Raw genomic sequence first — 278010 nt, 5'->3', positions numbered from 1 at the left:
CCTAACCCTAACCCTAACCCTAACCCTAACCCTAACCCTAACCCTAACCTAACCCTAACCCTAACCCTAACCCTAACCCTAACCCTAACCCTAACCCTAACCCTAACCCTAACCCTAACCCTAACCCTAACCCTCCCACCCCCCTGCATATCTCCCACTCATTCATCTACACCTTCTACACCACTTCTTACCACTACACAACTCCTATTTACATTATATCACTTATTATCTATCACTACATTTCGCTTTACCCACCTCTCTCTATCCTAACCCTAACCCATTAACCCACCTTCCGCCCATTCCTAACCCTATACCCTTCCTTTATCTTCACTGCTCTACTCTAACCCTTTCCTTCCGATCTTTCTTATTCACCTCTTGCTCATCTTACTTATCGTTCGTTATGTTCAACTTGCTTCTACTAACGCTCTCTCCTTCAAACATACTACTACTACTCGTCACTGTTATACCCTGATTGTTCTTCTCTACTAACTTGATTAACATTATGTTCAACTTGCTTGATTAACACTCTCTTCTGCATTAAACTACACTACTACGCTTCACTGTTATACTCTGCTTTATCTTCTCAATCTCCATTACGTACATCTTGCTCCACTTGCGTCACTCACGGTTTATCTGCTGCTACTATGCTACTATTGCTATACATTGTGCTCTACTTGCTGTTTCATTCCGAGTTGTAAAGCGACTAGTCGGGATTGACTAGGTCTCTTCTAGTTGACTGTGACTTTTCAATCGGTCAAGCGGTGAACAACTCAAGTTTGCTGGAATGCAGGTGAGTTCAACTAGACTCAATACCTCACTTGAACTGTACTTGGTTCAGTCAAGTCGATATTGGACTTGAGAGAGGAATATCGGCAGAGTGCTCCTGATTGTACATAATATCTTAGTTCAAGAATCAGATGTAGGATGTGCGCCGATATTGAGGTCTGCAATGCAATAACGGCCGACAACATTTATATGGCAGTCTGACTTGTTTTGCTCATTGCGGCAGAAAAAAAACAGTATGCTTGTTCTTTTTGTAAAATACAGATTACAGCAACTCGGCAAAGTATGTAGTGATATAAAACTTGATCAGGGCAATGCTAGGATAGTCACCCTTGACCTTCACGCCAGTGCGGTTGAACCATTGGACAAACTGAGCAAAAGTGGTCCAAGTAGTGGTCCCCTCAGCTTCCGCCCAAGTCATAAACTGCTGCTTAACTGCTGGACGGCTCCAGGTTGCAAAGCATAATCCTCGAAGCAAGTTGGGATTAGGGCAGATGACGTCTGGCGCAAAGGGTGGATGGGCATTGTCGGATCCCGTATTTCGCATACCGCATTTAAAGCAGCATCCATTAGGCACCCTCCACTTGCTCAAACCACCTATCAAGGAGACACCATTGGGCCCCTCAGCATGTGGACACTTGGTCACCTCGTGCTCCAGCCACTGAGCGTCTCCATAGCCCACACAACACCCACACTTGGCCCCCACAAGGTCCAAAAACGACCGAATCTTGATCTTGTTCTTTGCCTTGACAAGTTCTGCAGCAGTGGTCTTTTCGATTGCTGCCTGAGTACTGGCACCAAAGTATGTTGCAAGATGACTTGGCAAATACTCGCGACTATAGCCAGGTGCAGGAACGGGTGCCAAGTTGGCAGTGTTGACCACGGGTTGAGCGACCACAACTGAGATACCATCTGTCCCGAGTTTCAGCCAACCACAGTAAAAACGGCTGGTATAACTTACTCTGAACACAAGCCTCACATGGTTGTGCATTGAGGTCAGCACACGTCTGTGGGTTGCTCTCCAGGAAATCGGTTTGAACCTCTCTGTAGCACCGAGGAGGATTCACAAACAAGAGTTGAGTCATGTCATCTCTGCCTGCCAGGTCCCCAAAGACGGGATGAAAGAACTCTTCATTCTGCCTCGGCCGGTCCTTTTTAAGCATAAAGATGTAGTTGGTGCACGGTTGACCATCTCTGCCCCCTCGTCCACGTTGTTGCTCAAAAGTCACCATGTCCCACGGAACTCCATAGTGTCGTCCAACGGATGCCAGGAATGTCCAAGCCTGCAGAGACTGCACTGGTGGCTACCAAACCAACAAAGGCTCCATCCCGGTAAGAGTCGAAGCGTCCAGTGCGGACATCATCATCAGCAATACGATGACGGTCACTGTTGCCATGATAAAACTCCACTCCCAAGTATTCTGCCAGCCTCTCTCCCTCGTTGAAGTAGTTGACCAAGACAAGCCATCTATCGCCTGGAGCAAATCGTTCCTTGGATTCCTCGACCATCTCCTTCAACGCAAGGTCCATGTCTGATGACTCTTTGAAGCGTTTAACCTCAATGGACAATTCAGGCCGATAGGTTGAAGCCGCTATGAGCCGGTGGTTGGTACAGCAGAACATGTCCATGAGATAGGCTCGTATGCGGTCCGACTGAGTTCCAGAGAGAAAGACATATTGAGTGTCGAGAATTCGTATTCCAAAGGCATCTGCAAATGCTTCTGGCCTAAACTTGTAATCCAGTGCATACATGTGGGCTTCATCCATCACAAAGCGCATGATTGGGGCCCGAGTGTTGAGATTCTTGAGAGCTGCCTTGAATTCAGGAGTCTGGGACATGTCTGAGCTGACCAGAATCAGCTTGTGGTTGCCGGCGAGTGTTGACCCTTTGTACAGTTCGTAGGGAACGTTGAGGGCGTCGCAACGATTAACCCAGTCGTCAAGCAAAGAGAGCAAGGGGCAGACAACAACCCGTGTAGCCTGCCTCTGTAAAGGTAGGCACAATGGCCAAGGCAGACTTGCCACCCCCAGTCTTCATCACGACAAAGACATCTTCCTTGAGTTGGACAATCGCCTCCATTGCATCCCTTTGAGTTGGCTCTTTCCAATTGGCCTGTGGTCCATATATTCTTTGAAGTCCAGTGAGGAGATCTGGTATTTGGCTAGGACCACCTGTTGGAGACTAGGGTTAGTGAAATTCTATGAAACAAGTCTACCACATACGAGCACTGATACTTGAGCTGACCACATTGATTCTGGGCCTGAACTGAAATTTGGCAGGCAATTGAGGCTTGGAGGGACCAGCAACTGCCTTCTGGGGGAGACGAGAGGGCCCTGCAATCGGCTGACGAGGTCGAGAGGGGCCAGCCACAGGTGTATCTTTTGCAGCCGATTTAGATGTTTGAAAGTGAAAACCGGATGTGCTTACCTGGCTCAGGGGCAGGCAAGGCTGCTCTGACTGGGGCGGCTGGTAGCTGCAACTGTACTGGAGCTGACCCGGTTTGAGCAAATAAAATGAAAATCGGATGAGAGCCCACCTGGTTCGATTTGAGGCAAAGCAGCTCTGCCCGTGACCAAATCCTGCACAAGACCTTTCAGCTCCTTTATGGCCCCAGTGTTCTCTAGCAGGGCTGAATTCAAGTCGTCCATCCGCCGGTCGACCGTCTCCTTCAAAACTGCAATCTCCTTCCGAGTGTGTTGGTTTTCAGCTACCACGGTGGTAGAGAGCATGGTCAGACTAGCAATCATGTCCTGGAACAAGGTTGGAGTCTGCTCCGACGCCATAGAGGCAGGAATCAAGGACAAGTACTTGTCTCGAGTAGCCTCTACAAACGGCAGGCCAGGTGTATGTCCTCCTGGCACCAGACGGTAGCCTGTGCCAATTGACACTCGACTGCAAAAACAAGTCCATCACATCTCCCTGAGCCCCAATGAATGCATCTGCCGACAGTCCATACACAATGCGATCGGTGCTGACTGAATGTCCCGCTTGAAGGGCCGAAATTTCTTCCAGAGGGTCATTCTCCTCTTGGTCAGGAACTTGAACATGGTGGCGGCGAAAGGCCAGAATGACATGTCGAAGGGAACTGACTGTGAGACCCCAGTTGAGAACAGGCAAGGACCACAGCCGAAGGGTGTCTGTGAGGTCCACAGTGGTAAACGGCTTGCCGAAATTCATAAACAGCAAGACACTATAGTTGTGGACGACCTCTGGTTGTTCTGGCCACACAAGTCTAGCCGCAGCTCGGGCAAAGGGACGCAAGACAGCATGAATCTGCACAAGGAGATCGGCAAAAAAAGCCGGCAATGAGTGAGGAATAATGGTGTCCCCCTGCTTCACATTGGTGGTCTTGCTGTATTGGCGCACCAACGTGATATGAGGGCCCATTACTCGGAGATTGCGAGTGCGATAAGCCGTATTGGCACTCTGCATAGACACCAACTCTGCAGCTCTGGCTGGGGAACCACCTCCCAAGTGACATCCAGTCATTGCTAACCGCTCCGCTTGAGCCAGATTCAAGAGCCATTGTCGAAGGGCAGAGAGATCGGGTGACCCATCCGAATTACTAAAGGATTTCCTCAACTCTGGATCACCTTCAATCATAGCCGCCAGACGGTTCCGGTCTGCAGCAAATGGGTTGCCCTCATGGTCCAGGAACGAGTAGTTGGGCGCAGTGTTGGTCATGTTGTCCAGCAAGATCTCATACTTGAAGCGAATGTCCTTTCCAAACACCAAAGCCTTTTCCCAGATCTCGGTAGCCAATTTTTCAATCCGCCCTTGAATATCGGCCAAGTTGTGTCCAAGGTGATTCGGTTTCCACAGTACAAGAGTTTTCTGTGGTGCTGGCCATCGCCCTTGTCCTGAGCATCCTCCCAAACAATTTTGAGCCCTCCGAGTGCAGACTTGGCTTGACTGGTCATAAAGTGTTGCAGACTGCGCAACGAACTGCAAGGAGACAACTCATGTTCCATAAGAAACTTGCGATACTTGGCAAATGTGGTCATCTGCGTTACTGAGAGTCGGTTGTCTGAGCAGTGATGAATTTGGGTGAGGATGACCAGCTGAATTGCGCGAGTAAGCTTGGCGATTGGCCCAGTAATATCCTTGGGCTCCCGGAATTCTCCACTTCTCTTGAGACTGTAAAGCATCAAGAAACACTGCGTTGGATCCGACATTGTTCCTGCTTGTCGAGAACCCACTCCACTGACCCACAATGCCATAAAGATATTGTGAAGACGTCCATCAAACGGCCCCACAGAAGTCACCGAATAATCCTCCTCCGTTAGCTCTGCCTCACTATCAATCTCATGCAAAGCCTTGCGCAGATTGTGAGTGGTCGGAAATTTAAAGACAGTGCTATCCCGAAGGCAAGGCTGCCACCAGGTGGACGAGGAGCACTGTATACTGAGCATTGGTTTCATCCTGGTGATGCCGGTGCAAGGGAGTGTGGTTGATAGCCCTGCAGCCGGGTTTCAGTTTTTCAAAGCAAAACCGGCAACTGCTTACCCTTCGCCACCCTCAAAAGTGTTTAGGTGTTGCAATACCAACTCTTCCGTGTGCGCCATGAGGTCCTGTTGCCCGTTCAAAGTAGACCTGAATTCGCTTTTGGAGATTGGGGAATTCATTGGCCTGGGGCAATGCGACGAGTTGTTGATACTCGAGAGCCTTTGAAACATCCACATGCAGATGCCACTGAGTCTTGAGCAGCATGGGGCTGATATTTCGGCTATTAGGCGTAGCCAATTCCTGCTGCATCTCTGACTTGAACAACCCCGCCAGCCTGCCCGCACTCAACTCTTGTACCTCGGAAATTGTCAGCAGACGAGTGATCCTAAAATGTCTTTTTCCCTCGGGTGCTTGGGCACCTGGGTTCAAGGCTTGAACCGGCACAGAGACCATTGTGGCCCCGAGACAAGTCTTTGCGTTCTCTCCGTCAAATGGGCCTTGACTTGGGGTTTTTGGCCTAGGAAATAACAAACGGAGCACGCCTTTGAACTCGACACCTGCAAGCCCTCAATCTCGTCACGGCAAGCTTCCACCTGTGGCCATTCCAACGCAACCAATTTTTCTGCCACCATTGTAGCGACAGTCTGGCGAACATCCTTGGCCACAGAAGGCGCTTGTCCGGCCAAATGGGCAGTGAAATGGCGCAGGAAGCTAGAGTGAAGGTGGGCATTGTTGCAGCAGATGAACAGCCCAAGCTCTGTATGAAACATGGCACCCGCCAAGGCCAGGGCATGGGTGGTCTTGAGCTGACCAGTCTTGCCAGCAGGCAACCAGTTCAAACTCTGCAGCCGGTTTAGCTTTTGAAAATGGAAAATCGGATACATACCCCTGCCGACTGGTCTTGCTCATTCAACTGAGCAGTCTCAATGGTAGCTCCTGCCATTAATTCCTTTCAAAAAAGTTAGATATGAAATACCACAGTGTCAATAACTTACAGCAGGAGCAGAAACTGGAGCCATAGTGATATCTTGAGAAGAGGACATGGTTTTGCTTTTGAAAAGTGAAAACAGGCTGGTGGCTGTGCTGGTTTGATGGGGGATCGATAAGGGGATCAAAGTAAAGGGTGCTTGGGCTCAAAAACTGGCTCCTTATATATGCCTGGGCTGTCACAGCTGACTAAGCTGATGGTCACTGTGTTTCCTCCCAGGTCGATTCAATGATTTTACTTGTGCAAAAGCCATAACCGGCCAGTAAGTGGAGGTTTCAAATTGGTCTGAGAGCTATTCTAAATTCCACAACCGGTCTTGATGTTGAAAACTCAAATACGGCTAACCCTGAATTTCAAACCCAGTATTCAGCCTTGAGCACATTTCAGTATTTGCCCTCCTTTCAACTGGTACCGTTTTGCAGTGGTCCTTATCTAAGTGAGTGGCTTTCTTATGCGTTGCCGAACCGGTTTTCCTCATCCAAACTCAATGTCGGATCAGACGTGTAAGCGAGTGGTCTTTGCTATACAGCGACATGCATTGACAGTCTTTATTCTGGTGCCATCTGAGAAGAGGTATGCCTTTCCCTCAACCGGCACTGTTTTATAATATTCCACTAGCGATACTCTGTTATCTGGTTTATACACAACTGTTATATCCGTGCCAACTCCGGCATCCGTCTCCGATATCCGTCTCTGGTGTTTAGTTTTTACGCAATGAAGATTTACTGAGCGTTTCCAATTACTCCGATGCCTTGTTGCTCGTATGCAACTTCTCTTCTACTTTACTTGACTTTGTTCTAATCTTGTTACTTACTTTGTTATACCTTATTCCGTTTCCGTTACTTCTCGTACTATAAATACTTTGATGTATTATCACGTATTTCAGTTTGTAAATTAACATTGCTGATCTCTATCTCCCAGCGTCGTCTCGACTCCGCTCTCCCCTTCTTGTCTTGTCTTGGTCAACGGGAAGCCCCGGTCACACAAACATCCTTCTGTGATGTTCCACCCCAAGTGTTCTACGATCTCGATTCTGTTTCCGACTTTGACTCCGTCTCCGTCTTCGTCCCTTTGGTTGACGCCGCACCTAACAACAATATCGGACTGTGACACGGCTGAATCTTCTGTTGTACCTTTCGGAACCGGTTTTCATCCTTCAAACTCAATTTTGGGTCAGACATGTAAGCCATTAGTCTTTGTTATAGTCTTTATTATGGTGCCATCTGACAATAGGTATGCCCTTCCTTCAACCGACTAGCGATACTCTGTTATCTGGTTTATACACAACATCTAACTGTTTTCATCTTCCAAACTCAATTTCGGGTCAGACGTCAGCCACGTTCGTTAACATACCATCTGAGAATAGGTATGCCCTTCCATCAACCAGTACCGGTTTCTGATACTCTGTTCTCTCGTTTATACACAACATCCAACTGTGACACGGCTGAATCTTCTGTTGTACCTTTCAGAACCGGTTTTCCTCATGCAAACTCAATTTCGGCTCAATTGCAGAACCGATTTTCAAATTTTCAAGTCAAATTCGGTTGCAGTGTTATTGAGTGTTTCCAACCCGGTTTTCAAATGTCCAAGGCAAATTCGGCATTCATTTCATTCAAGACGGTCCATATTTTTTTTTTTTTACAAGGCGTTATACAAAACACTAGTCAAACTGGGCAAGCTCTGCAGGGTCAAATTCAAGAGGAGCAAAAGCAAACCCCTTGGCCATGTTGAACTCATGCTCCTGATTCTCGTAGGCCTTCCTGCGCTCTGCATCCGACAAGTCCATCCACATTTCTTCCGTCATAAACCACAACTTGGGCCACTGGTCTTGGTGCCTTCAGGAATGGGAACAGGAACAAAGGGAGGCGGAGGAGTAGCTTCAGGCTCGGGAGATCCATCGTCTTCTTGGTCGTCTTCCTGGGGTACTGCTGGACTGGACACACGGATGCGCTCCATGCCGTCCTTCAACTCTTCGTCCAAGCCGCTTTGCTCCCCTTCCTGAAGGGCCTGTTCGAGTTGTTCAAGGTCCCAGTTTGGCGAGGCAGGCCGGCTCCTCTTGTTGGGAGGATTGGCTGGAACCGCAAGTCCATCTTCTTCTGTCTCCTCTGGCTGCTCAGAGGCCTTGCGCTTGTTGGAGGGAGGGGGGAGTCCAAACTGGCCAAACTTGAGGATCTCGTCGTCGTCCTCATCCATTTGATCATCCTGCGAGTCGTTGGATGCCTCGTCCTCAGTCTGGATTTTTTCTCCCTCTGACTCTGTAGAGTCCTCGTTGGGATCGTCACCCACATCCATCTCTGGGAAGCCAGGCATAGGCTTGAAGCGAAAGTTGTCGGCCTGGACTTCTTTCAAGGGCCACTCGTCAAGAGCCTGAAACCAAGCCGTTATTCACTAGTAAAAACGAAAACCGGCACTCACTTGTAAAAGACCTTTGAAATGGGTAGCCAACTCCCTCTGAATGCCAGTCTTGGTCTTTTTTGACTCGCCGTCAATAGGAATGTCACCAATTCCAAGCCATCTGCGCTTGGACGTCTTGCGAATCAGTGTCTTGACATCCTTTTGCATGGCCCTGAGCTCTGCCCCAAAGGCCGCACTCTCCCGGTTGGCCACCACGACTGCCTGGGTCGACTGGAAGGTGTAGGGCAAGTTGAGGGACTTGTGCAACTCGTAGGGACTCTTGAGGTTGAGCAGACCAGGAGTTGCGTGCACTCGTCGGTACACCTTGGCATATAGCTCCAGGAACTCGGGGACTTGGGCATTGAAACGTTTGGAGCGAAGACGCTTGACAATGGCAGCGTCGGCACCAAAAAGTGTTGACAAGGCGCTGGTACCACCCCGGTCGGTTGTTGGTGTCAGGACCAGTGGCATAGTTGAGATGACTCATGGCCACCAAGTTCAAAAAGAGAAACTTTTTCTGGTCGTCCTCGTCGTCGTACGCGAGGCAGAGGGCAGCGGCATCAGGCGGGGGTTGACATCTTCCCAAACCACTGAAGTGGTCTCTGGTAGAGTCTTTCTTGTCTCTTGCAGCGTTCGACGCAGAGCCAGATGCGCCCACTTGTCTAAAGTGTCCACCCAGTCCTTGAATTGGTCGTCTTCCTTGCCAGGAGTGTGCTCGTTAGATTTGCTGGCCATATCTTGGAATGTGGTCAACCGACTGAGCAAAGCATAAGACCCATTCACTAGGTCTCGAGAGAGCTTAACAACATGGGCCGGTTTTGCATTTGAAAAGTGAAAATCGGACACACCTCTTTCCACAACAAGTCCAGCTCTTGTTGAAAGGTGGTGTGTCGGCCAGGAGCCACCTCTGCCAACAGCAACCGTTGATTCCCTGTTGTCCAACTGTCCTCCCCCTTGCGACAAGTAGGCCAGCCCTTGGTAGAGATTGTGGGCCTGAGACTCTCTCTGGTCCAAGTTACTCTTCTTGTAGCCCTGCATCCGCGTCCCAGCCACCAAAGAACTTGAAATGACACTCAGCACAGGGCTGATGACGATGAACTTTTGACAAGGGCACGCAGCATCCCAGGGGCAAACCACCCAAGTTCAACAGCTTGGTGAGGGAACTTGAGCAGTGGCGACAGCCTATAAACCAGCAGGGGCAGGTTGCTCATGACACGAGCATCCATTCCCTGCAACTTTACTGGCCGAATCCCCTCCCTTGGCGTTGGCGTCTTGCTCCCATTCCTTGTTGGTGTAGGCCTTGTATCGGAGCATGGTCTCGTCAACCAGGGGCTGGGGCAGAGTCTGGATGCACAAGTCGATAGTCCCTTGCTGGACAAGTGCTTGAAACTGCTCCAGCGAATCCGTCCACTTTTTGCTGTTGAGGGCACCCAAATGATGAATAGGCAAGTCGTTGGTAGTGATTTGCCTCTGGAACTCGAGGGTCTTCTTGTCCTCTGCGACCAGTGTTGCCTCTTGCTTGATTTCGTCCTGTTTGAACTTCCAAAAGACTTTGAGGAATGCTCGCTCCGTGAGCTCAAAAAACATGTCGGCAACCACATAGGAAAGGGGAGCAGAAGGATTGGGCTCGTCGAGGCCTTGGAACAGCTCGGTAAAGAGACGAATTTGGCCCTGGAGAATAGGTTCGAAAATCTGCAAGCCGGTTTTAGTTTGTAAATTGCAAAACCGGCTCTGAATCACTTACCCCTAGCATAGCAGTAAAGGCCGGATTGTTCAAGTCGGCGGGGTCCAAGCACAGACGATTGGCCAAAAAGTCAAACTCGTACAGCTGCGCAATGGTTTGCGCAGACGAGTAGAAGCCTCCCACAAAGCTAGCGGCGGTCAAGTCATTTTGCGAATCTCGTCTCTAGTCCTTTTCAACGCCTCAGCATCCTTGCTGCTGTTGATAGCGAGGAATAAAAGGCGCTGGTGGATTAAAGCAGAATCAGGCTTGGGATTGAGCTTGTTGTTGGTCGTAATGGCAAGCCAGATTGTGGGCCCAAACACTGGATCGTCAAGGCACTTGACTAGAAGAAAATAAGCATAGATAGATGAATAGCAAAAGCACATACTGTCATAGGCAGCAACTGTCCAAGTTCCTCCTTCAACCAACTGCCTTCTCATTCTGCGAAGCTTCTCCTGACGCTCGTCTTCCAGTTTCTTGGTTGAAAAAGGCTTCTTTGCAGCCTCCTTCACATACTCGTCGTAAAAAGAGGTTGAAGACGCATATTGTTGGCCTTCCAGCGATGCTGACCAGCACCTAGCTCAAACACAAAACCCTTCAAGCCTGCGATCCAGGGCAAGTAGCCCAAAGGCTTGGTCCAGTCCGTGTTGGCAAGCACAAGATCCAGTTGCTCGCGGTTGACGAAAATGATCATATGGTGCTCTGGGTTGAGCGAGTCAAACCCAGTAGGGCCAGATCCAAGCCGATGGAGCAGATTCGAGGCATGGGCATACGAGATGGGCCGGAGATGTTTTTTGGGCTCCATGGGAGGCTGGTTCTGGTACCCAGGCAGAATGGTATTGAGGTAACCGACTGCAAGAATCCACTTTTCTTTAACAGACTCTGAAGGTCCTTCACCCAAGTCTTCAACCTGAAGCCGGTTTAGCTCTGGTGAAAGCAAAATCGGCTGCGTACCAGTTTGTCCTTCTTTGCTTTTCTTTTCAGCGCCTGGTCATGTTTCTTGATTTTTTTGGCCAGCTCTTCCTCTTCTTTTGGAGTCAGATTGTCCCTTGCGTAGGCCTCAAGATTAGGAGCTCTGAGACTCTTTTTCGGTGCAGGCTTTTTCTTCTGCAAAGCCGGTGGGACAACCACATCATCTTCCTCTGAAGAGTCGGCAGGGGCTACCACCTTGGTCTTGGCTTTGGAGGCAGTCTTGCGCTTGGGCTTGACTGGAACAGGGTCGTCCTCCTCCTCAGACGTGACTTCCACTGCCCTTTGCTTGCCCTTTGCTTTGGCCGACTTGGGGGAGCCTGTTTTGCTTTTTTAGAATGAAAACCGGCTGCAAGAAAAAGGAGATGTACCTCATCGTTGGTCTTGGTCTTGCGCTTCTTGGGGCTGGCGCTGGCTCTGACTCTTCGTCTTCAGATGACGACGACTCTCCGGATGAAGAGGGAGGTGGAGCAGTCTTTTGGCCTTTGCCTTGGTAGACTTGGGGGGAGCCTGTTTTGCTTTTTTAGAATGAAAACCGGCTGTAAGAAAAAAGGAGATGTACCTCGTCCGTGCTCTTGGCCTTGCGCTTCTTGGGCGCTGGCGCTGGCGCTGGCTCAGAATCTTCGTCTTCAGCCGAGGACTCTGAAGACGAAGAGGGAGGCGGAGCAGTCTTTTTGGCCTTTTTCTTCTTGGGTTTGACCACCTCTGGTTCAGACTCTTCATGTGACTTGGGCTTGTGCTTATGAGCATGAAAAGCAACTAGGAAAATAAAAAAGAAAGCGCACCTCAGGAGCCTTCTTCTTGGGTTTGCGCTTCTTGGTCACCTCTTCCTGCTCATCCTCTGATTCTACTGGAGCAGGAGCCTTGGCCTGTTTTGACAATTGAGAATGAATACCGGCTGAGGAGAATAAGAGGAAAGCGCACCACAGGAGCCTTCTTCTTGGGTTTGGGGCGAGCAGGCTGCTCTGCTTCAGTCTCTGTGGCAGGAGCAGCCTGCTTCTTCTTGGGCTTGGAGGGAGCAGGCTTTTTGGCAGCCTGTTTTGACTTTTCAGAATGAAAATCGGCACCAGAAAACAACTCACCTCTGGCTCATCCTCAGTGTTACTGTCCACAAACTCGTTGCTCTTGAAGACCTTTTTACCCGATTTCTGCAATGAAATATGAAAACCGGATGCAATGGAGTTGGAGGAAAAGGACTTGCCGCCTTTGCTGGGGCCTCTTTGCTCTGGCCAGCCTGTTTTGAGAATTAGAAATGAAAATCGGCTTGAAGAGAGCGCACTTGTTTCTTGGTCTTCTTCTTCTCCTGTTTTGAGGTTTGAAAAGCAAAATCGGCTACCACTCTGAGCACATACCTTTGCACCCACAGCCTTGTTAATAGCACTAGCCACTCCCTCTGGCCCAAGTCCTCCACCAGTGGTGTTCTGTTTTCATCCAAAAAGTCAAAACCGGCTACAAAAACTCGAAATTTAAACTCACAAGTCCACCATCAGAGCCATCAGCAGAATTGATGGGATCAACGACGACCCTGGAGCCCTTGGAGCCCTTGGGGAGCATCCTGGGGACCCACAATGGAGCCTTGGGAGGGGGGGAGAGCAGTGGAAGCAGAGGCAGACATAGTAGCAAGCAGGGGCAGAGGTTGGGGGGGTGTTTGGGCAGATGATGGGGGGAAGGGAAGCAAAAAAGCGGCTGTGCAGACTCCCTGGGGCCTTATATATGCCCCTGGGATCAAATTTCCCATGTCAAGATCTGGCTCCCAGGGCTGTCAGATCTGGCTTCTGGATCACCAGATTTCGCCCAAATAGGCAAATATCGGTCCGATCAACGGGTTTTGATGCCATCAATTTATTCCGATGCCCCTGGGCCTTCAAATGCATTTAAAATGGGTATATACAGCTTATTTGAAGAGTTTGGTGCGATCACTGATGAAAATGATCACTTGCCTTTATGGGTAATATTGGTCTGAGATCCCAGACCGTGTCATTTTGAAATTACCTACTGCCGATTTTGCTCTAAAAATACGAAACTCGGCTCTGCACAATTTCTCTGAATACTTCAAGTTCTTTGGCTCCGCCTTGCTACAGGTCAACGTCTCATCCGGATTTCGTCTTGTAAACCCAAAACCGGCTGTCGTGAAACCCCCTGACACGTCTGCACCAGTTGAAAGCAACTCATATAGGCCAGTTGACAAAGTTGTGTGGGCGCTCCGCAGATATGTGACATATCGTGACCGGACGTCACGCCATCAGGAGACACTTTAATTCCGATCCCAGAACATGTTGAAACGTGTCATTTGGTCAAGATTTGCCCAAGTTGTGCAGGATATCAATTCAGAAAGTATCCTCCTATTGCGCGCCCCCCCAGCGATGTGACGTCACGCGTCACGCGCGAAAACATCGAGGTTCCATGCCTCATCAAGCCCCCACACAGTCCCCGGCCTCCAGGAAGGCAGGGGCGGCCAAATTACAGTGGTCACAGGCCTTTGTTACACTTGAGTGACGGCGGGAGGCCCGCCATCAGCGCGCCGGAGCGCCCGTCACACGTTGTGACGAACGTGATTCCTCCATATCTCCACAACCGCTCAACGCCCCGGCGCCCGCCGCACACCGTTGCGCTGTGTTTTTTGAGCACTGTCCGCTCGTCCTTACCGCTCGGCGGCGCGTGCCGAGACGGCCGAGATCGGCCGCTTTCATGCACCCGGCCACCTCTTTGCATAGAATTCCACTCGGGGTCGCTCTCAGGACCCCCTTTGTGGCTGTATGGGACGGGTACCATGCCTAGGACGTACGCGTCACGTTCGCGTGACAGCGAACGACGCGCCGACGCGAGGGCGGGGGGCGCGCGCCTGTCACACGTGTGACAACGCGGAATCGGACCTAACGCGACAACCGCTGCACGTGTCGGCGAGCGTGGGATATCACCAGAAAGGGAATTTGAAGGGGAATCCGAGCGCGCAAACCGCGTGACGAACGAGCCAAGAATGGCCGAGAACGCTCGAGATTACCCCGAAACGAATATGCGGCGTTCTCGGCGACGGACGCGTCATTTCACGCGTTCGAACGCGCGTTTGGGAGGGCGCGTGACCCCCGAGCACGTTGCAAAAAACCGCGAGGCAAAACACGCGCCCGCTGCGAAGGGGTGCCGGTTTTGGTCTTTGCCCCCCAAAACCGGATGGCCCCTGGCTTAGGCGCCAAGTCGGCCCGGGAATTTGATCCCGCGGGTGGAGACGATCAATTTGGAACGTTCCGCGGCGGAATTTGAGCTCCGGGCGGCCCCCTGTGACCCGGTAGGCCGATTGGCCCGAAACGCGTTCTACCACTTGTAGGCGTCCGTTCGGCGGGTTCTTGGGCTCTACAGGACCGGACGGACGAGCGCGTTCCAGCGCAAAAAACCGCGTGGCGGCGGACGCGTTCGCTCCCGAGATTCGCTCAAATCAGCGAAAGCAGGCTACCAATCTTTGATTGTGGAGCAGAGGAAGGCGGAAATAATGATGGGGGGACGTATGGGACGCGTCATGGGAGCGAGATGACGCGTCAGACGCGCTCAAACGAGGCTGAACTTGCCTCCTTTTCCCCCACTTGCCCCGGGGGAGTTGGGGTGAATCTTGACGAGTTTTGAACGTATTTCTACGAGAGTGGGCGCGTTGGAAAGCCCTCGACGGCGCGATTCCAACGACCCCTCACGCGACCCGACCGGGCCGGGCCCTGCCGAGATCGGACTTGATTTTGTGTGGCACTTGGCGCCTCGAGTTGTCCACTTGGCGCCTCGAGTGGGGGGTCGTTTAAAAGGGCTCGTCGAGAGCTTTCGAACGCTATCCTCCGCTCAGCGACACCCCCCTCCGTTCCCGTTTTACGGCGATTTTACTCGAACTTTGCTCTTGCTCCTCCTCCTGCCCCTCTGTCCCTCTGCACAATGGCTGTTTTGGAAAACACCAGAGTCAGAGCTGTCCATTCCTGCATTGCTACCCACTCCCCCACCTGTTCCTGCCCCTGCCATGGCCATTATGTTGGGAGGCTCAACCTTATCCAACCCTACTGGTGCTGCACCTTGCACCTGTTGAGGCTGGTGTGTGGGGAGGCCTTTCCAGACGAATTTGAGCTGTTTGAGCACATGAGGCTCTTTACTATCCGAAATTCCATGCTTGCATCGTATGTTTTCCTTTATTTTTCGCTTTTTTACCCTTTTATTGACTGGTTTAAGGCGCTTTGGCTCCCTGCTTTATGCAAAGTTCCTCTATAGGGCCCAAATCGACAAGCACAAGCGCTGGACCAAGCTCTTGCAAGACTCAGAGTCCCTTGCTGCCATTATTCAACACTACAACAACTATGGTGTTTTGAAGGATATGAAGAAGTTTGTTGAGGATAATCGCGCTGTTATCGTCGCTCTTGACCCTGTTATTGACTGGTACCTTGAAGCTGACCTTGCTATGTAATTTTCCGAATTTTTTTGTATGCTTTTATGCCCAAAAACCGATTTTTCTATGAATTTATGCGAATTTTGACCTTAACGCGTGATCGCATCACCTCCGAAAAATCAGGATAAATAGTGTCAACTTGGATGAGCCTTTACGAAAAGAGATCACGTGAAACGACCGACTCGTTATTTTTTAACAAGTCGAACAATTCTGAGAACTATTGGCTTGTTGCACTGCAGAGCGGCGGGTTTGGGCAAAGCGGTATACACGGCGCAACTCGGACAGAGTTCTGTGATTTTTGGGTGCATTTTGGTCCGCTTACGACGACTGGTTGCTGCGCCGTGGCGATAATAGCTGCAGTACTATTCTCAACAAGAAAACTATTTACGGTCAGGCCCGTGTATACCGTATGGCTGCGTGACACATGTCTATGTTCCTCGGACACATATCCCCTAATTTGTAAAATGGGCGGAACCGCAATCGTCGACTGGATTCTGCGTAGTAAGCCAAACAAGAGCTGTAGTGCGACGCAAGTTGAGTGTGAGCGAGGTGACGTGCGACGTCACCTGTATTGTTGGGTATGTTCTCAGATGCCATATGAACGCCCAGACAGTTTTCTGTCACACTGCGACGCAGTTTGGTCACCAGCAAAGCCTTGTGAGTGGAGCGCATTACGATAGAGCAGGCAGGGTTACACTGACACAACGGTGCGCAGTGTCGCCGAATAAAAAATGGAGGGTATCTAGGGATGATATCCGAGGTCTCTTACCCAAAAAGGAAAGAAAAGTGCGCGCTTGATGCCGGTGAATAAATTGCTGAAATATATTGAAGCGAGGTGGAGAGAGGCGAGCGACGTGACAAGTGGCGTGACATTTGTGGGCGGGAGGGTAGGAATATGTCGGACGAGTATTCCGACCGAATTTTGTCACATTCCGTCAACCCATGGTCGTACTAGACCCTATCTAAAAGTTTTCTTGTGGCGAAGAGATCAGAGCTTACGGGGGCACAACCGGGTACCGTATGACCTAACCGAAAATGGAGGATGTTCTGGGATGGTATCCGAGTTCACTGACCCAAAAAGGAAAGAAAAGTGCTGGCTTAACGTCACTGAATAAATTGCTGAAATATATTTGAAGCGAGGTGGAGACAGGCGAGCGACGTGACAAGTGACGTGACATTTGTGGGCGGGAGAGCAGGAATATGTCAGACGAGTATTTCTACCAAATCTGGTCACGATACGTCGACCTCTGGTCACACTAGAGCACATATAGTGGTTTGATTTTGGCGAATGAACTAGGGCTTACAGTGTTAACACGGTGCACAGTAAAACCAAACGAAAAATGGAGGGTGTCTAGGGATGCTATCTGAGGTCTCTTACCCAAAAAGGAAAGAAAAGTACTGGCTGAACGTCACTGAATAAATTGCTGAAATATATTTGAAGCGAGGTGGAGACAGGCGAGCGACGTGACAAGTGACGTGACTGACATTTGTAGGCGGGAGAGCAGGAACTAGTCAGACGAGTATTTCTACCAAATCTGGTCACGATACGTCGACCACTGGTCATACTAGAGCACATATAGTGGTTTTATTTCGGCGAATGAACTAGGGCTTATAGTGTGAACACGGTGCACAGTAAAACCAAGTAAAAAAATGGAGGGTGTTCTGGGATGGTATCCGAGGTCACCTACCCGAAAAGGAAAGAAAAGTGCGGGCTTGACACCTCTGAATAAATTGCTGAAATATATTCAAGCGAGGTGGAAAGAGGCGAAGAGGGTAACAACTAATATGAGATTTGTAGGAGGAAAAGTCAGAATATAACGGATGAGAATTCTGACCGAATTTTGTGACGCTACGTCGACGAATGGCCACGCTACACCCTATCTAGCTAACCTCGTCAAAGTGGAAGCGACGTACCGATATTGAGGATTATCTGGCAATTCCGGCTTGAAAGCCATTCCCAACATTGTGTCGATACAGAGGTGAGTATAGATGAAGAAGAGGGTAAGGAAGAAGCGACATGATTTTAGAAGAGGTGGTCGGCTTTCCCAATACTGTGCCAATGTAGAGGTTGGTCAAGGTAAAAGCGACATTCCGATATTGAGGATTGTCTAGCAATCTCGGGTTGAAAGCGATTCCCAACATTGTGTCGATATAGAGGTGTGTATAGATGAAGAATAGGGTAAGGAAGAAGCGACATGATTTTAGACGAGCTGAAAGAATCTGTTGAGGTGAATGCAACGTTAGGTGGACTGGAGTAGTGGTGACCTTTGGCGAGATGAAGGAGTGACCTCATGGAGAATGTGGAGGGGAATCGGACGAGGAAACAGAGTTGGGGTGCAATACTAGTGGAAAGAAGCGCTAGGGTTTTGATATTCAACTTGAAAAGGGAATATCGGCTTGAGTTTGAGGTACCTTTTATCGTAAGAGCGAGTAAATTGACAAAGAATTTGGCTGGAGTACACTGATACTCGCATTGGTAGGAAAGAAGGGAGCATAGGACGCTGGCAACCCTAACAAAGACAAAACACGACATTTCCGCCATAAAAAGGCCACCCTAAGTAGCAAGACGGACGAAAGATGGGGACGAGTCTGGCTTAATATCGGCTCTGAAAACCTTTCCTAATATTGTAACGATATAGAGGTCTGTGTAGTGGCAAGTCGAGCTCGCTGAATACTAGGTGAGGAGAGAGAAAGGCAGGACTGGCTTTTCCAATTCTGTTTCGATACAGCCAGTGACACTAGGGACTTGAAACCTGAGAACATTCTTCCAAGACCCACCACATCCCGCAATAGGAAAACATGTCGAATTGGATGGAATCGTAGGGAGGTAAGATGTACAATCTGAAACCACTGACAGAACAGCCTGATCCTCCAAGACTACGTCGAACGTCCCTTCAGAATATATTCAGAAGATGTTGTGGTCATACATCGTGCTTACTGTTATAGGTATGTCTTGCGCATATTGATAACCGCTATGATGGGCTTTACATTGTAAGGAGAAGAACTGAGTTGCCTTTCCTAAAGCCTTTCCCAACATTTTGCCGATATAGAGGAGGTAGAGGAGCGAGATGAAGGCGTGACCTGATGGAGATGATCTTGGGGTTGATTTTGAGTTCGGTTTGTGCAGAGACACTTTGGCTGAAGGGTCTTGAAGCCTTTCCCAACGCTGTGTCGATATAGAGGTTTGAGATAACCTTAAGCTAAGCACCTTGTAGCTTGCTGGAATCAAGAGTCTTGTCGCAGGTATCGTGACAAGTATTTGGCATCCAAGGGGGCATTCCATTGTACGATGCTGAAAGCTGAAGGGATAATGTTTGGTTTGAAAACCTGGGCTTCTTGCCCACGTTGATAATCTTCGGGTTGATTTTAAGCTCGGTTTAAGCAGAGACACTTGGGTTGATAAGGTGAAGAGTCGGGATTCAATATTCAGCTTGAAAAGGGAATATCGGCTATGGAAGCCTATCTCTTCAACAGCCGATATTAAAGTCTATATAGCAATCCCGGCTTGAAACCTGAGAACATTCTTCTAAGGGCTACTCTCTCAAAGAGTAAGTAGTATATAGTATCATAGGGAGGTAAGACAGCGAGGTAAGTACGTGTACAATCCGAATCCACTGGGCGAACATGTGCCGATATAGCGCTTTGTGCAGATGGAGACGAGGACGAGTCTGGCTTCTTTGTACTGATTGCCGCTACAGAGGTCTGTGGAGGGATAACACCGAGACTCTACTCAAGGCTAAGCCCTGTGGAGCAAGGGCTAATGGCAACAGATGACCAAATTGACTGGAGCACCGGAATGTTGGAATGAGCGTTGAGGCGACCCTAGTCCTGGCTCAATCCGAATCCACACATTGTGCCGATATAGAGGTTTGTGTGGCAAACCCGGGTTGGCAGAGGAGCGAGATGAAGGCGTGACCTGATGGAGATAATCTTTGGGTTGATGTTTAGCAGAGGTATGCTTGCTGACTTTGGAGCATACTTGGACTTGCGGGATAAGAGGTAAGACAGCGAGGTAAGTACGTGTACAATCCGAATCCACTGAATATCCGCAAACACCTTTCCCAACATTGTGTCGATATAGAGGTTTGTATGGTGGCGAGATAAACGCGTGACCCAATGGAGAAGAGTTGAGGGTTCGATATTCAACTTGAACAGGGAATATCGGCTTTGAAGCAATATAGGACACCTGAGAACATTCTTCTAATGATTTGGTTAACGGCTACAGATGATCAAATTGACGAAAAATTTGGCTGGAGTACTGAATTGCGCACCCTAGTCTTACGCATATTGATAAAGGAGAGGGAAAGAACTTTCCGAATCCACTGGCAGAACAGATTATATGCAATCTGGAGCGGATGGCGTATATAGGCAGAGATGATGGTAAAGCCTTTGTGGACACTGTGCCGGTATAGAAGTTTAGCCCTATAGGTATCGTGACTAGTATTTGGCGATACTTGACTTGGGAGCATACTTCGACTTGCGAGATTGGGTGTTGGATTGCTGGAAGCTAAAGGGATAATCCTTGGTTTGAAACCCCCAATCTTTGGTGCGAAGAGCAGATGGAGCGGTGTAACCTCAGAGAACATGCCGATATTGAGGTCTGCAAGGCAATAACGCCTTGAAACCTGAGAACATTCTTCTCACAGGTAGACTAGCTCCCGATATTGAGCTGAGCAGTTCAATACCGGATGACATTAATGCCGATATTCTCCGGTCAAGGCGAATATTGGCTATAGTGGTTTCAGTTCAGATTTGGCTGGGACACGGCCATATTTGATGATGCAGCCATTACCATCACTGATCCCAGTGTTGCCATCATGATGCAGCCCTATTCGACCCAATCCCTTCCTAATAAGGAAATTTGCACTGTGATGCAGCCCTTTACATCAGTGATGCGATCGAATGTGGAGCCATATTTGAGATTTAGAAAACTAGTATGACGCGTCGTCGCTAGCTAAAATGATTTCAGCACCAGACGATGTACCGAATGCACCCATGCTGCGCTGGGTTGCCTACATCCGTCTATTCGACTTCGAGTGGAGCCACGTTCGAGCCGAGTCCTTCAAACTCGAAGACGCGCTTTCGCGTCGACCACCAGCACCAGAAGACCAACAGTACGACCAGGTCGACGACTCCGAAGCCGTCTTAGACGCCATGCTCGGCGGAGCGCGTGCAGAGCTGGGACGCGAAGCTAAGTCTATTCTCGAATCATTACACCATAGACTACAAATTTCAATAGGCAACTATTGGCGAGCCCCAGACGAACTCCTCCCCATATACCGCCAGGTCGTTGTCGACCGCGGTACCCCGACTCCACGAACAGCTGACATCCGACGCAGCTTTTGATCCGACAACGCGAGGATCATTTCTGATCGCCGCTCGATTAAACGTCAATCATGACGTCCGATCCGATATCCGACCCCTGCCAGAATTTCTCCACCGAACGGCCTTAGTCGAAGCTGAGTCCCTGTTCCTTCTCGGAAACGAGCAAGTACTGCTCACTTATACAGCGAGCGAGCGATACTCCGAAAGTATCCCCCTCGCAGATGTGACTTCTCGTGAGTCGGAGACCAACAAGGGCCATCGACATGGAGTGCCCGATGACGACTCGCCCGAGTTGTGGGTCGAGCTGAGGCGATTCCTGAGGGATGGAGAGTACCCCCAGCGATGTTCAGACAACCGAGCTAAGTCCGCGTTCATTAAACGAGCTCGGCGCTTCCTCTTCCACCAGGATCGGCTCTGGCTGGCGCCGAAGAAGAATTCTGACCGACTACCGCGACTAGTGATCGATGTTCCAAGCAAGCGCGGCGAGCTCATGGCCCAGGCGCACATCGAATGCGGTCACCGAGGTCGAGACGCTGTTTATGCTCAGCTACGTGACCGTTTTTACTGGCCGAACATGTACTCTGACATCTCCTTCTTTGTCAGATCTTGCATCGAATGTCAAAAGTCCATTAAACGAATTCCCCATCTGCCTTTCAACGAGTCATGGCAATCTCCGCTCCTCCGCCACTTCGAACTCGACTGCATTCACATGCGCGAAGGACTTAACGGACTCAAGTATATCATCCACGCTATCGAGTCAACGATTGGATGGCCGGAGGCTCGCCCTGTTAAGTCCCTCACATCTCATTATGTGGCGAAATTTATCTACGAGGTGCTCATCTGCAGGTTCGGCGGTATCCCAATCATCTCCTTCGACGGCGGCCCCGAGTTCAAAGGCGAAGTGCAAGAACTATTGCGCACTCAATACAATTGCCGCGTGATTTTCTCGACCGCTTATCACCCCGAAGGCAATGGGCGAGTCGAGCGGTCGCATCAGCCGCTCGTCAGCGCGCTGTACAAGTTGTGTGGCGACAAGAAGGGAAATTGGCCCCGCTACGTCTACCCTGTGCTGCTCGCTATCCGCGTCACCGTTTCCCGCGCCACGGGCTTCACGCCCTATTTCTTGTTATATGGTGTCCACCCGCTCTTCTCCTACGACCTAGCTGAAATAACTTGGCAGATATTGGACTGGGACGCCGTCTTCACTCACGAAGACTTGATTGCGATGCGCGCGCGCCAGCTCGAGCGACGCGACCCGAAGATGGCTGAGGCAAACGCCAAACTCCGCAAATCCCGCCAGCGCGCTATCGACGACCTCCACAAGCGAAACCACTACAAGTTCGACTTCAGAGACTACGAGGTTGGGATGTACGTCTGGCTCCGAGAGTCAGCGCTCGATGAAACCAAGGGTGACAAAGATAAGTGGACTTACGCTGGCCCATATATTATCCACGAGAAGCGTGCTAATGACACTTTTGTTCTGCGCGAGCTCAGTGGTGCCATACTCCGCGGGCATGTCAACATCCGCCGCCTCAGACTCTTCTACTTCAGGCCTGATAACCAGACGCTCAAAACGAAGTTGGCAGCGCCGATCCGCCAAGCCAACAATCCAGATCTTCGGTACGATGTGGCTATGGCGCGGATCGCAGAAATTAGAGCTGAGTTATCATATTGACCCTCGATCGCTCACTGCCTTCATTCAGGGGATCGGACCGAACAGCTTATATACCCGACTCATTTCACATCCATCTCCTTTCCCTTTTCTCTCTCCTCACCTCTCTCTCGACTCCGATGGAGCGCGCGCCCTGTAACCGCACCCATCGTGGATTTCACCCCGCTGAAGACCGTTGGCTTGGAGCGCCACATCTTCCAAGACCTTACAACAACGTGCCGCGGCCCGACCGCTTCGATGTCCACCTCGACGGATACCAAATCGACAACCACCAGTATACATCGTACATGCGCAGCGACTTGACGCTCAGATACTGCTACGAGGAGGAGCGGGAATATAACCTAGGTGGTGAGTCCGTCACCCTACCCATTTGTGTTTACGTTTTCCGCCGCGACTACCTCCTCTCGTGGTTCGAGATTGTAGAACATCTCCGCAACGACTACATTCCAAACCGCTACCCTCCTCGCGAAGAAGATGGCGTCATCAACGAACCCATGAATGTCGAGACGTTCATTCGGCAGATGCGGCGTTTCCAATACGAGCCCCGAAGGTCCATATGCAAGCCGCCACTTCGCGAAAAGGGGACTGGCCACCAGGTCCAGTACGAGCACGGCGAGTGGGAGCAAGTTCTTCGCCGTTCAATCAACGAGAACCGGGCAGCCATGTCGACAATCGTTCCCTACGTCACACCCAACGAACTCGCGCGCATCATCTCTGCACTTCACCATACCTGGTACCTCGACGGAGAACGACGGGCAGCGGCATATCTGTCAGCCATTCGGCCATGAAGAGCGCAAATACTGGCGCGTCCTACCTATCTTTTTTTTTTTCCTTCCTTTCCTATTATCTTACCTACATCATTAATCAGTGCGATGACGGGGGCGTCATCCAAAGTATCCCCCTCTGTGGAAGTGCCATATGGCTTCCACGTCCGCCAACGCGGTCACGCGACATCCACGCACCGCACAACTCGGGCGTTAACAGCCACCTTCTTATCTCAACCACCACTCCATTTCCACACTTCTCCACATTCATCACCTCTCTTCCATCTCCTCTATCTCAACATATCCAAACTCAACTTCGCGTGAAGGCGGCGGGATCGACCAGACCAAGACGCAGCGAACTTGGCCTGGTCAGCCATAGTTCGTGCTGACGGGGGCAGCGGCGTCTTGTTAAGTCAAGTCTGGAGCGTTCCGCTGGCTCAGCGTGAAGTTGGACAAGGATTACCTACCATATGGCCAATCTAGTTACATTTGATTTGTGTGTGTACCCCTTCCGATCGCGTAGTTACGGTCTCAGACCGGATAGGAGAATCTTATCTTCCTTGCTTCCCTCCTTCATCTCTGAGTTTTGAGCCTGCGTGAGCGAAAGCGCAGAATAGCGAGCGCGAGCCAGGATATATTCACCCAGAGCTGAGTACATTTCACCAAACTACATCCACCATTTTACTCCACCCGCAGCATCAGCTCGATACGACCTTGGCCTCTAAAGTAGTCCTCGCTTGGACTACGTTCGCCTTCTTCAGCGATAACTGACAACACCTTTCGGTTGAAACCGGTTTCCGTGCTTTGCTTTACTTGCGTCGATCACTGGGAATCTGACAGCGGAGAACCTGAGAGCCACTCACGGTGCAGATGCAGGGTAAATGGTGTCTGAACTTAATTGGTGCATATCTCTCTTCGTTGACGCCCCGTTTTTAGATTGCTTCATATGTTTGCTTTCGACTCTAACGATCTCGCAACATACTTAACTGTCGTGAACCTTGTTATCGCTTCTGCCAGTGCGAGCAGCATGTCCGGCCTTCCGAGTGACGAGTGACGAGTGACAGTTCTGCCACTATCCCAGAGGAGACGCACTTTGTCCACGGCCCGGGAGGACCCGCGGCGGCGCCCCTTTGTCGAAGCGGTATTGTATCCATTGTATATCTTAGAGTACCGTAAGTATGTAAATAATTATAAGATGATACAGAAATTGGAAGCAGCGAAGGCAAGATGGACATTGATATCACATATACATATTCAGCAAACGCTCATCCCAGTCGCACACCCCTCCTCCCGCTCGAGTCCCTTCCCCTCAATTCAAGAACGTCCAACGAAGAGAAACCACAAGCAGCCTCGGAGCGGTAGGAGGGGGTCCATCTGCTGAAGCAGAACGCCGGTCTAGAGCGCCAGCCGCGAAGAGCAATGATTCGTCGGCGGTTTCGACTCTTGCTGGTTAATATCGCCAGCCGCGAAGAGCAATGATTCGTCGGCGGTTTCGACTCTTGCTGGTTAATATCACGACGGAGGCGCTAGCGAAAGACCTCCAACGGCGGCGAGATGGCCAAAGTATGCTGGTACGTTGTTCGCAGAGCCGATTTCGGGGAGCTCGTTAGGTAGCCCGGCCAGGCTGTGGTAAGACAAGTCGTATCCTTATCGACCTTGGGCCCTGAAAACAAGGAAGAAGCGGGATTCGTGGCGCGTGTGGTGTTCATATTTTCTACAGGAGTTCCCAAGTTCGTCCAGTGGGGCCCGCCACAAACGAACGAGGACGGAAGCGAGGAAGGGGCCTTGAGCAATGTGAGGTGGATGTGGGTGAACGGACCACTGCTGACTCCCCAAGCTCGCCCGCTTGAGGTGAGTGCTACAGGTCTGCTGCACTATCTCCCGCTCTCACCACTCCGTCATTATCGCAGTCTTCTGGCCTCTCTTCAAGTTCGTGGCTGTCCTCACCGCTGAGGAATATGCAAAACAACGACGCGAGCTAGGCTACCGACTGGCGGCGGGACAACGAGGGATGCAATGACAGGATAAATCGCCATCTGGAAAGGTGTTGTTGCGATGCGTGCGGGGCGAGACTGAGGGAAACAATATAGATCGTATGCCCGTCTTCCGCGATATTGGTACGCCGAAATCAGCGGCTCGCAGTGCTGACATCGTGTTTCCGGATGGTGCATTGTCTCTTTCAAGCCCGCGTTGAGTTGCAGCGGCGGAGACGACGCGAGAGATGTCGACAGTGCGGGGATTCCGAGGAAGGGGAAAACGAGGCTCGAGAACGGAGTGGTCGAAGAGCCGGGGGGCCAAATGGTTGTGGTGGAGGGATATGGATAGTGGGTGAGGAAGTCGTGATTGAAGCCAGAAGAGGCTGCCAGCCGTTCGAAAAGCGTATCGTCCATCTCCACGATGTTAGGACTAAAACGTGGCCGCGACACTGCTTTGCGGACCGCATTTCGTCTCTGCGGAGCGCGAAGACCTCCAATATACGATGGGGACATGTTGACAGCCTGTACGAGGCCGAGTACCGCGCTATAGGATGCGGGAGGAGGAGGGGATTGGCGACGTCGGGAATGAGGCGATGGAATCGATTTCCAGTGGCGGGGGGTGATGAAGGAGTATGCAGAGATGTGCGGGAAGCTGTCCCTTCACGTGTAACGGCGACCGATGCAGCTTATGGAACGTGGGGGGTGTTTGCTGCTATATTTGACGACGGCAACGACGACGAATGGCAGCGGGACCAGCGTTCAATGGTGAAAAAAGATGAGTATAGATGTCGGAGAAGGAAGAGGATCATTTTGGGCATGAAGATGAATGGGGAATAGCGCCACTCTGCGCTATTTCTGCAAGGTGTGAGCGCGGCATCGAAAATATAGACGAAAAGCGCACCTCTGCTTCGGCCAAGCTGTTCCTAAGGGTGGTGCCCGACTATATATCCGTTTGTGCAGCCCCTAGGCCTCTTTTACTAGCCGCGCGCGACTTTTTAAGTCGGTCGTGGCCGGCCCCGCCAAAACGACGCAAAACGATTGAATAGCTCCATCGTCTGCAAGGCGTCCGAAGTGCAGCTGTAGTTGCGGATTCCACGCGAGAAGTCGAGGTTTGTGGAGGTGGAAGGCCGAGGACAGCTCCGCCTATGACAAGTCAAAGTAATGAGGGTGAGTATAGGCGGGACAGCCAAGCTTGTTGACAACGCACCGTGAAGACGCCACGAATGTCTCTCAATTCCGGCCAGGAAGACCCAGATTAGCGCCCTCAGCTACCTCTGTCCGCCCCACCCGGCTCCATCGACCCTCCGCCCATCGTCGTCCTTGGCAGCGGTGCCACGTCATCGCGCGTCATCGACCTTGAGGCTCTGGCGAGGCGCTTTCATGAGCTTTCCGAGCAGTAGGTCAGTAGAGGAGGGTCGTCCGCGTGCTGCGTGCTGGTGACTGAGCGGTCGACATGAAGGAAGAGAAGAAGAAGCGGATTTCCTTTTTCGGCTCGGCTCGGCGCTGATCCGATTGTTCCTTCTTGTCTCCTCCGCTCATGAGCCCGCCGTCCGCTGCCACATCTCCGTCGTCTACGGCCTCAGAGCCCGCCGCCATTGAAGCACGTCCTAGAATGCTTGGTCCCCGTTCCTAAGCGCCAGCAGGCAGTTAGGTATGGATCAGCGCTCACACGCTCGCTCAGCCGCATACCACTGCGACGGACACATCCAGCGCAGGACGCAACGCGGAGCCACGTGGCCCGGAATACGGACTTGGTAAGTAGACCGCCTGCTTTTGTCGATATCGTCATCCACTTGGTGGAGCTGCAGTATGCGATGGAACTTCAAGTTTGGAGGGACGGCCTTCTTCAAAGCCAAACAAACAGCGTTGCGCTGACATCGGCCGGAAGCGCTGGTCCATGTTTGTCATTGTTGTCGCGCGCCGACAGGCATGGAAGACGCTTCAGTGGCGCGGGACAGCAACCATTAAAGCACAGTCGCTATATCTTGCGAGGGTTGTGTGCTGGTGGACGGCGTGCTTTGCGGTGCGAGACACATCAGGAATAGACAACTTTGCAATCACACGCTACGTAGACGTGATAGCCGTGGTAGCCCGGTAGACAAGTCCCGTCATCTCGTGCGCTTGGTAGCACCCTGTCACATTCTGGTAGCAACCAGTAGCAGCTATGTGGTACACCAGTAGCATCTAGTAGTTAATAATAGCCAAGTAGTTTACTCAATATCTCAGTTACAGAATGAAAGAATGTACAACAATTGTATAACAACAACTACGGAATACATGCATTCTACGTAGTGAGCGTGCAGCTGCTTCCGTGCCACCATACACACCCTGCACTCGTCCAGTGCCCTCACCACCACCGCTGGCCCATGAGAGCGTCCAGCAGTGAGATGTGACGCTCTCAACAGTGGCGTAGAGGCGCTCTGCATGCGAGGCTCATCGCGCAGGCTCAGCCTGGGGGCGAGAAGGCCGGTGAGCATCACAGGGGGGTGTCGGCGGGGGCATATGGGGATGGAGGGTGGTGGTGGGGGGGCACAAGAGGAGTGTGGAGGGCATTCTTCATCGTTTGCGAGAACGGTACAGTCAATATGGCTGAAAATGAGTGAGCACATGCGCGAAGGGGGGACTGAAGGTTCGCACCAAAAATCGTGCGATTTGGCCGGCAAGAAAAAGAGCTATGGCCAGTTAGTATACGGCCAAATAGTCAGAAAAAGGACAAACCAGGCCGAGTGGGTGAGGGGGATGACGCTCAGACTCCAGAAGCGCAGTTCATGGGCATGCTCGGGTGGCCGTCGATGAGGGGGGAAGAGACGGCAGTGGAGGGGGGAAGAAAGAAGGGGGAGTCATTTGCCAGATGGCGCCATTTGATTTATGCTGCGGATCTTTCCCGATCCATCAATCACGTCAAATGGCGCCACCTGGCATGTGATCATGGACTTAGGCAATTTCTCAGAGTCTGGCATGGCCATAGCAAGAGCAGAAAAGGCTTGCCCGCTAGTTAAACTGCTGAATTACTGTTCACAATTCTATATAGTGACAAAATATAGATTTTGTAGACAATTGATCTTGCATCTGGTTACAACATGATTTGACATATCTATCAATTGCTACATAAATGCCGCGGCAGATCTACCAGCTGATATTATCAGCTACTTAGCGCTGCCTGAATTCTACTGATGCAACTGATGCTACTGATGCTACCAGGTCTATGGTGCTTAAACAGGTGGCCTGGTAGCAAAAACACATTTCCTGATGCATATTGCCGCCCAGCGGTGGGGCTGCTATCCATACGATCAACGGAGGCAGTTGTGCGACGCAGATAATTGCTGTGGGCATCGACTTTCCCGATTACAATGCCTTCCAGCGCGGCCCTGCTCATATTTCGTCTCAGTTACTCGGCCACACCCATCTCTTCCGCGAGGTCGCCAGGTCCACGCGAAGCAGTTGGCCGCTGCGTGCCTGGCGGTACACGCGGGAATGTTCAAGTTCGGACTAGCCGCTCCGCGCGACCAGCGCGCCGCCAACGTCCGATGTCCAGCGGAATCGCCCCGACTACGCCACTTACGCCGATCGGTCCAATGCATTCTTTGTCACACGCGCCACTGCTGCTTTGAGCGTCGATAAAGTCGCGGCACTGGTTACCCTCCACACTGCTGGTCCTGAACTGCGTGGCTGCTCAACGCGATACCGCTCCTCTGATCGTACGTTGAGGGCGGCGGGCCACGATCACGCTGTTTCGGGAGATACTGACGGCTTGTGGCTATCGTGGATTCGTGGTGCGTTTTCTCCATTGCTTCTTTTGTGCGCACGGAGGCACTCAAATAAGACGGATAAGCAGCCCGACAATAGCCCATGCCCACGCACGCGTCTGGCGAACGCCGACGGGTATGTCCTTGAGACACTGAGCCACTGGCACTTCTCGGTGAGTCCGCTTTCTGGTATGTTCTTCCCCATCCTCGTGAACTTGAGTGGAGTCTGAAGGCTAAGAACCGTATCAGAGTGCCAATGCATTGGCACGGGGTAGTACTTGGGACGACAGCGGGGGCCCGGAAGGTCTGAGAATTCAACTCAATATAGTATCATATCTTTGCCCAAATGACTATATAGATATTTTTTGATCGAACACAGACGCCAGAGTTGGTCATACAAGTTGAAGCACTTGACGATCAACGTCGTGCCACATATAAAACACCTCTAGGGCTCCAACTATTTAGTTTTCATTTACACCTCCAGGTAAACTAAATGGAAATGGTAAGAAAACGTTTAGTAAACGTTTATTACTGTTTAAAAACAGTTAAAAATAGTAATATAATAATATAAAATGATCAACAATTTTATGGTACATACTTGAGTTTATAAGGTTTATTCAACTGAAAGATGGCATTTTCTCACTTGTAATACTGTTCTAGATGGGCCTGTAGGGCAAGATTCATTACCTTTGGCTTATTTGATGCCAGATCATGTGATGGATTCCTTCAAGAAGAAGCCTACAAATGCAACAACTATCTATATTTATGTGGAAGGTATACACTAGTGTGTATTTGGTAGCCAGATATATACCTGGTAGTAACATAGTTATGAGCATGTCTGCTATTGTTATCAGGGAATAACCATTTAAACCATTTGTTTTCATTTATTTACCATTTACATACTATAGTAAACTAAATGAAAATAAAAACAGTTATAACCGTGTACAAACATTTGTACACGGAAATGGTTGGAGCCCTAAACACCTCCTGCTTCAGTTGTTTATACATCTCTGCGTATGAATGAGAACAGAACAGATGAGTGTGGTCACGCCGTACGCACCACTATCCCGCCCCCATGGCAAATTCCTCCACAATAGTATATTGGTCGTGTGCCCGGCCGCGCCAACGCAGGACGAACGGCGCTGCGTCGACACCGATAGTAATAAGTGAGGGGTTGCGTCTGGTAATCGCCGCACGTGTGTCCTTCAAGTTGAGCAAACTCGATTCGCGGATGTGGTTCTTGCGAGAAGTGCCATCTGGATTGTGAAAATGCCAGCTCAGCACCAGCGTCTGAAGCGCCGGCCCGAGGAGTGTACCAGCCTCGTTGGCAAGGGCTTCCAAGAACGCCGTCGCCTGTCGGAAGATAAGCGCTGAGCATCAACAGAGGTGTCGAGCACCTACTATGTCATTGTTAGTCGTGGAGCCGCTCACAGTGGCGTGAAGGGAAAGCTCGAGGTGTTTCAATTGGGGGCAGCACAGCCAGAGCGGCTCAAGCTCTGCCGGCGTTATGGCCTTCAGATGGATCTTCAGCCCAATGACGTCCTAGAATTCGCCTGCAACAGCCCAAATAGCAGGTCCTTGTGCACTGTCTCGCCACAAGTTAGGATGCAGAGTTGCCCCGCGTGCTGGAGGAATGGCTCCACTAAGCGATGCGATGCTGTAGAAAGCTTCTTGACATGGCCAAATATGGGCTTACATCGAGAGCTCACTTTCGGGCGTGCCCGATGGGCGTGGGCCTGCGCCAACGGGCGTGGATGGGCGTGGGCGTGGGTTTTGGCTGACGATCAAAGCCCACGCCCGTCCATCAGGCGTGCCACGCCCATCGGTCGGCTTGGCACGCCCGTTTGTCCTGCTTGGCACGCCGGACAAACGGGCGTGGGCTCCTATATACTGTAAGTATTTTGGAGTGTGGCAGCTGAATTGCTTCCTACTCCGCCATCCTCAGTCGGCGGCGAGGGCCGCAAGCCGTGCGGGCTGGCGGCTACCAACATAGGCCGGCGAGACCGGACCGATCCCGCCCCGGCCCCGACCACGAGTCGGGCTAGACCATAGCATAACCCCCGCCAACCAACGGCGCAGAAGACGACGACGACGAGCAACAACACAAACGTGTCGCTGGTGCGCCGGGAAAGGGAGGGGGCCATGTCCCGGGCAGGAGAGCATTCCGTTGACGCTGCTGCGGTTGCCACTATCCGGCCTGGCGCAGGGGCGCAGGTGCAGCATCGGCCGCGGCCTCCCTTTACTCTCGGCGGGGCCAACCAGCCGTTGAGCACCGAAACCGGCTTTGCCAAGTCATCTTGGCACCGCGGTTGACGACGATCAGCACATTTTGATGTGTTCTGATTGGAGCCGACAGGGCGTCGCGGACAAGTGACCGCCACATAACGGTCGTCGCGGTGTCGCGGTCGCCGCCATAGGACCGGGGATAGCCTCCGTGGAGGGTCCCACGCCCGCCCACGCCACGCCCACGCCATCACGGGCGTGCACGCCTGTTGGCGCAGGCCCACGCCGTTTGGCCACGCCCACATGCGAAGTCTCGCTTACATCCCGCTAGCACGTCTGCAAGCACATTCTGCTTTGACACCTGCACTTCAAGCGTTTCGAGGCAGGGAAACCGGGGGAGCAAAGCATGGAACAGTGGCTTGTCCGATGCAAAGCCTTGAAATGTGTCGAATATGGCCAGACGGAGAACGGCAGGGAATATGGGAATTTTGTGGGGTGTGGTGGCCCAGGACGTGAGAGGGCAAAGAAGAGCTAGATCCTTCAGTGTTGCTGGATTAAGCAAGGGAAGAAGCGGGCCGAAATAATCGATATCCTCAATAGCGCCCAACAGAGTGAATGTCTCCATTCGAGGGAGACGTGCGCCAACCGGGACAGCATCTATAGCCAACACTTGAGGCTGAAGAATCTGCCACGAAATCCAAACTGAAGTGATCTTGGGCACTGCACAGATTTTCTGCACTCCATCTCTTGGCAGAAATATGTCAATGAGCTGCAGGGACTTGAGGCGAGTGAAGCGTTGAAGGCGAGAAAGTAGTGTGTCGAGCAGGACCAGGTCAGTTTCGTCGTCTGTCGCAACGACATCAACCGGCCGGTCTACCTCGCTCCACTGCGATGGCCACGCGTAGATGCGGCACGAAGAGAGAAGCGGCGCGATATCGTCAGATGTCCAGAAGTCAAGTCTTGCGGTTACTCGACGTAGTGTATCCCCGGTCACCACCTCGTAGCGATGTGACTCGTCTCCGAAAGGAGGGAGGCTGTACGGTGTAAAGTCGAAGTGGGCGAAGCGCAGGGGTCGCCCCAGGGCAGCGAAACGTCGGCTGGTGGCCATGATAGCACCCAGAGACGAAGGCGGCAGGGCTTTGAAGATCTCGAGCCACATTTCTGGGGGTGTCGCATGCCACATGGTGGTTTGCGGCAAGAAGAGTCTGTTTACGTGCCTCAGTCGTCACGGTCGGTCACGCTTCATCGACATCTGGCGCGGTGGCAGGGAGGACGGTCATGTGGGGACTGGAGCATCGCAGCTCATATTCGCAGGCAAAAACGAGACAAATCCGGCCAAGATGAGACGACTTGCACCAGTCCGAACGAGTTACCATGTCGGAGGTGATTCCCCATCACGCACGTGCCGGTAGGGTGGTCTGTGCGCGCCTGCCAAGCTTCGGGGTCTAGACGATTTACCTCGCATCGCCCGTCCGCCAAAGTACACCCGTTTGGGCAGGGAGCGAGAATGGAACGATGATGAATTGCACGCAGTGAGTAGTACAGCGTCAGTGACCCGAGAATGAACCTCATTTCCAGCACACACTCGTCGGTCTGATCAGCGGTGGGTTAGTGAAAGCAGGCAGCAAGCGGACTGCGACACACCTGCCGTCGTAGCCATTGCGTCTGTAGCCCTACACATGGAGTGTCGGAAGCCGCGCTCAGACTGGGACGTTCCTCGTAACCAAAACGAGCCATATGGCTTTGCTACAACAGCTTAGACGGCGAAAGGAAGCAGGCTGGGACATACGGTGGTATGGGCATCGTACCGTGCCTTCTTTGGCGAGGACAATGCATAATAGCCGGTGCTCTAGCTCATTCTTAGCCGCGGATGCTGCACTCCGAGGCCCACGACCGACGAGGCCACGAGCTAGCGCAAGTGCAGCAGCGCGGTTCAGACAAGCGGCAAGCGGCATAACCATGGTGTCAATTGTTCCTGTTCTGTTGCCGGGCAACGGGCCTTGGGGAGGGCCTGGAGACGGAGGAGCGGCACATCGTGGTGTGGTGTGGAAGGAAGCAAAAAAGGGTGACGTAACATTGATGACAGCCGCCAAGGCTTCTTCTTCTCCGCCACGTCGACTGCCCTACTCGCCTCGTTCTCCTCGCCCGTGTTATGAACGCGGCGAAACAGGTAACCGTATATCTGGTGCTCCTTGGAGGGACGGGATGTCCCGGATGTGTGCTTTTTTGCTCCTCGCCGCGCCAGTTGGCTGACCTTTCTGCTGTAGCGGAGGAATGGGAAGTCCACTCGACGTCGGATTTCGGCGATGTGATTAAGTGGCGCGATGAAAGGGAGGAGAACTATCCGGTGCGCCTAAAGCGTACCTCCTTTACTGCGTCGACTCACGTCGTTCTGCGAGTACCAGACCTTGGGCTCTTTTCTGACCGCCATACTCTCTGTCAACTCCCCATTCAAAACCGCCGGGACTGGCAGCACTCCCTGTACGCTAATTTTGGCCGCAAATATTAATCACAGCTGCCAGGGTTCTTTTCCGCCACGTCTGCCCACAGCCCGCCCGCCTCGCGTTTGCAATGCGGCGAGACATGCTTGTTCGGTGCTGGTTGGCGGGATGGGATGGCCCCGGGTGGGTCAGTATATGCTGCCGCGCCTTTGGACTGACATTTCGCTTCAGTGGGCTTGCGCAGAGGAATGCGATGGAAAGAGTCCACTCGAAGTCGAATTAAGAACACGAGGGCCGAAATCCGGAGGAGGAGGGCTATCCAGTGCGCCGAAACCGTTTCTTCTCTGCAACGCACACTCACTTCTTTCTGCAAGTACCTGCGTTATGCTGTTTCTGACCGCCAAATTGCTTGCAGCAAGGTGTGTCTTCAGTGCCACCAATCCCCACGCGGCTGATATTTGTTGCCAGGATGTAGAGTAAATTGATGAAGATTCTCCGATTCCGCAACGTCCTCCGCACGTTCTTCCTGCACTGTGTCCTCCCTTGCGCTTTCCCCCTGCGCGATATCCACGCGGATAACTGCTCCAGGTGGCGCGTCCCAGGTGGCTGCCGCACTTTCAGCAATTAGTATGGCAGAGACTGCGATGCTCCGCGATCTTGGACCCGTGACGATGGCGCATTGGCTAACAGAGGAACAAAAGATGTGGGGGGCGGCCTAATTCGGTGTGTATGCCTCGTTGGCTCCTTCACGCGCGCTGATTTATCGCATGCTACACCACACGGATTGGCAAAACTTTTCGCGGTGCTAAAATGACGGGCAGCCACGGGCTCAGTGTAAACTACTACCCCGACGCAGGTCTGTGCGTGGTCTTTGACATTGCTGCAGTACTTGAAACTGCGTGCGTGAAACCGATCATACACATTGCTTCTCGCGTCTTCGCTCAGGCTGGCGAACTCTTGTGCGACGCCTCTGGAGAGCCCTCCACTCCTTCTACTTCTTCCAACAACCAAGCGGACTCGACGCGGCGCGAGGGGTTCAGCTTTCTGTTGTCAATAGTCGACTGTCGCTTTAAAGCGCTAGCAGAACCAACCCACTTGCTGCATTCAGTGTTGTTCATAATTTTTTTCGTGGTTTCTGCTTGGATTGCACGTCCTCCTGATTGGCATATACTCCCAGATCTTGTTTTCCCGTGTATATATTTCGGTAAAGTCACGTAAGGCGCGTTGCCGCTGAATATGGAATGTCGACCTCCGATTTCACTGCTTCAATGATACTCATGACCATTTGGGATTCCCTGTGCCAGCCCGGGCAGTCTGCGAACTATCAATGTGTGACTCTTTCTATTCCAGCTATCGCTATCGGATTCGCGGCCCGACGACCATGGCGCTTCTCATCACAATTCTCAGGTGCGTCACACTGTGTGGCAACTTGCAGCTCTCAAGCTTACCACCATGAGCCGCTCCGAGATGCGCCATCGCCTCGCAGATCTCTACTCTGCGAGATCAGCCATTGAAGCGGAGATCATCGATCTTGAGGCAAAACTCACCGATGTGTCCTTTGCCGCCATTCTGACGCTTGCAACCGAACTTATGGGGAAGATTTTCCAGTGCGGGGTAGACTCTGTCTCTGATCCAATCCACTTCATGCTCGACATCCGCAGTGTATGCCGTACCTGGCGACATATTGTAGACGGCGAAGCGCACCTTTGGACCCGGATTGTGATCGATTGCGCGCAGCTACGCGAGAGCCAGTGAAAATTTTTGAACTCTGGCTAAAAAATTCTCTGACACTTCCTCTGGACATGGAGGTCCACCTCAAGGCTCAACTTGAAGAAGACGTGGGCTCGACAATAGGTCCGATCTGGATGCTTCTGAACCATGTTGCAGCGCGATGGCGCTCCCTTTCACTGTCTTGGAATGCTTACAATAATGAAAAGCCTGGAATTCTCGAGATGCACATGCCATCAGATGGGCATTTGGTTGTCAGCCACCTGATAGTGCTTCAGCGCCTATCACTACGCAATGTTTACTTCAAGACCGAGCACCCTTACTCTCAGGATGCAGGCCCTCCGACATCTACTTGTGTATTCAACAACTGTCCCAAGCTGGAGTCCTTGTCAATTATACTACCGACTAATGCCTTCTCTCACCGGGCGCTACCCCATTCTCGGGTCGATAAGCCTCTCTGCCCTCCGTGCACTGACGGTTCTCTCGATCTCTCAGTCCCACCTGAAAGACACATTGTCCGTTTCTTAAGCTTGCTGCAGCGCCATTCATTGCGGACTTGACACTGGTGAATACAGTGTCAAATATTGCATTTGACGGCCCAGCACCATTGCGTCCATCCGCAGAACCACTGGAGCTGGCCCATCTACGCCGCCTCCGCTGTGATGGTACATCGACCTACCCCCTACGTGTCCTCAACCATCTCCGCTTGCCACTGCTGGATGACCTCACCGTTGCGCAAGAGTTGGACGAACTCGGGTGCCATACGTTCAAAAGCCTCATCGCGCACTCCGAGTGCCGGATCACGAGCGTCACCCTGCTGAATGTCAAGGACAGCGGTTGGAGCCACGTACCCCTAGGGAACTTTCTGCTGCTGTTCTCGAATGCAAGACAGGTCACTATCGGACACTCGCCGCTCAATCCTGTGGGTCCGAGTCAGGATGCCATGCCACAGATATTTCTCCACTGTGTGTTCTTGGGAAGTGAACAAACCGGGAATGTTTTTACCTTCCCTCGAGCGCCTACATATCCACGGCTTATCTCATGGCTCCACCCGTTATCTGGATGCCGTGCGCAAGTGGCTTACCTGCCGTCAACTTAACGGACGAGTTCACGTTAGCATCCGCTATAAGAGTAGTTTTCACAAAAATTAAATTGCTTGAGGTTTTAGTTTATGGTTGAGCTTTAAGCAATAGATGTGGTTGCAGCTTTTGGTTAAAAGGCACATTTTTGTTGCTCGACTGTGGTTGAGCTTTTGGCATTTGTGTTTGAGGTTGAGCTTTGTGATAAATCCTTGCGTGACAGAAGTCCTCGGTCGTGGAGAAGCTCTGCTGTGGTTTTGTAAGTATTTCTTGGCAAACTCACATCAATATTCACATATCCGAGTCGGCGCCTTAAAATAGTTGCACTAAGTGGTATCTTCCATTTCCATCTGAAAACTGTTCCTTTCAATATTTGAATGAGTACTGTTTAGCTAAAATACAATCTCTGACTACTGCTAGTGCATGTACCCACAAATAAATAATGTTGTCATTGTTGGCACTACCCATACATAGGTGCCGGAAGCGACGAGTCTGTGAGAGTGTGAGTCTGATCTGAGTGTCGGGGTTTCCACTTTCGGTCCCTGATCCGAACAGCCGCTACTCACATCATCACAGCCCTTCTACGCCGCACTAGAAGCTTGTCTGCCAAAACCTCAACCACAGCTAAGAGTCATACAACCGCCAACTCACACTCTGAGACCACGATGCACAGTTAGGGCAGAGCACGGGTCAGGGTCAACTCGCAGGGTTTCAGGGTAGGGTCGGTCAGGGTCAGGGTCAGGGTACACCGATTTCTGAACCCGGCCAAACCCGGACCCTTTCAGGGTCAACCCGGAGGGTCTAATAAGCTGTTGTGATGGGACAATTCCCTATCTAAACATGATTTTTGTGAGTTTTTAACAGATAAAAAAAAATCATATGTCACTCAAGTCACTCATGTGACATGTGAGATAGGAGTAAGTCAGATTAAATATGCTCAAAATCTTGAGGAAAAGGTTACATATGCTATATGTAAGCCAATATCATATAGCAAAATGTATATTATGTCAAAATTATTGTCCCAAATACATCTTCTGCTTCCATGTCTGCAACCCGTGGGTCAACCCGGACCCGGTTGGACCCGTACCCGGAAGGGTCAGGATTAGTCAGGGTCAGGGTCAGGGTCAGCCTTCTGAGACCCGGACCCGGACCCGTGCTCCACCCGCAGCAGCACAGTAAACTCAAACAAAAGCCACCATTAAGCGCTCGACCTCATATTGTAACCACAACTATGTAGCTGAAACACATTATGACATCTCAACCACATTTACACAAACCACGGTTAAGATGTAAATAATATTTTGTGATAACTGACCTCATAATCCGCAACATTGTTGTAAGCTGGCCACCAAACGAGGAGCTGGCAGTAGTGGTGAAGGAGCTTGGAAAACTGGTGGGAGATGTGCAGGTTGTGCGGGACCTAGAAGAGTTTCCCAAGCACCAGATTTGAAAGTGACTAGATATGTTTAAAGCTTTTGTTAACTCGATTCCATTCGCATGCCTGTCACATCAGTAGATAGGTTATTACCGCTGCAATCGAGAGCCGCCAAGCAGACCCGTTCACGCCACACTTCCCCGCCGCGCTTTTTGTGGGCGTCGCACCCCCACCAACCTCTCCCGAGCTGAGCGTCGCAATCGGAATCACAACGCCGCTGAGCGTCGTTGTGTGTCCCGGAATCAGGGCGCCAGGCGGCGCGGGGTCTTCTTCGACGCATACGGCGCCGCCATGCCCGTCAAACGTGCATTTGCTGACCGAGGGGACGAATGTCTGGCCGGGAGAAAGGGTCGCGCCGGACGGGAGGACTTCCGACGCGACGAAGCCGCCGGAGCTCTGGGCGAAGGCAACTGTGTGTGTTAAGCCCCGCGAGCGGAACGACAAGAGAGATGTGCGCACGGTCGACGGTGACGGGTGTGCTGAGCAGGACCAGGGTGTCCGTCGGGCCAGTTAGCGCCTCGAAGCTCTCCACGACCTCCTCGCGGTAGGTTGTAAGGCCGTCGGGGCCGACGGTGGACGGGATAAACGTCGTGCTCCGGGAGACTACGATTTGTGAGACTTGCGTCGTTGGCACGGGCAGGGAGAGGGAGACGCCGAGGAGAGTGGTGTCAGCAACAGCTAGCCATGCGTGTGAGAAGATCTGGGAAGGTTTCGATGGGGGCAGGCTTACTGGGCTTGCTGGCGATAAGTGCTACCAGAACGAGCAGCGGAGGGTGCATGAGGAGGAGCATGGTGGGGGAAGACAACGCTTGCTGGCGTCCTGCCCGTGGATACCGGCCATTTATCAAAGACGGTTCCTGTCCCGGTGCGAAAGCATCAGATTGTCCAGACATGCGACCGGTGGACGAAAATAGCTTGACTATTCTGTCTCCTCGGGAAGCAAGGCTTCCTAACAGACAGCATGAAGAGAGCGGCCATGTGCACCTCATTGTCACAGCATCGAGGCGGGGAATAGCTTTGGCATCGTCGGGTCGGTGGGGAGCAGCGGTACTGAATGAGTTGGAATGAGGCGGCGCGGAGGCATGCTGGGCTTGTACGCCACGGAAAGCGGAGAAGATTTCGCCCGCGGAGCTCATTGTGAAGGGATTCGTGTACCAGGCGAAGTTGTCGAGGCATAGTAGAACATGCTTGTCGGCGATGATATACAGAAATAGACAGGGAGAACTTTACCAGGAACACGCGCAGCCTGACTTTGGTGAGTCAACTTGAAGCAGTTACTGATATTGACTTGGACGCACCTATATTGCCGCTGTATACCACCTCCACCCAGCCCCAGTGTCCCTCCTCGTCTCCCTCCCGTCCGCTTTCCCTCCACCGCGCCGAGTCGAAAAGAACACCAGAGCCCGGCACGCGCGCCTCAGCAGTAGCTGCGCCGGCCCTTCGTCATTACCGTCGCAGACGGCGGGACGCGCAGCTCCGTGGTGGAGAGAGGAAAAGAACGCGCGTGGGAGCCCTGATCGGCTGCCCGCCGGTCGACGCCGATTGGCTCGTCGCACGTGCGCGCGATGACGCGATCGTGCCAAGCTTTTCGCGGGTTGGCTCCGCTCACCATGTCGCGCGCGCACGAAAGCCTACAGCGTGGACTGCTTACAGTGGTTTGCCCGGCGCTCCGACTTCACCACCTGGGAGACGCGCTCCTGGTCGCTTCATCTTGACGACTGCTCGCCTCGCCGTCGTCGACAGCGATGGCGCTGAGCCTGCTGGAGGAGCGCAAGCGATCTGCGTGCTCGATATATGCTGAGGTCGGCGCGTTGTTGGTGCGTTTTCATGAGCCATTGTGTAGAGCGGCCGCCTGACCACCTTTCCTCCCTTCTAGATTATGTTGGTAGCGCGACGACGGGCCCCACCATCGTCGGTCCCTCGACAGATGCGGGACCCTTGTGGGGCAGGCTGCTGGGGCAGGGTACGGAAAGAGGAGTGCCTGTCTGCCTGGCGCATTCGTGGCGCGTGATAGCTCGCTTGTCGTCACCCGTTCGCTGACCTTTGCCGATTGCAGATGCTTTCTGACCGTCGCTCCAGTTATTAACGGAGTAACCAGCCCCGCATCTCCCTTCCGCAATGCCGCTTGCTTCTGCTCGCCAGTAACAGGGAACCGACGAGGAACAAGTGCATGACAAGCTGGCGCTGAGGGAACGCGGGTGAGGGGTGAGAAGGAGAGGATCCTCTGGGCATTAACGCACCGTGGTGAGTATCATTCAGCCCCCGACATCGATGGAGATGTTCTCATTCGTGCGTTGCAGCCGTTTCCATGTCCTGCTTGCCGCCTTGACTCCAATTCACGCCGACACGATATCTACAAGTACTACCCGGCAGCAACACCTTCCCACTTGTTTGCACCACCACCGCCCCGATTATCCTCGTCACTTTTGCCGCCCTTGGCAGAGTCGACGCCAGCAACAGCGGTCACTGTTCTTTGCCGTTTCCTGCACGCTTGCCCGACGGCCCTTCACAGGCCGCACTGAGCTTCCGCTTCATTCACTCATTTTTCTGTCGTCTTGAAGAGGCTGACGCGAGAGCTGAGTTGACGTTGTCGAGCTGGTAGGACTCGCTTTCCTATTCCTTTTGACGACACTGACTTCTGTCTCAAGATCCTGCTCTCTATCGGCCCGGACTCGGACAACGCGTTAATGTGTGAGGGCGCCAGCGGTGCGGGCCCACACTCGCGGTATTTTGAGATGTTAAGCTCGCGCTTGCGAGCCGATTTAGACAATGCCTGCGCCTCTGACGGATCGTCGCGCACAGGGCATAAGTGACAAAGGAGGACTTGAAGGCCATGGTTCGTCATCTTGACATGTTCTCTCGCTGATCAGCGACTGACAACCCAGCAGATACATGATTTCCTACCATTTGTACGCGCAAAACACGAAATCATTGACGGCCTAGTTTTTGCTTCACTCAGCGTCGTATATACTCTCGTACTCCAACTCCCCACATTGATTTCTGCGACTAGTCGCTGCTCCACCAATCGCATCTATCAAGAGCTCGAGATTGTGAAAACGGCGCGCGTGCTTCGAATCTTTTCATCGGCCGACCAGCGGCCGATCGCTTCCGATTGGCCATCTGCATGTGGATGGAAACACTGTGGTGCACACGCGGCACATCTTTCTCCTCCTCCTCATCGCATCCGTCCCTCACAATGCTTCCCCCAGAGCTACGGGGCGAGATTCTGCGCTACCTTGGGTGTGCCGATCTCCGGTCTTGCGCGCTCAGTGCCTCACGGCCTTTTTTCTCTCTCGCGCGCCCGCTGCTCTATCGCCTGTTACACTTGGATGTCCGCCCGCTCGCTTTGTTCATCCCCAAGCTCGTGTTCTTCACCGAACCTCCTCCATTCGCTCAATATGTGCATGTGCTCCGCGCAATCAAGTACCATATGCCGGTACCAGTGGAGCCGCGGAGCGTCCAACACCGTGCCTCCGAATCTCACCGCTTCAGTGCAGAGAAACTTCTCTCAGCATTCAAAGACGGAAAAGGATATGTTCCATTGACACGTCCAGAGGAGAACCCACCGGCAGTCTCATGGGCCGCCATCCTCTCCAGCTTCCCCCACCTCACGTCCTTAACCTTCTATATATGGGTCAATGTCGCCGAGCCGGATCGCGCCGTGGTCATTGCACAATGGGACGACGTGAGTCGCAGCCTCAGGCAAGTTCGTGCATTGACCCTCCGCAGGTGTGTGCCTTCTTTGCGTGCCTCCCCCGCCGTCCTCCCGCGATCGCTGACAAATCTGCGTGTGGTCTGCTACGAGTCTGGCGGACAATTCGTCCTGACGCTATCCGAGGCTGTGCACACCGGAACCCCCGCGGGTCTCGCACTGCTCCCTCCCGCGCCGGTCTTGCAGGCACGGCTGCAAGCACGGTGCAATGGCGGCTATGGCTGGCCTTCAATGGGTGCTGGTCATGTCGACGTTCTTCCGACTCGAATGGAATGTGAAGCCTTCAGATGGTTTCGGTGTTGATAAGTAGTTCAAATAGGCAAGAAGAATGACACTGCTCTGCACTTGAGCACCACAGAGCCTTTCAAATATAACGACTCTCCTCTTCTGTGACGGCCATGTTGAGCGCGCTGCCCTGATTGGTAAAGTGTCCACTTGCCGCTCGGAAGGAGGCACACTTGCTAAATGCGTTGCGCCATCTCAGCATTTCCCTTGTGGACAGACTCGGAGGTGACGAGACAATAAAGGAAGTGGGGAGCTAGTACTAGTGTAAGCCTTCGCGTCGTACAGGAGCATTGGATGCCTGGCCGACCGTCGTTGAGAGATGTTCCGCGGGCGGCCCCCGCATTGCAACGGAACGCGCTCAGCAGAGCTGTCTGAGCCCTGTGCCAGCGGGAATGTCTTTCGTTGCGCTTGAGAGTGGGCAGGCCTCAGGGGGTGGAGCTCGTATTCAAGGAAGATTGCGATGACCTTCGATTCCTGTCCGCCAGCCAACGTACTAGTACAGGCCCCCTACACTGTCACTACACAGCGCGAAAAGTGGAGCTCGAGATGTGGCCTTGACAAGGCGGAGTCGCTGCGCTGATATGTGAGAGCAGCAGAGCACTTCGAAGTGTGCGACGCGATGTGTCTTGCGTGATGGGCCTGTTCCGGCGGCGGATATCCTGCGTTTGCGGGACTGAGCGAGGAAGGCGGAGTTGGACGAATAGGGGATGTCATGGTGTCGAGGCGCAGCAACAGAAAAGACAGACGTTGGAACGAGAGGAAAGGGGTGCTGGGTGTCGGTAGAATGGAGCACGGGGGAGGGCAATACTTTCCTGGATCGGCCGTCGACAGCGCTTGCGGTCCGCCAGGCGTTGGACGCACGATTCGACCTGGGAAGTACAGGGTTAGCAAGAGGCGGACAAGACAGACAGCGTTGGCGCACCACAGCTGGTCAACACCCCGCATGCCCTCCCTGAGCGCTAACCCTCGACAATTGCTCCATTCTGCACCGCAGTCTTGCCAGTATTCCGCACTGAGCTCGTCTTTAGCAGAGCGAAAAGCGCAAAGGAAGATGCTTACATACGTGTGTTTGCTGGCGCCAAGGCAGGAAGACCACGCATGCCCAGGCTTGCTTCGAGGGCGGCAGGCTCTGACGCTATAGACGAGAGAGTGGTGGCCGCGGACAGCGGGCTCATGGGCGGAGGAGACAAGAAGGAAGAATCGGATCAGCGCCGAGCCGAAAAAGGAAATCCGCTTCTTCTCCTCTTCCTTCATGTCGATCCCGCAGTCCCCAGCACGCAGCATGCGGACGACCTTCCTCTACTGCACTGCTTATACCAACGCATTCACGGGCTCGTATGGAAGCCTCAAGGTCGATGACGTGGCACCGCTGCCAAGGACGACGACGGGCGGCGGGTCGAGAGGGCTGGGTGGAGCGGAGCGCCGCATCTGAGGGTGTCGTCTTAGGCTTACTGAGGAATCCGTAGAGCTCTTGGTGCTCTCCATGGTGCGTGGTTTAGTGTCTCACATGGACACTGACTTACCCATTCTCCTTCTCGCAGGCGCAGCTCTCCTACGCCTTCCACCTCCACACACAGACCTTCCTGTGGCTACCCCCTCAACTCCCGCGTCTCCTATGACTTGCTGGCACGATTCAAAACCCGGACTGCCATGGTTTTAGCTAGCACGATGACCAGCATCCTCAACAGGCCAGCGCGTTGGGAAAACGATGTCCACACACCTTCCCATCGAGATAGGCCTTGGTGCGACGCTTTCGAACGGTTCCGAGGGTCCAAAGTGCGTTTTTAGACCCACTTTCGGGATCACCAAGCTCATTTTGTTGCAGAACGCGTGAAACGCGGTGCCAGCAGCATATCCTTCGCCATTTCCTCCTCCCAGAACGGTCCCCTTCCCTATCTCACATCGATACTCGTCTTTCTCGATAATTTACCGCCGACAGGACACCGCTGTCGCTGCTTGCCCTCCAATATAGCGCCAAGACTCGTACCATGAATATATCCCCTGTCTGCCCTTCCACGCGCCAATAAACGACTTCCCGCACCACTTCTCACAATGACTCATTATCTTCCGCCACTCCCGAACAATTCTCTTCCCTCGTTCTCAACGTCGTCAATGCGCTCTCCTCCCGCATCCCGTAACGAAGTTCTTAGCCATCTTCTGGCCGTCAAAGAGCGCCCATCGTCTATCGGAGGTCATTACCTTTCGCGTGGACGACATGCGGTCCCCGTAGCACCTGCGCCACCACTTTTTTGCCCGAAAATCGCTTACACGGCCAAGCCGCTTTCGCACGGGTCGCAGCCTCTTCCGACTTCAATCATGACTGCCCACCAACTAATCGGATCCCTTTGCCATGGCCATTTACTCCGTTGTCGGTAACGCTGCAGGAGGTGCATCCGCTGCCGCTGGGACTGGTTGCACAGACAACTGTCGCATGCTCTACGACATTGTTTCTGGCTGCCTGCTCACAATGTTTGCATGTGTCTGGGTCTCTATCCACCCAAACGTCAAGCCGATGCTCATCGGGGTGCTCGCACCGGAGCTCATCGTCGGGCTAGCCCTGACTCTACCAGGACATGCGCTGTCTGGACGTTATCCGCGCTGCCTTTGTCAGAATGCGCGATACGGGGTCAACGGAGCGGGACGAGCGGGCAGAGGCGTGTTCTGGGCACATTCGCCAGGGGATTGCGTGCACGGCCGACATCACACTCAAGCCCGCCAAGGTCAAGTGCAGCAAAGACGAGGAAACGGGAAAGTTGTTTTGTCCGGTCATCTCGGCGGTGGCAACGGGAAACAGGGTGGACGATCGCTGTCGAGACTGGAGCCAAGCCCGAGAGTTTGTCGGGGAGAACCAGAAATCCTGGGTGTAATATTCAGTGCTTCACGAAACTCCATATGTTCGTCCCAACGTGATCCAGCTTCCCGTCAATCCAAAACTCGTAGGGCGTCCATGCCATCGCAATGTCGTTGTCAACGAGCACCGTTGCTACACCCCACTCTCCACGTACCCAGCCGGCCGCTCATGCCTAAAGCGCACCGGGCGCGGGCGCTTGTGCCTGCGCTCAAACAGCCCGCACTCGTCGCACACGATCTTCCCCGCCGAAAGCTTGCTCAGGCGCCACCCGCTCGTGTCCGTCGTCCAGCAGTTGAAGCAGCACCGGCGCAACGTGACACGGGCGGAGGGCTGCGGCGCCGGGTCCCCGGGGTCGCCGGCCGGACCCGGGCCGGTGGGTGGGGCCGCAACCGCATGGTCTGCGGCAGGCGATATATCGGGTGCACTGGGGTACTGTGTGACACATCAACGGGTGTTCAGCCATCCTAGTTAGATACGCACATACTCTCCGGCGTAGGACATGACAGATCTGGGGCTGGGAAGGTTGGCGATCGGCGAGGTCTTGCGGAAGGGGAGAAAGGAATGGACAAGGAGCTCGCCTAAAGCCCCCATATATATCAACCTTGCCCGCGACCCGCGGGTGATCTTCCGATCGGGGGTTGGAAGCTGCAACACCCAGTAACACCATTGACCTCTGATTTGCGGCCTACCACGGAGTTCCCACTCCCCAGGGTCCGACCTCCGTCCATAATTCCCCCACATGCCCGTTCAATCACCATCCCCTCGCCGCCCGCGCCAGCACAAAGGGCGTCCCCGCCCTCTTCCGCGTTTGACCACCGCGAGCGCGCCTCCGCATGTACGCACTCGGCCCGGACTCCCCGACGCCGCGCACGACAAGTTTGCAGCGCTCTCCCGAGCACTATATCCCGTTTCTCCCGTGCTGGCGCGACAAGTCCCCGACCTGGGCATCGACGGGTTAGACACCGATCGGGTCGCCTTTGCTTGTCCCCATCGAGGCAGATTGCACCGGCAGGTTGCTTGACAACGCGCCACTTCCCGAATATATGTCCCGCGTATATTAGAGGCGCTGTCTGGGAAGCTGCATCTGCGCCGGCAACGGGATTCATCATAGCTTTACCGGGAGAGAAGAATTTGGCGTTGGACGACGGGCACGGGAAATGGTCGATGAAGGAGCAGGTGATGTGGCTGGCTTGCCCGCGTCGCGGGTTCGTCTTCGTCTCCTCCAGATGTGTGGCGCGCGGGAAGAGAGCGAGTAGAGAGTGTATTGTTACCGCAATGCGAAGTCCCAAGAGGATTGTAGAAGCGCCACATATAGCGTCGTACGGCGAATTCGAGGAAACAAATAGTGGAGGCGACTCGGAGTGCATCTTGCATAAAATGAGGTCGTATGTTGCAGAGGGGTGGATGATGGCGATGAATTTGAGCGCGGGGAAGGTTTAAGGCGGTATAAGACGTTGGGCTGGCTGCTGAACGGGCACGTAGATTCGCTGGTAGATAGCACTTGATGTCTGCTGCTGGCGAACGAGATGAGCATTGTCCTGGTTATTATCAGCCAGATACGATGCACCAACAGACACATGGCCTTTAACCTCTCCTCTTCTTCTCGACGAGCGAGCGCCACGACGAAAGCCTGGGTAGAATTGAGCAGCGCTGCCAGGATTTGAAAGGGGAGACCACCCTGCAGCCCGTTGCGGATAGCTTTACTCTTTCCCTCCTCACACCGACTCCACCATCTCCCTTCTTCGCGTTCACGCGTGGTTCTTGCGTGGTATTCGCAGAAGACGCAGGTCGTGGAGGCGAGCGGCAGCAGAGAGCGTATACGAGCATAATTGAGCGCGGAAGCTTAAGTAAGGCGGAGCCCGTCATGCTCGGGGCCGCCGTGGTATGTACAATAAGGAGTTCTGCGGACAAAACGGTCAGGACGTGAAAAGTCGGCAAAAACGCGCTTTGGACGCACCAAGATAGTCCCCGACAACGCTAATCGTTCGTGTTCTTCTCTCCCAGTCGCATTCGTCAGGAGACAGCGCCCCGCGTTTCCCAGCCGCAGCGTGAGGTAGGCGCAATAGGTATTGCCCTCCTTCTCCGACTGAAGACGAGCAATCAGCGGTCAGTACTGCACACGGACAGCTGGGGAGCATACCAAGCTGCTTCTGTGTGCCATGAACGCCGCATACGATGATTGAGCCGCGAGAGGAACGTCTTACGGCGGGCGGCAACGCGGGGGTGGTGGAGGTTGGGTGGAGGAGCGGAAGAAAGAAGGGACGGGCCGATCATGCCACGTCACACGTCAAATTCCTCTTCCTCTTGACGACCACTCACCACCCGCGTACTGCTGTGGCGAGACAGGCCAGCGCCAGCCAGTCTAGTGCGTTCTTACAGCCGACCGGGAGGAGCCTGACTGAGCTTTCTTTAGCCACTGTGTCTACGACTGATGCTGCGTGGCGCGACCGCCTCCATTGCCGGCGGCCAGAGGATAATAAAGGGGAGAGCTGTTGATAGGGCCAGGAAACGGAACGCTAGTCATCGTGGTGCGCGATAGTGTGCTTGTCGTCCGCCGTTTTTGACGTTTACTCTTTGCAGATTTCTCCTGCTGTATCTCCGCCGAGCCCAACGGTACTAAGCGCCACATTTCCCCACTCTCAGAGCTCTAGCGCTCTCGAATCCGCTCGCTCGTTCGCGCCAATGACGAGCAGCATGCCACACGACGAACGACCCGCAAGACCAGGCGAGTGGAGAGTGAGCGAAGAGTGGCGGGCTGAGGGGAGTATCGCTCGTCGGAACCGTACTGTGGTGCGTCCCCCCCTTCCACGTATCGAGACACATTTTCTCAATTGCGCTTTCTAGCTTCATGGAACGGGGAACACTTTGCCGATTCCCTTCAAACTCCAAACTCCCTCCCGCCACTATCATCACCTGTACAACCACCAACTTCGTTTCCCGGCACTCCAATTCTTCGCAGATCCAGCGCGCCGCGCTTCATCTTCCTGCATGTTTCGTCCACACCGAGGGCGATGTACTTGAGCCCAGCACAACTTGAACTCCTCATCGCCGTCTTTATACACGTCGGGTCCGTCATCTCGCAAACTAAGCGCGGCGACTTTACCGCGTCCGTCTGTCTAGCTTTCGCTCAAAACACGCTCCTTGGCGTCTCCCTCTCCCTACCTCTGCCGACGACGACACAAATCTCACAATTCGTTGTTTCCGAGAGTAGAATGTTCATCCCATATACTGTCGGTGCAGATGGCCTTACAACGTACCGCGAAGAGGTGGTGCAGAGCTTCGAGGCAATCACTGGCCCGACAGAAACCCTGGTTCTGTTGAGCACACCTTTCACTGTTGACTGTGTTTGGTGGCCAGCTTATGACAATGCCGATGTTGCGGATGCTAACCTGAGCTTGTCTGCTTTGGCGGCGGACAAGCCACTCGCACATCGCATCAAGGTAGCCGGCAGAGCGATGAGATGGGCCGTGGATATGGAGGCGCTCGAGCGAAGGCAAAAGCATGCCGGGATCCTGCACTTCAAGACCCGCAAAGTGGAGAAATTCCTGTGCCATGGCGTGCGGGCTCGGACCGGTGGAATTGAGCGGCAAGTGTCCGATAGTGACCCGTCTTGCCTTCGAAAACAGCAGCAGAAAGTCGCCTATGGGTACGAGCCTCCATCCGCCGTCATTAACGTTCAGCAGGGTGACGCTTGTGATCTGGCACTCAGAGTGCGCCATCAGATTGGTAAATGTGTTGCACCCGCGTTGGTCCAACTCTTGCGCAACCGTCAGGTCATCCAGCAGCGGCAAACGGAGATAGTTGAGGACACGGAGGGGGTATGTTGATGTGCCATCACAACGGAGGCGGCGCAGATGGACCAGCTCCACTGGTTCTGCGGATGGATGGAATAGCGCTGGACCGTCAAAGGCGATATTTGAAACTGTATTGACCAGTGTCAAGTCCGTAATGAATGGCGCTGCAGCAAGAACAGACAACGTGTCTTCCAGGTGGGACTGAGAGATGGAGAGAATCGTGAGTACACACAGGGCAGAGAGGCTTATCGACCCAAGAATGGGACAGCGCTCGTGAGAGAAGGCGTTAGTTGGCAGTATGATGGACAGTGACTCCAGCTTGGGACAGTTGTTGAATACACTAGTAGATGTCGGAGGGCCTGCTTCCCGAGAGTACGGGTGCTCGGTCTTGATGTAAACATTGCGTAGTGATAGGCGCTGAAGCACTACCAGGTGGTTTACAGCCAAATGGCCATCCGATGGCATGTGCATCTGGAGAATTGCAGGCTTCTCGCTGATGTAGTCCGGACTACAAGACAGTGAAAGGGAGCGCCATCGCGCGGCAATAGAATCCAAAAGCATCCAGATCGAACCAATTGTCGAGGTCTCATCCTCTTGCGCCTTGAGGTGGACCTCAATGTCCAGAGGAAGCATCAGAGAGTTTTCCAGCCAGAGTTCGAAAAGTTTCACTGGCTCGCGTAGCTGCGCGCAATTGATAACAATCCGGGTCCAAAGGTGCGCTTCGCCGTCCACAATTTGTCGCCAAGTACGACATACGCTGCGGATGTCGAGCATGAAGTGGATTGGATCAGAGACAGTGTCTACCCCGCTCTGAAAAATCTTCCCCATAAGTTCAGTTGCAAGCGTCAGAACGACGGGAAATGACACATCAGCGAGTTTTGCCTCAAGATCGATGATCTCCGCTTCAATGGCTGACCTCGCAGAGTAGAGATCTGCGAGGCGATGGCGCATCTCGGAGCGGCTCATGGTGGTAAGCTTGAAGCCTGTGAATGGCCACACAGTGTGACGTGCATGAGAGAACTGTGTGACGAGAAGCGCCATACTTACGCAGTGACATCTGAATGGAAATAGATGCACAGACAGTTCGCCAGCAGCATCACATGCTTACAGGACATGTCCACGGTAGCCCCCAGCAGACGGGAATATTGTGGGAAGAATCCCACGGAAGGGTCAAGGTGTGGTGGAAATTCCGAGTCGGCGGTAACTCTGATTCTTGTAGAGAAATAAATACAGGAAAAGAAAGAAACCTGGAAGTATATCATCAGGAAGACGTATGTATAATCCAAGCGAAAAGCACAAACGAAGTTACACTTCGGTGGATAGGAGGACGGGGCCTAGATACTACGGACTGCACTTCTCCGTCGTTCGCCAGAACCACCGGGCCGGACGTTGAAATGTCAACAAGAGCTTGACAGGCTCCGCCTGCATTTAGCGCACCACTGCCCGTCTATGGGTCAATCAATTCTTGTCCCTTTGCGGTCGCCTTCAATGTGCAACACACACTAAATTACGCCCAATACTCTGGCTCAAATCTAAACTCGTGACTTGTAACCGACCACCGCCCGCTCCGCTCGGGCCACCAGAAATTGGCGCTTCACCGCTGAAAGCGCCAAATTGTCACGCTTGCAGCGCCACACTGTGACGTCTGAAGCGCCAAAATTGTGACGTACTTCTTCTCACACTCATCAGTATGTATTGATGTAGCAGAAACCAGTGGAAATCTCTTTAAAAAGGAGTTGTTTGGGCCTGAGTGATTGTCAGAGATACATATATACATGAGTAGTAGGGACATGGCCTCTTTTGCAGTGTGATTTCGGCCAGAAATGCTGCAAAAATTGAACAATTCCCAGTGTGAAAGTTGACTTAGATAGCATTCTATGTGTGAAGGGGTTGACATTTGACTGGGAACTCACATAGGTTATATACATTGGTACCCAAGGTACCTTCGGCGCTCATTTATTCCAATCCCAAATTTTTTTCCCTTGGTGCGTTGTCACGCTGCAGCGCCAAAGTGTGACTTGCAAGTCACTCTGCAGCGCCAGATGTGTGACATGCAGCGCTAGTTGCGTGACATGCAGCGCCAATGCAGCGTGACTGCAGCGCCAATGCCATGTGACTGCAGCGCCAGCGTAACGTGACTGCAGCGCCAGCATAATATACTGCAGCGCCAATGTGTGGCGGGTGTTGCGCCAAGTTGTGGTGTTTCACCTGAAGGCCTTGAGGACTCGGACCTATGCAGTCAATACCACTTGAAAGCTGAGCCCATTCAATATCGACACATCCTAGTCAGCCAAATGTATACATTTCCTTAAGTAGCATGCAGAGACAAGACAAGTATCAATACAGCGTACGCGCCCGGCAAGTGGCAACATCTTGATCACCTGGCGAATCCTCACGCTTGCACCGGCAGCCGAGTATGACTGCAAGCATTCATAGCATGGGCTGCATGCATGGCATAGCGGGCCTGCTTCACACGAAACACCTACGCAACCCAGTCAGCAACCGGCGATTGACAAAGCAAACCTCATTCACCTAATACCTCCTGCACCTGTGAGCCGCTCCGCTCGCGTGCTTTCAGCGTCCGCAGACAGTTGGAAGTTCATCGCTGAACACGGGCATGCTCACATCTTGTCAGCCCCCGGGCTGCAGCCTGCCGCGTCACCCTCTCGAGGCAACGGTGAGGAGGCACTGAGCCGAGACTGACCATTGGCACCTGAATACTTAGATTGCCTCCGCCAGTAACGGAAACGAACGCCTAGCACATGTTAACGTTGGAGGCGGGCGAACCCGGAACCCGTCTTATAACACGGCCACGGCCTTGTAAGACGACAGCGGCTCGTGGCGAACGTGCTTCTCGCAAAACGTCTCCGTAACCCGGTCAGCCATCGATAGCAATTGGCAAAGTGCTGACTCACCAGCTAGCTCCCCAACCCCCCAGATTGCCGAGGCGCTGTCAACGTCCGACTGGAGCTACAAGGGTGGGATGCGGCGCCGCGCGGAAACGGGTAGCGGCAAAGGCCCACCACTTGGTCAAAAAGCAAAGCAATGGCCCGCCAGTCTGGATACGACTAGTGGAAGGTGAGCACTGAGCATACACGATGACCGCCACGCACCATCAGTACAGAGGCGCTCTTCAAGTCGAGCGACGGTGCCGAGAGCCTAGGAAAACGGGTTAGCAAGCACATGCTGGCCAGCAGCACGTGTGTCATCTGCGGCGTGCATGGGCTGCCCATGACGACACGGAAAGGCAGCGTAGATGGCGGGCGGGGTCGGGGCATGCCGTTAAATTGGGCGCGGCGGTCCGCCTTCCACCACCGATGGGCGCGCAATGATTTCTGTAAGCAACACAGACCGCACCTCATTTCTCTGCCAGTAGCGCGCATGTGAGTGACGCTCCTGCCCTTCAAGTTGGCCGACGAGACGAGGTGGGATGCCGCGAGGGAGTCCGTTTGTTTGCCATTCGATGTGGAGTTGTTGACGCAACAGATGCCTGCGCGATCCGTGGATTGAACTGCAGAGCAGATTCTGCTAGGGCCGGCACGGCGCCCGGAGGCACAGTCCTTGTCGCTCGGGCACTTGCCGCCAATGAACTGCTTGCTCGTGCCGTTCCCGACAGCGTTGGCGGGCCGAGGTTCAGCGAAGGGCCACCGACATCAGGTGGTGGTCGCGACGGGTTGGAATACAGCAGTGCAGCTTGCCAGTGGCCCGGGGCGAAGTTTGAATGTTGATATATTCAAAGAGAAACGCAACGCGATTGCGTGCCCAAGCGCTAGAGCGGTGTTTGTACTAGGCAGCAAGGGGGCCGGCTTTTACGTGGCGCTTTCAAGCCCGTGGACCGTGCTAGTGATGGTGGAGTGGAGACAAGAAGTACTTGACATCAATCTGATGGGTGCGCCAATATGCCGTAATGCAGCGCCAAGTGCGGGCATTATGCGGTGATGCAGCGCCAAAGGAAGCGCCAGATGCGGTGAATCGCCAATTTATGGTGGCCCCTCCGCTCTCCTCTTCACTAACCGCTTCTCGGCCTCTGCTTTCGCCTTCCGCTTCCGCCTTCCAACGACCAATGCCTTCCCGCCGGCGATCCGCGCGCGGAGCGCATCATCCAATTCACGGTTAAAGCCCACGCCCACGAGGCCAATCGTGTCGAGGAGCAGCCGATGCTGGGTCCCGAACGCGGAACGCAGAATATGCTCGACGCCGCTGGGCCGCGGGACGCCAAACGCAACGTCAATCAGCGTCTCTTGGGACTGTTGCGGTATAAGCAATCACCCTATACAGCAGACAAGGGTCACGCTTACGATGGAGCTGGGCGGCGGGACAGTCTTCGGGTACACGCCCGACAAATCGCGCACGCGAAACGTCCCGACTAGCGATGGCGGCAAGGGGGGCGCAAGGTGGAAATTACATACATAGTGTCAGGGGAACCTCCCTTTCGGCCCCTCGGAGACGATCCCGATTCCGGTCCGACTCCGGTTCCGACTCCGGTGATCGCATCACCGCCTCCGTCAGGCGCATCGCCGCCCCCGCCTGGCGATCCCCCTGGGACCTGGCCTGCGACATGGCGCAGGCATACTGCACGGAGCAACGATCAACCTTGGCGCGTCAAGAGCGCAGTATATAGTTCCGCTACCTAGCAGGCGGACCCTTAGAGTTTCTTCTCTTTGGATCCTCCCCTGCTAGGTCAGCCTCACTTGTATTTGCTTACTTCTATTCACTCTTTGGATCCTCCCCTGCTAGGACCTTGATCTCAGGCCTCCGGGGTTGCCCTTACAGCAGAAGAAACTCTCTACGGGATCAACCGGACAAGATTGCTAGGTTCGGCGCTGACTCAGGCTCGGAATACGAGTCCGTTCCGCCCTCGTCACCGCCCCTACCACTTGTCCCCTCCTCCTCTGTCACTCCTGTCGTCCCCGCACCTGTCATGCCTTCCGGAGCTACTCCTGACGCTGACACTCGGCTGGATGCACTCGAGGCGAAAATCGACCGCCTAACTGAGGCCCTTACTCTTCTCACCACCCAGGCTTCCGCTGCCGCTGCCGCCGCTAATACTGCTGGCGGACCCCAAACAACACCACCCCCGGAGACGTCGATTCCGACTCCGACTCCGGTTCAGGGCGATTCGAAGCCCTCTTTGGCGACATCAACCTCGCCTCAAAATTGGTCTTGCGACCAAACCCTCCGTTCACCTTCAACGGCGATCGGAAACGCGGCCGGCCGCGTTCCTTTACGCGGTCCGCACCTCGCCCGCCTTGCCCCTGAGGCCTTTGTGGTCAACGGAGAGGCGAGTGAGGAAAAAGGCCGTCCGCTATGCCATGTCGTTTATGGCAGAAGGACCCGCTCAGCAATGGGCGGAGCGCCACGGAAGCAAAGCCCCGTTTCCGTTTCCGTCCTGGGGCTCGTTCGTTTCCGAGTTTCGACTCCGGTTCGTCGAGGAGAACGAGCAAGATCATGCTCTCTCCAAACTGGAGACTTCCGCCTATCACATGGGCACAAAGGATGTCTACCAGTACACCGACGACTTCGAGGACCTGATGGACCTCGCCGGATTCGAAGACGCGTTGGTCAAGGTGACCAAGTTCCGCCACGGACTTGACCCCTTGATCAACAACGGAATCACGTCCTCGAACGACCCCCGGACCTCCTGGGACTACCTTAGCTGGCGCACCCGGGCCTTCCGTCAATACGAGGCCCTGGTCCGGGCCAAGCTGATCAAGTCGGCCGCCCCCAAGACGCCTGGCGGTTTGATTCGGACTCCGTTTCCGGTCAACCGCATCCCGGCTCCGGCCCTTTTCCGCCCGGTGGCTCCGGTCGTGCCACCCGCGGCCCGCGCCCCCGCTCCGGCGCCTCCAGCTCCCGTCCCCATGGAGTTGGATCGCACTAGGGCTCGGGGTGCCCCTCGTCGCGCCTGCTTCAGGTGCGGCGACCCAAACCATCTCGCCCGGGATTGCCCCCCCCCCCGGGACGTCCGCTCAATGGACATCCTCGACGAGGTGATCCAACAACTCGGTGACGAGATGTTGGCGGAGTTGATCGCCCGCTACTCGGACACAGCTGCGCTGCCGGAGACAGCTGCGGAGTCGATGGCCGGAGAGGATTTTGTCCCCGCGACGAGTGACTGGTGTGCCCTCGTTCGCGTCCATAAATCGCTTTCGCTTGTTTGTATGACGAATCAATTCCTTTGCCCTACAACGAGCCTGAAACGAAAGACATACCCTCCCCTGCCCCCATTTCGACTCCGTCTCCGACTCCGCCCGCGACTCCGGTTGTCGTCCTTCCGCCGCCTCACTGCCTGGGAAAAGAAATTGCCCAAGCAGTACACTGTCGCTGCCTCCCCCGGAGTAAACTCCCTCCACCTCCCGTTGGAGCTAGAGTCCACCACCAGTGCGTTGAAGCTCTCCCTTTCTGGGCTTGTTGACTGTGGTGCCACCTCCGACTTCATCGACGCGAACTACGTCGCTCGGAATGGCATTCCGGTCCGCACCCTGGCGCAGCCGATTCCGGTCTTCAACGTCGATGGCACTCCGAATGATGCTGGCTCCATCAACCAGATCGCGGACTTGGTCCTACGCTACAAAGGCCATTCCGAGCGCGTTCAACTCGCCGTCACCCATCTCGGTAAACAAGACCTCATCCTGGGGTACTCTTGGCTGCGGAAGCATAACCCAGAGATCGATTGGGAAACCAAGGAGGTCAAGATGACGCGGTGTCCCCGGCGGCTGCTCCACTTGCCGCGAGGAAGAACGGTTGAACGGACTGAGCTACGGCGACTCCGGCTGCTCCAGAAGCGACTCCGCTCCGGCCCGTTCCCCTCGGTCTGCGCCATGGACCTTTCTGGGTCTGATGACGGAGACGATTCCGTCTCCGGCGACGACTCCGGCCTGCCTGATCTGACGCCGGGACTCTGACGACGACGATGATGACGATGGTCAGCTTGAAGATGGTGACCGCATCTTCTACACCTCGTTCCGTCCCTCGGAGGAGATACGCGCTGGCAGTACTGTCTCGCAGCGCCTGGCTGAAGCCTTCGCCAGGAACTCCGCTCCCCCGCCCTCCGAGATCCCGGACTGGGCTAAAGAGTTCCAGAACGTCTTCAACAAGGAGTCTTTCGACACGCTCCCGGAACGGAGAACCTGGGACCACGCCATCGAACTCGGACGCTAAGCCGGCCAACTGCAAGGTGTACCCCATCTCGCCCCTTGAGCAACGCGAGCTCGACGCGTTCATCGAGGAAGGGCTGTCGACGGGCCGGATTCGCCCCTCCAAGTCTCCGATGGCATCTCCGGTCTTCTTCGTCAAGAAGAAGGACGGCGGACTCCGCTTTGTCCAGGACTATCGGGCCCTCAACGCGATGACCGTCAAAAACCGGTACCCCCTTCCGCTGATCAACGACCTCATCAACCGGCTCAAAGGCGCTCGTTACTTCACCAAACTCGGCGTTCGTTGGGGCTTCAACAACGTCCGGATCAAAGAAGGTGATGAGTGGAAGGCAGCTTTCCGGACTAACCGAGGCCTGTTCAAGCCCTTGGTGATGTACTTCGGCCTGACAAACTCTCCCTGACGTTCCAAACGATGATGAATGACATTTTCCAGGACCTCATCCTTTCCGGAGACGTCATGATCTACCTGGACGACATCCTGATCGCCCATTCCGACCTCCGGAAACACCGACAGATCGTCCAGGAGGTCTTGCGCCGACTCCGAGAGCATAAGTTGTACCTCCGAGCGGAGAAGTGCGACTTGAAAAATCGTCAATCGAATACCTCGGAGTCATCATCTCCCACAACCACGTCGAAATGGACCCCGTCAAGGTCGCAGGCGTCTCCGCCTGGCCGACTCCGGGAAAACAAGAAGGATGTTCAGCAGTTCCTTGGGTTCGCTAATTTCTACCGCAGGTTCATTCGCGACTTCTCGGCCCTCGCGTCCCTCTCTTTGCGCTCACCAAGAAGGACCGGCAATGGACTTGGGGCGACGCGGAGGCCTCCGCGTTCCAAGCGATCAAGGACGCGGTCACCTCGGAACCGGTCCTGGCGATTCCGGACGACGCACGGCCTTTCCGACTCGAGGCGGACAGCTCTGATTATGCGACGGGGCGGTTCTTTCACAATCCGCCCCGGACGGGAAGTGGCACCCTGTAGCATTCTATTCCAAAAGCTTAAATGATGTCCAGCGCAACTACGAAATCCACGACAAGGAGATGCTCGCGATCATCCGCGCACTCGAGGAGTATAGACACTTCCTCGAGGGTGCCGCGCATCCCGTCGAGATTTGGACTGACCATAAGAATTTGGAGTACTTCAGGAAGACGCAGCACCTCAACCGGAGACAGGCCCGCTGGTCCCTCTACCTCTCCCTGGTTCGACTTCACGCTGCACCACAAGCCCGGTCGCGACATGGGCCGACCTGACGCCCTCTCTGGAGACCCGACCACGGAATCGATTCCGACAACTCCGACGTCGTCCTTCTGCGGCCCGAACTCTTCCACGTCCGCGCACTCGAGGGTGTTTCCGTTTCCGGTCCCGGTTCCGAACTTCTTCGCGACATTCGCGATGCCCTCTCCAGGTGAGCCTGACCTGGAGGAGCCCGTCGCACTAGCGGCCCGGCAACTCCTAAAGGTCCAAGGTCAAGCTCGAGGCCCCCGCTCCTCACGCTCCGACGAGTGGGCCGTCTCCGGTGGTCTTCTCCACTTCCGTGGGAAGATTGTCGTGCCCAAGGACAAGGACCTCCGGAGGCGCATCATCGAGCTCTGCCATGACACTCGAGTCGCCGGACATGCCGGTCGCTTCAAGACCTTGGAGTTGGTCTCCCGGAACTACTGGTGGCCTCAGATGTCTCGCCATATCGGCCGGTACGTCGCGACCTGCGACTTGTGCTGTCGCACCAAGGCGCTCCGGAGACTGCCCCACGGAGAGCTACACCCGACGGAAACACCCCGAGCGCTGGCATACCGTCTCCGTCGACTTCATTGTCGAGCCTCCCGAGGCCCATGGGTACGACGCGATCATGGTCGTCGTGGACACCCTTGGGAAGCGAGCCCACTTCTCCGAGTGCCATACCACGGTCGACGCAGTAGGAGCAGCCCGCCTCTACTACCGGAATGTCTGGCGCCATCACGGGACTCCGGAGAAGTACGTCTCCGACCGTGGCTCACAGTTCATCGCGGACTTCACCCGAGAACTCTGGCGTCTAATCGGCATCAAGCCAGCCACGTCCACCGCGTATCATCCGCAAACGGACGGTCAGACAGAGCGCGTCAACCAGGAGTTGGAGCAGTACCTGCGGATCTTCACCAACTATCAGCAGGACGACTGGGATGAGCTGATTCCGGCCGCGGAGTTCGCTTACAACAACCACGTCCACTCATCCACGCAGCAAGTCCCCTTCATGACGGACACGGGACGGCTTCCGCGCATGGGCTTTGAACCCGGAGCCCGTTCCGCTATGGAGTCTGTGAACGAGTTCCGCGACCGAATTGCCACTGGGGTTGCCGGAGCCAAGGCCGCGCTCACTAAGGCCAAGGAAGAGTATAAGCGCTACTACGACCGGAGACGCACTCCGTCTCCGGAGTTCAAGGTTGGCGACCGTGTTTGGCTGGATGCCTCTGACATCAGGACGACTCGCCCCTCGGAGAAGTTCTCCCACCGCCGCCTCGGTCCGTTCAAGATAGTCGCGGAGATCAGCAAAGGTGCCTACAAGCTCGACCTCCCTCCGCGCTACTCGAAGCTCCACCCGGTCTTCCCCGTCGTCAAGCTTGAGCTCGCCCAAGACGACCCCTTCGACGGACGCCCCGGCTACGACCAGCCCCCTCCGGACCTCGAGGACGGAGTCCCGGAGTGGGAAGTAGAGGAGATCTTGGACGCAAGGGTGAGGTATAAACGGCTGAATTACCGTCAGATGGAAAGGCTACGACGCGTCGCACGACCAGTGGGTCCGCTTCGACCGTCTTCGCCCCGGACAAAATCGCGGAGTTCTACCGTAAGTACCCTGGCAAACCACGGCACATCGCCTCCGCAACCTTCGACTCGATTCCGTTCCGGTCTATGCGTCGGGACGCCGCATTCAAAGGGGGGGTGATGTCAGGGGAACCTCCCTTTCGGCCCCTCGGAGACGATCCCGATTCCGGTCCGACTCGGTTCCGACTCCGGTGATCGCATCACCGCCTCCGTCAGGCGCATCGCCGCCCCGCCTGGCGATCCCCTGGGACCTGGCCTGCGACATGGCGCAGGCATACTGCACGGAGCAACGATCAACCTTGGCGCTCAAGAGCGCAGTATATAGTTCCGCTACCTAGCAGGCGGACCCTTAGAGTTTCTTCTCTTTGGATCCTCCCCTGCTAGGTCAGCCTCACTTGTATTTGCTTACTTCTATTCACTCTTTGGATCCTCCCCTGCTAGGACCTTGATCTCAGGCCTCCGGGGTTGCCCTTACACATAGGGCTGAAAGTTTTTTTTTGCGCCCACTGGACCCCCCCCCTCCCCCTCCTGCCTTATATAGTAATGATCTCCCACGAAAACGTGACTGATGCGATCAAAATCGCATCAAAATGATCGATAGAGGTCTTGAAAATGGAAAATGTGATTAAATTAAATTGTAACTAGGCTATTATAATGTTCCTATGCCTTTAAATGAACTCTCATATAAAGTTGTATTGCTTCTTGCATCATGATGATATGTTGATGCTATCAAAGACTGTGACAAGTTTAGTCACTTCACCAAAAAAACTGGGTTTCACTGCATTCAAAGGTATAAAATGGCATTTAACATGGAAGATCTACATATGAAAGGCCTCCTAAGGCCTCCTAAGTACCTCTTGAAGCATCCCTACACCAAACACAAAAGTTTTTTTTCTAGGCTCTGGACCCCCCCCTGCCCCATAGCCGTGATAGGCATCTTGCGCCCCCCTTGGATGGCGGCGTCCGGTTCGGGCTTCTGGTTCGAACCCGAACCGGACTGAACTGAACGTGCGTTCAGGTTCAAAGTTCGGCGTGGCCCCGAACCTGAACCGAAAGTTCAGTCCGGCGTTCAGCTGTTAATAAATTTCCTTGAACCCGGTCCGAACGCGTTCGAACGTTGAACGCCGGGCTACCGGACCGCCCATCAATCAGATTAGATGGGAGATATTCCGGATTTGGATGGGTGACTGAAGCCATCAGCGCCAGCTGTCTCTTGACTCCCGCCATCACCAACCACGCCATTGTCCTCCGTCAGCCCAGCACAGTTCGCCCATTGTCCTGCCATTCGGCCGTGTCGGGAGATGCGCTTGCCGCTCGCTCGCGCGCCAGGTACGCAACCAGGGCTTGTCGCTTAATCCTTTTTCGTAACTGAAAACAATTAGCTGGCCTTGAATAAAAGCTCGGTGCTGCAGCGAGACGAACACCAAAAACTCAGTATGGCTTCACCTCTGGGATGCGCTCAGAACCCCGATGGCTCGTTGCGCGACGCGGCTGACATCGCATTTTACAACGATGTCGACGACGAGCAGCCGATCGCTCACCGTGCCAACAACGCCGGCCCATCGAAGACTATCCATCCCATCTTTACCAACATCCAGCCGCTACAAATGGTGGCTGGTGCCCGTCGCTCCAATCGCAAAACGGTTGCCTCCGCTCGCCTGGTTGCTGCGCGAGAGGCAGACGATGAGCTCGAAGCCCGGCCGTCGGTCGCAGCGGGAAAGCGCAAGGCTTTAGCTGGGCGTCTTGTCAAGCGTAAGGTGCGGCGTCTTGCCGGGGCGGCATCTGCGACTACTCCAACTGCGGATTCGGGGTCAGAGCTGTCTGGTAGTGCCAGTGACGAGGACTTCCACGCCGAGGTAAATTTGGCTTATCATTGTTCTTTTGCCGTGACCATCTGATTTGTTTACAGGGAGAAAATGAAATCGAAGGCGAGACGGTTCCAGCAACAGACATCGACGGAGCAACCACGGACGGCGGCCTTGCAACCGACGTTGACGATGATGACACGAATAGTCGAGCGGACTTCGAGAAACTCCGGGCAATGGGGGATATGGACCATGCCAATGTACAAGGTGTCCTGTTGTGATTCCCCAGAGCTGACCGCATTTCCAGGCCGCGCCACACAAGACTCGTTCGGACCAAACCGCTGATATCCGGACCATGTTCGTGCGCAAAAAAGGCCATCCGCACCCGAAAACCGGTGTCATTTCCGACGGCCATGAATGCAAGGCTTGCATGTATGTTTCTCTTCGAACTCCGCTTTCTTTCTCTGACCCTTTCCAGCGCAAACCACGAGGCGAATTCGTTCTTCACGGGTAGCGTTACATCACTCAGACTCCATATTGCGCGGTATGTCTTTCCGCTTCTTTCATTTCTCTGGGGCTGACCAGTTCCCTCAGGCAGAAAGGACACTATGCCATTTACAAGAAACGCTGCGAGGCTGTGGGAGTGCATCCACATCCGACAGCAACGCCAAAACAGCTCGTTTCATTGAGGTACTTGTTCAATCATATGAATTATCATTGCGCTAATGCGCTATGTAGCGCGCAAGACTTTGATGATACTCTTCGCTGGTGAAGGTATCATACTTGACCTAGGCTAGAGTTTTGTTCAGCTTAATATCTTGTTGTAGAATATCCAGGCTATGTTACCAATCCTGGTTATGGCTGCAAAGAGCATCTCTGTAGGGCACCTGGTCTCCAGACTCCAGCATCAAGCATAGGATGACAGATATGCATGCCTCAATGACTGCAAAATTGGCCACAGAAACAACCATAACCAAGGAGTGGTTCAATAAACCATGAGATAAGGTGGATTATATGCACTATGTGCAGACTTGTGAAGCTTGAATATAATTGAATATATTCATAATATATTCATATTCTGAGCCCAATTATGATTATGAATATGAATACAATTATAATATGCTCCAGCAGAGAGAATATATTATGAATATGAATAAATTATGAAAATTTCGTATTCATAATCATAATTGGACAGCACTATGTACATGTTAATCCTTGAGCCCAAATATACGTCTCTCATACTTTGCAGGATATCTATAACATTACCCAGACGTTCTCAAGTGAACGGAATCCTACCGTCTGGCGCATTTTATCAACCTTTGAATTCCTGATCAATCGCCTGGACAACAATGGCACAGCAACCTCAATATGCCGAAATTCACAACACACTTAATTCCGGCGTACGCAGCCTTCAAAAAAACTTCAATCACGCCCAATCAACTTCAAGTGCATACTTTATCTGCTTGGGTAAGTCTTTTAGCTCAAGTTCGCATCCTTGTATTGATTGATTTAGTTCTGGACTCTAATGTCAAAGATCTGTACTTCCGCGCAGAGTGGGGACCACAGTCTACTGGATACATCAGAGGAATGAATCTCCTGCGTCAAACGGTGTGTGTTCTCATCGACTGGGTTGATTTACCAGATTTCATGTGATTGCCAACAGTTTAATCGATACAAGTCACGTCGAGTGGCCGAATCCGATACTCAACCACCAGCGCAAAGTGTTTCCGCCATTCAAGCACCGGCACAGCCTTCACAGGCTTATGGTAGCGCGTTTCTCGCTGCGGCGATCAACTCGATCCGACAGCAAGACCAAGCAACAGCAAATCCGGATGCAGAGCTCAATGCATATCTGTCCGCACCCGTTGAAGATCAAGCAGACGTGTTGCACTACTGGGGGGTATGTGTTGTCTGCAACAGTGATGGGTCCCGAACTCACTATCCATAGCACAATACATCAATGCCCACCCTGCGCGCAATGGCCCGTGATTTCCTCCCTATCCAGGGCTCGGCAACATCAGCGGAACGTGCATTTTCAAGTGGGGGGCGTACAGGAACAAAACTGAGGAACCGACTCACTCCTAAGGTGTTCGAAGCTCTCCAGCTCCTCAAGAGTGGATACCGCAACGGCCACATCAGTGCAGCTGCTGATGCGGGCAAGCACTTGGACGCGCTTATCGCTGAGCTCAACGATGACGAGTTTGGATCATCGGCAGTCGCAGAAGAGGTGTCCGACGATGATGATATTATTGACAACTAAGAATGTACATACTTGTGCGTTGAATAAGATGTGTTCTCGATGACATGAAGTTCAGCGTTTGAACCGAGTTCGAACCTGAACCGAACCGCCTTGAACCACCAAGTTCAGGTTCGGCGTTCACAAAAAATCTGCCTGAACCTGAACCGAACCGAACGCCGCCATCTCTAGTCCCGACGTAAAAGAGATTGCCCCCGCGCTTGACAACGAGCTCCTTCTCGCTCCCCACGAGCGCGCTCAAGTCGGAGTCTGGGCGCCATACCCCCGCGCTGTCGTCCCACTGCCCGGCAAGCGCGAAGGCCAGATATGCAGCTTTGTGCAGACATAGTGATCGATCTGGAAGATAGAGGATGTGGTTGAGCCAGCTGTTTAAAATGTCAAATTTTCGATGGAGGTGATATATACGAGCGTACCGGGCGGTTATGGGGCTCTGTGGAACTGCTCAACCAATGAACCCCGGAGAGAAGGAATACACACCGACGAGAGGCGCTGCCAGGGATCGTCAGTGGCGGGGCAGATAACCGGAAGGTCCTTCATGGGCCGGAAGGGCACTTTGAATCGCTTCAAATGAAGTCGAGCCGCTTGTATGGCGTGAGGAATCTGAAATCGAAATGAGGGCTATCCTCGGAACGAAAGAGTGTGTGAACCTGGACGTTCCTCGTCGCCCGTATCTCCAGAAGCTGTGAGCGCTGGTCAGATATGAGGAGAGAGTTGGTTTGAATACCATTACCATTTTCATCTCCTGGTACTTGGCCTCGATGTCGTCGAGGAGGTCATTGAAGTGATTGCGTTCTGCCGCCATAGCATCGTCAAGCCGCTGGTATCTCACCGTTACCACGCTGATGCCTTGGTAGAGTGGAAATACCCGTTGAAACTCATTGCTCTTCTCCTCGTTGTCCACACGCAACTCGTCGTTGACCGCCAACATGTCTGTCAGCGCCCTCTGCGCAACGTCAAACGCGGTTTGGGCCGTTTCTTGAGCAGCCTTGCTGCGCTGTACAACTTAGCCCAGTAGACTGAGGGCGCACGGAGGTGGTCTTACCTTACACAGGTTAGAGCTGACGTCCGTCACGGTATTTCGGGTATTTCGGGCGGAGTCAGCGTTCTGCGCACCTTTTGAGCATCGTTGTAGAGCCAGAAAGTGAGTGAGAGCGCACCGGTGCTAGCCCCCTATCTAACTCAAAGTCATCTCCTTTGGCTGCTGCCTTGTCTCCCTCGCCCTCTCCGTCAGCATCTTCCGAATCTGTCTCTGACTGGGAGTCCGGCCGCGGAGCCTGTGCTTTTTGGCGGTTCTGCGAGACACGTCAGCCACTGTAGATTTTCACTCGAGCGGGACAGTACATACCATGCGCCCACCGTGCCTTTCGCGGCTCCGCGTTCTGGCCCGCGAGGATGTCGCCATCCGTTGGTGGTGGTCGGGAAGAAAAAAAGGTCGGCGTGACGCTGATTGGCTGGTGATCTGATCGGTGTTTCGGCATGGCGTCGGGCATAATCGGAGCAAGCGTGGCCATCTCCACAACCTTCCACGCGACACCGCTCTTAGAGTGAAGACCGACTTGGAGGTCAGCGCGAGGCTGAGGATGGAATGAAGAAAAAAGTCTCCCCGGAATCGGAACCAGAACCCAAATCTCTCGAAGAATCCATCCCGAGAAGCGCGAGGTCTGACTGTTATCCAGCGCTCTCTGCTCGGAACCGAGACCAGCTGAGGGCCAACGGGCGCTATCGAGTCAGAGCGCGATGGGGAATACTAGTCGCGGTTGTTGGCGGGGGGTGTCTGGGAATGAGGAGTATAGAAGCGGAATTGTATGTAGTAAATAGCGTACCTAGTTCTAAGTGTGGACGCAGGGACAGAGGAAAAGTGAAGATAACTATAAGTATAGTAGCGAAGGGAGAGGAATGGTATGAAAGCAGATAGTCATTGGGAAAAGCGGTCTTGAGAGGCGAGAATGCGAAACCACTGTGAATACGATGTGGATTTTATAGCCGTCTTCCACGATATTGGCAGTCTAAACGAGCCGCCTGGGCCCTGGAGTCCTGAGATCGGCTCTCGGGGTCGTAATTAAGCTCCTTTGAGCCCGCGTTTGGTTACAGCGGCGGAAACGACGCAAGAGATGCCGACAGTGTGGGGATTTCGAATTTGAGGAAGGGGACAACGAGCTCCAGAACGGAGCCGCCGGACGACCGCAGAGCGAATGGCCGTTGTAGAGGTATATGAAGAGTGGGTGGGGAAGTCGTGACTCCAGCCAGACGAGGCTACGAGCCATGGGAGAAGCGTATTGGTCGTATAAGCGACTTTTGCGCGAAAAGATGGTGGCGACAGTGTTTCGCAGAGCGCATTAGGTCGCTGCGGAAGGCGAAGGCTTCGATTTAGGATGGGGACACATTGACAGCCTGTACAGCGCCAAGCACCACGTTATAGGATGCGGGAGGAGGAGGGGATTGCCGACATCGGAAATGAGGTGGCGGAATCGATTGACGGTGGCGGGGGGTGATGAAGAGGCATAAATAGATCAGCGATAAGTCTTTTCTTCGCGTATAATGGCGACCGATGGGGGCTTATGCAACTTGGGGTGTTTAGCGCCATATTTGACGACGGCGACAGAGAATGGCAGCGGCGCCAGCATTGGATCGTTGACAAGGACGAGCATCGTCCTCGGAGAGGGGGGAGGAACGATTTGGGCACGAGGAAGGACAGGGAACAGTGCTGTGTTGCGTGGTCTCTGCAAGAAATCAGCTGCGCAGAGAAATAAGCAAAGAACGCACCTTTGCATCTCCAAATCTATTTAGAGCACTCACCCCAGAATCTATATCCACTCTTTGAAGCCAATATGCCTTTGTTGCAGGACGCGCACGACTTTTCAAGTCGGTCGTGGTCGTCCAAGAGGTAGTACAACTGCCAAGTCCCGGTCTTGGACAGCTCCATCGTCTACAAGGCATCCGGATTAAAGCCTCAGTTGCGGGTGAAACACGAGAAGTCGGCATTTGTGGAGGGGAAGGCCGATGACAGCTTTGCCTGCGAAAATCTAAGGCGATGTGCGTGAGTATGGGCGGGACAGCCAAGGGAGTCGATAACGCACCGTGAAGGGCGCACATATCTCTCAAGTACAACTAGGACACCCCAGATAGGCTCGTTCAGCGACATCCTTCCGCCCGACCCAGCTCCATCGACCCGCCGCCCATCGTCGTTCTTGGCAGCAGTGCCACGTCATCGACCGTGAGGCTCTGGCCGGGCGTGTTCATGAGCGTGTCCAACGGCAGTACGGTCGAGAAGGGCCGTTTGCGTGCTGGGGACTGGGGACTGGGGACTGGCAAGTGCGAGCGCTACTGATCTCCAACCATCACCACTCTCCGCCCAAAGACGGTCCTGGCGTAATCTACGCCTTGGACCTCAAATTGCGAAATGGGCAGCGCGTTTTCAAGATCGGACACACGTCTTTACCCAAGAATCGCCTCCGACAGCTCAACAAGTGCACCACTCGCTACTGGGCTGCAATGTGGCATGTCCGGGATCGCAAGCGAATGGGTAGCACTCCTTTTAGTGCCCGCGTTGTCGTACTAACGCGGCGCAGAAAAGGTCTGCCACGAATGGTTCAGGCCCGCCTGGCTCGGGAGGGTGCCCTGTTCCGTATGTGGTCACAACCATATTGAACTCCATGCTCCGCGTCTCTGTGGTGGGCGCAACGGAATCGTCCGAGGTATTGAACAACTGATCCTTTTTATCAAGTCTGAGGCTGAAGTGCTCCGTATAATGTAGTGTAGAGTAGTTTGATACACTGTTCATGTATATATTGTTTGTAATAAGCAATCACTTTGACTGTTTGACTTGAATTTTGGACGCAGCGCGGCTTCAAGGATTTTGTTTCAAAGCGGAGCTGGGCATGTGCCTCATGATGATGTGATTAGTGGGCATTGTAGGCAATCACATAAGCATTCTGTCACAATATCATCCAAGGTACCCCTACCTGAGCTGCAAGGTGTACCCTAGGGTATACCCCAAGGTATACCCTAGGGTAGCACAGAAATATCATATTTCTTCACGCCTATTAGTCCTGACAAAAAGCTAATCTTTTAGTCACACTGAAAGGTGTACAGAAAGATGCCCTTTCCTTTCCCCTTTTGGGCAATCACAAAGATGTTCTTTGTGATAGTCCAAAAGAGGCACAGAAAGACGATCTTTCTGAATGTCTTTGTGTGTCAATGAAAGTTGTTCTTTGTGCAACACAAAAGGCACATCAAAAGCCCTGATTTTCACTTGGCCTTTTTGCAAAAACACAAAGATCACAATTTGTTGTAGACAGAAAGTTGGACAAAATGGCAGTCTTTTAATTGCTCTTTCATTGTGATGAAAAGAGAGTCTTTCTATGGTACTTAAAGATGGATAAAAAGAAATCATTTTGGTGTCTATTTTTATTCAGATAAAATATCTTATTTCTTTCCAAAGGAAATATATATTAAAAGGTGATATTTGTGTTCATGTTTCTGAGGGAAAAGAAAGATTTGAATTTACCGTGTGTTAGGTATGTATCCCGCTCTGCTAGACTGCTAAACGACGGGCTCAGTGTGAGCTACTGTGAACGGTGCAGAACACAGAAATGTTGGAGGGCTGGCGCTGTGAGTGGGAATGGCATCTGGGGTGCAGACCAGCTGTGGTGCGCCAACACCGTCCTTCTTGTCAAGCTCCAGCCCCCGATCCTTGTTGACCATTTCTTCCTCCAGTTCAAATCATGTCCCAGTGTCCAACGCCCACTAGCCCTTCTTCCTATCCGTCCAACTCAGCAGCTGCCGCCAATCTCGCAAAGGAAGGGCAATCGCTGCTACGGCACTAGAACAGGGAGGGCGTCGCAGAATTCCCGGTGGTAGGGCGAAGAGAAGAGCTTCGGGAGGATATAGTTCTCTTGGTGCGTCTCATTCGGCTGATAATAACCAGTGCAATGCTTATGTCGTTCTTCAGCTGGTATCTATCAGCGGCTGACACTATTCGCTGGCTTGGATTCACCTCTATATTTGTGGGAGACTACATACATGCCACGCCACGCTTTCAGCTTCCGCAACCCTTTCGGCCATTCCTCAGGCGGTTGCAACACACAATACCCATTCTTCCGCCCGGCACAACTCCATCTCGACGAGCAGAAGACGAATCACACCCCGTGCCCGTTGTCCAGACGGCCCAAGGAGTATATACGAGTTTGGTGGGAGTGGGACTCGTGCGAGTCCCACTTTGCCCACTAGGTGCCACCAATCAAGCAATTCAGGTGGGATTGCACAACATCAGTGGGACTGGGTCCCGTCGAAATTCATGAATTTCTCATCATCGGATCACGAAACATCAGATTACATCAATCCTCTTCATAATACTCCAATTGCCGCAATCTCCGACTATCCTTCCGCCTTCGCCTCTCCCCTTCCGGCAACACATCGGACTCACTGGTTGTCGTGGCAGCGCGACGACGCTTCCGGGGCTCATCAGCAACTGTCATCGAACCCGAGGTCGAAGGCACGCTGCCTGCAGTGGGTGGGGTGTCTCTCTTGGTGCTAGCAAGGTCAGTCATTTCACCTTGCGACAACTGTTCATCATTCTCTAGCGGCAGGGTAAGTTGCTCCGTAGTCGACGCTGCCGTTCTCGCTGTGGTCGGAGACTCGGAGCTTGACTCGGGGGCAGATTCGGTCCGATGGGAGACGACTGAGGCGGCGCGAGATGACACAGGAGTACTCCACGCCTGAGGAGGAGCTGGAGACGGTGCATGGCTGGCATGGCCGGACACGGACTTGCCGCGCTCTCGAGGTGAAGACCGTGAGGTAGGCCGGCCACGGCGTCGTGTTTCCAGAAAGGCAAGATATGCCATAGAAGCGGTTGGGAGGACCCAAGTGGTTGCGTTGTCCAACGAAAAGAACTCGTGGACAGCATATTCGGGAGGTAAAATCTGAAGTCAAGATGAGATTCCGAAAGACAGACAGGCACTCAGACGCACCGTTTCGCGATACGATATGAGGTCATCACCCCGGATTGCTTCAGCGTCGAAATTGGAGATATCGACATCGGAGTCATCCCAGATGAGGAAAAGGTCGTAATCCATGAGGCAGCATTTTCGAGCGAAAAGAACGGCTCATGTGTTGCATTGCCGAGTTCGAGGGGAAACATCTGAAGTGTGTCCGTCATTATTGAGCATAAACACACGCAAACTTGAATGGCGACGTACAAAGGTGCGGTACTTATGTCCGTCGGTCTCGTGTCGACAATCGTGCGACGGCAGTATTTGCATCACCGGCCTCAGACACAGCAGGCATCGTGGACTGTGGTAAGAGTTAGAGGCGTTGGATTATGATTCTTTGGATGCCCGATTATATACATACCAGACCCTGGCGTTAGATTGAGATCGCACCCCGCTTTCTTGGTGGTATCATACGGCGAGTCAGCGGGAGGGTGAAAGGTTGAAAGGGAAGCATTAATGGGGATGTCGAGGGCGGTGAGTCTTGACACAACCCTGGCCAAGTGCGGCTTTAGCGTCGGTGTAGCTCGTGTGTCCGGTCATATGGCAATTTCTTGCCGCCACGTGTCCACACATTGTTGTGAGTCATTCGGTGAGTTTGCATGACTAGTGGGTGTGGGGGGCGCAGTGTATCGAAGTTTCTGGGAAGCCAGGGACTTGCTCGGCCGGGCGTCCGGACCGTCACTCAGCAGTGGTGGGTGCAGACGACAAGATCGCTGTCGGGGCTGTGCATGACATGATGGGTGACAGCTTCCATCATCGCATCATATTTGATAGCGTCGGCGAGGACAGTCAAGTCCCACCAAGTGGTGCTGAGTTGCACCAATCAGTCATCGGATACACGGGAGTGGGACTGGCACGAGTCCCACTCCCACCATTCTCGTGTACCCTCCGGCCCAAGCCTCAGGGCCAATCGAACTTTTCTCGGCTTTGGATAACTGGGATCTGGGGGCTAGCACCGACGCGACAACGTTGTCGAGTGCCCCGGGAGCGACCGCGCTGCTTTACATCTGTGCGCGATGGCGAGGAGTCGACCAGGTGGGCGTTGGGAACAAGGATGGGTTCAAATCCAGAACGTCACCACAAATGTACATGACTAACCCCCGAGATGAGGGATATATACGCTCCAATCCACATCAACGTAAACCAACGGGTTAACGGTGCGCAGAGCGGCAAAGGGAAGCACCAACGTAACGAGCCGGCTGGGGAGATAGAGCAGCAGCAGCGCCTGAATAATTTTCTGTGTCACCGTCCACGAGTTGTCGCCAACAATGAACCACGAGTCCAGCCCCAGTTGTAGTATGCATATCGCGACCAACGGCACAACTGCAAGCATCTTCGCTGTGACGCGCCAGATTTGCATCTCCGCCGTGGATGGGAAGGCAGCCCGCCAGGCAGCACAGTGGATTGCCCCGAACAGGCACGCGACGAGAAGTTCGCGGACCAGACATATGTGCTCCAAGCCCGGCGGCGTGTCATATCCCCAGCCGAACCAGAATGTTGGCACAGCACGCATCCGTTGTGGGTCAAAGCCGTCCCACCACTGCCGGAAGCCAAGTAGCCGCAGGAAGCGTCGACGAAATGGCATTAGTGCCGGGCCTGACACTCGTTTTCTCATAACAGGCTGCTGGACGCGGACCGTGTTTCCAACGACCACAAAGGGCTCTGCAACATCGAGCGGCTTGTCCCACCACACAACCCACGTGAAGAAGTTGACGGCGGTGAACGCGAGTGTCGCCACCTCAAGCTGGGTAAGCGGTAGGCGCTGAACCAAGCGCACCAGGCACTGGAGGATGAACCAGAGGCTCTGGCTGAGTGCCAATGCCTTGCTGTAAACGTCGCCCTTGCTCTTGTCTGTGATGACCTCCCGCGGAATAGCCTGGATGGCCGCAACGGTTGGGTGGTTCATGTCAGGCTTCTTTTGGGAGTGGAAGTACACTAGGTGCTGGCCGGCAACTTGTTCACCCGTTACGAGCGGATCCCCGTCGACGCTGACAAGACCTCCCATGCCGATGAAGAACCCGTGGGTCTTGGATACACCGAGGACTGGAAAACAATGTTAGCCCTGCAGAAAGGCAAGAAGGACTGCTGACGCGTAGAAAACCTCGTCGCCATCGCATTCTGCCTCAGGGCTAGCCCAACAATAAGCTCCGGTGCCAGCACGCCAACAAGCATCAGCTTGAGCCGCGCACGGAACGGATGCGTGCCATGGACAAGCTTCCACCTCAGCCGGGCGACGATGCTGGTGTCCGGGCCGGGCTCAGCAAGGGCAGGGGGTTTCGGAACGTTTGGGTGGATAGAGACCCAAACGCAGGCGAATATAGTAAGCAGGCAGCCGGAGACAATGTCGTAGAGTGTGCGACAATTGTCCGTGCAACCAGTCATGCCCGCGGCGTCAAATGCCCCTGCTACAGCGTTAGCAGTTCGTGCGTGAGCGACAAGTGCAAGCCAGAAGAACATTGGAATCCCCTCTACCATGTCGCCTCTTTTATCATAACACGCAGCCCCAACGTGGCCGGCACGTGCCTGGATCGGCAGCTGCCTGGCACCCAGTATGGAGAACAGAAATAGACACGACATGAGGCAAAGTGACAACACACCTGAGACCGCATTTGGCACCGCAATCCACTCTTGAGAAACGGGCAGGATTCATGATTGCCATCCAAGTACTCAGACTGCTGAAGCAAGAGCTTTCACGGCTAGATGTACAATATCCGATACAGATATGTATGAGAGGCATACTTCCAAACGGCTTAACACCAAGGCTCACCGGGGAACGTTTTGAAGTGGTTTTCGTCGAGCCCGGCTGAAGCGCATGCGCCAGACAAGAACCCGTGCAGAACAGCGTTGGCGTCAAGTTGTTGGCTGATCTCGGGGGCATATTTAACGAGAACGAAACCACTGCCTTCGGAACGGAGCCATAATATCGCTGGTCGGTCCGGGAATGATGTACCGCACAGTAATACATCGGCGAGGAGTTCGATAGCCAAGATGGACCAAGAGCAGCTACCGGCGGGGAAGCCATATTGGTAGTATCGGCAGAGGCATCAGACAATGAGCGAGGCACAATTTGGGGGAAGGAAGAGCGCCATAAGGAGTGATATCGCAGTCAAGGGGAGTATCAGCTCGCCAGCAGAACTGCGCCTGGACGAGCGGGAGTGATAGCGATGTGCGATTTGACATTGTTATTTGGCCCGGGGCCGCAAAAGGCGGTGCAAAAGAGATTTTATTCGTGTAGACCGAAAACAAGAGCGCAGCGGAATTCGCCGCGTCTTTTGTGTCCATATGAAGTAAACGAGCAAGGAAGCGAGGAAGAAGCTTGCCAGCAAGGGTACCTAATGATGGCGGGACAAGGGGACATAGAACATGAAGGGCATCGCTCGTTAGAAAAGACATTGTTGGGGGACGAGAAGGCGAGACTGCGGGGAATACATCTCAAGCGATAGTGACAATCGAATTCAAGCGGCTGTGAGTGCTGAGATCGTCTGTCGGCTTCGCAATTGATCTCTTTTATGCACGCGTTGCTTTGCAGCAGCCGAGATGGCGGGAGAGGTGTCGACAGTGTGGGGATTTCGAGGAAGAGCACAATGAGCTCAAGGACGGAGCCGCCACATATCCGGAGGGTAAATGGACGTGGTAGAGGATACAAATAGTGGGTGGGGAATCCGTGACTCAAGCAGGAAGAGGCTCCCAGCCATTAGAGAACCGTGTTGGCCACATAAGCAACTTTTGCGCGAAAAGATGACGGCGACAGTGTTTCGCGGACCGCATTGTGTTCCGGGGGAAGGCGAAGACCTCTAATATACGATGGGGAAACGTTGACAGCCAGAAGATGGCTAAAGACTGCTTTATGGGATGCGGGCCGAGGAGGGCGTTGGCGACGTCGGGAATGAGGTGGTGGAATCGATTGGCGGTAGCGGGGGGTGATGAAGGAATATGGAGAGATGAGCGGGAAGCCTTTTCTTCGCGTGTAACGGCGAGCGATGGCGGCTCATGGAACGTGGGGGTGTTTGACGCCATATTTGACGACGGCAACGAAGAATGGCAGCGGGACCAGCGTTCAATGGTGGGAAAAGATGAGTATAAATGTCGGAGAAGAGAGAGGATCATGTTGGGCACGAGGAAGAACGGGGAATAGCTCCACTCTGCGCGGTTTCTTCAAGGTGTGAGCGCGGCATAGAAAATCTAGTCGAAAAGCGCACCTCTGCTTCGGCCAAGCTGTTGCTAATGGTAGCGCCAGACTATATATCCGTTTGTACAACCCCTGGGCCTCTTTTACCAGCCGCGCGCGACTTTTTCAAGTCGGTCGTGGCGGTCCCAGCCAAAAGGACAAAGTCTCGGACTTGAATGGCTCCATCGTCTGTATGGCGTCCGCAGTGAAGGTGTAGTTGCGTATTGAACGCGAGAGGTCGGAGTTTGTGAAGGTGGAAGGCAGAGGACAGCTTTGCCTACGACAAGTGAAAGTAATGTGGGTGAGTATTAGCGGGACAGCCAAGCTTGTTGATAACGCACCATGAGCGCCACAAGTATCTCTCAATTTCGGCCAGGAAGCCCCAGATTAGCGTGCTCAGCGACATCCTTTCGCTCCACCCAGCTCCATCGACCCGCGCGCCCATCATCGTCCTTGGCAGCGTTTGAGCGGTGCCACGTCATCCCGCGTCATCGACCTTGAGGGTCCCATCCGAGCCGCTGGTAGGCGAGCAGTGCCGCAGAGGAGAGTCGTCCGCGTTCTGCGTGGTGGGGACTGCGCGATCGACATGAAGGAGGAGAAGAAGAAGCCGGTTTCCTTTTTGGGCTCGATGCCGATCCGCTGATGCCTTCTTGTTTCCTCCGCTCATGAGCCCGCCATCCGCGGCCACGTCTCCGTCGTCCACGGCGTCAGAGCCCGCCGTCATCGAAGCACATCTGGGCATTCTTGGTCCCCTGTGCCTGAGCGCCAGCGGGTAGTTAGGTATGCATCTTCTTTCACGCTTTTTGCTCTGCTAAACGACGGGCTCAGTGGGAACTGCTCCCCATGCCCTGCAAGCCCGAGATGCAGGATTCAGAAATGGTGGAGTGCCGGCGCTAGGAGAGGCAGAAAGGGAGACATTGGGTGTAGGGGCTGGCTGTTGGCTGTGGTGCGCCAAAATTTAGGCTGTCCCTCTCGTCAAGCTCTTTCTGACATTTTTTCCCCCAGTCCCGGGCCGGTAATCCTAGTGAACAACGGAGTAGTGAAAGCTGTACTGCCGCCCCATGCTCCCCACCACCGACTAGGAGGATCATGTTTTGCGAGTTTTGAGTCTCTCGCTGGAGCAACTCGAAACTGCCGCCCAACGAGGCTTCCGCCATGCTTCGGAGCTCGCGCGCGAGTGTGGGAGATAGAACCCTCTATCGGGCATACCCTACATCCGCGACAGCACACACTCCCGCCACCAACGGCGAGCTTCCTGCACCGTTATTCAAGGGCCTACTCGCAGAAAAAGGCTCAAATGCTACCCTCGCTCACAAAGCAACCTCATTTCCACTCGCCTGTACCCTTTCTACTCGTCTCCCGCGTCAACACTCGCCGTATTCCCCACATCCTTGCGACTATTGTCCCAATCTACGTCGACATATTCTATGCTCGCGCGGCAGATATCGCTCCAGCGACTTCAAGTTCACGGCCGGAGGTGAAGGCTTTTGGCGGAGGGGTTGTGGAGGTGTGCGTGGTATATGCAGAGGAAGATTCAAGGCGGATTGGCGATGTGTGAAGGCCCAAAGGCGCGTTGTTTGGCGCGTTTAGCCGGGTGGTGAGTCAGTTTGAGTGCTTATCGTTCTTGACTGTTGACACTTTTTAGTCGACTAATATGATGAATTTTCCAGTTTGTACATAGTCGTCAATGGTCAACGATACACTTCATCAAGCTCCTCTCCGCTTAGCTGCACAAGCTCATCGTAAATCTGCGGCGCGCTCTCCTGCAAGTTGTTCATCTGGACGCCCTCCAGGCCCTGTATCTTGTCGCGGATTTCCTCCAGCCGTTTCCGCACGAACGCCGCGCGTTGCGAGCACAGCACCCAGTCGAAATGGAACGTCCTGTCCCGCTCCTTGACGGCGATGTGGTGGAGGCCCAGCACGTATGCATCGTCTGGGCTCGGCGCGGAGACAGTGAAAGACGAGCGGGAGCGGAAAAGCTCATCAAGCTCCCTATCTTCGAGCTCCGAGACTGCATTGAGTACAGAGTTGGAGTGCAGGGGGACGAGGCGGATGATACAGGTGCCCAGGCCCTCTATATAGTTGAACACGATGAGCGGACGACCGGGAAGGCGCAGGTTTATCCACTCGAGGGTGAGAATGAGAATGTCGAGTTTGAATGACTCGTAGCTGTGTCGTAAGTTGAGCCGGAGGAAGGTTTCGCTGTGCTTTGCGTGGAAGGGCGACGTAGGCCCGCGGTTCCGCAGCCGCATGGTATCTACAAAGATGTCATTCAAGCCTCAGACTGGGTGGACAAAACGACTCACTGGCCAGCTCGCAGCCATATGAGCGATGGTCGTGCACCCACGAAGCCTTCTGACACTTCTTGTCGCAGTAGAAGTTCCCAACACAGGCAGAGCATCGCCTGAAACTTGCCGTTGGTGCGATTCGGCCACACTATGACGCGTATTGAGCAAGGTATACCACAGCATACTCAACGAACTTACAGTAGGGTTACCACACATTCGGCGCTCAACAAACTCCTTTGACTCGTACGCTTCCAGCAACTCCACCTGCCCCTTGGCTAACTTGAACAGGCTCCACCAGTAGCAAGTGAGCTCAGGCTGGGATCGAGGATCTGGTTCCTTGTCGCCTAGCGCGTCAAAAATGTTTTTCTGCTGTTGTAGCGCGCGGATAACAGGGTGGAAGACCAACGCCGTTGGAAAGCATAACGTCAGAATACGTTGGGCGCAGAGAGTGCTGAGTTCCGGCTGCTCCCGCGGCTCGTCCACAGTCACCCACTTCAAGACGCCGAGCAGGCCCGCATCAATGACGCGGGGAAGGTATGTCCAAGTATCAACCGCCGTGAGAATCCCTGCGAGTGTGAAGAGACAGGCAGGTAATACCGTCACAGGCAGCCTAACTGGCGAAGCGATTAGGCGTGTGAGGGTCTCTTGCAGGCCATAGTGAGCAAGCGCTGTGGCATATGTCGTCGGCGGTGTTCCGGGGGGAGGAATAGCGAGTGCGTCGACAAGAGCAATCAGCCCAAGCAGCTCCACATATTCACTGTCTTCACGGATCTGGCCTGTTACTGCTGGCACATAAGCTCCGATGGCGTCAATGATCAGCTTGCTGAAGTCAGTTTGCAAATGTGCCGTCTCGATTCCCGCGATTATCTCGTCCGCCACTGCAAAAACGGAGTGGAGGAGTTCCAGCAGCTCGTAGACAGCCCCGAGGCTCTCCGCTCGCCGTCGCACATGCTGGCTGTCAGTCAGCTTGGCCTGGATCAGCTCAGCCCACAGCCTCCCTGTGAGTCGGGCAATGCCGGGTGTGATGGCGGGGTCGGTTAGCATTCCGGAGCGCTTGACAAGACGAGCCGTGGGCAACACGCAGACCAACATCGGCCCACAGATGTTCTGGAGAATGGCGGAGGACTGGACCAAATCGCCAGACGAATCTGCAAAGTGCTCTATGGCAAGGATATAGCACCAAAGGCGCGGCCATAGCGCTTTGGCGGCGGAAAGATCGATGCCAGGGTGGCACGCAGAGGCGAGATTAAAAATCGCTTGGGCAACCTTGACCAGGGACTCGTCTGCCGTCGTGCGCAGACGGCTTGCGATAAGCTCGGGGGAAAGGAGGTGGTAGACGATGGCTAGAAGTGACGAGCATGTTTCTGGGGAAGAAAAGAAGAGCAGCTTTTTGAGAGCAGGGATGGAGCCTTTCAGCGCTTGCTGGGCAATAACCTAGGTAAATCAGCGCCAATTCCAAAAGTCATGAGACGTAGCTTACTCGCTGAGTGATGGGCAGTTTCTCCAATGCAGAGAGAGGGAAGATTGCGGGTGGCATGGTCGTGTGCGGACGGAACGGAGCAAGCCTTGCTCTTTATACCGTTGCCGTTCAACGGACCAAGCGCACGGAGACAAAGCTTTCATAGCTTTGGGTGATCAGCGCTTTGTCTACTTCAAGAGTCTTCAATCATGACATGAGCGGGGATTTGAGAACTCGGCCCGCGATAGGCCCCTGGGTACAAGCGTCGCATTGCGCCTATAGCAGCACGGGGTCGCACGGGGTCGTTGTCCTCAGCACGTTGGTTGCCGCGGGAAGGAGTAGGCGTTCTCGCGATGGTAGTTAAGCCAGCCTCGACTCTACCATCCCTCTTCCTCGGGTTTTCGCCTAGTTGTTGTGGGAAATGCGTGGAGACGCAGCTTGCCGTTCGTGAGCGACAACAGCGCGCATACAGAGTCCGAGAGCTGGAGGCAGTGAAGGGGTTCCGCGGCCGTGCATCGTCGGGAAAAGCTTCAGACAGGTCAAGATATGATACGACTGCATGAACGCGCTGGTACCCACCTAGATGACCAACAATGCCCGATGGTAGCCCCTCCCATTCCCTGCTGATGACGACAGTCAATGCAGCTGTCTGCGGCCCGCGGGCCTGGCACTCGAAACGCCAGCGCTGGCTGTAAGAGGCTGAGAAAAACAACAATGACGGGGTAAGACAACCTTAGTCGTTGCCTCGCGCGCCACCACTGGCAATTGACGCAGCGCGAGCGTGAAATGGGATTGGACAAACTTGGCAAAAACCGAGGATGCCTTGAGTCAGTCAAGTTGGCGATAAGCGGTCTTTGGCTTCTTGTGTGCGTCATCTGCGCTGCATACGACAGTCGGGCCCGGGAGGGATGCGGGCGGTAAAGCGGGGTGGTGGAGCGGAAGAAGGAGGGACGGGCCGATCACGCCGCCACGTCACGGTCACACGTCAATTTCTTCTTCTCTTGACGACCACTCGCTTCAATATCGGATATATTATATCGCGACTCGCCAACGGCACGAACATGGGACGTACTGCTGGCAAGAGACACATGGCTCAGGCAGTCTGTTTGCTAGGTGGCCCCCACACGCACGGGGCGGCTGGTGCGTTTTTACAGCTGACGTCAACGGGCAAGTCTGACTGACTTTCTATTGTGGGTACGGATTCAGCTACCACTGGCGACTGCAGCGGGCAAGCCTGCTACATTGTGAGGAGAGGGTTGGAAACTTGAAGAGGAGCCCCGCCGTTGCCTTGGTGCGTGATAGCGTGGCTGCTTTCTGACCGCCGTTTACGGATGCTCTCTGCTTCGACAAGCCAAGCGGACTTTCGAGCACCACATCTCCAATGTCTCTATTCACTCTCCAACCTTCGCGTTCCCGAAGACGCTCTGGCCAATGGCGACTTGAACTTACTATGCCCAGTGAGCGCGGAATCCCGATCGGCGGCCCCGTCTGTTGCGGGTTGCCTCTTACCATCTCGCGCGCGCCGCACAGGGCACGAACGCCCACAGAGTGGCCGTAAAGACTCCTCAAAGTCGTGAGCTCGGCTCTCTGTCTTGACCAGCTGGGAGAAGCCCGCCCTTGTTGTCGACGACCGGTAGCCTCACCGTCGTTGACGGTGGCGCTGAAACTCAGGCTGCTGGAGCGGGCAAAGCGAGCGCAAGCCATCTGCGTGCTCGATGCCGGTGCGTTTTCGCGAGCCACCGTGGAGCGGGCTGGGCAGCCTGATCGACTTTCCCAGCCCTTCCTAGGCCACCATCGACAGAGTGGGAGGGCTTTCGTGTGAGGGGGTGGAAAGACCAGCGTTTGTCTGCCGGTGTGCGATAGCAAAGCCGCCGCTCACCAACGAGCAAGCTACAACGATGAACGACTGCAGGACAAGGCGGCACTGAGGGGCCGCAGGCAAAGGATGAGCAAGGGAGGATTTTATGGGCATTAACGCGCCGTTGTGAGTATCGTATCATGCATCCCCTGGGTATCGATAGGCACTCACTCATTCGCGCGTTCTAGCCGTTTCCGTGTCCTGCCGACTCCTGCGTGGCAAGCTGGCGCGACAGATTCGAGTCGAGTCGAAGATGAGCATGGTGTGGCGAAGAGCCTAAGGGGAAGCTTGCGATCGTCAGGAAGAGGCCGCACAGTGCGTCTCATTCCTCCATATCGACGGGTTTAGATTAATATTCGCGCGTTCTAGCTATTACCTTGTCCCGTGTGTCGGCCGGCCACGGAAAAGAAGGCGCGATTGGTGAATTTTGTGGTTATGATAGCAAGTACTATATTGCTTACTGGATTTCAGCAAGCGCCGACGCAGGGCTGTGACTCTGTGCGTGGTCTTCGACATTGCTGCATAGGTGAAACCGGATCATACACATTCCTTCTCACGTCTTTGTTAGCGAACTCTTGTGCGACGCTCCTGGAGAGCCACTCCCTCCTTCTACTTCTATCGACAACCAAGCGGACTCGACGTGCCGTTGTCAATAGTCGACTGTCGCTGCACAGTGTAAAGCGCTAGCAGAACCGACCCACTTGCTGCGTTCAGTGCTGTTCGTAATTTGTTCGTAGTTTCTGCTTGGATTGCACGTATTCCTGATCATATACTCCCAGATATTGTTTTCCTGTGTATATATTTCGGTAAATTCACGTAAGGCAGCGTTGCCGCTGAATGTCGACCTCCGATTTCACCGCTGGCCATTTGGGATTCGCCCGGGCAGTCTGCGAACTATCAATGTGTGACTCTTCCTATTAGATCTAGCTATCGCTATCGGATTCCCGGCCCGGAGACCATGGCGCTTCTCATCACACAATTCTCAGGTGCGTCACACTGCGTGGCGACTTGCAGCTCTCAAGCTTACCACCATGAGCCGCTCCGAGATGCGTCATCGCCTCGCAGATCTCTACTCTGCGCGGTCAGCCATTGAAGCAGAGATCATTTATCTCAAGGCACAACTCGCCGATGTGGCCTTTCCTGTCATCGAGACCCTTGCAACCGAACTTATGGGCAAGATTTTCCAGTGCGGGGTGGACTCTGTTCCTGATCCCATCCACTTTATCCTCGACATCCGCAGTGTGTGTCGCACCTGGCAACAAATCGTAGATGGCGAAGCGCATCTTTGGACCCGGATCGTTATCGATTGTACGCGGTTACGCAAGCCAGTGAAACTTTTGGACCGCTGGCTGCAAAACTCTCTGATGCTTCCTCTGGACATTGACATACACTTCAAGGCACACAGAGACGAGGCCTCGACAATGATTGCAATCTATATACTTTTGCAGTTTAATGCTACACGATGGCGCTCCCTTTCACTGTCCGGTGGTCCTGACGAGAATGGGAAGCCTGTAATTCTCCCATTTGACATGCGCCCAGATGAAGGTGTGCCTGTAAGCCACCTGGTAGCACTCCGGTTCCTATCACTACGAAATGTTTACTTCCGGACAGAGGCTCTTCATGATGCAGGCACTCAGACATCTACTAGTGTATTCAACAACTGTCCCAATCTAGAGTCCTTGTCCATCATACTGCCGCTTAACGCCTTCTCTCACGAACACTGCCCCATTCTCGGGACGATCAGCCTCTCTGCACTTCATGGACTCACGATTCTATCGATCTCTCAGTCCGACCTGCAAGATACATTGTCTGCCCTCGCTGCAGCGCCATGCATCATGGACTTGACACTGATGAATACAGTATCAAATCATGCCTTTGATGGTCCCGCACTTTTCCAGCCATCCTCAGAGCCACTGGAGCTGGCCCATCTCCGCCGTCTCCGCTGTGATGGCACATCGACCTACCCCCTTCGGGTCCTCAACCATCTCCGCTTGCCGCTCCTAGATGATCTTACAGTTGCACAAGAGCCAGACAGGCTTGCACATAACATTTTTGCCAACCTAATCGCACGCTCTGAGTGCCACGTCGAAAATGTGACCCTGCTGAATGTCAATTATGGCGGATGGAGGGATGTCGCCATGGCCGACTTTCTGCTGCTGTTCTCCAAAGCAAGACAGGTGACTATCGGGCACTCGCCGTTGGATCTTGCCAGTCCAAGCTTTCACAACATGGCACCGGAGTTTGCACGCTTTGCAGATGCTGAAGCAGACTCGGAGCAGCAGCAGACCCGCACACTCCTACCTTCCCTTGAGCGCCTACACATCCACGGCTTGTATCATGACTCCACTCGCTACCTTGATGCGGTTCGCAAGTGGCTTGTCTGCCGCAAAAGCAAGCAAGGTAAGGTTGGAATCTCCAACATCAGTTGGTCACGAAACAAGGAGCTGGAAGTGGTGTTAAAGGAGCTTGGTGCACTGGTAGGGCATGTTGAAGTTGTGCATGATCTGAAGAAATTTCCAAAATACCAGCCTGAGGTATAAAGGTAAAAGGATAACTTGATATGTAGTTCAAGTTGATACTTGGTGTTGAGTCGGATTGACTTGATTAAATTAAATAAATGTGCATATGCCAATGGTTGTAGTGACATCAACAATTATACAATGATAGAATACTGTTGCATTTTATTCAATGTGAATACTGCAACTGGTGTTCCATAATCCATTTAATACAAAAATATAAATATGGATTATTTCCTAATTAGGAAGTTCTTGGTGCCAGAGGGGCACAGAAATATCAAAAATTGCCCTTTTGGAACAATATTTTGAGTAAAATAGTGACATCCAAAAACCTTTTGAATTTTATTGCCCGTGTAATGTGTAACATACAAAGTGAACAGAATGCTACAGACTACAGTATAGTTGAAACATATTCCCAGAAATATTATTATTTCTGCCTTCTGCATAATGAATAGGAAAATTGAGCATATAAATAAAGATGAATATGACCATATTATTATACCAACGTCATATTCATTATATACTCAATGATGATGTCACTGCTTAAAATGTTGATTAGCTTACCTTATCTATAATCTTATATATGAAAACAGCTGGAAATTCCCTAATGACAGAAAGTCATGTTTTGGTCCTGTGGATACACATGAATTCCACATGACCACCCTCGGAAACCGCCCGCTAGCTGCGAGCCGCAGGCAAGCAGCTGTGTGGGTGCTGCAATGAATTTTTTGTAGGCAATAGCATAGGTAGGCCATACAAGTGTTGTGGGCAGCCAAAAGAAGGAAAATAAAAGAAACAGAATGTCACAGATAAGACCCGGCCCGTCCGCTCCAGCACTGGTGTTGGGCCATCACGGGCCTGTAACACACAGCACATGACGATGGGGAACAGGCACCCTAGTGGGAGGAACGCATACGTGGGAAGCACATGACTGAGAATGACGTGTCGAGCCATTGCCGAGCCCAACTTGACACCAGGGGATTGGGGAGGAGTGCTAGGAGGTTAGGAGTAGTGCCTAGCCTACAAGGGATGTACAATCATCCCCTCTGCGGCCAGGAACGGGGGAGAGGAGGAGCAGGCGGGGCCAGGGTATCCGATCACCTTTTTGCGGGCCCGTATATATAAAGTGTGATAGTATACGATATACTCTATCACTTAGATTGTCTAAAGTACCGCTTCTCTCCGTGCAAGGAGGTATCACCGACTCATTGGGCCCAAAACTATCTGATTTGAGCCCTGGACAACCGACCCCTTTTGGTTCTACTCTACCCTGCTCGCTCTGCTTGTGGGCCCAATGATCCATCTGTTCTGTTCCGGGCGCACGTTCTTAGGAGAAGCCTTGCACAGCCCGACCCAAAGCCTGACATGGAAATTAGAGAGATTTAAATAGATCTCTGCATTGTATTTCTACAGTTTGTACATATAAAATAAACCTTTCTCAGATGCACATCTTTCTAAGCAGGCAGTTCAATATATGACACATCTCATGCAAACATCATACAACACTGTCAAGAACTTCCATTTTTGAATATTTTTACTGTGCAGCACCTCTTGATGGTAAATACTGAGCCCAAATCGTGTTTTTTTTCTGGATTTCAAGGTCTGATCCTGTCACGTTGCTGTCACACCAGGCAGACCCATCAAACAACAGCGGGCAGCAGCTAAATGTAAGTGGTTGGGAGCATGATCCAAGAGTATAGCTCTCATAGGCTCCCTGCTCTCTAGACCAGATATCAAGATATCTATCCCCAAACAATCATCATCATTGTGTCTATTCGATGCCTGCCTTATGCGGTTCCTGCAGCAAATAAATTCTGGAGCATAACAAGATTCACAAGTGTGTAAGCTAAGTTCAGCACAAAGCACCATTTGATTAATTATAGTCTACAAAAATACAACAGAAAATTGGGCAAGCACATACTTGAACACGGGCCTCTAGGAATCATGCAGAATCAAAACCCGTTCCAAAACAGATAATTGGTGATGATACACCATCAGTCACATCATGGTTTTTGAGGGAAAAGGCGGCCCGAAGCTGGACCTTTTTGTGGCAGATACAGGCCCAAATAACAGAGCCGATTCTTCTGAAAATCATGGCCCCTGATTTCTGCACACATGACCCAGAAACTACCTTATTTGGTAATTTCCAAGTGTCAGGGGAACCCCCGCTTCGGCCTCCTTCGGACCCTCCGAACGCATCCGAGGCGCATCCGACCGGCGCCCCCTCGGACGCTCCGACCCACCCCGACCATCGTCCACGGCCTCCTTCGCCCGCACAATCACCGATCCGTCAAGACCCTCCCAACGATCACCTTGGGACAGAGCCTGCGACGCCGCTCCGGCCTTCTGCGCTCTACGTCGGCAGTTACGGACGACCAGTATATAGTTGGCGCCCTAGCAGGCGGACCCTTAGAGTTTCTTCTCTTTGGATCCTCCCCTGCTAGGTCGGTCCCTCCGTGTATTTCCTGTAGTCTTATTCACGCTTTGGATCCTCCCCTGCTAGGCTTTCATCGGAGTCTCCAGGGTTGCCCTTACAGCAGAAGAAACTCTCTACGGGATTAACCGGTCAAGATTGCCAGGTTTGGTGCTGACTCAGGCCCGGAGTACGAGTCCGTACCCCCCTCGTCACCGCCCCTGCCACTTGACCCCTCCTCCTCTGCTCTTGTCGTCTTTACGCCCGCTATGTCCACCGGAGCTGCTCCGACGCTGACGCGCATGGACGACGCACTTGAGGCGAAACTAGACAACCTCACCAATCTCCTCACCCACCTTGCTTCCCAGGCTTCCGCTGCCGCACCACCTCCGGCAGCTCCCGAACCGCCCTGGCATCTCCGGATGCCCCGACGCGGATGCGTTATTTGGTGACATTACTGTCGCCTCAAAACTGGTCTTACGACCAAACCCCCCGTTTGCGTTTAACGGAGATCGCAAACGCGGCCGCGCCTTCCTATACGCGGTCAAAACCTACGCTCGGCTTGCCCCGGAGGCCTTCGTAGTTAACGGAGAGCCGAGCGAAGAAAAGGCCGTCCGCTACGCCATGTCCTATATGGCGGAGGGACCTGCTCAACAATGGGCAGAGCGTCATGGGAGCAAAAACCCCTTCCCCTTCCCTCGGTGGAGCCAGTTCCTCTCCGAGTTTCGCCTTCGGTTCGTCGAGGAAAACGAACAGGACCTCGCGCTCGCTAAGTTGGAAAGCGGGGTTATCACATGGGAACGGGGATGTCTACGGATACACCGACGACTTCGAGGACTTGATGGACCTCGCTGGCTTCAAGACGCGTTGGTTAAGGTAACCAAGTACCGCCACGGACTTGACCCCTTGATCAACAACGGCATCACCTCTTGAACGACCCCCCAGACCTCCGTGACTATCTGGGCTGGCGCACTCGGGCTTTCCGACAATATGAAGCCCTGGTGCGAGCGAAGCTCATTAAGGGAACGGCTACCCCGCGGACCGCTTCGGGAGCCCCGCGCGCCTTCCCCATCACTCCTCGTTCGGCAACTCCGTTCCCCATCCGCCCGGTGGCCCCGCATGTGCCACCCGCGGCCCGCGCCCCGTCCCGGTACCTCCGGCTCCCGTCCCTATGGAGCTGGATCGTACTAGGGCTCGGGGTGCCCCTCGTCGAGCCTGCTTCAGATGCGGCGACCCCAACCATTTGGCTCGGGACTGTCCGCTCCCCCGCCGACGTCCGCCATGTGGACATCCTCGACGAGGTAATCCAGCAACTTGGCGATGAGATGCTGGGAGAGCTGCTTGCGCGGTTGTCCGATACTGCGGCCTTAGCGGAGGCGCATTCGGAGGCTCCGGCAGAGGATTTTGTCCCCGCGACGAGTGACTGGTGTGCCCTCGTTCGCGTCCATAAATCGTTTCACTTGTTTGTATGATGAATCAACTCCCTTGCCCTACAACGAGCCCGAAACAAAAGACGCACCCTCTGCCCCCTCCGAAGCCCCCCGTTCGGATTCGCCGACTTGCCTGGGAGAAAAAGCTACCTGGCAGTTATACCATCTCTGCCGCTCCTGGCGTTAACTCGCTGCACCTCCCCCCTTGAACTTGAGTCCACTGCGAACGCGCTCAAGCTCTCCCTCTCGGGTCTGGTCGACTGCGGAGCTACTTCGGACTTTATCGACACAGAATATGTCAACCGGAATAATGTGCCAGTCCGAAATCTCTCAGTACCCATCCCGGTCTACAACGTCGACGGCACCCCCAATGATGCTGGGTCTATTCGCCAAATCGCGGACCTCGTTCTACGGTACAACGGACACTCCGAACGCGTTCAGCTGGCTGTAACCCACCTTGGGAAACAGGACCTGATACTCGGATACTCCTGGCTCAAAAAGCATAACCCCGAGATCAACTGGGAAACAAAGGAGGTGAAGATGAGTCGTTGCCCCCGCAGCTGCTCTACCTGCCGTGACGAAGAGCGGACCGAACGCGCTGAGGTTCGGGCGGCTCCGACTCCTTAAATCACGACTACTTGCGGGCGCCTTCCCCACTGTTTGCGCTATCGATATCGCTGGCCCAGATGATGCTGACGACGAGCTCGGAGCTGCTTCGGACCCTCCGGAGCCCTCACCAGATCTCGACGGCGACGAGCATCTTGAAGACGGCGACCGCATCTTCTACACCTCCTTTCGCCCAGTTGAGGAGATCCGCCTGGCAGTACAGTGTCCCAACGCCTTGCAGAGGCCTTCGCCCGTAACTCGGCCCCTCCGCCTTCGGAGATCCCGGACTGGGCCAAGGAGTTCCAAGACGTCTTCGACAAGGAGTCCTTTGACACGTTACCAGAACGAAGGGCTTGGGACCACGCTATCGAACTCGTCCCCGACGCGAAGCCCGCTAACTGCAAGGTGTATCCGATCTCCCCCTCGAACAGCGCGAACTTGACGAGTTCATCGAGGAAGGACTTGCCACAGGCCGTATTCGCCCTTCGAAATCTCCGATGGCCTCCCCGTCTTCTTCGTTAAGAAAAAGGACGGAGGGCTTCGGTTTGTCCAGGACTACCGCGCCCTCAACGCAATGACGATTAAGAACCGGTACCCCCTTCCGTTGATTAACGACCTTATCAACAGGCTCAAGGGCGCTCGTTACTTCACCAAACTCGGCGTTCGCTGGGGTTTTAATAACGTCCGGATTAAAGAAGGAGACGAGTGGAAGGCGGCCTTTCGGACTAACCGAGGGTTGTTCGAACCTTTGGTGATGTATTTCGGCCTGACAAACTCCCCCATGACGTTCCCAAACGATGATGAATGACATTTTCCAGGATCTCATTCTTTCAGGCGACGTTATGATCTACCTCGACGACATCCTTATCGCACATTCGGACCTCCGCAAGCACCGCGAGATCGTCCGGGAGGTCCTTCGGCGGCTCCGAATGCACAAGTTGTACCTTCGCAAGGAAAAGTGCGACTTGAGAAATCGTCAATCGAGTACTTGGGGGTCATTATCTCGCACAACCATGTCGAAATGGACCCCGTTAAGGTCGCCGGAGTCTCCGCATGGCCTCCGCCCGAAAACAAGAAGGACGTTCAGCAGTTCCTGGGGTTTGCTAATTTCTACCGCAGGTTCATTCGGGATTTCTCGGCCCTGGCGCAACCTCTCTTTGCGCTCACCAAGAAAGACCAGAAATGGACCTGGGGAGACGCCGAAGCCGCCGCCTTTCAAGCCATCAAGGACGCGGTCGTATCAGAACCTGTCTTAGCGATCCCGGACGACTCTCGGCCTTTCCGACTTGAAGCAGACAGCTCAGATTATGCGACGGGGCGGTTCTTTCACAACAATCCGCCCCGGACGGGAAGTGGCACCCTGTAGCGTTCTATTCCAAAAGCTTAAATGATGTCCAGCGCAACTACGAGATTCACGACAAGGAGATGCTCGCGATCATCCGCGCACTCGAGGAGTATCGGCATTTCCTCGGGGGCGCCGCGCATCCGGTTGAGATCTGGACTGACCATAAGAACTTGGAATACTTCCGAAAGGCGCAACACCTTAATCGTCGGCAAGCCCGATGGTCGCTGTACCTTTCCAGGTTTGACTTTACGCTGCACCACGTCCCAGGTCGCCAGATGGGCCGTCCCGATGCTCTCTCCCGCCCGGCCTGACCACGGTATCTCCGACGACAACTCGGATGTCACCCTCTTACGCCCCGAACTGTTCCACGTTCGCGCGCTTGAGGCCGTCACTGTCTCTGGGCCTGGCTCCGAACTTGTCCGCGACATCAAGGAAGCGCTATCCGGTGAGCCTGACCTAGAGGAACCCGTCGCACTTGCGGCTCGGCAACTCTTGAAGGTCCGAGGTCAAGCTCGGGGCCCCCGCTCATCGCGTTCGGACGAGTGGGCCGTCTCAGGCGACCTCCTGTACTTCCGCGGCAAGGTCGTAGTCCCCAAAGACAAAGACCTGAGGAGGCGCATTATAGAGCTCTGCCACGACACGCGTGTCGCCGGACATGCCGGGCGGTTCAAGACCCTGGAGTTGGTTTCGCGCAACTACTGGTGGCCACAGATGTCCCGCCATATCGGACGCTACGTCGCGACCTGCGACTTATGCTGTCGTCAAGGCCCTCCGAAGGCTTCCGCACGGGGAGCTACATCCAACCGAAGTCCCCCGAGCGCTGGCACACGGTCACTGTGGACTTCATCGTCGAGCTCCCCGAGGCCCATGGGTATGACGCGGTTATGGTAGTGGTTGACGCCCTCGGGAAACGCGCTCACTTCACCGAATGCCATACGACAATAGACGCGGTCGGAGCTGCCCGCTTGTACTATCGGGACGTCTGGAGACACCACGGAACCCCGAGAAGTACATTTCGGACCGTGGTTCGCAGTTCATCGCTGACTTCACGCGCGAACTCTGGCGCTTAATTGGCGTCAAGCCGGCTACCTCTACGGCTTACCACCCGCAGACCGACGGACAAACCGAACGCGTTAACCAGGAGCTCGAGCAGTACATCCGAATCTTCACCAACTACCAACAAGACGACTGGGACGAGCTTATCCCTGCCGCTGAGTTCGCCTATAACAACCACGTTCACTCCTCCACTCAACAGGTACCCTTTATGACGGACACTGGCCGGCTCCCCCGAATGGGTTTCGAGCCGGGCACCCGCTCAGAGTTGGAGTCAGTGAACGAGTTTCGCGATCGGATAGCGAACGGCGTCTCCGAGGCGAAGGCCGCGCTCGTCAAAGCCAAAGACGAGTATAAACGGTACTACGATCGGAGACGATCGGACGCTCCGAATATTCAAGTTGGTGATAAGGTTTGGTTAGATGCCTCTGACATCAGAACAACTCGGCCCTCCGAGAAGTTCTCCCACAAGCGCCTCGGACCGTTCAAGGTGCTCGCAGAGGTTAGCAAAGGTGCCTACAAGCTCGACCTCCCCCCGCGTTACTCCAAGCTCCACCCCGTCTTCCCCGTTGTTAAACTCGAGCTCGCTCAGGACGACCCCTTCAATGGACGACCCGGCTACGACGAACCGCCCCCCGAACTAGAGGACGGAGTCCCCGAATGGGAAGTCGAGGAAATCTTGGATGCCAGGATAAGGTATAAGCGTCTTAACTACTTCGTCAGGTGGAAAGGCTACGATGCTTCGCACGACTCGTGGGTTCGGTTCGACCGTGTCTTCGCGCCAGACAAAATTGCGGACTTCTATCGGAGGTACCCAGGTAAACCACGGCACATCGCCTCAGCGACCTTCGACTCCTTGCCCTTCCGAACTATGCGTCGGGACGCCGCATTCAAAGGGGGGGGTGATGTCAGGGGAACCCCGCCTGGCCTCCTTCGGACCCTCCGAACGCATCCGAGGCGCATCCGACCGGCGCCCCCTCGGACGCTCCGACCCACCCCGACCATCGTCCCACGGCCTCCTTCGCCCGCACAATCACCGATCCGTCAAGACCCTCCCAACGATCACCTTGGGACAGAGCCTGCGACGCCGCTCAGGCCTTCTGCGCTCTACGTCGGCAGTTACGGACGACCAGTATATAGTTGGCGCCCTAGCAGGCGGACCCTTAGAGTTTCTTCTCTTTGGATCCTCCCCTGCTAGGTCGGTCCCTCCGTGTATTTCCTGTAGTCTTATTCACGCTTTGGATCCTCCCCTGCTAGGCTTTCATCGGAGTCTCCAGGGTTGCCCTTACACCAAGTCAAATCCGCAGACTTGATTGGGATCCAATCGGCTGGCCACATTTGGCGGCATTTTTCCCACAAAAAAGTCTTATATTTAAAAAAGCCAGCAGTCAAAATTTCCCTCAATATAACAGGTATACAACACCATTTATAAACTGATATTTACACTGTATTTCTCTATGGATTTGGCTGGAACTGATCAGAACAATATATAGTTATCCCTGCTACGAGTATAAAATGTTTTGAATCTAAAAAAAAAATTGCATTCTTAGATCTTTCTGATGTTTATTGGTGATTGTGTTTTTTGGAAGAGTGTAGTTGCAGAAAAGAAGAAGGACAAAACAGGTCCAATATGGAAGGGAAATCTATGAATGATCCACTAGCTCTTGCACTTCAATTATAGTGGTGAAAGATTCAGAGAGAAGCTTACCTACTATATCATTTCGACCATAAGTTCAGGTGACGTGTGACACGCACACCTGAACTGAACCTAATTGAAATAGGTTACGCATTACATGTAAATTTTCTTGGTTATCAAACCTGTTTTATAAAAAACCTTCTCTGGCTGTTTTTAAACCATTTTTTAAGTATATAAACACCTTCACCAAGATTGCCAAAATGAACATAATTTTCCATTTTAGAATAGATTTTTTGCTTAAAATATCTGCTTTAGCATTCATGGTGCCTTCTATTAGCCTGGAAAATACTATCCAAAGACTATTATTGATTATCTGTTAAAGTCCCTTTCCTTGTCCTATTTTTGATATTCAGACAAAATCAGGACAATTAGTTCTGATTTGGCCAGAAATGTTATCAAGAGCACTGTTTTTTGGTCCTACCTCCCTTTGGATGCTTACTAATACAAACATTGAAGACAGGGCATTCTGGGAGAAGGTGTTTAGAAACAAATAAAACAGGGGTGTTTTAAAACTGGTTTCAAAATATCCCAATAAAAACCAGGCCCTAAACATGTAAATAATGCATACTACAAATAGATTCCTATGTTTATGCTCCAAATATAATATAATTATAATATATTATGTCCTTAGAATAATATAATCATATGTGGCTAGCACTAGTTGAAAGTCATTTTGTTTTCTCCAAAAATCACATGCCTATTTTACTTCAATACACACAATGTCTCGGAAGTGCTAATGTCTCGGCAGCCCTAATGTCTTGGAAGGCTGAGTTGTCGGAGGTTTCAAGTTCTCGGGGCTCAGTCCTCCCAGACATTGTCATATAGAATCACAAAAGTTATATAGAATTACGAAGTTCTGTAAGGGCAACCTCGCGAGGCTCGAAATCAGAGTCCTGAGCAGAGGGGGAATCCTTAGTGAAACTACTACAACAGGAAGGGACGCTACAGACTCACCTGAGCAGAGGGGGAATCCTTAGAGAACAAGCCAAGGAGCCCTCTGCTCAGGTGCACTACTATATACTAGTGACTGGAGTAATGATAGAGTGACTGCATAGCGACGAACGACGCATGGGAGGAGTCAGGTGTCGCTAATGGACCCTAGGTGAGTGTCGAGTAGCCCTCGAAGCTCCGGAGAGGCAGGTTTGGGACCATGATGCCAAGGGAAGAGCCCAGGCATCCTTAGAAGGCCCAGGAAGGGCTTCGGGGGGTCCAGACTGCCTCTGGGCGTCTCCGCTTGTGACCGTGACCGTGACAACCGGAATCGGAATCGGAATCGGAATCGGAATCGGAATCGGAATCGGAATCGGAATCGATTCCGGGTGTGTGACCGTGACGTGACGGCCGGAAACGGAGAGGGGGGGGCATGGAGCGGAGAGGGAAGGAGTCGGTCTAGCCTAAGGGCCGGGGAGTGTCGGAAAGGACCAATGGGAATGGCGGCCAGCCATGACCACCTGGAGGGTAGCGACAGGAGGGTCACTCGGAGACGTCCCCGGACGTCTCCAGAGAGGTGGAGGTGTGAGGGCATGCAGCCTGGGGCGCTGCAGTAGGCACGAGCCTTAACGGCAGTAGGCCTCACCCAAAGGAAGACCCGATGACGGGGGCCGTGGTGGCGGAGTGGGGGGGCGGAGCCATGGCGGGGCTCAGCCATCCGAACGTAAGCCCGAACGCTGACATAGGTTGGGGACACCCAAGAGGTCCAACGGGTAGAGGTTGCAGGGAGACCTTGATGAGCGACAGCCCAGAGAGGCTATAAGGCCATAGGCTCAAGGTCTCAGAGGAAAGTGGTGCGGCCACATCCGGAGAGGTCTCCGATGGCATTAGTGATCCTTGATGGTGACTCTGGAGAGACTCCCAGAAAGGGGTGGCCATGGGAGTTGGAGGTTGGGGACCACTGGATGCGGGATGTGGTGGGAGAAGTGGAGGAGGAGCGTCAGGGTGCAGGAATACAGAGACTCGGGTGGAGACATGGAGACACGAGTGGAGACGCGGAGACGTGAGCGGAGACGCGGCGCTTGATGGGATCAAGTGACGGCATCAGGGTTTCCCCTGACAAGTTCTTGGATTGTGACAGGTAAGTTGTCGGATACCTCTCCTGATAGTATAGTGCTCGAAACGGGGAAAAAATACCCCAAGAAGAAAGACCTGTCTCCGAGGAAAGACTGGAAGCTTCATTGATAGTTCTGAGAAATATGGGTTCCTTCTACCCCAGAGTCTCGCTATGTCAGCTGCCGACAACTTGGAACTACCTACAACTTGTCAATCCCGACAACTCATCACTCCCGACAACTCAGCACTATTGATGGCAATGTCATTCTGCAAACTAGGACCCAGATTTGGGTCCATATGCCATAATAATAATAATAATAATAATAGGAGTACATCATCATAAGAATAAGTTTGCACAAGAAATATAAGTTTTATTGAAGAACTATACTTAAACATAGATCAAAGGCACATTCATGAATAGTAAGTATAGTCTGCTACTACTTGAATGGATCTGACAATAAATGAAAAGCATAATTCATAATTATGCCCAGTACCTTTGAAAAGTATTTCAGTTGCAAATATTTATATCATTTATGGACTGATACTTACACTGCATTTCTCGGTGGATTTGGCTCTAATGACCCAGAACAATACATCATCATCCCTGCTACCGGCATACAATGTTTCCAACTTAAAAAACCTTTTGCATTCTTAGATTTTCTGGCATTTATTAGTGGGTTGCCTTTTTTGGAAGAGTGTATTTGGCAGTTGCAGGGAAGAAGAAGCAAAACTTGAAGAAGAAAAAGGGTTCTAGGTCCAATACCATAGAGAGGGAATCTACCAGATGAATGGGAGGGTGTTTATCAATGGGAGGGTGTTCATGAAGGATACAGGGAGTTACAGGTGCTTAACCACACAAAAAGAAATATTAGTATAAATTGTTTCAAGTTGTAAACATTTTATACTGGTAGCATGGATAATTATGTATTAATTGCAATGGAAATATCAGTCCATAAATGATATTACATTTTATACTAATTTATGATTACTAAAGGTAATGTGGATAATTATGCATTACCATTGATTTGTTGCCAAATCTGAGTGCTACTACTGTAGTAATTAGACCATAGGTTCATCAATTTTGAGTTCTTCCATGCCTGAGAGAGCTGAGAAATTTTCTTATCATTGTAGCTGAATTTTAAACACTATGTTTTCTTGGCCCAATTACACATTATGTGAACTTGTTGTATTTTTTCCCCGTTTCGAGCGCCATACTCCTGGGGATAATTTTCCCCCGTTTCGACCGCCATATCTTTCTGGCGCGGGACGGACAACGACGAACAGCTCCTGGGTTTTGCAGTTCAGAGGAACGCAGAGATTGGAGTCATTGCCATCTTGGCTGAGTAAGATTGTAGTCTCATAGGTCGAACGCGAGAACGTAGCTACCGGCACAGGGAAGGAGGCGTTGTGGCGCATTCATTCACAACATCATCGCTGAGATGAAATCAAATCTGACCTTCAAGTACACGGTTCCTGTAACGAGTGGTAGCGAGGCACACAACGTCGCACAACAAGCCTCGTGGCACGATCGTACATACAACGATGGGAAAAACCACACTCTCGCTCTCGTTCTTGCTCAGCCTCACCCCACGGGCCGTGATATTCCCTTGCCCTTGCCCTCGGCCGCCACTATCCCTTGCTCTTGCTCTCACCGTTATGCAGTGGACCAATCCAATTGGCTCTGAAAATCGTCGTCAATAAGGAATGCGGCACGAAGGTAGCCAGACTGACACGAAAACCTGCGGCATACGAATGTTCTTGCTCGATTGCAAGTTCGTTCGGGTCGCTGTGGATGATTATAAAGAGCTCTCGGACGTGACAACAGCAACGGGAAAATGCCCAGTCGTCTGCCATGGTGCCGCCGGTATGTGGCTCGCTGAAAGCTATCCTTGCTGCGTAATGTCGGCGAGATACAACGCGCTCGATAATCAAGACCATCCAAGTGCTATTCTTGCGGAGAAATGTGATTTCGGTGCTGTTGACTCTGCTTTCGGCGTGCGCGAGCCAACGCTCGTCTGCGGAATTCCCGAGCGCGCATGGGTAAGTTGTTGGTGAACGTCGAACTCCTTCGGTGTGTGTGTGTGACGGGTGAGGAGCGCGGGGATAGAAGCGGGTGGAAAGAGAAGCTTGTCGAAAGGCCCCACTGGGCTGGGCTGGTTACATGGTCAGGGAAGCGCTCGTTTTGTGCGCAAAAAGCCATGCTTACCGTGGTCATGGCCACCCATCCCAGTCATATTCGCCCACGGTAGTCAACACCCATCCTCCCAGCGCTCTGACTTCACGTTCGCAAACGAAGGGCTCCGTTGTAGCGTCCGACAACGAGCAGCCAATGTAGGCTTCGGGATGGCCGGTCTTCTTTCTTCAAAACGACAAGTGAGTAAATGCGATGATTGGGCGGTGAGTGGGGGAACACACCTAATATATTTTCTTTAGCCTCGCCTCCAGTGCCAGCGCCCGTCTCGGCGGCGCGAATGAGACTGCGGGACCGCCTTCTTGCGCTGCAGCCTATGCCCACCTCGCTTCCTTCGCCAGACCGATCCAGCCCCAAACCTAGAGACCCAGCGTGCTCTCAGCCGCTTTTACGCGTCGTTGAAGGCGTTGATGATTCGAAAGAAGAGTCTCGTGGAGTCTCTGAAGAGAATGGCTCAGTAAGACACGAAAATATGGATATGTCGGGTCCACGCACCTTTGGCCGTCCCTATATCCCCCAAACGAGGGCCCTACATGACTCTCACTCATATATCCTCGCGCATTCGCCGTCGTTCGAGGTCGGTCGTTGGCCGGACGCTTCTGCGACAACGGACAAGTAAATTAGCGGGAAAGCGAGCGGAAAAGCAGTGAAGAACACACCTGTTGCCTTCCAATACTTCCTGCGCATTTCCTCGCGGTGTTGGAGAAATCATGGGCGCAAGCACAAGGTGCGGATGGGGTAAGAGGGATAGTTGCCGCGGTCGACCATCGTGGAGGAAGAAAAAGAGAAGTGTCACAGTGACAAGCATCGCGGATCTTTCCTCCGGACTTCCATTACGACTCTCTGGAGTCTGGTCTTCGCCGTGCTCGTATTTCTCTCCAAGCATGTTCATGAAAAGCACCAGAGTGCTGTAGAAACGAACTTTCAGGGCTACTGCTTCTCCGCCGACATACTTGCCGTCAGTCAACGAATGACACTGCCTTCAATGAAGTTTCTGTAATCATCATGACGCGCACTCCTTGCTTCGGAAACAACAAGTCCAGAAACTCGAACAACAAAAACAATAAGGAAACCAAGTACTCCCTATCGACCTTCACTACACTCCCTACTAGTATTGTTTTCTGACATGTCAAGCGTCCATGAACAATAACGCGTTGACAAGGTAGCTGATGCGACTCTTTGGTCTTAAACATCGTCAACACAGGTACACTCGTCTTCTTTGCATCTTGCACCTTTGCCCCCATCTTGCTTCATACGCGCCTACTTCTCACTGGCAAATTCCTGTGCTCCCAATGTGGGTGCGGCTGTCGGCCCTCTTATCCGGAGGGCTGTGCTCGTCTGCAACATGTGGCTTTGTGGAGGCTGAGGCTCTGATCCAAGCAAGGTACGCACCGTCCTTGCTTGTCAAAACGAATACTCAGCGCGTCTGCAGACTAAAATTCGAATTTCTCTGACGACGAACGCGTTGAAAATGTACAAATACACGGGAATGAAATGGACTAGGTACGACTATGTGGGTTCTAATGGAGATGCCAATGCTAATGCTACATGTAATAAGGTTAAATATCAGCTTTCGGACGAATTCCGGTCATGGTCTGTCATCGACAGGGAGGAGGAAAAAGAAAGAGTCCGAATTCAGGTGCGTCGCGTGCCAGTGTCTTGTTGTCCCCAGCTCCCTCCTTACCTCCACGGTTTAGGGCCGACGTACACTCTGCATTCATGACCCGATACATCCACGCCATACACACACGTGACGCCTCGCTCTACGAGTGGCTCGATCAAGCGCATCCGAGTCGGGCAAACGTACCCTGGCCACGGGGCAACATTCACCAACACATAGCGTTCCAAGAGCACACGGTGGATCGCAACAAGCATCTCCTCGACGCTCGCCCCCCCAGTGAACTCCCCCGTAGCAAGATTCAGTGTTGTCCCGCATGCATCGATGTGGACAACCGAAAATATCCGTATCCCATGGAGGGGAGCGTGCCGTCGCCCACAATACCCCACTTTCCAGACGTACTGCTGGAAGGCGTCTGCGGAGAGCGCCAGGTCAAGTGGTGCCGGGGTCGCGGTGGTTCGCAATGGGACAGCTGTGGCGGTCTCCGTGAAGCGCGCGCGTGGCTTCCGAGTCCTTGGCGCCTTGCGGAATGCTTGAGCGGTGAACCTCAGAAAATTCATTGGGCTTTGCGCGTGAGGGGGAGGGGAGGGCAAGAACGTTAAGGAAAGTCACGGGACCCCGCCCTCGTTCATTTATAGCACCGCCCTGAACTTGTGGCGGCATGCGTTTTGTCGGTCTCAATCAACGTCAGGGAAAAAACCTAGTGACTTGGTCCGAATCCCTCGCCATATTCCCTGCATTTCCTGTTATCCGGCAGCCTCCCGAATGAAATATGGACAATAGAGGCCAAAAAAGGACATACCTATGTACTTGGTTGCACGTAAACTTCGCAGTGATGCACTTGGAGTCACTGTGAGGGTCTATGGCTGCGCAAGATGCCGTACGAAACGAACGGCAGGCAATTGAATCGGCAAGCGGAATGGCGGGAAGGCTGTGAAGTAGGAGTCAAGAGGCGGCCAGAGGGTGACGCGTCGCTGTCGGCAGCATTAGGAACGTGAAAAATTAATAATAATGCTGATTTACTTGGATGTCTAGAAATAAATAAATAAGTATGTTGCATCAGCTTCACACAGATAAGCCAAGCTATCCAGTTAGCACAATATTCGGTTCTTGAGTACCCCAGAGGAGCGGTTCTGAGCAGAGCAATAAGCGTCGACGGTTGTGTGTGTAGACCCGATTGCCGCTGAGCCGAGACAGCTCCAACTTGAAGTCTAAAACGGGCCACAGCCAATCATAGTATGCGGCTACGATAGCGGACACCATCGGGTACAGTCGAGTTCGCAAACCCAGTCGAGTGCGTGACAGCGGGCCGGTTATATGGCCGGCGGACGGACTCGGCGGCTGGCTGAGGGCATTCAGTAGACAAGAAATTGGAGGATATAGGCCCGGGTATGGGGATGGATTGGCCGACGACTCGGATGGGAAACAATACATTATGTGTAGGCTTGTTGCTAAGGGTTAGAGTCAGGAAGCAGCCAAGACACAATTAACGGCGACATACGAGTTCATGAAGAGATGGTTTTCGTAGCTCCCAAACCCCGCCGCATCTGCGGCCCCGTCCATCCCTGTTGTCGCTCCTATCTACCATCGTCCGCATTAATGTGTTGCGTTGGATGAGAGCGGAGGAAGCTAAAGTGTCGTCAGTCGCTGTCATAGCCAGGCTACAATCGGAGCAATGCACCCGATACGTTGAATTGCATCGTATTAGTGACCAGTGCCGATCGCCGAGGAACGAATAGCATGGCCGTATCGTCGTATTGCAGGTCAAAGGCCTTGGGTCTGGGATTGCGAGAGGACGGGAGGACTCTGACGAGCGTTTCTGCAGTGTGCAATCAGCGTTGTCACGGTCAGGCCGAAAGGAGTGCTATGTCATTGTTAACTAGAGCTTCAGCGCGGCACCTCTGGTCGTACCGTCCAGTTTCCGCTCGTCTGGCCAAATTACTAGTATTCGTCGAGCGCGGGCAAAAGCAGGATGAAGGGGAGGGCATTTGAGCAAGAGCCATAAGCTATATGTAACAATATGGCGCGACTGATAAGAGCGAGGCTCGGGGTAAGGCGGAGGTCGTGAAGCAGAAGCAGCTATTGCTTCTTCCATTCGCCAACAATGGCAATCGGAGTCGTCTCGCGTGGAACGACCTTGTATCGTATAGGCGAGCATCGATAGCTACAGCCAAATATCAGCCACAGATGCAAGCCCGAAGCGAGCGACAACTCACTTGCACCCTATGTTGCCCTGCCGGCAACTCTCCTCGACCTCTCCAGCGGTTAACCCAGCTCTACACTCGCAAATCCACTCGACGCATCGCTCCGCATATTCTCCCGCGCTGGCAGCGGTCGAACATGTCAGCAAAACGGGGAAAGGCATGCAAACGGCAAGACACACTGCTCGCTCAATCTCGGCCTTCCGCTTCCAGTGAGCCGTCCCTCGTACTTGAATCGGTGAGCGTTGACTGCGTGTGAGCGATTTAGGTGACGAGCAGCCGTGAAGGCGGAGAGCAGTGGTGGTGAAAAGACAAGAAGAAGACCGTGACTGATATTGATCACGCGCGATTTCGGGCGATCGGCACTGCTCGCTCCTTTCCTCTTGCCACCAACTAGCTTGTCGCTGCTACTCTTCACTCGCCGTTCCAGCAGCGCTGCGACTCTCCGAGTCTACAAATACCTCGTTCTGAGTTCGAATTCGACTTGGCAACGCTTGAAATCGATTGTGTCCAGCTACCACAACAGCATGGCCATACAGCTACTCCCGGAGCTCTACGAGCCCATACTCGCACACATCTCGAACGAAGACACCCAAATCCTCTGCGCTTGCTCTCTTGTGTCCACCGCATTCCGCCACCCCGCTCAAAAACGCCTATTTTCCTTCCTCCGCGTTCCGACTGGCACCAGAAGCCGCTCCTATGCGCAAGTCGCTGGGCTCTTCGCGGAGAAGCCACACATGGCGGGCTATGTCACCAATCTCCGCGTCATTCTTCCCAGCGACAAAGAGGTGTGGAGGCAGGAACAGCCCCTTGCTGAGTCGATTTTCCGGCAGCTGGTCAACGTGCGCAAAGCCAGTATCCGCAACTATGAGGATGAAGTCGACAATCAAGGATACGAACTGCATGCACAAGTCCTCAGCTTGCTGCTGAGAATCCTTGAATCGCATGGAACGCTGCAGCATCTGACACTGTGGTGTCTCAACCTTACTAAAACACTATTCCGCCGAATCCTCTCTGCTGCACCATCACTCACCTTTGTTGAGGTCGCCACTTATCTCCCGGAGTCGTCCCGTCCTGCTGTTCCATTCAGGCCAAATAAGCCTATCATCGACTTGTGCATTTCTCAAAGTGGATCGGTGTACACACAGCTCTGCATCGATTCTGAACTCGAGCCATGTATTCGGCAGCTCCGCACTCTGGAGCACCATGGAGTTGACAACCAGGAGGATCTTTCTCCTTGTTTTCTGTCAGCCGCCACACTGGAGCGGCTCGAGCTCAAGATTTCCTCCTGTCAGTCTCGCACTAGTCTCATTTCAAGTACATAATACTCACCCATGACCAGACTCATTCGAACAACGGTTTGTCTTGCCACCCAGCCTCCCTTCCCTCTGCGAGCTCATCCTCTCCATCGACTCATGTGATCCGCCTCCCGGCATAATCACAGTGCTCTCCCAAAACGGAGTCCCCTCGCTGACTCGCCTGCAATTGACTTTCCAGGACCTCGCCGCTGTAGTCCCGACAGACCAGGTCTACTCCTTTACCCTACCCGCGCTTCAGCTCCTCGATGAAGCGCTGGATGTCCATTCCAGAGTCCGCCAGGCGGAATGGCACATAAGGCTGACGTACTACGACCACCGCCAGTGTCCGGAGCATGACACGGCCAAGCATGTTGCGTGCCTGGAGGAGAAACTGCAGCAGCACCTACCGAAGGCATTCGCGAAAGGCCTGATAGTCGCAAGTGGAGAGGGAGAATTCTACTAATTTTGAGTTACTGAGATGATGTTGGAGAAAGCTCATGTATATCTTGCGCCAATTGTAAATCCTGTTATTAATGTCTGGCAACTCTGGTCACCAATCAAACTCATCACACAGACAGAACTTCATGGCCTGATGACTACATGGTTGCATCAGATTTCGAGATTGGCATTGAATCAATGCCCGCCGCCGTTATTCCCCACAAGTACTTAAATTATCCACCATGGAACAAGGATATCCAAATTTGAACTCAAATCATGATGCGCCGGCACCGACTGTTGGACGCGTAGACCGGCTTCTTTTGCATTAGAAGCCCTCCACACAAGGCAAACCGCACAGCTTTCAACCATTAATGAATTTTTTAATAGCCTATGTATGTACATGTACGACATTTTGCGCTTCGGGTGACTCGTCGGCGCATCACAGCGGGATTAGAACGGTCGAGGTATTTTATTTTCCTCTCCTCTATGAGTATATTCAGGAGTGCCGCAAATATTCTGAGAACGGGAAATCGCGGAAGATACACAAAATGAAGCCAGCTGCAATTTTTCTGAATTGGATTTCGGGCGGGAGGACAGGGAAAAAGCACGCACCCACAAGCACCATGATTTAGCATAAATAGACCAGCCACAAGTCCAATGGCTTTTCGTCCCCTTCCTCTCTCCGCCTCTCAGGACCCAGCGCAAAGCCCTGCCTGTCACGACCCTTACGACCCCGCCACGAGCACATAATGCCAATGCCCTATGCCCATTTTGCCACGACAGCCACGACCTTCCCGTCCCCAGTCCGCTCGGTGCCATTCGTGGACCTGGACCTGGGGCTCCCGCTTTGCGAGTTCAAGGCACGGATCGGGAGGCTGACGGCCAGCGAGTTGCGCTCACGCGTAACTTGGCATGGCCCCGCCACGCAGTCGACTCCAATTTCGATTGTCGAAATCATTGTTGATGCGCGGGGACGACCGCTGGGGACGCAGCCGTTGGGTGTCACTGTGTTCGCTGGTGTCGGGGGGAGCGGTCAGCGGGCAACACTGCTGAGCATCCATCGGATGCTACATGAGCACTTTGTCCCACGGGGTGTGCGACTGATTGACCAGCTCGATTTCCTGGGCATTGCACGAGTTTACTCCGTGCATGCATCGCCACAAGGCGGAGGCGTCCTGTATGTTGGGCCTAAGCCGGCACGCTGGTGAGCAGAGAGGAGGGGACACCGAGATGAAGGACGCACCAGCCGAGCCTTCTTCACCACTGGGACTTGAATCACCGTAACTTTATTTGATCCTGAACTCCATTGACAATCTAGCATTAACATTTAGCATTGTTTTCACTCGCACTCTAGAAAAACCGCACCATATAGTTGTAGAGCCAAATAGTAGGACTTGCACTGGACTCGTCGTAAACTCGTACATAGTTAGAGTTGTAGAATTGACTTGTAGACTGGTCTGCAGTTAATATATCGATTTTCAGGGAGCTTGGGACTGTACCATCGCTCAAATTGAACCGCAGCATGAATCAACGGAAGCTGTAGTAATGTATCAGTGACTTCGAGTGTATGCTAACTCGGGACCTGGGCAAAAAGACGGGACAGCAGGGAGATCGAGCAAAGAAACCTTTCTCTAGCAGCATTGACTCTTAAGAGCAAAGTCGATCAGCTTCCTTGTCGACGTGTTCTTGTTCCCAGTATAGACTTGCACCAGAAAACAACGGTGTTGCTCAAAGATCAAAGAGTGGTGCCACCAGGAGTCAGTGGCCTTGTTATCCGTCTTGTTCCATAGTATCCAGACGCGAACGACATCAAGTCCAGAGCAATGCATGCGATTTGCGGGGAGGGCCGGACCGACTCGGATGTGTCATCAGAGTCACGTAGGCAGATATTGGCCTGTCGACAGGAAAGCTCTATGTCTGGCTGGCAGGATACAGTACGAGCAGATTCGATAGAGGTATAGCCATCCAGTTGTCATGCCGATTCTGCTGGATGATGGGGAGAGCCAAGATGGAAACGGCCACGTGGCGCTGACGTGGCGTGTGACACGCTTATTTCTTGACGCCGATGGCCAAACTCCAAACTCCTTTCGCAGTTTCCACCAGACCGGTCGCCTGATATAAAAATCAATCAGCGTTAGCCTGAGCTTTTTGATAGACAATGGAAACCAGATCCCCCAGAACCTCCCCGCCATACTACGCCGTTATCTTCACCTCCACGCGTGCTGCACGGCCCGACGACGGCTATGCCGAGATGGCCGACAGGATGGTGCAGCTAGCAAAAGCGCAGCCTGGCTTTCTGGGCCTCGAACATGCGGGCGGTGTGTCATCAACACTTATCTACCCTCCTCAACCTCAATCATCTTGTGTTCAGAGACAGCCGCTGCGTCAATTGTGTCTGGAATCACTGTGTCGTATTGGGCTGATGAGGAGAGTATCCGGGCATGGAAACACAATTTCGAGCACTTGCTGGCGCAGAAGAGGGGCAAGACAGACTGGTATCTCGCATATGACGTGCGAGTTGCGAGGGTGGAGCGGGCATACAGCTTCGACGCGAATGGGGACACAGTTGCATGAGATTACAAGCCGATCGATATTACAGAAGTAGTTTGAGAATGCAAAGCGAGTCGACCCCAAACTAGGAATAACTTGGGCGTGGGTGATTCGGACGACAGAAGTGACAGAAAGGACACTGTGGGAATGGTTTGCAAAGACGAACTGGGCTGATATGCGTAAGAAGCGAACTTGAAGACGAAATCCAACAACGAGAACCTTTGCCCCCTAACTCCAGTCACCACATTGAACAACGCAATTGACCAGTATGGCTGAATCCAACACCGGCGACCGCGGCGCCGCCGAGAACTTCGTAAATACATCAACGTAACCCCAGCAGGGGTAGGAGGGAAAGCCACAACTGTGAGTAGTTGACAGGCGCTGAGTCGCGTTTGTCGTCTTCAAGCAAGCGGGAAAAACAGCGAGGGCGGTGAGCGAACATGAGGGACTCGGGAGTGGATATGATTTCGGGTGCGGAGAGCTGGCCATGGGGATGTGAATGAATAGGGAACCTGGGACCAGTGGGACGACGCTAAGACCAAGGTGAGTAGCAGACAAGATCGAGATATACAGCCATTTCCACACACCTTGCGAGCCAGCGGAGGCCAAACAGACACGGCGCTCCACAATATTGCCGCCACACTCCCAAGATATAGCACCAAGCCTCATCGTCTCATCTCCGTGTTGCGAAAGCCAATCGATTGTTGGCGTAGTCCGAATTGTAAGAGACACCGTTGGACTGCTATGTTGCTGGAGTATCCGAGGGCACGCTGATGCGTTGGCAAAGCACGGGGCATCGCTTTCCGCACCAGGTGTGGGGCGGACATGACGGAACTTGAGAAAGATGTAAGCGGATGAGTCATGACGTGACCGCCACGTGGCAACGGCCAAGCCCAACAAACATCTTCTCCGTCGCGATGAAGCGGTTGCTATCGAGCACCCGCTCGACCGCAGCCTACGGCCTGAAGATCCTTGCATGTATGATTACGCGCAAGCCGCGGTCGCTTCCGCCGTCTGCATCTTTCGGATTCTTTCCACTCCGACCACTTCCGAAGTTTTCCTGCTCCAACGCGTGGCTTTGGCGCGAGGTTCTGAGCTGAGCTCGCTCATACCGGAAGCCTGCGGAAGATACAGTGCGTAAACCAGCGCTCATCGCATAGAAAGCCGCACTCAACACACCTGCAGGGCCAAATCTGGTTTTCGGCACTGAACGCGGCAGTAAGTACCCACAAAAGAATGTGATTCGCGACCCTTCATCCTTCTGCCCACCGAATGGACAACGACGATTTCGAGGCGGTCAATCTACGGTGCTCGCAAGCGCTTCTCGACAGTGTGGAAGACAGACTGGCCGCGTCCGAGTCTGTGCGCTCTGGCGGATGTCGTCGCGCGAAAGAGGTGTTAGTTACTGACAAGATGCAGATGCACTGGCAGGCCGAGACACCGCCCATAGTCGTGCTGGATCCCTGCGATATTGAAATGGTCAGCTTTTTCCCTCTCGAGTCTCCCTGCAACCGTGCAGACGGATGCCACCCCCTCCATACGGACCATACCTACCGAGTCAGACGAGTAGGCGATGCGTCCGCATCTCGGTCGCAGTCGAAATGACGAGCGGAAGATCGAGGGAGCGTGAGGTTAGTGTCCGTATCCAAACCGCGGGTCGGGCTCACTTTTGTGCAGGTCGTACTGAACGCTCCGTGCTCATTCCTTTGCAGAAGCAGCAAGCATACAGGCCACTAATTGATTCTGGGCCGCCGGCGAATGCGTCCACTGATAGTTTTCAGGACTGGAAGATCGCGAAGGAGAACAAGCTGTTAGGGTCCAAGAACTCAGAGTTGCAAACACATTCGAACGAGGTGTGTCTGGCTATATATGCTTTGCGCTTGAATGCAGTCTGACCACCATTATAGTGCCAAGATAAATACTCAAGTTCGGATCTGGCGGCTCGACGCGCTGAAGGCAAAATGCGCCAAACGGAAGGCGCAGAGAAAAGGAGCTGCATCGGGTGCGTGATACACGGCACTGGCCATGGGAAGCCTTGAAACAAGCCGTGATCGCCACGTTCTGCGACAAGAAGGTTAGTCCGACAGGACAAAACAAGAAACCCCCCCGTATGTTCGCTTCTCTTTCCCTTTTCTTGACATCCACCCTCAGGCAACGCGTATGGGCCGGGCCGCCATGACAGCCGCGAACTCGCAACGTCAGCTTGACACCCTCAGACTCCGGGAGAATGAGCGCCTGGTCTAGGATGCAAGTCACGGTCTGCCAACCGCGACTTGCGTGCCTTGGGCTCTGCCACGACCTCCGCAATGCCGACCCGCCCACGCTCAAGCAACCCCGTGCCCCACTCCATTGTACGTGTTATCTGCAATTTGTTCAAAGAGTACCTACAGTGCAGCCAGCCTGGCGCTGCCATTCTCGATGTCGCCTTTGGCACAAAGATGATATCATGCCACCGATCAGGCAGCGGTTTCCGAGTGGGATCATCGACATTGAAGTGATGGGGCCGCGGCTTGTGGGCAAAGCTGCGTGATGTGCTGGGGGGCGACGCAGCCCGGGGCAGTCAGCGGTTGCCGCCAGTCGTGCCAGCGAGGTGGGCTGCAGGATCAGCCCGGGTGGGTGCTCGAAAAAGCCGAGAATTTGCCAGTACAGTGGCAGTAGCAAAACGGTACAGAGAAGCTGAACGACCAGGAATGTCCAGCAGATCTAGACTGTGATAACAATTTCCCTTCATTACTGGGTTCGTGTGATATCCACTTGATGGACGATATCGAGTATATTCCGGCGCCAGAGCTCTACGTAAATAAGGCCCGCATATGGAACCCCGGAGCACCACGCTCATTTGATGCCCGAATAACTCAATTAGGCAGCGGACCCCAGACACCTGTCATCGGATACGTACATGTGACCGTACACGGCTTCCATGACCGATGCCAAACCGATGCGCGGATGGCGCACTCCGGTTAGCTCTCCAATGCGACTGCGAGCCAGGGCTATGGGATTTCGCACATAAACGGCGTGGGCCTGCGCCAAGCATGCACACCCACGGAGTCTTTCAGACTTAATGTCGGGCACCACTGCAGGCATTCAACTCGCTCGATGGCCGGGACCAGGCCGTTGACTCACCGGCCCCGGCTCCATGCCGCGTATCGACTACGACTTACAATTGATCAAATCAGGTTGATCGTTGTGCCGCCACGGTGTCAAGAACTCTTGGCAAGCTGCGCCGAGAGTCAGGGCGATGCGGGCAGGGCCTGCGAAACGCGGGCCACCCGCGGCCTGTCGGCCAAACCGCGGGTACCCGCACCCGCCGAAGCGGGGCCGGGCCATCGACGGGAACGGGTGCGGGCCACCCCGGATTTACCCGCGGCGTGACGCACACTACTGTGGTCCCATTTTCTTGCCGGGCGCGCGGGCAACACGTTCAGCCTGGTGATCAGTGATCACAGGCATAATGCCGCTCCTCACCACAACCAACATCATCGTCTGGTGCATTGTCTGTGGGGGCTGGTGTCATCCACTCCGCGGATCCGACCAGAATGTCACTCACGATTGTAGGAAATGGAATTGGCGGGGGCCGGCCGGCGATCCTGCACGGTGTTTGCTTAGCGGGCGCGATGAGGCATGACACGGGACACAGCTTTTTGCGCCCGGACACAGCGCTGCCGCTGCCGTTGCACTACCAGCCCTGGGTCGCCGGCGCGAAGCCGCCGGGTTCCACCCGCATCTCGCGCCCATCTCCAAGTGCGAGTCCGTCGGCACCCGGCGCGCCGCCATCACCTTTGCACTCCATCCACCCCAGCATTGCGCTACCGGCCCATCGCCGGCGCATCTCCCGGTTCCACCCGCAGCCTGCGCCCATCTCCGAGCTCGTAAGCACCCACCCACCGCTGCACCGGACGACGCCGTAAGTACCAGGGGCATGACCAGCCGGGAGCCCATCGCCGTCGCTGCCGTCGTTGCCCCAACCCTTGCGAGTCTGTCAGACAGGGCGGATAACTGCGCTGACTGCGCTGTTGACAACTGAAGTACGCTAAGTACGACGTTGGATATACCATTGTTGGGTGAATCAGCATGATTACATCATAATGTCGTGCTCCGGGGTTCCATACCCGCATGTGTTCTGTCTTATCGATCAACCTAACGCTTCAAAATTGCCCCTTTGGCACAGGATTTAGAGCAAAATGGTGTGACAGCAAAAAAAAAAAAAAAAAAAAAAAAAAACCAAATTTTATAGCCAGTGTGACACATGACATACAAACTGAATAAAATGCTACAGTAAATGAATCATGCTAATTACACACCAAGGTTCCCCTCAAAATTGGGCCCAAAGGAATAAATAGTAGACAAAAAAAAATGTATATTTCAACAACTTGGAAAGATAACAAATAAACCTTCAGGAAAGTGAACATGATTTATAAGAAATTCAATTAAATGCACTGGATATGGTACAAGATATAAGCCCATATTTGTCGGCGGCCCAGGGCGGCGCCAAAATGTACCTGATATATTAGAAATCAGGTACAAATTACCATTATATATTGATATAAGTATGACAAATTAGGGTAATAATGATGTGACATGATTTTTGAACAAATATTTGAGCTGAATTAAGTTGCACTTATTGTCTGCAAAAGGGGGTAGTCACAATATATGCTATATTTGATACCCCAATACAGAACTTGATTTCTTGTAAAAGAGATAGAATTTTTGCGACATCTATGATATATCAATCAAAATGGCAACAAAGGCACCTGTTTATCCCAAAACCCACTGTACATTATCAGTGGCAACCCAGCGGGTTGGCACTGATAACAGCCAGTCTTTTCATTTTTGCCTAAGTGGTGAATAATTGGTGGAGATGGGGGTGAATATCTCCAAAGTCCAAGGCTATTTTTTCGCTAAGTCCAACATGTAGGGGTGAATAAAGGTGAATAATTTGACACAGGCCATCAAGACCAAGTTCGCCAGTCATACTCCGTAACAAGTGTGACATATTGTCGCAAAAAGAAAGTTTTTACCAATAGTGTGAGTAGGTTTTGTTGTCTATGTCTTATTCTACAATATCATATAGCTGTTTCCCTAAAAGGAAATTGGTTGTTTGGAAGGACAATCATCAAAGCATGTCACAAATTGTCACAAAATCAAAGTTGTATATCATGACTATATGAATAACTTTCATCAAGTGACCTATAGTGGCAGCTCAATAGTAGTATTGGCACTGCCCAATTACTGGCTCATACATAACTGATGGGCTTCTATCTTGCTTGTTACTCGAGTTAAATGCACAAATCAAGCACTAGCAGGAAGGGTCTTAATAGTATTATCAATTAATAAGGATGTTTTGATTATTATCATATGATATGATTCCTTTATTCATTTAGGCATAAACAAGAGAATATCTAGTACTTTGGAATTGTAAGGTGGCTGATTTGTAAGCTTAGTTACTATAACTTATTGCTCCATTATGTACCCTCCTATCTCCTAGTAAATATGGCACTGACAACGCCATACAGTTACTCATCAGTGGTATTTGATCTCCATCATGGTTGAAAGATCAGCACAGATCCCCAGCCTGCCTGAGTAGATAAAGCTGGAAGAGAGTTCATTTGAAAGGTATACCATCCAGCTATACTTGAGCATCATCAACTATATTCTTTTGCAACTATTAGGTTCATATATTTACTGCCAAGCATGCCTGAATACCAAGTTGAGGAGTATTTTGCTGATATACTGGGACTGCATGCATAGAATTTTATGATCTAACTTGATATGATACTATGGGATGGTCTAGCACACCTACACCCATTCACGGCCACAGAGCAAGTGTTAGGGTCAGTCAATTCCTAAAGACCTTAGGTGCCATATAAGCTAGGATGCAGATGGGCTGTGAGGGTAGGGGTACCATTTTACAGGAGGTGCATAAGACCCCTACCAGGGGATATACTCAGATTTATGATATTCACAGAGACCAGCCCATAGTGAACTCATCATTTTTGGGATAGATAACACTGATAATGGTACTGTGAGAGATCCAGAATAGCTATGAGGTTAATTCAAGTGTTAGACAGGTTCATTTGAAGGTCTATAGTATCCTATGTTTAAGCCTTGTATCATACTTGAAATTAATTTCTGACCGGTTGTAATAGCGAAGACACTCTTTTCTGCTCTATGGGTACTTACCCTCTCTCCAGCTACCTTCTGTAACACATGCCAGGACCATGACTAATTACAGTACAGGGTCCTAGTAGTTATCCAAATACCACCATACATGCATCTCAATGTCCAGTACTGAGTCTATAGACCTCACTATTCATGTAAACCAGTTTCACACCTAACCTGTAGTTGAATGTCTGCCTCATTTCCCTATCCAAGTACAGACAATCATCAATCAGAGTATGTGGGTCTGTCTATATACCTCATTGACTGAACTTGACATATTTTGATCTATAATCAACCAGCAGATCATGGATGTATTGTCAATATATTGTGTCATAGCAGTCATAGGTATAATGAAGAATAACAAGAGATTCCATCAACAAAATGTTATAGAAGGCATTAAATCTCTCAAGGGAACTCCCCTGTATGCTTCCTACCTTTATCCCATTGGGGATACCAGACCTCTGAGTGAGTTATGAGGAGATTTTAATACTGGCATAGCTGACATATATACAGGCATATAGGATATTTAAAAATAGATATGTCTTGACAAGCTATTATAGAGATCCAACAGACTATAACACAACTTGTATTATAATTATCCATGTATTAGTGACCTAGATATCAAGTCATCATTGTTTTTGATTCAAATTAAGGCAGAAAGCCCATGGAAAAGTGGGATAACAGTGTAGTCTAGAGATATTGAACTATACTGATATCAGCAAATATCAGGAGGATATGACCACCTACCTACTAGTGAAACAATCATCTAAGTCCATGATGAACTGGTGGAGATATGGCTAGATCAAAATGTTTGATAGATGATCATGAGTTAGTATAGGTGTGCTGATGATCCTGTATTGTGAAGGATATTGATCATCTCATTTAGGTATTATTGGTAGTGCTGCCATTGGATCTCTATCTTATTTACTCATTGAGATATCATATTATCAGTCAGAGATCATGTACTGATTAACAAGTAGTGATACACCCATTTGGCTGGCACTATAGGTTACTTAATGAAAGTTGTTCATATGGTCAAAATATACAACTTTGATTTTGTGACAATGTGTGACATACTCTGATGACTGTATCATCAAACAGTGATTATTTCCTTTCTTTCAAGAATGCCTATTACCATATAGAATAGTGTATAACAGCATGGTACAAGCATCAAGAACAGCTCACATGTCTACTGGTAAAAACTTCCTTTTGGGACAATATGTCACACTTGTCATGGAGTATGACTGGCAAACTTGGTCTTGATGGCCTGTGTCAAATTATTCACCTTTATTCACCCCTACATGTTGGACTTAGCGAAAAAATAGCCTTGGACTTTGGAGATATTCACCCCCATCTCCACCAATTATTCACCACTTAGGCAAAAATGAAAAGACTGGCTGTTATCAGTGCCAACCCGCTGGGTTGCCACTGATAATGTACAGTGGGTTTTGAGATAAACAGGTGCACTCGAGGGCGTTTCCGTTTCCGGTCCCGGCTCTGAACTCCTCCGCGACATCTGTGATGCCCTCTCTGGTGAGCCTGACCTGGAGGAGCCCGTCGCACTAGCGGCCCGGCAACTTCTTAAGGTTCAAGGTCAAGCTCGAGGCCCCCGCTCCTCACGTTCTGACGAGTGGGCCGTCTCCGGCGGTCTTCTCCATTTCCGAGGAAAAATTGTCGTACCAAAGGACAAGGACCTCCGGAGACGCATCATCGAGCTCTGTCACGACACCCGAGTCGCCGGACACGCAGGTCGTTTCAAGACCCTGGAGTTGGTCTCCCGGAACTACTGGTGGCCTCAGATGTCTCGCCATATCGGCCGGTATGTTGCGACCTGTGACTTGTGCTGTCGCACCAAGGCACTCCGGAGACTGCCCCACGGAGAACTGCACCCCACGGAAACGCCCCGGACGCTGGCATACCGTCTCCGTCGACTTCATCGTAGAGCTTCCCGAAGCCCATGGGTACGACGCGATCATGGTCGTCGTTGACACCCTCGGAAGCGCCCCCACTTCTCAGAGTGTCATACGACGGTCGATGCAGTAGGGGCAGCCCGCCTCTACTACCGGAATGTCTGGCGGCACCATGGGACTCCGGAGAAGTACGTCTCCGACCGCGGCTCGCAGTTCATCGCGGACTTCACCCGAGAACTTTGGCGTCTAATCGGCATCAAGCCCGCCACGTCCCACCGCATACCACCCGCAGACAGACGGTCAGACAGAGCGCGTCAACCAGGAGCTGGAGCAGTACTTGCGGATCTTCACCAACTACCAGCAGGACGACTGGGATGAGCTGATTCCGGCCGCGGAGTTCGCCTACAACAACCATGTTCACTCCTCCACGCAGCAGGTCCCCTTCATGACGGACACGGGACGGCTCCCGCATGGGCTTCGAACCCGGAGCCCGTTCCGCCATGGAGTCAGTGAACGAGTTCCGTGACCGGATCGCCACCGGTGTTGCTGAAGCCAAGGCCGCGCTCACTAAGGCCAAAGAGGAGTACAAGTGCTACTACGACCGGAGACGGACTCCGTCTCCGGAGTTTAAGGTTGGCGACCGTGTTTGGCTGGATGCCTCTGACATCAGGACGACTCGCCCCTCGGAAAAGTTCTCCCATCGCTGCCTTGGACCGTTCAAGATAGTCGCGGAGATCAGCAAAGGTGCCTACAAGCTCGACCTCCCTCCGCTCTCTCAAGCTCCACCCGGTCTTCCCCGTCGTCAAGCTCGAGCTCGCCCAGGACGACCCCCTTCGACGGACGCCCCGGCTACGACCAGCCCCTCCGGACCTCGAGGACGGAGTCCCGGAGTGGGAAGTAGAGGAACTCCTGGACGCAAGGGTGAGGTATAAACGGCTGAACTACTTCGTCAGATGGAAAGGCTACGACGCATCGCACGACCAATGGGTCCGCTTCGACCGCGTCTTCGCCCCGGAGAAAATTGCGGAGTTCTATCGTAAGTACCCTGTGATGATCATACCCCCCTTGAAGGAATTCCCAACATCTTATGCCGCCCTGGCCTGCCCTCTGTCTCTTGACCTTCCACCAAAAGTACTTAGTCAGATCTGTCAGGGGAACCTCCCTTTCGGCCCGGAGACGCGCCCGATTCCGGTCCGACTCCGGTTCCGACTCCGGTCCGGCCCTCCATCTCGCCCGCACAATCACCGATCCGTCAACACCCTCCCGACGGTCGCCCTGGGACCTCGCCTGCGACGCCGCCCAAGCCTTCTGTGCCCGACAGCGGCAGCTACGGACAAGCAGTATATAGTCAGCTACCTAGCAGGCGGACCCTTAGAGTTTCTTCTCCTTGGATCCTCCCCTGCTAGGTCAGCTTCATTTGTATTCGCTTACCAATGTTCACGCTTTGGATCCTCCCCTGCTAGGACCTTGATCTCAGGCCTCCGGGGTTGCCCTTACAAGATCTATCATCTCCACCAACAAGCTGATGATTCTACACCATCAAAACCAAGAACTGCCTGCCAGAGTCAAAGTTCAATACAGCATCGCTAGTACTGTCAGCAATTATATTATGCCAGATGATATTTCCAGTATAATCAATTAAATATAATTATAATATGCTTTCTCCATTTAAGTTATCATCTATAAGAAATATAATTATGAATAAAGATGATTATAATTATATTATGCTAAGGTCATATTTAGTCATATCTTATCTTTTATGCTATTAGGCCCATCAGCTGCTCACAATTGGAATATTTTTGTCTATCATAAAAATTCAAGATGTGAGAACACAGACTGTTCTTATTCTCCAGTCAGTTAGAAGCAGTTAAGGGCAAATTTGGTGGATTTAATCCGTCCTGTGATTAATAGCTACATGACATATTGATTTATATATCAATACCAGTCATTCTAACATATCATGTATAGCCTTAACAAGTCCAATCTCAACCAATTGAGTCTTGACATGCATTTAGAGTGTTATAACTTCTAAGTGGGCCTGAAAATAATGAATTAAATTCTGAGTAGAATCAAAATATATACTCAATGATTATGAGTATAATACAGATATGAGTATATCATAATTATATTGATAATATTAATTTCACAGCACTACATAGGCTTTCCGACACAAACGCTGTAGGCAATTTTTGACGAGCACGGACACCGCTCTTCGGACTTCAGCTTGATGACAATTATTTCCACTCGACTATTACACTTGTACAACAACACTACCCAAATTAACAGCACTACAAAGGTCTCAAGTCCGACAAGTACATTAGAGAATTTCATCGATGATCTTCCACCCAAAACAATGCCCACCGTGACGACAGGGCTGATATCGTCGATCCTTCGCGCTACGCGAGGTCATTTGCGTGCGGCTCCGGCTCGCCACTCGCGAAGTCGCGGGAAATAAGGTCGTGGACATGTGGCTCTGGCTCGCCGCTCGCGAAATCACGAACAGCAAGATCGCCGGAATGCGGCTCGGGTTCTCCGCTGGCAAAGTCTCGCGTGGCTAGATCGCCGGCATGGGGCTCGGGCTCTCCACTGGCGAAGTCGCGGACGGCCAGGTCGTCAGCGTGCGGTTCAGGCTCTCCGCTGGCGAAAGCGCGGGGCTGAAGGTCTGCGCAACGTAAGCAAGCACATCTCGGAAGGGACCTCATTGATAGCTTACAAGGGAAACGAATGACGCTCGCGCTGGTCGTAGCGAGCAAGGAGGCGGCAACGATGACGATTGCGAAGCGCATGGTGTTGAGGAGCGGAGATGAGAAGGTGTGGGTGGCGCTCAAGGACGGAAATCGCGGCTGGGTCTGGGCACTGACTCGGACCCGGTATATATACGCCCACATGCAATCGGGACCTACGGCGGCGAGCATGGAATCATACCGAATCCGAAGTAGAGGGACGGCATCTTTGGAGGCTGTATCAGCGTGATTCAGGCGATTTGCGTGATCATTCTGATAAAACGCCGCGTATCATCGCCATCAAGCGATTAGTGGCGGACCGGTCGCCGAGTAAAGTGGAAGAAGGCGGGAACGGAGTCATCTGGACACCTCATACACCGGTATTGGGCAGTCAGCGGGAAGCAAACGGGCACTATAGGCTGTCAAATAACTGCGAAATAGCGAGTGCCAAAGTACAACCCGTCCAACAGTCCGATTCGGTCCCTATCTTCTGTCGCGTGGCTGTATTGCAGCCACATGGCGGAAAGTGCACGATGTCGCAATTAGGCCGTTTCGGGACTGGCGGGGGGCGCAGGGCTAAAACGGTTAATTGACGTTGACAAATGACTTCGCCAATCTCCATGGGCGGCGTCTCGCCAGTTGCCACATAACAACAGCCCGCCTTCCTCTTGTCTCTCCCGCCATGTCGACCGCCAACCACCGCCCCATCGTGTACTTCGTCATCGCCGGCCTGCTTTGCGCAAGCCTGACCCTCAACGTCTTCACCTACTCGCGCATCCGGCGCCTCCAAGCTCCCGCGCAATCGAATGCCCATTCCTACTACAGTTAGCGAGCCAGCCTGTGTCCAGTAAGGTTACTGACAAATCTTTGCAGGCGTAACTCCAGCAGACATCGCGCTTGCCGCCACCGTCCCCCAACTCCCCCTCACCGTCCAGCCCGCGACACTGAAGTTTGTCTTCGGGGAGCACTACAACATCACCAAGCCGGAAGAATGGGCCTCGCTGATACCACCACACGACGGGCGGGTCAGGCTCGGCGAGGGCGCGGAGTTTGGGGTAGGGATGTACCAGGACATGCGCTGTCTCGACGTTATCCGCGCTGCCTTTGTCAGAATGCGCGATACGGGGTCAACGGAGCGGGACGAGCGGGCAGAGGCGTGTTTTGGGCACATCCGCCAGGCGATTGCGTGCACGGCCGACATCACACTCGAGCCCGCCAAAGTCAAGTGCAGCAAAGACGAGGAAACGGGGAAGGTGGTTTGTCCGGTCATCTCGGCGGTAGCGACAGGGAATAGGGTAGACCACCGCTGTCGAGATTGGAACCAAGTACGCGCGTTTGTCGAGGAGAACCAGAAGTCTTGGGTGTAGTATCTAGAGTGTAAATTTATGGCTTGCGACTGTTGTCCGCGACCCCGCTGACGAGCCACTTGTTGCCCAGCTTCACGAAGCTCCATATGTTTGTCCCGACGTGGTCCAGCTTCCCGTCAATCCAAAACTCGTAGGGTGTCCAGGCCATCGCAATGTCGTTGTCAACGAGCACCGTCGCTTCCCCACTGATAACCTCCGCCATCTTCATTGGTGTGTCAAACGGAATACGCTCAACGACCCCAGCGAGTGTTGTGTGTAGCGGCTTGCCCTCGCGGAGTAATGTTGCGCCACCCGCGGGCAGAACTTGCTCCAGCATCAGCGCCTTGTCGCGTGTCTCGATACCACGGAGAAATGCAGCCGCAACTGTGAGTACGGCAAGCTGCTCATCATTGAATTTGCCCTGGGCAGTGTAGTCGTATTGCGGCATTATGAGTCGGAATGACAGAGGAGATGGTTTAGCTGGTGGCGAGGTCCGAACTATCCAAGTACGGATAGCTTCGCAAAACGGCGATGATGATGAAGTCAGGACAAGAGAAGTGGAAGATGCACAGCCCCCAGATTGACTCAAGATTAGCGTAAGATCTAGATCGTTGTCAGCCCCTTCTCCTCTTGGCCACCATGGCCGCAAACGTCGTCTTCCCTGCCCTCGTCTTCCTCACCGTTCTCTCCACACTGCTCAATTTTGGACTCCTGCATCGCGCCTACACCCTATCAGCAACATTCTCCAGCCCATACAACTCTGGTTTGTGAAAAAAAGATTTCACAAGCTGTCCTTTGCTCACACTTCGTCAAGACTACCTCTCCCCCGTTGCTGAGATCCCCTTCCCCTTCCGCACCGTCGTCAAGACCTTCTCCCAGCCCGACAGTGACTACCCGCTTACCAACGACGATATCTGGGCCGCCATCGTCTCCCCCAAACGCGGGTTCATTCGGCTGGGCTCTGCCGGCGACCCTGTAGCCACTGCGCTTAACCACCAGCTGCACTGCGTAAACGGCATCCGCTTCGCCTACCGCGCCACCCGCGACGGCCTCTTCAGAACGGACAAACAGCGCGCCGATGCGTTTGCACATGCCAACCACTGCTTCGACCTGCTCAGACAGAGTATTCTCTGCCGGGCAGACACCTCGCTGGTCAATGGCGGTGAGACGACACGGGTGTGTCGCGACTGGGACCAGATTCGCGAGTTTGTCGATGAGAGCCACAAATTCTGGGAGGGCGTGCCGTATGACTACGTGCCGCCTGCTGAGGAGGCGTCAAAGGCGAAAGGTTGGTCTGTTCTCGGTGCATTCTGCCCGTCGCTGAGGTGTTTCGTTAGGTTATGGCGAATGAATCAACAACGGTCAAGGTACAGATTGTCTCTGAGGCCACCATCGAGCTGATTGGTTTTTTCGTTAGGTCATACCGAATTTATCAACGACATACTATATGTCTTGCGTCGAATGGCTTCCTCGCTGAGGGGAATGACTATCCGGCTTATAGCTCGCGAACTAGAGTCTAGTGACACTCTAGTCTAATGGTATTTGTATTCCTAGTGTTCAAATGTTCGTTACGGGAATGGGATTCTCTTGATTTGTACACGTAAACTAGTCTAATACACTGATCTGAAGCTGTTGTGCTCAAGATAACAACAAGAGGAAATGCATCACAGAACGTCTATCCTTGAAATTGACCCTGCCATGACCATCGCAATCTTGGATAGTATCCACCACCATCTCCGCCTGACTGGCGCTCGCCTTGTCATGCGTTTCTCCCTCTTTCCGTCTTCCGAGTACCAGCCCATTGCGCAACACGACCTCAAAGAGCCCACATCTCCTTCTGGCGCCAACCTTTCTATTCCTTCAGTTGACCACCGCCAATCCTCCGCGACAAGCATCACCAAAGCCGTCGTCGCACTCTGCGTTGCGAACTTGCTGCTCGCGGCGATCGCACTCTGGGTTGCCTGGGACTTCGGCGGGCCCAGTTTGCATGTGCCCGTCTACCTGGTCGATGTCGAGAGCCTGCCGAAGCCTGACGCGTTTGTTGGCCTGAGGCTCACATGAAGCGAAGACTTATTGATGGCAAGAATGTGCTTTCTACCCGCTTCGCAGCATTCATAAATCCTCAGGTGTTGTTCAGCCACTCGATTGCTCGAGCCACGGCCCAGTGCCCACTACCACTTACTGCAACTCAATTGACCCTGTAATTTGTACTGCACCACCCTATACTCAACGCCATTTCTACCTACTGTCTTCTCGTTTTCAATGTCAAATTTAAACGCAAGGCAAAATCGCAAGGTAATGAATGAGGGGTGGTCGTTGCTCGTATCTATTGCTACAAGTGGGTAAGTTACGATAACTCGAAAGCATTTCCAAGTCTATAAATGCGAGTAAATAAAGAGAGATCAGTTTTTCGCCTCCTCCTCCTGCTCCAGGGGCATCGTCTCCTTCCACCGCTCCACAATCGGCTCCCCCTTGAACACCTCATGCAGCACCTCCTTCACATCCTCGACATACACCAGCCTTATGCCCTCCTTCACACTCGCCGGCACATTCTCCTCGATGTCCGCCTTGTTGGCAGCAGGCGCGACAATCGTCTTGATCCCCGCCCGATGAGCGGCAAGAATCTTCTCCTTCAGCCCGCCAACGGGGAGGACCTGGCCAACGAGAGAAATCTCGCCGGTCATAGCTGCAACATTCTCAGCAAGCAAATAACAAGACGCAAAACCGCCCACCAATGTCAGAGCTAATCCTCGTCTTGGTGAACAGCGACACAAACGCAGACACAATCGCCGTCCCCGCGCTGGGCCCGTCCTTCCCGATGCTCCCCTCAGGCATATGCACATGAATGTCGCGATTGTCGAGCAGCAACGCGGTTGTCGTCACGGGCGCCTTCCCGTCCTCGCTTGCACTGCTCAGCGAGGCAGCTGGTGGCGTAATGCCAAGCACGTCCGCGTGGCTCTTCACCCAGCTCAGACCGATCTGCGCACTTTCCCTGATCACCTCCCCGAGTTTCCCGGTAAGCTGGAGCCCGCCGCGACCAGGCATGCTCTGCATCGTCGTCAAACAACGAAGCTAAAAAGAACAGGGCCACATACCACAACCTCAATCGGCATAACAGCCCCGCTCCCATTGCCCAAGTACCCCAAGCCTGTGCTGACGCCTGGTGGAGGCTTCCGCTTCACGTCGTCGTACATCCGATCCTTCTGGTAAACCGGTGGGCCCATGTACTCCTTCAAATTCTCTGGAGTAATGAGGACATGAACCGTGTCGGGAATAGGAAGCGGTTTGCGTTCCTGCGTGGTCACCGGCGCAGTCGTTTCACTTGGAGTCGGCGACTGGGGCTTGGGTGATGCAGCTTCAGTGTCGCTGTCGCTGTCCGAGTCGCTTTCTGAGTCGCTATCCGAATCGCTTTCGTCAACCGGGACAGTCGAAGGCTCATTTGGCGAAGGCGTGGTCGATTCTACATTGTTCACTGGTTTTTCTGGAGCGGGTTCGGGGAAGACATCTTCGCCAAGGTCGCGAACGATGTTAAGTGCCGCTTTGCGATAGATCTTCCAGCAATTATGAGTATAACGCTATTTCGTGAAAAAACAATTGACACACCTTCTCGATGGCTTTCTTCAATCCACGGACACCACTCTCGCGACAGTAATCCTGAATCAGGACAGCGACGGCCTCTGGACTGATTGCGACATCGGCCCCACTAAGACCAGACGACTCCTTGGCCTGCGGGACAAGATACCGACTCGCAATGGCGGACTTCTCCTCCGTCACGTAGCCGGAAACCTCTATCACCTCCATCCGGTCGAGAAGCGGGGCGGGGATAGTAGAGAGGGTGTTGGCGGTACAGACGAAAAGGATGGAGGAAAGGTCGACGGGAATGTCCATGCTGAGCGGCTTGAGAATGACAAAATAACCAAGACAGGGAATAAACGCACTAGTGGTCCAAAAACGCGTCGTTCTGCTCGGGGTCCAGCATTTCCAGCAGGGCACTCGCAGGGTCGCCATTGATGCCCCTCCCAATCTTGTCGACCTCGTCAATGAGAACGAGGGGGTTAGACGTCCCCACGCGTTTCAGGGCTTGGATAATCTTGCCAGGAAGCGCACTATCTTGTTCGTCAGCATCAAGTTCAGTGTCCAGTATATCACCGACCCAACGTAGGTCCTTCGGTGACCCTTGATCTCTGCGATATCGGTCAAGCCACCAACGCTGAACCGGAAGAATTGTCGTCCCAACGCGCGCGCAATCGATTTGCCAATGGAGGTTTTGCCGACACCAGGCGGACCAGTAAGTAGAAGAATCTTGCCCTGGACTTTCGGGTGATTTGGAGCGGGCGTGGTAGTGTCTGAAGCTCGTTATTTCAGAGTAATGGAAGCAAAAGACAATGACATACCACCAGAAGACGTTGTAGTCGTTGACCCCAAAGTTCCTCTCAACTTGCCAACAGCCAAAAACTCGAGGATGCGGTCCTTGACATCCGCCAGTCCGTAATGGTCCGCGTCAAGAACTCCCTGAGCATGCTTGAGCGAGAAGTTCTCAGGCGTATGCGAGCCCCAAGGAATCTATCAACTTATTAGAAGCAAAGCCATAAAAACACGATAAACGAAAGCATACCTGAGTTATCCAGTCCAAGTAGTTCCTCGTCACATTCGCCTCGCTCGCGGCCGGCTCGAGACCCGCAAGCTTGTTCATCTCCTCCTCAAACACTTTCTTCGCAACCTCCGGCATTTTCAGCTTCGCTGCCCGCTCGCGGAACTTGTCGAGTAGCTTGTCCTTCCCGTCGCTCTCCATGCCCAGCTCCTTCTTGATGTTTTTAAGCTGCTCCATGAGATAGTACTCTCGTTGGCGTTTCGCGAGCTTCGAGTCGACGTCGCGACTGAGTTTCGACTGCAATTGCGCGTTGATCAATTCCTTCTTCAAAACCAAAAGCGCCTTTTGCAGCCTATCCGCCACGTCCAGGCTTTCCAGCACATCCTGCAGCTCCTGCACCGAGCCCGAGCTGACTGCAGCCGCAAAGTCGGCCAGACGATCTGGCTCGTCGAAGATATTGGCAGAAACTTGGTTTATCGAGAAGTTGGTAATTTGGTCGCGGAACATGGGGTTTAGCTGCGCAACGTCTTTGAAGACGTTGATGAGCTCGCCGGTAAGCGCGCGTATAGTGGGGGCGTCTTTCGCGAACGGCAATATCGACAAGTTTGTGATGGAGGCGAGAGAGATGGGATGATTGTGAAGGAACGACGTTTGCACTGGACCAGCTTCCTGAGTTTCGGCGGGAGGCGAAGGATTCTCGGGGGCGGCAGCGCTTTGCGGGTCCTCTGGAGCCGGCTCAAGTTGGGCTAAACCAGGCTTGTGCAGCTCGCTAATGACAACTCGGCGATGAGGGTAAAGAACAGCCGTCAGCCCTTCTTCCTCCGGCTCTCCATTGGGTCCTGGCTTCCCAACAGCGGCAAATACGCTTGTGATTTGCGCGAAGACACCGACTTTGTGGATGCTGTCCAAATCCGTAACGATATCGCTGTCGGCATTTTCGTCTTTGAGGAGGAAAGCGCCAAGATATGGCTGGCCGCGACGCATCATGTCCTTAACGGCTGCGACAACAGCGGGGTTTCGAATGACGACGGCTTTGTAGAAGCCAGGGAAAAGCGGTCGACGAGCAATGGGAAGAGCGAGGACGAGTGGGTAGTTTTCCGGTATGGATTGCTTCGCGAGTGTGTTGGGTGGAGGAGAGCGGGAGCTAGATGAAGGGGGTGCAGAGGGAGGTGGGTCTGAGCTCGAGTCTGAAGGGGGAGGAGAGTCAGAGCTGGAAGAAGAATCACTGGGGTCTCTTTCTCCCGAGCTCCCGCTACTCTCGTCTCTTCCCTCGTCGTTTTCAGACTCCGTCTTCACAGGTGGCTTCTCCGCGCCTTCCTCGTGGCCCTTGTCGTTTATCCATCGAGGATAACGCGCTACACGCGTAGGCTGGGCAAAAACGGTGGTCGTCGAGGCAAAACCACGTTTCGAGCGCGATTGGTGAGAGAACGAGCCCCGAAGCAGGTCTAGCGTGACCCTGCTCGTGCTCGCTGGCCGCCAAAGTGCTGACGAAGCAAGGCCGCAACTGGGGGCGGCCTTGAAAACAAGTCGATTCATCGTCCGGCGAGTCTAAATACTCGCGTTCTAACACTGCATGAGCCACACCCACACGCAGAACAAACACGTACCAAAGCCTCGAAAAATTTTGCTGGTGGTGGTAGTCGTCAGAGGGCATCGCCGCCAAGCCGCGGGGTCACGCTGGTGACGCAAGCTGCCCGTTTGGGACACTTTCCTCCGAAACTCTTCCTTTCGCGCTAATTCGCGCCTAACAAGCTTATACTGAAAAAGCATTCGGGCGCAAAGTACCTGTCTGCCCTTTTCTGTCTCGGAAACGAAGGAGCCTCGCTGCTTGCGGTCTCGTAAGTGTCCAAAGCCGTGTGCTTTCTCTATGAACATCCAACAGCCACCAACAGGTGCTGATTAGCAAGGGTTCTTACTTGCGCAAGGTGAGGTTTTTACTTATGCCTCCGCCGCGGCTGACCTCTGCTCATGTGGATTTCAGATTGGATCTTATAAGCATTTTCGACGGCCAAAGCTTGCATTCAAGCTCAGAGCCAACATCTGGACCATGACGGCGGACTCAAAAACTAAAACTCAGGCTTGGCTATCTTCACATTTACTGATTCTAAAACAAGTCGCTCTCTGTTACGAAGTCCGTGCCCAAACTTGAAAAGATCGACTACAACAGGCAACATCTTCAGAGCGAGACGTGTTTCTCAGCGGTGCGTGCGGTGTTTATCGCTTGATTCTATCTCAGACTCTCAGTCTTCTAGCAAGGGCGGTTGTCATTGAGTCCGAAGTCGTTCACGATCCTCTACATCGTCAATCTCCTCCAAATTTTCCACTGTCTTCGCCACAGTGGAGGGCCCCACGACCATCTAGCCACTTCCCCAGCCAAAATCGCGAAGCTGAGTAATGGGAGGCTGGTATGAGCATTCATTCTCCCTGCGAAAACTCGATAAATTCCAGTTCTGAAACCCACTCCGAGTCTGTTGCTCAAATGAATTGGGAAATGGTCTTGCCTATAAATCAATCAGTCGTACAATTCAGAAGGGTGCGTCAATGACTCTCAATTTCCCATTTCGAGCATACAGAAGCTTATATTTTGTTTAGTTTTCGCTTTTGCCCTTGAATAAGAACTATGGCCACAGTGCGCTTTGCCGTAAACCAGGCCTCTCCTCCTGTGGAATAACTTTGCGACTTGTCTTCTACTCCCATCTTGACTCTTGAGCGAACCCATCCTGGACCAAAACCATCCCAACAATGCTATCGTTCGGCGCTTCTACTAGTAGCTCATCCACTCTTTCTTCTCACTGGTCCTAGTGCAGTCCTGTTCAAACTCGGCAACATCGATATCCGAGTCGTCGCTCGATGTTCTGGAGAAGCGGACTCGGAGGTCGTTGTATCACGACAACATGGTGAGCTGACTCGCTTTCAAGTTCCGGATCGCATCGGTGGCTAAGCTCCCTTCCCAGAAAGTTCATCTACCGTGAACAACACAGGTCTTCAAATTAGCGTCCTGTTGGACTTTCAATCGCTGGGTTTAGGTTTCGTGTCATTTGATGGACATTGTCTCGCCACCACTGCAGCTCACAGAGTCGAAGGAGTGACTGTCGACCTACCCAACACTACCGTTAGCTATGTGCGCGTCCTTTGTCTAGCCCTGCGCATTGTCTGATGTCCTTTATAACCTTCTTACTAGTAGTTCGAATGGCGCTACTAGTACGGTGCTACATCTAGCCGTTCTCTTTCAAGAGATCATTATCGCGTGGCAGCCCCCCCCCATAGCGGCTGGAAAAGTGGGGGGTAGATAAGGTATACCGGGCTGAAGATTCACCTGCGGAGGTAACGATGAATCGTTGGTGTTGAGACGAGAGGACTCCCTCATATTTGCAATGATTTGCAAATTGCGAGCGCCGAGATTAGATACTTATTGTACTAATCCAAACATACTAGTAGTACATTAACCTAATCTAAAAGAGTGTTCGGCCATGTATGAGTTCGTCTTCCTACGCTTGACCACGCCGAATAACTCTCAGGCCCACTGGCAGTAACCAATCACTTCCTTCGGATTAATATGATTCCTTATCGTGCAGGTAAGTAGCGCAGACGTCCTATGCTTGCGTTGCCAACAGCTCAATGAGGATGCAGGCTGTAGAGAAACCTCTCAAGCTTGAAGTAATAACTCCTCCCGTTGTCTTCCAAGTTTCCTTAGTAGCCGATGCTGGCCGCGGCTTTCCGGGGAATGACGTTGGCCATGTGGGTTACCAATCTGATGGGTCCTGATTTTCTCGCCAGTTGCCAAGCCCACGTAGCCATGACCCGGGCATCCTTGGTCTTCCTTCCCCCACTCCCACCGCCCTCGCGGCTCAGAGTCTGCGGCGATGCCCCACCATTATAAGGACACCGTCTCGACCGACCAGGCGACCTTTATCGGCTTTGCCTGCGAGGCCATCTTCTACGGTGCGTCATGGCCTTTCATTCTGCCTTTCAAACGAGGCTAATTTGACGTCCAGGGATTTACCTTCTCCTCTTCGCGTCTGCGGTCGTGGTGCTGACTAGGAGGAATGCCCCCGGTACTAGTAACAAAACGATGCTGCTGGTCTCGTGCTGGATGTTTGCCCTCTGCACGACACATTTCGGGCTCAATTTCAACAACGTTTACAACGGGCTGGTGCGTCTTGTTCTGTCTCGACGAGTTACCCAAGCCGAATGACGACAGATGGTCCATCCCCGACCTCACATCTCCGAAGAGACCAACCTCCTTGCCGGTAACTTTTTGTCTCCAACTCCTGCTCGTTCTCAATGCTGCTTTCAGGCGCCGATATGCTTTTCAGCATCACAGACTTTTGCAGTCAGCTCATCCTCGTGCGTCATGCTCTATTTCCCTGCCTTGTATTGACTGGCGGTAGATTTACCGCTGTTACCTCGTCTGGGGCCGCAACAAATGGATTGTCATCGTCCCCATCCTCATCGCCCTCGCTGCTGTTGGTAAGCGGAACTCCATCCAACCATAATCGCTATTAAGCTCTTTTCAAGGCTGCGGTGTCGGTCTCATTGGGCTTGTTCTCACCATCAACCCGAGCTCCCCACAAGCCCCCGCCGAAATCGTTCCCGTCGGCGACGCCGCTTTCGCCATGTCGCTCATCCTCAACTTCACCGTCTCCTCACTCATCGTCTCCCGCATCTACTACATCACCCGCGAAAACCGGCGGCACGGGATCACCTACACGGACACCGCCATCCAGCGCGCGATCGGCATCATCGTCGAGGCCGGCCTGCTCTTCCTCCTCGTCCAATTCGTCTTTGTCGTCCTGTTTGCCATCGCCCACCCCGCCCAGGCCATCCTCGTGCCAATAGCGACCCAAGTCTACGTAGGCAGCGCCGTCTTGAGTCTGCTTTTCGCTCATCACTTCTCTGCAGGGCATCTCCCCGACGATGATCATCGTCCGCGTTGGCCTCGGCTCGCACCTCCCCCAAACAACCGCCCGCGGCGAGTCCGCTGTTAACACGCTCCACTTTATCGGCGCCCAAAACAACGCGAGAAGACGGGCAACACCCGCCGAGTCCCGGCTCACGGGCACCACCAACACCGATGTCGAGATGTCCGGGCAGGCAGGCCGGGAGAAGGACGGCGACAAAGATGGGCAGATCGAGCTGCGCTTGCCGTCGCTAACGTTCAGCGTTGCCGAGCGCAAGAGCGTGGATGTGTAGAATCAGTAGATGGACTTTTTTCTCTTACTTGGGGCTTCTTTTTTCTGGCTTTCGTTATAGACTTTTGCCGCATTTTGTACTCGTACTCGTTAGCATTCACAATACCTAGTTCATTTGGAATAAAATACCATTCGTATCTCCGACCAAGTAGTACTATATGACCATTTTCTAGGACGTGCTATTGGGGCTGGTTGTCTGCATAACATTTTCAGTCGGAGGACCTACGCTCACAGTCCAGCATAATCAAAAAAGTTGCTGCCAAAGATAATTTGAAGGCCCTAGCCTGCACCTTGTCATCAGACAACTTCCAGTCAGAGTACATTCACATTCGTAGGTAGCCAGTGTCTAAATAACTAAAGTACAATGCTCAACGGCAAGCTATTATCGTAGCTACAATATCTAAGTAAACTTTTTCGTGCAGACGTGAAGAAAAGGCATGGTACAAGTCATAGATAGCGTGGTCATAAGTAATTCGTTTGGTATCCAGAAAGAGAAGAAAGGGGGGTAAAATGCGAGGCACGAAGCGGGACGAAAGAAAAACAACCAAGAGAAAGCACCACTCGCTCGTCTTCGCCCCCCCACCGGCACCGCTAGCTAGCGCGACATATCGGGGTCATCCGTACAAGCCCAGCCGGCCCATTCGCCCCGCGACATGGTCAACGCTGGGCCCATTGATGCCAGAGGGCGGTGGAGCACGGTCATGCACCGGTGGAGAGATAGCCGCTTGAGCACGCTGTATTTGTTGTTGATTCCAATACGTCCACGGGTTATTCGGATGCACCCGCGGAGGCAGCGGGACCGGCAGCGTGTGTCGCTGCGGAGGCTGGTAGTGCGGCTGTAGCAGCGGGAGCGAAAGCTCTGACATTGAGCGGGAATGGGCAAGAGAGCGGGGAGAAGTCATGGGGGGAGGTACGTAAGGAGCCGGGGTCTTCGAAACAGGAATGAGTGGTGCAGAAGTCGTCGCCGTCAACGCCCTCGTGTGTCTTCTCGGCGTTGGCGACCTCGTTGGCTCCGGCTCGCGATCCATCCCGCCAGACATGAACGACGCAATGCTGTTCTGGATACCAGGAATAAATGGCTGCGGCATGGGCATAGGAGTCGAGCCAGCATCCATCCGGACAAAACTCGCGTCTGAAGCCGCAGTTTCCGTCCTAACCGGAGTCCTCGTTCTCCTCCTTCGTTGACGCGGCAAGCGGCCAGAAGTGCCCCACGTTCGTCGTCTCTCCTCCAACCAAGACTCTTCTCCATCGGTGGAGTCAGAGTCGGACCCAGACGACAAGCTCTCATTGTCACCGATATTCTCCCATTGCTCGAGCTCCTCCTGCGCATCTTTTGACCGCCGTTTGAATGGGAGCCACGAAGCCATCCGCCCGTTCCGCTTCTCCTTCTCCGCCGCTCGCCTCACATTCTCTGCCCATCGAGCTGGCTCCCTCGGGTCCCAGGTCGAAGATGGTGGCGGAATATATGGCGTAACATTCGAAGTAGAAGCATATGGGTTGCCGTATGGTGAAGACATACTTGTCCAAGCATTGGGCCAAGTAGTAACGGCCGTCGTTGCCGTTGTCGTCTCCTTCCTCTTCTTGTCCTTTTTGTGTCGTCGCGACGAGGATGGCTCGGGAACAACAGGCGGCTGTTGTTGTTGCTGAGGAACAAATGGTGGTGCATAAGCTTGAGGAGAGTAGAATGGTGAGGCCACTCTCGGCTGGTATACCCCAGAAGCGCTGCTGCTCGGTCTAAGCGGCAAAAATCCGCCCCTCCCATCGTCCATCACGGCCTCCGGGTCCCAGCGATTGACCTCGTCAACGACCTCGACCATGCGCTTCCGCATCGTTGCTATGCGCTGCGGGTCATAACCCGTATAGCCCATAGCCCAAGCTTGACCTAACAGCCACAGCTCAAGCCGAGCAGGCGTCCAATGAATCCCGCGAGCGCGGATCCCCAAACGAAGAAGAATGCATATGTCTTCCCTATCAGCAGCATTGAAGCGGACCATCTTCAGCGCCACAGTCCAGTAGGGCGTTACGCTCACTGCCATAAAATACTTCAGATCAGAGAACGGGGATCAAGGAAGCCATACCTAAGTGTAGCATGCCATTCTGCGACACGAAAACAGTGAGAGAGTCGGCAGATTGCATTGACGCAGAATGTATCGGGTCGTACAGTGCCCCGGTCGCAGGACTGGAAAAGATTATCAGTCGGCGACACGGTGACAACGTCGAGGTAATGACTCACTTTGTGGCCATTGGCAGAGCAACATCTGCATCGCTATTCATCCAGTCCGCGCCCAAGCCGAACTGGGCGGCGGTTTCGAGGATGCATTGCTTCAGCCGTTGCGAGCCATCATGGACACCATAACTGGCCCACTCGGAAGCAAAAGTGCGAAGGATGCAGTCTATGTCACGGGTAGTGGAGCGTTGTCGCGCGGAATGGGCGTCGGTGGCAGCGGTGGTGACTGCTAATTGATTGAGCTCTGCATTGAGGAGCATAACTGCGCCACCATGGATGACGAGCCGGATGGGGCGGATGGTACCGAAGTGGATGGGTATTCTGGTGGAGAAGAACTCGAGGACTCCGTGTAAAGCGTCTCTGTCGAGAGCGCGCATGTTTTTGGGAGGTATACTGCCAAAGGGAGAGGACGAAGACGGAGGAGAATAACGGTGCTGGATAGCCATCGGGTGGCCCATTGCTGAGAAACCCGAGTGACCATGAGGTGTGGGTGAGTGTGGGGGGCTGAATGTAGGAATGGCTGGCGCGGCGAGAGCGCTAAAGCCATACCAGGGCGGGGGGAGTGGGCGGCCATTGGGGAGGGAGAACGGACATGGATGTGAAAGCGACCAAGCATTAACTGCTACGCGTCGTTTATGAATGTGGCACGGACCAAAAGGACTACGCACCTCTTACCCGAGCAAAACCCTTCGCCGACTCGTCCGATATAAGTGCAGCACAGCAGCTGCCGCCTCGTGTTTGGGGCGTGGTTGATCTGGCGGGAGGGGGGACTGTCTGGCTTAAGACTGTCCACAAGCACGGCTTTGATTGTCAGAGCTTCGGGGTAAGAAGCAAGGGCCTTTGAAGGTCAGGACCCAAGCACATTCGATGAAGGCTGTGGAGCGGGCAAAAAGCGAAAACGAGGAGGTGACGTGACGGCGTCTATGCCCGTATTGGGCCGACATCAGCGTGAAAAAATAGACTTTAGTCCGTTTTGGAGTGATAAGTGGCGTTGTAGGATGTGCAGCTCTCTGCAATGGGACAAGCGCGATCCACGGTTGTCGCATGACTCGTGGCGTGCTTGATAGTAATGGAAGCTGCGTGAGGACAATCAACCGGTGCCTCAACAAACAACCTGCCCAAATCTGACTGTGGACAATGAGCGATAGCTAGACATAGAAACCTTTGGTTTAGAAGGGCACTCGAGTTCTGAATTGCCTAGTATGAGTGGCGAAACCGCGTTTTCATCTATCGCTATCTCCAAGTTCACACATGGACCCACAAAGAGGCAGTACAAGCGAAGATCTTGACATTAGGCGCCAGTCGTTCCCATCCGCATCCAAATTTGGGAGTCTGTTGACGTCGATTGCCCGTGAAATGACCGCGTACCCGACGCTGCCCACCTGCCCTCGCACCTGTTGTTTACAGTCCTTGCATGGACAGCGGCCGCGTCTGCGATACTGGCTCCACACAACGGCCGTCCACCGGCGTACCCGGGTCAGATCATCTCAACTGCAGGAATCCAGCCGCGTCGAACCGTCAAGCGCCTACGGGGAAATGATATCCTCGTACGCGGGCAGGGCGATAACAGGACACTTGACTCGGAGTCTCCTGAATCCACGTTTGTGTGAATCAGAAAGTTATCGTACTATAGCGCTGTTGCTGATCATGAGAAGCCGCGAGTCATATTCGGATGGCCTGTTGCTTGTTTCCGATGAGAAGTCGATCCTGATCGGAATCGCAGTTGCTGTTGAACCCGGATCGCAGCGGCCGCGGGGACACTGGTTTATCATTAGAGACGGGCCGTCTCCTCATTCAATTTCAAGTACACCCTCCCGGGCTATTTTAGTTCATCGGCTTGACTCAACATGGCTTTACACGAAGGACTCCAGTCACTCCACGGACCACGAAAAGCCGAAAACGAAAGTCCCGGGCCGTTGCACTGTAACTTGCTTGTAAGCGGAACTTAACGCATGCAATAGCTCTTACGGGGTAGAGTGTTGCCGGCTTGAAATCCAAGCCGAATGGAGAGGAGATGGACGGCAGTGTCAAACTTGTAAAGACCTTTTTTTTCAAGTTGAATAGCTTTCGAATTCGAACAGCCTGTTTGGCACCTCCGTCGGTCCGAGAGTCCAAAGACACCGAACTTGTGGCCTCGGGCTTATGACGCTATGCGAATGAAAGCGGTGAGAGGGCGGGAAGTGGATGCAGCCTGAGGGCCTCAGCTATAGCGAATCAGAAAACTTCGCGGTGGGTTGGATACCAAGCATTCAAGTAGAGACTATCGTCTTTGAGATAAGGGAAGAGAGCAAGTATTTGAGGAAACCTGTATAACGAGCGAGTGTACGTGAAATACGGGTGAAATGCGGTACAAAATGAAAAGCGAAGAGAATGAATGTAAACATTCAGGACCACCAGTGAGTTACCCCTCGGTTTCTTGAATCTTCACCCCTTCTTCCAAGCCAGTGCTAAATCCTGGGACGCCGTTTTTCTTGGCTTCGAGCAGAATGCATATGGCGAGAATAACGACGGGATGGAAGATGTCGTGTCAAAATTGTTTCCCGTGTAGACACGGCGCGACTGTCAGTGCATCCAGTTGGTCTTGCTTTTCACTGTAAGCATAGATTCGGCGAGCGACTCGATCCTACCCAGGAGTCAGACCGCGACGAGGATGCCGGGAGGATGGTATGGTAGATGGAGGTGAGAGTTTTCGATGACGAGGGAGAGTATTCGCGAAGAAGGAGAGACTTGGGTTGGCCAGCTGAAGACGCCGGAAAATGTTCCCTTGCATGGGCATCGTTTATCGCATCTGGCTTTCAATACTGCTCAATGAAATCTCAAAACGGACAGGCAAGCACGCACCCGTTTTCCCAGCCTGCATAGTGAGTCTGAATCCCCACCGCTAATGCCTTCCTGTTGGCGACCAACAGACGTAATACACCAGAACTTAGAAGCTCCATTGGGAGTCTCCCGATACCCATTCGCCATATCCACAACATTTCTTCGAGCGTTTGGTCATCTGTGCGCTTGCGCGATGGCGGAGGCTTTGCTCTTAGAGTATACGGCGCAGAGACCACAGAATTGGTGTGCTTTCACAATTCTTGCGCTAGTATTCGAGAGTCAGAAGCTGTGATACATTCAGGACACCGTCCACACACCTAAAGTCTTCCCACCGAAAGCCACCTGGCCATTGTGGTTTCCGTCGTCAACAAGGTATTGACTTGCTCCAGCTGTAGTTCTAGTAGTCCTATCATAAAGTTATTTCCGAGAGTGGGGTTCTGAAAAGCTATACCAAAGAAACGCTGTTGAGCGGTAACACAGATATGACGGGCTTGGACAGCGCCGTATGCTACGGTGTGAGAACCCGAGTACTGGACGGCGTCGGCTGTGTTGCTGGGATTGTAGCCATTGAGAAACTAAAACCATGACGGATAAGGGGGAGAAGTGTAGTTGATCGGGTGCACGTGCCCAGCTTGGTCTTAGCGTCAGTCCCCCAACAGTCCCCTCACCTTTCTGTTCCATCTCAACGGCGGTCACTGGCCCATCTCCACCCACACTGTAGGCCGCACAACACGAGGCTTTTCTCAAAACATTAACTAAGGCGGTGTCACTTCGTGTCTCTTCACCTTCTCTTTCAAGTTCGCGCTATGGACCGTCAGTGGTCCCCTCTTCCTCCTGAGCTCCTGCAACCTCTCTCTTTCGACAACGACTGACTTTGTACTCGTTATCCGATTTTCAAGCTCTGTTCCTTCACAAATACTGATGTCAATGTGTTAGTGTCTTCCCACACTGGACTAGTTCGTCGCTTATATCATAGCAATACATGAGCAATACCATTACTTTCCCAGTTTCGTTCCTGTTCCTCCCCCCTATCCCTATCCCTATCCCCTTTGTGCCATGTACTTCCGCTTTCGAGCCGTGAAACCTACAAATCTATATCGCCTTCAATATTCTCAATACATCGTCCAAATCGTGATCTCATCCTTGAATTCGAGTCCATTCAGCGCCTGTCCAATACCGTCATCAATAACATCAAGAAGACAAGCAAGCGTACCCCGCGAACGGCCTCCGTTGCAAGGATGTGGTCGTCATTCATGCTGAAAACCCCATACTCCAGCTGGGGGTCGTCTTCCGGAGGCGGAACGTGTCTCCGAACTTCGCGGTAAGGCAGAGCAGAACACACCGGCTCCTTGAACAAGCCAATCTCAGTGGCAAGGTCTGATGCGGCTGGCCAGTCACCGGCGAAACTGTGCTCCTCGGGTGACGGTGCGGCAACTGTCAGCGTGATTTGCAGCTCGCTGGCCGTGTCATGCAGGACACAGAAATTAGGTTGAGCCTCATCATTGGTCTGGCCATCAACCAAAGGACCAAAGTCGAAAACTCGAACTTGGATGCGGGCATCGGCAACAGTTGTGCTTACCATCTTTTCGCCGGAAACGTGTCGGCTGCACTTGGTCAACAACTATCGCTGGCGGATCCATGCAGCACAACTTACCTGCCGGGGACAAAGCCCTCCAAATCCATTCCGGGGAACAGACGAGTATGCATCGGACCCCATTCCGCCCATGGCTTAGTGCTCGCGACGTGGTTATCGGGTGCCCTCCGGTATTGTTGGAGCATCTGCAAGAATATTCGTATATGGACAACCAGGCAAATCAGCGCCTCTGGGTGCGGCTCCGTGTCGAACGCGCCGCCATAGGCGATCGTGAATGTAATGATGCGGCGGTCAAGCGACTGGAAATGAGGCCTGGACGGGGCATGGTGGGTTGTAAAAGGTCCAGCGCTCGAGGCGACATTAACTGGACCCCAACACAGTTGTGGCGCGGTCAGAGGCAGGGCGAAGATGGCAATGGCAGTAGCGTTCGGGGTAATGCCGAGCGGGGAGAAGGAATACGTCGGTTCGAATGTGTAAAGGCGGATGCTTCCTGCTATGGAAATGCTCGAGAAAGGTTCGCCGCGACAGACGAGGAGGAAAGAGCTCGGATCTAGAACAAAGCATTCAACCACGCCCAAGGTACAAAAGAGCGGCTCTTGGTGGAACGCCTGAAGAGTTTACGTTGAGCAAACAGCAAACGAATACGACAACTCTTACGATTGACAGCACCACCGTAGATTTGCGCCAATCGACGACGAAGAGACGGCAAGAACGGGAGAAGAAGACAGCAACGATGTTGTCAACTATTTGCAGAGCAACCACAGGTGTGTCCCAAATATTTTCTGAAGCGGCAGCCCGTGCGAATATCAATTGGGCGTGCATCGCCTGTGGGTGGCGCTGGGCAGGCCGCGATAGCTGTCTCGCATCCAAGCCCCAGCCTGTTAATGGACTCGGTGAGTTCGGTTCCGCATAGAGTACGACGAGGAGATCTTGCCCTGAATCAATCTCGAAGTCGTAGAAGTGTTGCGGAGCGATGCCCATAACGAATGTCTCTCCGACTTTGGGGCAGTGAATGCCATCCGGATCCGTACTAGAAGGTAGTGGAAGCGTGTAGAGCTTGTCCGCTCGTATGTCTCGAACGGCGAGAAGACCTTGAGTAAGCACATGCGCGCCGCAATGGTGTAGCGATTGGATTGGGGCCCTCGTTTGAGAGCACCAGTCGAGGTTCTGCCATGCCTTTCGACGAGCAAGCAGTTGGGCCAGAGATTCTGTGGAGGTCGCTTTCCCAGTCGTACCGCGAAGCCGACCGTCCCGCCATAGCTCGATCGCATATTGTAGTTCTGCTGACTGGTTTATGACTTGACACCAGAATCGACAAACCTGGTAAGTTTTGGTTAGCTCCGCAGGTGCTTGGGGCTGAAAATGACTCACGAGTTTCGAAGAAATTACATCCCGTGGGTGAGAGTCGCGGAGTACCGCGGTCAAGAGCTCGGGAGGAAGAGGAGACCAACGGTCCATAGCGCGAACTGAAAGAGAACGTGAAGAGACACAAAGAGCCACCGTTAGTTAATGTTTCGAGCAAAGCCTCGCGTTGTGCATACAGTGTGGGGGGAGGTGGGCCAGTAACCGTCGTTGAGATGGAACAGAAAGGTGAGGGGACTGACGTTAAGACCAAGCTGGGCACGTGCACCGGATCAACTGCACTTCTCTCAGGCCTCATCCGTCATGTTTTCAGTTTCTCGAATCTCGATGGCTGCATCCCAGCACACAATCGACACGGTCCAGTACTCGCGTCCTCACACCTTCGCATACGGCGTAATCCTGCCTGAGCCCGTCATATCTGTGTTGCCGCTCAACAGCGTCTCTTTGGTATAGCTTTTCAGAACCCCATTCTCGGAACTAACTCTCTATAATAGGACTACTACAACTACAGCTGGAGCAATCTAATGCCCTGTTGACGGCGAAACCGCCATGGCAAGCTGGTCGGAAGACTTTAGGTGCGTGGACCGTGTCCTGAATGTATCACAGCTTCTGACTCTCGAATACTAGCGCAAAACCTATGAAAGCACACCAATTCTGTGGTCTCTGCGCCGTGTATCTCGAGAGAAAAGCCTCAGACCATCGTGCAAGCGCACCGATGACCAAACCCTCCAAAGAAATGTCATGGATATAGCGAATGGGTATCGGGAGACTCCCATTGGAGCTTCTGGTGAATTACGTTGTTGGTCGCCAACAGGGGGCCTCAGACTCAATATGCGGGCTTGGAAAACTGGTGTGTGCGTGCTTGCCTGTCACTTTTGAGGTTTCATTGAGCAGTATTGGAGGCCAGATGCGATAAACGGTGCCCATGCAAGGAACATTCTCCGGCGTTCTCAGCTGGCCAACCCAAGCTCTCCTTCTTTGCGAATGCTCTCGTCATCGAAAACCCCCGCCTCCATCTATCATACCTTCCTCCCGACATTCCCGTCACAGTCCGACTCCCGGAGGAGAGCCAGTCGCTCGCCGAATCTATGCTTTTAGTGAAAAGCAAGGCCGGCTGGGTGCACTGACAGTCGCGCCATGTCTACGCGGGACCCAGTTTTAACCCTACCTCTTCCATCTCGTCGTTATTCTCGCCATGTGATTTCTGCTCGAAGCCAAGAAAAATGGCGTCCCAGGATTTCACACTGGTGTGGAAGAAGTGTGAAGAAACCGAGAGGCAACTCACTGGTGGTTCTGAATGTTTACGTTCGTTCTCTTCGCTTTTCATTTTGTACCGTATTCCACTGTTTTTCCTCCTCGTTTACCGTCTTCCCTAACTCCCTTGTTATTCAAGTTTCCCAAAGATATTTACTCTCTTCCCCTTTTCTTAAAGACGGTCCCCACTTGAATGCCTGGTATCCAACCTGCCCTTCGAAAAAGAAACGACTTATCCATTCGGACTTGATTTGCACTGCCACTCGTACCTGCTCATCGTTCTTGTCTTCACACGTCCATTGTTGTGGACATGGATCGTGGGGGCTCTCTGCCTCCAGAGCTGCTCGCTTCGGTGCTTGGTTGGGCGGACCCTCGAGATGTAATTGCTTCACGAATGGTCAGTGACTATTCAGAAGGCTCGAGATGCTACAGCTGACTCTGAGTGGAAATTTTATGTAGGTTTGCCGATTCTGGTCTGCGGTGGTGAAGCACTCGGCAGAGCTACAATATATGATTGAACTATGGCGCGACGGACTGCTTCGCGGCGATAATGGACAGTCAACTTCTGTGGAATGCATGAATCGCCTGTCCACACGCCGGACAGCCTGGCACAATCTCCAATGGAGCGCACAATTAACAGTTCAGATGCAATCACTGCGAAAATGCCAAACCTACGAGCTTGTTGACGGCCTGCTTGCCCTGCGAGACCAACAGGTCGACAAGCTCTATATCCTTCCCTTACCTTCGGGTCCTAGGCCTGCAAACCAGCCGTACATCAGATCTACGGGAATTACACCGTTCAATTTCCAGAACTTTACAATCGACCTTGGACAGGATCTCCTGGTAATACTTCACCGTCTTACCTCACTTCCTGACTCCTCGACGAGCTGGGCTCTGGATGTCAGACAACTCTCATATCCAAACCGTCGTCATCCTCGTGCCGCTCTCAAGACACTGCCATTCTCGCCTGTCTCTCCATTCGAAGCTCCACCCAACCGGCCGCATATCACCCTTCAAATTCTTGACGATGTCGTGGCTATATGGTTCATGCACACCTGCCGCCTTTCTCTCGTAAATTGGGTGAAATCAACATTGATGCGCTCCTTTGTAAGTGCCGCCCTCGTCCTTGACATTCTGTGCTGACACGTCCATCATCAGGCTTTCCACCAAGACCCACTGTATTCCGAACTTATAGTCCTGGAATGTTTCATGCTGGACCCGCATTCCTTTCTCCTCATCTGCCAGAACGAGCCTGGGCTGCCCCACCATAACGGAGGCAGTATCCGGCTATATCAGATGTCGGACGACGACCAAGTAGTCGCCCACGTCGCCATTTTCGCTTTACCCCCCGTTGCGCGCCTATCCGGAGCGCTGCCCAGGCACACACAGACCATGGCTGGCCCCTTTCGGAAACAACATACGCCTGCGAGTCCACACCTCCAATCGAATGACCGCCGCATTATTTCGCTCGTCGTCTGGTACCGCCCCTTGGATGAAGTGCCCAATGCCGGTAGCAAGTTCGGAATCCGCCTGGTTATCCATATTCGCACATTCACGCAAGTGCTCGCGGAACCGGAAACAGAGAGGCCGCTCGTGGTGAAGGCATGGGATGAATGGGGACCTAACCAGACGCGCATTTTCCATGCTAGCGAGATGGATGGCTCGTGGGCCCGGTGAATAAACTACGCACTTCTCTGCTGCTGATTCACTCACTGCGCATGCTAGACACATTCATGGCGAGAAGATGATATTTGCGACCGCTGACACAACACACCTTCCTCTACTATACACGGGCTTTTGTCTGTTAGACTTCAATCCTGCATACGAAGACGCAAGTCACGGTGTCAGCGAGCTCCAAATTCGAGTCACCACGCCCGACGGCTACGAAAAAGGCCACTGGGACCTGTCTGGCCGCTTCCACCCAAGTCGAGTTACTCGCGGCATCACTGTTGGCTTATTTGAGCATCGGCTACGCTCTACCCTACCCTATCGCGAAATCCACAACTGCATCGTTCCTCCGGAGGGTGATCCACAGCCCGAGTACGATGTCCTTCCTGTTGGGTATGGGATAAATCGCCGCCCACGCCGCCTGGCTGCCGCCCCAGTGCCGCCGCCCCTCAGGTACAGCCGCCCAAGCGTGACAGGCTGCCGCCCGCGTGTCGTCGACTGCCGCCTCAAGTATTTCATCGACTGCCGCCTCAGGTCTTGAGTGCTCCACCACACTGCCGCCCAAAGCAAGGTACGCCGCCCATCCATACTACTTAAGGTAACAGCTTTATTGACTACTTTTTCGACTTGTTTTGCCCACGATGACGCTTCCCCTTGACTTTGCGTCGCTTCAACACCCTCCTCACCAATTCCTCTGGTGCTTCAAGGTCCTCTGACACGGGCGATGGGGTGCGAACACGCTTCAAGCTGCTTGCATGCAACTCTGAGTCTGGTCGCTCGGCGGCAACTTCAGGGCTCTGCTCGATGTTTTGCTCGGCGGAAACAGGAACTTCGCGGGTGATATTGACGGTTAGTGGGATTGGAGGAGCAGGATAGCTATCGGATTGAAGTCGACGGGTGTAGATCCTTGGCTGATATCCATTGGGACCCACGAAGTGTGTACGCAAGCTATTATCAATATTATCAGCAAAGCGTTCGGCATCCCAATACCTTTTGTGTGAAAGTTCATGTGGTGTGAGCGAGCGAAGCATGGCCATAGCCGCCTCGGCATAGTCAGGTGGCTCAAACAAAACTGGAGGTAGGCCGTAGGCTGGCTGCTGAATATCGAGGAATGTGTCGCCGTTGAGATTGTAGGGCTCATTGAGCTCATATTGAACAACAAGTGTTCTGAGCAGGGCGTTTCCAATGCTATGAACTCGCACCAACACCTCTCCCACCTCTAAATCAGGTTGGTCTTCGGAAAGCGCTTGTTCGAGGGCATTGAGCGGCTCCTCCAGAAGTGGGTCAAGGTTGTCATATCCATCGGCAACCAAGTTTGCATGTCTGAGCCAGCGAGCGACAGTGCCGTTCCAGTCGCGATACGACAGAATGACAGGGTGCTCAGATGTATCGTATGTTGCCAGAATAGCGGTTATTGGTGTGATAGCAGCGGAGAAAACAACTTGAAGATGAGGCGCGGCTGAGCTCTGAGGGTAGAATTGGGGAATCCGAATCACACAAAGCTGTTAATAAACGTCAGCCTTAGCAATAAATCACGATAATATTACCTGTCGCGGCTCCAACCTGGCTCGAGCGTTCATCATCAGGGTGCACTGCGCCTCCGAATAGTAAGCCGGCAGCGGTGACGAATCCATGTCCAGTGGCCATTGGATACATTGAAGCCAATGAAAGGAGAATTTACGACGCGATGCATTTGCCAGCATCACTCGAGCTGGATACCATGTGGTAGTCTCCGAATTCCACTCAAGCACAGGAATGCGAGGGTCAGGAAGCATAACGACTTCTCTCGGATAAAAACTACAACATTAAGATCAGCTCTCGGATTGCCAGCGTTGTAAGACTTCAATGCACTCACAGTTTCTCGGGACGCGGGGCGCATTTGCGGCACTTGAAGGAGACATCGGGATCTCCCCAGTCTGTGTACGCGTCAAAACCAAGATATTGGGAAAGGCATGCTTCGTGAGTCCAGAAGCCACAGTCCTCGCACTGGACCGCTGGCTCACTATCGCCGTCTGTCATCGTGCCGCAACCATAACAATTCAATGGACACGGTGTTTCGGGCCCTGTTTCCGTCGAAACATTTGGATCCAAGCCTTCTGCAGCGGGCGGTGTGTCGAGGGTGTCAAGCAGTAATTTTGTAACAGACTCGTCGTGACTTGAATTCGATGGAGTGAGGTCGGACAGCTCCGAGAGTGGCTTGCTCGTTGCTCGAACAGACTTGTCTGGCGCCATATCATCGGAGTCGGAAGGTTCAATGAGATCTTGAGTACTTTCTGGTTGTGCTCTCTTCCGCCAGACCTTCGGCTGACGCCTTGCTGGTAACTTCTTTGGTGAGTCATTTGCAGAACCAACCTGATACTCAGCTGTATCTCGCCGATGGGCAGTGGTGGTCCATTGCTCCCGCAAGTCCTCATCAACAAGGGACCACGTTGGATGGTTGGCAGCCCAGGGGAAACGCGGATGAGGTGATTCAGCAGTGTTGAAGGTAATGCCATGTGGAGCTTGGCGGCGCCGCTCGTTCTCGAAGGTACGCTGTGCTTGCTCGGCCCCGACCAGAACATACACCAGACCAACAAGGTAATAGCCTTCGGGAGTCTCCTTGAGTGATTGAGAGTCGCCGGTTAGCCAACCGCTGATAGTTTTCGCTTTCGGGCGGTGGACAGCATGCCCACTTAGCTTCATCCCATCGTAGTCAAAAATAAGACCATTTGGCGTGCGATACCGGCAAATAAAATGATCGCCATCGGAGAAGGCAAGTCCTATGATATCGTACCGGACGCCTACCATCGGTGCCTTGAATTTTTTCGCCTCAAGTGGGAATAGTTCGGGCGGTATCTTCCAAGACTTGCCTGCTTCGTGGTTGAACTCAATGATCAAAACCATTGGAAGCGAAAGAATGTAGTCGTGAAGGAATGCCGTAGACGAGTCGCAAAAGCGATCCGAGTCACGCTGGCGCCAGCAGGCCACGCTTTCAGTATAGTTTGTGTTGATTTGACACTCAAACCACAGTTGAATGTCACCTTTGAGTGCAGCATGATACCCAGAATTGACAACAAAATTGTGGCGCCAGCGGGGATGGGTTATCTCGAAGTGTTCCTCGGGCCAGAGATCGGAGCCTAAGCAATGCCGAAAGACCGACGCGTAGGCACAATAATATGAGAGTGCTTCGTAGTCAGCGCTCTTGTGCGTTTTGCGTCCCCTCAGAGTCTCTGAGTGCAGTCGCATAAGGGCTTCATTGAGCCATCCCTACGAAACTCATAAGCTATCAGCAGCCTTGAGAGGCGATTTCTTACAAAGAGTGCGTCACGCTTGCCAACACCAACAGCAAGTTTCTGGTTGATGAGCTCTGTTCGGAAGTTGTTTCGCTCCCGAGTGATATTGCGGCAGTCATTGGCATCGAACTCAATGGCTGTCGTGTTTTCGGACACGTAGAATTGGAGCAGTTTGTGTAGTCTTCCCAGAACGCTGTCTTGAGGGAGGTCGGCAAATAAAACGGTCATATGTGTTGCATGATAGAGTATATACGCGGATGGTGGGAGTGGGACTCGCGCCAGTCCCACTCTGCTGGCTGAGTGCCACCAATCAACATGTTTTAGTGGGATTCACCCAAATAAGTGGGACCAAGTTCATTTAACGTCACCCCGGCCAAGTGATCATCATCATCACTGCTTGATTAGACTTGTCAAATATGTTTTGAATCATGATATTTATGTACACATCAATCCTCTTCGTAATATGCCAACTGTTTCAATCTCCGACTGTCCTTCCGCTTTCGCTTCTGCCCTTCTGGTAGGATCTCGGACTCACTTGTTGTGGTAGCAGCACGACGACGCTTCCGAGGCTCCTCTGGAGTTGTGTCAGAGGTGGACGGGCCCGCAGGGTGAGCAGCCTCTGTCAGTGATTCTGCTTCAGTCGGTGCAGCCACGATTCTGGTGTCAAGAAGACCAACAGTGTCACCAGACACTTCGGTCCGGCCATCCGGAGACGAAAGTGATTCCAAACCGCTTGCATCCATGCGTGGTATGCCAGTGTAGCCGCCATTAGGCTCAGATGCTGCGGGCGGCATTGCTACCATGCTCGCAGGGGCGGCTAAGGTCGCCAACTCCGACGTGAGCACAGCCCCGTGTTCTCTTTCATACTCGTCCATTGCACGTGCAATCGCCGAGGCCGTTCTTGGACTCATTTGAAAGTCTGCCGAAAATCAGTTCACAGCTCTATTCTGGATTGGAACTTACCAAAATCATCGATTGCGGCCATGTCCAGTGTACCTACTTGGAGCGCCGTGCTGACCTCCAACCCCGAGCCAACCTCTAAGCCGGCGTCCAAGTCCCTTCGGGCCGGAATTCGCGCTCCTCGAAGCTCACCCTTTCGCAAAACATCAAGTGCTTCATCAATTTCTCCTCTCCTCGCCAGCCACCGACGCCTCGCAGTCGTCTCCTGTTTGATTTGCGCTGTCAACGCGGCTTGCGCATCCTTAAGCTCTTGTCCTTTGAGCTCTGCCTTGAGCTGAGACTTCCTTGCCTTCGCCGCCTTTTCTCGCGTCAGAGATGCTGTCCACTCATCATTTCCTTCCTGCCGCTCCTTCGTCAACGTTTGGAAGTCCTCGATCATGGCTTCACGCGTCGCATGTTTTCGCATCTTCGAGACAAGCCGTTGACCAGCTCTCTTTTCGCGCCGACCAATGGTGTTCCATCGGTTTGCCATGATGGCGTCGGGTCCCCCATCTTCGAGCTGAGTAAACTCATCTGCTGTTCGATTCGCTTGATCGCGAGCCCTGGTCAAGGATAGTGAGCAATATGGAACACCAGGGAAGTTGCTTCAATACACTCACGTCAATATTCCAGACAGTAGCGGCAGACCGATTGAAGTTTCCGCGTTACGCCCCGCATGGGCAGTTTCGACCAGATTAGAGTCGTTTGGGGTAGTATCAAAGTCGTCGGGATGTAGAAATGAAAGAACCTTGTTGAGCGAGGGCAAAAACCATGGATTGTTGAGTTTATGCTTGTACCAGTCTACGCGGCGGCGGCGGCGGCTGTTTAGCCCGAATCCCAATAAAGTAGAACAAAACACATACTTTGGATAACAGTTTCAGGTCGATCTCGAACAAATTCATGCCATCCATCTATTTCCTGCCGGGTTGCGAGCCCCGGAAAGGATCTAAGCCGTGCTTTCACGGATCGCGGGACCGACTCCGGCATCTTGTCAATGTGTCTGAAGTAAGTGTTAGAAGTTGGTGCTGTGCAATAGTCAAACATCACCGATAAAAATGTACCCTACACCCCTTGAATATATGCAAAACTAACTCCTTCGGATCACGCGAGTGAATGTTACTCAGCGCGGGGTCGTTATATTGGACGAGAAACTGTCCCAAACCGAGCGCCTGCGCTGCCTCACCGTCCATGACAATTGCGCGACATGTGCCCTCGGGGCGGAAACCGCGTAAGGCTAATTCAGTGCCAGTTAGCCTCTTGACGACATCGAAAAATTCCGAAAACAGATGAAAGAAGGCATCTGTGGTGTTACTATCACAGTATAAGCTCCCGAATGATACACCTGCATATTGTTCAGCACTGACATTCGAGTTTGAGAGGAAACTCACGCTTATTGAAACGCTCCAGCATCCCAACAATCTCCCACTCGTCCATCGACCCATCGATCCGCTTGAATGTGTAATCGATGCAAAGTGCCTGGACTCGATGGATATACTGAGCGAGAATCGGATGCATCGTAACGACAATGCGGAAGTTATCTTTCACAATTGCTGTGTGAATGTAACGCTCCGATGGGTCCAGCTTAGGATGAATCTCTGTTCGATAATGAATAACCCCTGTTTTGGACGGTTTATCACAGCATCGGAACGAAGATGATCACGCACCAGCCCATCCCATGCCAAATGGATATTTGCTTTGGGTTTGTGCTTTGATGAAGTCTTGGACCCGCCGTGCATCAGCAAAGGCAGGACTAGCCTTCCCGAGACGTTCACCGTTGTATTCAGCAATGGTTAACGGATCTAAAACGGTCAGCGGAGAGTTCTGTGATGCGGTAAGCACAGACGATTTATCAGCCTTTGCACCGTAAGTCCTTCAACGCCAATGGCATTGATCACTGCCTCCAATCGCGCCTCCTCCTCAACACTCGGCTTACTGTGTGGATGCGCTGGGTGGTTGTGGAAATTGCGAAGGTAAACTAAACAGATATTGTCGAGCCATGCGGGTGGCGCAACTCCTTTAAATGGAGCAGGAATGAACATGATAATTTCGGCGAGACATGGCCGCGGAATAATCTTGGGGACTATCGCAAAGCCAATTACCGAGTGTCCCGCAGCTAGAGGCAGGTCATTAGCATAGGCGGAGCATGTATGGTGAGACCTACGGCAGACAGACATGTGCACGCGCGGGTGCGCAGTGATATAGCATGTGTCTGAATCGGTGACCGAAAGCCCCGCCGGAAGTTGGCCGTTGTTATCGAACATGAATTTGAACATGGTTTCGTTGATGTTGGCGGGAATGGGAATGTATATATGCTCAAACCGCTGCGATGGATGCCATTCCGAGCAACCAATAAAGTAGATCTTGCCGAGCTGATTGGGGCCCTGTTGCAATGAGTCTTGCGGCAGCTCAAATAGCAGCATCATGCACGTACATGGGAAAGGAGAATCATGATTGCATGCCCCGGACAGTCCTTGCGCTTACACTTGGTGTTCATGACACGGGCATAGAACCTGTTTGAAACTGTCAGTTGAGAGTAAGCAGTAACGAAATCCACCATACCGCAATAATAAACTGCCATATGATGATGCTTCGCGCTCTTTCGAGTCAAGCTCATGCTGCCAGAGCTCTCGCATGGCGTTTACATCAATATCGTACCGCTCGCAATCTGCGAAAATCTCATCGGGTACGAGTTCGCATACATTAACCCCATTGCAATGGTAGCTTGATCGTCGTGCCCACACCTCGACATCCAGGTCATCGGCAAAACCTGTGACCCAGACGTCGCCATCCTTGTGCCCTGCACTACCGCCTCCCCACGAGTCTTGGTCCTGGTGGCAGATATCAGACTTTTGTCGTTCTGAGATGTAGCTTCAATCCTTACCTCGTGTTTGATATACCCATCAATAGTCCATTCCTTGGCCTTTTGGCGTTTTCGGTTTGTTCCCTGCGGCACATTTGGTGGTTCAGCGAGTTTAAGACGATAAACCGCATCGTCCCGCGGAATTGACCATGTGGGGGGTACTGAGTCGATGTCAATGACTCGCTCAATGCTGAGCTCGCGCGTCATCTGGAAGCGCTGGCCAGCGTTGGGCTGAGAAGCTTGCGTGCCCCTTCGTCGGCCTGGGAGATATCAGCCTGGAGCAGTAGAACAAACAAAAAATCTTACCTCTCCCACCTGTGGAAGGTGACTTCTTGCGCCGTACCGGAGAGTCGACCGTTTTTGGCACCTCGGGGAGAAGAACGCGAAGGGGAAAGGCTGCTCCGACATCAGAAAGCGACATCGGAGAGAACACTGCATACCTGGCTCATTTTTGCGGTCGGGTGACCCAGATCGGCTGCGCGACTGTCGCTGCTGGAAGTAACCATCAGCGGATGGTGACCGACGATGATGAAGGCAGGGTCAATTGACGAAGAACGAGGAGATTTGGCGGAGTCATTGGAGAGCGATCGACGAGATGACTGGCGAGAGAAGCTGCTAATCGAGGCCGCTCGCGTTGGGGGTAAAGAGCTGCCAGTACCGACCGAAGGAGGAAACCGCGAGTGGTGGCTAGCACGGGAAATCGAGCGTGACGGAAGAGCGAATTCGGAATGACGGGAGAGCACTGAGGCGGCGCGAGACGACGCTGATGAGGTCCGCGTACGAGAGGGAGCTGGAGATGTTGCCTGGCTAGATGCATTCCGGCCGCGCTGTCGAATTAAGGCAGGCCGGCCACGCTGTCGGGAGTTTGAAAACGCGACGTATGCCGCATATGCGGTCGGGAGGACCCAGACTATCGCGTTGTCCAGCGAGAAGAACTCGTGGACTGCATATTCGGGAGGCAAAATCTGAAGACAATATCATCAAAGATTGAAAACAGCGACTCGTCGGTCAGACATACCGTGTCACGGAACGATATAAGATCATCGCCACGGATTGCTTCGGCGTCAAAAGCGGCGACGTCGACCTCGGAGTCATCCCAGAGGAGGAACAGCTCGAGTCCCCACGCTGTAATCCACAACGCGGCGTTCTCCAGCGAGAAGAATGGCTGGTGTGTTGCGTTGCTGATTTCGGTGGAAACATCTTGTGTCTCTGTCAGTTACCGCACATGAGTGGAGGTAAATAGGGCCGTCTGAATTCCCGGTACGCCCGGCGGTCTCGCATTGAAAGTTGAGCAACAGCAGCACTTGTCTGATCGGCCATCGTATTTTGGTAAGTGTGGCGAAAGGCTTGGATGGGAGTATGAGTGACTGGATGCAACGATTTACCACCCAGGTTATATACCTAGAAGACCCTACCATTAGATTAGGATCGATCCCCGTCCTTGGTGTTTTTTCGAGCGAGAACGTCCAGGAAGAAGCGGAATTGAAGAAGAATGGCGAATGGAGATACAGCATGTGTGCGTGCAGAAGTCAATGCGTTGAAGCGCGAGACGACCCTGACTGATGCGGCGTTAGTCCTTGCTTGTCAAGCTTGCTGAGCGGCCATGCACATTGCTAGCCACTGCCACGTGTACTTGCATACGTGGCATGTCGAGAGTCAAATCGAGCGTGTCGGCGAGGCTGAGACTCTAACGTTGTCGAAGAGCCATTAGGCTTGCTTGTCTGTCCGTTCGGACCGTCGCCAAGCGGTGGTGGTAGGTGCATGAGAAGATTGCCGTCGTGGCGGTGCCTGACAGCGGTGTGACAGCTCGCATCATCGCATCATAATTCCTGCCGTCGGTAAAGCATGGCCAACAATCTTCCAATCCCACAAACTTGGGCTAAGCCACACCAATCAGTCATCGGATGGGCGGGAGTGGGACTGGCACGAGTCCCACTCCCACCAAACTCGTGTACCCTCTGCATGATATGACAGTGCAGTGGACAATAGCTGAAGGGAGGTATCGAGCCAGCAGGAGTTGCTGCTCCACATTGCACCACGCTGATACAGCTCGCGAGACGGAATTGATTTGGGGGCTGACGACGGTAGCGGTGGCGGCCTTCGCAGACTCGAGCGGCGCTGGGTTACGAGATTCCAGACGTTTGTTTGCGCGTTGAAGCTCGTACCATTTGTTTGGAGGATTAGCGTCCGATTTTTTAGGCGCTTTTTGACCCCGTGGCTTCAAAGGACCTTTGCTCCGGCCAAAGCGGAGCTTTTTCGAGACCCAAATTCGCTCCTTACCATAACGCAAACGATAGCCCGCTACGAAAATTTGAGCGAGAGAAGTGTCTTATGATAAGACAAACCTAGACCGGCCTTGTATTGCCGTTCGAACGTTTTTACGATGGCAATTAAGCCTGGAATTCCTTTGTTGAGCGATAAATGACGGCCGACCATTCGATATATCCGGTGATGCATTGCCTCCTCCGCATTTGTGGTCTCCGGCAGTGATTTCCAGAGCTCTGGATGCATACTGCGCGCACACACTCGAACAACATCACTGCGTGGGCAGGCCGCATCCACCATTCCACCCAAGCTTTGGCATGCGGAAAGTCGCGTTTGAGCTCTGCGACGGTAATGTTCAGGCTGTCCATGGTGTCAGCCTTGAGTAAGCTATATGTCAGCTTCTTGAATTCCGATTTTCTGTCCGGTGCTACCACCCCTGACACCTTCGATAGGCGCTCGACTTGGGTTGCAAAATGTTGCTTACACCCTTTGAGAAGGCTGGTGGCAGCTTGGAGGAGTTGTGCCGGAGTGCGACCGTCTGCGGCGTGAAGAGTGCGAAGGTCCATAAAGGCCTCTTTGAAGCCTTTCGATTGCGCTTCACAGTGATCAACAACCTAGAATACGAATTGTCAGCGCGTCAGTGGATAGAATTTTCCAACTGTACATTGGCAACCATTGAATCAGTGAATGGTCGATTGCTCTGGATGGCGCTGCGAAGTATACCACGCATCAACTTGAGAAAATGGATTCGATAATGCTCCGCCGTTGCACCATTGGAGTAAGTCATGAGAATGGGCACCCAGCACTTCATAAACTTGGGCTCATAGGTCGAGCTTATGAATAGAAGGTCCTTGCCATTAGACCAATAATCATGGCAAGCGTCCAGAGACGATGCCATTGAGGGCCTCGTGTTTGATCTGGTCCTTGATGCTCATTTTGCGCTGCCATTCGGACTGGAACATGATCATATGGATCCGTTGGTTCCAATGAACTTCGATGGTCCAATCGGGATACTTTGCACGAAGGCCATCAAGAAACTCCTCGAATCGTTGATATCATCTTTCATTCGATTGGCGGCGACAAGGGTTTTGCGACGTTCATATTTCAGACGGTCAAGATTGTTGAGGACAGAGCTGAACTCGGCAACTGATGGTCCAGGACCATTGATTGACGGTAGACCCGTCAGAAGCATTGCAGGTCCGATTGTAGGGTGTTCTGTGACGACTTTGGCCAGCTTGCGAGAGGCTTTCGGCTCCATATGCTTTTCGGGTGGCTTGATATGGTGATGGAAACCCTTTTGCTCGAAGATTGTGCCGCCAGAATATATGGTGTACTCACAGCTCGCATCACATTGGACTTCTTGCACTGCGCTCCCACAGGCACGGCAACCTTCATTCTTCTGCCTAGCGCGGTCTTTGCGCTTTGTGAGTGGACGAATAACTATTCCGCACTTTGTGTTGGTGCAGAGGTAGATTCCGATGCAGGAGCGCACTCTCCGATGACCATCGGCAGCATTAGGGGCATCCATGCTTCGGTGACGGTCAGTGTTGTGTGTCCCCTTGGTCTCTGAGGCCCAGTGAATGGCGAACTTATTCTTTTCGAAGAAGCCATGTGATGCGCGACGTCTCCAAAAGCCAGTCGGCCAATGGTCCCAGTCATCGTCAGAGCCAAGTGACGAAAGAGACTCGATGTCGGTATCTCTAGTTGTTTTGACTGGGGCAGCCTGAGAGTCTTGGTGGCGCGCTTGTTTTCGTTTTGGAAGTGCTGGCTGTAGTACACTTTTCCGAGTTGGTTTAGGTGGTACATTGATGCTAGTCGGGCCGGTCGCTGCCACTGGTACTTGCACCTGGGCCACCGGTTGTACTAGTTTTGGGGAAAGCCACATGATGTGCTACAGTACTATGTTAGTGGTCTGCCTCAGAGGATGGTCTGAAACATACCAGTAGTGCTTGGAGCATGCAAGGAATAGTAACCTGGTCCATCATGCTGCGGAACAAAGATGGCTTCATCAGGCAAGTCATCAGCATAGACTGGTGATTTATGAACTGAGGCCTTTCAGGTAGAAGCTTGGGTACATACCAACTGGGAGACTACTATAGTTGGACAACATATTGTTGGTGTCCTCTAGCTCAGGAGTTGGGCTCTTGAGATGGTGCTTAAACCAGTGTTTCACTTTGCGCTATTTTTGTTTTTGTAAATCTAGTAAGCAGCCATAGACACATATATAAGGACCACTCACAGCAAGTTCCATAGCAGCTGCAGTGTAAGAAACAAGGAGGGTAAGACAATACCCCTAATAGTGGAAATTTCATCATGCTTAGATGATGATGATGAATAATAGATCATATTATTTCTAGATTCAATTCATAGCAAGTTTTGACTTCCTTGTCACTGTTTCTGTTATGTATTCTATTCTATTTCGTTTAATTTGGCCGGATCTGAGGATTTGATAGGTATGCTATTTTTGCTGCTGGATATATTATTAAGGATACTCAGATGTCTAAATGGAATTAGAGATCCATTTAGCCTTCAAATGTGAAAAAATATTGAATCTGACAGCCTTCTACAGAAGGGAAATCAACCAAGCAGCAATATAGTATTCTGTAAATTTCTTCCTCTGCATAAGCTTCTAAGTCTAATGACTGGTCCCAGTGTGTTCTATGGGCATTTATAAGTACTTCATACAGCCAAAATATATACCCCCAAGCAATGCCTGGCCCTCAGCAACTGTTGTCTCTGTGTTGTGACACTGATGTGTTGTGACACTGATGTCACATTTATCACACATTGACTGGAATTTACTCACTATGCATGAACTTCTAAGTGTGATGGCAGGTCTGAGATAACCCTACATGAACCTCAATATGTTGCCCAGCCATCACAAGTGCCCCCAATGAGTGCCTGCTTTACAAACCCACTGTCTCTATTTTGATACTGAAGTCACACAGTGTCACAACTGCCGCCCAACAGTGCACGGCAATTGCCATAAGTGACTGTCTGCAGCAACTGGCAGTTCAGCTGCTCTCTCCTCTAGTACTAGCCTGAGTACACTCATGAGGTCTGATATACTGACATTAGCATAGCCACCAATGTCAGTTCACACGATTTTTGATTGCACCTGTCAAAGCTTTCACAAGGTATAGTGAAGCAACCACTGGATAGATAAGCTTAATATTACAGGAGGATATGGTCCAACAGTATGAGAGTTGTCTCACCAAGATACAAGGGGGGTGGACAAGAAACCATTGAGATATTCACAACATAGTTTCAAAAACATTTCTAGGGCCATTCTAGCTAAGGGTCTAGTCTCTACCTTAGGAAATGGAGGAAGGTAGAAGGGCTTAATAGGTTCTTTCATTTTGTACTTGCCTGATCAAATTGGACCTAGAAACAAGCAATAAAAGACAAAACATTGCTGGGCCAATTAAATCTAAATATATTACTATTAGCATTACACAACGGCTCATAAATTTGTTATTGAGTATGGAACTGGTTACAAATATGTAAGGCCTGTCAGCTTGCCAAATTCACAGTGCACATTTGGCTGTGACTGCAGTCCAAATAATGAAACTCTTGCTGATATGTATATAAATATCCCAAATTGCTAACAATCATCCATCGTTATCTGCCAAAGGGTCATCTTCCATCTCTTGCTCCGACCCACTGTACAAATCTTAGACGTTATTAGTTTTTGTTATCACAACAATAGAAATCCTACCTGTTTCCATCACTTCTGCCTTATGACCTCTACGACGACGGGTATCGCTCTTGGATTTCAAGTCTACATGTTGCTGATCAATGCTACTATGGGTGTATGAAAAGTAAATGACATACCAGTTGGCGACTCAGCAAGATCTCTTGCCTTGTCACGAAATGCATCAGGTGGGTGCGAGGCTGCCCAGGGTGGCTGACTGGTAGTTGATTCATTGTGAGTACCCAGGAGGATTGGTTGTCTCCGAACAAAACGCTGAATGCCATATGTATCATGAGAGCCAACCGCAAGTGAATGGGTGAATGTTGGATGAGTGTGAAGACCACCATTTTCCCAGAAAGCTCCCCCAGCAAAGAAAGTCACCGTCCATTCAACGTCACAAGCGCGCCGAATGAGCATTGCACCGCAGAGACAGGATTGTTGAAGCTGCTTAGTTGTACCGTCACTTGACGTTCCAGCAGGTGGGATTGTCACTGAACATGAGGAACATATAACGGCACCAGCACAACGAAAGCGGTGACTGGGTCCCCTTTGCAGAGTTGTCGCCTCCTGGGAACCACTTCGGCCAGGAAGTCGTGTACTGGCCCAGTGTACTGAAAGTTGAAATGTGTCTTCGACCTGTTGCCGGGTAAAATGCTGCTGAAACAGACCATCTGGGAAACCGTCCCAACTTGCAAGAGTGCCAGAGGGATACAGGACAGACACTGCTGGGAGAGGAGCACTGAAGGGGATGGGTGCACTGCCGGGATGGTCAACGCCCACGGGGCCTTCATTGCTCAGGCTAACTTGGCGCAAGGCCAGCTTTTGGACATGTCCTTCCAGAGAGAGTCAATATCATGGTCGTGCACTTGATTTTTTGCATACCATCAGCACCCCTGACTTCATGGAGGCGAAATAGAGTTCCCCTTCGCCGATTATAATGGGGAAGATGCACCATAATCAAGAGGTAGACCAGAATAAGCCCATAGACAGTGTTCAGTTTGTTGTCGACCAGCCAGGAGTACCAGAAGAAAGTCAGTTGTGTTGTCATCCAAGCACGCTGTGTCCAGAGAAGCACAAGAATCAGAGCGACGTTGAGCGTCACTTGGATCGTCGTTGACATGACAGGAGAAGCGAAGTCTCAGAGCTGATGCTTACTCATACTGCCGCCCGCCGCCCACTGCCGCCGCCGACTACCGCCCTGCTGCCGCCCGACTACCGCCCTGCTGCCGCCCAACTACCGCCTCACTGCCGCCGACTACCGCCCACTGCCACCGACCGCTAAAGTGTGGCAGCCTGCTCCTCCACCACTGTGAGCTCATTGTCACCCCGCTGCTCATATTGTGCTGCAAGTCATATACTAGTATATCATTCAGAATCAACATACTTACTTCCCATTGACTGCCTCAGTACCGTATGTCCTGCACCTCACCATGACATGATTAATGACTTCAAGTTGTCCACTACGACCTACTTGACCGCCATTGGGCAGCTGCCGCCCAGAAGTTTTGGATTGCCACTCCCTTCTAGAGAAGTGCCGCCCACAGTGTGTGACTTGCCGCCCAAGCTTTGTGACGCCACCACTCTGCCGCCCCGAAGTTTCAAGATACCAACAGATATGTTCCAGCCAAATTTTTGGAGCCTTAGGTGCCGCCCGCGTGACGCCCAGATGCCGCCCATCAATTTTAGTCCTTTTGCTGATCTACTGACAACAAATACACGCGACTCCTTCCGTGGTACACTAGGTGCGTGAATTCACTTCTACATTAAGTCAGCGTATGACTCCTTCGAAGATATGTTGATATTCACAAGACAACGACAAGATAACTCGTTGCAAGCCCGGCGGTCAGACCTGGTGTGCCGCCCGACCGCCGCCCCACTGCCGCCCAACCACTGGGCGGCGATTTATCTCTGCCCTTCCTGTTGAATGGTGACCATATCCTGGCGAGCGAGTTTATCAGAGGGGTATGTCTGCTCCCTCCACTCACAATCGATTGACAACAATTCGAATACCAGGGGCCCGGGGGTCTTTTCGCGGAGTGGAGAGACCAGATTACCGTCCTCGGCATGTGTTGAATAGCCGACCGAATAAACACAGAATGTCAGTTGACTCCGAAGTGTTAAATATTGCAATGACGTTTTCTTCAGCAACTATGTCGCATTCACCGTCAATTGACTGCCTACCCCCGGCGTTCACACCATCTATGCCTTGAGTAAGTAGTTGTATAAAGTTGCTGGCTTGATCCTTTGCGCTTTCAAAGTTTTTCCGAACGATCAGTGTACACTGTGTGGTATTTCCCCATGTACTTCTCGCATTCATAAGACTTTGTAGTGTCGCAGTGGCAGTGTGGGTAGCGGTGGGGATGGGGATGAATGAAGAAAGAAAGGACATCAGGTAACAAACAACGGAACGAGTATCAATGCAAGTTCATCGTCCCCCCCACAAAACGTATCCTCGAGCCAGGATCGTGGACGGCAAGACATAATTGTAGGCTTGATGGAGAGGAGAAGTGGGTGGTTTGGGCTGTGAACGTGGTCCGGAAGGGTTTGTCCATGCATATGATGACCATGGACTTGAGAAGAAACTGGAGGTTCTCGGTTCGCCATAAGTAAGGCGAGCGGACGTCAAATGAAATGTCGTTTCAATTTTTCGACTTTGCCAAGGAGATCAAGAACGGATATCGACATTACTATCGAGCATTATGAGTATCGTCAAGTAACCTCAGAGCCTACTCACAGTCAAGGTATTTGCGACGGACATACATGCTCCTTCATTTGTCTCAGCATCGGAATTGTGTCCTTGACCATTAGTTTCGAGAATCTACAAAGCAGATATAGTTATCGTCAGTGACTCGGAAAACCCAGAAAGAGCAGCAGAGGCACAGAGGCACCAGTCAAAACATATGTAGGGAGTGTATTGCTCGACCGTCATGATGCATTTATTGGCGGTGTCGATGACGGCGGTGCCAATGACGATGTTGTCGACAACAAGGTGAACGTTCTTTTAAGGATAAGAAACCTTCATCTCTCATACGAGGACTGAAACACCCAAGCATGAGACATCGCTGGTTACAAGCGTCAAGAACGTCCGTGGAGGAACGACTATCCGTTTTGCCGCGAAAGCGGAAAAGAAGGTGCTCGACGAGTGCCTTTCTGGACAAAAGACAACCGTTGAGGGTGAGGAGAAGGCCCTTGACCAAGGCAATACGCCCGATAGAGGGTTGACTATCGCAAGATTCGGTGCGGGAGTACTAAGGGATTTATCGTAGAGGGAAATATTGCGGCTAGTACAATGTATGCTTCTTAGTCGTTCTAGTGTTGTTGAGCATGTTTGCAAATGAGAGCCAAGCGGAAAACTAATATTGTACCATTTCAGCGATGGTGACGACAAGTACATGAAAAGCTTACCGAGCGAGAGCGAGTTGTCGGCGAGTTGTCCCAAGTGGAGCGATTGGATGCGGAAAGTACTCTGGTGATATCTTCCGGGGACAACCGCGCGAAAGAGAGAGACGGTTTGTGTACTCGTTCAAGAATCCCGAATGATGACGAGGATGTAGAAGAAGAAGGGTCGGAAGCCGTAGGCCCCGGGAAGCTCCACCAAATGGTGATTCAAAAATTTGGGTTTTTGAGGCCCAAAAATCGCGATTTCCTTGTCCAAAAAATGGGTTTTTGAGATGAAAATTCTGAAAACCTTCTTCAAGATATGGGTTTTTCAGGCCTTGGGGAGGTTCGCAGGAAAGTTTTAGACTGGCCTGTGCACCAGCGTCTCACCGAGTAACAGATGCCTTTTTTTGAGAGGTGAATCACCGCAAAGAGTGTTAGTTTCAAGGTAAAACCGCCGCAAGACACTTTTTGATACCTGTAAAAATTACCATTTTTGGCAGGTGTCACGCAGTTACATGTCACGATCCTTCTTCAAAAATGGGTTTTTGGGGCCCAAAAAATTGGGTTTTTGAGGCCAAAATTCGGAAATTTTTTGAAGCACCCTTTGGTGGAGCTTCCCGGGGCCTGAAGCCGTAGACGCATATGCAGCAGGAAATGACGGTCCCAACGGATTTCTCAACTCGAAATGATTCAAGTGCGGTACAGGAAAGTACATGGGAAGCCTAAGCCCTGCCCAAAACTCGAAGGCGGGATAGTTTATGGCGTTGGAGACTTGGAGAAACCGCATTAGCGTTCGTCATGAGGAGTAGAAAGTATGACACACCACTTTTGCTACTTTTTTGCTGCCCTTCCCGATGGATTTGACTGAAGTACGTTAAGCTGTGCGTCGCAGAAGCCTGCAAGGCTGCGCTGGGAAGGACGATTTCGGACGTTGGACGTCTTTCATGTCATGGCGGGGGTGGTAAACTTCAGGCGAACCATAGCGCTATGAAAATGAGTCAGAAATACTGGTAATCAAGTAGAACGGAGCGAGCGCACCCAAAATCCCGCGTTAAGCCCTAGTGCGAGTCTGCTCAAGATTCGATACTACTTGACTGGGAAAGACTGAGTGTCCGAGTCATACCATAGCTTGTGCATCCAAGCAGCTTTTAGGTTACGGTCATGTCGACCACAGGAAAGAGCATGGTTGTGTCGACGTTGCTCTTCGGTGCCCAGGCTGGGACAAGATGTGGACTGACATTGATCTCTGATCTCTGACGTCAGCACCTCCTCCTTTCCTTCGTGATATCTTCGGACCGTCCTGGACTTTTGCTCCAGCTACCATTCACATGCTCTGTCACGCCGGTGAGCATGGGCTGCATGGCTACGGCGCTTGACACTCCCCGTAAAGTATCAAGTTTCTGACTTGATTGTCAATTTTCCACTGATTCTTGAGTAGATCAACGACTGCTCAATCTGAATAACAGCGCCGAGCGCCGAGCCGCCGAAGAGCATTGAACGGCACCCAACAGGTCACTATGGCGCCGGTCAGAAGAAGCTCTTACTCTCACGGTCAGCAACTTGAATACTTATATCCGACTCGCACTTGGAGATACCCACTTCAATGGACTCCAGAGAGCCTTTCGACATTCTCCCGCCAGAGCTCTGGGAGATCATCGCCTCAGTATTATGCTTCAAGGACCGGCATCGCCTGAGCCGCACATGTACCACGCTGCGAAGGCTTGTTCTGCGTGTCCTGTTTTCCCAGCTCCATCTTACCTCCTTGCCCGACCATGCATGGCTTCAGCGGTACTTGGATCCCGACAAGCCACTCCACCCGCCGGCCGGCGACGGCCCGGAAATCAAATCGCTCTCGCAGAGGGGTCGGCGGGACATGCGGCGCTACCTCAGCATAGTTGCACGGCGAACCCTCTCCTCGCAGGTGAAAGAGATATACTACCAGTTCTGGAGAAGTCCGGCCAGCCAGGGCAAGCCGCGCTACCCGGAGTACGTCCTCAAGATGCTTCCGCGCTTTGCCGAGCTCACAAAGCTGACCCTCTGGGGCATCGAGCCCGACCATATCCACCTCCACGCCGACATGCGCCCCGCAATCGACTCTTTACCGCTTCTCCGCCATCTGGCGCTCTATGGCATTGCGTTGGACGATGGACGGGCACTCCCTTTAGAAACATTCGAGTTCCATTCATCTACCACCCCCGTTGACGAAACCTTACACATCGTGGATCCCATTACCATCCGTAGACTTGTCCTTACCGGCTCGTCCAAGCTCCGCCCGCTTCTCTCTGCACTGCAGAATACAGCGCTGCCTGCCCTGCGCTTCCTTAAATTACAAATTCCCGTCACCATTGACCTGACCACGGTGGCTGCTGTCTTGGAATGCTGCACCGCTCTGGAGTCGCTCAACATTTCCACCACCAATGACGACAAGTTCTTTCCCGACATACCACAACCACAACGATCAGCACATGTCGCCCGAAAGCTACCATCTGCCCTGCCGCGTCTCGAGAGACTGTCCTGCACCTACCCCTTTGCTGCACTCGCCCCGGCTGCAACACTTGAGCTATATGGTGGTCCGGCAACCGTTGAGGCTGTCACCGCTGCACTCTTTGCCGCCCGTGTTCATGCGGGCACAATCCGCGAGCTCCGCATTCTCGACGTCTTCTTCCCCGACGAGCTGGTTACCGTGTTTACTGCAGTCACGGCGGGATACCCCGGGCTACACACGCTCAGCGTGAAGACTTGTGCAAAGAAAGGCGCCGGTCCCGACTCGGAGCTCCCTGCCCTCGTCGAGCAGCACCGCCTTCCCCTGCCGCACACGCTGGAGACCCTCGACATTCGCGCCACAGACACACAAAATGTGCTCTGCAACCCCACCATTCAGCTTCGGGTTGTGCACGCACTGGCTGGGCAACACTGGCATAGCGGCCACAGGCTTTCCACAATCACGTTTTCTTGGTATGCTCGCGAGGGGGAGCTCCCGGAGACTGAACGTTTGATCAGGCACACTGGCACATATGGCAAGAGTGTGGACGGCGATGAGTGGGAGCAGGTAGTCCATATCACACAGGTAGTACTATAGTATTACTCAGGCTTACTACTCCCGGCTTCAAGTCCTTCGTGGCCAGTGCCAGCAACCGGTGTCTTGACAGTGAATTGCATCTCGCCCGCAGTGCCGTTGAAGACACAATTTGCCAGTGGAGTCAGGGCATATGTTACTAGCATCGGAACATGAAGTCATTTTTCATTCCAGCAAAGGCATTTCAGCACATGCCCAACCCACGAGCCGTCTATCTCCTCACCAGGAAATATACGCATTTCCGCGGGGCCCCATTCTGCCCATGTCTTCCTGATAGGAGTATTGACACAAGCTGTCCTTGATTGCTCGAGCACTCAGCAGTCGATAAAATGTGCGTATGTGAGCATTCAGGTACTCGGTATAGGCTTGCAGTGGTTCCGTGGAATTGTTCACCAGCGGTCCATACCATAACAAGATAGTATACGGTAACGACGCCACAGAGAATGTGTAAATTGATCTCTGTCTGACGAGTGAGGTTGGCCGGAGGAAATTGGAATCTCAATGGTCATTGTTTCTTTTGTGTACTGTTCATCGGTAGTCGGGCCCAATGGAAGCATGTAGAATCTGTGGTCGTGAGGGTCCCGGACAGAGAGTAGGCCATCGACAAGCACATAGCCCCCACAGCCATAGAGCGACTCGGATTGAATTTCGACCGGTGTTTGGGACCTCCATTTGAGGTTTCGCCAAGCGTTGCGACGTGCGAAAGCTCGAGACAAACATTCCGTGGAGGAGAGCAGTCCATTATAGCCGCGAAGGAGTCCGTCGCGCCAGAGTTCAATCGCGCATTGCAGCTCTGCAGAGTGTCTAACGACTTCAAACCAGAATCGAAAAACCTGTGAGGCATTAGATTAAGCGACAGATGCGATGTTACTGACGAGTTGGAAAGCAATGATATCTCGCGGATGTGTCTGACTGAGCACCATAGTGAGCAATTCCGGAGGCAGGGTTTCTTGGCCCGGGGAGCCCATAAGTACTTTGCAACTTGGATTGTACTGTAATATGTACGGCGTCAAGATTAGAGCGATGAGGATGGCTTCGGGTTCACGTTTCTCTTTGGCAACTTGAAGACTCGCGGTAGGATTACACGCCCAGTATCAGTTGGAGGTGAGAGGGAGCCAAGATTAGTTTCACGTGCACAATGATTCCCGTCAAGTCAGCCTCGATGGCACCGATACCACCAGCAACGGCCACAGCTACCACATCTCGTATTCGACATGACCGCAACCTGGAGGCGCCTTCGATGCACAAGTTGTGTTGTTGATATGCCGCTTTCAGACCCTTCAAGATTGGCGCGGCTCTGAATCTTGGTGGCACTAGCGCGGAAGTGGGGCTTCTTGGGTGCGCTCTCGGTCAGCTCGAATCTAATATCGACGTTTCTGACTCATCTGCACAGTGTTACGGTCGGCTTGACCTCTCCCACCACCTCCCTGTCGGTGCCTCCTTAACCATGACATGAAGACGTAGTGCGAAACGGTCCTTCCTCCCAGCGCAGCCTTGTGGGCTTCCGCAACGCCCGGCGTAAACACAAGGCACACGAGGAAGGGCAGCAATAGACTGGCAATGGCGACATCTAGACTGGTATGTTATGCTGCGTTTTACTCCTCCAACACAACCTGACGGCTACTAGTAATGCAGTTCCAGCTTTCAAGTGTCCGACGGCCATGATACTTCTCCGTCTTCCAGCTTCATGCAAGGCTCCAATCCCCATTCACTTTTTCCGTGCGACTGCTTGTCTGTGATTCCATTCCCCCGGTGCGCGGTCGTTTGATGATTCACTGCTGTCACTCATTCGGCTTCAAGGGTGTTTGTATAGTACAGCGAGGCGGAACTGGACAGAGGGAAATACAAGAAGGAGATCACTCAAATGAACAACTGCCGTGGCCGTTTTCCGGTTGGGCTCGGTTGGAGGAACCGCTTGAGAAAGAGGCCCTGGAGACGCTTCGCTGCTGTACTCCCTCTATACTCGCTCAACGTCAATCACCGCTCGCCCACCACTTCCTCTCCCATTATTGGCCATATTCTTTCTTACACTATTGGGCTTGCTTATTCGCGTTGATATAGGCATTTTGTTTGTCTTGTTTTAGTTCATGTATCGTTAGCCTTGCCATACGAAGCCAAAGATGATCAAGTATAGTATTGGTTAAGTGGCTTATAATCTACGCATGAGTCGAGTCGAAGAAATGTTCTCAGATCCTTCTATTGGCGCAAAGAAATGTTTCTATTGGCGTTAGGTCAAGCGAAGATGCTCAAAACCTAGACGCAGACCGGGAGTAAGACTTGAGGCAGCAAAGAGCAACGGGTACATACCACTGCCCGCGTCACCGATTTCGCGTCCGCGGCAGGTTGTAGGCAACGACGACTGGGACATAGTTGGCAGGATATATCAAGTTATAGTGTTGAACGAGACTCACGTTGGTTCCAGGTCGTGTCGAACCCGACGGTGAGATTTCCGTGGACAGCTGTCATGATGGTAAGTAAGTGAGAAAAGTCCTGAGCACTATAGTGCACTGGCCGTTAGATGGATCAGCTGCAGGAAGAAACTCGTCAGTGGTTATCAACTTTGAAGTTAAAGCAAATAAAGACGCACTCCAGACCGGCCATAAAACCTGGCGCCCGACTGCATTCCAGAGGCTGTAAACCATCGTCTGCGCGCACCATTCACGGAGAACGTTGGAAGGGCCTTTGCCGCAAGTAGTTTGCGACAGCGCAGCCTTGGGATATGGGCCTTCTGTAGTTATCGTCAATTTGTGTCCTTCTTCAAAGTTATCAGGGAAAAATTTACGGGGGGCACCGTCGGTTGCACAAAGCGCCAGCCACCGCGAGTCTTGGTGCTGCAGCCCGAGGCTGGTTGCCTTGCAGTTCGTCGTAAAGAGCATTGGTGCCAGGAAGGGCACGGCGGGGTTGAGTGGGTTGGTGATCCTGTTTATCGGTTAGAGCCGCGCAACCCGGTGGAAAGCAACTTGCTTGATCTCAGCGGGGCCGCCGTCGTTGCAGGCTTGGGTGTAGGCTTCCACGGTAAGATAGTTGCTGACGTTGGCGTTGGTTTCGAGCGCTACCGAAGTTTCAGCGGGATATATGATGACAGGTCAGAGGACGAACTGAGAATGTTCTGGGACGCTGGGCTTATGGCTTTTGCCTGGATGCGAGAGTTAGGTTCGGAGGATAAATATGACAAAGAACGTACAACAGCTCCTACGAAAGCACCAGTAGTCGCGTCGTAGGCGCCCAGGTATCCGCTGTTTCTGCATCGTGCGTTAGAGTGAGGAGCTTGCCAGTGAAAAGACTGTACAAGAGGCACTGCGCAAGCGCGCTGGTGGACAGCAGGAATGTGAACGCGAAAGTCTTCAAGTTAGCTGAGAACATATGTGTTGTTATCTTCGAATTCAAGTCTTTGTTGGTTGCTGGTGTCGTCGCTCTTAATGTCCAGGAGTCGTTTATAAGCCTTTTTGAGACGGCCATGAGCCGCCGTGTAAGGCTCATAAGCGTGCTGCAGCGCTGCGCCTCCGGGGATGGCGCCGACCCGGACAAGGAACGTTACCTTGGGTAGCCACAGTTTTCGACTAGCAATACAACGAGCACATGGGGCAAGGGTATCAGCATGCGAGAGTCAGGAACCGTTGGCTGAGTCCACGGGATTGGGGCGTAGGTTAATTGGGCAGATGTGGCTTGGCCGCAATGGCCCAGAAATTTGAAGAACTTGATACTGGGGATGAGTGGGAGGGTCCCGGAGGGAGAGCTTCGCACATTCCGGCCGCACCTCGAGTGCCTTCAGTGGAGGCGCCGAACTTGCTTGAGGAAGGTCAAGGATTGGTTTGGGACAAGCTCCAAGTTGGCACGTGCATGTCATCAACGACTTTCCTTCCTTCTTCTCCCCATCACCCAGTCGGACCAGTTCTTCAGTATTGGTACAGCCCTCCACGGCAACAATGCAGCTAACGGCACCACGCAACTGTCGCGTCATGCGAAACTCCGAGGCCCCATTGCGACTGCTGAAGGAATAATTTGAATGCGAAATCGGCTGTGATTCCTCAAGCGCTCCCTTCCCTTATACCTCGGGCCTGACATACTCGTAGCGCGCTGCCCAGCATAGTCCGCAATGGCGCTCATATGGACGGGTTGGGTTGGAAGAAGGTCAATAAGCCCGGTTTTGGGTGGGCTTGCTCTTGCGAATGCTAATGCAACTCGGACTGACCTCTTTCTTAAAGCCTTCGACGCCCCAATTACATTGCAAAAAACACCCGCGCTTCGATTAGCTGTCGACGCAGACCAACAGAAGAGGCTCAGTCGGTAGAGAACGCCTGGGCTCAGCAAGGTCCGTCTACTTTACACCATCCCAAGACATCTTGATTAACACGAACTTATAGTTAACCGAAAAATCATCCCCCGACCATACGTTGTCAACCTCACTGTGGGCTACATTCATGGCATGCAAAGATAACCCCGCTCAACTCCAATAGACCGTCTACCTGCTGATACGAGCTTTGGATCCAACTCACCGGGACTACCTGAGACTGCTTATTGCTTCGCCCCTGGCCATGCTAATAGATAGTGACCAGGATTTACACTCTGGATGTCTCAAAACCCGCAATCATATCATGAATGGGCTTGTTTGGTACGTCCGTGGTACCACTGTCCTTATTAACTGACCTCCAAAGATACGTCATACAGTTTCCTCGGGCAACGAGGCAACAGCGGTTGAGGAAGGATATCAAAACTACGAGCAGCGTCGCCCTAACCTTCCTTTCGGCGCCCTCACAGAACCTTCTCGCATTAGGACAGCGCTCTGCGATAGCTTCGAGCTATTGGATAATAAAACCAGCCTAGAACCCAGAGTTCTTAGCGCCTCCGATTCAGGAAGCGTATGACAATCGGATATCATCCACAGTTTCTCGAGTTCGATCGGGGAAGCTGGTCGAGGAAACCGCCGGAGTCTTGGGCATCCTTAGCGTCGAGAAAGCGGCGGATACGTCTTATTATGATGAGCTGAAGAGATAATAAGTAAAGTCGTCCGAGTTGTAGTTTGGGACCTGATCTCGATGTGAGTGGACATAAAAGGAGGCTAAGGTCATTCAATTTCTTTGACACATGACATGACAGTTTCCGATCCGGTCAAGACATGACGTGGAGTTGCTGACCTCTCTGCGCCATCGCTGACTGTTGCGCCGCATCACACCAACCCTCTCTCGTCAGCGCAATCAGCTTCCGTCTGCGCGTCTGCCACGGCCGGATGGCTTCGGTTGAAACAGGGTGTATAAAGCCCAATACGTCTCTTGACCACCCGCCAATAACTCACAATGTCGAAAGTCATCCTCGTCACTGGCTCCAACGCTGGCATCGGCTTCTCCCTGGTGCAACAACTCGCCGCCAAGGGCCACACCGTCTATGTTGCGTCCCGAAAAGAGGATGCTGGTAACGAGGCTGTGTAAGTGCGGTTTGCCGATTTTGCAATCGAGAGCTGATTCGGCTTAGAGCGAAGATAAAAGCGGCGAATGCGAGCGCGGCCGTGAAGCTCGTCCAGCTAGACGTCACCGATTCGAAATCGATTGCCGCCGCTGTGCAGAAAATCACCTCCGATGAGGGGAAACTAAATGTTCTCGTGAACAACGCTGGTGTGTCTTGTCTTGCCCATGGCCCCCCTCGCCGTTGACCTCTTCTATAGGCGTGGCCGACTTTACCGTCCAACACAACGCCTCGACGCCCAACCTCGACGCTGTCCGAACTGGGATCGAGACCAACCTCATTGGTCTGATGGCGGTCACCTCTGCATTCCTCCCCCTCTTGCGCAAAGCCCACACCGCCGATGTCCCCAGTGTCATTCTCAATGTCTCCACCGGCATGGCCTCCAACACCGTCATGTCGTCATTCACCCTCCCCGCGTTTGTCTACCCCGTGATCGCCTACAACACGAGCAAGGCTGCAGCCAACTCGTACACGGTCGCATTGGCGTTCGAGCTGCGCGACGAGGGCATCAAGGTCAACACCGTCTCGCCAGGGTTCACCGCGACGAAGCTGAACGGCTTCGCTGCTGGCGGGAAAACAATCGAGGAGGGTGCTGCAGTTTTGCTTCCGTGGTGTTTGCTGGGTAAGGATGGCGCGACAGGTGAAGCTTTTGTCGTCCCTTGTCGTTGCTCGCGCTTATACTCCGTCCAGGCAAGTTCGCGGATGAGAAGGGCGAGCTCCCCTGGTAGATGCTGTTCGAGTAGATGCAAGAATACCAAACATGTACTTAGAATCAGTCAAATTAGCATGAACACACCTGCAGACCAATCGCGAGAGTTTCTACTTGTCATTGGGCCTACGTTGGGCGCACACCCCTGTCCTTTTAATCCAGATCAAGAAGGGGAAGACATCGCATGTCCAAGTTAATGAGCAGAAATAAAAAACTGAACGCTGCCGTCTAAGAGTATACGGCCCGTCTATGCTTCATATCGCTGGCAACATCTCATGCAAATCTTATTTGCAGCAAGTAGAAATTGTCTCGAAAAGCGAACGAACTCCTGACGCTCAAGCTGCTAACGGCTTGCGAGACTTCGAATCTCAAAAGCACTTCTGAAAGTGATGACGAAATCAATATGTGTCACGCACGAAATTCGTTGTCAGCGTTTGTCAGCAGGGCCAGCTTGCTCCTTTGACCTTCCCGCCAATAGCGTCGTTGTCGTGAGTGCCTCAGCCATAGTGAACCCCTGCCGCTGCTCGCTGACTTGCTCTTATGACAGAGCTGTCCATATAAATAGTCCCTCTTCGACGATGTCCAACCCATCGCACTTTCCCCTGCCTCCAATCGAAAATGGTCCTCAAACTCTACTGCGCTGATCGCGTCGCCGGTGTCGGCTCCGTTGTCGCTGTCTTCCTTGCCAGCCGCAAGATTCCCTTCGAGCACATCGTCACCGTTCCCCCGGCCGGCCAGCCCAAATCGCCCGAGCTCCTCGCCAAACAGCCCTTTGGCCAGGTCCCATACATCGTGCGTCTTACAATTCACTCTCCCGATCTGTTCTGATAGTCTTTCTTCAGGACGACGACGGCTTCATTCTCTATGAATCCCGCGCGATCTGCCGCTACCTCAACAAGAAGTACCCCGGCAGCGAGCTCACCCCCACGCCCGGCGACATCAAGGCGGAGGCGCTGTTCGACCAGGCGTGGTCTGTGGAGACATCCCACTTCCACGCCGCGATGCTCAAGCTCGTCACTTTCGTCGTCTTCTACCCGTGAGTGGTGTTTTTTCACTGCCAATCTTTTCTCTGACCCTTTTCTCGCAGCTTCTACGGCCGCACCGTGGAGCCCGAGGCCCTCGCTGAGGCGCAGAAGGAGCTCGAGGCCAAGCTCGACGTCTACGAGACCATCCTCAGCAAGCAGAAGTACATTGCCGGAGACGTGTGTTCTCTTCTGGTCCATTGTGATGGTTATTCTGACTATCTTGCAGAAACTCTCGCTGGTCGATCTGTTCCACCTCTCCCACGGCCCGCTCCTCACCCGCTACGCGGACATCCGCGTCATGTACGACGAGAAGCGCCCGAACGTGCTCAGATGGTGGAAGGAGATCACCGCCTACCCCGAGTGGGTCCGCCTCGAGAAGCAGGAGGCTATCAAATCCATCTTGTCGTACTAAACGCTATCGCCTGTCGTCTCATAACAGTAAAGCAATAAAATTGTAAGCATACCAGAACTTGTGGAGCTCTGGAGCGACGGCCTACTAGTAAGGTGGTAATCTTGAAGCAATTAGGGAGAACGGACGAATTCCTTACAACAGGGGCAAGTGGCATCCACAACATTGGTTTCTACGTGGTCAGATAACCTTTAAGGGTGGGAAGCGATGGCGAAATGGGAGCTCGTCTGGGAGTATGGTCACTATGAAAGGCGTGCATCGTAAGTGTAGCCAGTTCATCTCGACGATAGAAGGCTATACCTTCTCCTGGCGCGACTCATTTTCCCTCGTGGGTCTAATTAATTCATTTTCCCTCAGGAAAAAACGCTGACCTTTTCAGATGCAGACTGACATCGAAGGTGACGGACTTTGCCCATCGTGTGTCCGGTATTACCGCAAGCCACATCACCGAGCCTCCTGAGCCATCTATAAAAGAGATGCAGGCAAGGTGCATGACCAGTCAGAGTGCACCTGGAAATGTCTGAGTTGCCAACCTTGCCTGCCGACCTCCAGCCATACCGCCCACGCCGCATCGACCACGAGGCCAAGTTCGCCGCCTTCATGGAGTTCCTTGAGAGAAGCAATTTGGCTGGGACGACAGGGGACGACGCAGCGCGACACCTCCGAGTATGCCATTCAGGTAGGCAGCTGGTAGCTTTCTAGATACGACACTGAGAAACAAACAGCTCGTCAGCCAAGTCAACTTTGGGCCTCTGCTCTCAAAGCGCTTCTTCGCCAGCGCGGCCCTCGGCGAAACACACGGCTGCGACAATACTGCTGCTGCAGGGGCATTCGTGGAGATAAACGAGGCGCTGATGGTGGAGTGGAATATGAAGAAGGCAAACTCATTCAAGAATTTCAAGAGCGTGTCGGAAAATCGATTCTACGAGATGAATCTGTACATGCGCGACCCAGACACGAAGCACCACTGGAGGGCAGACATCGCAAGACCGGCAGGGCAGATCGATTTGGGGGCCTGAAGAGCATATGAGGCACTAGTCGTTACGAAAGAAGTCCTCTTTATTCCAATTCGCAAAGGCTACATCCAACTTGAAGAATTCGAAGCCATTTTCGTGTTTGAGCCGTGGGTGTGTAGATGAAGGACCAAATTTGTCATCATTTGTGGTGACTAAGCTCTAAATGCTGACGCGAGGAGTAACTTGCATTGGAATTGAACTACACTGTCGACCGTCTAGCTTGCTTGTAAATGTCGGTAAATATCCTAAGCTATCGTTAAATACTCTAGATGAATATGACGCGCCATGTGTTCATACGTAGTTCAGGAGAACTCCTCCCAATTCACGCTCCTTTTCCGCACTAAATTACTCGGCTGAATATCCACCAGATGGCGCATTGTCGGTCGCCCATGCGGGCAGTTCCACGGCTGGTCCATCGTCCCCATATGTCGCACAACCTACAAATAATCAGCATAAAGGCTTCAAGTTAGAGAATAACACTAACCGAGGTCATTTGCGACACGGTCAGCGGCATCCCAATCATCACACTTTTCCGACAGGCCCGCATGGCAAACATTGCTTGGGCTTTGGCGCAGCGAGGAGTCGTGCCGGCGGGGGCGTCCCGCATACATAATTTTGTTTCACACGCTGTTGCCATCCCCGCACTTCGCCCTCCAGACGCTAAGTCGCGCTCGCTCGCCAAGTCGCGCGAGCGAGGAGCCCTTCTAATATACCCCGTTGGCTCGCGCACGGACCTATAAACAACGTCATGTGAGTGAACTTGTGCGTCGAGTACCGGGAAGAAATTTTGGGTTTGGGGCAGTCAACAGCGTGTTTTTCACGGGCTTTCCGGGCTAGCAGTCTCGGGTAGGGTTCAAAGTCATATATTTAGTATTTCTACGAGACACGCTAATTAACGACGCGTCGCGACGCGTCAAAACGCGTCATAGGCTCCAATCCAAGTCCACCCGCCACAGACACAATAAGTATGCCTGCGTGCGCGCGCGCTGTCTAGGTCATCCGCCCCATCGACTCCTCCGTGTGGCCAACACACAGCCGATCCCTTCCCGAGTCCAGCCCCGCGTTGGCCTCCGGCGGCCCGGACCTTCAAAAAAATGAGCCTTGAATTCCGCCAGAGGCGTCCCAAAATCGCGCCTAAGAAATACCATCAAATCCCGCGCAAGGCACTGCAGCGCGACTCAGAGAACTTGCTGCCCACTGGCAGAGGCATGACGATCTCGCTGGCCTTCTATATCGGCCTCGGGCAGTGCCGGTGGCGGTTCGTACTTCGAGTTTGGCGGCGGGCGGGTAATGAGGAACTTCAGAATGTCGAGGGTGGCGTAGACGGCGTGCGACACGGATGATGAGGGCGCGAATAACAGGGGAGCGCCGTTTGACGGTCTGGGAAATAGCCGTGGGTAAGCAGCAAGGGGATATGGCCCCAACGAGGAAACGATGGCGGGGAGACGGGGCGCAACGCGGCTGGGGAGGCTAAAACCAATGGACACTGGTGTCAACTCCAGCGGCGCAAACAGGGGTGTGGGGCAGGCATGGACGGGCTGGTGACTGTTGAGGGCGTTAACGATGGGGAAGCTGGTTTGCAACTTTCGGGCCACGGGCAACCGCTATCATGCTTGGCAGCTTCACGGCCCTACATCGACTCGCCTCAGGCAGGCAGGCAGACCAGGATGAAGCGATGCCGAGTTGATCGAAGCATCGGTGGGGACGTGATGCGCCAGGACGCCAGAGTAAATGGAACGCCGGTGGCGAACTGGCCACTGGTGGCACCATGTCCCGAGCTCGGACGGCAGTGGTGCGGCGTTGATGCGACAATGGTGGTGAGATAAACTCTGGCATTGACGGCAATCTGGGCTCCGCAAGGAACAACGGCAGGCCACCGAAGGAAGTCAATGCACCCATGGTGGTGCCGACGAGCGGGTAATGCTCCGAGTGGGCCTGACCACCTTTCTGGGCTTCCGGCATCACAGTCCACAGCCAGCTGGTTGACGGGCCATTGCAATGGCGGTGATTGCTGAGTGATGCGTGTGATGAGGGCCGCCCGCGCGCCGCCAGACAGCGTTGGAGCCCAGATTGCCTCGCGTCGGTCACCACTAATTGATGCGCCGTGATGATATGCCTACGATGGCTTGGCCGCGACAATGGCCGGCGATCCGAGCAAGTTGATGTGCCGCTGGTGGGAGGGCGTGATTGTGATGCGAGGGATGGGGGAAGGGGTGGGCCTGATTGTCTGGCTCAGCCTCGCCAGATAATCCGCTGATTGACGCGATGATGTGCCGGTGATGGCGGTGATGGCTGATGGCGTGATGCGCCGGCCGACGGGAGCGGGGAGGACAGTGGCAGTATTAAAGCAGCCAGGAACAAAGCCCTGGCCCCGAGGGCGTTGAAGTCCAGAACAGTGCTGGGCCTCCGGCCGTCAAAATCTTGGAGAAAAAGTGAGCTTTGGAATGCAAAAAATGGCCGCCAGAATGCTTACGTAATCACCAATTGATCCGTCATTTCAGCATCAAAACTGCCGCTTTTCTACCAAGACATCAATGTAAAGGCATACCAACATGCGCCTGGGCAATTGCACGGCCGCACCAGCACCGCCTGAAGCCCCGACAACGCTGGTGATTCGATCATGCGCCTGTGATGCGGCATCATGATGCGCCATCACGGTGACAGACCGGGGGGTGGCGGCGGGCCAAGCGCAGCCAGGAGCAGGGCCCTGGCTCCGACAGCGCTGAAGCCCAGAACAACGCTGGGCCTCCGGCCATCAAAATCCTGGAGAAAAAAATGAGTTTTTGAAGGCCAAAAAGTGTGCGCCAAATCGCTTACGTAAGCGCCAATTGATCCGGGATTTCCGCTGATTTCCATCAAGTTTTTCGCTTTCTGTGAAAACAAGTCAGTCTTGAAACTGAACAGATGGAGAAAGACATACCAGCATGTATATTTGCCCAGACTATCGTCATGACGGTGCAAATCTGGGCAGCACATCAATATCATCTCAGCGAACACAACATACCGACAAAGATTCTGCATACGAGCAGAGGTTCCCCATACCGGCATGGGTTCCTGCTCGACGCACAGACAAAGAACCTGTTCAAACGGGTCAGGGATGTCAAACGCAAGTGAACAAACAAACATACGAGCATAAGTTCCGCAGCGGCTGCGCTACGACGGCGAAGTGGAGAGTCCATGGCTTGAGACGCAAGAGCCGAACTTGAAGCGGTGGTCGATGGTGGATAGTGAAACGGCAAATGGCCCGGGGCTTCTGCGCTCGAGACAAGGACACAAAATCTGCAAGCGGTAAGTGAAGGTCAAGGAGAGGTAACTGCAGCCATACCTCCGAGTCGAGCGCAATGCAAACACGCAGGCATGGTGTGGAAGTCTCTGCTGAGGGAGGTGTGCGGGCACGGCGGGACGGAGCGGCTGGCTGCCAGTTTCAAAGTTCTCTGGAAGGCGAGTTAAGCAATTGACTAAAGACAATGTAAAAAGGGAGCAAACGGCCAGACTCACCGCGGTGGCCCTGGGCAGCTCGGTGATACTAGATGTCGAAATGTGGGGCGGCGACAGTAGAGGGTACGGCGCAACCGATACGGATGGTTCTGGGAACGGTGTGAGTAGAGAGCGGAAAGTCCACAAGGCTTGTGGACGCACGGACATGGCGAGCGCGTCGAGCACTACGATGGTGCCAACTTGAAGGGATGGTCGTGGAGTCAAGTCAACCAGGAGTTGATGTGACGGTCAAATCGTCACGTCAACAAACGAAGCAGCGGTCGAAGGGCGGAGCGCATGTGTGGAGGGAGTTAGAGTGGTAAGCTTGCGTCACTGTCCCGGCTTGCCCGACATGATCGCACGTGTCGAGAAGCTTGCGGGCATGGTGCGGACTCGTGGGGTGATAAGGCGGAAAGCAACACAGTCTGAGGAAGTTATGTTCTGAAATAGTGCTGCCTGCAGTGAGTGGGGGCTGTAGCACAAGGTGGGTGCCAGTCTGAGTGCTGCTGGGCGCTTTTTTCACAGACAGCGCCATCACACCGGAAGTGCCCCCGACTCGGAGCCTCAGCATAATTAGACTCGGAAGGTAGTTGACTTGCGCCTCGGGGAGCAATCGGGCGGCGGAAGAATGGAAGTGTGGGCGTAGTGCGGTTAAAGAAGGGAAGTCATGCACGTTGCGAGATTAGTGACGTGCTTGTGGCAAGGCGGGCGATAGGTGGTGATATGGACCCCTTAGCGAATGACCCAGCAAGTCGACCTGGCCTGACTGGCGCCCATCCTTTCCGGTTAAATTCTTCAGCTGTTCTAATTCTCCTTTTGTGCAACGCACCCGGCCACTTTTTTTTCCGGTAAAATTTGAACTCGATGTGTCGCATACTAGTACGAAGGTCACTCGCCTCGCTTGCATTCCCTGTGCGGAGACCATCACGCGGCTTCGAAAGCGCAGGATCATACGATTTCGCCATATCAATTCAAGTTTCTGCAATCATATTACCAAACCGCCGCACTTTGTCCACTTGACAGGTGGATCCCTGTCGCCACCTTCGATGGACACACTTCTCCCGATGACGTGTGGACATCTCCGAGAAGCCGCTCTTTGGCCCCACCGCTATAAGTTTGTGAGCTTCCACCATGTTCGCAAAACCACTCTCTACCTTTCCCCCCCATCTGCCTTCCCCACTCCCTCCCTCCCTCACACTTTCCCCCAGCATCGTCGTCGCCCTGCTCGTTGAACGCTCCCCTCGCTCGCCTCCAGCTTGCATCCGGCCCACTGGCCGAGCATCACGTGTGGTTGACTTTACACTCGTTGTCGTCATCGTAGTCGTTGTGCTGACCTTCCTAATCCAGGTCGTCGTTTCCTCCGTCTCTCTCCTTGCCTCCACTCACTGGTGAATCCCTGTTCGTCGTCGCCTCCCCGCACTGACTTTGGTTCTGCTGTAGTGCTCATCGACATCGTTGACATGGTCCGCGAGCTGTGGGTGGTAAGTATATGCATCACATATCTTCAAGCCATGACTTACCGAGCGCAGACATGAAGCCTACCATCCTCCCTCTCTTGCTCTAATGTCCCCAGTTCTTCCATCGCTGATTCGAGCTCATGTGTCGACGCACCCTCATTCGAAGTTGTTGCTGACCGACCTTCGCAGGTCACTCTGGTCCACTATGGCCACCCGTTAATGTTGACGCGCATGGGGCCGCTCGTGACTGTTATTTTGAAGACTGCGGGAGTCAGTCCCAATCTCGCTTGCCCTCAGTCTCGTTACTTACCACCTCCCAGAACGCTTTATTCCGCCCAAGACCACTGTCCATCCCCAGTTTGCACAGTATCCATCGTGTTTTCGTTCTTGCTGACCGAGTTTTGCAGGTTTGTCGCTAGAATTTGGCCAGGCGCGATGCCTTCGCGATAGACCTCGAAGCCAGCGCGATTGATTCGGCGATGGCGCGATTGAGGCCGCGTTAGACGGCGCAATCGCGGCCTGCTATTCGCAAGACTGCTGTGGTCAGTTCCAGTCTTGCTTCCCTCAGTCTCGTTACTTACCACCACCACCCAGAATGATTTGTTTCGACCCAGACTGCCGTTTATCTTCAGTTTGTTGGAGATACATCTTGCTTTTGTTGTTGTTGACCCAGCTTTGCAGGTTTGGGGCTGAAATCCGGCCAGGCCATGCGCTTCTAATAGACGTTGAAGCCAGCGCGCTTCATCTCGCGAATGGCGCGATTGAGGCCGCGCTAGACGGCGCATTCGCTGCGGGCCATTCGAAAGACTGCTGGGGTTAGTTCCAGCATCGCTTGCTCTCAATATTATCACTTACCACATAACAGAAGGCCTGTTTCGCCCAACACTGTCATTTATCCTCAGTTTGCTGGAGATACATCTTGTTTTTGTTGTCGTTGACCCAGTTTTGCAGGTTTTGGGCTGAAACTCGGCCAGGACTTGCCTTCGTGAAAGACGTCGAAGACTGCGCGCTTGAGACCGCAATATGGCGCGCTTGAGACCGTGCTAGACGGCGTAAACACGGCCGGTTATTTGCAGGCCTGCTGGGGTCAATCCCGGTCGCTCGTTCTCAATACTGTTGCTTACCACCACCCAGAACACCTTGCTTCGCCCGATACTGTTGGCCATTCCCAGTTTGCCCTCAAGTCGATATTGCTGACAGATTTTTCACAGAGATTTCGCTAGGAATCGGCTAGGCGAGCCGTCCGTGATGAACGCCGAGCACAGAACGTTTGGGGCCGCGCAGAGTGGCGCAATCGCGGCTGGTACAGGCAAGACTGTACTGTGGTCGGTTAGTCTTGCGCTGAACGCTGGTCGTTTAGCGCCGGCCTTGACAGCAGCGCTACCCGGTCTGAGACATCCCGAGTTCGAGTTTCCGCCTTATTCGTTCTGTTTTGGCCGGTGCTGACCGAGCCTTTGCAGGTATCCGGCACTGGCAGGTATTCGGCCAGGCAACCCGGTTTGGGTGGCGCTTGGATGTGCCGGCTTGCCGGACTTCCGAGGTCGAGCTGAAGCGACTGTTAGGGCTCACCAGACATAAGTATTAATTACCGTTGCGCTATCCCTTGTCCTTACTAATCTTCATTCGCAGTGAAAGAGTCAGCAAGCACAATAGTTGTCAACGAGTTGTACCTTGGTGGTCCTCTACCCCTTTGCATTCTCATGCTGACTATCTTTTGCAGCTCGCCGCAGACGTTCCGTTTGCGATTTGCGCCCAGGCAGGTGCGTGTGCCGCTCGTTCTTGCCATTGCAATTTGCCGCTGACCGGCGCGGTCTTTAGCGTCAGTTTCTGAAGGCGGGGCCGAGTTTGCTAGCAGTTCGGCATGGTGCGGGGTGGCTTTAGCGAGTTCTGGACAGCATAGTGAGAGTTCCGGCCCGGGGTACATAGATTTTGAGATTTCGCTGCCAAGCAAGCGGTCCAGCTTGCCGGTTGAGGCAGCGCAAGCAGCCTTGCATTGAGGCGGGACACGGCCTATGTTGCCAGGTCGGCTCGCGGGCGGGCGGGCTGGCTGGTCGGGGAGCGAGCGGGAGGAGGAAGAGAGAACCGGAGTTGTTGGTCAGCGACACGTGCTCGGGTAACGGACCGGCCGTTGTCCCACGCTGCCGCCTGCCTGGCTCTCACCGCGTCGACCCAATGTGCTGCCCCTGTGCTGCACCATGCCAGTAATGTCTCTCGTTGAGCGTTACTGCCGCTTACTCACCTTGTTTCCAGCATCTTCTGGTGTCACCGCCGTTGTCGTGCGATGGGTGGGGTGTGCTGCCTCTGACGTGGCGCTAAAGGCAAGATGGATGAAGACGGCTTGGCTTGATGGTACATCGCAAGGAGTAGCTGCCGTGACCTTTGGTCAAGTCCCATACATCGTGCGTCTTACAATTAACTTCCCCGATCTGTTCTGATAGTCTTTCTTCAGGACGACGACGGCTTCATTCTCTATGAATCCCGCGCGATCTGCCGCTACCTCAACAAGAAGTACCCCGGCAGCGAGCTCACCCCCACGCCCGGCGACATCAAGGCGGAGGCGCTGTTCGACCAGGCATGGTCTGTGGAGACATCCCACTTCCACGCCGCGATGCTCAAGCTCGTCACTTTCGTCGTCTTCTACCCGTGAGTGGTGTTTTGTCGCTGCCCATCTTTTCTCTGACCCTTTTCTCGCAGCTTCTACGGCCGCACCGTGGAGCCCGAGGCCCTCGCTGAGGCGCAGAAGGAGCTCGAGGCCAAGCTCGACGTCTACGAGACCATCCTCAGCAAGCAGAAGTACATTGCCGGAGACGTATGTTCTCTCCTCGCCTGTTGTGTTGTAATGGTTATTCTGACTATTCTTCAGAAACTCTCGCTGGTCGATCTGTTCCACCTCTCCCACGGCCCGCTCCTCACCCGCTACGCGGACATCCGCGTCATGTACGACGAGAAGCGCCCGAACGTGCTCAGATGGTGGAAGGAGATCACCGCCTACCCCGAGTGGGTCCGCCTCGAGAAGCAGGAGGCTATCAAATCCATCTTGTCGTACTAAACGCTATCGCCTGTCGTCTCATAACAGTAAAGCAATAAAATTGTAAGCATACCAGAACTTGTGGAGCTCTGGAGCGACGGCCTACTAGTAATCAGAACTAAGGGTGAGCAATTAGGGAGAACGGACGGATTCCACTTGAGATAGTGAGTACAACGGGGGCAAGTGGCATCCACAACATTGGTTTCTACGTGGTCAGATAACCTTTAAGGGTGGGAAGCGAGGGCGAAATGGGAGTTCGGCTGGGAGTATGGTCACTATGAAAGGCGTGCATCGTAAGTGTAGCCAGTTCATCTCGACGATAGAAGGCTATACCTTCTCCTGGCGCGACTCATTTTCCCTCGTGGGTCTAATTAATTCATTTTCCCTTAGGAAAAAACGTTGACCTTTTCAGATGCAGACTGACATCGAAGGTGACGGACTTTGCCCATCGTGTGTCCGGTATTACCGCAAGCCACATCACCGAGCCTCCTGAGCCATCTATAAAAGAGATGCAGGCAAGGTGCATGACCAGTCAGAGTGAAGCTCGAAATGTCTGAGTTGCCAACCTTGCCCGCCGACCTCCAGCCATACCGCCCACGCCGCATCGACCACGAGGCCAAGTTCGCCGCCTTCATGGAGTTCCTTGAGAGAAGCAACTTGGCTGGGACGACGCAGCGCGACACCTCCGAGTATGCCATTCAGGTAGGCAGCCTGGTCGTAGCTAGCTTTCTGAATACGACACTGAGACACAAACAGCTCGTCAGCCAAGTCAACTTTGGGCCTCTGCTCTCAAAGCGCTTCTTCGCCAGCGCGGCCCTCGGCGAAACACACGGCTGCGACAATACTGCCGCTGCAGGGGCATTCGTGGAGATAAACGAGGCGCTGATGGTGGAGTGGAATATGAAGAAGGCGAACTCGTTCAAGAATTTCAAGAGCATGTCGGAAAATCGATTCTACGAGATGAATCTGTACATGCGCGACCCAGACACGAAGCACCACTGGAGGGCAGACATCGCAAGACCGGCAGGACAGATCGATTTGGGTGCCTGACTCTGGCTCGAAGAGCCTACGAGGCAGTAGTCATTACGAAAGAAGTATTTTAATTTGCAAAGGCTGCATCCTACTTGAAGAAGCCATTTTCGTGTTTGAGCAAAGTCTTGTGTTGAGAGGAGCAAAGTTGGTTGTTATCATTTGTGGTGACATAATCATGACTAAGCTCGAAATGCTGAAGCGTGGAATAACTTGCATTGGACTAGCTTGCTTGTATGGTAAATATCCTAAGCCCTCGTTAAATACTCTAGATGAATATGACGCGCCATTTGTTCATACGCAGCTCAAGAAAAATCCTCCCAATTCACGCCCCTTTTCCGCACTAAATTACTCGGCTGAATATCCACCAGATGGCGCATTGTCGGTCGCCCATGAGGGCAGTTCCACGGCTGGTCCATCGTCCCCATATGTCGCACAACCTGCACATCTTCAGCATAAAGGCTTCAAGTTAGAGAATAACACTAACCGAGGTCATTTGCGACACGGTCAGCGGCATCCCAATCATCACACTTTTCCGACAGGCCCGCATGGCAAACATTGCTCGGGCTTTCGCGCAGCGAGGAGTCGTGCCGGCGGGGGCGTCCCGCATACGGTGAATCAGCTCCTCGAGGTCTACAAAGTAATCAGCATGGAGCACGCTATCGAAAGAACTGACCAGCCTTTCATATCGAAAACCGTGTCCTTGCTCACGGGCTGTGCGACCAACGCCAGCTTAGGAGTCGTTGCTGGCGTCTCCACCGCTTCTTCTTCATCCCCAAGTTCGACAGCCTCCGTCTGAACCTCGACCTCAAACCCATTCTGCCGCAACACCTCGATTTTCTCCAACGCAAGCATCTCGTCACTTGCCGTCAATTCCAGCGGTCGTGGTCTGCATAATGTCAGTGAGGAACAATCGCAACACATGAAAATAAAACACGCACCTAAATAGCTTCTGCGACTTGATCCGCGTCGTTTGCTGCAAAGTCTCGAAATTGTACTTTTCGTCAGCAGCATGTTGATCAACGATAAACAGGTCGTCCATCGCCGGAGACTCCGCACTTGCAGCAACTTGCCGTCGAACGACCACGAAGCCAAGATTGAACTGCCCGAGAATGTCCATCGAAGCAAAGTCAGACTTGTTGATCGTCCGCGAAAGTGCTTGAGCAGCGAAATCGATGTCAGCGGCTCCACTGCCGAGTCCAGCTGCTTTCAGGATTTCGTGTGGATTGGTAATGTTGGGCATAACGTCCTGTTCCCCATTATTCTGCAACTCCATCTTTAACCTCTCCCAGCGAGCTATGACGTTATCGAGCTCGACTCGCAAGACCATCTCTCCCGTCCCATCTTCGTCAAGAGTGCGGACAACTTCTGGGCGGAGGACTGGTGCGCTAGCACGGGTAGGAGTGGATGGGTTGAATGGAGTCGTTTCTTCATCATCGTCCGAGTCATTATCCATGCTCAAATCAATGAGCTGAGAAGATTGGGTTTCATCGTCGACCTCTATATGTTGCTGTCCATCTCCATTTTCCTCCTCCTCCTCACTAGATTGAAGTTCATCCTCCCCTTCCTCTGAAACCGCTCGTTTCTTTTGACTCGCTGCAGGACCAGCAAAGGTAGCGAGCATCGTCCTCAGCTGCTGCCGCGGTCCTTTTTGCGTTGCAGAAGGCGTTCTTGGCTGTTGACTCGACGACATAGTTGTCTGTTTCGTAAGGGCGGGATGTGGGGAAGAGGCTGTCTCCTCAGTATCCGCCTCAGGGTCAAGCTCCATCTCTTCTTGTTCTTCGGGGTCCAGATCATCGTAAGATTCCGAAAATTCCGACTTTTGTCGCTTCAAAGGTCTCTCGGAGTCACCTTCATCCTTTTCTTCCGACCCCAACGGGGAGCTTTCTTTCCGCTTCGTCCTACTCTCTAGACCCAATGCCCGGCCCCAAGTTGTTTGGGAGGTGTCCATCTCCAACGTCACGATTGACTCATCATTGCCCTCGGGTTCAGAATCCGGTGAGCTCACTCGTGAGGAGCCTGTTGCAGAAGGAGTTTGTAGCGCTCGTTGGTTGTCTGTCGCTGGAGTCGGAACCACAACTCGCGATGTCGAACTCGAAGCATTCGTTTTGACGGTGGCGGATGCAAATGGCAGTTTCGTTTGCAGGGATTTGCCAGTTGCCTTCGAAGATGTCGAGGCCTTTGTTGTCGTTTTAGTATTACGCGCCGAAGTAGCTGCAGTCGAGATGGGCTTGAGGAAGGGACTATCGTTGGTCGTGGCCTGGCTGTCTTTTCCCCGCGGAGCCTTAGCGCCACCCTCTAGATGATGCAGTAAATCTGGATGCTCCTCTTCATCTTCTTCATCTTCATCCCCCTCCTCATCGCTATCTTCTTCATTATCCAACAAAATAGGCTCGTTGCGGCTGTGTCCCTCACTTTTCGGCCGAGTTCTGGTTCTATCTGGTGCCCGGGCTTCCGGAGTATTACTTTGGGTTGACGAAACGCCAAATGTAGATCGACCCGGGGCGAAAGCTGCCTCCAGAGCCGCCTTGGGTACATTTAGACTCAGTTTTATGACCTCGGAGAGTAACACACCTTGAGCCCTTCAACGAGCCCGATTTCATGGTGAACGTATATCGTTCGCTTGTCGGGGGACACATTGACATCGTAAGCGTCTATCGATTCATAGTGAGCAACTGCCGCATAGAACGAGCCCAATGTACCTGTTGGTAGCACCAAATCTGCAATGACCACGGGAGCTTGCGTGCCAGGGGCATTAAAGGTCCGATAAACCTCTGTTATGGTCTTTTGAACCTGTTTTCAATGTGTCAGTGATAAATCATAGCCATGGGGAAATAAGAACTTTGGGGAGTAAGCACGGTCGGCCGTTGACGTAGAAGACTTGTCGGTCGGGCCCTGGACGTCCAGAGCCAGGCGCAAAAGCGGAAACAAGTCCACGTAATGACGCCTGGATTGGGGTTTGGCATGCGGTTGAGGTCTTGGTGGAGAGACTGCGTAATTTTTAGAAACCAGTAAACTCGCAGAGTGGGGCACATACCGCTTGACTGCATGCTTGTCGCGCTCGATCGCGAATGTGATGTCGAGATCGACAATGTTGTCCAACGCTCGCGTCCCCCATACTGCTGTTACAACATCGCGAATGCTTTGGGTCCCACTCGTCCGGAATTGTGTAGATTTCTGGCTTGACCTCCATTAAGTAGATTCATCAGACGGAAATAGTACGCACCCTTTGTCTGGCTGGTTGCTTACCGCCATCTTGACGCCCTTTCGTGCACAGGGGCCCAGAGCATATGCATGCAGAAGCGCCACCGCCTTCCCAAACTCTCGTTTCGCGTGTCTCTCCAGCTCTTTCCGTCTAACGGGAAGCGGGGAGAACAGTTTGTGTAGTGTTACTGTTGTTCCACGCTGGAAGACGATTAGCGGTCCGGAAAATGGGGGCAAGTATAAACACACACTTGTCTGGCGGTTTTGCTCTTGCCCTTGACTTTCCCGGTGGAGTCAAGATCGATGGTGGTCCCCATAGGCGGCTTCGTGGTCGTGGACACGGTGACTGACTCGCACAACGCGCAAAGGGAGGAAAGGGCTTCTCCACGAAAACCGAATGTTTGTACTGTGTCGAGGTCCGCGAGAGTAGCCAGTTTCGAAGTATGGTGCTTCAGGCCTAGAAGTAGGCAGTCAGTCATGGCATGGTGGTCGGAAAAAAACGGCACCTATAGCATCCCAGTCGCCCTCCTCGATCCCACCCCCATTGTCCACCACCTCAATCGAATTTAGGCCATGATTCTTGAAGCGAATGTCTATAGGGAAGTCAGTGAGAATGTGGAAGTATGAGCTAGAGACATGCCAAGCGTTGTTGCCCCCGCATCGAGGCTGTTTTCGACCAACTCCTTGACGGCGGTTTGTAGGTCAATGACAACTTGGCCGGAGGTGATATGGTGGATGGAGCTCTTGTCAATGGCACGGATGCCGCTCGCTTTACCGGGACTCATGGCATTCGTGCCACTCGAGATGGATGGAACTTGTCGGTGGTAGACAAACGAGTTTCTGATGGGCACGTGCATTTTCCTAGTTTTGCGGATTCTCGACTCCAACTCTTCATCTGACGAAACTGGATTAATATGGAATAAAGTTATGAATGACTACATCTGCTCAAAAGCCAGACTCGAATGAGTCGAATCATCGATATTACTTGTGCTAAAAGTAGAATTGCTTTTGTCCGTCGGACGCGCCCAGTAGTGAAGTTAAGGGTATGCGTTCATCTCTCTCTCTCTCTGATGTCAGGGTTCAGTGCGTCCATTTGACGAAGTCGAAGAGGAGTGGTGGTTAGCTCGCCATTCGTTGCCGTCCTCATCCAAACCTAGAAAGCGGAAATCTGAGCTTGGCTTGAGTTGCGTGAAGAGTCATACCAAGAGTGTAACTGGCCCCGGTCCAGAATACTATCCTCGCTGCAGACAACGCACATAAATCGCTGCGAGAGGCTAAAGCTCTACATTCGTCGGCCGTATACAACTGCTCCGCGACGAGCCAGGCGAAACCCGTAGTCCGTAATAGAGTATAAAGCTCGAGCGATTCAGGCAACCAGCAGATTTGTTGGAAGTCCAATACGACGGGATTTCCGGCCGTGTCAACGCCAAAATTGCACGCGTACATATCGGACTGAGTGAGAACTAGCTTCTCATTCGATATTGAGAGTTCAGGAAGACGCTTGAGCTTGGGGCGTTGATATAACTCCAGGGCCTGATTAACAGGTTGAGCGCGCAATGACCGAATTAACCGAGCAGACCTTGTTGAGATATTTCTCCAGTGCCGCAGTGGTATTATATTTGCATGGTGCAATATGGTCCCTGAAAACCTGGTGACAGGGGCGGCCACCGCAGAGTTGGCCAGGCTGGTGAAGCGCTGGGAGAATCCTGTTTCGGAGAGCAGCTCGATCGCTCATACAATTGTTGCCCATATCGATAATCTTCGTGGGGTACAGAGGACTGGGGACTGGGAGGTTGTCGAAGAAACGCCTTGGCCGTGAATTCGCTACTTGCGCCTTTTGAGCAACAGGAGGGCAATGTGTACGACCATGGCATATTACTCTCGCTCGGTGAAGTAGTTTCGAGAAGGTGTATGGTAGGGACTGTTTGCGAGACAAGAACTTGAAGTATTGCGCTACTAAGTCTATCTCTTCTCCAATAACAAGGTCAGCACGCGTGGAGAAACTTGACGCAGCACCCACCCAATCCCAATCTCGCCTTTACTCCGAAGGTTTGTGTAGAGCTGTCGAAGAAACTGGCGCCTGTTATGGCGCGGTCGGCGCTGCAGGTATTGGAGGGATCTGACGATGGTGTCATTCGCGCAAAAGAGGCAAAAAAAGCAAGCCACGTACTTTCTGCGTGCATCCAGCTGCTTTAGCTTTGCTCATGTCCCTTCCGCCCGACTCCACTAATATCCTCCTCCGGCAAATTTGAGGCATTGAAGCCAATTTGAAGGTCGTCTGTCGTCGCTGTAGGGTGCTGTAAGTAATTCCCCAGCCAATACTTACAGGTGTTTCTAACAGTTTTTAAAAACAGGGGTGTTTATAAACAGTTTTTGAAACAAGGGGGGATTACTTAATATACCTTAGTGTCAATAATAATTATTCAGTAGGACTAATTCTATGACATGGTACCACCCTATCATTAGACTGCCCCTTCATAGCAACAGTATTTTCCATCCCAACAACTAGGTCTCTACTATCCAGAAGGAAATTACTATATTTGGTAGTGTTGATTGTGTGACTGATGTGACTGATGTGATATAATGTCACACATGGCTGTTTACAAACACCTCCCACCTCCAGGAATTAAAAACTAACACTGTTTTTAAAAACACGTTTCTAACTGGTTTGTAAACCAGATCAACTTACAGCACCCTACGTCGCTGCCATCCTTTTTGCAAGCAGAGAACCTTCACGGAAGAATACGAGACTGCCGTGGCTGTCGTCCATCGTGATAGATGAAAGGCCTGTGGCTTTGAAAGACCATTCAAGGAGGCTGGAGGAAGAGAAGAGGAAGAAATGATTGCAATCTTGGGTCACGTTCTTTCCAGAGGCGACACAACTCGAAACAACTTTTGCTTTCTCTCGCCACTCTTTACACCTTGCTCGCCCGTGCACTACAAGTCATTGAGGGTACCATGGGCGACCAAAGTACTATCGTCCACTAAGACTACTAGTACAGGGACACTCGCCTGAATGGCTGCTTCACGTGACTGGTGGTATATACGCAAGCGTGACTGGTGGTATATACGCAAGGGAAGTTCGGAGCAATGCGTGTTTACATTGTAGGATACTGAGGGAAACCGCTATGTAAGAGCTCCGCGTCGGTTAAGCCTTCAGGTAGGATAGCGAGAAGAAGGAATCTGGGTGATGCGAGGGCTTGAAAGCGATAACGCGATGGACATGTCAAGATTCGACCGTTTATCCACGCCATCTGAGAACAAAGATGTCTTTTCGTGTTCAAAGCGAACGAGAATAGCTTGACAGCCTTCTGAAGCAACAAGATGCGAGACAAGATCAATTGCCAGGGGAAGATTGTCTGTTAGCGCAAGAACTTGATCGACTTCGCTTTCGTTGTACTCGGTTGTGTCAGTTGCGATTTGCACGAAGGTTTGGCGCGCAGCTTCTAGGTTCAGGGTCTGAAGTGGTGGAAAAAAAGGTCGAGACCATTTGACTTTTGCTGGTCTCTCGGCGCCGCGCATTGTAAGCTGGACAGTCGACGGAAAATTAGGCTTCATGACAATGAACTTAGGGTTAACGTACAATGAGAGCTAGATGCACGATATCAGTCAGGTTAGACAGGAGATTTTCGATGTCGTTCCGAGAGCTTGACTCCCACGCAGTTTCTATGTTGTCAAGCACCAGGAGAGTGGGTGGTCCGTCCGCAAAATGCCGAATAATCCGTCTTGGCATCGATTCTGCTGCGCCAATGTTAATATGTGACCCGAGCAGTATACAAAGCTCGGTATGGTTTGAGGCCGATTCGCAGGCGATGAAGATTCGACAGTCACCGTACTTGTTTACTACGTCGGTGTGGTGGAGGGCCGCTCTGGCCAAACTAGTTTTTCCGATCCCCCCGGCACCCAGGATAGTGACAATACGGGGTGACTGGTTTACGAAGGCCCCGATGATTTGTGTGAGCTCTGAATCACGACCGTTCGGAAGGGTGCAAAGAGATGGAAGTCGAGCTGATGGGCAAACGAGTCAGCAGACTGAATAACAACAGCGTTGAATTAGAACCTCTTGTATGATGCGGAGAGTGTGCGCGTGAGCTGAATGGTACTTGGTATTCAGTTAAGATGACAAGGAGTGTTCATTGGACGAACCATAGATGTCACATCTGAATCTCCGTCGATATATTGTAAGATCTCCTCCTGATTGTGATTCTCCATAGCGCTCAGGGAAATAGTCGCTTGAAGAAGCGCTGCCCTATTGGCCTTCGAAACCGCCCTCAATGACGCCGACCCAGTAGATACGATCGACTTACCTGGAATATCGCGATGCAACCGTCAAGGGCCTGCCGACAGTCGTTGATTATCGCGTTAGTCTCTCCCTTTCGGAAGAATTTGGCAATTCGGCTCCCCTCTCGTTGGGCGCTCAGTGCGGAGTGTGCCTTGTGCAAGACTCTAGGGTTTATGGATCAGCATTGGTCTTCCGGAGCAAGCCCGACGTATAAAGAGACGAGTATCATGAGGAGCTGGTTTATCTGTTCGAGGAGGAGTAGCTCTGCTTTATTCGACGTCTGCGTAAGTTTTTCAGTTGGAGTGAACGATGAGAAAAGGGCAGCAATTAGTGCCTGGGTGATGTCCAGAATGGATCGCACGGTATGTGCTATGGGGCTCAAGAATGGTGTTTGCAAAGTGTTGGAGAGCGCTTCCACTGGCAGGGTGTCGGCCGCAAGCACAAGGGCATGCTGCAGGTTTCCTAGTCGATGTGAGGTTCGTGTGGACGGAGTTGAAGGCGCCATACTGTTTTTAGCCACCGAGCTATCTCATGGCGGCTTTGAAACTTGGTGGTGAGGTATAAATTGTCAATTTGTGTCGTCTTCTGACCCACGAAAAGTGATGACACCGCGTTTTCTAATTGACTTGAGGAAGTAGATGAAGTGCCAGCATAAGCAGTTGGGTCGCTGTGAGTAACTTCGAATTCCCAGATTGTTTCGCCTGCAGAACTTGAAGGTGGATGTTGACCATTATTAGAATCGTCACAAGTCACGTATGACGAATCACGTCGAGCACTTTGCTCAAGCTTACACGACGGGACCGATAGGCCCCAAGCCGCAACCCTTCACAACCTATACCCATACCAGCGTCGGGTGCACCCCACATCCATTCCACCGCAGGCGAGCCAGGCTCTCTCTCCCCCGATGTACGATTGCTAACGTTTTTAATTTGCACCAGCGGCAAAACGCGTGCATGGCTGGGGACATTCCTTCGCGACGACGAAAACAGCGGTCGAGGCATGTCTCTAGGGAGCCTCCCAAAGCTAGCTTCGAGGATGGCACGGATTTCATCCCCCTTGACGGCGACGTGGACGGCGAAAAGCACGCACGAAGGAAGGGCAAGCAGCGGAGCCGTTCTCGTTCCAAATCGCCACCCGTGAAGAGAATGCGAGGCATGGATGGGCAGGAGGATGCGAAGGCAGGCCGACGAGATGATCGCATAGAGGGAAGTAGCAACGAGCGGGAATGGGACCGAGGCAAACGCTCTTACCCCCTGGTATTCGACTTCGAGGAAGGTTCAGCCTCTAAAAGGCGGAGGGTGGAGCCGTCGGAGCGGTTTACGCCTTGGATTGACCAGGTGGACTGGAAGAGCTGCAAAAGTCCGGCTGAATTGTGCGTGTCATGGGTTTTTGACTTGTTTTTCTTACTAACTTTTCTCTCAGGTTTCATCGTGAAGTCGAGAGCTTCGTCAACTGGATCTCCCCGAGCCCACAAGAGGACGAAATTCGCGGGCTTGTTGTGAAGATTATATCGCGTTTTGTAACCCAACGCTTTTCGGACGCGGAGGTCCTCCCCTTTGGCAGTTTTGCCACGAAACTATATCTGCCTACTGGGTGCGTGGCCCCCGCAGATATTCCTTTCCTTACTTAGTCTGCTTCAGCGACATTGACCTCGTCATACGATCTCAATCCATGGCTTACTCTCCTACCCAAATCGTGCTCAGTGCACTTGCCACTGTCATCCGCCGCTCTGGATTGACCGACGGCAAAGTCACCGTTATAGCCAAAGCCAAAGTCCCCATCGTCAAATTCGTCACCACCGCCGAGTATGGCCACTTCAATGTCGACATCAGCATAAACCAAGACAGCGGTCTCGCGTCCGGCCAAATCATCAACAACTTCCTCTCCGACTTTTCGGGCACTTCCTCAAGAAACTGCCTCGCGCTCCGGGCCCTGGTCCTGCTGACCAAACTCTTCCTCACGCAACGCCAGATGAACGAAGTCTATACCGGCGGACTGGGCTCATACGCGATTGTGTGTCTCTGCATATCGTTCCTGCAAATGCACCCAAAGATTCGCTTTGGACAAATCGACCCGGACACAAACTTGGGGGTCCTCGTTATCGAGTTCTTCGAGCTTTACGGACATCGCTTCCATTACGACGAGGTCGGTATATCTTTGCGGAATGGCGGGCAGTACTTTGGGAAGCGACAGCGGGGCTGGGGCGACTGGGGCGGTAATCGGAGAGGCTCAAGTCTGTCGATTGAAGATCCTGGTGACCCATGTAAGTCGGTGACATTTCATTTTCTATCCTTTTTTGACCCGTTCTTCAGTCAACGACATTTCCTCTGGCTCGTATAACTTCCACAACGTCCGACAAAATCTTGCGGGTGCCCATGACATCCTGCTGACCGCCGTCTTTTCCAAAGCCGGCATTTTGGCTGCGAGAAAGAAAGGGACTGCGACTTTGCTGAGGGCCGAGTACGAATCAGGCGACATGTCGATACTGTCCGCCATGCTTGGAGTTGACCAAAAAGTGCGTTTTCGTGTCTATCCTTTGCGCAACTGACGCTTTGCCAGACAATCAATAATCGATTGCTCGTGAAGCAGGTCTACGAAAGCCAGGCACTGCACAAGCTTCTTGGGGTCGAGCCCAAGCTTGTCGATCCTCGTCAATCTCCACTCCCGACGACACCGTTGCATGAAATCAGCAGCGAAACGGCGTCTTGCAAGAAAAAGAAGAGAAAGAAGCCTAAGAGCAAGAGTGTCGTGGTGGTGCAGGAGGACAGTGGGAGCAGAAGCGGGACGGGGAGCGGGCCACAGTCGCGTGCTGCGAGTGTGAGTGTTCGTGACGCATGGGCTGAAGCAGACAGAGAGGAGGAAGTAGCGCACGTTTCTGATGGAAGCGATGAAGCGGGGCACCAAGCAGACGGGCGGTATTCTGTGGGATCCCCGTCCAAAAAGCGACGGAAGTTGGAGGATCGCATTGTGGTCTATACGATGGATTCGGAGGAAGACACCGACGAGGAGGGACTTGTCTCCGTCAAAAAACCGCCAAGCAAAAGCACAAGGAGGGGTATGGGTAGCAGGGCTTCCAGCGGAAGCTCATCGCTGGGGTCTGCGGAGAGGAGGGATTACTGGTTGTCGAAAGGGATCGGCCCTAGCGAGGGGAGCAGTGATTGATACGAAATGATGACTTCCCCTTCCTTGTCTCCCTGTTTGTTGGTGAGGGTGAATGTGGTAGACGAGTTACTCTGTAGTTGAGGCTGTGGTATTAGCAGTAGTTACCTTTGCTTTACAAGGTCCTGTATTACCTTGCTTTGCAAGGTTCCCCACCCTGGCAATTGCCATCAAATTTCCCATCAAAAATCAAAACTGCTATTTGGTACCAACACTATGGATTACGGCTTAAGCACCCTTCCTTCTCATCTTTGAGGCAATATTCCACTCTGAATTCTCAAAACTAAGTATGTTCAATTGGTTGCAAGAAATGAAATTAAACATGGAAAAGGCGCAGATAGTGTTACCTACATACCTATTGAGAACATCCAAATTTATGAACTTTACTAATAAGTGTGGAGTGGAAATGGAAAAAAAAGGAAATGATTTAAATTCCTTACTAAGAGATCCACAGTAAAATTATCAATCTCTGTTGGAAAGATGGAAAGATAAAATTATAGAATAGGGTAAATTGTGCACTCAGAGTAAAATAAACACAATTGATAAAAAAAAATTACACATTTGCAAGTTCAATTAGATCTAGTTCTACATGATGAATCTATAAGCCAAGAATACAGATCCTTGTCAGCAGTAGTCCTACAACAGAAATTTCAACTGCATTTACTGGAAGATGCAGAAATAAAGAGAGGCTGTATATCATGCTACAAATGAAAATTTAAGAACTTCTAGTTGGACTAAGTCCTTGAAAGGATACCAGCAGAAAGATGAGATATATGAGTTTAGCAAATCAACTTATCAAGGAAAAACAGTAGAATATGTGTCTGACCCTAAAATCATGAGTCAAATGGCAAGAGATTATCATAATTCTGTCCAAACGATAGATATTGACATAGATGATAGAGGCTATGGTAAACTCATGAAACACAGATATAGTCCTGGAGGATTGCAATATTCATCTTCCTTAGGATGAGTATAAGCAAATAGACATAGATTTTAATAGAAATGATGTCCAACAAGCACTAAAACTCTCTAATAACAATAAATCACCTCGTTTAGATGGAATCTTATAAGATGTTAGATATTAGGTATGAAAAACTCAAATCTCAAGGTCTTCCCACTTTTGATATAATGACATTCCTAACTAAGGTATATTCACTCCATTTTGTTCAATATCTTTAAATACCTGTGTCCTATTTATAAAAAAAGGGATTGGTCTATAATTTCTAATTATCATCCTGTGACATGTTTGAATACTGATTATGAATTGAAGACAAAGACTTACTCTCTAAGACTGATAAAGGTTGCTGAAAATCTGGTACACCCAGACCAGGCTGGATTTATAAAAGGAAGGAGAATTGATGATCAAGTTAAACTAGCAAATTTTTTACTAGATTATGCAGATGTAGCAGAAGAAAATGGAGTATTGGTGGCCTTGGACCAAGAGAAGGCATATGATTGAGTTGACCATGAATATCTAAAAAAAAGTCTTGATACATATGGGATTTCCTCCACACTTTTATAACTGTGTTCTAAATTTATATACTAGAGCAAAAACTATGGTTATGATCAATGAAGAGTTAAGCTCACATTTTAATGTGACACGAGGAGTGCGTCAGGGTAATCCTTTATCATGCTTATTATTTAATCTTGCAATTGAACCCTTAGCATGCATATTAAGAAATTCAGACCTGGAAGGGATTAATTTTTTGAAGTACTAGGAACTGAACGTAGACTTCTCATCTTGCTGTTTGCAGATGATACAACTATATATCTATCTAGCTATGACTCCTGGACTTTATTGTGGAGAATCTTGGATACTTGGTGTAAAGCCTCAACTGCAAAGTTTAATATATCCAAAACTGACATTGTACCATTTGGGAAGAGTGAATATTGAGCAAATGTTATAAATCAGAGAAGAATTAAACTCACCAAAAAATATTATCCCAGATTCAATGAAAATCTTATATGAAAGTGAAAGCTTTAGAATGTTAGGTGCACATCTTGGAACAAGGGGTATGTGCCGGCGCAAGCCAAGACGTCAGGGGGGAGGGGGGTGGTCTGGTGGCCTTAATTCACTTTTCTTTTGTAGGGTACAGAGTGGCTGGGAATGCTATTAATGGTCTCAGAATGCATATAATTGTCATTGAAAACAGATTTTGGGGTTCTTCTGAGGCATGTATAAACATTTTAATAGGAATTTCCTGTTTAGGTGGTGATGACACAGCCATGTCACACCCAAGTCACACCTGCCAGCTATGCCCGCAGCCAAAATTGGTTTTATAATTATGTCTGCAGGGTGAATGTGGGTGGAGGGCACAAGAAGGGACACTATATATAGAGGAAATTAGTAGTACTGCATAACATTTTCACCAGTTTCTGGCGCCCATCAAGGAATTGCCTTTTTGGGACATCACGTGCAATCACATGGCGTGACGTCACACAGGGAGGGGGGTGTCCAGCAGTAGCTAATTCACTTTTCTGACCTGACGTCGGGGGTTTCAGGTATGCATACCTCTTGTCTTGGAAATAATCTGAAGGAGTATTAATCCTTGGTCATCCGTGCTTGAAAAATTAGAGGTGATTTAGGACGTGCTATATGGGCAAGTCCTGGACTGGAGGGTAAGAGACATATCATAAATATGAGTATTGCAGGAAGAACACAATATCCAACCCATGTTCAAGGGATGCCTGAGGAAATTGAAACAACATTACAGAGAATGCAACATGCATTCTTATAGGACAACAAAAAAGCAAGAGTGGCTCATGATACAATAAGACCTCCTATTGAGTTACAAGGTAGAAGTATATTTGATCTTGAAACTGGAAATGATACAATTGATTTGAGGAACCTGAAAATATGTCTCTCTCAAGGAGAGTCTAGACCATTCTGGTGTTACTTCGTTGATAGTTTGATAGATTTTGTTTGGACGCAAAGTTATCTTCAGAAACCTGAAGGGAAAATGATTAATCTATCTTACAATCAATGACCTTACCTATTTCTAAATCTACTAAGCTGCCTGAACAAGTTAAAAGAACGATCAAATCTGCAAAAAAATATAACTTCAAGATATATGGTCTCCAGATTGATCTAGATATTAAACTACAGATGCCCATATGGTATCATATTGCCCTAGATGAGAAAACTTGTAACTCAATACACCATTATAACATTATTGATTGCTTGAAATTCAGTGCAAACAGTGGGAGATACTTTAAAATTAGTGAACAGAAATACAATAGCAGGTGAGAAACCACATATAATAAATCTCTCAGGTATTTCAAGGCAGAATTGTGGTTTCAAGGCATGTTCATATGATAGGAAAATACTAAAGTGCAATTATCCAAAATAAATTCCTTCCAAAAGGGAGTTTTACTCTCAGAATATATTTGTTACAATATTACCCAGCATTGCAGGGTTAAAACATTAACCAATCTGTAACACTGACAAGCCAGATCATGGATAAAAATACACATAAACTAAAGCAAGGTCTCAGTCTCAAGTGCAGGCATAGGCGCCAGAGGCCCTTGCACGGGTTACAGCAAATATATTATAAGAGTACTCTATTTTTGTTACACCTTTGCTTCGAGAACCTCGGGCTCAATCGACTCTCCTGCGTCTTGCGCGCGCCTGCCGTCGAGGGTCTTGACCTCGACAGCGTTTTGGATCTCGAGCAGACGGAAGTCTGATTCAAATGCGTCAGCAGCGAAGAAAGGCTGGGGAAAACAATGACTACCTTTGACGAAGAACGCTGCTGCGAGGGGGATGAACGAGACGACGAGCCCGGGGATAAGCAAAAGGCGCATAGTCGAGCCATAAGCAGCCACTGGTAAGGATGTCAGCCATATGTTAAGACTTTGGAAAGGGAAAACCGCACCCATGTCCTTGTAAATCTGCCCTTCTAGTCCCCTCACCAGCGTCGGCATCCCCACGAAGCCCGCAATCTCCGTGCTGTTCAGACTCGGCACGTGGTTGGCGATTTCGACGGGCAGCTTGTTGACCCAAATCGCGCCGGCCGCGGCTGTCCCCACAACACCGCCGACTTCGGCCGAAAGCAGAATGGCGGCGGTGGCGAGGGCGACGTCTTGGTGGGGAACCGCGCCCTGGGCCCCGATTTGCGCGCTGGTGGAGGCGATACCCCCGCCGAGGCCCTGGATGATCTGCGTCATAACCAGCGCGGCGGTGTTGGCGTGGGAGCGGGCATAGAACATTAATCCGACACCAACGATGCTGAAGAGAGTGAGCGAGGGTTATAAAGCCCATCGGAAGGACGGACCGGATGGCGAGAGCCGCGATGAGGGAGTATTTGTATCCAGTTTTGAAGAACCCGGCAAATGCGGCCCAGAGGAGACCGAAGAACTAGAAAACTGGTTAGCTGATTATGATTTCGCCAGAAATCAGACTAACAGTCAAGGACAGCGACTGCGCGTTGCTGTAGTAGACCAGCTTGCCCAGGTCCCATTTGGTCGTCGCGGTAACGAAGCCGTACAGCTCTCCGTAGGTCAGGTAGAACGAGACCTACACAAATAAGTCAATCGTTCCAAAGGAGCAGGGAAAACATACAAAGTCGAAAAAGTCAATTGCACACGCCGCAAGGATGGTGCGGTTGCGCAACAAGCGCCAGGGGATGACCGGGTATGCGGCCTTGCGCGCCTCCCAGAAAACGAAGAGCGGGAGGGCGACGAATGCGCCGATGACCATCATAGCGGGGACCGCGGGGTTGTGCCAAGTGGTGGTGGCGTAGGCACCGCCGGCAAGGACAATTGGAACTATAGCACAGCTTTTGACGACAGCCAGACACGGGAGGCGAGTGCTCACGGAAAATAAGCGCTAAAGTCGCGCCAAGAAGGAGCAGGCCCACAGCGTCAACCTCGGTGAAGAACTGGCCGACTTTTGTGCCAAAGGAAACACTGAATGCCGGCGTTGGCTCGAAATTGTGGATCTTGCCCAGTTGCTTGGCGCGGCGTTTGGCCCAGAGAAGAACGAGAATCTTGTGAGAAGGTAAGAGGAGGAAGTTGAATGCGGAAAGCTCGTACGATGGGCAGCAGGGCCGGAACATAGCAAATGGCGTAGATGCCATATCCCCAGCGCCAGCCCAGTCCTCCGGGCTCGGTGAGCTTGGTCGTAATAAGGCCGTTGACGTAGAAGTTAATGCTATGTTCCGGGACTCAGTCTGAGGTAAGGAGAGAAAGATGGAGACGCACAAATACCACCCGCCAGTCGACAAAGAGGAGATGATGGGCCTCCAGCGTAGCGTCGTCACATCCGCAATGACAATCTGGAGCGCAATTTGGAGACCAGAGAAGCCAAGAACCCAGATGCAACTGCCGGCACCTAGGCCCGCCATGTTGGGCGTGGAGGCATTGACAACGTAGCCGAGCACGTAGAAAAACAGAGCGACAGCAATGGACTGGGTATCGTCTCAGCGAGCAGAACGACAGCGGTCAAGTTTTCACGCACCTCTGCACGCCCAATAGCGTCTGTCAGCTTTGCAAACAGCGGCTTGCCGATGGCGAGCAGGATGGAGGTCGCGCATTGGATAGCGGCGAATTGCTGGTAATGTCCGAACTGGATGGTGGCATAGCTGCGGCCAAGTTAAGTGTCTTGGAGAAGGGAGAAGACGGAAAGCGGACCTCCCCCAGGCCCAGTTCGTGCCGTTGTCGAGGATGTACATGTACCTAGCGCCATGTCAGAGGAAGTAAGAAGAAGAAGAAAAGACACGTCACGCACGAGGCCAGCGCCACTGATATCCACAGTGCGATCTTCGATTTGGTTCCCCATACCTTTAGGGTATAGTGAGCACATACTATTCGACCATGAAGCCCCGCTAACCGACTGCAACGCTTCTATAGCGCGAACGCCGCCCTGCGTGCCCTTGACGGCGACAATGTCGATGTTCGCGGCGCTAGAGGCTGGAGACGCCTGCTTTTCGTCGGTGGACATGGCCGTGGGGGGAAGAAGAGAAGAGCAACGGACACTCGGCTGTTTGACGGCGCGGGTTCCTTATATGCCTGGCTTCTGAATCTGAGAAGTGCATGCGCTCGCATCATTTTTTTTGCAAATGATCGTCGACTATCATTATCAGATAAAATGTGCGTTCCGTCAAGCTGGATACTTAACCGCGTAGCCTCCAGCGGCGTCAGCGGTCGAATGCATGAGGCTGTCGATACTGGCTTAGCCAAGGGTCGTCGCCGGATCGAGAGGGCACTGGACAGAGAGCCAAGTCGTCAAGGAGGAAGTTTTTTTTCGAGCATGTGCTCCCTGACATAAGTATGGCACCAGCATCTCCGTAATCAGATTAAGCCGGCCGCGTTTCATTGGGTTTCCCAGGTCCGGAGCGTTGTGGTCGTGAATCAGGCACTGGCGAAAGAAATTGGAATCAATGACTGAAGCGGTCCTCCGCTCGTAATTAGCCAACTCGACAATCGCTGGGCGGCCACCAGAGAACCACGCTTGACTCTGCAGTTCACACGACATGAGAGGTCTTCGCTGTCAGCGCCGCCAAGACCGTGGACCTGAATTCGAGGAGGCCCTTGGTTGTTTGAGGGAGTGAGATGGAGCACCGCACTTGATTACTACTGGGCTACTGAAGTACTGACGCCGCTGCTGGCGTCAAACTTGTGTGTTTTTTATTGGTTTCTGTCGTTTGCACCCAAATGACCGGCTCAGCTCGGAGTCTCGGACGCGGTACGGGTTTTGCAGGCCAGAACCGTTCTGAGAATCTGTCGACCGGCAGAAGTGATAGCGGTTACAGAGGTTATCGACTCCTTTGTGCAGCCTCATGCGATTAAACATGATCCAAGGAGCAAACAGCATTCCAAAACTTGCAAGTCGGCGGAGAGAATTAATGAGAGAGCGACGTCACACTCTGCCCGCACGACCACGTGGCAACCTGTGGCAACCAGCCTATAACAGCTCAACAAAGGGTATATGCTCATGCTCATGCGAGCTGCCAAGTCGATATTGATACGATGCGATACATGCAACAATGTCCAACCAAGTCCCAAGAGAAACGGCCAGTCGTCCTTCTCAGAGAAGAACCACAACAAGCCGATGCGACATAGCATCCAAAACCCGCTCTCCTCGCCCGCGTCCGGCCGCACCATGCTGGGCTAGACCAATGCATATGGTAGTTACAGAATGGTGGAAATCAGGGGAGCGAACGGATAGCAACACAGCGATTGCCCTCGCGAGGGTCTGGAATGTCGAGAGGAGAAGAAAAGCAGGCCATGCGTAGGGCATCAGGATGTCGGCGGTGACGGCGACGGCTGCGACGATGGGGAAGGATGGACGGCTGGTGGCTAGTCGGTGGGTGAGCCTGATGACTAGAGAAAGGAGTGATAGCAAGACATACCTTCGTCAATGAAACAGGTGTGCGCGAATAGTCAGTCTTCTCGTGCATTTCGCCCTGCCTCCGGCGAGCAGCATTGCGCGCACTCCAGTAGCGGTCTTCTTCTTTCCGTTGCCGCCGTTTGCGACGAGCCCAGATGGCAGTCCCGACCACAAGCGTTATGAGGCACACTGGTCAGATGGAGTTAGTCTGACGCCAGTGAAGAAGCGGTATGAGGGACGCACGTAATGCGACGATGACCCCAATCTCCCATGCTGCAGAGAGGTGGCGGGAGGCCTGGCGGCTAGGCTCTAGTTCAGACGTAGTGAACTCAGTGTCCGTATTGGCGTCACTATGGTTGTGGGGGTAAGTGGCTTATACGCATCAATGGCGGGAAGGGCGCACCTGCGCTGTGTAAGGAAGTACATCGAGGGCGGGAAATGGCGGTAGGGGGGGAGAAGGGTGTGTGGGAGCAGCGAGACGATGGCGAAAGCCTTAAATTGAGTGGCCAAGATGGCGCCAAGCTGTCTTCGGGTTTAGGTACAAGGCTTTTCCATTGGCTTGCCCGCTCCGTGCATTCCCTGTTGACCCCTTGGCACAGCAACCTGGGGCTTAGACAATATCAATGCCTCGCGAAGCAAACGGCCTTCAGATAGGATCGCAGACACCCAAAGTCGGGGTGTTTTTCAAGGGATGCTGGGCGGTTAAGCGAGTGGCACTTGGTGGCCAAGAACAGGCCAAGCCCATGCCTTGACATCACACGCGCGCGGCAACCCCTCGGCTTGTAAAACACATTTGATCAAGCCCCGGCAGCTGCCCAGCAAATCCTTGTCGCCGCGTCGGCTTGGGCAGCCCGAGAGTTTGGCTCAGATTGGTACCAATGTCCTGGTTGACGACGTCGAGTAGATATTGTCCAAGACACTCTTGGTTGGTGGACAATACTGTGGCTTGTAAGCGGCTGTATTCATGAATCAATACACCTACAAAAAGTGCGCAAATATCGCGACTTGAGTGGCCAAGACGAGCCAAGATTCATCATCTCCACGGGTATTCGGAATCGGACCGACATCAGCCTGAGTGACGCGGATTAGTCAGATGGCGACAGCTTGATCCGCCTTTCACCATCGATTCGCGAAGGGCGCTCAGGAAACAGCTAGCTTGTGAGCGCTCACAGCTGTCGTCTGTTGCGAGTGGAGCCCACGCGTGGGTGGAGGCAGTTCCGTGCCAACCAATACTCTGCGCTCATATCTCACGAGGCACTGGTCAAGAAGCAGGATTCGAATTCGTCTAATAAACCTCAAGGGTACTCGTCAGTATCGGCTTCCGAGTTTTCTTCAACAGAATGAGGGACAGAGCGCTCACTGGCACTACTAGCTGTTCAACGAATTCAAGCAACCGACATCCTAGGATAATAATAAGTCCTAGCCCCAAAACACATCAGCTTCGGAACTCTCCATCCGTCCACGAGCGCATGGGACAGCCCTATATCTTATCGTCGAAAATAGCCTCATCACCAAAGACGCGTGCATCCTGGCCGTCGTCAGCTGCTTCTGCAAGCCAATCTCGGACTACGGAAAAGAGGAAGAAGTCTTGATAAACGTGGCCCCATCTTCACGACCATGTCCCCACCATGTCCCTCTTTCCCCTTCTCCTCGCCGCTCTGCCAACAGTCTCGAGCTGGGCCGTGAATACCTCTCTGACAGAGCGGGCCTTAACTTCAGCCATATCGTCAGGCTGTCCGGCCAATAGTCCGACTTCATGTGGGAGCACGACCTCTAGCAACACATGCTGCTTCGAGTCGCCCGGAGGATTGTTACTGCAAACCCAGTTCTGGGATGCGACGCCTGTGTCTACCGGCCCAAATAACAGCTGGACAATCCATGGTGCGTGTAGTTACTCCTTCTTTGTGGCCCCTTCTCTAACTCGTAACAAGGACTGTGGCCGGACAATTGCGACGGGACCTTCAGCGAGAACTGCGATTCCTCGCGCGACTACACCGGCATATCCACGCTCCTCACCAACCAGGGTGCTGCCTCGACGCTTTCGTTCATGAATACCTTTTGGAAGAATCTGCCCTCTGATGGGACGGACGAGTCGCTCTGGGAGGCACGCACGTTCTTTTTCTCCATCTATTTTCACGCTGATATCCTCTAACAGCACGAATGGGCGACCCATGGCACGTGCTACAGCACTCTGAAGACCAGCTGTCTGCCCTCCGGAAGCTCGAAAGGGGCGGAAGCTGTCGCATTCTTCGAGACCACCGTCAAACTCTTCCAAACACTGCCCACATTTGATTGGCTCTCCGCCGCGGGGATCGTCCCCTCTTCATCGACAACTTACACGTTGTCTGCTTTGCAAGCTGCTGTTCGGGCAAAGTGGGGGTTCACGCCCGCGTTCCAATGTAGCGGCTCGACATTGAACGGGGTATTCTACTACTTCAACCTGAAGGGCAGCGTCATCGATGGAACTTTCGTGCCGATTAACGCTGCCACGGCCTCGACTTGCTCGAGCACGGGTATCAAGTACGCGCCAAAGACGACCGGGAGCAGCGGTGGAGGCGGTGGTGGTAGCACCGGAGTGCGTCAACATTTTTTGTCCCTTTTGCAGTGACTTACTTCTGTAGACCCTCCCCGCCAAAGCCACACTTGTCGCCTCCTCCGTTGGGGGCATCCTCTCTCTTGGCACGTGGTCCACGCAGACGCTCGCCACCTTCACGATATCCGGCACTGTTGACTCGTTCACAATGACCTCCTCCAAGGGCAACTGCGGCGTCGCGAGCGGTACCTTCGCATGCGGCTCTGGCGTTTCCCTCACCTCCTTTTCCGCCGTATCCAGTGGCGGAAAACTGTTGTTGGCGAGCGGCGGATCGACGAGCTGGACAAGCGACGCCACGCCGAGTGGGTCGACGGTGCAGACGGTGTTCACTGGCTCGGGCCATGCTCAGGATTATACCCTGGCTATTACGTCGACATAAGGGGAATCGGTGTATGCTTAATATACCTTCAATTGATCACTTTTCTGCATCGGCGTCAAACAATGAGTATAACGGTGTCCATGAAAACGGCGATACTGCGGCCGACGCCTCGCCGGATGTTTTCTTGTAAAGCGAGATCTCCAGCCTGAGCTGCAGAGTTCTAGCGACTCAGGTGGGTTGCGGTCGAAAGATGAACAAGTTGTAGCATTCACAGTACTTTCCGGAAGTAATAATAATAGTAAGCCCATACGGTCCAATATGTGGGTGCCGGGGGGGAGTACATTTGCGATTTTAACCTTTCGCGAGGCTAACTTGAGAGCGCGGAACGTGTGTGCTAAAATGGGGCGACGCTAAGTAGAGATGGAGATTATCAACCCCGCGCTCGAAGTCACATACTAATAGCCTAAAGCGCGGAACGGCACACGCCCCACCTTCACCCAGTCCTCCATGACCGCGACCCGCTTCAAAGCCTCTGTGTTCCTCGCCATTTTGGCCTTCGTCAACGCGCGAGACACTCAAATCCCATTGACACACGGCGGGTGTCCCGCCAATGGCCCGCTTTCGTGCAGCGACGATGCCACCAGCGCAGCTGGAAGTTGCTGTTTGGAGGCTCCTGGAGTATGCTTGCCGTCGTCTCTGTTTGGCGAGATTCTCACTGATATTTCAGGGTCTTCTATTGCAGACCCAGGCAAGTATGGGTATGATGAAATATTTCCTCTTTAATGCCCCGTAGTTTTGGGATACCAGTCCTGCGACAGGCCCGAGCGACAGCTGGACCATCCACGGTGTGTTTTTACACTCTCGCTATGCAGTCAAATAACGCGAGGGTAGGGCTGTGGCCGGACAAGTGTGTCTTCTTGCTGGTCTTGAATTCGCCCTGATTGGGTCAATTGCAGCTGCGATTTGACATTCAAGGAGAATTGCGACCGTTCGCGGGCGTACAAGAACATTGCGGGTGTAGGTTATTCTAGCGTCATCTGTTCTGGCTCATCAACGTCAACATCAATGCACAGTTGCTTGAAGCGCAAGGCGCACAGGACACTCTCGACTTCATGAAAACTGTATGTGGCCCGTCGTTCTTTGTGGCTCGCAAGTGATATGGAGGGGTATGTAGTACTGGGTCGACATCAACGGGAAGGACGAGACCTTTTGGGAGGTGGGCGACTTTTGGCCATGCTCGGCCTTGCTACATTCTGACTGGCTCGGGATGTGCAGCATGAATGGTCGACGCATGGGACTTGCTACAGGTGAACGATGTCCATCATATTGTTGCTTCTCCTTCTTGACATCGCAATAGCACACTAAGTCCATCGTGTCTGCCGGAAGGAAGTCCGAAAGGAGCAGAGGTATCTACCCGGGATACCCTTGAAACAATTATGGCTCACTCCCCTCTAGGCCGTGGCCTTCTTCCAACTCGTCGTGAATCTCTTCCAGGTAGGCGCCCAATTCTGCCTAGCCACTTGAATTTGATCGAACGCGCTAGACTCTGCCAACGTATACCTGGCTGGCGAACCACGGAATAACACCCTCCAGCAGCGGCACGCACACGCTTCAAAGCCTGAAGGACGCGTTGCGGGCGGAAGCCGGTGTCCGTTCCGCTGTTCTCCGTCCGCACCAATCCTGATGCTGATCATCTACAGGTGGTCCCCGCGCTTGACTGCCAGGGCAAAACGCTGGATTCCGTGTCATGGTACTTTAATCTCCGCGGCTCGTTGTTGGACGCAACGCCTGGGCTTGTGGCGATTGGTAATGAATGATCATTCAAGAAAGCTTGGGGCGTCTAACGACACGATATAGATGCTCCAGAGGAAGGGAATTGTCCACAGAGTGGGATTCGGTATCCGATAAAGGGAGGAAATGGAGGCCACAGTGGAAAGGAAACACCAGTGAGCGAGGCTATTCAGTGAAACGATGATGGTGCTAATGGCTGACAGTCTCGTCATAAGCGGCGCAAGGAAAAGTCGCAACGTGAAGAACTATGATGCCTAGATATAGATATATGCATTCAATTCGAGCTCATAGTGTAATTGCGGGAACAAATTTACCTCAGTGGTTCATCGTTTCTTCCTGCGTTTAGGCTCCCTCTCCTCAGTCTCAGTTCCCGATCCACCCACCAACCTCATAACGGCTTGTTGTCGCACTTTTTCGGGTACCCGTTCCCAATAGACCTCTTCTCGCGTTCCGGTTATCAGTTCTGCCTTGATAGCGCCAGCGGCGTCAGTGTAGAACTTGACAAGGGCATTCGCATGGAGCGGACTGGTCAGTCGGACATGACACTGTGAAAGGTAAATACAATGAAAATAAGGATGAAAGGAGCCAAGTACCGAATCAACACCCTTGGTGTAGTCGACATAATCGATTGCTTCGTCCACTGTTCCAGCATCGTACCCTAAAGCCGTCGAGAATAACACCCGGAGTGCGGTTTTGTTGGTGCCATGGTCGAGGTTACGAATAAAGACAAGGCAATTCGGAGGGTAAGATGGAAGGGTGATGGAAAGAGACGGTGATGAAGTTGGAATGCGGGGTTCATCTCGGTCGATATCGTGTTGCTTCGGAGCAAACCTGGTTGGGTGAGCTAGCTGTTGTTGGTATCGTAGGTATTCTGCGTTGAGTCCCTCCCATATCGTTTTCGAACAGGCGCGAAAGCCAAAGCGGAAGGCCTCCTTTTTGTTCTCGGCCTCGGTTTCATGCAAGCTTTGCAGTCCCGTCCATGGCCATGATTCCACCAACGAGATGGCATCTTTCACGGTTTTGAACGTGACGAGGGCGAAAGATTTCAGCTTGGGTGGCTCATCGTCGGAATGTGAGCCAGGAGAAACGATATTCTGGATTCTCGTGCAATCTGAGCTGGGGGTAGATGGCCCTGGCCCTTCTTGAGGCAGAAGAAGACTCGATATAAAACGACATACTCCAGCAAGCGTCTTGCACTTGACAGGCAAATTCTCCTAGTCTCAGAGTTAAACGGATGATAGGCAAGCGACGATTACGCACAACATAAACGGTTCTGTCATCCCAGCCCTTCCTCGTTGTAGGGTAGTCTCCTTCACCACCGCTGTCGAACGCTGGTCGAATCTCGAAACTGCCTGCTTTGCGCTTGTGGTCTGCAGAGGGGATGGTCATACGCAGGTCAACAAGACTTGTTCCGTGCGTCCGTAGAGCCTTTGCTATTTGAGTCTCTGACGCCTCGAGGGAGGAAAGCGGAGATGGCGGCGCGAGGATGTAGCTAAGAGGGAAAACTAAAAAACTTGTCATGTCCGTCACATTTTGCTCGAGCGGTGCACGCACAATTATCGTTGGCGCGGACACGCGTGCAGCGCTCAATGTCCATTCGAAGCTCCGGGTTCATCCATAGCCAATATTTGGAGAGCGACAAAGCGAGAAGAAGAGGGACGTCGTTCTCTTCGAAACGGGCATCGCTGGCTGGTTGGGGAGCTGAGAGTTCCTGAATGAGTGTGGATGCCGGCGGGTTGTTTCGATGGGACGGAGCGGTGGAGTGGGGCGTGGGCGGCTTGCGTTTAGAAGCAAACTGACGAGGTAAGAAAGCAAAGGTGTCGGTCATGAAAAAACTCGGCGCGGTCACGGGATGATACTTTCTTCCACAACTGGACGGAAATCTTTGGAGGATCTGAGACACTAACTACTTCTGCACATATTTTGAGCTAGTATAAGAAACTGGTAGGCTCCATTGTCCTTGCTTGCATTGTCAATGTTACTACTATTAGTACAGTAACTACAGTTTACTTGATCTTACCTTGATGCCTATATCGACAGTGGCCCACACCTTGGTAAGGCTTTGCATCATAGCATTACTGACCGCGAAAGCTCGGTGGTGAATAAGTATCGGGCGGCGCCCAGGTTACTTATCAGTATTCATCCCACGACTTGCAGCATGGCACTGCCATGACGATCGCTGATGCATTTTTGGCGGCGCTCGATCCGGTGCCTTTTCTTCTTTCTCGCCCTCATGTCTGGCTCTTGGGGGCGACCAGCAGGCGGCTCTGGTAGCCGTCGCCGGTTTTTCTCCTCTCCACGCAGTTCTTTGGTTTCTCGGGCCATTGGCGATGCTCAGAGTTTGGTGCTTAATTCAACATTGGTCGTTCGTGGATTTGCCTCAGATGGGGTAACGGGGACTGGTGCGTCTACTTGCTCGATTCAGCTCTCCGATTTGTCTCTCAGCTTTTGGTAGGCGTCACACCCAGCCTGGTATCAAGCAACAACTTCATCAACTTCTGCGCTAATACTCCGCTCACAAATGGCAAACAAGTCTTGGGTGGCTCATGCAACCCCGTACCTATGGGGGAATTTCCGGACACGGACAAGCTCCCCTCGGTCCGAATATTCGATCCCACCAACGGGAAATTCCTCCGCGCGAATACCACCTTCTCCCTCTCCCTCAATGTCAACAGTCTCCGCTCGGGTGTCTTCACAAACCCAAATGAAAACTTTCTTGGCGCTCCCCAGCAAGTCGGGACCGGTGGTCTTGTGCAGGGCCACCATCACCTCGTCATTGAGGAAATTGACGCCAACTCAACAGCGCCGACCGACGCGCGCAATTTTGCGTTTTTCGCTATCATCTCGCAGGCGGCAAGCCAGGCGGGCATCATCGAGAGAAGTATCACGGGCGGGCTTCCAGAGGGCTATTATCGTATCACTGTGACTTCGCGCGCAAGTAACCACCAACCTGTCCTGTCTTCAGCGGTACAGACGGGGTCATTAGACGATGTCGCTTATGTGCGCTTGCTACATGTTGTTGGCTGGTACTGACTGGTTTTCTGCAGATTACGGTGACAGCGGACGGCTCTCCAGGTAGCACTCCCCGCATCAAGAGAAAAACTGTGCTCCATGACCAAACAAGACATTACCCCCGACGGAAGCTCAACCTCAGAGATGATTCACAAACGTCTTTGACATTGTTGTCAACCGTTGTTTCTCCCGGTCTTTTGAATAATGGGATGGACAAGCTCGTTCAGCCTGGTTCGTGCTAACTCATTGACACATTTGAATGCTGACCATGATCTTTAGGACAATCCGCCTCCGCCACCTCCAGCAACAACTTCATCAACTTCTGCGGGTCCTCTACACTGCCTCTTATCGACCTCTCTGTCACGGCCCGGTCTGCATTCTGTAATCCTGCGCCAATGGGGTTACTACCATCTTCCGACAAGATAGTGCGTTTTCTTGTATGAAAGAATGCGTCGTATTGACTTCTTCTTCTTCAGCCAACAGCACGTATAACTTACCCCCGCAACGGAGACGTCATTCTCCCCAACGCCCCAATGACTATTGGCGTGGCCGTCGCCAACTTCGCGTCTGGCAACATTGCCAATGACCGGAACTATGCGTCTGCCCCACAACAACTCGATGCATCTGGGCTTGTTAGAGGGCACCCATATGTTGTGCTCGACCTGCTCGACTCGCCCACACAAATCACACCGACAACGCCGTCCAAGTTCTCGCTTTTCAAGGGATTTAGCGCGCGGGCAGACGACACGGGCGTGGTAACGACGTCGCTGGGGACCGGATTGGGTGCTGGGTTTTATCGCATGACGGTGGGCTTGAAGACGACGAATGGGGTGCCCGTTTTCGCGCCGGTGCTGCAGCATGGGGCTATTGGAGATGCGATTTATGTTGGTCGCGGCCTTTTTTCATTGCTGTCAGTCAGACTAATCACTTCCAGTTCACGGTCGCTCCTGGTGGCAAGCTCCCCACAAACCAGACTGCAATTGTTGGCGCACGAACAGACTTTGGCCAAACCACGCTGGGGTCGTTTGGATTGCCCTCGCAAACGAGTAGTGGTGCGCCGCAGAGGAGTGGAAGTGGCCTTCCGTTCGTGTCTTCGCCATCCACTGTCCTTGTCACTGATCTTTTTTCTTCACAGTGTGGTTGCGACTAGTGCCTATCTGGGACTTCGCATCGCTGTCGGAGCAGCACTTGGCGGAGCGGCTCTCCTCGCTCTGATTATTCTCGGCATATGGCTACTGATGCGTCGACGAAAGAAGAAGAAGACACGAGAGCAGATGCTGCAGTGGCGACCCGGCGGGACGATTGATGGCAGAAGCGAGCTGGGGCTGCCTCCGCCGACACCGTTTGTGGCGGGGATACCAAGAAGGGAGCGGGAGGAGGATGTTAGGTCGGAGGACTCGGTGACGGTGTACATGCCCATGTCGACCTCGCCCCCGACAAAGGCACAGATAATGGCGGGCCTACCCCCGCCCCCTGTGGCGGCAAAGCGGCCCGCGAGGCAGCATTCGGGCCGGTCGGTCGCGCCGTCTTATCATACCAATGCAACGTTTATTCGATGAGATATACCAATTTGTATGTTTGTAATGCTATCGGATGTGTCCAAGGAGAAGAAGCAAGACCCTGAAGACACCTATTTAGATATTTAGAAGGCAGAAAGAAACCTGGAGCGTGCAGAACTGAAAACTCATAGAAATGATTGATCACATTGGGGGGGTTCCACTATGAAGCAGGATTTATTTGGGAGAAAACAGATTCAAAGTTTTATCATTTCTGCTGTCACCTACAAAAGGAAAATTCCAAACCTTGACTGGTAAGCCCAAGACACTCTGGGGTTTCAGCCAAAAAAATGGTCCCATAAGCAGAATTTATACATAAGAAATAATGGTGCAAGACAATGGCCTTTTTGCTGATTGATATGCAATAAAAGTTGCAAAAATTGTATCTGATTCACAAAAAAGAATGAATATTTGGCTATCAAATTTTGTATACATTGTGACTACCCCCTTCTTAACCATGCTTTGTGGACAATAAGTGCACCTTATTCCAGCTGAAATATTTTTTTAAAAAAATGGTGTCACATTAGTATTGCCCCAATTTGTCATATATAAGGTGATTTGTCATATATAGTGGCAATTTGTCACTTATTTCTGATATATTAGGTACACTTTGGTGGATTTATTTACTACAAATCATAGCCACATAATTATCAGCTGATATTGGCTTTGAGTCAAGTCCAATCTGATGACTTAATATATCCCCCCATTTCTCACAAATCAAGTCTACTTTCCTGGGGTTTTATGTGTTATCTTTCTAAGTTGTTAAAATAAAGATATATATCTTTTTTGTCCACTATTTATCATAAATAAATCCTACTTCAGGGCCTATTTTTGGGCAGAAACCCCAAATGCGAGGGGAAATGCCTTCTGTCAGGGGAACCCCCCTTTCGGCCCCTCGGAGACGCATGCGACTCCGGTCCGATTCCGGTTCCGACTCTGGTCCGGCCCTCCATCTCGCCCGCACAATCACCGATCCGTCAACACCCTCCCGATGGTCGCCCTGGGACCTTGCCTGCAATGCCGCCCAAGCCTTCTGTGCCCGACAGCGGCAGCTACGGACAAGCAGTATATAGTCAGCTCCCTAGCAGGCGGACCCTTAGAGTTTCTTCTCTTTGGATCCTTCCCTGCTAGGTCAGCTTCATTTGTATTCGCTTACCAATGTTCACGCTTTGGATCCTCCCCTGCTAGGACCTTGATCTCAGGCCTCCGGGGTTGCCCTTACACCTTTGAGAGCAAATAGCCATCAAACTGCTGCCAGACCACTGCGGGTCCCTTTGACAATGCACCATCATCAGCCTGCCATCAGTTTTGCTCCCAGTATAAGCCATCTCTGTTTCCAATAATTGTATTGCTTCCCTGCGTGCAAGGAGGTGCCAATGGCTCTGACAATCTAATTTGAACCTTACACTAATAATGACAAAGGACCACTGTATAGGGCCCTCTCTACTTGACTTTGACCCCACTTGCCTAGCTTGCGGCCTGACAAGTTGTCTGTTCAGTTCCAGGCGTATGTTTCCAAGGACTTGTAGTCTTCTGCAGTCTTCTGCAGGGCCCTGCACCTGGCCTGTCAGGGCTCAGGGCTCAGGCCTAATGTTCAGTAAGCCCTGAGCCCTGGGCTTTGGCCCTGACAGGCCTGACGCCTTGGCAACAGTCATCAATGTGAGTTGAGGGTCACATCGGCTTCCTGCCAGATGGCTTTGAGATATGTCAGAATGACAGTTCACTGGCAGAGATACTGGCTGGATATGGATGCATCACTAATGTTGGGACATCACCGACATGCTGGAACATTGATGTGCCATCACAAGTACTATTTCCCGCTGATCCTTATGTGAACAGAGTGTTGGGTGGGCACAATAGAATAGCCAGAGAGTGTAAGGGCAACCCTGGAGACTCCGACGAAAGCCTAGCAGGGGAGGATCCAAAGCGTGAATAAAAGCTACAGGAAATACACGGAGGGACCGACCTAGTAGGGGAGGATCCAAAGAGAAGAAACTCTAAGGGTCCGCCTGCTAGGGCGCCAACTATATACTGGTCGTCCGTAACTGCCGACGTAGAGCGCAGAAGGCCTGAGCGGCGTCGCAGGCTCTGTCCCAAGGTGATCGTTGGGAGGGTCTTGACGGATCGGTGATTGTGCGGGCGAAGGAGGCCGTGGACGATGGTCGGGGTGGGTCGGAGCGTCCGAGGGGGCGCCGGTCGGATGCGCCTCGGATGCGTTCGGAGCGTCCGAAGGAGGCCGAAGCGGGGGTTCCCCTGACAGAGAGCAGTTATACTTGCTAGGGATAGTGAGTGAGTAATACATGTGTATAATCATGACAACTACTTACACTGTTCCCAGGGAGGGCCTAATCCTGAGCCCAGGGCCGGGCCGGGCCGGGGCCGGGCCGGGCTCAGAGCTTGGGCTTGAGTTTTTAGTCAGCCAGGACCCTTGATAATTGGGACCAATGTCGAATCCCAAAATAAGCCAAATTTTGACTTTTGTCCGAACTTTTCCTTGGACCCCTTGCCAAAAATCTGTCCAAAAATGGCTCCGGTACCCCTCCGATCTCCAAGAATGTCCGAAACTGCCTCCGACGTATCAAAAAAATGATACAAATTTTGCCATAAGAAGTACAGAATTCGCTCAAGTTGCGGCGCTTCTGAAGCAAAAAATGACCAGAAGCTATCTGTAGCCGACAATCAAGCCTAAATTGCATTTTTTAAGGCTATGACTGTGTCCGAACTTGACGCCGTCTTCCACCCAATCCTGAATTGCAATGTCTGAAATTGCCCATGACCTGTCTATATTTCGGCTCTGATGTGTCCGATTTTGGCACCTACCTGACACCGAGCTCAGCCTAAATTTGTCCAAACTTGGGATCCGACATTGGTCCCAATTATCAGGGGTCCTAGTCAGCCCAAGCCCTGAAAGCCCAGTCCAAAACAGGGCTGGGCTACCCGACCTAGGAGAGCCTTGCATGGCCTGACCCAAAGCCTAACTGCTTTGCTGGCCCAATGAACCCTCTGTTCTGTTCTGGGTGTATATTTCCAAGGAGAGCCTTGCCCAACCTAAAGTTGGACAGCAACACTGTATAATATTATGATCTGGTAAATCCCCTCTAGTTATGCATCTATGAGAAATTACCTTATTGGGGGATGATGCATGTCATATTACTTATCTGACTACATTGCTAGAATATAGAGATGTTGTACAGAATATTGCAGGAGTCTTTGAGAACTTTAGACCAATACTATAAGTGACAGAATTAGTAAGTACTGTCACTCCTCTGGTAGGAGGTTACCAATGATAGTAGTCTCACCAACTCCTTCAACTACTTAATCCAATAAAGACTCGTAGTTTTATTAATTTAAATCTCACAGATAGCTATTCAGAATAATATATTATAGTCTCTCAGTCTCCAGCCATAATAATGATATAATTGTATATAATCATATGATGTGATACTGGTTTCCACCAATGGCTATGAAAGAACCATAATAACAGCAATAATAATATAGGATAATAATAATTATAAATCATGATATAATCTTAAGGCCAGTACTTACCAATACTTAGTACAGTTTTTGTACTAAACTTATTTGAATATCCCTGCTGAATGACTCAGCCTGAATCCACTACTACTTGCCAATCTATGTAGTGACTGTAATGAAAATACTTACTCAAATTTGTAACGTGGTCATGATAAACAAATATGGACTTGGCGTATCGTCCCCCGCGAGATTGTGTTTCCACTGCTCCGCCGTGTATGCTTCCAAACCAAGGATTGATTCAACGCCTTCAAGTTGTGCAATCCCGACTTCTGCTGCGGTTTGTGACCAAAACGGAGTTGAAGTAGGCCGATTTTGGGTCCGGTCTCGCGGCACGGGCACTGGCAGAAAAGAACGACCCGGATAGATATCCTTCCGCTTTAGACAGTAAACCACCCGTGTCGTTCCTGCGCCAGCCTCCACCCCGGGTGCATATCTGGGAATGTCATCTGCGCTGATGGCGAGACGCAATGTCCCTGCAACAGCACAGCCCAGGCCGCCAAGACGCGCCATCAGGTCGCGGTATATTGTGCTTGCGCGCCAGACACCGCTGGCCTGGAATGTGTGCCATCCACACAGCATATAGATCCGCGTCGTCGGCGACCTGCTGTCCAGTTGATCGTCGATATCGATGTCGCTCGTGACGGGGACGAAAAACCGCACGGGAAAGGCGGAGAATGCGGCGGTGTGCTGGGCGACACGCTGGAGCAAATGCAGCAGCGCGGACGAGTCCGAGAGGTGTGGCGGCGCCAGCTGGAGGGTGACGAGCTCGGTTATTGGCATTGGGCGAGTATCGAAAAGGTGACTTGAGCGCGATTTGGTAAAGCGGGCTCAGGCGGATGGGTTGATTCGGCCGGCGTTTGAGGGAAGGTTGTCCAGCTTTTTAAACCCGGGCGACTATGAAAGGGGATGAACGCCCCCGACGGGGCCGATGGGTCCGTCCTGCATGACCCCGGGTACCGAGTCTTTCCATGCAACAACTGTAGTTGGGAAGATTTTCGAAACGGCGGCGGGCGGTCCGATGACGGTAAGTTGCGTGAAAAGGAATCACGAAGCAGCTGGATTGAAGGATGCACTTTGCAGACAATCAGTTAACGAGATCGAACACCGGACCTGGCTCGAAAGAGGAAACAGGCACTTTACCCGCTTCGGAATAGAAGTGGAATATTTTTTCCCGTTGGCGCAGCTCGGGGACGGAATCGGTGCGAATAATCGTCATGTTTCATTTTTTTGAGGCCTTGCTGGGAGTAAAACTCCTGACATGTACTAGTACTCTAGCTGATGACTGCCGCAATCGCATGTGCGAGCATACTGTACTATCGTTAGAAGAACGATGTGAAGGGCAAGAGAGGACGCGCCTATGCAGAGTAAAAACGGGGTGGAGCGAGTTAAGCCAGCTGTGGAAGTGGGTAATGAGTGTTGATATGACAGCCTCGATGCACGCACAAGTAAGTGGAGACAGGTCCGCAAGGTGCAATCTGGGTGGAAATGTTCGGCGTTCCATTCTGGTAGGCGTCGCAGTATCCAGTAGTATTCGCGAATTTGAAGCTGGGGGAGTCAAAAATCGGGCTGCTCGATCGAAGACACGACTCACACGCTGGCTTCATCCAACAAAGTATTGAACACGGGCTGCGTATCGAATACCGTCGCCTCGAAGCCGGGGTATTTCCGGGAACCAACAAACGACTGTGCAGTAGTGCGCAGCTGCACGTTGTAGTTCGCAATGTCTTGTGCCAGGAGGCTGGTCGAAGCGGCCTGATTTTGTGCAACGAAGAGCGGGGCGCGATTGATCGGCGGAACGGTCAGAAAAAGGAAGGAGCGGGCGCCGAAGGAGTAGAGCTCGTCGATCTAGAAAGTCTACATGAAATACTCTTCCAAAGTCAATGACCAGCGCACCTGGGTTGCGAGACGGTTCATGAGGACCTTGTTGAATGCTGATTGGGTCGTGTTTGTCTGGAAAAAGTGAGGTTTATGGCGACGAGATGGAGAGATCATCGAACCCAAGACCAAGCATTACCCTACGGAGAAGTTAATGTCTTTTGCGGACGATGTTACGGTCATTGAGTTAACTCACAACGTCGTTTATACCAATCCAAACCGCAAAAAGCCTACGGGTTCGGTGAGTAACAGAGCTGGTTCACGACTGCAACTAGCCAGACGCACGCATTGGAAGAGTCCCATGTAGCACCGGGTGGCTTTGACGACAGCATGGCCTTGAATTGGGCGACCTGGTCGACAACCGACCTGTGAAGGCGTGTCATGATGGAGAACAAGTCGCGTGGAGTTGGGGACAAACAGAACAGTCGGCTGGTATGGAGTAACGAGCTTGGAGTCTATGGTCGCGCCACCGAATGCAAGATTGAAAACCTACGTGTTTGGGCGGTAAGTGAAGGAGCATAGTAGGGGAATGCGTGGACGCGCCTTTGTTCCCGCAACATTATATGTATCCCGAAGAGTCTGCACCCAGTTGGGCCCGTTTGAAGAGACCTGTCGCATGGAAATATTAGAAATATCGCTTGTTCGTGCGTCGGAACGCACCCAGCCTGGGTCCGTCGAGTTGACCCCCGCAGAAACGTTGAATCCTGACATCCCAGAAGATTGAGCACCGTGGCAGACTTGGTAGCGGCGGGGGTTTCTAACCGGTTGTCGTGTACGAATCGCCAAACACGAAGAGGTACTTGGTGTTCCCCCAGGTGAGCTTGGCCTGCGACGTGGCGGTCAGGGCGCACAGTGAGAGGAGAGGTAGAAGGCGCATAGAGTCGTGGGTGAGCGTATGGTGTCATCGCGGGCTGGCGGTGGATTAAGAAGGAGTGGGGAATGGGGACCGAGAAATCGCCGTGACGACAGTGAAGGTCATGGGGCCGATGTATGTAGCGTTCTTTCTTCGGAGAGAAGGACGGGGCTGTTCGTCGCTTGATTATGAGTAGAGGAAGCTCGGTGTTTGGTAGGAGGAGAACCAGAAATGCTCATGTGACCGTCACGGTGACTAAGCCTTCCTCTTGACTCATCTCGCGGTTCCCGAATCTTCGCAGCGCCGCTCATTTCTGCCTTAAATAACGCCTATGGGCAAAGATACCCCGCCAGTGCCGTTACCAGAGGGGCAAAATACGTCAATTCTCACACTTCCCACTGAGATCCTCATTCAAATCTTCCTGTACTACATTCCTATCTACCCGGAGTGCCCGCCTCTTTTCGGACGTCACTCCCCCTCAATACTGACGAACGTCTGCCGCTGGTGGCGCACAACTGCTCTTGACATGCCCAAACTTTGGCGGGCAATCCATGTCGACTTGACGCTTTCGGACAAACCAACAAACTTGTATCAGAAGGGCATTGTGGAAACTGCGCGGACATGGCTTGTTCGGTCTGGGGGCTCTCCTATCTCGGTTTCGTTAACGTGCCACCAAATTCACGCAATCGACGCGCAAGACCTGAATATGCCCGCAACAGAGATCCTTCTCATGGAGTGTGCGCGATGGGAATACGCCATCATGCGCCTTCCATCTCACCTATCCAAAAAGCTTTATCTCAAGCAACGTTTCATGCCCTTACTCGTGGCCATGCGCCTCACCTCTGTCGGTATCACTTCAGAACAGGCTCTTGGACAAATTCACGCTCCCCGCCTCCATACATTCGACAGCCGACTGAGCCAGGATCTTCACTACTTCAAGCTGTTCAGCAGCGACGTGTGGAGCCACCTAACGACGTTGAAACTGAGGGATATTCCACTGGATTCGGCGTGGCCGATCCTCCAGGGCACACCCGCATTAAGACATTGTTGGCTTGAGCTGTGGACGCCAGGCCGCGGAATCAACGACTACACTGGCACAATCTTGCGAGTTCTTTTACATCTTGAAACCTTGATCGTCACCTCACCCACCACCATACTCCCACCATGCGAACCGTTTTTGCGGGGCTTCGTACTGCCTTCACTCCGTCGTTTTGCCATCCGTTTGGCGCTGATGTCTGACCTCGATCCGCCTGGCAGCCTGACCGATCCACTGGGCATAGAGTTGCTTGTGCACGTTCTCCAATGCTGGATGTGCGAACTGCAAGTGCTATCCATCTTGAAACTTCCACTTGATGGTACTTTGGACCAACCGATCCAGGAAGCCTTCCAGAACATCGCATATTTGGAGTTGAACCGCAGCAATAATGCATGGTACCCAAATCCCGAGTTCTGGGGAGTTGACTGGTTTTCATAGAGAGTACAGTTTTCGGTCTTTTCATCAGATCTGGGGGAAATGACTGAAAATTGGCCTCGGTAAATACTTGTGTACAACCCTGCAGTGTGTTATTGGTATTTATTCTGTTCGGCGTCTACCGAGCGGCGCTTGATGGACAAGCCTCGCTCCTCCGTCCCGTCCTTGTCCCTTCCGCTCCGCTTTCCGGTCACTGCTGATGTATCGGATCGGATGGGGCGGTTACTCAGCATCAATTGCATAAGTCGGCGCCAAGTAGACCGCAGTTAGCAAGGTTGCCAGCAGCCGAAGGCGGATAGGAAATGGCAAATCATGCGTATTGGAAATTTTTGACAGAAATGCCGTTGGGGGCGGGGATCTGGGGAAAGGTTAAGGGCTTCCCCGCGTGTTATGCGTGAAGCGTATATCTTCCCCGCATCGAACCAAGACGCGAATGGCTCTCACTATGACCAGCCTCCCTCCCAAAATTCTCGCGTCAATCTTCGAGAATTGCTTGCCGCGCCGCCCTCAGGCATCCTCCCCATACCAAGCGCCGCTGCTGTTCATGCAAATATGTCGAGAATGGCGCGAGATAGCCGTCGGGTGCCCGAGTTTATGGGCATCCTTCGTGTTTGCGACGTCTGGCTCTGTCGAACTGCTCAAATTATACCTCAAACGATCCGGGACACACACACTGACCATCCATATATCGACGACGGATGAGCGACGAGGAAATGCCTATATGGCCGCGATTTACCCGCATGTTGTGCGATGGCGGGACGTTTCGCTGAGCTTGCCCATAACCTCGTTGGAGGCCTTGCGCGGCAGTGATAGAACATTATTCCCCGAGCTGGTCACACTTTCTGTCTCCATCTTCGACACCCCTGACGATGAGGGCTACCCGTTCCCCATCCTGATCCCCTCAGCTCCCAAAATCCGCGCCCTCGCTTTCCACGCATTCTCCATGTCGACCATAGTTGCCCCGTTTGGCCAGCTGAGCAGCCTCTCCTTCATCACGCTCCCCGACGTTTCCGCTATCCTCGCCATCCTCGCGCATTGCCCAACGCTACAGCAATTCACGTGTCCGACTTTCCACAACGGCCCAACCAAATACGACCCACTCGTGGTTCCCACCCTCACCCACTGGATGCTCTCCGCGATCCATGTACCCGCCGAAACGTTGGATTTTCTAACGCTTCCGTCCCTACAGCGCGTCACGCTCGAGTCTTTCAGCGCAAACGATTTGCCATACGGCACAGGGCTGTTAAACCAGCTGCTGGTGCGCTCTGGCTGTCTTCTCTGCTCCCTCGTGCTGCGTTTGGGGCCGGAAACCAACCCCGAAAGTCTTCGCCCGCTGCTCTTCTGGAGCCCCATCATCCATCTTTTCCTCGACTTTGTCTTTTTCTCAGACGTCGTCGAGCCGTTTGTCGCTGTTCTGGCGGGCGAGGGCATCGCGCCCCACTTGCAGCAGCTGGACATAAGGCACTTTGGCGCGGGGCAGTTTAGTGCGCCGCTCGGCCTTCGGGTGCTGCTTAACCGCGCTTGCAACGGCTTGCGCTCGCTCCGCCTGCATTTGGACACGGGTTATGCGCGGGGCCCGCTTGCAAGGCCTGCAAGAACGATGGCCGAGACGGAGATTGGGCGGTTGAAGGCACTGGCGGAGGTCGGGCTCGAGGTCGTGGTGACGTCACAGCAGTGGATGGGGTGGGCGAAGCTGGTGACGCTGCTGGGGCCGCCGCCAGAGTCTCTTTGGTGGGAGGATTTTTGTTAGCTAAGACGGTCCGGGACTGAAAGGGAATGTAAAAATGTACTAACTGATATCGTACCGTAAGTATATACCTTTTATATGGGCATTCTTTATTGGGGTCTTACTTAGGATGGCGAGATTTTGAGCTGGAGCAATCTCACTCGAACTTGAAGAGCGACCAGAGAACTTGAAGTTGAAGCAGCCCATTCAGGCGAGTGTCCCCGGGCCTGTACTAGTAGTCTTAGTGGACGATAGTACTTTGGTCGCCACCGGTAGCCTTAATGACTTGTAGCGCACGGGCGAGCAAGGTGTAAAGAGTGGCGAGAGAAAGCGAAAGTTGTTTCGAGTTGTTTGAAAGAACGTGACAAGATTGCAATCATTTCTTCTTCTTCTTCCTCCAGCCTCCTTGAATGGTCTTTCAAAGCCACAGGCCTTTCATCTATCACGATGGGCGACAGCCACGGCAGCCTCGTATTCTTCCGTGAAGGTTCCCTCCTACCAAAAAGGATGGCAGCGACGATGACAGGAGAACGGGGTTACGACCTTCAAATTGGCTTCAATGCCTCAAATTTGCCGGAGGAGGATATTAGTGGAGTCGGGCGGAAGGGACATGAGCAAAGCTAAAGAAGCTGGATGCACACAGAAAGTACGTGGCTTGCTTTTTTGCCTCTTTTGTGCGAATGACCCCATCGTCAGATCCCTCCAATACCTGCAGCGCCGACCGCGCCATAACAGGCGCCAGTTTCTTCGACAGCCCACACAAACCTTCGGAGTAAAGGCGAGATTGGGATTGGGTGGGTGCTGCGTCAAGTTTCTCCACGCGTGTTGACCTTGTCATTGGAGAAGAGACTTACTAGCGCAATACTTCAAGTTCTTGTCTCACAAACGGTCCCTACCATAAGCCTTCTCGAAATTATTCGCACATGCCTCCCCTCACCAAGCGAGAGCAATTTCTCCCTACCATGGTCATACATCAAAAGGCGCAAGTAGCGAATTCACGGCCAAGGCGTTTCTTCGACAACCTCCCAGTCCCCAGTCCTCTGTACCCCACGAAGATTGTCGATATGGGCAACAATTGTATGAGCCATGTCGAGCCGCTCCCCGAAACAGGATTCTCCCAGCGCTTCACCAGCCTGGCCAAATCGGCTGGTCCCCCCATCTCACCCGGTTTTCAGATCATATTGCGCCATGAAAATATAAAACTACTGCGGCACTGGAAAAATATCTCCACAAGGTCTGCTCGGTTAATTCGGTTATCCCGCACTTGACCTGTAAACCAGGCCCTGGAGTTATATCAACGCCCCAAGCCCAAACGTGTTTCTGAACTCTCAATATCGAATGAAAAGCTGGTTCTCACTCAGTCCGATATGTACGCGTGCAGTTTTGGCGTCGACACGGCCGGAAATCCCGTCGCATTGGACTCCCAACAAATTTGCTGGTTACCTGAACTCGAGCTTTATACCCTATTGTGGACTACGGGTTTCGCCTGGCTCGTCGCGGAGCAGTTGTGTACGGCCGAAGAATGTGCAGCTTCAGTCGATCGCGGCGATTTATGTGCGTTGGTTGTGCGAGTGTAGTATTCTGGACCGGGGCCAATCACACTCTTGGTATGATTCTTCACGAAACTCAAGCCAAGCTGAGAGCTCCGCCTTCTAGATTTGGAGGAGGACGACAACGAATTGCATAACACTACTTGGGTGGCGCAAACATATTCCAGCTAACCACCACTCCTCTTTGACTTCGTCAAATGGACGCACTGAACTCTGACCTCAGAGAGAGACGAATGCATACCTTAACTTTACTACTGAAATCCAAGAGCGCGTCCGACGGACAAAAGCAATTCTCCTCCTTGTAGCCGCCGAGCATGAGTAATATCAATAATTCGATGTAGTCGTTCATAACTTAGTGCCATATTAATCCAGTTTCGTCAGATTGTCGGCGCTACGCTTGAGCAGAGCAAAGCAAACGAATACTAGAATTGGAGTCCTTGTGCAAAAATAGGAAAATGCACGTGCCCATCAGAAACTCGTTTGTCGACCACCCTTGCGACCAACTTGCGACCACCACCGACAAGTTCCATCCCTCTCGAGTGGCACGAATGCCATGAGTGCCGGTAAAGCGAGCGGCATCTGTGCCATTGACAAGAGTTCCATCCACCATATCACCTCCGGCCAAGTTGTCATTGACCTACAAACCGCCGTCAAGGAGTTAGTCGAAAACAGTCTCGATGCTGGGGCAACGACGCTTGGTATGTCTTGGGCGTGTCCCTTCAACTTCCTTCTAACCTCTACAGACATCCGCTTTAAGAATTACGGCCTGAATTCGATTGAGTTGGTGGACAATGGGAGTGGGATCGAGGAAGGCGACTGGGATGCGATAGGTGCCGTGTTTTTTTCGTCTACCATGCCATGCCTGACTGCCTACTTGTAGGCCTGAAGCACCATACTTCGAAACTCGCTACTCTCGCGGACCTTGACACTGTACAAACATTCGGCTTCCGTGGAGAAGCCCTTTCCTCCCTTTGCGCGTTGTGCGAGTCAGTCACTGTTTCCACGACCACGACGCCGCCTATGGGGACCACCATTGATCTCGACTCCACCGGGAAAGTCAAGAGTAAGAGCAAAACCGCCAGACAAGTCTGTGTTTATACTCCATTTTCTCGACCGCTAATCGTCTTCCAGCGTGGAACAACAGTAACACTGAACAGACTCTTCTCCCCGCTCCCCGTTAGACGGAAAGAGCTAGAAAGACACGCGAAGCGAGAGTTTGGGAAGGCTGTTGCGCTCCTGCATGCATATGCTCTGGGCCCTTGTGCACGAAAGGGCGTCAAGATGGCGGTAAGCAACCAGCCAGACAAAGGGCGCGTATTGTTTCTCCGTCTCACGAATCTACTTGACGGAGGTCAAGCCAGAAATCTACACAATTCCGGACGACTGGGACTCAAAGCATTCGCGATGCTGTAACAGCAGTATGGGGGACGCGAGCGTTGGACAACGTTGTGGATCTCGACATTACATTCACCATTGAGCGCGACAAGCATGCAGTCAAACGGTATGTGGCCCACTATGCGAGTTTATTGATTTCTAATAATTACGCAGTCTCTCCACCAAGACCTCAACCGCATCCCAAACCCCAATCCAGGCGTCATTACGTGGACTTGTTTCTGCTTTTGCGCCTGGCTCTGGACGTCCAGGGCCCGACCGACAAATCTTCTACGTCAACGGCCGACCATGCTTCCTCCCCAAAGTCCTTATCCCCCATAGCTACGATTTATTACTTACTAACACACTGAAAATAGGTTCAAAAGACCATAACGGAGGTCTACCGAACGTTTAACGCTCCCGGCATGCAAGCTCCCATGGTGATTGCCGATTTGGTGCTACCAACAGGTACCTTTGGCTCGTTCTAGGCAGCGGTCGCTTACTACTCGGTAGACGCTTATGATGTCAATGTGTCCCCCGACAAACGAACGATATACGTTCACCATGAAATCGGGCTCGTTGAAGCGCTCAAGGTGTGTTACTATTCAAGGTCATCAAATTGAGTCTAAATGTACTGAAGGCGGCTCTGGAGGCAGCTTTTGCCCCGAGTCGATCTACATTTGGCGTTTCGTCAACCCAAAGTAATACTGCGGAAGCCCGGGCACCAAATAGAACCAGAACTCAGCCGAAAAGTGAGGGGCAAAGCCACAACAAGCCAATTCTGTTGGATAATGAAGAAGATGGCGATGAGGAGGGGGATGAAGACAAAGAAGAGCGTCCAGGCTTACTGCACCATATCGAGGGTGGCGCCAAGGCTTCCCGGGTAAAAGCCAGCCAAGCCACGACCAACCATAGTCCTTTCCTCAAGCCCATCTCGACTGTAGCTTTTTCGGCGCGTAATACGAAAACGACAACAAAGACTTCGACATCTTCGAAAGGCACCGGAACCTCCTTGCAAACGAAACTGCCATTTGCATCTACCACCGTCAAAACGAGTGCTTCGAGTTGGACATCGCAGGTTATGGCCTCGCCTCCAGCGGCAGATGAACAAGGAGCGCTTCAAACTCCTCCTCCTGCAACAGTCTCCCCACGAGTGAGCTCCCCGGATTCTCGACCCGAGGGCAATGAATCGATCGCCTCGTTGCAGATGGACACTTCCAAAACAACTTGGGGCCGGACATTGGGTCTAGAGAGTAGGATGAAGCGGAGAGAAGGCTCCCTATTGGGGTCGGAAGAAAAGGATAAAAGTGACCTCGAGAGGCCTTTGAAGCGACAAAAGTCGGAATTTTCTGATTCTTACGATGATTTGGGTCCCGAAGAACGACAGGAGATGGGGCTTGACCCCGAGGCTGATGCCGAAGAGACAGCCTCTTCCATAGCACCACATTCTCCCCTTCCGAAACAGACCACTATGTCGTTGAGCCAGCAGCCGAGAACGCCTTCTGCAACGCGAAACGGACCGCAACAGCAGCTGAGGACGATGCTCGCTACCTCGGCTGGTTTTGGGGCGAGTCAACAGAAACGAGCGGTGTCAGAGGAAGGGGAGGATGAACTTCAATCTAGTGGGGAGGAAAATGGATATGGACAGCAACATATGGAGGTCGACCAATCTTCTCAGCTGATTGATTTGAGCATGGATAGCGACTCAAACGATGACGAAGAAACGATTCCATTCAACCCATCCACTCCTACCCTTGCTAGCGCACCAGTGCTCCCCCAGAAGTTGTCCGCGCGCTCGAAGAAGATGGGACGGGGGAGATAGTCTTGCGAATCGAGCTCCACAACCTCATGGCTCGCTGGGAGAGGTTAAAGATGGAGTTGGAGGAGAGAGGAGAGCGGGACGTTATGCCCGCCGTTATCAATCCACACGAAGTCCTGAAAGCAGCTGGACTCGGCAGTGGAGCTACTGATATCGATGTTGCTGCTCAGGCACTTTCGCGAACGATCAGCAAGTCTGACTTTAGTTCGATGGACATTCTCGGGCAGTTCAATCTCGGCTTCGTGGTCGTTCGAAGGCAAGTTGCTGCAAGTGCGGGGTCTCCTCCGATGGACGACCTGTTTATCGTTGATCAACATGCTGCTGACGAAAAGTACAATTTCGAGACTTTGCAGCAAACGACGCGGATCAAGTCGCAGAAGCTATTTAGGTGCGTGTTTTATGTTTATCTGTTGCAGTTGTTGCTCACTGACATTATGCAGACCACGACCGCTGGAATTAACCGCAAGTGACGAGATGCTTGCGTTGGAGAAAATCGAGGTGTTGCGGCAGAATGGGTTTGAGGTCGAGATTCAGACGGAGGCTGTCGAACTTGGCAATAAAGAAGAAGCGGCGGAGACGCCAGCAACGACTCCTAAGCTGGCGTTGGTAGCACAGCCGGTGAGCAAGGACACGGTTTTCGATATGAAAGGTTGGTCAATTCTTTCAATAGCATTCTCCATGCTAATCACTTTTGTAGACCTCGAGGGACTCATTCATCGTATGCGTGACGCCACCGCTGGCACGACTCCTCGCTGCGCGAAAGCCCGCGCGATGTTTGCCATGCGGGCCTGTCGGAGGAGTGTCATGATTGGGATGCCCCTGACCGTGTCGCAAATGACCTCAGTTAGTGTTATTCTCTAACTTGAAGTCTTTTAAGCTGATTGTGTGTAGGTTATCCGACATATGGGGACGATGGACCAGCCGTGGAACTGCCCGCATGGGCGACCGACAATGCGCCATCTGGTGGATATTCAGCCGAGTAATTTAGTGCGGAAAAGGAGCGTGAATTGGGAGGACTTTTCCCTGAGCTACGTATGAACAAATAGCGAGTCATATTCATCTAGAGTATTTTAACGAGGGCTTAGGATATCTACTATCAGAGCTGTATTAATAATTCCGTTCCAATGCAAGTTATTTCTCCCGTCAGCATTTAGCTTTCGAGCTTAGTAAGGATTATGTCACCACAAATTTGCTTCTTCATCTCCACAGATGCAGCTTTTGTGAATTATGATAAAGAGAACTTCCTTCGTAACCACTACTTACTGCCGTGTCTCATTGCTTCAAGATTAATTATTACAACCCTTACTTCTAATCATTAGTGGGCCGTCGCTGAGCTCCACAGGTCCTGGTATGCTTACAATTCTATTGCTCTACTGTTATGCGACGAACAAAACAGGCGATAGCGTTTAGTACGACAGGATCGACTTGATAGCCTCCTGCTTCTCGAGGCGGACCCACTCAGGGTACGCGGTGACCTCCTTCCACCATCTGAGCACGTTGGGGCGCTTCTCGTCGTACATGACGCGGATATCAGCGTAGCGGGTGAGGAGCGGGCCGTGGGAGAGGTGGAAAAGATCGACCAGGGAGAGTTTCTGTAAGATAGTCAGAATAACCATTACAAAACGAGGAGAGAACATACGTCTCCAGCGATGTACTTCTGCTTGCTGAGGATGGTCTCGTAGACGTCGAGCTTGGCCTCGAGTTCCTTCTGGGCCTCAGCGAGGGCCTCGGGCTCCACGGTGCGGCCGTAGAAGCTGCGAGAAAAGGGTCAGAGAAAGATTGGCGAGGACCAACACCACTCACGGGTAGAAGACGACGAAAGTTACGAGCTTGAGCATCGCGGCGTGGAAGTGGGATGTCTCGACTGACCAGGCCTGGTCGAACAGCGCCTCCGCCTTGATGTCGCCGGGCGTGGGGGTGAGCTCGCTGCCGGGGTACTTCTTGTCGAGGTAGCGGCAGATGGCGCGGGATTCATAGAGGATGAAGCCGTCGTCGTCCTGAAAAAAGACTATTAGAACAGATCGGGGAAGCGGGTTGTAAGACGCACGATGTAAGGGACCTGGCCAAAGGGCTGTTTGGCGAGGAGCTCGGGCGATTTGGGCTGGCCGGCCGGGGGAACGGTGACGATGTGCTCGAAGGGGATCTTGCGGCTGGCAAGGAAGACGGCGACAACGGAGCCGACACCGGCGACGCGATCAGCGCAGTAGAGTTTGAGGACCATTTTCGATTGGAGGCAGGGGAAAGTGCGATGGGCTGGACATCGTCAAAGAGGGACTATTTATGTGGACAGCACTGTCATAAAAGCAAGTCAGCGAGCAGCGGAAGGGGTTTGCTGTGGTTGAGACACTCACGACAACAGCGCTAATGGCGGGAAGGGCCAACAAGCTGGCCCTGCTGACAAACGCTGACAACGAAATTTTCGTGCGTGACACATAGTGGTCGCGTCATCACTTTCAGAAATTGCTTTTGAAGTCTTGCAAGTCCTGAGCGTCCGGAGTTCGTTATGACTCGAGACTCGGATAATTTCTGCGTGCCTGCAAATGCAGGAGATGTCTTGCCAGCGATATGATAGACGGGCTGTATAAGCTAGCAGCGTTGAGTTTTTTCCTCGCCCGCCAGGGCCTTCTTGTCTCGCATCTTGTTGCTTCAGAAGGCTGTCAGGCTACAGTATTCTCATTCGCTCTGAACGCGAAAAGACATCTTTGTTCAGATGGCGTCGATAAACGGTCGAATCTTGACATGTACATCGTGTTATCGCCTTCAAGCCCTCACATCACCCAGATTCCTTCCGCTTTACAGCTTCTTGGTCTGCTCGCCATACTGCCTGAATGCTTGACCGACTCGGACGCAGAGCTTTTGCATAGAGCAACTGAGGTTCTTTGCGGTTGGATGCTACAAGCTGCGTGTCTTGAAAAACTCTTGGAATCAGGAGCTTGGCACGAGAGAGACCCTAGGCTACCATATACTTAGCACAGGTCGCCATCCGCGTCGGAGATTCGTTCAAGTGTTGTCTTAGTGAGAAAGAGGAAAACGCACAGATATCAGGCTGTAGGGGTTGCGCATGTGGCTTCGACTTGAAAGCGATGAATCGCGGTCCGCGCCTTTGGAGTTTGCGTCCCACGGCGGGAGGGAATGACATTCCTGTCAGCGAAAGAGCGAAAGTCAGGACGATTATGTCAGCGCCGTTGGCTTGTTTTCCGACTTCGTCACTGAATCGCAGAGTCGACGCAGACTCGCGCGCGCTGTTCGAAGCTCGACGGTATGGACATGGAGCCTTTAAAAAGCACATAACTGAACCATTGTAGCTTGGGATTTCACCCTTCTCCACACACATTCAAAAGCTTTCAACTTGCTTTCAACCCAGCGCAAAATAAGGAGACGGGGAGAAAACCTTATTCCTCGGGAGTATGGACGCATTTCGACACCCTCAGGATGGCCTGGCATATATTGCCTCTCTTTCATCTGCGAATTCGATGTATTCTGAACTCGAAGACGAATGACTTTGGAAGCCAAACCGTGTCTGTGAGGGCACAACTTCAAGCTGTCTAGTCTCTTGGAGCCCCAGAATAACCCTCCCTTCAGATTCAGAGCTGATTCCCTGTGGGGAAAGACACAAGTCGCCCACAATCAAAGCGCTTTCGGATACCGCCAGGCAGCACAAAGCACGTCCAGCCTCGTGTATCGCCCGGGCCATTGTGACAACACGTGAAGGAAACGCAATGCACTGGCGGGTTCGGTGGAGTGGCATATAAAGGCGGTGGGCTTATTGGAGAAGTTGAGCCGCCCCCATCCTCTGTCCTTGTTCTCGCACTACCACCACACAACACGCCCTGCGATTCGACGATCTGAGGATGCTGAACTTGACCTCTGTTGCCCCCGCGAGTCCTTTCTTCAACGTGCGCCGCTGTTTTCTGTTCTTCACGTTGTTGCTCATCGCATCTTTAGAGGACTAACGCATTCCGCCAACAGCAAGACACGGACGAAAACATGTCGCAGATGGTGTCCAAGGAGAATGAACGGTTCTCTAATGGACATCGTCGTCTGCCACCCTCAGTTTACGACGGCTTTCCCCAACGAAGTCCCACTCCCAATGACGCCCCCTCCCCGCCACAATCCCCTCTTGGTGTCGTTGGCTTTTACCCTGTCCATTATCATCTTGCCAGAATCCCACGTCGCATCCTGCGCTTGGTGCCTGCACCCCCAAAACGACCATAAAACTGGACATTCACTATACCAACGAAGCTGGGGAGCTGGCCATCCTATACGTCGACTACCAGGACGAGTTTACCGAACGCGACATAGACTGTGAGGCGCTCGTCCCACGAACAATCCTCGACGATGCTCTTGGGCTTTATTACTCGGACATCAACTACGCGCGCGTCAACAAGTGGGAGCTGGCGTTCCATAACTATGGCGCCAGTCATGTCTTCACGCGCGTCGTGAGGACGGGCGAGACGGTCGGGGTCGTTTATGACCCCGAGGATTGGCAGCTCTAGAGTCTCGTCATCCACAATTTTTTATACCCATCACAACAACAACTCGCCCCAATTCCTTCGCGTATTCCCTCATCTGCCTGCTTTTCGCCCTCTTGCCTTGACGCCCTGAAAACCCTCCAAAAACATCCATAAAACCTCGATAAACCCCCCAAAAAACTCCTTCATCCCGCCTCACAGTCTCGGCCTGTACTTGTAGGAAACTCAGACTGACATTTTTTAGCGCTGGAGCTACACATATTGTAGTAGAAGTACTGGATAGCAGTTGCGTGAACTGGACCCGCGCTGGCTAGACGTAATACCGGATATTATTTAGATGGAATACGATTCTGTTTGCTTGTTGACGAACTAGTACTTCGGCGCGACTACTTTTTTTCTTTGAGTCACAGGTCCCGTGAGTGTGACTACTCGTTTCCTAGCTCTCACGACGATTCACAACTTGAACGATACAACTTGGAGCAGGTTTGCTTGACTCACCACATTACATAGTATGACTTGGGCTTCAATAATAGGGTGACTGCTATACATATATGGTCAGCCCGGCGCTGGCGGCCTGCTACATCTGCCATCAAGGTCACCCACGCAACCTCCACAGCCTTGTCTATGACTTCCACTCGCACAATACTTGCTTCAAGTTCTTGTCGCGAAAACATGATTGTGTTATGGTCCCTAGTACCTGCCCTACACCGACTATCCGAACATGCCTCCCCTTCCCAATAAGCGAGAGCAATTTCTCCCTGCGGTCATACCCATTGCCCTCCTGCTGCTTAAAAGGCTCCAGTGGCGTCAAGGCATTTCTTCGGCAAGCTACCAGTCCTCCGTGCCCCACGGAGATATGGGCAACAAGTGCATGAGCGATGTCGAGGTGCTCTCTGAACCAGGATTCTACCAGCGCTTCACCGAGAGCGTCTGCTCCTGGACTCAAAGCACCCGCCGATATTCAAGTTCTCCGTTTTATTCAACCGGAAAACCTCGTCGTGGTCGACAAACACTTCGGTTCCCCAGATGGTGACATTGAAGTTCCCGTCCAGATTCACGACGAGTCCCTTCTCAGCGTCGAGCTCTGCGTTCGTCATTACTCAATCCTAGCCTTTTCGCTTGCGGTTCCAAAAGTTTACTTACTCTGCCGCTTTCCTGGCACACCTCAATTCGATTTCTACAACTTTATATCGTATACCTCCCTTGGACTTGTTTCTTTACCATTTTTCTACAATTCCCCATCTTTCCTCAACATCCCTGTTTATATTTTCACATATGTATTCCGTTTCGAATCCTACATACAAGTAGTATGCACAAATTTCCGAGTCTGATCAGTTCCCCACCCATAACACACTCAACTTGAAGCCTCATAATCACCAGCCTCGAGCCTTCCGCATAGCCAACGCCTCTTTCTCCTTGATTTTGTCTTCCGCCCATCCCCAATGCGGATTTTCACCACCACTGTCACCTTCAGAAACATCGTGGTCCGCCTCTGCGTCCCGTGGGCCAAGCCCTACCCGGAACGGCACGAGTCGCGGATCGCGGGGGAGTATATTGGCCCACATTTTCCGAGGAATATAGACTTGGAAAACACAGACGCGGAGGGCGGACAGGCGACGGGCCTCCTCCCACATTGCAACTAGTTGGTGTGTGCTGCCTGCGCGTGCAGCGATATGGGTGACATGGCCCAGTTGGTCCGGGCGGGCACGGAGGAGAGTAAAAAGGAGCGAATATGGCACAGAGGGCCAGGCGGAAGCGACGTGTAGATGGGTCAGGCGGCTCCATAGTTGGGGGTCTGGCTCGTCGTGTCTTTTCTCTGGCGGTGTTGAATCGCCAGCGGCATGGTAGGACTGCAACGCGGTCCGCAACAAGGATTCCCGGTGTTTGGATTGGCGGTTCCCGACTGCTCCAAAAATCGACAGGCGTAGAGGTCGAATGTTCATCTCCGGTCGCAAGAGCGCCTCTATTTCTTGCTCGCGCACTGTAAGGGTTTCGATGTTGGGACAGCGCTTGCTGACAACAGCCCAGAAGTCGTCAAACAGCTTTGGAGTCGGGACTTCGAGGGCTAAGGCTTTGACCTCGGCGAGGATATGTCTGCCCTTCGTGCAGAGCGTCGTGCAGAACATGCGAATAGCAGGGCGAGATTGCAGCTTAACGGAGTTGTAGAGCACCGTCTCTGCCGCACGACCGACAGCTTTAGAGGTGAGCGCGAGGGAAAGCGTCGTAGGGAGGTCGTCTTTGGCGGCAAGGCGGACTATTAGGAAGAGAATGTCGTCTGGCAGGAGCGCAGCAACAAGACTAATATTGGTGGGTTCCGGCTGGACGGGAATCCTGTCATTTAGTCGGTTAGCGGAACGGCGGTAACTTTGGGAAAATTGTACCATTGAATCTGGTTCATGTTCTGCGGTCGGGGGCTCAATAGAGAAAAGCTCATGGACGTCAGAAAGCAAGAGGATTCGAAGGATTCTATTTGCAGTGCTGTGCCAATCATGTCAGCGAGGATACGACATCGGGGGATTTGGTTGAAGATACTCTCCGCGGCCTAGAGTCAGGTATGTTTAGTTTCTGCTGCCTTCAGCAAGGAGTAGATCCAATTTTCGTGGTTTTCGGAGAGAGAAGTGGGAAAATGACGTGTCACATCTCACGTGCTGTGACTCGTGACGCGTCAACTGTCGTCAGGCCGCGGGTGTCGCAGCGACTCTTTCCTCTCATATACTTGCAGGCCATGTCCAAGCGCCCAATAATTTTCCGCCCCCGACACTAGTTCATGCTAAGTATTGGACCCCCATGTCTGCCAGGCACATGCACACCCTTCCCAACGAAATCCTATCCCACATCTTCCTCCAATACCTGCCTGCATACCCTCTCTGTCCTCCACTCTACGGGCCGGAGTCTCCGTCCTTCCTAATGACGGTCTGTCGACACTGGCAAGCCATCGCGCTACAGACTCCCGAGCTCTGGCGTGCTATTGAAGTTGGCAGCGCTTGGCGGCGGAGGCTCGCACCACCGTCGCTGCTGCCAACAATCGAGACATGGCTGGTCCGTTCCGCCTCGTGCATGCTTTCGGTCAATCTTCCAGACGACCCCAGCCTCTATCCGGCCACGGTCCTCCGTGCCCTTCTGGCCCACAGCAGCCGAATGGAGTATCTGTTTTGCACTGTGGACAACGACCAGGTGGCCATATATCTGGGTCCCGCGCTTCCCCACTTGCGCGAGCTCAGCATCGGTGGCTGGAAAGGGTGGAACGACCCCCTCGTTGTGAAGATGAAGCCCTCAAGCGCGCCATTGTTACACACACTGTTCTTATTCGAGGTTGATCTCGTAGCTTCCAACTTCCCGTGGGCCCAGTTGACGACACTGACGCTGGTAGGAAGCCCGGAATCAGCCTACCTCCAAGTCTTGCGCCAAACCCCCCGTCTCATTCATTGCCGACTCTCCGTCGTATCTGGAGAAGATCCAACCGCAGCACCACCAACCAGTCGCATCATCCTCCCTCATCTGCGCACTCTTGCCGTCCACCACGACGACCATGATCCCAACAGAGACTATCTGCTAGATGCCTTAACCACCCCCGCCCTGCGGCGCCTGCAACTCCGGGCCCCGATTTTGGGGGAAGATCCCATCCAGAACTTGCGTGTATTCATCGCTCATTGCGGCTGCAAGCTGGACGTTTTGCGCGTTCTGCCTGCGAGCTCCCGTGGGGTTCAAGTTGACAATGTGCCTATCGAGGAATACTCCAAGGCATTTCCCGAGATTCGTGTTGTCATGCCGCGAGCGGAATATTGGACTCCGGATGACAGGTGGCTCAATGAGGACAAATAAATATTATTTGTCCGTAGGCCCGGTCTTGAGCTGTATCAAGCTCAGTGTTGCTACTAATAAGTAAAGCACAAATAGAGTCGAGCAATTCATTCCAATGTAAACGTGGAGAAAGGAAAATGTGGATATACTTTACAGTAGCTAACTACTAGCACTACTAGTACTCACCGTCGATGATCAACTTGAAGATAGTACACACTATGATATAGCAGCTGACTGAGCTTACCTACACTGTTCCAGTACGGTTTTAGAGTCCCAAAGATCCTCCACAGCCAATGGCCATTCATCCCGTTTGAGGTATAGTCGTCGAACCGAGGGTAATGCAGCCAGGATGTCGTCCATAAGCAGAACTCGGGAGCTGTAACAGTCCGACATCGCCAGCTTCGTGAGCGATCCACCGCAACCCAGTGTTGTGACCAAGCGCAAGAGGCCTTGCACGTACGTCACGGTGGCTCCCGGTGCGAACACAGAGATGAAGTCATCTGGAAAGCCAAGACATCGGAGGGCGGGGAGGGTGAGTGCATTGATGAGGACGCTGGCTTCGTCGTCTTCAGATCCACCCTCCAGAATCATGGTCTCTAGATTCGGCAGGCAGATCGCGGGCATGCGGGCGGTTGCAGGATTCCAGATGTCCAGCCATAGTTTGACCAGCGCCTGTGTCTGGGAGAGAATCGGGGCGGCATCAGCGAGCGCAATGTCCCGCAGTTTGAGCGTGGTCAGATTCCGCCAGACATCCGAGGTGATCATCTTGAGGTAATAGGAATCGTCCGTCAGCTGCCCGATGAAGGTCTGCAGCGCTGGCACGTGAAGGAGGCCCAGGTGGGGCTCGGTGTCGTTGCTGCGGACATCGACGTTAATTCCGACGAGCATAGGCATGTCTCTACGTTCGCCCTTAGCCTGCATCTGGACCGGTAAGGCAGCGGGTACCATGATGTTGGCGTATTGCCAGTGTGAGGAATAAGAAAGCAGCATTGCAAAGGCCTCAGCAAGGATGAGTGTTCTGTTCGTTGGACACCGAAAGACGATAGAGAGCGGGAGTGGATAGGATCTCTCCAGCCACGTTTGGGCAATGTCGAGACGCGTTTGTCGGGTCATTCCGAGGGCAATGTCTTTGATGAGGTCGAGCTTAACAGCGCGCCATAGCGCTGGCGTCCCATGCGCCACGCTTCTCCACCGAGAACAGACTTGGGCAAGCGTTGTTGGGGAGCCATCGCCACGGAAAGGCGGGCATGTAGGATATGTAGGAATGTAGCGCTCGAAGACTTCAGCTAGTAGCTCGTTTGCGAGCTTGGCATCGGGGCTCATTCCGGTGGTATCTGGTCTGAGTGAGCGCAAGAAACACGCACGAAGATCTTCATGATCATGATTTTTTTTTTGATGACGGTTATAAGTCACGGTCACGGCGGTCACATTTGGCTCTTTCTTTCGAAACCGTCTACTTACCTCCGTATTGCTCTCATTGTCTGCGATACATCGCCTGTTGCTGATGCCCCCAACACTTCCCCCTATCTCGGCGGCCAAAACACGTCTCGCGCCACTCGATGCAGAACCTGATGGTGCAGGAAGAAAGAGCTTACTGCAACTCATTCGTGGCTTCAATATGTTCTCCGTGCTCCCAGATGAGATGGTCCTCGCGATCTTCGCCCAATACCATCCTCGCTATCCGGACTGCGCGCCGCAGAAAGGTGACGGCTCTCCCATCCAGCTGATGCTAGTGTGTCGACGATGGCGGGACTTGGTCATCAACACGTCGAACTTTTGGAGGGGCCTCTGGATTAATGAAGAATGGTCTCGGTACAGGGTTCCGACGGAGAGCGCGAGAGAGGAGCAAGACAAGATAGATCTATGGCTTTCCCGCGCAAAGGACCACCTGCTGTCTGTCCGCCTCACCAGCGAGCCGTCAGCGCGGGGTCACAACTACATCGTGGAGGCCCTTTCCAGGTCCCGTGAGCGCTGGGAATACGCCGAGCTCGTCATCTGGGGCGAGAGCGATCTTCCGCTTCTGATTGGCCCTGCCCCGCATCTCCGCGAGCTTGCGCTTGATATAGCGGGTGAGGTCCCCGTGGATGGCACACCGTTCTTTGCATACGACATGACGCCCGTTCTGGAAAGGGTAGTTGTCTGCCTGAGCTCGCCCGGGTTCTCCCTGACACTCTCCACGGACAATTTTGTGTTGTCGCAGACGCGCTGGAGGGAACTGCCGTCGGTTACTTTCATTCGCGATCAGATGGCGCAGATACGCCCCTTCTTGACTAGCCTTTGTGCATTCGATTCGTTGGTTCACTGTCGGATGGTGGGCTCGGGCCCGTTCCACGGTTACGAAAACTTGAATGTAGAGGAACCGACCAAAGTCTGCCACAGGCTCCAATCCTTGATTCTGCAAGGCCATTCGCTCGGCCAGGGATTCAGAGAAGAACGAGAGCCCACCATGACAGGATATCTGGAAACATTCGTCACGCCTTCCCTCCTCAGGCTGCAGGTGCCAGAACCATTTCTCCTCCCCGACCCTGTGGAGACAATCCGACGTTTCATCGGGAAATCCAAGTGCACCCTGCGCGAGTTGTGCATTACTAGTAGTAGTGCGGAACCGGTCGAGGCGACTTTACGGAACTATCTGACGGCGTTCCCATCAATTCCCTCAATTGTGGTCAAGGAGGAAGACGATACATGGCAGGATCCGCAGCACTATATCCCTGGCCCGGGGCTTCTGGAGGGGGGAGTTGTTTACTAAAGTCTTTGGGAACGAGGCTGGGGTGAATACAGGACATGTGAACTGCAAACAGTGTGATATTTAATCAAGTTTGGAGTACTGGGACGACGTTATAACGTTGTTACGTTGAAGTTTGGGTCTGTGATCTTGTTGTCGCCGAAACACGTCCCTTTTGGGAGGAAATTATTATCTCGGATGGTAAGTATCTCCTAGTACTAGTTCTGGACTAAATGTACGCAAAGCATAGGCACTGGCAGGCAATATTAGACTTGACTAGTATTACCACTGGGAGTTGATGAGAGTGTGGAGGACCAGAAAGGTGGATAATCTATTAGTAAACTATTTACAGCAGCGTCTTGGAGCTCCAGAAGTCTCTCAAAGCCAACAGCCACTCTTTCGGTTTGAGGTGCAGCTGCCGAAGCGAGGGCAACGCAACCTGAATGTCATCCGCATACGTGCTCCAAACATTCCACTCGGTCACAATCGCCAACTGTGTGAGTGATTCGCGACAGCCGAGTTTCTGGACCAGACTGACGAGGCTGTTTATATGGGTGTCCGAGTCTGCCGGGGCGAATCCGACAATGAAGGCATCCAAGATGCCGAGCTGCTGAAGGGCCGGAAGGGTGAGCGAGGTTAACAGGGTGTTGGTATCGCCGGCCTGCCCGTGGCCCTTAAGGATCAAGGTCTCTAGATTTGGTAGTTGTATGTCTGGGAAATCATCGACGGGCCTGTGGTTCCATATGTCCAGCCAGCAGTGGACCAATGCATGAGTTTGGGAGAGAAGAGGCGCGATATCTTGGAGCGGGATGTCGTTCAGTTCGAGCGTGGTCAGGTTCTGCCAGACCTCGGAGGCGAGCATCTCGCAGTAATATGAATCGTCCGTCAGCCGCCCCACGAAAGTTTTCAGGTTTGGAGGCCTCAATCTGCCAAGATGGGGCTCGGTATCGGCACTGTGCACGTACACTTGGAGTTCGAGAAGCATAGGCATAGCGCGCCATTCTCCGCCAGCCTGCTCTTCGACCGGGATAGACGCAGGCACCATGATATCGGCGTATTGCCACCGTGAGCAATGGGAAAGTAGTGTCGCAAACGCGTCTGACAGAATGGGAGTCATCGTATGGGTGGGGCAGTGAAAGACGATGGAGAGTGGGAGCGAGCGGGATCTCTCCAGCCATGCTTCGGCAATGTCGAGACGTTTCCGCGCAGCAGTCCCAGTGATGTGATTCTTGTTGCTTGGGTCCAAGTCCAGCTTGATAGCGCGCCAGAGTCGCGGTGTCCCATGTGCTACGCTTTTCCAACGAGGGCAAACTTGTGCAAGAGTTGTCGGAGAGCCGAGACCACGGAAAGGCGGGCAGGCGGGATATGGAGGCAGGCAGTGCTCGAAGATCTCTCCCAAGAGCTCGTCGGGAAGGCTGAAGTGTGAGTTCATGAAGCAAGATGCATGGTCTTCATGTCGTTTAGTCATCATAACAAATGTTGATCGCCGGCTGACCAATCGATCAATACAGCATGTGGTCGCTCACCTCTTGCCGCCAACGACGATGGCGGGCGCGCTGAGCATCGACACCTTTAGCGCGTGGGTGTCTATAGCGGGTGTGTCAGCGCCGACATATGGCTTGCGCTACCGCGACTCTGAGGCGAGCTGCTGGGTGCCGTCGCAGGAGGGAAAGGTGTGTTACTTTGCTTTCTTGTCAACAAGTATTCATTTTAGACAGAAATTCTCAGTGAACTGGAGCAACGCTTTCCGCGAACGGGCCATCTATGCAGAGCTGTGGATCGACGGCGTTTCGTGCAGCACCCACTTTATGCTTGACGCGACCAACTACCCGGGCGACGCGAGCGCAATTGGCGTGTCATATGCGACAACATCTGACTACACAAGAAGGGACTTTGAGTTCAGCAAGATTGTGGTCACTGGTGCGGCCCATTTCCCTCTTATTCCCGTTGCTAATCTTAATATTCCCAGACGACGACGCATACTTGCATACCCTCGCCTCCCCGCCTGCCTTTGGGACGATCCGGCTTGAGCTCTGGGAGACAAGCATCACCAATATCCACCGCGCGCCCTACGCCCACAGCTACGGCGGGCACGTGCTCGAGGCACAGGTCATCCACGAGACGTCGAAGAAGGCCGGGGCCCACCATGTCAGATTCGGCGGGGAGTACGCCGCCCCGCAGCAGCTTGTCAACATAGTCAGCGGTGGGAAGCATGGTGTTGAGCCGCTGGCGACGTTTGTGTTCAATTATCGGCCAGCGGGTGCGTTTAACTTGCCATTCTCCTCCCCCTTTGTGACGATTGCCAGGCATACTCATGGCGGCGGGCATCATGCCCCGCAAGCCGGCACGACTCGCGCTGCAGTCGGGCTCACGCGCCAATGTTATTGGCCGGGTTAAGCAGCAGGCTGAGGTAGATGTGGACGAGCAGATAAATGACCTGGAGGTATGCTTTCTTGCCTCCAAGTTTGTTTTCTTCTCCTAAGGTCGCTCGGTAGGCCCAACTTGCGACACTCAAAGCGCGTAGGTTTCAGAAGCAGGGGCCGAGCGACGGGTGGCGCACTGACCCGCGCACCGGGCGCGTATTGCCGGTGTTCGATTGCACGGATTTGTAAAGGGGTTTGCTCGCTTTGCTTGTTTCCTTCGGGGGGACAAAGGAAGACAAAATGTACCCATGTACTTACTATATATGTATTGCTATGGCTAAAATTGATTGTGCCTAATTCATAAGATTGCTTAAGAAGTTGTTGCAAACTTACTTATTAACACCAGGGGTTCTTGGCGCTTGCGCGGCGGTGTGAACTATAGTACCTGACACATTAATTAGTTTGTCACCCTGAAATTGAATCAAGGCAGTTGTTGGCCCACTGTCCAAATTGTTTCTGCCAGTGATTGCCCGAGGGCCTGAGGGTCCTATGAAAAATAGGCCCTCAGGGCCCTATCCAGAGGCCCTCAGGTCAACGGAAACGAGTTACTATTAGAGGGCCTTAATAGGCCCTATTGATTGGATCATCTGTGTCATAATAAATGTGTCATGATCATCTATCAATGAAATTTTTATCAGTCTTCTTCTTCACACTGCCCACATGGCCAATCTCTGAGATTGGTAAAATCCTTCCATGTTATGGCCAAGGCAAACACATCACACTACCACAACTACTGCAAAGTAACCGACATGCAAGCAGAGGCTAAGTATCTAAATTGTCACAAACAACACCAATTCAGAGGATGCCAGTTGGCCAGTGAAGGCAAGCAAGAAGCACTGTGAAAAGATATCGTAAAGATGATGCAATTCGAAGACTGGGGTACAAGATGAAATCTACTCTACTTATATACACTACTACCATGTGTTTACCATGCCTAATACGAGAGGCAAAGACGTCATACTTTAGCCATGCCTTTACGTGCTGTTTGCCTCATGTTCAACTCCACGCTGTCAATCAACATCAGCATTGACATCTGATGATCCAATCACCATCTTATCGTCCATCTTATCTCCTCCTTGTCTTATCTTATCAACCAGGGCCAAAATAAAAGGTTTAAAAGGCGAAGAAAAAGGGTTTTTGAACCCAGGGTTTGACATAAATGATCTTACAGATGCCATAAAAGATGCATAACTTGATGATGGAGCCATTTACAATGGTGAATTTGATTATTAAATAATTTCCTTTTTTGGTAATGGCCCTATGTAGGGGCCCTATAAGTTAAGGCCTTAGGCCATATGAGGCCCTAATAATTTGGGGGCCCCAAAATAGGGGCCCTAGGGCGATCACTGGTTTCTGCACAGGTCAGAGCTCTGTCAGACTCCAGAGATGTAATATCCCCAAACTATAGGGGTAATATTATGCCTGCCCTAATCATTTGCCTATATTTGTTCACTTGTCAGGTTTCCTCTACAATGTGAGGGCAACCCTGGAGGCCTGAGATCAAGGTCCTAGCAGGGGAGGATCCAAGGAGAAGAAACTTTAAAGGTTGACCTACTAGATAGCTAACTATATATTCCATAGGCTACTAGGGTGCTGCAGTGTAATGATTCCCTAGCCAATACTTACAGGTGTTTCTAACAGTTTTTAAAAACAGGGGTGTTTATAAACAGTTTTTAAAACAAGGGAGATTACTTGATATATCTTAGTGTCTATATGATTATTCAGTATTACTACTGCTATGGCCTGGTAACACCCTATCACTAAACTACCCCTTGATAGCAACAGCATTTTCTACATCAGCCATACTGTATCAATTTATTCAATTCGGCGGTCACGTGTCACACCGGACCTCCGGCGCCGAAATATTTTGGCGTGTGACAACTTATTATTCAGATGCCGAATGTCAGATGGCCATCAGAGCATCAAAATTTTCCTTTCAGTGCCAATGGTACGCAGTTTTTCACTGCCGAATTGAATAAATTGTTTCAGTATATCCAGAAGAAAATTACTGTCAGGGGAACCCCCGCTTCGGCCTCTTTCGGACTGTCCAAGCGCATCTGAGGCGCATCCGACCGGCGTCCCCTTGGAGGCTCCGACCTACCCTGACCCTCGTCCTCGGCCTCCTTCACCCACACAAGCACCGATCTGTCAAGACCCTCCCAATGATCACCTTGGGATAGAGCCTGCGACGCCGCTCAGGCCTTCTATGCTCTACGTCGGCAGTTACGGACGACCAGTATATAGTTGGCACCCTAGCAGGCGGACCCTTAGAGTTTCTTCTCTTTGGATCCTCCCCTGCTAGGTTGGTCCCTCCGTCTATTTCCTGTAGCTTTTATTCACGCTTTGGATCCTCCCTTGCTAGGCTTTTGTTGGAGTCTCCAGGGTTGCCCTTACAGCAGAAGAAACTCTCTATGGGATTAACCGGTCAAGATTGCAAGGTTCGGCGCTGACTCAGGCTCGGAGTACAAGTCTGTACCCCCCTTCGTCACTGCCCCTGCCACTTGACCCCTCCTCCTCCTCTGCTCTTGTCATCTTTATGCCCGCTATGTCTACCGGAGCTGCTTCGGACGCTGACACACGCATGGATGCACTTGAGGCGAAATTAGACAACCTTACCAATATCCTCACCCATCTTGCCTTCCCAGGCTTCCACTGCCGCACCACCTTCGGCAGCTCCTGCACCGACTTCAGCATCTCCGAATGCCCCTGACGCGGTGATGAGTGCGGAGTGGGGACAGCAAATGAGCTCTCTAACCAACCAAACCAACAAAAACAACCAAAACTCCACTTTTCGTAGAGAGAAAGATGTATAATGTCGAGTAGGAAAAGTCACAAAACCCAAAAATCGTCAACTCCTTGTGCGAGTACAGGCCCCTGTGAACAGAGCCTTGGTACAGATGTGTAAGGTTGTAGGGTAGATACGAGTTTCTTGCGAAAAACGTTGATTTGTCGTGCCCCAAAGCGTACTATCGACGAAACTCAGCAATAGAGAAGCGCCAATACGATGCCCGGAGAGTTTATACTCGTTGGATCAGGACTAACTGCCTTAAACCCTCTGAGTTGTCTCGAGTCAGGAACTAACTGCCTTAAACTCTCGACCAGCAACCGAAACCCAATAAACAGCAACCGGAACTCTTGTATTCAGCAACCGAAACCCTCAACCAATAATCCTTCCGACGCGATAATACTATTTCGAAAGAGCTAGCAAGATAGATTGACGAGCTAGATCCCCAGATGCACCTAGTAGAGCGGGGCAATCTGTGAACCTGCCAAATACAAAACAGAGATATAAATACTAAACAGAAATTGATAGAATCAGGGAAAATCTCGAGTAAGAAAAGTCGTCCATGTGCATAATTGTATAGGTATCGTTTCGCCATACGGCCCAGAGTCGAAAATCCAGGTCCAGATGACTGGTATCGCGTGTATTGGAGTCAATGACCTGTGTAAATCTTCCGTGTTCGCGACCATCTAGTTTGTCTTGTGAAGAATCCCTCGATTTTGAGTAGGATAAGTGGATAGCTCTGCTTCCCAGCTTTCGATTGACACCCATAACTCGTATCCTGTGCGTATGGCCTCAGCGGTGGTTGTCCCAACTCTCCTGGCGCATTTCCAATGTTCAGATGATCAGTTCCTCGACAGTGTTTTAGAGTCGCCGTTGATCACAAGTCCAGGCCCCAATCAATTGAGTAGGTTTTCGCCGTTTAACCGTCCCTTGGCACTCTCGATCCTCCAGCATGATCCGAAACCACGTTCCAATGATGTCAGTCGTCGATACCAACAGAGATAGGGGTGTCCCTTATCTAGGAGAAGTCGATCTCGAGTCTCCACTGAGCGCCAAACCGAATATGCCTTTTAGAATACACTCCCTTTGGGTATTTTGCATAGAATTGGATAGATTCTAGCGAGGAACGGGCTCTGTGAACTTTTCCTAGTCAAGATTTTGGAATCACTGAGAGCGATTTGATAGATTTTGACTGGAGTTTGACTGGTTCTTGTGCAGGTAATTCCCTAGTTGACCATTCGGGACTCATGTCAACTCTGAGACGTGCGCTGAGCAACAAAATCGACAAAAATAGTCGTTTCCTGGTCTGTCCCAGACTGCGGCTTATCAGCGGATGCATTATTTGGTGACATTACCGTCGCCTCAAAATTGGTCCTATGACCAAACCCCCATTCGCATTTAACGGAGATCGCAAACGGGGCCATGCCTTTCTATACGCAGTCAAGACTTACGCTCGGCTTGCCCCCGAGGCCTTCATAGTCAACGGAGAGCCAAGCAAAGAAAAGGCCATCCGCTACACCATATCCTATATGGCGGAAGGACCTGCTCAGCAATGGGCGGAGCATCATGGGAGCAAACCCCCCTTCCCCTTCCCTCAGTGGAACCTATTCCTCTCTGAGTTCTGCCTTTGATTCGTCAAGAAGAATGAGCAAGACCTCACGCTTGCTAAGTGCAGGTTATCACGTGGGAACGCGGACGTCTATGGACATACCAATGACTTCGAGGACTTGATGGACCTTGCCAGATTCGAAGACATGTTGGTTAAGGTGACCAAGTACCACCATGGACTTGACCCCGTGATCAACGATGGTATTACATCTTCAAACGACCCCCCAGACCTCTGTGACTATCTGAGCTGGCGCACTCGGGCTTTCCACCAATACCAAGCCTTGGTGCGAGCGAAGCTCATCAAAGGAACAACCCCACGGATGCCTTCGGGCGCTCCGCGTGGTGAATTCCCTATCGCCCATTCGGTAACTCTGTTCCCCATCCGCCCGGTGGCCGCACCCGTGCCACCTGCGGCCCGCGCCCCCATCTCGGTACCTCCGGCTCCTGTCCCAATAGAGTTGGATCATACTAGGGCTCAGGGTGCCCCATGTTGAGCGTGCTTCAGATGCGGCGACCCCAATCACTTGGCTCGGGACTGTCTGCTCTCTGCTGATGTCCACCACATGAACATTCTTGACGAGATTGAGTGGTGCTAGGGAGCTTGAAGGGGAAGTGCAGGTCAAGCATATCAAGAGCTTGGACAAAGCTCCCTTTTTGGTGCCGGGGAACGTGTGTTCACTCCATACACTACAAGATCTTCAAAGGTGCAACATGATAACAAAGAGAAAAACTCACGAAGTACGGATGAACATATGCAACGCCAGAAACAACTTCACTGCCATCTGCTTTGGCGCTCAGGACAGAGGCAGGGTGGGTGGGGTCCTCGGCCTTTGTTTGTGCAAGTGTCAGCGTTGGGACAGCACAACCACAATAGGGATGCCACCCATTACCATAATGGTAATGGCCGTCGATTTGACGGGCATTCCACGGCAACGGATGGTCTGACGGTCATATGGCGAAGTAAATGCCTCAAAGCAGCGCAGCGGCAGCCCAAGGCTCCAACACATGGTTTGAGGGTAGACCACTGACGGTTGGAGTATTGCTAAGTGAGCCCTTTGGTCTTGCCAGATGGCCACCAGAGATGAGCACGTGGTGCCATCATTCCAATTCCGGGCTCAGGTCCCTGATTTTCTGGCTGTTTGACCCACAATCATTGCGCTTTACTTCACATTGTGTTGATTTCTGCCAATAGATTGATATGGAGCAGTATGGGCATAAAAGCTATATTGATCGCCCATCACCTGGCGACAACCGTCCGCGGCCGTAATCCTGCGGCTGTTACGGGTTCACGCCATCCCGTAACCATCCCGTTGACACAATGGCTGGAATTGCCAATGGCACGGTAATGGGTGGCCATTGACGGGTGGCACGGGCGGCATCCCTAGACCACAAGTCCGCCGTTGTTGAGTAGTTGATGATAAGAAGCGCGGGAAGGGCACGGTGGGAGTGATGGCTGCTGTGGCCGCGCATGATTGATGATTGCAGTTGTGCGGCCAGCTTGTGCGCTGGAAATATGAGCTGCAGACAGACCCCCAATGTTGGGAAGGCGCGGTTGGGAAATATTGGATGACATGGGAACAGAGAGTTGTGATTGTCCAATCACTGAATATCCTGCTAAAGCTGCGCCACTCAATGCTGATGGGTGTCCATTAACGAGAGACTGGTAAGCACTAATAGGAGGTGCATGCTGTGTGGGTTGGTGAGAGGCTAGATTAAGTGCTGAAGATGATGCAGCAGCAGGGATAGGGCCAAGATAGGGTTGAAGGGAAGGTGAGGTTGCAATGGTGGAGGGGCGATGGCAGAGGAGGCTGAGATGGCGGAGGAGGTTGAGATGCAAGTCCGTCTAACTGGAGTGTAGGGCTCGGCACCGTACCGTAGTGCTACGGCAGTATGGCGCCATAGTATGGTTATGGCACCGTACCGTACCGGCCCTTGATGGCAGCTGGTACGGTACGGTATGGGTCCGGCCGGCCGCCGTACTTGCTGTAGCCGGAGCACCATATCAAGCCATGCTCCGGCCACTACGGCGGTCGCTTCTGATAGGGCTATTTGGCCTGGTAGTCGTGGGCTGAATGCCGCCTCGCGGGGTCCAGACTGTTGACTTGTCAGCATCCTCATTGCTGACTGGTGATGGACGTGCCTCAGTGCTTGCCCGATGGTCTGACGTGACGCCGATGCGTCGCATGTGGCGCCCGCAGGTGCGCAACGGGTGCTGACGACAAGCGCAGGCCTTCCAAGCAAACAAAGTCAGTCTAAGAGTCATTCTGATGCCTCAAGACTCACCTGAAGTGGTAGAATGCTTGCCATCAGTGATTGATGGGAAGTACGGCCGTATGACCATATACGGCTGTACCGGAACGGTCCGGGAGGCGCCGTACTGCGCTGTAAAAGTACGGCCGTAGCCGTATACGGTATGGCGCCAAGCCCTACTGGAGTGTCTGAAGGAAGTTGTTTAGGGTGCTGTGAGTATTAGTTGGGTCCATCTACAAACTATGAATTAATAGAGAGAAATACTGACCCATTTCATTCAATTAGGCCGGTCACGGTCACATCGGATTTTTTAGCCGAAATATTTCGGCAGGTCACAGGCCACAGCCAAATCTTTTGGTCCCAAAGTGTCCCAATCAGGCAGATTTTCAAATTTTCCGTGCCTGCAGTGTGCCAAATTTCCTAATTGAGTAATAGGTCACGTGAAATTCGGCCTGCGGCTAAATTAAACATTTCGGCCAAACGGTCCCAGGTCACAGGCCTGCTGAATTGATCGAAATGGGTCAGTATGCCAGTGAGGGATACACACGGTAGATCACAGATATCACTGGTGAGGGCGAAAAGAAAGAGAATGCGGAGGCAGACAGGCAAGCAGTCTTTATACAGCTCTGCCATTGGACTTCAATGCAAGAGCCCAGTGTCGAGCGCAGGACACGTAGGTGGGGGGAAAAGAGCTGAAAGCGCCACTTGGGAGTACTTTTGACCCCAAAATCACTCTGGAACAGTTCGGACCGGGCTGTGACCGGGCTGGAGGCCCCGAAACACGATATGGGACACGTATGAGCTCAAAACGCTTGCTGAAGCAAAACACAAGAGACTGAGACGTCTTAGTATACATTAAGGGGGTAGATTGAAGCGGGATGAGACGAAACAAGTGTCTGAAACTGTCTCAGAGCGAGACATGTGACCGGCAGCCGCAGCCAGGGATTATGTAAGGCTGTGACGGCCCCAGGTATATATTCACGCTGTATTGTAGCATAGGCCCCAGAATACAACGCGCCCCCCATAGGGGTTCTATTGCTCCCCATAGTGGAAAGTTGAACTTGCTGCCCTCAAGAACACCTACGACGACGATGAACCTCTGATTGTTGAACGACTATTGATTTGTTTTACAGGACATTGGAGTGCTAGATTGATGTGAAGACATGAAGATGGGGAAACTATGCTCAGATGTGCTTCCCTTTATGGAATGTTGCCCTCTTTGGATAGAGCGACCCATATTGGAGTTGTTTATGCCATTTATGGTGTGGCAACTGATGCTCTTAGTGATGGCCAGGTCCGGTTCGGGATTTCGGTTCGAACCCGAACCGGACCGGACTGGACGCGCGTTCGGCGTTCAGGTTCAGCCAAGGCCGTTTCCGAACCGAACCTGGCCCTCGGTTCGGCCAGGTTTTTCGGTCCAAAAACGCTGGTTCGGGGCCGGTTCGAACCGACGTTCGGGCGTTCACGTTCGGCAAAATCCCGTTTTGAACCGAACCGGCGGTCCGGTGTTCGGCCGAAAAGGGCCAAGAACCGGACCGAACCGGACTTGGCCATCACTAGATGCTCTTGATGCTAGTTGTTCTTCCCTCAATGATGAAGACAACAAAGGGACCAGGTAATGTATCTATTTTCAGCAACAACATACCAGATGTGACTGTGATTGTGACCACTACCATTTTGGGTTTTGGTGTTGGTTTTGGGTTGGGATCATTGTGGAGCGGGTTGTTGTGGTGGGGATGTTTGGTCACAAGAGGCATGCTCTGTATGTCATCTCTGTCCTATTCTACATCAACACCTCCTTCCTCTCCACCCAACTCAACAACAACGTCAACACCAGCACTATCAACAGCACCACCAGCACTACCAGCACACTTCCCATCATCAACATCATCACTGCCATCAGTGATACCATCACACTCACATCACCTTCACCTCCTCAACTTGTTCATCATCATCTTGCTCTTATGGGTTGCAGCATGGATATACTTTCCATGGAGCCCTGAACACACAGATCTTGATTTGGGTGTTTTGGTTGTTTGTGGAGTTGTTTCTGCATTCACCTTTGCTCTCATTTCACGTGTTTCACCAGGATGCTAGAAGGCGGCTGGGATGGCCATCATCAGAGTGCTTGAACGCGTAGCAGCCTGGCCCATGATGTGCCAGTGGGGAAGTCAGAGGACCTTCTCCGAGTTTCCTCTATCTTCTACTTACTCATTCTTCCTCATCTTTGTAGAAATATCTAGAACATATACAACTACTATATAGACACCTGTACTAGCTACAACAAATCATACTCTTCTTCTACTCATCTGCTCCTCTGCGCCTCTTCTCTCCACCTCCATCCTCAACAGGTTATGGGCCCCGGCCATAACTGAATTGCCCGAGTATCACACGCCGCCGGAATTTACTGTTTCTATCACGCATCTGCATTGCCATCGTATTGCTACGCTGCCAGCTGTTCCGCCTGTCCTGCCCCGAAGGCGGCAGCATCGAGGAACACATCCGCAAACTCACTAACCTTCGTACACGGCTCGCTGCCCAGAACTCGCAACTCACCGACAACGAGTTCCCCATCACGCTACTTACATTGCTACCTGACTCCTGGGACACGTTTATCTCCAGGATCGACACCGCCGCTCTCACGTCATCCACCAAACTCATCGCTCACATCCTCGAACAGAACCGCCGCCGCACCGCTAAGCCCAACTCCGACGAAGTTGCACTCGCGGCCCGCAACTCCAGCAACCAGCCACCCCGCACTGCCAAACGCTTCAACCCTAACGTCACCTGTTACGGATGCGGCTGCCATGGCCACATGAAGCCAGATTGTAATGACACCCGCCGCGGCATGACCTTCACACAGGCCGAGAAGGACCGCAATGAGCACAACAGCCGCCCTCGTTCTTACCAACCCAACAACGACAATTGCGATAATCTGCCACACGACAGTGACCAAGCCAACTTCACCGAGACTGCCAACTATGCCTTCATGGCACTCGACGCTACCATGGCCATACCCGCCGACACGTGGATCGCCGACTCCAGCACCACTCAGCATATCACAAATGACCACCATTTGTTTTCTGACTACAGCCCCCACACCGAGACCATCACCGGCCTCAGAACTGCTACCAGCCACGGCCGCGGCACTGTCCCGCTTGCCGCTGACTCTCAACCCAACTGCATGGTCACTCTAACTGACGTCCGACACGTCCCGGATGTGCCGTTCAACTTGCTTTCCATACCACAGCTTACTAACAATGGCTACACGGTTGAATTTACCAGCCCGCACGTCCGCGTTTTCACGCCCGCTCCTGACCGCCACAAAATCTTGCGCGGTACCAACACCAACGGCCTCTACATCCTCGCTGTCACCCCACCCCTGCCACCACTCATTCCCATCGCCGACCTTCCCGCGCCGCCGTACCAGCTCAAGGAGGAGCTTCCTACCCCGCCAAAACTTTTCGCTGAGCTTGCCACGGCGCCGCTTGCCGATCCGCTTACATACGCCGGCGGCCGAGGCAAAACACCGGCCAGACTGGCCGTAATGGCATGCTGCCATGAACGCAGAAATTGCTTATGCACAAGCCACCGGGTTCATCGTGCCAAACTCCACACACCTCCCACCCTGCTGCCGCTGGATTTTCCGCACCAAGCGCTATGCCGATGACACCATCTACCATGCTCGCATCGTTTGCGATCGCAATCATGCTCCGGACACCCCCGACTTCACTCCAGGGGGAGTATTTCTGTACACCCGGCAACCTCGGGTCAAACACACGAACGTACGCGCTCACCGGCGACTCCATTAGGCAACGCAGTCTTCTCACTGAAGATTCAGTTGTTTCTGCTGCATTTCTCCACCCTATGCTTCCCTTTCACGGACTCACATCTTCTCCATCTATAGCGCTCTAAACGGGGAAAAAATACCCCCCTGGACAGAAACCTGTATCCGAGGACTTACCTGTCGCAATCCGAGAACTTTTGTCATTTTATATGACAATGTCTCGGAAGACTGAGCCCCGAGAACTTGAACCCTCCGACGAGCGCAGCAAGCAATCATTCTCAATCACGTGGGAAAAGGTGGTATAGGGCTAAATTTGTGCGAAGTTTACTTGCGCTGAGACATTCAGGGGGGTGAATTTTAGAAGTTTAGATATTCTGATAGCTCTAGGTATTCTCTTTCAAATGATGCCCATTTTTTAGTTACTGGAATCATCATTCGTAAATTTGAATGACTGACAAGGAGGTATGGTCACATGATATTCACATGGATTGGTTTGTCATCCGCAGATAAATTTTGATGCTAAACTATAGGATGGAATTAACACTGCGCGAGCTACCCTGCTGACCCTGACAGCGGATTCCTAGTAGATCCCAAGTACCGATGTCCTCAAGCTGGACTACTGATGTCTGTCCATGCAGTATCTGTTATGCAGTCCTATCAGGGTGGGAATCTGGACTTTTGTGCTGGTCACACACTGTCTGTCAGTGTCCGACACGCGGTGCCAGCATTTGAGACTCAGACCTAACTACTTACCTGCAAGAGGTTGGAAATGAACCCAGATACTATGACAACATTTCTACAATGCCTAGCTGTCCTCCTCCAAGGACAAGGTAAGAAGCCCTCCCTCTTATTGCTTACTTATTCCAGTATCTCTCATTTAAATTCAATTGACAAGACCGCAGAGTTGGATCGCAAAGCTTTGGAGAAAGGCATGTGGGAGAGGATGAAGGAGTTTGCTTCCCGCATTCCCGGCTCTGACAAGCGCTGGGATGAGGCTGAAGAGTGAGTGCTAGTGACCAGCGTTCAGCAGCTCTGACCCCTACAAGACAAGGCCTCTTAGATGTGGAAAGAACAATTGAATTTGGAACAAAGTATTGTCATGACAAGAAAATGCCTGTCACTGTGAAAGGCATCCTGGAGGTGCACGCTTACCGCGCGTCGGTCGTCGAACGGGGCCCCAACGCTGATTTGTCGGACGCCAATGCTGCCAACTTCCCCATACGCTAGACAATTGCATCATCAAGGTTATTGATTCATGTGTTTGCTTTCGGAATGTGTACATATATGACATTGGGACAGTGTTGTGAGTGATTGGAGGTGCACCATAAGTCGGTTTCTCACGCACAGGGTAAGTACATGTAGACCCAAAGATATCTGGGAATCCTCAAAGCCACAGCCCATCTCAGGATAATTGCAATTAGCATTACAGCGTGAACAGATGTCTTGTGTGCGAGATACACCATTCATCATCGTCAAGTCCAAGCAGGAGACATTATAAGCAGTCCGTTCGTCATCGCCGTCAGTGGGCTCCCCGAAGAGACTTGGACGTAGCGAGAGCCTTGTCAGTATGGTCAATAAACAAGTGTGGAAGCATCAAAAGACAAACTCACTCATTGCCGCCGCGCCTCACTGCGTCGATCTTCAACGAGCCGTATGACAATGGAGAATCTCTGCGGATACCATCAAATGTCGAAGTAAATAAGGAGTGAAACACGGGGCATACCTCACGCGTGTCCGTTGTCGCAACACCTCGGTAGCTTGGTACCCTGTCAGTATATTGAATTATTGAATTCACGTTGAATGTTGCCTACGCACACAAGTCAACCAGTATAAAGGTCAGGGAACCATAGACTTCATATTCATGAAGCCTTGATGCTTGAGATACGTGTTGATTGTCGTTTGCTGACCGCAATGACATAAAACGATTTTCAGGCAGGATGTGAGTGTGAGTGGGGGGAGTAGAACGTCGAGGATGTGCAAGTAACAGAGTCCCCAAAGCTCGTAGAAATAGGAAATATATTGTCTGAGCTTGGATGATATGGGGCTGCAAAGCGTGGGCGGACTAGGGCATTCGAGTATTCGTACGAAAAATGGACTTTGACCTCGTGCGAGGTTTACACCGAGCACTAGCGTTGCTGGCCATGTCATTCGTGACCCCGATATTGCACGAATTATGTTGGGTTTGCACTGGGGCGGCAGTTCTTCCTCAGAAACATTGTGTGAGCCGGTGGTGCATTTCGGAGTCCTCCAGTTCAAAATAGCCGCTTTTCGGACGCAGCCCCCGTTCGAATGCTGAAGTGTTTCCTGCCGTATTTGTGTGTGCTATGACTCCTTCAAAGTTGGCGGCTCAGCAGAGTCCATAGAGTGAGGCACAGCTCGTTGTGTCGTCGTCTACTAAATGGCTTCAACAATGAAGTATGACCTGTTCATTGCTTATAATAACACACCTCATTGACCTCTGTCCTACGAAGCTCTCAGGCGTTATCCAATGCCCAGTGCCCAGTGGTCGACCCATGTTGCGAGTGCGCGTCACTGTCCACAGTCTGTCCACCCCGGTAGTCGACCAAGGGTCCAGATAAGAAAGATGGGCTGATAAGTAGTTGAGACGTTTTGCGCTCATGGCAGCAGCCAGCACGTCGTCGCCAGCAAGACGTTCATCGTCGCAAACGACAAATGCGATTGGTCCCATTCTTGGGGAAATCATTTCCTACTTGGGAAGGGATTGCCACACAATACTGTTTATCCGAGAACTCACATTTTCACTCATCCAACGTTCGAACTTCTGGGGGAACCTCCGCTACTGCACCAGCCCCGCGAGTAGTAGCTTCTACTGTAGCTAGTCGCGTCATGTCACACGTAGTCACATCATCCAAGCTTTACCTTACACCAAGCGTCCCGAGCCTTGGGCATCTCCACCGCCGTCACAGAATAGACTTGTGGTGTCCCCGCTTCGCTTCTGACTGATCCAAGGAAGGCTCAAACGATACTATCTGAAGCACGCTGCGACTGCACCTTATGATTCAAGATACATCTGAAAACGATGAGTGAAGTCCACCTGCATGATCTGGGAACTTTCTAGGAAAAGGCGGTGAGCTCCATGACTTCGCTTTCAGTGCCATTTCCAGTATACTGCCGCTCTGAAGTTTTGCTGAGGCTCGTTGACTGGTCAAGAAGTCAGACACGCAAACTTGAATGTTTGAACTTCCCTACTCCCAACTTAAACCGTCTTCGTTCAGAACCATGCGACGGTATGGGCTGGAGATATTTGCAATATCGTCGAATGGCATTCGGCAGGATTTGGGCGGCTTGGTATCGTTATGGTTGTTTTCGACGGGAAGTGCGGAAATCAGGCTAGATGAGGAGGATCCAGTGGCGACGGAGAACTTCTCGCATTATGCCTAGGGGGGATCTTCAATGAGGGTACACGAGAATGGTGGGAGTGGGACTCGTGCCAGTCCCACTCCCACCTGATCTGTGGGACTGAGCACGCCCCAGTGGGATTCAGCCCACATTTGATTGATTCTGAATCAATAAATGACAGATGTAATCAATCATAGCAGTGCGCAGCAGGCCTCCGCGGCGAGCGGCTGCCCGCGGCAGCGTGGGGTCTGGGGCGAAGCCCCGGTCGATGATATTTTCCACGGCAAAAAATAGAGAAAAAGCGAGAAAAAATATTAAATGCTCCGCGCAGCGGGCCCCGCGGCGAGCGAAGCCCCCGGCAGGGTGGGTCCACCCTGGTTGGGGTCCGCCCGGCCGTCACGGCCGGCGCCGCAACCCGATCAAAGTTATTCTTGTTATATAGGATGTAATGGAAGCTAAACACAAGCCCTATGACACTCCATACATGAGCTTGAACATCTAGTGGATTATAGTAAACCTATATAGTGAATTGAAGCTAAGTTGGCAGTCTAGGAGCATAGCTGAAGCTAATTTGATAGAGCCAACTATGATTTACAAATTTTTGTATATAATGGCACATGTAAAATGGTCCTTATTTGAGTTGAGTCAAATTGAAATCCTACAATAGTACCTTTAAGGTAAAGATATGGAGCCAAATGAAGCTAACCCTGATATTCATGGAAATTATCTGATGATACAATTTAAGGCCAACTGAAGCTAAACTCAATAAGTGATAATCATGCTGAAGGTTTATATCTACAGAAGAAAACTTAAGTTGAAGATTTGGTGATCTTTTGGGGCATCAAGTTTATATACTTAAGGCTCAGGTCTTAAGAGTCTTTTAAGTTACAAACCTTGAGATTTATAGTGGGCTATTTGATTGAAAACTTAAGTTCCAAAGGCTTAAGCTGTGTACTAAAGGCTATACTTAAGTATTAGATTTTAAGATCATGTTATATAATCATACATATAGATCTACTTAACCAGTGAGAGGTCCTAGTAATATTTCCAATATCTTAAGATTGAGCTAGGCTTAAGAAATAGTTTGACTAGGCCATGGAAAACTTAAGTTATGCTCAGCTAGTTTATGGACCGGAGTGCCCCAGCCCTCCCGACAACACCAAGCAAATTTGTCATGTTCCAGGGGATCAGCTCGCGCGTGGACGATACGGGCGTGATAAAGGTGTTGCTTGACGGGGGGCTACACACCGGGTTCTACCGGATGACCGTGGGATATTCCCTACCGACCAGGCCCGGTAATCAATCTTGTCCGACTTGACTCTGCTTCCCACTAGATGCTCGGCCTCCTCGATCTTCCCACCGAGCTCCTTGTAGAGCTCCCGCAGTACTACCCCGTGCTGCATTGCCCTCTGCAGGCCGACGTCCTGAGTACCTATCTGGCAAACGATTACACTGGTGTAGACACGCTCTGCGCGCTGGCGCAAACATGTGTCCGGCTTCGCCACGTGTTCCAGCCAATCCTATGGCAGAATATATATGTCTGCCCAGGGCGAAGCAACGATATCGAGGGGGCCGAGGGTAGGATGAAGACTGATGAGACACTGGCGGCGTTGAGAAGGGTAAAGGATATGCATGTCCATGTACGGTGCGTGAAAGTCTGTGAACGTGCTTTGCTTTCCCCCCTGCTAACTGTGTTAACTCAGTTCGCTGACAGTCTCCCTCCATGAATGTACGGAAACCAACCGGAGCCCGGCCGTTGAGCTTGTGCGCTTCCTCCAGTGCATCCCGCGCCTTCGGACCCTCATCATTACTGGTACTCGTACCCGGCGGGACATCGACTTCTGCAACGTTGCCGCCTCCATGCTCGGGATCTCCCTCGAACAAATGACATTTCCCAGTGTCACAGAGCTTACCACAGACACAGACGATATCGACCTCATGCTAGCCCTTAAATCCTTTCCTAGTCTCACAACGTTGAACTTCGGCGACGGCAGGAACCATTCAATCACCTTTCATCTAATTGCGGAGTACTGTCCGCACATAGAGATCCTCCGGAACATTGGCCTGCCCAGAATCGAGTTCGCGGCGCCGCATCTTGAGAAAGCTCCGGAATTTGTACTAGGTATGTGCCTTACTTTGATATGCCCATCGACCCTAATTGAATGCCATGTTCAGCTCTGTATAAATACTTTCCCAAACTGAGATGTCTTTCGCTGAGCGGTTCCCTGAGTACAGTGTGTTTCTGCTTATGCATTTCTTTGTGGGGCATTACTAAATTTCTTGTCCACTGACAGGACTCGGACGGCCTTGGTTGCATGGTACCCCTTGGGTTCCAGCGTCTAGAGCAGCTGACACTTCGCCACAAAATCTGGGTGGAATTTGACCCGGTCGCGGGGGGGCCAACAACGACCCGCGGCGCTGTCGCCGACCAATTTGTTGAAGATCTCATCGCAGTTGGCAAGGAAATCCTCGGGACATCATCTACAAAAAAGCAGCGGGTTCTTCGTGTCGAGGTCAAGAACGGAATTTGGAAAGATAATCCGCAAATTACGAATACCATCGAGACATTCTATATATAACTAGCAATTTCAGTTATTTTTCTAGGTGGTTAAATTTCAGCTCGACCGTAGTGCCCCAACCGTCACGGTCCCGACGACACCAAGAAAGTTTGACATGGGATGAGGCTGAGGAGTGAGTGCTAGCGCCTAACCCGCGTTCAGCAGCTCTGACCTTTACAAGGCAAGGCCTCTTAGATGTGGACAAAACGATCGAAATTGGAAAGGAGTATTGCCAGCGCAAGAAGATGCCCCTCACCGTGGAAGCTATCCTGGAGGTGCACGCCTACCGCGTGTCGGTCATCGAACGCGGCCCCAACGCTGATTTGTCGGACGCCAACGCTGCAAACTTCCCGATACGCTAGACAGTTAAGTTACCGATTCATGTGTTTACTCTCGGAATCCAAACTGGGATGAGTTCCCTTTTGACCGATGAAGGATTTCCCTGCCGCATTCGCGTGCAACGTGACTGGGTCTTTTTGAGTTGGCGACACTTCCAGTTGGGGGAAGCGGCATGAGAAGACGTGTCGCCGCCGCGAACCACTGTCAGACGGTGTCAGTCGTGATTTCGACGAATGAGTTAACCGCTACCATATGAATAACGCAGCTGATTACCCACTATTTTGCTCTAAGGGCGACTCGCGGCTCCGTCGAGCCATGGCGCAAGCGTTCCGACCAAGGCTGCCAGATGACAAAGGCGAGCTCAAAGCTGAGAAATTTCGCGCTCACGGCAGCAGCCAGCACCTCGCCGCCGACGAGACGCCCATCGTGGCAACTGTGGTGGCTTTCTTGGGTGAATCTCCCTAGGGTTTCAGGCAAAACGACGTTGTTTCGAGAGTTGATCATGGCCGTCTCCTGGCTCATCATCATCCAGCCGACGACGACAGTGCAACAGGTAATTAGCCGCCGCAGAATAGACTTGTGGTGTGAGTGTTCATTGACTGACCTGAGGACACACAAACAGTTGAGAAGGAGTCTGTTATGGCGCTTCGAAACTGGACCGTGCGACAGAATGCAATGGGAAGTGATGCTTTGCTTTACAATTATTATGTGAGTGGGGTGTGTAGAATGGAATATATAAAGGCTTTACGCCTGGTCTACGATGACGTCGCGCCCGTTAGAGCGGACAGAATGCCTCGACGGGTCCCGGCTGAGCGGTTTGCGCATGTCTTTAGTTTAATTTCAATAAAATCCAAAGAAAAATCGAGTTCACGCACCAAACGCGTCCTCCTCATCTCGCCCCTCCCTTCCCCGCCCGAGACTGCCGTAATACTCCCGTATCCTCCGCCAGACGCTGTAGCCCATGCCCTCGTACATGTCAATGGCAACCTGGTTTTGGCAGCGCACGAACAGGTCGACAAATGCGCCGGTATATACCGCGTCAGCGACCAGCTCGAGTAACGTGGTCAGCGACCGCGCCAGCCCGAGGCGGCGGTATTCGGGGGCGATGGTCAGCGCCGTGACATGGCCGTGCCAGTCGGACGAGGTGCCTTCGCGCCCGGCGTTGCCCATGACTAAGAAGTTTGCGTGAAAACACTTGGGGAGCAAAAAAGCTGCTCACCATAGCCCATGAGCCGCCCGCTCGGCGCGGCCTGCACGTAGCACAGGTCCGGCCACGTCGCGAGGTACTGCAAATAGAACCCCAGGTCGTACTACGCAGTTGTCAGCTAACAGCATCACCGACCAGCCAGGCGACACACCGTTTCGGTCCAGACATCCAAATTTCTGCGTCGCGTTAGTAGTAGCCCTCCCCGAAGTGGGTTGGACATACATATTGTTGAACCGGAACAGGTCGTCGACGTGCAGCGGGCGGAGGACACTCATGTGGGGCGGGAGGAAAGGGCAAGGAAAAAAATGTATGTCACGGAGCGGATCGGAGGCCACGCTCACGTGGCCGGCCGCCGGTACCCCATTCGGCAGAAGTATTGCCTGTTTGGGAGTGCTGATCGGAGATATATGAGTGAGCCAAGTTTTGTTGCGTCGAAGACGAAATGTGGGCTATGTGCCGCCGTCGTTGATGCTGCGTTGACCTCTCGAAACGACTTGAAGCGCCGCCAAGGTAGCAAGCACTTAGTGGTGGGCGCGGTCGCGTTACAGCATCAACCCGGCGCTAGCTTCATCTGATGGCGGACCAATGGCGGATCCGGACCGACGCGCGAATGACGTGTGAGCGATGATGCCACGACACCACGAGGCGGCCTTACACGCATACAACGACTCCTCCTACTCTCTTGCTCTTTGCATTGAACAATGAGCTTTGCTGGGACAAATATCCACATCGTTGGTATGTTGATCCATTCTCAGGCTGAGCCAAGCCACCGCCGCACCCGATTCAATGTTCCCAGGTGGTCACGGCGGCGGTGGCGGGGCGGGAACAGAAAGCGGCGGAGACGGGGGAACTGGTGGAGGAACAGCAATTACCGACAGCTTCAATATTCATTACCACGGAACATTGCCAGAGTGAGGTGTCACACCAAGTGGGAAAATGAACTGACACCCATTGCAGGGACATGGTCTCAGATAGTCAGTGTACTATATTCTGTATGATCTTTAAATTGTCTGAGGAATTTGACTACAGAACCATATCATGGGTGCTCTCGCCCATCTGATAACTTCACTGGGCGCACATATATTCTAGCACAACTGAAAGAATTCTTTGGAGAGACAAGTCAACAAAGCCCAAAGCTTGTGCTTCTATTTGGTCTAGGTGGCATAGGCAAAACACAGACTGCCCTCAAAGTTATTGCAGAATCCAGCTCAAGGTATGATGCAATAACTCTTCCTTTATATATTTATACCTCTCCAGATTCACAAACCAGTTCAAAATTGATGCAACCAATGAAAATACTATCGATACAGGATACAGAGAAATTGCTAGAATCAAGAATCAAGAAATTTCAGTCACAGCTGCACACACATGGCTGACAGGAAACACAGATGAATGGCTCATTCTCTTTGATAATGCAGATAATGTGGAGCTGAATCTTTGGGAGCACCTTCCCAAGTGTAATCATGGTAACATCCTAATTACATCTCGGAACCCAGTGTCAGGGGAACCCCCGCTTCGGCCTCCTTCGGACCCTCCGAACGCATCCGAGGCGCATCCGACCGGGGCCCCCTCGGACGCTCCGACCCACCCCGACCATCGTCCACGGCCTCCTTCGCCTGCACAATCACCGATCCGTCAAGACCCTCCCAACGATCACCTTGGGACAGAGCCTGCGACGCCGCTCAGGCCTTCTGCGCTCTACGTCGGCAGTTACGGACGACCAGTATATAGTTGGCGCCCTAGCAGGCGGACCCTTAGAGTTTCTTCTCTTTGGATCCTCCCCTGCTAGGTCGGTCCCTCCGTGTATTCCTGTAGCTTTTATTCACGCTTTGGATCCTCCCCTGCTAGGCTTTTGTCGGAGTCTCCAGGGTTGCCCTTACAGCAGAAGAAACTCTCTACGGGATTAACCGGTCAAGATTGCCAGGTTTGGCGCTGATTCAGGCTCGGAGTACGAGTCCGTACCCCCCTCGTCACCGCCCCTGCCACTCCTCTGCTCTTGTCGTCTTTACGCCCGCTATGTCCACCGGAGCTGCTCCGGACGCTGACGCGCGCATGGACGCACTTGAGGCAAAACTAGACAATCTCACCAATATCCTCACCCACCTTGCTTCCCAGGCTTCCGCTGCCGCACCACCTTCGGCAGCTCCCGAACCGCCTTCGGCATCTCCGAATGCCCCCGACGCGGATGCGTTATTTGGTGACATTACTGTCGCCTCAAAACTGGTCTTACGGCCAAACCCCCCGTTTGCGTTTAACGGAGATCGCAAACGTGGCCGTGCCTTCCTATACGCGGTCAAGACTTATGCCCGGCTTGCCCCGGAGGCCTTCGTGGTCAACGGAGAGCCGAGCGAAGAAAAGGCCGTCCGCTACGCCATGTCCTATATGGCGGAGGGACCTGCCCAGCAGTGGGCAGAGCGTCATGGAAGCAAAACCCCGTTCCCCTTCCCTCGGTGGAACCTATTCCTCTCCGAGTTTCGCCTTCGGTTCGTTGAGGAGAACGAGCAAGACCTCGCGCTCGCCAAGTTGGAAAGCGCGGGTTATCACAAGGGAATGCGGGACGTCTACGGATACACCGACAACTTCGAGGACCTAATGGACCTCGCCGGATTCGAGGACACGTTGGTTAAGGTGACCATGTACCGCCATGGACTTGACCCCCTGATCAACAATGGCATCAGGTCCTCGAACGACCCCCCAGACCTCCGTGACTATCTGGGCTGGCGCACTCGGGCTTTCCGCCAATACGAAGCCTTGGTGCGGGCGAAGCTCATCAAAGGGACCACCCCGCGGACGCCTTCGGGGGCTCCGCGTGGCGCATTCCCTATCGCCCGTTCGGCAACTCCGTTCCCCATCCGCCCAGTGGCCGCACCTGCGCCACCCGCGGCCCGCGCCCCCGTCTCGGTACCTCCGGCTCCTGTCCCTATGGAGTTGGATCGTACTAGGGCTCGGGGCGCCCCTCGTCGAGCCTGCTTCAGATGTGGTGACCCCAACCACTTGGCTCGGGATTGTCCGCTCCCCGCCAATGTTCGCCATGTGGACATCCTTGACGAGGTGATCCAGCAACTTGGCGACGAGATGCTGGGAGAGCTGCTTGCGCGGCTGTCCGATACCGCGGCCTTAGCAGAGGCGCATTCGGAGGCTCCGGCAGAGAATTTTGTCCCCCGCGACGAGTGACTGGTGTGCCCTTGTTCGCGTCCATAAATCGTTTCACTTGTTTGTATGATGAATCAACTCCCTTGCCCTACAACGAGCCTGAAACGAAAGACGCACCCCCCTGCCCCCTCCGAAGCCCCCGTTCAGATTCGCCGACTTGCCTGGGAGAAAAAGTTACCTGGCAGCTATACCATCTCTGCCGCTCCTGGGGTTAACTCGCTCCACCTTCCTCTCGAACTTGAGTCCACTGCGAACGCGCTCAAGCTCTCCCTCTCAGGTCTGGTCGACTGCGGAGCCACTTCGGACTTTATCGACACAGAATACGTCAACCGAAACAACGTGCCAGTCCGAAATCTCTCAGTACCCATACCGGTCTACAATGTCAACGGTACCCCCAATGATGCTGGGTCTATTCGCCAAATCGCGGACCTCGTTCTACGATACAACGGACACTCCGAACGCGTTCAGCTGGCTGTAACCCACCTTGGGAAACAGGATTTGATACTCGGATACTCCTGGCTCAAGAAACACAACCCCGAGATCAACTGGGAAACGAAAGCGGTGAAAATGAGTCGATGCCCCCGAAGCTGCTCCATTTGCCGCGACGAGGAACGGACCGAGCGCGCTGAGGTTCGGCGCCTCCGACTCCTCAAATCGTGTTTGCTCTCGGGCGCCTTCCCCACCGTTTGCGCTATCGATATTGCCGGTCCAGACGATGCTGACGACGAACTCGGAGCTACTTCGGACCCTCCGAGTCCCTCACCAGACCTCGACGACGACGAGCATCTTGAAGACGGCGACCGCATCTTCTACACCTCCTTTCGCCCAATCGAGGAGATTCGCGCTGGGAGCACCATGTCCCAACGCCTTGCAGAGGCCTTCGCCCGTAACTCGGCCCCCCGCCTTCGGAAATTCCGGACTGGGCCAAGGAGTTCCAAGACGTCTTTGACAAGGAGTCCTTCGACACGTTACCAGAGCGGAGAGCTTGGGACCACGCTATCGAACTCGTTCCCGACGCGAAGCCCACTAATTGCAAGGTGTATCCGATCTCCCCCCTTGAACAGCGCAAACTTGACGAGTTCATCGAGGAGGGACTTGCTACCGGCCGTATCCGCCCTTTGAAATCTCCGATGGCTTCCCCCGTCTTCTTTGTCAAGAAAAAGGACCGAGGACTTCGGTTTGTCCAGGACGACCGCGCCCTCAACGCAATGACGATTAAGAACCGGTACCCCCTCCCGTTGATTAATGACCTTATCAACAGGCTCAAGGGTGCCCGTTATTTCACTAAACTCGATGTTCGTTGGGGCTTCAATAACGTCCGGATTAAAGAAGGAGACGAGTGGAAGGCGGCCTTTCGGACTAACCGAGGGTTGTTCGAACCTTTGGTGATGTATTTTGGCCTGACAAACCACCTCAGGCTACCCCCCCCCTAGACCTGTTAGGGTTAAATACCCCCCCCTGACTTCTAACCTAAGAGGTTCCCCTGGATGGGTTCAACCCACAGGCTATGGCTGTTTCCATCACCATGGGTGTCTCCACCCCCCGTCACATCACACCAGCTGTTTGGTGCCTGTGGTTCACCCATTCTGGGCAAATAGTATTAAATTCATTTTAAGCTGTATACTCGTGGGAAAATTATAAAAAAATTATGTGAATGGTCAGACTAGTCTAGGGAAATATATTATGGTAATTAGGGGACGGGAAAAGGACTTTGAATAGTATGTGGGGGTATGGTATATAGGGGGGTATAGGGCTCTGGGCTCTGGGCTGGGGGGTCTAGATGACTATAGAGTGACCAGCATAGGTAGATAGAAAGATATTCTCTGCTATATAATAGTATCTAGGGCAAGGAAAAAAACTACAAGTATGTGGGTTGGCTTGCAGGGCTTCTATACATGATATCATATTAGATATTTATGCAAAAGAATAATAGAAAAGGATGAAGAGAATAAGTCTGAGTCTATAAAGTAAGTAGTCTAGACAGGTGAAAGGATATTCTCTGGTATATGAGGCTATCTAGGGCAAGGAAAAACACCAAAGGTAGGTCTCTATTTTTATATATTTCTTTGGGATAAAAATAGTAAAAAGAGGGAGAAAGGGGAGGCAAAAGAAAAAGGTCCTAAGGGAGAGTCGAACCTGAAGTGATAGCATCACCGGACCGGAGAATAGAACCAATTCGGTCAACAAAGCATTATGCTGGGCACAGCTAGAGGATCCGAGTCTGCCTCCCGGTCGACCGCATCAAATAATAAAAAAAAGGTCTGCAGGCCCTTGTTGCCCACAGTCAGTGCCCTTATATCACGCTATGCAGCCAACAAGGTATCCTATGAAGGTCCAGAAACTACTGACTACACCGGGTACAGATGCCGAGCGCCGGCACACATGCCGCCGCCATGCCGACGGCATGTTCAACCTGGGCAACACCCAAGGCTTGATTGGGTACACCCAACGCCTCCTTTGAACCCCCCGTGGTGTACCCAATCATGCCTGACGGGACAGGTCCGGGTGTATCCACCCATCAATGTGGGATCACCCCGGAACGCCCAACCGAAGCAGAGGGCATCACCCATATGTGATGGGATCACCCGGACGGTTTCCGGGCAGCGCCCATGGGTGATCCCATCATCAGGGCATGTGGTCATGCCCACACCTGCCCAAAAAGGCAAGGTAGCACCCCCCCAGGTGGCTACACCCAGCGTGCTTCCCGACAGGGCATGTGGAGCACCCGCCCACCGTGGGTCCTCCCCTCGCCTTCCCTCGGAACCTGCCGGGTACACCCACGTGCCTCTCGGTCAGGCGGATGGGCATGCCCACGTGCCTCCCTAGCACACGCCAACGCGCCTCACGCGTTTGACGCGCCAACACCTATCTAGTTCCCCAGACTCACCATATACCAACCCGCGCTCACATTCTCACCCATTTGACGTGTATTGACGCGTCGCTCACTTGCCATACCCTTGTCAACATGCGCGCTCACGTGCTTACGTGTTCGACGCGTGTTGACGCGTCCACCATCCTTGTCAACATGCACGCTCACGTGCTCACGCGTTTGACGCGTGTTGACGCGTCGCTCAGTGTATGTATCATCCATTTGACGCGTCGCTCACGCGACATGCGCGATCACGTGCTCACGGGCTTACGTGTTCGACGCGTCCACCATCCTTGTCAACATGCACGCTCACGTGCTCACGCGTTTGACGCGTGTTGACGCCGTCATTCGCCCCCCAACAGGCCTCAATTTATCTATTTCCACACACTTAGTATATATCATCGTAGTCAGCCTGCGCGCTCACGTGCTTTGACACGTCACTTAACTATTTCCACAAACTTAACTATTTCCACAAACAAAGTACACACACGCGCCCTCACGTGCTTACGCGTTTGACGCGTCACTTAACGCGCCTGACCATGAGGTCACAGAAAACAATGGCATTCTTCGACGTAATACTCGTGCAGATATACAATAAGGCGCGTCCAAATACACATGATATGATACATGACAAACTACGATACACTACGATAACTGTGGAATGTCCCTCAACAAAAACAAGGCAAGCTGTCGCTGAGATTGCGTTAGCGCAGGCTTGAACCCCTCCATGGCCACCCATTCGTTGTTCATGCGGAACTGTGTCACGCGATGGCGAGGATGCACGTCGTCGTTGGTCATGTCGTACGGCTGGAGTCCGCTGGCGTAAAAGGTCCCGGAGATCTGGTTCTCCGACAAGTAATACCGGCAAGGCAGGTTCGCAATCTTGGTGAACTCCGCCTCCGTATCACTCGTCTGCCGGGTGGGCTTGGCCTGGCGCTTGGCCGGAGGCTCTGTCGTCGGATCTTCCGCCTCTTGGTCCGCGCGCTCCTCCGTGTCCTCGCGTCGGCGCTTGAGGCCTGCGGATGCTGCTGGCTCCGGCTCCTTGCGCGGTGGTCCGGGTGCCGCTGCGCGCCGCGCGGGCGGTGCCGCACCTGCGACAGAAGACTTGACCTGAGCGGACTTATTCGCGGTGGTGGTTGTCGAAGGGTTGCGTTTGCGCTGGGCTTTGGCTTGCCTGCGCGCTTCCTTTTCGAGCTCCGCCTGGCGTTTTCGCTCGTCCTCCTCGAGTTGCTTCAGGTACTTGTTTGATGACCTAGCGCAAGACAAAACTGTGCCGTCGGAGCACACGACAATGGGGACATCACTAGCATCAGCCAATTTTTTTTGGGTCTGTGAATGAGGAAAATTAGCCCACGTACAATTGCCAAGTAAGGGAAAACATACCCTCAGTCCACGATTCCACGTAAGGCGCGCTTTCTATAGGCTCCCGGTCAGGATCTTCCTCGTAGCCGTCTTTGACGAGGTAAGCGTGGCGCATTGCTTCCCAAATGCGCTTCAGAGACATGGTCGGAGCATCGTCAGTGGCAAGGGGAGCGGCATTGGTCTCATCATCATCCTGCTCCTCCTCCTCGTCGTCGTCGTCGTCGTCGTCGTCGTCATGCTGAGGCGCTTTGCCTTTGCCCTTCTTCTTATTCCGCATTCGGTTCGGCTCAAAGCCATGGCCCGGGAAGAGGCCCTTGCAATACTCGGGCCAGTTGACCCAGCGCAAGTGGTTCGTTGTCGCGAAGTCCGCCCATTGCTTCCATTGAGCCTTGTTGAACTTGACGCGCAGGACGCTAAGTGGCGTGTGATCGCGATAATGAAGAACAATATCTGCTTTACCGTCAGTAATTGCCAAGATCCAACAAGAAATACCACATACAAACACAGTTAAGGGAGTAATTTCCTAGTTGTCGGCGGATGAGGTCACGGGTGGACTCTCCCTTGCGACGGTCGTCCACGATGATAAGGTTGCCGGGTTCGTTGGTGGCATTCGCTTCCTGGGCGAGATCATTCTCGGCACTCCTGGGCAACGTCAGTGGAGGCGAAGGAGGAAAGGAGAAGCACTAACTTGAGAATGACAACTAATTGAGCCGCAATCTTGCTAAGCTCCTCGGCATAATTCTCCTTGGCCATGGAAACAGCTTGCCACCTCCGAAGATGGCATATTGGCGCTGAGGGGCAAGGAAATCGTAGCCCCCGATGTCCACCATGAATCCCGCGGTCTCGAGAGCTTGGGCTTCGCTAAGAACCTTTGTCTATGTGAAAGTCAATACCAATAGAAAGAACCGGGACGGCTGTGTCGAACCTGCGAGTTCAAGGAACGGACCGCCTTCATCATTGCGTTGGCATGCGTGCCTTTTTTGCGGTGTGTGCGGTGTCCTCGAGCAGGACTTGAAGATAGTGGTCGAGTTGTTCTTGAAAAAGGTCGCGGCGCGCGACAGGGTCATTGCGTTGGTCTTCTGGGAGCGTTGCAATTCGCTCGTCGTATCCAGTCCGACAGGCGACTGTAAGGGCAACCCCGGAGGCCTGAGATCAAGGTCCTAGCAGGGGAGGATCCAAAGCGTGAACATTGGTAAGCGAATACAAATGAAGCTGACCTAGCAGGGGAGGATCCAAAGAGAAGAAACTCTAAGGGTCCGCCTGCTAGGTAGCTGACTATATACTGCTTGTCCGTAGCTGCCGCTGTCGGGCACAGAAGGCTTGGGCGGCGTCGCAGGCGAGGTCCCAGGGCGACCGTCGGGAGGGCGTTGACGGATCGGTGATTGTGCGGGCGAGATGGAGGGCCGGACCGGAGACGGAACCGAGTCGGACCGGAATCGGAGGCGTCTCCGAGGGGCCGAAAGGGAGGTTCCCCTGACATCACCCCCCTTTGAATGCGGCGTCCCGACGCATAGACCGGAACGGAATCGAGTCGAAGGTCGCGGAGGCGATGTGTCGTGGCTTGCCAGGGTACTTACGATAGAACTCCGCAATTTTCTCCGGGCGAAGACGCGGTCGAAGGACCCATTGGTCGTGCGATGCGTCGTAGCCTTTCCATCTGACGAAGTAGTTCAGCCGCTTATACCTCACCCTTGCCTCCAGGATTTCCTCTACTTCCCACTCCGGGACTCCGTCCTCGAGGTCCGGAGGGGGCTGGTCGTAGCCGGGGCGTCCGTCGAAGGGGTCGTCCTGGGCGAGCTCGAGCTTGACGACGGGGAAGACCGGGTGGAGCTTCGAGTAGCGCGGAGGGAGGTCGAGCTTGTAGGCACCTTTGCTGATCTCCGCGACTATCTTGAACGGTCCAAGGCGGCGATGGGAGAACTTTTCCGAGGGGCGAGTCGTCCTGATGTCAGAGGCATCCAGCCAAACACGGTCGCCAACCTTAAACTCCGGAGACGGAGTCCGTCTCCGGTCGTAGTAGCGCTTGTACTCCTCTTTGGCCTTAGTGAGCGCGGCCTTGGCTTCAGCAACACCAGTGGCGATCCGGTCGCGGAACTCGTTCACTGACTCCATGGCGGAACGGACTCCGGGTTCGAAGCCCATGCGCGGGAGCCGTCCCGTGTCCGTCATGAAGGGGACCTGCTGCGTGGAGGAGTGAACATGGTTGTTGTAGGCGAACTCCGCGGCCGGAATCAGCTCATCCCAGTCGTCCTGCTGGTAGTTGGTGAAGATCCGCAAGTACTGCTCCAGCTCCTGGTTGACGCGCTCTGTCTGACCGTCTGTCTGCGGGTGGTACGCGGTGGACGTGGCGGGCTTGATGCCGATTAGACGCCAAAGTTCTCGGGTGAAGTCCGCGATGAACTGCGAGCCGCGGTCGGAGACGTACTTCTCCGGAGTCCCATGGTGCCGCCAGACATTCCGGTAGTAGAGGCGGGCTGCCCCTACTGCATCGACCGTCGTATGACACTCCGAGAAGTGGGCGCGCTTTCCGAGGGGTGTCAACGACGACCATGATCGCGTCGTACCCATGGGCTTCGGGAAGCTCTACGATGAAGTCGACGGAGACGGTATGCCAGCGTTCCGGAGGCGTTTCCGTGGGGTGCAGTTCTCCGTGGGGCAGTCTCCGGAGTGCCTTGGTGCGACAGCACAAGTCACAGGTCGCAACATACCGGCCGATATGGCGAGACATCTGAGGCCACCAGTAGTTCCGGGAGACCAACTCCAGGGTCTTGAAACGACCTGCGTGTCCGGCGACTCGGGTGTCATGGCAGAGCTCGATGATGCGTCTCCGGAGGTCCTTGTCTTTTGGTACGACGATCTTTCCTCGGAAATGGAGAAGACCGCCGGAGACGGCCCACTCGTCAGAACGTGAGGAGCGGGGGCCTCGAGCTTGACCTTGAACCTTAAGAAGTTGCCGGGCCGCTAGTGCGACGGGCTCCTCCAGGTCAGGCTCACCGGAGAGGGCATCACGGATGTCACGGAGGAGTTCGGAGCCGGGACCGGAAACGGAAACGCCCTCGAGTGCGCGGACGTGGAAGAGTTCAGGCCGCAGAAGGACGACGTCGGAGTTGTCGGAATCGACTCCGTGGTCGGGTCTCCGGGAGAGGGCGTCAGGCCGACCCATATCGCGGCCAGGCTTGTGGTGCAGCGTGAAGTCGAACCGGGAGAGGTACAGAGACCACCGGGCCTGTCTCCGGTTGAGGTGCTGCGTCTTCCTGAAGTACTCCAAATTCTTATGGTCAGTCCAAATCTCGACAGGGTGCGGCGCCCTCGAGGAAGTGTCTATACTCCTCGAGTGCGCGGGATGATCGCGAGCATCTCCTTGTCGTGGATTTCGTAGTTGCGCTGGACATCATTTAAGCTTTTGGAATAGAATGCTACAGGGTGCCACTTCCCGTCCGGGGGGATTGTGAAAGAACCGCCCCGTCGCATAATCAGAGCTGTCCGCCTCAAGTCGGAAAGGCCGTGCGTCGTCCGGAATCGCCAGGACCGGTTCCGAGGTGACTGCGTCCTTGATCGCTTGGAACGCGGGAGGCCTCCGCGTCACCCCAAGTCCATTGCTGGTCCTTCTTGGTGAGCACGAAAAGAGGGCGCGCAAGGGTCGAGAAGTCCCGAATGAACCTGCGGTAGAAGTTAGCGAACCCGAGGAACTGCTGAATGTCCTTCTTGTTTTCCGGAGTCGGCCAAGCGGAGACGCCTGCGACCTTGACGGGGTCCATTTCGACGTGGTTGTGGGAGATGATGACTCCGAGGTACTCGATTGACGATTTTTCAAAGTCGCACTTCTCCGCTCGGAGGTACAACTTGTGCTCTCGGAGTCGCCGCAAGACCTCCTGAACAATCTGCCGGTGTTTCCGGAGGTCGGAATGGGCGATCAAGATGTCGTCAAGGTAGATCATGACGTCTCCGGAGAGGATCAGGTCCTGAAAAATGTCATTCATCATCGTTTGGGAACGTCGCGGGAGAGTTTGTCAGGCCGAAATACATCACCAAGGGCTCGAACAGGCCTCGGTTAGTCCGGAAAGCCGCTTTCCACTCGTCGCCTTCCTTGATCCGGACGTTGTTGAAGCCCCAACGGACGTCGAGTTTGGTGAAGTAACGAGCGCCTTTGAGCCGGTTGATGAGGTCATTGATCAGCGGAAGGGGGTACCGGTTTTTGACAGTCATCGCGTTGAGAGCACGGTAGTCCTGGACGAAGCGGAGTCCGCCGTCCTTCTTCTTGACGAAGGAGACCGGAGACGCCATCGGAGACTTGGAGGGGCGAATCCGGCCCGTCGAAAGCCCTTCCTCGATGAACGCGTCGAGCTCGCGTTGCTCGAGGGGCGAGATGGGGTACACCTTGCAGTTGGTGGGCTTAGCGTCGGGGACGAGTTCAATGGCGTGGTCCCAGGCTCTCCGCTCCGGTAGCGTGTCGAAGGACTCCTTGTTGAAGACGTCCTGGAACTCCTTAGCCCAGCCCGGGATCTCGGAGGGCGGAGGGGCGGAGTTCCTGGCGAAGGCTTCGGCCAGGCGTTGCGAGACAGTACTGCCAGCGCGTATCTCCTCCGAGGGGCGGAACGAGGTGTAGAAGATGCGGTCACCATCTTCAAGCTGACCATCGTCTTCATCGTCGTCGGAGTCCGGCATCAGATCAGGCAGGGCGGAGTCGTCACCGGAGACGGAATCGTCTCCGTCGTCAGGCCCAGAGAGGTCCATGGCACAGACCGAGGGGAACGGGCCGGAGCGGAGACGCTTCTGAAGCGACCGGAGTCGCCGCAACTCGGTCCGTTCGACCCGCTCTTCCTCACGGCAGGTCGAGCAATTGCGGGGGGCACCGTGTCATCTTGACCTCCTTGGTTTCCCAATTGATCTCTGGGTTATGTTTCCGCAACCAGGAATACCCCAGGATGAGGTCTTGCTTGCCAAGATGGGTGACGGCCAGCTGAACTCGTTCGGCATGGCCCTTGTGAGCGCAGGACCAAGTCCGCGATCTGTTTGATGGAGCCAGCGTCATTGGGGGTGCCATCGACATTGAAAACCGGAATCGGCTGATCGAGGGTGTGGACCGGAATGCCATTCCGAGCAACATAGTTCGTGTCAATGAAGTCGGAGGTGGCACCACAGTCGACAAGCCCAGAGAGTGAGAGCTTCAGCGCCTGGTGGTGGACTCGAGCTCTAACGGGAGGTGGAGGGAGTTCGCCCCAGGGGCAGCGGCAACAGTGTACTGCTTGGGCAGTTTCTTTTCCCAGGCAGTGAGGCGACGGAGGACGATGACCGGAGTCGCGGGCGGAGTCGGAGTCGGAGTCGAGGCGGGGGCAGGAGAGGGTGTGTCTTTCGTTTCGGGCTCATTGTAGGGCAAGGAACTGCATTCATCATACAAAGAGGCAAAACGATTTATAGACGCGAACGAGGGCACACCAGTCACTCGTCGCGGGGACAAAATCCTCTCCGGCCATCGACTCCGCTGCCGTCTCCGGCAGGGCAGCTGTGTCCGTGTAGCGGGCGATCAACTCCGCTAACATCTCGTCACCGAGTTGTTGGATCACCTCGTCGAGGATGTCCATTGAGCGGACATCGGCGGGGAGGGGGCAATCCCGGGCGAGATGGTTTGGGTCGCCGCACCTGAAGCAGGCGCGACGAGGGGCACCCCGAGCCCTGGTGCGATCCAACTCCATAGGGACGGGAGCTGGAGGCGCCGGAGCGGGGCGCGGGCCGCGGGTGGCACGACCGGGAGCCACCGGGCGGAAAGGGGCCGGAGCCGGGATGCGGTTGACCGGAAACGGAGTCCGAATCAAACCGCCAGGCGTCTTGGGGGCGGCTGACTTGATCAGCTTGGCCCGGACCAGGGCCTCGTATTGACGGAAGGCCCGGGTGCGCCAGCTAAGGTAATCCCGGAGGTCCGGGGGGTCGTTCGAGGACGTGATTCCGTTATTGATCAGGGGGTCAAGTCCGTGGCGGAACTTGGTCACCTTGACCAGCGCGTCTTCGAATCCGGCGAGGTCCATCAGGTCCTCGAAGTCATCGGTGTACTGGTAGACATCCTTTGTACCCATGTGATAGGCGGAAGTCTCCAGCTTGGAGAGAGCGTGATCTTGCTCATTCTCCTCGACGAACCGGAGTCGAAACTCGAAACGAACGAGCCCCAGGACGGAAACGGAAACGGGGCTTTGCTTCCGTGGCGCTCCGCCCATTGCTGAGCGGGTCCTTCTGCCATAAACGACATGGCATAGCGGACAGCCTTTTCCTCGCCGCCTCTCCGTTGACCACGAAGGCCTCAGGGGCAAGGCGGGCGTAGGTGCGGACCGCGTAGAGGAACGCGCGGCCGCGTTTCCGGTCGCCGTTGAAGGTGAACGGGGGGTTTGGTCGCAAGACCAATTTTGAGGCGAGGTTGATGTCGCCAAAAAGGGCTTCGGAGTCGCCCTGGACCGGAGTCGGAGTCGGAATCGACGTCTCCGGCGATGGTGTTTGGGGTCCGCCAGCATTATTAGCGGCGGCAGCGGCAGCGGAAGCCTGGTTGGTGAGTAAAGCAAGGGCCTCAGTTAGGCTATCGATTTTCGCCTCGAGTGAGTCCAGCCGGGCGTCTGCGGTAGGAGTGACTCCGGACGGCATGACGGGTGCGGGGACCACAGGAGTAGAGGAGGAGGGGACAAGTGGCAGGGGCGGTGACGAGGGCGGAACGGACTCGTACTCCGAGCCTGAGTCAGCGCCGAACCTGGCAATCTTGTCCGGTTGATCCCGTAGAGAGTTTCTTCTGCTGTAAGGGCAACCCCGGAGGCCTGAGATCAAGGTCCTAGCAGGGGAGGATCCAAAGCGTGAACATTGGTAAGCGAATACAAATGAAGCTGACCTAGCAGGGGAGGATCCAAAGAGAAGAAACTCTAAGGGTCCGCCTGCTAGGTAGCTGACTATATACTGCTTGTCCGTAGCTGCCGCTGTCGGGCACAGAAGGCTTGGGCGGCGTCCGCAGGCGAGGTCCCAGGGCGACCGTCGGGAGGGCGTTGACGGATCGGTGATTGTGCGGGCGAGATGGAGGGCCGGACCGGAGACGGAACCGGAGTTGGACCGGAATCGGAGGCGTCTCCGAGGGGCCGAAAGGGAGGTTCCCCTGACAGCGACCTGCCATTCCTTGACCGTCACTATTATGACAGGTTATTACCAATCCATGAACAAAACCTGAAGAAAACTCACTATCACCCCGAGGGAAGTGCAAACGACACCAAAACTGCCATGCGTTCCAAGTGCTGGTGGAGCGGGAGAGTTTGGTCATGATGCCCGCCTTTTGAGTCAAGGTGGCCACATTGCAGTTGAATTGTTTGGCAATGGCCTTGATCTCCTCGAAGAGCTTAGAGCTCAGTTGCTTGACGGCCTCGACGGCCTCATCAGGCGGGGGACCGGACTTGACGCGGGCACCTTTCTCCTCGTCCGAGTCGATGTCCCCCGTATCCTCGTCCGTAACCTCGTCATCTTCCTCATCATCCTCGCGAGGCAGCGTGTTGCATGAATTTGCTGACGGGAGAGGCAGCGGCAGCGGACTGGGGACGTGGCTGACGCGCACCAGCTGGCTGTGGTTTGCGACGCGGCTTGTGCATGCCGGGCTCGGGCACACTGTCCTCGAGATAGTCCGCGTAATCCTGCTCTTCCATCTCGTCGTCATCGATGGGAACACGATCCTCCCGCTTCGCCAAAGTGTTGCGGTGGATCTTGGCAGCGGCTTCACGAGCGCGCACCACGGTGAAGTCTTCGTCGCGGTCACTGTCATCGTCGTCCTCGTACGTGTCGGGCAGGCGGTAGCTCTTGGTCTTGACACGTTTAGCGCGTTTAGATGGCGCGTCGTCGTCCGAGTCGGACTCGTTGGCGTCAACGAGGAAGGGGTTGGACTTGCGGTGCGAAGGACCAGCGATTGGCGAGGAGCGGAGACGCGAAGGCCCAGCGATTGGCGAGGAGGGGGGGAAGCGACTTGTGGTGCAAAGGCCCAGCGACCGGCGAGGAGGGGAAATCAAGCTCTTGCAAAGGGGACGGCGGAGAACCGTAGTCGGGAGCCTGCACAGGAGGTTTTGTCGGGGTCGTCAACGAGCCAGAAGGAAGAGCAGAGGAGGTCGGACCGGAGGCACGACGAGGAGAGCGCTGAAGGGGCGACAATAGCTAAGAAATATTAATTCAGGCATGGTATAAAGATTAGATCAACTGACCATCGCTTTCAAGTTCAGTAGAGGGTGGGTGCGACGCGACGGGGTACCGCGGGAGGCCGCGCCACGGGCCGCAGGCTCGGCTGGAAGCGATGCAGCAGTGGGCGAGGCCGGCGAGGCCAGCGGGTCACGGGCTGCTGGCTCGGCTGGCACCGTTTGCGGTGCTGGCGAGGCCGCGGGTTCACGGGCAGTTGCATCGGGTGGCACGTTCGCCAGCACGGGTGACGGCTCTCGTGGCACCTCGGTCACTGCAGGCGATGGTGAACGAGGTGGAGTTTCGGGCTGTGGGTTACATCAGACTGATATGGTGGAGAGGAAGTCAACGCGGGACGCACAGCTGGCTTCTTTTTGGGCTTGCGGCTAATGCGTGGCGGGTCGGGGATAGGCTGGGGCGGCCCCTTGGACGCTGGCGCGCCGGTGTTGCGATTCGAGCGGCGGAGCATGGTGTGGAGAAATAGCTGAGTTAGAGGAAAGACTACGGGTCGCTTTTAAACTGAACGCGCTGCCCGACAATGCGTCGACGCGCTTGGAGTGGCTCAGACGTCCAAAAACTAGCGTGTTAAAGAGTTGACTACTGTCTGTTTACGTCTCTCCCACGACAAGGCAACAATGGGCTGGTGCTTTGACCGCAGGCTTAGCGGCGGGGATGCTGAGAAAGTGAGCTGCGAAGAGGCGCGTCAGTCAGACGGGCGAGGTTGGCGACGGGACGCACCAGAGACAAGCCGAGGGAGAGTTGGAGGTGGGCTGGGAGTCGTGGGAGGTGGGGTGTCCCAAATAGGAAGGTAGGAAAGCGAGAGAAGGAGGGAGTGACCACCAGTCACGGAGGTCGATCGCCTGCGAGGGAGAGTGATTCGGCTTTACGATGGGCGATCAATGCGATCGTAAAGCCGAATCACTCTCCCTCGCAGGCGATCGACCCCCGTGACGGTGGCGTGGGAATACGTCACCTCTCCTTCTCCACCTTTTGCTCCTTCCCGATTGGGCCCCCCTCCCTCGTTTTTTCCCGCCGACGCCAGCACTGCCCGCGACCGACCGACCGACAGTCCCGCCAGCACGCTTGGTGCGTCGACGCCTGCGCCCGCCGCCACGCCCACTAACCTTTTCTAGTCTGGTCCGCGCCAACGCTATCGCGAACACCACGTCCACCAGCAGCGTGTCCTCGCCGCCGTTCTGGTGAGTTCCTCCCTGACATCGTGGCTTCTTTCGCTGACCTCCGCCTCACTTCTATCAACAGCAAGCCTCTACACTTCTTCTGTCTCCCTGACACGTCACCCTCTTTACCACCCCATTTTTCTTGTACGTCCTCGTGTTCTTCTCGTGTCCGTTACTGACGCTCCGCTCTACATTCAGCCGGTGTCGAAGAACGACGTAGCTCGTCCAACACAAGTCGCCGTCTCGGATCTGCACGCATCTGGTGAGTCATAACCCACAGCGCCGTGCCTGCTCTCATTTTTCTTTCAGCTTCCTTTGCCCAAACTTGCGAATGGCCTCAGAACTCTTTGTAGAGGATGGCCAGGTTACGAACCTCTGGGACGAGGAATGTGCTAGCTACACCCCTTCCGTACTCGTCGTCAATAGAGAGCCCTTATTCCTTCCTGAACCCCCATCGGAACCCGAACCCGAATTCGAATACGACTCTGATCCTGAATCTAAGTCTCCATCTCCCACTGATGCTGAACTCCCGTCTCCGTCTCCAAACGATGCTGAACTCCCGTCTCCGTCTCCAAACGATGCTGAACTCCCGTCTCCGTCGGCGCCCGTAAGGCCATTTTCGCAGAGCAAGAAGGACCGACCCAAGCGCAAGCCCACCAGAGCGCTAATGAGATTCTTCGATACTGAGGCTATTGCTACTGACGACGAAACGGACGATCTACTGGGCGACATACCATGGGAAGATCATCGTTTCATCAACGACGATGAGGAAGACGACGAAGCCATGAATGTTGATGAGAACGAAGACGATCTCGAGGATGCAATGGATGTCGACGACAACGAAGACGATCTCGATGAAGAGGGGTCCACGCCCGAAGAGATTGCGGCCCGCTATGACAGAAGAGCGCGGACCGAGAGACTTTTCGAGCAAATCCTTCGCGGTACCCAGAAACGCGCCAACGACATACCCTGGTGGGAAAAGCAAGCCATCCCTCGCGGACCCCCCATTCCTCCGCCTGGATCTCCCCCGTTCTATGCAATCCGAGTCCGACGCGGAGGCGAAATTCCGCTTCGTGCTCTATCTCATGGTACAACCGCACATAGTAGTCAGCGCGGGTACATGGGGGCTGGGCTCGGGCCTTGCTTTTGTCGAAACCAGAAGCGTCGACCGAAGGGTGGAAGATTGGCTTGCGAATCGCCAGGGGAGACACGCGGAGTATGTTGTCCCTGCGCCCATCCAAACTCTGGTGGAGACAATACGAAAATGGACTCAGGCCTATCGCTGGGGTGGCCGCAATTTGCTACACCCGGTTCCAGTATCGCCATTCCTTCAATGGCTGATGCTAGTTCCACCTAACGACCCGCAATATCTCGATCCCTTTTCCACGGGTGAGAGATGGATTCGTATAACGGGTAACCAGCTTTACGAGGGCGACCTGGCTTTTGTCGAAAGATTCGATTCTGGCGACAGCGAGCAGTACGCCTATGTCGTGCCTCGATTGCCGTTCACGAAGAAAGACACCAAGAGAAAGCGTCCTTTACCTCGGTTATTCGACAGATTTCTAACTGTGGATCGACTCAGGGCGAAGTTCGAGGTTCGCAACCTAATATGCTATATTGGCCATCGAGAATTTGGCATTGCAGCTTGCTTTGGCGGACTGGAGCGGATCCAACTCCGGGATACCCCATTCACCATGGATTCCCAAGACCGCAACGCTATACCGACTGAGGCCGAATTGGACCTCTTTCGCCAATCCCTCGGCCGCGAGTTTGATGTACCCATCAACACGTATACTCTAGCTCTGCACAAAGGCGACAGAGTTGTTGTTGTTCCCCGAGGCAGTAATGCTGTAACGGGTCATATCGTCCGACTCTCGTCTTTGAATGTCGGGGGCAAGCTTATTCCTAGCGCGTTGCTGCTACCCAACTACGATGGAACGACCTGGCTCAATCCAGATTCGCCAGCACTCGAGTTTGCTGTCGCCTACCCTTTGTCTCAACTCCGGTTGCATTTACTGGCCTACCAACGACGCGTTTATATTGGAGACAGGGTCAAAATTGTGGGCGGAAACTCTATGCCCGGTTACACTGGCCGTGTCTGCGAGGTTCACGCCGACCATGTAGCCGTCGCCATGTTGGAGAAAGAGGTGAAGCCCGCAAAGAAGCCCGTTCCACAACCGACAAAGTCGCCGCAACTGAACGAGAGTCAAGGCGAGCCCCAGAACAACGAGGCGAAAGACAAGGAAAACAAAAGCAAAGAACTCGACCCGACTATTGCTATCGACGTGCCCCTGCGCTACATCATGCTCGATTTCCAGCTGGCGGATGTGGTTCGAATAGTGCGAGGTCGATACAAGGGTCTGGTTGGTTTCATCGTCGACATTCAGCGAGGAGGTTGGGTGGGCATCCAACTGGTTAGTATAATGCTTTTCGTTCCTTTCCTACCTGACATTTAGTAGGGAGAGTTTCATGATGGCGTCTTCTCCTTTGCTGAGCAAAGTGACCAACCCCCGCTGTATCGCGCACCCAATCCCGACCTCCCGGAGCACGATGAGCTCAAGCTCCAGCTGGGCCAGGTTCTCACCGAGGATCGAAGGAAGAAGGAAGGATATTTTAAGGGGGCGACAACGTTGCGATGACTTTCGATCCATGGGTCTTCGAATCCCAACGAACTTCATCGTCTTCGAGAATTGGAAGGACGCTCCAATGCAGCTCCAATCTCCCGACCACCAATACTGGGCTGATGTGGAGCGTAAGCGCAAGGCTTCTCGAGAGGAGACACACGATTCCGAGGACTGGACGAACGGGATGGAGGTCATGATAACGGGCAACCACTGGTACAAGGCCCGTTATGGAACCATCCTGAATCGACATTGGCGAACAACACGGCCCGACCCGGGTCTTTATCAACAGCCAGACTATACGCAATTGACCTTCCAGGTCGCACTAGAGGCCAGCAATACGGTTGTCTCAATTCCATATGCCAATCTGGTTGAGCGATAGTATGGCCCAATCAACCTAGGTGTTTTCATTGTCTCATTAATCCTTTTGCAGCTCGAAGCAACAGTTGTACACGGCCTATACGGTCTACGGACAGCAAGCTCTGCTGAGATTTGCAAGACGCCCGCCTCCTCCACCACCACCACCTCGCGCTCCGACGCCTCAACCGGAACAGCCTCTTTTAGATCTCGCACTAGAGGCGGACGGCTTCCTAGCGCGTTACGGCCCCCCGCCGCAGATCGACGAACTCGACGGAGGGTGGCTTTTGCACGAGAATATGGTGCAGAAGAGGATTGATGTGGTTGTCGCGGAGGAGAAGGAGTTTGGCGATATCAAGAAAAAGTACTCCAAGCTGCGAAAGCTGATCAAAGACCCGCAACTTGCCCAGGCTGGGAAGACCGGCTATCTTTGGCCGTTGGTAACTCCTCTCACGCTGGAGGACATCAGGACAAAAACGATCTACATCAACGTTGAGCTGACTACAACCTACAAGAAGGTCAAGATGCCGATCCAAGCCTTGAAGCCGTGCCGAACCTTGCCTTCGGGCCTCTGTATCAGCCAAGCAAAGCAGAGGGTGATCGTCATTGGCCCCGACACCATGGGCTCCATGTATCGTATTGGCCATTACAGGGAAGTGCTGCCGAATCAGACCGAGTTCCCGGACCGGGTGGTCAAAGTCCGATTCTTGCGCCAGCTGACCGGCCCGTACGGAGACGAGGGTCGAGCGTGAGGGAACATTTCATCTCGTCGCTCTCTGTCGAGCGAAAAACGTCGATGTAGACGACACGGTCAAAGCTACAATATTTTACTGACAATCTATACACAGAGCACCACTGTATCATAAGACATCCATTGTAGCATAAAGATGAAGATCTAGAGACGATAACGATGCAATAACGATGCGAGATAACGATGCGATACGATAACGATGCGATAAGATCGAGTGACGATAAGATAGTCAACGTGGCAACTGTTTTAGGGCATCATAATAGACACTCGCGAGCTTGTGGGTGGGCAACGCGAAATAGCCCATGAGGGCGTCGAAGTGCTGGGGGGTGCCTACGGCAGCGTTCAAGGCTGTCAAGGCGTCCTCGCTGTCCACGAGTTGGGCACCAAATTCCAATGCGGCTAAGAACGCCTTCATGTAGGGTTCGTCAGGCGCACCAGTCACTAGGCAACACAATCAGCGCGGGCTCAATGGCTCAATGAACAGCTACTGACCTTTGAGGACCCCGTCATCAGTGAGGACGATGTTCAGCTTATCGCGAAAATCCACGACTAGCGGATTATTCAACAAGATAAAACGGACTAGCTGGATGACATACGGAATCGGGCCGACACCGGCGGCAGCATGAAGTAGGCATTAGTGATGGCCTCGTCGAGGTCGTCGCGGCGAGCACGAATGGTCGATGGCAGGTAGCTTTCATTGAGCTTGGGGTCGTACGGTTGCTGACCAAGGGATTTCCGAGGGCTGGCGCGGGTCGGCTTAGTCGGGACACGAGGCATAGTAGCGAGGTCGATAGAGAGGCAGGGAATGGGAATGAGTAGGCCAGGCGGGCGAATTTATAGCAGAACCGCGGGAGGACGGTGCTTAGACACTTCATCGTGATCGCGCTTTGAATGCCTCTGGCGGCACAACCCCGGCCGAGCCCAGGGCCGCGCCGTCCCCACGTGACCGTTTTGTTCTCTGAGACCGTTCTCTTCCTCTCCACCCATGCCAAACCCTCGAATTTCCCCCCACAAACTTGGGCTGCACGCGAAAGGCGAGCTTGGCTCAAAGTCTTTCAAACCACTGCCTCCTTTCAGGCATCTCAATGCCAAGCCGCTCACCACCGGTGGCACTGTCTTCGTAACACCGACCGACACTTCAGCCTTCTTTGCTGGACGTTCGCCACGGAAATCTCCCGCAAAGAACCGAGTAAAACGCGCTCCCGTGGCTATAAACGACGTGCCACTATTCGAACACGATATATCTGAGCAACACGACATACCTGGGCCAGGCTCCCGTAAAAGGGCCGCGCAATTCGAGAACTGGATGAAGATATTGCCTGATCTTGGTCCCGTGTTCTTGCAGCTAATGCTGGCGACCGATTCCCTCAAATCATTGCATAATCTAGCCATCGGAAGCGCGCGATGTTCGTGTGTGAAGCGCCGGCTACCCATCACCGTCATCCGCTGGTTGTCCATCGAGGACATCGAGCTCGAGTGTTGCCCACATTGTCAACCTTTCCGAGCGCCCATTCTTCTCCTCCAAGGGGGCCTTTTCCCCTGCAGCCCATGTAATCCCACTCTGGCTGTCGAAATACCCTTGCTACAGTTTTATGTTGAGCTCGGCCTCAACATCGCACCGAACAATACAGCATTTTGTAAAGCCATGGAGAATTTCCTGGGCGCAAGAGGCTATCAGATGGCTTCCGGGGTAAGTTTTCCCCTCCCTCGTTGTCCACAATGTCTGATTTGTCCGCTTAGGAGCGTCTACGCATCCGCTTTGGAAACACAGTCCAGTGGTTCATCCAATTGACGCTACTGGTTCGCAAACGGCTGAACGACGCGTTGGAACCCGCTCGAACGGTCGCTCGGGACCGATATGCCGATGACAGTGTGGATCCCCCTGAAGAAGAAGCTGTCAATACCCCGCATCAAGAAGCTGTCAATACCCCAGATCAAGAAGCTGTCATTACCCCAGATCCGGCTCGGGGCCGGCCCCATCGGTCCGACGACGGCTTGAGCGCGAAAGCTGCTGGGAAGAAACGACAGCGGGACCACGACGAGAACCCCACGCCTCCCCCAAATCCTTTTCCCAACCCGCCGCACCCGCACTCGCCCGAGCGATTACCTCATTCGTCGCTGCCCTGGGTGCTTTTCAGGGCTGCGACACGATGCCACCCAAGTCTTCGATGTCGCCATATGCCTCGATGGCAACTTCACCCAGAAGCGATATCGTAGCTCGGGGGCTACCGATCCCCCTCGTCAACATCCCGACAGCTATTTTATACCCCGTGAACGAGCGAAAGCCATGGAGGCGCATGTCGATGGGGTGCACGACTCTCGTAAGACGAATAAACGACCAAGGGGCGATGCGGACGCTGAGGACGATGGTTACGAGGACGGGTTGAAGGTCCCGACCTCGGGACTAAATGCATGCGAAGCTGCATTCAAAGCAGCTGACGAGGCACGCGAAAAAGTGAGCTCCCGATTCTTCTCGGAGACAGGCTTGATGGCCATGGTCTGTCGCCATGATATCCCGCTGTTCATGGTGAACATGGACAGTCCGGGGGAGAAACAATACTACGCGATATTACTCTTAGAGCTGCTTATGCAGCACTTGCCCCTCAATATCGTCGTCGGGCGTCCTCTACGATATCGCCTGCCAACTGGAGCGCTCCTGCAAGAAATTTGACTTCTTACTTCGCTACAAAGCGCGGCTCGTCTACGCCGTCTCCGTATTTCACGCCTTCGCTCACATTTGGGCATGCCAACTAATCTACCATCCTCAAAAATGTATTGGCTTTGGCGGCACAAACGGGGAAGGCAGCGAACGCGTCTGGTTCAAACTGAGCCATTTGATTTCAAATCTGCGTGTCTGTGGGGTAAGTCCATCTTTGGCAAGCACGCTGCGCGAGTCTAATCTTTTGGTTAGTATCACCAGCGTCTCCTTACTCTCGATCGACAGCTAGAACGCGATTCGGAGGATGTGCTCTTCACTATTGCGCTGTGGTTGAGACGGCGTTACACTCTCTTTGAGGGGAAGTTGCGCGAGGCCCAACAGACCTTATCAGCCAGCGATCGCGGCGAGGATGAAATTAGAAGGCATTGGGAAGCCCAAATCGCGTACCAAACGCGTCCTTTAGCGAGTGAGTTTCCTGTGGACAGTCTATTGAGGGTTTGGGCCTGACTACGGACTCAGAGCGGTCCAAAACCGCGGCAGACACCGCCATTAAGCAAGTTATTGTGGCGGAACGGACCATAGCCTTACTGGACAAACAAAGCACTACAAAAACAACCCGGTTGGGCCGCCTTGACTTGTCCCTTGCTCAGCGCCAGGAACTGCAAGATGAGATCGAGGATACCCAAGCAGCCTTGAAGAGGGAGAAGGTCAAACGCGACAAACTAATGCGTCAGCTGGGAGCCTCCGAACTGGCCGCGCTTGCCACGATGGAGCATCGCGACTACTACACCCACAAATTCGCCTTGGCTACTATCCGCGAGCGTCTTTTGCATCGCATAACTGCCAAAAAGATGGAGCATGATCAGCTGGAACGATCGGTCAGACGTTCAACGAGCAGTTCGTCTATCCCTTATCTAATCAAGATACTGTACTGATTAATCACCCAGCTGACAAGAAAAACCAACATGCCTCCGCTGCAATTAAAAAGCGCGAGCCTACCATCAAGCGGCTGGTCAAGCAGTATAACGAGGAGGTGGCTCATATTGAGAAGTTGGTCGCAAAAAAGAAGGTGCCCCGGAAGACCGTCACACCCCACCGCATCAAGGAAGACCACATCTTCGACCTCGACATCGACGACGCGATCTGGATCGACGTCGGCTTGACGGAGGAGGATGGGGTTGATGTTCCTGAAGCGTTGTTGAACGCAGAGTTACGTGTCCTCATCCGCATGTTACTGCAGAAGGAACGAGCCCAGGAGGAGCTGCATCGCTTGCAGCGTGAACACAGACATCTACGGGTCCATCTGGCGACTGAGTGGGAAGCCGTAGGGGGTGACACTAGCGGCGACTCGAGACCCCGCCATTCGGTACCAACTGGAGCGTCAACGTGACAAACTGCTTGAGCTCCATGTTGTGTGGAAGGAGTCTCTGGATGCAGTGAGTCTCCCCCCCGATGTTCCGGTTTGGGGTCCATCTGCGACAGAGTTGTCCCTGGCGAGGGTGGCACGGGTGGTACCAAGGTGGCGAAGCGCTCAGGATGGTGACGAGTCCGACGTCTGTAGTGACGATGGGGCCCCGGACGAGGATGAAGATCCTGCGTTGATTGGTATTCTCAGTGTTATGGAACAAGGGGACATTGTAGACAATGTAGATGTAGATGATGATGATGTATTTATGTAAATGCAGATTCTTCTTTCGTTTTTGTACTTATGGCCTGCTGGGCGACGAGTGACGCGTCAAAGGCGCGTGGTAACGCGCGTCGAACCCGTGAGCACGTGATCGGCGCATGTCGCGTGAGCGACGGCGTCAAATGGATGATACATACACTGAGCGACGTCAACACGCGTCAAACGCGTGAGCACGTGAGCGTGCATGTTGACAAGGATGGTGGACGCGTCAACACGCGTCGAACACGTAAGCACGTGAGCGCGCATGTTGACAAGGGTATGGCAAGTGAGCGACGCGTCAATACACGTCAAATGGGTGAGAATGTGAGCGCGGGTTGGTATATGGTGAGTCTGGGGAACTAGATAGGTGTTGGCGCGTCAAACGCGTGAGGCGCGTTGGCGTGTGCTAGGGAGGCACGTGGGCATGCCCATCCGCCTGACCGAGAGGCACGTGGGTGTACCCGGCAGGTTCCGAGGGAAGGCGAGGGGAGGACCCACGGTGGGCGGGTGCTCCACATGCCCTGTCGGGAAGCACGCTGGGTGTAGCCACCTGCGGGGGGGTGCTACCTTGCCTTTTTGGGCAGGTGTGGGCATGACCACATGCCCTGATGATGGGATCACCCATGGGCGCTGCCCGGAAACCGTCCGGGTGATCCCATCACATATGGGTGATGCCCTCTGCTTCGTTGGGCGTTCCGGGGTGATCCCACATTGATGGGTGGATACACCCGGACCTGTCCCGTCAGGCATGATTGGGTACACCACGGGGGGTTCAAAGGAGGCGTTCGGGTGTACCCAATCAAGCCTTGGGTGTTGCCCAGGTTGAACATGCCGTCGGCATGGCGCGGCATGTGTGCCGACGCCGGCATCTGTACCCGGTGTAGTCAGTAGTTTCTGGACCTTCATAGGATACCTTGTTGGCTGCATAGCGTGATATAAGGGCACTGACTGTGGGCAACAAGGGCCTGCAGACCTTTTTTTTTATTATTTGATGCGGTCGACCGGGAGGCAGACTCGGATCCTCTAGCTGTGCCCAGCATAATGCTTTGTTGACCGAATTGGTTCTATTCTCCGTTCTGGTGATGCTATCACTTCAGGTTCGACTCTCCCTTAGGACCTTTTTCTTTTGCCTCCCCTTTCTCCCTCTTTTTACTATTTTTATCCCAAAGAAATATATAAAAATAGAGACCTACCTTTGGTGTTTTTCCTTGCCCTAGATAGCCTCATATACCAGAGAATATCCTTTCACCTGTCTAGACTACTTACTTTATAGACTCAGACTTATTCTCTTCATCCTTTTCTATTATTCTTTTGCATAAATATCTAATATGATATCATGTATAGAAGCCCTGCAAGCCAACCCACATACTTGTAGTTTTTTTCCTTGCCCTAGATACTATTATATAGCAGAGAATATCTTTCTATCTACCTATGCTGGTCACTCTATAGTCATCTAGACCCCCCCCAGCCCAGAGCCCAGAGCCCTATACCCCCCTATATACCATACCCCCACATACTATTCAAAGTCCTTTTCCCGTCCCCTAATTACCATAATATATTTCCCTAGACTAGTCTGACCATTCACATAATTTTTTTATAATTTTCCCACGAGTATACAGCTTAAAATGAATTTAATACTATTTGCCCAGAATGGGTGAACCACAGGCACCAAACAGCTGGTGTGATGTGACAGGGGGTGGAGACACCCATGGTGATGGAAACAGCCATAGCCTGTGGGTTGAACCCATCCAGGGGAACCTCTTAGGTTAGAAGTCAGGGGGGGGTATTTAACCCTAACAGGTCTAGGGGGGGGTAGCCTGAGGTGGACAAACTCCCCTGCGACTTTCCAGACGATGATGAATGACATTTTCCAGGATCTCATTCTTTCAGGAGACGTTATGATCTACCTCGACGATATCCTTATCGCACATTCGGACCTCCGTAAGCACCGCGAGATCGTCCGCGAAGTCCTTCGGAGACTCCGAATGCACAAGCTCAGAGCTGTACCTTCGCAAGGAGAAGTGCGACTTTGAGAAATCGTCGATCGAGTACCTGGGGGTTATCATCTCTCACAACCACGTCGAAATGGATCCCGTTAAGGTCGCCGGAGTCTCCGCATGGCCTCCGCCCGAAAACAAGAAGGACGTCCAGCAGTTTCTGGGGTTTGCTAATTTCTACCGCAGGTTCATTCGGGATTTCTCGGCCCTTGCGCAGCCTCTCTATGCGCTCACCAAGAAAGACCAGAAATGGACCTGGGGAGACGCCGAAGCCGCCGCCTTTCAAGCTATCAAAGACGCGGTTGTCTCAGAGCCCGTCTTAGCGATCCCGGACGACTCTCGGCCTTTCCGACTTGAAGCAGACAGCTCAGATTATGCGACGGGGGCGGTTCTTTCACAACAATCCACCCCGGACGGGAAGTGGCACCCTGTAGCGTTCTATTCCAAAAAGCTTAAATGATGTCCTGCGCAACTACAAGATTCACGACAAGGAGATGCTCGCGATCATCCGCGCACTCGAGGAGTATCGGCATTTCCTCAAGGGCGCCGCGTATCCGGTCGAGATCTGGACTGACCATAAGAATTTGGAGGATTTCCGAAAGGCATAGCACCTTAACCGTCGGCAAGCCCGATGGTCGTTGTACCTTTCTAGGTTTGACTTCACGCTGCACCATGTCCCAGGTCGCCAGATGGGCCGCCCCGACGCTCTCTCCCGCCGGCCTGACCACGGCATCTCCGAAGACAACTCGGACGTCACCCTCTTGCGCCCTGAGCTCTTCCACGTTCGTGCGCTTGAGGCCGTCACTGTCTCCGGGCCAGGGTCCGAACTTGTCCGCGACATCAAGGAAGCGCTATCCGGTGAGCCTGACCTAGAGGAGCCCGTCGCGCTTGCGGCCCGGCAACTCTTGAAGGTCCGAGGTCAAGTTCGGGGCCCCCGCTTCGTCACGTTCGGACGAGTGGGCCGTCTCGGGCGATCTCTTGTACTTCCGCGGCAAGGTTGTAGTCCCCAAAGACAAGGACCTAAGGAGGCGCATCATCGAGCTCTGCCACGACACGCGAGTCGCCGGACACGCCGGTCGGTTCAAAACCCTAGAGCTGGTTTCGCGCAACTACTGGTGGCCACAGATGTCCCGCCATATCGGACGCTACGTCGCGACCTGCGACTTGTGCTACCGCACGAAGGCCCTCCGAAAGCTCCCGCACGGAGAGCTACACCCGACCGAAGTCCCCCCCGAACGCTGGCACACCGTCACGGTGGACTTCATCGTCGAGCTCCCCGAGGCTCACGGGTACGACGCGGTCATGGTAGTCATCGACGCTCTTGGCAAACGCGCTCACTTCACTGAGTGCCATACGACAATAGACGCGGTCGGAGCCGCCCGGTTGTACTATCGGAATGTCTGGAGGCACCACGGAACCCCCGAGAAGTACATTTCGGACCGTGGTTCGCAGTTCATCGCTGACTTCACGCGCGAACTCTGGCGCTTAATTGGCGTCAAACCGGCCACCTCTACGGCTTACCACCCGCAAACCGACGGACAAACCGAACGCGTTAACCAAGAGCTCGAGCAGTACATCCGGATCTTCACCAACTACTAACAAGACGACTGGGACGAGCTTATCCCTGCTGCCGAGTTCGCCTATAACAACCACGTTCACTCCTCCACTCAACAGGTACCCTTCATGACGGACACTGGTCGGCTCCCCCGAATGGGTTTCGAGCCAGGCGCCCGCTCAGAGTTGGAGTCGGTGAACGAGTTTCGCGACCGGATAGCTAACGGCGTCTCCGAGGCAAAGGCCGCGCTCGTTAAAGCCAAAGACGAGTATAAACGGTACTACGATCAGAAACGTTCGGACGCTCCGAATATTCAAGTTGGTGATAAGGTTTGGCTGGACGCTTCTGACATTAGAACAACTCGGCCCTCCGAGAAGTTCTCCCACAAGCGCCTCGGACCGTTCAAGGTGCTCGCAGAAGTTAGCAAAGGTGCCTACAAGCTCGACCTCCCCCCGTTACTCCAAGCTCCACCCCGTCTTCCCCGTTGTTAAGCTCGAGCCCGCTCAGGACGACCCCTTCAATGGACGACCCGGCTACGACGAACCGCCCCCCGAGCTAGAGGACGGAGTCCCCGAATGGGAAGTCGAGGAAATCTTGGACGCCAGGATAAGGTATAAGCGTCTTAACTATTTCGTCAGGTGGAAAGGCTACGATGCTTCACACGACTCGTGGGTTCGGTTCGACCGTGTCTTTGCGCCAGACAAGATTGCGGACTTCTATCGGAGGTACCCGGGTAAACCACGGCACATTGCCTCAGCGACCTTCGACTCCTTGCCCTTTCAAACTATGCGTCGGGACGCCGCATTCAAAGGGGGGGATGTCAGGGGAACCCCGCTCGGCCTCCTTCGACCCTCCGAACGCATCCGAGGCGCATCCGACCGGCGCCCCTCGGACGCTCCGACCCACCCCGACCATCGTCCCACGGCCTCCTTCGCCCGCACAATCACCGATCCGTCAAGACCCTCCCAACGATCACCTTGGGACAGAGCCTGCGACGCCGCTCAGGCCTTCTGCGCCTCTACGTCGGCAGTTACGGACGACCAGTATATAGTTGGCGCCCTAGCAGGCGGACCCTTAGAGTTTCTTCTCTTTGGATCCTCCCCTGCTAGGTTGGTCCCTCCGTCTATTTCCTGTAGCTTTTATTCACGCTTTGGATCCTCCCCTGCTAGCTAGGCTTTCGTCGGAGTCTCCAGGGTTGCCCTTACAGTGCCAATGGGAAACAGTGCAGCTCCTATGACATGTAATTCAATATAACCATTTTATATTAAATATTGATATTATTTACCTTTGCCAGTTTCTCAGCTATTTCCCTGTCACTAATCTGTGAGATAGAGCATATAACATCAATGGCCTCATCCAGGGCCAAGCCAGATACATTGATCGACTTTTGCTTTGTGTATACACCTAGCTCTGGGTTCCGAGATGTAATCAGGATGTTGCCATGATTACACTTGGGAAGGTGCTCCCAGAGATTCAGCTCCACATTATCAGCATTATCAAAGAGGATGAGCCATTCATCTGTGTTTCCTGTCAGCCATGTGTGTGCAGCTGTGACTGAGATTTCTTGAGTCTTGATTCTAGCAATTTCTCTGTATCCTGCATCAATGGTATTTTCATTGGTTGCATCAATTTTGAACTGGTTTGTGAATCTGCAGAGGTATAAATATATATAGGAAGAGTTATTATATCATACCTTGAGCTGGATTCTGCAATGAATTTGAGAGCAGTCTGTGTTTTGCCTATCCCACCAAGCCCAAATAGAAGCACAAGCTTTCGACTTTGTTGACTTGTCTCTCCAAAGAATTCCTTCAGTTTTGCTAGAATATCTGTGCGACCAGTGAAGTTATCAGATGGCCGAAAGCACCCATAATATGCTTCTGTAGTCAAATCCCTTAGACAATTTGAAGATCATACAGAACATAGCACACTGACTATCTGAGACCATGTCTCTGCAATGGGTGTCAGTTCATTTTCCCATTTGGAATAATGCCCAGGCCTTACTCAGGCTCTGTTCCGTGGTAATGAATATTAAAGCTGTCGGTAATTACTGTTCCTCCACCAGTTCCCCCATCTCCGCCGCTTTCTGTTGCTGCCCCGCCGCCGCCGCCATGACCACCTGGGAACAGTGAATCGGGTGCCGGGGTCACAGTGGCTTGCCGCAGCCTGACGAAGGGGGGGTTCAAGATCCTTCTCAGGCACATGGGGTAGGGGGGAGGGGGGTCCCTAGGGGTAAAAAAAACTTTTGTATATAAAATATTTGGGCCTTATATGGGTGTAAAGACACTAGAAATATAGTGTATACACTCTACTTTCTATAGTTCACAACTCTCATACTTATATCTGTATAATTTCAGGCCCATGAGCTTGGATAGCCCACTCTGTCATAGTGTCAGGGGATGAGGGTCCAGGTGCCTAGTTGATACCAAAGCCGGGGGAACAGCCCCACAGCCAACTACTTAAGTACAGGGCTATCTGCGCACGGACCAGTCACGTGATCAGTCACAGCTGTCACATCACATGCTCCCCTTACACCAACCCCTCCTCAAGATCCGTCGCCTCGACGGATAGGCGGAGTGTAGGGTTCTGCAAACTCGTATTCGGGGTCGCCAGGGAAATAGAGGTTGTCGCCTATAACACGCGATGATTGCGCAGGTACGCCCCCTCGTTGGGCCGTCTGTCGATTGCGCTGCCGACCGTGCGCTACCGCGTCAATCTGCATGGGAGTGGAAGCCACACTGGTATCCATCCGCATGGGAGAGGCGCCTTGGGTATGCGAGACTCGGGTAAACGTCGACGGAGTTCCCATAGCCACCGAGGGTGCGAAGGGAGTAGGGTTAGGCTGGGGAGTAGGGAGAGTGGAAGCCGCGGCCCGTATAGGTTGGGTAGTGGCGGCAGCGGGCTGACGGGGTAGGGTAGACGGGAAGAGGGGAGAAGACAGTCGCGAATGCCCAGCTGGCCCGCCGGCGGCAGTCGAAGCCCTCGGATGAGCGGCAGGACGTGCGGCAGTGGGGGCGCGGGGCACCTGAGACTGGCCACGGGGCACAGTGGACGAGCGGTGCGGAGCACGGTCCAGGATGTGCACTCAGTTTTACTAATAAAACTGTGGCTACTGGTGAAGGGCTGTACTCATAAAACCTGGGGGAGCTCATGCCAGCCATGGCCGGAGTACTGTGACAAAAAATGCGACATTCAATCAATTGTGAATATCTCAATGAGTTTGACAGCTATGACTAAGATATTACCAGATATGGAACGGCAAATCACCATTTTTTCAGGCCGAAGACCCGGATAAACATCTAGGTAGGCCTGTGATCTAGGGCAAAGGTATACACCCTAGGTGGCACGGGTGGTACCAAGGTGGCGAAGCGCTCAGGATGGTGACGAGTCCGACGTCTGTAGTGACGATGGGGCCCCGGACGAGGATGAAGATCCTGCGTTGATTGGTATTCTCAGTGTTATGGAACAAGGGGACATTGTAGACAATGTAGATGTAGATGATGATGATGTATTTATGTAAATGCAGATTCTTCTTTCGTTTTTGTACTTATGGCCTGCTGGGCGACGAGTGACGCGTCAAAGGCGCGTGGTAACGCGTCGAACCCGTGAGCACGTGATCGCGCATGTCGCGTGAGCGACGCGTCAAATGGATGATACATACACTGAGCGACGCGTCAACACGCGTCAAACGCGTGAGCACGTGAGCGTGCATGTTGACAAGGATGGTGGACGCGTCAACACGCGTCGAACACGTAAGCACGTGAGCGCGCATGTTGACAAGGGTATGGCAAGTGAGCGACGCGTCAATACACGTCAAATGGGTGAGAATGTGAGCGCGGGTTGGTATATGGTGAGTCTGGGGAACTAGATAGGTGTTGGCGCGTCAAACGCGTGAGGCGCGTTGGCGTGTGCTAGGGAGGCACGTGGGCATGCCCATCCGCCTGACCGAGAGGCACGTGGGTGTACCCGGCAGGTTCCGAGGGAAGGCGAGGGGAGGACCCACGGTGGGCGGGTGCTCCACATGCCCTGTCGGGAAGCACGCTGGGTGTAGCCACCTGCGGGGGGTGCTACCTTGCCTTTTTGGGCAGGTGTGGGCATGACCACATGCCCTGATGATGGGATCACCCATGGGCGCTGCCCGGAAACCGTCCGGGTGATCCCATCACATATGGGTGATGCCCTCTGCTTCGGTTGGGCGTTCCGGGGTGATCCCACATTGATGGGTGGATACACCCGGACCTGTCCCGTCAGGCATGATTGGGTACACCACGGGGGGGTTCAAAGGAGGCGTTCGGGTGTACCCAATCAAGCCTTGGGTGTTGCCCAGGTTGAACATGCCGTCGGGCATGGCGCGGCATGTGTGCCGACGCCGGCATCTGTACCCGGTGTAGTCAGTAGTTTCTGGACCTTCATAGGATACCTTGTTGGCTGCATAGCGTGATATAAGGGCACTGACTGTGGGCAACAAGGGCCTGCAGACCTTTTTTTTATTATTTGATGCGGTCGACCGGGAGGCAGACTCGGATCCTCTAGCTGTGCCCAGCATAATGCTTTGTTGACCGAATTGGTTCTATTCTCCGTTCTGGTGATGCTATCACTTCAGGTTCGACTCTCCCTTAGGACCTTTTTCTTTTGCCTCCCCTTTCTCCCTCTTTTTACTATTTTTATCCCAAAGAAATATATAAAAATAGAGACCTACCTTTGGTGTTTTTCCTTGCCCTAGATAGCCTCATATACCAGAGAATATCCTTTCACCTGTCTAGACTACTTACTTTATAGACTCAGACTTATTCTCTTCATCCTTTTCTATTATTCTTTTGCATAAATATCTAATATGATATCATGTATAGAAGCCCTGCAAGCCAACCCACATACTTGTAGTTTTTTTCCTTGCCCTAGATACTATTATATAGCAGAGAATATCTTTCTATCTACCTATGCTGGTCACTCTATAGTCATCTAGACCCCCCCAGCCCAGAGCCCAGAGCCCTATACCCCCCTATATACCATACCCCCACATACTATTCAAAGTCCTTTTCCCGTCC

General features: G+C 52.9%; 49 protein-coding genes across 49 annotated transcripts; 22 read left to right on the top strand and 27 right to left on the bottom strand.

Annotated features, from left to right (window-relative positions):
• Window positions 1-38173: 38173 nt before the first annotated feature.
• Window positions 38174-39240, bottom strand: MIND_01113700 (uncharacterized protein; the record flags this gene model as incomplete). The annotated part of the gene is made up of 3 exons (XM_037367700.1): window positions 38174-38514; window positions 38564-38782; window positions 38835-39240. The coding sequence occupies 3 exons, from the start codon at window positions 39238-39240 to the stop codon at window positions 38174-38176; spliced, it is 966 nt and encodes a 321-aa protein (XP_037217094.1).
• Window positions 39241-42594: 3354 nt separating this feature from the next.
• Window positions 42595-43288, bottom strand: MIND_01113600 (uncharacterized protein; the record flags this gene model as incomplete). Its single annotated transcript, XM_037367699.1, has 3 exons — window positions 43161-43288; window positions 43024-43113; window positions 42595-42970 (listed from the first exon to the last, which is right to left on the bottom strand). The coding sequence occupies exons 1-3, from the start codon at window positions 43274-43276 to the stop codon at window positions 42595-42597; spliced, it is 582 nt and encodes a 193-aa protein (XP_037217093.1). The 5' UTR covers window positions 43277-43288.
• A 1386-nt stretch (window positions 43289-44674) lies between these two features.
• MIND_01113500 (uncharacterized protein) lies at window positions 44675-44968 on the top strand (the record flags this gene model as incomplete). Its single annotated transcript, XM_037367698.1, has 1 exon — window positions 44675-44968. One exon carries the CDS (start codon window positions 44675-44677, stop codon window positions 44966-44968), a length of 294 nt encoding a protein of 97 aa, XP_037217092.1.
• Window positions 44969-45084: 116 nt separating this feature from the next.
• On the bottom strand, window positions 45085-47201 carry MIND_01113400 (Gata transcription factor; the record flags this gene model as incomplete). The annotated part of the gene is made up of 7 exons (XM_037367697.1): window positions 47093-47201; window positions 46843-47038; window positions 46542-46794; window positions 46454-46490; window positions 45642-46319; window positions 45433-45597; window positions 45085-45384 (listed from the first exon to the last, which is right to left on the bottom strand). Exons 1-7 carry the CDS (start codon window positions 47111-47113, stop codon window positions 45085-45087), a joined length of 1650 nt encoding a protein of 549 aa, XP_037217091.1. The 5' UTR covers window positions 47114-47201.
• A 15611-nt stretch (window positions 47202-62812) lies between these two features.
• MIND_01113300 (uncharacterized protein) lies at window positions 62813-64178 on the bottom strand (the record flags this gene model as incomplete). Its single annotated transcript, XM_037367696.1, has 9 exons — window positions 64104-64178; window positions 63916-64050; window positions 63801-63863; window positions 63489-63752; window positions 63406-63438; window positions 63236-63358; window positions 63172-63188; window positions 62900-63123; window positions 62813-62850 (listed from the first exon to the last, which is right to left on the bottom strand). Exons 1-9 carry the CDS (start codon window positions 64158-64160, stop codon window positions 62813-62815), a joined length of 954 nt encoding a protein of 317 aa, XP_037217090.1. The 5' UTR covers window positions 64161-64178.
• Window positions 64179-69841: 5663 nt separating this feature from the next.
• Window positions 69842-71205, bottom strand: MIND_01113200 (uncharacterized protein; the record flags this gene model as incomplete). Its single annotated transcript, XM_037367695.1, has 2 exons — window positions 69842-70791; window positions 70839-71205. 2 exons carry the CDS (start codon window positions 71203-71205, stop codon window positions 69842-69844), a joined length of 1317 nt encoding a protein of 438 aa, XP_037217089.1.
• Window positions 71206-72417: 1212 nt separating this feature from the next.
• On the bottom strand, window positions 72418-73504 carry MIND_01113100 (uncharacterized protein; the record flags this gene model as incomplete). The annotated part of the gene is made up of 5 exons (XM_037367694.1): window positions 72418-72901; window positions 72948-73037; window positions 73089-73193; window positions 73258-73368; window positions 73413-73504. 5 exons carry the CDS (start codon window positions 73502-73504, stop codon window positions 72418-72420), a joined length of 882 nt encoding a protein of 293 aa, XP_037217088.1.
• A 1103-nt stretch (window positions 73505-74607) lies between these two features.
• On the bottom strand, window positions 74608-76741 carry MIND_01113000 (uncharacterized protein; the record flags this gene model as incomplete). The annotated part of the gene is made up of 4 exons (XM_037367693.1): window positions 74608-75173; window positions 75223-75352; window positions 75403-76638; window positions 76685-76741. 4 exons carry the CDS (start codon window positions 76739-76741, stop codon window positions 74608-74610), a joined length of 1989 nt encoding a protein of 662 aa, XP_037217087.1.
• Window positions 76742-97514: 20773 nt separating this feature from the next.
• Window positions 97515-97800, bottom strand: MIND_01112900 (uncharacterized protein; the record flags this gene model as incomplete). The annotated part of the gene is made up of 2 exons (XM_037367692.1): window positions 97515-97599; window positions 97652-97800. The coding sequence occupies 2 exons, from the start codon at window positions 97798-97800 to the stop codon at window positions 97515-97517; spliced, it is 234 nt and encodes a 77-aa protein (XP_037217086.1).
• A 219-nt stretch (window positions 97801-98019) lies between these two features.
• On the top strand, window positions 98020-99397 carry MIND_01112800 (uncharacterized protein; the record flags this gene model as incomplete). Its single annotated transcript, XM_037367691.1, has 2 exons — window positions 98020-98926; window positions 98979-99397. Exons 1-2 carry the CDS (start codon window positions 98164-98166, stop codon window positions 99395-99397), a joined length of 1182 nt encoding a protein of 393 aa, XP_037217085.1. The 5' UTR covers window positions 98020-98163.
• Window positions 99398-101530: 2133 nt separating this feature from the next.
• On the top strand, window positions 101531-101946 carry MIND_01112700 (uncharacterized protein; the record flags this gene model as incomplete). The annotated part of the gene is made up of 2 exons (XM_037367690.1): window positions 101531-101690; window positions 101744-101946. The coding sequence occupies 2 exons, from the start codon at window positions 101531-101533 to the stop codon at window positions 101944-101946; spliced, it is 363 nt and encodes a 120-aa protein (XP_037217084.1).
• Window positions 101947-112387: 10441 nt separating this feature from the next.
• Window positions 112388-112906, bottom strand: MIND_01112500 (uncharacterized protein; the record flags this gene model as incomplete). The annotated part of the gene is made up of 2 exons (XM_037367689.1): window positions 112388-112653; window positions 112705-112906. The coding sequence occupies 2 exons, from the start codon at window positions 112904-112906 to the stop codon at window positions 112388-112390; spliced, it is 468 nt and encodes a 155-aa protein (XP_037217083.1).
• A 478-nt stretch (window positions 112907-113384) lies between these two features.
• MIND_01112400 (uncharacterized protein) lies at window positions 113385-114081 on the top strand (the record flags this gene model as incomplete). The annotated part of the gene is made up of 2 exons (XM_037367688.1): window positions 113385-113538; window positions 113588-114081. The coding sequence occupies exons 1-2, from the start codon at window positions 113397-113399 to the stop codon at window positions 114079-114081; spliced, it is 636 nt and encodes a 211-aa protein (XP_037217082.1). The 5' UTR covers window positions 113385-113396.
• Window positions 114082-114699: 618 nt separating this feature from the next.
• MIND_01112300 (uncharacterized protein) lies at window positions 114700-115411 on the top strand (the record flags this gene model as incomplete). Its single annotated transcript, XM_037367687.1, has 3 exons — window positions 114700-114823; window positions 114875-115348; window positions 115398-115411. The coding sequence occupies 3 exons, from the start codon at window positions 114700-114702 to the stop codon at window positions 115409-115411; spliced, it is 612 nt and encodes a 203-aa protein (XP_037217081.1).
• Window positions 115412-116462: 1051 nt separating this feature from the next.
• MIND_01112200 (Lon protease-like protein, mitochondrial) lies at window positions 116463-120187 on the bottom strand (the record flags this gene model as incomplete). The annotated part of the gene is made up of 8 exons (XM_037367686.1): window positions 116463-116746; window positions 116793-117108; window positions 117156-117611; window positions 117664-117949; window positions 117999-118166; window positions 118214-118406; window positions 118455-118623; window positions 118676-120187. 8 exons carry the CDS (start codon window positions 120185-120187, stop codon window positions 116463-116465), a joined length of 3384 nt encoding a protein of 1127 aa, XP_037217080.1.
• Window positions 120188-122514: 2327 nt separating this feature from the next.
• On the top strand, window positions 122515-123844 carry MIND_01112100 (uncharacterized protein; the record flags this gene model as incomplete). Its single annotated transcript, XM_037367685.1, has 7 exons — window positions 122515-122593; window positions 122647-122804; window positions 122853-122901; window positions 122949-122998; window positions 123043-123121; window positions 123170-123504; window positions 123554-123844. The coding sequence occupies 7 exons, from the start codon at window positions 122515-122517 to the stop codon at window positions 123842-123844; spliced, it is 1041 nt and encodes a 346-aa protein (XP_037217079.1).
• Window positions 123845-130002: 6158 nt separating this feature from the next.
• MIND_01111900 (F-box domain-containing protein) lies at window positions 130003-131942 on the bottom strand (the record flags this gene model as incomplete). Its single annotated transcript, XM_037367684.1, has 5 exons — window positions 130003-130056; window positions 130104-130494; window positions 130545-131092; window positions 131142-131804; window positions 131856-131942. 5 exons carry the CDS (start codon window positions 131940-131942, stop codon window positions 130003-130005), a joined length of 1743 nt encoding a protein of 580 aa, XP_037217078.1.
• Window positions 131943-132587: 645 nt separating this feature from the next.
• On the top strand, window positions 132588-132973 carry MIND_01111800 (uncharacterized protein; the record flags this gene model as incomplete). Its single annotated transcript, XM_037367683.1, has 2 exons — window positions 132588-132700; window positions 132754-132973. 2 exons carry the CDS (start codon window positions 132588-132590, stop codon window positions 132971-132973), a joined length of 333 nt encoding a protein of 110 aa, XP_037217077.1.
• Window positions 132974-133410: 437 nt separating this feature from the next.
• On the top strand, window positions 133411-135309 carry MIND_01111700 (F-box domain-containing protein; the record flags this gene model as incomplete). Its single annotated transcript, XM_037367682.1, has 4 exons — window positions 133411-133497; window positions 133560-134207; window positions 134259-134773; window positions 134826-135309. The coding sequence occupies 4 exons, from the start codon at window positions 133411-133413 to the stop codon at window positions 135307-135309; spliced, it is 1734 nt and encodes a 577-aa protein (XP_037217076.1).
• Window positions 135310-136619: 1310 nt separating this feature from the next.
• MIND_01111600 (uncharacterized protein) lies at window positions 136620-143159 on the bottom strand (the record flags this gene model as incomplete). The annotated part of the gene is made up of 19 exons (XM_037367681.1): window positions 136620-138014; window positions 138062-138177; window positions 138576-138959; window positions 139004-139542; window positions 139600-139780; window positions 139843-140004; window positions 140046-140321; window positions 140368-140595; window positions 140644-140800; window positions 140842-141092; window positions 141141-141360; window positions 141411-141489; window positions 141539-141807; window positions 141861-142099; window positions 142155-142235; window positions 142280-142331; window positions 142364-142804; window positions 142858-143020; window positions 143065-143159. The coding sequence occupies 19 exons, from the start codon at window positions 143157-143159 to the stop codon at window positions 136620-136622; spliced, it is 5328 nt and encodes a 1775-aa protein (XP_037217075.1).
• Window positions 143160-144229: 1070 nt separating this feature from the next.
• MIND_01111500 (uncharacterized protein) lies at window positions 144230-145002 on the bottom strand (the record flags this gene model as incomplete). Its single annotated transcript, XM_037367680.1, has 2 exons — window positions 144230-144718; window positions 144769-145002. The coding sequence occupies 2 exons, from the start codon at window positions 145000-145002 to the stop codon at window positions 144230-144232; spliced, it is 723 nt and encodes a 240-aa protein (XP_037217074.1).
• Window positions 145003-147715: 2713 nt separating this feature from the next.
• Window positions 147716-148918, bottom strand: MIND_01111400 (uncharacterized protein; the record flags this gene model as incomplete). Its single annotated transcript, XM_037367679.1, has 4 exons — window positions 147716-147777; window positions 147823-147885; window positions 147939-148631; window positions 148681-148918. 4 exons carry the CDS (start codon window positions 148916-148918, stop codon window positions 147716-147718), a joined length of 1056 nt encoding a protein of 351 aa, XP_037217073.1.
• A 5726-nt stretch (window positions 148919-154644) lies between these two features.
• MIND_01111300 (F-box domain-containing protein) lies at window positions 154645-155345 on the bottom strand (the record flags this gene model as incomplete). Its single annotated transcript, XM_037367678.1, has 2 exons — window positions 155131-155345; window positions 154645-155088 (listed from the first exon to the last, which is right to left on the bottom strand). Exons 1-2 carry the CDS (start codon window positions 155221-155223, stop codon window positions 154645-154647), a joined length of 537 nt encoding a protein of 178 aa, XP_037217072.1. The 5' UTR covers window positions 155224-155345.
• Window positions 155346-156482: 1137 nt separating this feature from the next.
• Window positions 156483-157735, bottom strand: MIND_01111200 (uncharacterized protein; the record flags this gene model as incomplete). The annotated part of the gene is made up of 11 exons (XM_037367677.1): window positions 156483-156508; window positions 156563-156614; window positions 156667-156714; window positions 156768-156782; window positions 156843-156861; window positions 156911-156983; window positions 157038-157174; window positions 157220-157307; window positions 157355-157391; window positions 157440-157497; window positions 157545-157735. The coding sequence occupies 11 exons, from the start codon at window positions 157733-157735 to the stop codon at window positions 156483-156485; spliced, it is 744 nt and encodes a 247-aa protein (XP_037217071.1).
• A 526-nt stretch (window positions 157736-158261) lies between these two features.
• Window positions 158262-158954, top strand: MIND_01111100 (uncharacterized protein; the record flags this gene model as incomplete). The annotated part of the gene is made up of 6 exons (XM_037367676.1): window positions 158262-158275; window positions 158329-158406; window positions 158461-158567; window positions 158620-158663; window positions 158713-158867; window positions 158924-158954. 6 exons carry the CDS (start codon window positions 158262-158264, stop codon window positions 158952-158954), a joined length of 429 nt encoding a protein of 142 aa, XP_037217070.1.
• Window positions 158955-159549: 595 nt separating this feature from the next.
• MIND_01111000 ((+)-neomenthol dehydrogenase) lies at window positions 159550-160443 on the top strand (the record flags this gene model as incomplete). Its single annotated transcript, XM_037367675.1, has 4 exons — window positions 159550-159677; window positions 159725-159864; window positions 159915-160355; window positions 160406-160443. The coding sequence occupies 4 exons, from the start codon at window positions 159550-159552 to the stop codon at window positions 160441-160443; spliced, it is 747 nt and encodes a 248-aa protein (XP_037217069.1).
• Window positions 160444-161042: 599 nt separating this feature from the next.
• MIND_01110900 (Glutathione S-transferase) lies at window positions 161043-161861 on the top strand (the record flags this gene model as incomplete). Its single annotated transcript, XM_037367674.1, has 4 exons — window positions 161043-161216; window positions 161267-161460; window positions 161512-161626; window positions 161676-161861. 4 exons carry the CDS (start codon window positions 161043-161045, stop codon window positions 161859-161861), a joined length of 669 nt encoding a protein of 222 aa, XP_037217068.1.
• A 1315-nt stretch (window positions 161862-163176) lies between these two features.
• On the bottom strand, window positions 163177-163430 carry MIND_01110800 (DNA mismatch repair protein MutL; the record flags this gene model as incomplete). The annotated part of the gene is made up of 2 exons (XM_037367673.1): window positions 163177-163311; window positions 163359-163430. 2 exons carry the CDS (start codon window positions 163428-163430, stop codon window positions 163177-163179), a joined length of 207 nt encoding a protein of 68 aa, XP_037217067.1.
• Window positions 163431-170003: 6573 nt separating this feature from the next.
• MIND_01110700 (Glutathione S-transferase) lies at window positions 170004-170857 on the top strand (the record flags this gene model as incomplete). Its single annotated transcript, XM_037367672.1, has 4 exons — window positions 170004-170207; window positions 170258-170451; window positions 170503-170617; window positions 170672-170857. The coding sequence occupies 4 exons, from the start codon at window positions 170004-170006 to the stop codon at window positions 170855-170857; spliced, it is 699 nt and encodes a 232-aa protein (XP_037217066.1).
• Window positions 170858-172170: 1313 nt separating this feature from the next.
• On the bottom strand, window positions 172171-176804 carry MIND_01110600 (uncharacterized protein; the record flags this gene model as incomplete). Its single annotated transcript, XM_037367671.1, has 14 exons — window positions 172171-172305; window positions 172353-172498; window positions 172593-172754; window positions 172807-174392; window positions 174440-174519; window positions 174568-174658; window positions 174708-174855; window positions 174903-175046; window positions 175092-175270; window positions 175321-175526; window positions 175576-175697; window positions 175751-175964; window positions 176326-176602; window positions 176649-176804. 14 exons carry the CDS (start codon window positions 176802-176804, stop codon window positions 172214-172216), a joined length of 3603 nt encoding a protein of 1200 aa, XP_037217065.1. The 3' UTR covers window positions 172171-172213.
• Window positions 176805-179882: 3078 nt separating this feature from the next.
• On the top strand, window positions 179883-182513 carry MIND_01110500 (uncharacterized protein; the record flags this gene model as incomplete). Its single annotated transcript, XM_037367670.1, has 7 exons — window positions 179883-179904; window positions 180089-180231; window positions 180290-180723; window positions 180774-180944; window positions 180992-181614; window positions 181664-181866; window positions 181911-182513. 7 exons carry the CDS (start codon window positions 179883-179885, stop codon window positions 182511-182513), a joined length of 2199 nt encoding a protein of 732 aa, XP_037217064.1.
• A 3567-nt stretch (window positions 182514-186080) lies between these two features.
• Window positions 186081-188451, bottom strand: MIND_01110400 (MFS domain-containing protein; the record flags this gene model as incomplete). Its single annotated transcript, XM_037367669.1, has 13 exons — window positions 186081-186193; window positions 186245-186334; window positions 186386-186738; window positions 186785-186867; window positions 186916-187026; window positions 187072-187277; window positions 187327-187498; window positions 187545-187662; window positions 187713-187918; window positions 187969-188092; window positions 188142-188186; window positions 188239-188291; window positions 188341-188451. The coding sequence occupies 13 exons, from the start codon at window positions 188449-188451 to the stop codon at window positions 186081-186083; spliced, it is 1785 nt and encodes a 594-aa protein (XP_037217063.1).
• A 1298-nt stretch (window positions 188452-189749) lies between these two features.
• MIND_01110300 (uncharacterized protein) lies at window positions 189750-190266 on the bottom strand (the record flags this gene model as incomplete). The annotated part of the gene is made up of 4 exons (XM_037367668.1): window positions 189750-189809; window positions 189863-190029; window positions 190084-190190; window positions 190244-190266. The coding sequence occupies 4 exons, from the start codon at window positions 190264-190266 to the stop codon at window positions 189750-189752; spliced, it is 357 nt and encodes a 118-aa protein (XP_037217062.1).
• A 1202-nt stretch (window positions 190267-191468) lies between these two features.
• Window positions 191469-192812, top strand: MIND_01110200 (Ribonuclease T2; the record flags this gene model as incomplete). Its single annotated transcript, XM_037367667.1, has 4 exons — window positions 191469-191721; window positions 191772-191944; window positions 191996-192415; window positions 192462-192812. The coding sequence occupies 4 exons, from the start codon at window positions 191469-191471 to the stop codon at window positions 192810-192812; spliced, it is 1197 nt and encodes a 398-aa protein (XP_037217061.1).
• A 447-nt stretch (window positions 192813-193259) lies between these two features.
• MIND_01110100 (RNase Gf29) lies at window positions 193260-194719 on the top strand (the record flags this gene model as incomplete). Its single annotated transcript, XM_037367666.1, has 9 exons — window positions 193260-193510; window positions 193560-193597; window positions 193644-193659; window positions 193709-193769; window positions 193826-193873; window positions 194208-194246; window positions 194296-194400; window positions 194453-194558; window positions 194610-194719. The coding sequence occupies 9 exons, from the start codon at window positions 193260-193262 to the stop codon at window positions 194717-194719; spliced, it is 774 nt and encodes a 257-aa protein (XP_037217060.1).
• Window positions 194720-194866: 147 nt separating this feature from the next.
• On the bottom strand, window positions 194867-196371 carry MIND_01110000 (RRM-3 domain-containing protein; the record flags this gene model as incomplete). The annotated part of the gene is made up of 4 exons (XM_037367665.1): window positions 194867-195088; window positions 195137-195757; window positions 195804-196048; window positions 196098-196371. The coding sequence occupies 4 exons, from the start codon at window positions 196369-196371 to the stop codon at window positions 194867-194869; spliced, it is 1362 nt and encodes a 453-aa protein (XP_037217059.1).
• A 354-nt stretch (window positions 196372-196725) lies between these two features.
• MIND_01109900 (uncharacterized protein) lies at window positions 196726-199114 on the top strand (the record flags this gene model as incomplete). Its single annotated transcript, XM_037367664.1, has 7 exons — window positions 196726-196945; window positions 196999-197543; window positions 197591-197786; window positions 197835-197980; window positions 198032-198439; window positions 198490-198638; window positions 198691-199114. 7 exons carry the CDS (start codon window positions 196726-196728, stop codon window positions 199112-199114), a joined length of 2088 nt encoding a protein of 695 aa, XP_037217058.1.
• Window positions 199115-203913: 4799 nt separating this feature from the next.
• Window positions 203914-205394, bottom strand: MIND_01109800 (SGNH-hydro domain-containing protein; the record flags this gene model as incomplete). The annotated part of the gene is made up of 12 exons (XM_037367663.1): window positions 203914-203950; window positions 203998-204036; window positions 204086-204187; window positions 204234-204487; window positions 204536-204592; window positions 204640-204657; window positions 204714-204747; window positions 204803-204883; window positions 204936-205006; window positions 205061-205126; window positions 205178-205221; window positions 205280-205394. The coding sequence occupies 12 exons, from the start codon at window positions 205392-205394 to the stop codon at window positions 203914-203916; spliced, it is 918 nt and encodes a 305-aa protein (XP_037217057.1).
• Window positions 205395-205701: 307 nt separating this feature from the next.
• Window positions 205702-206844, top strand: MIND_01109700 (F-box domain-containing protein; the record flags this gene model as incomplete). Its single annotated transcript, XM_037367662.1, has 1 exon — window positions 205702-206844. The coding sequence occupies one exon, from the start codon at window positions 205702-205704 to the stop codon at window positions 206842-206844; it is 1143 nt and encodes a 380-aa protein (XP_037217056.1).
• A 3751-nt stretch (window positions 206845-210595) lies between these two features.
• On the top strand, window positions 210596-213310 carry MIND_01109600 (uncharacterized protein; the record flags this gene model as incomplete). The annotated part of the gene is made up of 9 exons (XM_037367661.1): window positions 210596-210815; window positions 210861-210947; window positions 210998-211203; window positions 211249-211436; window positions 211475-211618; window positions 211666-211813; window positions 211866-211956; window positions 212002-212081; window positions 212129-213310. The coding sequence occupies exons 1-9, from the start codon at window positions 210671-210673 to the stop codon at window positions 213308-213310; spliced, it is 2271 nt and encodes a 756-aa protein (XP_037217055.1). The 5' UTR covers window positions 210596-210670.
• A 1403-nt stretch (window positions 213311-214713) lies between these two features.
• Window positions 214714-215528, bottom strand: MIND_01109400 (Glutathione S-transferase; the record flags this gene model as incomplete). The annotated part of the gene is made up of 4 exons (XM_037367660.1): window positions 214714-214899; window positions 214947-215061; window positions 215111-215304; window positions 215355-215528. 4 exons carry the CDS (start codon window positions 215526-215528, stop codon window positions 214714-214716), a joined length of 669 nt encoding a protein of 222 aa, XP_037217054.1.
• A 3624-nt stretch (window positions 215529-219152) lies between these two features.
• Window positions 219153-220213, bottom strand: MIND_01109300 (uncharacterized protein; the record flags this gene model as incomplete). Its single annotated transcript, XM_037367659.1, has 2 exons — window positions 219153-220110; window positions 220161-220213. The coding sequence occupies 2 exons, from the start codon at window positions 220211-220213 to the stop codon at window positions 219153-219155; spliced, it is 1011 nt and encodes a 336-aa protein (XP_037217053.1).
• Window positions 220214-220566: 353 nt separating this feature from the next.
• MIND_01109200 (YDG domain-containing protein) lies at window positions 220567-221601 on the top strand (the record flags this gene model as incomplete). Its single annotated transcript, XM_037367658.1, has 1 exon — window positions 220567-221601. One exon carries the CDS (start codon window positions 220567-220569, stop codon window positions 221599-221601), a length of 1035 nt encoding a protein of 344 aa, XP_037217052.1.
• A 219-nt stretch (window positions 221602-221820) lies between these two features.
• Window positions 221821-222933, bottom strand: MIND_01109100 (F-box domain-containing protein; the record flags this gene model as incomplete). The annotated part of the gene is made up of 1 exon (XM_037367657.1): window positions 221821-222933. Exon 1 carries the CDS (start codon window positions 222901-222903, stop codon window positions 221821-221823), a length of 1083 nt encoding a protein of 360 aa, XP_037217051.1. The 5' UTR covers window positions 222904-222933.
• A 76-nt stretch (window positions 222934-223009) lies between these two features.
• MIND_01109000 (F-box domain-containing protein) lies at window positions 223010-224329 on the top strand (the record flags this gene model as incomplete). The annotated part of the gene is made up of 1 exon (XM_037367656.1): window positions 223010-224329. The coding sequence occupies exon 1, from the start codon at window positions 223085-223087 to the stop codon at window positions 224327-224329; it is 1245 nt and encodes a 414-aa protein (XP_037217050.1). The 5' UTR covers window positions 223010-223084.
• Window positions 224330-224651: 322 nt separating this feature from the next.
• On the bottom strand, window positions 224652-225746 carry MIND_01108900 (MFS general substrate transporter; the record flags this gene model as incomplete). Its single annotated transcript, XM_037367655.1, has 1 exon — window positions 224652-225746. The coding sequence occupies exon 1, from the start codon at window positions 225735-225737 to the stop codon at window positions 224652-224654; it is 1086 nt and encodes a 361-aa protein (XP_037217049.1). The 5' UTR covers window positions 225738-225746.
• Window positions 225747-225843: 97 nt separating this feature from the next.
• Window positions 225844-226917, top strand: MIND_01108800 (uncharacterized protein; the record flags this gene model as incomplete). Its single annotated transcript, XM_037367654.1, has 5 exons — window positions 225844-225978; window positions 226024-226225; window positions 226275-226565; window positions 226612-226748; window positions 226801-226917. Exons 1-5 carry the CDS (start codon window positions 225850-225852, stop codon window positions 226915-226917), a joined length of 876 nt encoding a protein of 291 aa, XP_037217048.1. The 5' UTR covers window positions 225844-225849.
• Window positions 226918-241852: 14935 nt separating this feature from the next.
• Window positions 241853-243097, top strand: MIND_01108700 (uncharacterized protein; the record flags this gene model as incomplete). Its single annotated transcript, XM_037367653.1, has 4 exons — window positions 241853-242163; window positions 242222-242640; window positions 242694-242752; window positions 242813-243097. The coding sequence occupies 4 exons, from the start codon at window positions 241853-241855 to the stop codon at window positions 243095-243097; spliced, it is 1074 nt and encodes a 357-aa protein (XP_037217047.1).
• A 1062-nt stretch (window positions 243098-244159) lies between these two features.
• MIND_01108600 (N-acetyltransferase) lies at window positions 244160-244897 on the bottom strand (the record flags this gene model as incomplete). Its single annotated transcript, XM_037367652.1, has 5 exons — window positions 244160-244242; window positions 244291-244587; window positions 244635-244725; window positions 244774-244798; window positions 244845-244897. The coding sequence occupies 5 exons, from the start codon at window positions 244895-244897 to the stop codon at window positions 244160-244162; spliced, it is 549 nt and encodes a 182-aa protein (XP_037217046.1).
• Window positions 244898-278010: the final 33113 nt, after the last annotated feature.

This window comes from Mycena indigotica (assembly GCF_014461135.1).
Source record: "Mycena indigotica strain 171206Taipei chromosome Unknown Mind.scaff0009, whole genome shotgun sequence".
In the NCBI taxonomy this organism is placed as follows: Eukaryota; Fungi; Basidiomycota; class Agaricomycetes; order Agaricales; family Mycenaceae; genus Mycena; species Mycena indigotica.
Note: the sequence above shows the minus strand (reverse complement) of the source record. Positions and strands in the feature narration are given on the sequence as shown.